General features: G+C 42.4%; 2 protein-coding genes, 1 long non-coding RNA gene, 2 other non-coding genes and 2 pseudogenes across 9 annotated transcripts; 4 read left to right on the top strand and 3 right to left on the bottom strand.

The window, feature by feature from the left end:
- Positions 1–23,768: 23,768 nt before the first annotated feature.
- Positions 23,769–28,940, bottom strand: LOC117091092. The gene is made up of 2 exons (XR_004440234.1): positions 28,386–28,940; positions 23,769–24,080 (listed from the first exon to the last, which is right to left on the bottom strand). It is a non-coding gene; the product is annotated as an uncharacterized LOC117091092 (long non-coding RNA).
- On the top strand, positions 26,526–26,638 carry LOC117091187 (annotated as a pseudogene).
- An 11,795-nt stretch (positions 28,941–40,735) lies between the features above and the next one.
- DENND5B (DENN domain containing 5B) lies at positions 40,736–248,942 on the bottom strand. Of its 5 annotated transcripts, XM_033222492.1 has the most exons (22): positions 248,480–248,927; positions 160,299–160,364; positions 156,579–156,688; positions 139,704–140,370; positions 123,089–123,276; positions 114,830–115,366; positions 111,046–111,277; positions 106,551–106,701; positions 94,808–94,901; positions 87,815–87,946; positions 86,063–86,215; positions 84,822–84,900; positions 75,180–75,261; positions 73,233–73,361; positions 68,992–69,113; positions 62,357–62,502; positions 58,861–58,979; positions 57,040–57,227; positions 51,812–51,894; positions 51,467–51,593; positions 47,875–48,049; positions 40,736–46,031 (listed from the first exon to the last, which is right to left on the bottom strand). In XM_033222492.1, exons 1-22 carry the CDS (start codon positions 248,604–248,606, stop codon positions 45,848–45,850), a joined length of 3,891 nt encoding a protein of 1,296 aa, XP_033078383.1. In that variant the 5' UTR covers positions 248,607–248,927; the 3' UTR covers positions 40,736–45,847. The 5 variants fall into 5 exon arrangements, with proteins under 5 accessions (XP_033078383.1, XP_033078385.1, XP_033078384.1 ...); XM_033222494.1 differs by lacking the exon at positions 73,233–73,361 and having other exon boundaries at positions 248,480–248,928; XM_033222493.1 differs by lacking the exon at positions 160,299–160,364 and having other exon boundaries at positions 45,848–46,031.
- On the top strand, positions 55,272–55,383 carry LOC117091139. Its single transcript, XR_004440260.1, has one exon. It is a non-coding gene; the product is annotated as a U6 spliceosomal RNA (small nuclear RNA).
- LOC117091258 lies at positions 113,058–113,161 on the top strand. Its single transcript, XR_004440365.1, has one exon. It is a non-coding gene; the product is annotated as a small nucleolar RNA U13 (small nucleolar RNA).
- Positions 248,943–251,712: 2,770 nt separating the features above from the next.
- Positions 251,713–251,822, bottom strand: LOC117091298 (annotated as a pseudogene).
- A 15,192-nt stretch (positions 251,823–267,014) lies between these two features.
- LOC117090891 (proline-rich transmembrane protein 3-like) lies at positions 267,015–268,539 on the top strand. The gene is given in 3 exon segments (XM_033223491.1): positions 267,015–267,083; positions 267,222–267,549; positions 267,552–268,539. Coding segments are annotated over 3 exon segments (1,239 nt in total). The 3' UTR covers positions 268,394–268,539.
- The last annotated feature ends 13,763 nt before the right edge of the window (positions 268,540–282,302 follow it).

Genomic DNA, 282,302 nt, shown 5'->3' with positions numbered 1-282,302 from the left:
CTACTCAGGAGGATGAGGCTCGAGAATCGCTTGAACCCAGGAAGCGGAGTTTGCGGTGAGCCAAGATAACGCCATTGTACTCCAGCCTGGGCAACAAGAGTGAAACTCCATCTCAAAAAAAAAAAAAAGAAAATGAGCGGTGGCTCAAGCCTGTAATCCCAGCACTTTGGGAGGCCGAGACGGGCGGATCACGAGGTCAGGAGATCAAGACCATCCTGGCTAACACTGTGAAACCCCCATCTCTACTAAAAATACAAAAAACTAGCCGGACGTGGCGGCGGGCGCCTGTAGTCCCAGCTATTCGGGAGGCTGAGGCGGGAGAATGGCATAAACCCGGGAGGCGGAGCTTGCAGTGAGCTGAGATCCCGCCACTGCACTCCAGCCTGGGCGACAGAGCGAGACTCCGTCTCAAAAAAACACACACACACACAAAACAAAACAAAAGAAAGAAAGAAAAAGAAAAAGATACTAAGGAAGCACAGAGCTGGAATACTTGGGCCAGCTAGTATTCAGAGAAGATTTGGAGAAAGTGCTGCTTGAGTGGATCTGGAAGGATGAAAATGAAGTTGTCAGGTGAACAAACATGGGCAGGGTTTTCTAGGCTGCAGGAACAACAAAAACAAAAGGCCACAAGTGGAAAAATGTTAAAAAGCATGCCATGTTGAAGACACATGCAGATTTATTACAGTGTCAACTGCATGATTGGATTTGTGGGGGATGAGTCTGGTCAGGTCATGCAGGGCCTGTAAGCCATGTTAAAGAACTTGGACTTAAGCTGTAGGCAGAGGGAGCTGTTAAAAGCATTTAAGCAGAAGAATGACGTGATTTGTTTCATGTGTGTAAGTAATTCTAGATGCAGTATTGAGGACAGGCAAAAAATAAGACTGCAGGCAAGCAGATTCCTTAAAATTGTATTCCTATAGTTTTGTCAAAATACTATTGAGGGCCGTAACTAGATAAGGATAAAGAGGACAGACCTAGGAAACTAAGGCAGATTTTTAAGGAGAGAAAAGAAGGAGGACTTGGTTATTGACTAAACATATATGAAGGAGGGCAAGAGATCCAATGTCCATGGTTCTAATTTGGTTTTTGTTTGTTTGTTGGCTGAGTTTTTTGCTTGTTTATTTGTCTTTAGACAGCGCCTTGCTCTGTCACTCCGGGCTAATGGTTTTGTTTTGTTTTGTTTCGTTTTTTGACACAAAGTCTCGCTCTCATCCCCCAGGCTGGAGTGTAATGGCATGATTGCAGCTCACTGCAACCTCCACCTCCCAGGTTCAAGCAATTCTCCTGCCTCAGCCTCCCAAGTAGCTGGGATTACAGGCATGCACCACCACGCCTGGCTAATTTTTATATTTTTAGTAGAGACAGGGTTTCACCATGTTAGCCAGGCTGGTCTCGAACTCCTGACCTCAGGTGATCCGCCCACCTTGGCCTCCCAAAGTGCTGGGATTACAGGCATGAGCCACCGCAACCGGCCCTCAGGCTGATTTTTTTTTATGTAGAGACGGGGTCTCACTATGTTGTGCAGGCCTGTCCCTAACTCCTGGCTTCAAGTGATCCTCCCATTTCCCATGTTTCTAATCTTGATGGTGGTTACATGAACTAAGTTTGAGAAGCTAGGAAATGAACAGGTTTAGGGAGGAAGATGATCAGATCTGATCTGGGGAAGGGAATGAGAGAGAAGAGAAGCTAAAGAGGAATGAAAGATCAAGGAAGGTTTTTTGTTTGTGTGTTTGTTATGTTTTATTGTGTGAATAACTTGAGCATGTTCATAGGCTTGGACATAGGGTTGTATTCTATTCTGCATGGTAGGAACTCAGTAAATATTTTTTGAAAAAATGAAAAGATTGGGAGGCCGATGCAGGTAGATCATTTGTGGTCAGGAGTTCAAGACCAGCCTGGTCAACATAAAGAAACCCCGTCTCTACTAAAAATACAAAAATTAGTCAGGCGGTAGTGGCACACACCTGTAATCCCAGCTACTCAGGAGGCTGAGGCAGGAGAATCGCTTGAACTCGGGAGGCAGAGGTTGTGGTGAGCCGAGATCACACCACTGTACTCTAGCCTGGGTGACAAAGTGAGACCCTGTCTCAAAAAAATAAAATAAAATAAAATAAATGAGAATAAGAAAAAGAAAAAATGGAAAGGGTTGAGAGGAAGAAATCAGAGATAAAGAGAGTATGACTGAGAAAGCAAGGTCCTCAGGAAAACCACATGCGATTGTGTCTTAGTCTGTTCGGGCTCCTATAACATAATACCATATAATTCTGGGTGGCTTATAAACAACCGAAATGTATGGCTCACAGTTTTGGAGGCTGGGAAGTCCAAGATCAGAGAGCCAGCTTTGTTGGGTTCTGGTGAATGCTCTCTTCTGGATTGTGGACTTCAGACTTCTTGCTGTGCCCTCACATAGTAGAAGGAACTAGCTAGCTCTCTTGAGCCACTTTTACAAGGGTCAGGATTTCAACACATAAATTTGGGGAGGACATAAACATTCAAACCAAAGCCAGTAGAATTAGGAGCAAAGGTGGATGACTTGTTCTTGGTCTTAAGCAATAGAAGGATATTTCAAGCCTGGAGCAGTGGCTTATGCCTATAATCCCAGCACTTTGGGAGGCCAAGGCAGGCAGATCACTTGAGGTCAGGAGTTCGAGACCAGCCTGGCCAACATAGTGAAACCCCGTCTCTACTAAAAATACAAAAATTAGCCATGTGTGGTGGTGTGCACCTATAGTCCCAGCTACTTGGGAGGCTGAGGCAGGAGAATCAATTGAACCTGGGAGGCAAAGGTTACATTGAGCCCAGATTGTGCCACTGCACTCCAGCCTGCAAAACAGAGAGTAAGACTCTGTCTCAAAAAAGCAAACCAAAAACAGAGTAGTGCGGGCCAGGCGCGGTGCCTCACGCCTGTAATCCCAGCACTTTGGGAGGCTGAGGCAGGTGGATCACGAGGTCAGGAGTTCAAGTGAGCCTGGCCAACATGGCAAAACCACATCTCTACTAAAAAAATACAAAAATTAGCTGGGCGTGGTGGCGCACTCCTGTAGTCCCAGCTACTCGAGAGACTGAGACAGGAGACTCGCTTGAACCTGGGAGGCAGAGGTTGCAGTGAGCTGAGAACGCGTCACTGCACTCCAGCCTGGGCAACAGAGTGAGACTCTGTCTCAAAAAAAAAAAAAACAGAGTAGTGCGATGTGTATCTTTCAAGGTTTTCCAAAGAAACAGAACCAATAGGAGTATATATACACTCTTATTCTATATCTATGTGATATACAGAGTAAACAATTGTAGGAGTGAACAAGTCTAAAATTGGTAGGGCAAGCCAACAGGCTGCAAGCTCAGAAGCTCAGAACTTGGGCAGGAGGTGACACTCCAGTCTTGAGATCTCGAGGCAGAATGGAAACCTCAGTTTTTGCTCTTAAAGTCTTTTTTCTTTTTTTTTTTTGGACAAAGTCTCACTTTATTGCCCAGGGCTGAAGTGCAATAGCATGATCTCAGCTCACTGAAACCTCTGCCTCCCTGGTTCAAGAGATTCTCCTGCCTCAGCCTCCTGAGTACCTGGGATTACAGGCATGTGCCATCACGCTCAGCTAATTTTTGTGGGTTTTGTTTGTTTGTTTGAGATAGAGTCTTGCTCTGTGGCCCAGGCTGGAGTGCAATGGCAGGATCTCGACTCACTGCAACCTCCGTCTCTCGAGTTCAAGCGATTCTCCTGCCCTCAGCCTCCCGAGTAGCTGGGATTATAGGCGCCCACCACCACACCCGGCTAATTTTTGTATTTTTAGTAGAGATGGGGTTTCACCATGTTGGCCAGGCTGGTCTCAAACTTCTGATCTCAAGTGATCTGCCCACCTTGGCCTCCCAAAGTGCTGAGATTATAGGTGTGAGCCACCACACCCGGCCCATTATCACACACTTTCTTATCTCCTGTTTGTTCTCCTGAAAACCCATTTATTTTTCCAAAATGGTCATTTGTTCTCGCACAAGTGCCTTTCTCTCCTTCCCCTTCACCAGTTAAGATGGCATATAAGCCCCAAATTCTAGCCACCCCTTTGAATTACTCATCACAGAATTCTCCCGTCTGTATACACCTTGCACGTGTGAGTGTGAACTGTTTTTTATTTTTCTCCTGTTAAGGTATCTTTTGTGAGTTTAATTTGCAGGCCCTAGCTACTGAATCTAAGAAACTGAGAAGTGGCTGGGTGGGGTGGCTCACGCTTGTAATCCTAGCACTTTGGGAGGCCAAGGCAGGCAGATCACCTGAGGTCAGGAGTTCGAGACCAGCCTGGCCAACGTGGCGAAACCCCATCTCTACTAAAAATACAAAAATTAGCCAGGCGTGGTGGCGAGTGCCTATAATCCCAGCTCCTCAGGAGGCTGAGGCAAGAGAATCACCTTGCACCTGGGAGGTGGAGATTACAGTGAGCCGAGATCACAGCATTGCATTCTAGCCTTGGAGATGAGAGCAAAGTTCCATCTCAAAAAAGAGAGAAAGAGAGAAAGAAAGAAAGAGAGAGAGAGAGAGAGAAAGAAAAGAAAGAAAGAAAGAAAGAAAGAAAGAAAGAAAGAAAGAAAGGAAGGAAGGAAGGAAGGAAGGAAGGAAGGAAGGAAGGAAACGAGAAAAGAAAAAGACGGAAGGAAAGAAGGAAAAGAAGGAAGGAAAGAAATTGAGAAGTTTTTTATCTTCTACACTTTCAGTTGGTTGGATGAGGTCCATTCACATCATTGAAGATAGTTTACTTAAAGTGAGCTGATTGTAGATGTTAACCACAGGCTACCTTCACAGCAACACCTAGATTAGTGTTTGATTAAAAACATTACAGCCTGGGCATGGTGACTCATACCTGTAATTCCGGCACTTTGGGAAGCAGAGGAGAGTGGATCAGTTGAGGTCAGGAGTTGAAGACCAGCCTGGCCAACATGGCAAAACCTTGCCTGTACTAAAAACACAAAAATTAGCCAGGCATGGTGGTGGGCGCCTGTCATCCCAGCTACTCAGAAGGCTGTGGCAAGAGAATCGCTGGAACCCAGGAAATGGAGTTTGCAGTGAGCCGAGATCAAGCCACTGCACTCCAGCCTGGGTGACAGAGGGAGACTCTGTCTCGAAAAACAACAACAACAACAACAAACAAAAAAACAAAAAAAAAACAATAAATTAGCCAGATATGGTGGTGCACACCTGTAGTCCCAGCTACTGGGGAGGCTGAGGCAAGATGAGCCATGCCTGCACCACTATACTCCAGCCTGGGTGACAGAGTGAGACCATGTCTAAAAAAAAAAAGAAAAGAAAAGAAAAAGAAAAAAGAAAGAAAGGAAAAGAATGTCCAAGGTTTTTAGGCTTGGAGGCAGTGTTTTGCGTCCACATTCTTCCCTTGTCCTACCCTTAACAATTGCACACGTATTTCTAACAACTGGTTGGGGTTAGGGATGCAATGTGTGGCTATGTAAGGAAGGTCTGCATAGGGATTACCAATGACCTTGGCCCTATACATAGAATACTTTAGATAAAAGTAATCCCAATGAAGTATTACCCTGCCTGTTAGAAAGAGCAGTCTGTTGACCAAGAAATGAATAATCAGTCACTGACAAGAGTAGAAAAAAGAGCAAGAGGCCAGGCACAGTGGCTCACGCCTATAATCCCAGCACTTTGGGAAGCCGAGGTGGGTGGATCACCTGAGGTCAGGAGTTTGAGACCAGCCTGGCCAACATGGCGAAACCCTGGCTCTACTAAAAATGCAAAAATTAGCCAGGTGTGGTGGTATATGCCTGTAATCCCAGCTACCGAGGAGGCTGAGGAAGGAGAATCACTTGAACCCGGGAGGTGGAGGTTGCAGTGAGCCGAGATCACGCCACTGCACTCCAGCCTGAGCAACGAGAGCGAGACTCCATCTCAGAAAAAAAAAAAAAAGATAAAAGAAAAGAGAAGAAAAAGAAAAAAGAGCAAGAAATTATGTGAGAAATTTTTCTGAAACATGAAGAATTGCCGCCTTCCTTTGGGCAGGGACATGCTGACTGGTTAATGCACTTGCTTCAGTCAATTGAAATTTAAGCAATTAATGTAACCATGAGCACAGGTTTACAAGCTTTCTCCATTTGACATAAGATTTATTTATCTGGGTTGATGTTTTCCTGAGTTTCATTTCTATTTTTAGGTTTGGGTTTCTTTCTAAGGGACATGTGGATACGACTTGTAAATTATAAGCTTGGCGTTTTGGCAACTGCAATAACAAAAACCTGAAGCATGAAGATTAAAAACCCTGCCTGGCCTGGACGCACTTCACTTACTCTGTTAGACTGGTAACTTGTTGCCAACAGAAACTTAAATAAGCACTTTCTGCAATTAATATGGTAACTACCATTAATGGCTTTGTTTTCTCCAGACAAGCCAAAAGCATTGGCATTATTAGTCTTTAGTCTCGATGAACTGGTTCTGAGAAATGAAAAGCATGGGAAACAGAATAGCAGTGAATCTAGCTGCAAAATGCTTTTTGGTCCTCCAAGGTGAATTAAAATCTTGAACTTAGAAACCAATATGACAGACTTTATTTAGTGTGTCAGAAATGACTGGTGACACAAGCTTTTTAACCTCCAGTCCAAAACTTACGAAACATGCAGACCACTCTCCACAGCCCCTGGGGCACCAAGCCTCAAGGACACCCACAGCTCCCTGGCTCTCCAGAGCCACATTGGTGGCACTTCATCCTCTCCCAAAAGACTTCCCTTGGATTCTTCATACCTCTAGGGGTCTCTAACCCACTTTCCTACATGCAGCTGCAGACCTACAGCTAAGGTGGGACTCAGGGACGGGGAGAATGAATGTTCTCTGTTGGGCTTTAGTACCAAGTACATTAACTACTTTATCTGCTTTATCTCTACCTCACACTATCCCTGTAAACTAAGCATTATTCTTATCATCCTCATTTTATCACTGAGCAAAATGAGCTTAAGAGAAATGAAGTAACACACTGCCAGTCTCACAGCTAGTAAGTGGTGGAAATGGGCTCCTGCTCAGGTCTCTTGAATTCAAACATGGCAGGCTTCATTAATCTGCATTGTAAACCAGGATTTTACCTACTTAGCTTATACCAGATAATTTCCTGAGAAAGGGTTGCCTCTTCTCAGTTTGTCTGTACTAAGTGTGTGTGGAGGAGTCCGACAGCTTACCCACACAGTGAACATCTCCCAAGACATTTTGTACTTAGTGCCAACAAGGGAGGATCAACCTGGGCTTTAATCTCCTTGGTGTGATAAGAGAGAGATGGACCATTTAATAAGTATAGTGCTGCAGTTAGGGGGTGCAGGTAGGCACAGCAGCTTCGGGGGAGATGAGGTCCTGGCTCACAGGTCCTGAGTTCCCAGATAGCGCGATGAGCTGCCAGTTCCCTTCCAGCGCCAGCAATAACACATCCCAGGGCAACGTGGCTTTACCCTTCTCCAGGGGAATTTCATACCCATGGTCTCACTTAAACTTCAAACACCATACTCAGAAAAATAAAGTTGCAAGGAAACTTTTTGTTTCTTTTTTCTTTTTCTTTTCTTTCTTTTGAGACGGAGTTTCGCTCTTGTTGCCCAGGCTGGAGTGAAATGGCACGATCTCGGCCTGTTCCTGGCTGATTGCAGTTAATAAATGCACAATACTAGTCTGAGTGTCCACAGGAACCAGACTGTTTCTTAGTCTCGCTTGAACTTGTGAGGACATGAGCTGAATAATTTGCAGTGACAATTGATCTATGAAAGATTCCCAAATGACAAATTCAGGACACTCACTCACAAGTGTCATTCGGAGATGGTGGTACCCCCACCACTCCACTGAGGAAGCTCTTCATATGGCCATCAGAAGCACTTCTGTTGGCCAAATCCAGTAAAAATTTTTCTGTTTATTTATTTACGTTTTTTGACAAGGTCTTGCTCTGTCGCCCAGGCTGGAGTGCAGTGGTGCGATCGTGGCTAATGGCAGCCTTGACCTCCCAGCCTCAAGCCAGCTTCCCACGTCAGCCTTCTGAGTAGCTGGGACTGCAGGTGCAAGTCACCACACTTGGCTAATTTTTTGGAGTCTCATGTTGACCAAGCTGGCCTTGAGTTCCTGGGGCTCAAGCATTCCTCCCATCTTGGCCTCCCAAAGTACTGGGATTACAGGCACAAGATACCATGCCCAGCCCAATAAACATTTTTCTTTTCTTTTCTTTTCTTTTCTTTTTTTTTTTTGAGACGGAGTCTTGCTCTGTCGCCCAGGCTGGAGTGCAGTGGCCTGATCTCCACTCACTGCAAGCTCCGCCTCCCAGGTTCACACCATTCTCCTGCCTCAGCCTCCCATGTAGCTGGGACTACAGGCGCCCACCACCGAGCCTGGCTAATTTTTGTATTTTTAGTAGCGACGGGGTTTCACCGTGTTAGTCAGGATGGTCTCGATCTCCTGACCTCGTGATCCGCCCGTCTCGGCCTCCCAAAGTGCTGGGATTACAGGCTTGAGCCACTGCGCCTGGCTCTTTTTTTTTTTTTTTTTTTTTTGAGATGGATTTTTGCTCTTGTTGCCCAGGCTAGAGTGCAATGGTGCGATCTCGGCTGACCGCAACCTCTGCCTCCCAGGTTCAAGCGATTCTCTTGCCTCAGCCTCTTGAGTAGCTGGGATTACAGGCATGTGCCACCACGCCCAGCTAATTTTGTATTTTTAGTAGAGACGGAGTTTCTCCATGTTGGTCAGGCTGGTCTCAAACTCCCGACCTCAGGTGATCCGCCCGCATCAGCCTCCCAAAGTGCTGGGATTACAGTCGTGAGCCACCGCGCCCGGCAATATTTTTCAATCTTCATCATACTGGAGGTTAGCAATTCACATATGTGACTAGTGGCCTCCTTATAACAATCTTTTTGGTACCTGTGACACTATACTGCCTTGGATTTTCTGCCACCCGTCTGGCGGTACCTTTTTCGTTTTCTTTGTTAACTCGTTGGCTTGTACCCAACTATTAAATGTAGTGAATTCCTCCAATGTCAGTCCCAGGGTCCTTTTCTTTTCTCATTGTATACTTTCTGCTTGGGCAGTCTCACCCCTTCCTATTGGTTTTTTCAGTGATTCGCAGATTTATACCATCAAGTTAGTTTTTTCATATATCATGAGATATATATATCCAACTAGTGTTTAATATCTCCACTTGGAAGTCCTACAGGCATCTGACACCTAACATGACAAAACTGAAGCCAGTCTTTGATCTTCATTGCCCTTCTCCTTGCAGCATCCTTCGCTATTTCTCAACTCAGCTAATGGCACTACCAACTCCCAGAAACACAAGCCAGTAACCTGGAAGCCATCCTTGATAGCTCCCTCTCTGTCACCTACCACATCCACACCATGTCTAGTGTCATTGGTTCTATCTCCAACATGTCTCAAATCCATACTTCTCTGCCATCACCTGGTCCAAACTAGCATCTTCTCTCCCCTTACCTAGCTCCTATAATCTCCTAACTGGTCTCTCTTCTCTTTTGTCCTTCTTCCATTAATTGTCTTTTTTAAAGGCAATTTAGAGCATGAATTAAAATTCGTCAGTAGCTTTCCATTGCACTAGGATAGAATCTAGAATCCTTACTCAGGCCTTTCTCTATTCCTCTAGGCTTTTTTCAAGCCATTTTTTCCCTCCCTAACTATGCTTCAGCCACACTTCTCCTTCATTTATAGCCAAGCTCTTTCTGACCATAGGGCCTTTGCATACACTGTTTCTTTTGCTTGGAATTATCTTCCCTCCTCTTGCCTTGCCTTGCCATTCTCCTTCCCCATATACTAGTTGCCTGGCTAACTTCTACTCACTTTCAGGCCTCCATATTCTCCCCTCAGAGAAACCTTTCTTAACCTTCCAATCTAAAATAGGTCCTGCTGGGTATGGTGACTGATGCCTGTAAACCCACCACTTTGGGAGGCTGAGGTGGGAGGATCACTTGACGCCAGGAGTTCCAGATCAGCCTGGGTTACATAGCAAGACCCCATCTCTATAAAAAATAAAATACATCCCTCCTTGTCCTTCTTTCTCATAACTTTTCATTCATAATGTTTACTACAATTTGAAATTATAATTGTACATTTATTGGTATATTAATTTGTTCAGTATCTTTTTTCCCCATAGACTGAAAGTTCCCTGGGAGCACAAATCACATGTCTTCTGTGTACTGCAGTGTGCCCACCCACACTTACTAAAGTGCCTGCGACATAGTAGGCCTTTAATAATTGTTGAATGAATAAATTCATGTCCTGATAGGCATACTTGATGGTGAAACTAGACATCAGAGCCTGATGCCAGTAAATATTTAAGTCATTTATATAATTTGACTGTGTCCCCACCCAAATCTCATCTTGAACTGTGGTTCCCATAATCCCTACATGTCGTGGGAAGGACCCAATGGAAGGTGATTGAATCATGGGGGCGGTGACCCTCATGCTGTTCTTGTGATAGTGAGTGGGTTATTTTCCCTGGCTTTGCTCTGCACTTCTCCTTGCTGCTGCCTTGTGAAGGAGGACATCTTTGCTTCCCCTTCTGTCGTGATTATAAGTTTCCTGAGGCCTCCCCAGCCATACTGGAACTGAGTCAATTATACCTCTTTCCTTTATAAATTACCCAGTCTTGGGTACATCTTTATTACCAACAAGAGAATGGACTAATATAGTCAGCTTGTGTAGATCCCCTTGGCTGGGATTCTAGGCTCACCAACCAGCTTTTTGATAATTTCCTTTTTTTTTTTTTTTTTTGAGAAAGTCTCACTCTGTTGCCAGGCTGAAGTGCAGTGGCGTGATCTCGGCTCACTGCAACGTCCGCCTCCTGGGTTCAAGCGATTCTTCTGCCTCAGCCTCCCAAGTAGCTGTGGCTACAGGCATGCGCCACCACACCCAGTTAATTTTTGTATTTTTAGTAGAGATGGAGTTTCACCATGTTGGCCAGGATGGTCTTGATCTCTTGACCTCATAATCCGTCCACCTCAGCCTCCCAAAGTGCTGGGATTACAGGTATGAGCTACCTCACAGGTTAATTTGCCTTTTCATTTTTAATTTAAATAGCTTCAGGTCCCACAGAGGCTGTAATTGATCTTTAACACCCAAATTCCTGATATGCTGGCTGTCCTAGAGAGCCACACGCCTCAGTCCCTGAAGGATCCCCAACTACTTCTCAGGGTCCACGTCTCCACCCAGCCCTCTGCTCCTCTGGAAAGATGTTGTATGTCCCCAGGGGCTCTCCTCGGGCTTTCTCAAATGATAAAGACCTCAAGGATCCACTTAATGCTCTGTCCCTTTCCTCCTCACTATGCTACAGGTTTCTCCCAGGACCCTTTTTGTTCCAAAAACCCAATTCAAACTAGTTGACCACAAAGGAGACCTGGTTAATTCTTATAATGCTGGATGCGCCAGGGCCAAACCTTAAGGAAAGCTGGAATCAAGAACCTCTAAGCTATCTGGTTCTTGCCCTCTGCCTCTCATCTCAGCTCCTCTCCTCCTGTTGGCTTCATCTTCTCTTTTTTCAGACAACTTCTCTCCATGTATTTGGGGATGTAGCTGCTGCAGTTCCAAGGTTTTGTGCCCAAGTCCCGCATCCCAGACAGGAAAGAACCTTCTGCCACCAGGTCCATTTAGAAAAATCTGAGGGAAGGTCATTAATTGACCAGTCACATGCCCAGCTTGGGTTACATCTCAGTTTTGTGTGGCCAAGGGTGTGGATTCGCAGGTTTGGAATGGTGAGGAAGTTTCCCATAGGAAGGGAGGAGGGAGATGCAGTGCCAGAAGAAGAGAAAAGATATGAAGCAGTGTGAGCAGATACCCACTACACTATCGTTTGTGCAGAAATAATGAGATTGCCTTTATGGGTTGAATTGTGTCCCCCAAAAAGATACGTTTAGGCCATGTGTGGTGGCTCACACCTGTAATCCCAGCACTTTGGGAGGCCAAGGCAGGAACGTCATTTGAGCCCAGGAGTTCGAGATCAGCCTGGGCAACATGGTGAGACCCCCTTCTCTACAAAAAATTTAAAAATTAGCTGGGTGTGGTGGCAGAAGCCCGTGGTCTCAGCTACTAAGGAGGCTAAGGAGGGAGGATCACTTGTGCTCAGAAGGTCCAGACTGCAGTGAGCCATTATTTTACCACTGCACTATAGCCTGGGTAATAGAGTGAGACCCTCAAAAAAAAAAAAAAAAAAAAAGATATGTTAACTTTGCTGCTAATTAATTTAAGATTCTGAATCTGCAAAGGCAAAGGCCAACCTTCCTGGGCCCGTCTGGTGGTGTCTAACAGAAAGCTAGACGACCGGATGACACCTGTCTCCATGGCATCACCTTGTTCCTTTCTATGGATAAAATGGGTCCAGGGGCCAGGTGAGGTGGCTTATGCCTGTAATCCCAGCTACTCGGGAGGCTAAGGCATGAGAAACACTTGAACCCAGGAGGTGGAGGTTTCAGTGATCTGAGATGGTACCACTGCACTCCAACCTGGGAGACAGAGCGAGACATTGTTTCAAAAATTAAAAAATAACAAATAAAACAGGCTGGGCACGATGGCTCACACCTGTAATTCTAGCACTTTGGGAGGTTAAGGCGGACAGATCGTGAGGTCAGGAGTTCAAGACCAGCCTGGCCAACATGGTGAAACCCTGTCTCTACTAAAAGTACAAAAATTAGCTGGGCATGGTGGCAGGTGCCCGTAATCCCAGCTCCTCAGGAGGCTGAGACAGCAGAATTGCTTGAACCTGGGAGGCGGAGGTTGCAGTGAGCCGAGATTGTGCCATTGCACTCCAGCCTAGCGACAGAGCGAGACTGTCTCAAAAAATAAAATAAAATAAAATGGATTCAGGTGATAACACTCTTTCCTACCTATGGACCCTGTCCCTCTATCCTAACAGGGGTCCTCTGATTGAGGATTAGGACTAAACGTGCCTGTTTTCCCACTTTATCCCTCATGGCTGCTGTAATTTTAATTTTATCTTTATTTTTATCCTACAGAAAGTAAAATACTCCCAATAGATTAACTACTGTTACGTAGTTGTTGCTTCAAATGCAAAGAATACTTGTCCTTGGGTATAATTGTTTGTGCCCCTACGTGGTTGCGAGTGTCTGTTGGTGTGCATGGATGCTTTGCTTCAAATGAGTTGCCTTTACAACGTGATAACCTTGTACCATATGTCGGGCAAATATCTTGGCCATAATTCACAGGCAACTGACACATCAATAGATTCTCTGCCCATTCTCATTGTGGAGAGTCTGTGTTAGTGACCTTTGTCTACCATGGAACTGACAGAGGGGCAGGATTAGCTCACTGACGCTCGGAACACAAGTGACGAGGGATTTCACGAAAACAAAGCCAAACAAACGAGGCGGCTTCCACAGGCACCTGGCTGAATAAATTAAACTTGATTGAATCCTCTATTATAATGACGACAGAAAAGGAGGTAAAATATGCCTTCCCTAATGAGTTTCTTTACAGTCATTTACTATTTAAAACTTGCTATTCCAGGAAGGCAGCCATCGCGTAAGACTGCTTTGACTGGGTCTTGAAGGCTCTGTAAAATCTCTGGGCTTACAGAAGCATTGTGCATACTTCCCGCAAGCAGTTACTGGACAATGTTGCTTCAAAGCCAAGCTAGCAAGGGAACCCTACACTCTCTTCCTCTTGGCCTGCCCTAGGTTCTGAGTGGTCACATGACGATGGCCTCAAAGCAGGAGAAACTAAATGTGCCAAGCAGGGAAAACACTGAATTGAAGTAACAGTCTGAAAAGGGCTATAAAAATAGGAACGATGTAGGTGCAGCTTTTACATGAAAGAAGAAACAGCACCAAGATCTACTAATAAGCTTGGCATAAAGAAACACTTCCGGCCAGGTGTGGTGGTTCACACCTGTAATTGCAACACTTTGGGAGGTCGAAGCAGGAGGATCACTTGAGGCCAGGAATTTGAGACCAACCTGGGTAACATAACCGCCCCATCACTACTTAAAATGTAAACATTTAGCTGGAGATGGTGGTGTGCTCTTCTAGTCCCAGCTACTGGGGTGGCTGAGGCAGGAGAATCACTTGAACCCCAGAAGCCAAGGCTGCGGTGAGCTAAGATCATGCTACTACACTCCATCCTGGGCGACAAAGCAAGACCCCTGTGTCTAAGGAAAAAAACAGAAATTGCTGTCATTGAATTTAACATTATCTATGGGTCTTTAGTTTGCCATGAATTGTCATTACCAGTCAGCGTGAGGTACCCAAATACAAAAGCACAAAGGAAAAAATACTTTTCACTTTGTAAAACTGAACGCACACAGCATTACAAGAGTGCCCTTTGAGGGCCATGCGCAGTGGCTCATGCCTGTAATCCCAGCACTTTGGGAGGCCAAGGTGGGCATACCACGAAGTCAGGAGTTCGAGACCAGCCTGGCCAGCCTGGTGAAACCCTGTCTCTACTAAAAATACAAAAATTAGCTGGGTGTGGTGGTGCACACCTGTAGTCCCAGCTACTCGTGAGGCTGAGGTGGGAGAATCTCTTGAACCCAGGAGGCATAGGTTGCAGTGAGCCAAAATTGCACCACTGCACTCCAGCCTGGGCGAAAGAGTGAGCCTCCATCTCAACAACAACAAAAAAGAGTGTCCTTTGGAAAGATGAATGTCTACATGGTGTAAGTTTAATGGAGTCACATTTGTCTAAATAGAAATTCCCCTCAACCTGTCATTACACTCTCTTCCCACTGTGAACATCCACCAATAGTCTCCCATTTGAAATATGCAAAGGCAGCAATGTAGGCCCCAGAAAAACAGGGTTAAAATATACTGGGATTAAAACATTACTGAAGAGTCAGATGGGTAACTGAGGTTAGCGTTGACCCATTAGTACCTGTTAAGCAGAGAATTAGCTACTCACCTTGGTGTAGAATTGATGTTTGATTTCTTTGTGGGATCGGAGGGCCCACCCCTAACAGGAAGTGACCAAGGGTCATATAGAGTAGAATAAACAAAGCATGTGAAACAGCATGAGAGGAACAGAGAAGCAGTGTGTGTGGTGAGAACACTTACTGAACACATTACAGAAAATTATTACTACTGCTGCTTCCTAAGCTGTAAACTTTTCCAATAAATTAACTAAGTTTTATGAGCCTCAGTGTCCTCATCTGTAAAACTAGGGTCAACATAGCACTGTCTTGAGATTGCTGTGGAAGCTAAATACCAAATATATTACTGAGCTATTTTGCCATTGAAAGTAATGGCAACTGCCGGGCGCGGTGGCTCAAGCCTGTAATCCCAGCACTTTGGGAGGCCGAGACGGGCGGATCACGAGGTCAGGAGATCGAGACCATCCTGGCTAACATGGTGAAACCCCGTCTCTACTAAAAAATACAAAAAAGTAGCCGGGCGACATGGCGGGCGCCTGTAGTCCCAGCTGCTTGGGAGGCTGAGACAGGAGAATGGCGTAAACCCAGGAGGCGGAGCTTGCAGTGAGCTGAGACCCGGCCACTGCACTCCAGCCTGGGCGGCAGAGCGAGACTCCGTCGCAAAAAAAAAAAAAAAAAAAAAAAAAAAGAAAGTAATGGCAAAATCCACACTTACTTTTGGACCAACCTAAATATCTAAACATGAGCATACAAGACCTGGAATGTGCTTTAAAATGTGTACTGCCAAAGCAGGACCCAGTGGTGCGCACCCGTAGTCCCAGCTGCTTGAAAGGCTGAGGTGGGAGGATCGCAGGAACCCAGGAGTTCTGGGCAGCAGTGAACCGTGACTGCGATTGTGAGTAGCCACTGCGCTACAGCCGGGGAACATAGCAGGATTCTGCCTCTAAAGAATACTAAGCATAAAATGAACTTCCTACCCACTGTCTTTCAGGGCAAGCCATAACTGTGAAGGAAAACAAGTTAAAGAGGACAATTGAGTGCCTGAGGTTCTGCAGTGTGGTCAAAGGTGGAGATGGCTACTGTAACTGATTAATAAAAGCCTTCTAGGCCGGGCGCGGTGGCTCACACCTGTAATCCCAGCACTTTGGGAGGTTGAGGCGGGCAGATCACCTGAGGTCGGGAGTTCAAGATCAGCCTGACCAACACGGAGAAACTTCATCTCTACTAAAAATACAAAATTAGCCGGGTATGGTGGCACATGCCTGTAATCCTAGCTACTCAAGAAGCTGAGACAGGAGAATCGCTTGAACCCGGAGGCAGAGGTTTTGGTGAGCCAAGATCGCACCATTGCACTCTAGCCTGGGCAACAAGAGCAAAACTCTGTCTCAAAAAATAAATAAATAAAGTAAAAGCCTTCTTCATGTCACTATTATAAACAGTATAAAACCTCAACTGGGACTTTTGGCAAACTTTTTTTTTTCTTTTTTTCTGAGATGGAGTCTCCCTCTGTCACCCAGGACTGAGACTGGCCCAATCTTGGCTCACTACAACCTCCATCTTCCAGGTTCAAGCAATTATCCTACCTCAGCCTCCCGAGTAGCTGGGATTACAGGCACCCACCACCATACCCAGCTAATTTTTGTATTTTCAGTAGAGTTGGGGTTTCGCCATGTTGGCCAGGCTGTCTTGGACTCCTGATCTCAGGTGATCTGCCCGCCTCGGCCTCCCAAAGTGCTGGGATTACAGGCATGAACCACCGTGCCTGGCCTTGGCAAACTTTTGTAAAGGGTCAGATAGTAAATATTTTAAGCTTTGCAGTAAATATTTTTGTTCACTATTGCAACTACTCATGCCAGCCATTTTAGCAAAAAAAAAAAAAAAAAAAGCATTTCATAGGCAATATATAGCACATAATGCATGAGCATGGCAGTGCTCCAATAAAACTTTTTTTTTCTTTTGGAGACAAGGTCTTGCTCTGTCTCCCAGGCTGGTGTGCAATGGTGTGATCATGGCTCACTGCAGCCTTGACCTCCTGGGCTCAAGCAATTCTCCTGCCTCAGGTCCCAGAATAGCTGGGACTACAGGCTGCGCCAGCACACGCCACTAAATTTTGTATTTTTAGTAGAGACAGGGTTTAGCCATGTTGCCCAGGCTGGTCTGGAGCTCCTGGGTTCAAGCAATCCACCCACCTCAGCCTCTCAAAGTGCTGGGATTACAGTCGTGAACCACCCCACCCAGCCATTTTTTTTTTTCTTTTGAGACAGGGTCTTGCTCTGTTTCTCCTCTGGAGTGCAGTGGCACAATCATGGCTCACTGTAGCCTCGACATCCCAGGCTCAGGTAATCCACTTCAGCCTCCAGAGGAGCTGGGATAACAGGTGTGCCCACTAAGCCTGGCTAATTTTATTTTTGTAGAGTTGGGGTCTCACTGTGTTGCCAAGCCTGGGCTTGAACTCCTGGGCTCAAGTAATTCTCCTGCCTGGGCCTCCTGAAGTACTGGGATGAACAAGTGTGAGCCACTGCACCCCGCCTCCAGTAAAACTTAATAAATTCTAACAGTTACTTCCCCAAGCATTGAAAACTCTTCTACAACACGAGTTTTAATGATGGTATAACATTCCATATAGATTTTCGTGATTTATTTAACAAAGGCTTTGATGTTGGACATTTAGTTTCTCTTTATTTGCTTACCTCAACTGGTGCTCATAATTATTTTGTAACAATTTTTTTTTAAGACGGAATCTCGCTCTGTCACCCAGGCTGGAGTACAGTAGTGAGATCTCAGCTCACTGGAACCTCCGCTTCCCGGGTACAAGTGATTCTCCTGCCTTAGCCTCCTGAACAGCTGGGACTACAGGTGCCCGCCACCACGCCCAGCCAATTTTTGGATTTTTAGTAGAGATGGGGTTTCACCATATTGGCCAGGGTGGCCTTGAACTCCTGACCTTGTGATCTGCCCGCCTTGGCCACCCAAAGTGCTGGGATTACAGGCGTGAGCCACCATGCCCGGCCTATAGAAATTATTTTTAAAGTGGAGATGAGGAAAAAAAAAAGAAAAAATAAATGAAGTGGGGATAAGAAAAAGAAAGATTGCTCATAGGCCATTTATTCAGAGATTATAACTGCCCTCATTATTATATATGCTTTTCAGGCTTATGATTACCTTTATTATTTATTTATATTTTTTATTTTCTTGAGACAGAGTCTTGCTCTGTCATCACCCATGCTGGAGTGTGGTGGTGCGATCTCAGCTCACTGCAACCTCCACCTCCCAGGTTCAAGTGATTCTCCTGCCTCAGCCTCCCAAGTAGCTGGGATTATAGGCATGTGCCACAACACCTAGCTAATTTTTGTTTTGTTTTGTTTTTAGTCGGAGTCTCACTCTGTTGCCCAGGCTGGAGTGCAGTGGCACGATCTTGGCTCACTGCAACCTCTACCTCCTGGGTTCAAGCAATTCTCCTGCCTCAGCCTCCTGAGTAGCTGGGATTACAGGTGTGTGCCACCATGCCCGGCTAATTTTTGTATTTTTAGTAGAGACAGGGTTTGACTATGTTGGTCAGGCTGGTCTCGAACTCCTGACCTCGTGATCTTCCTGCCTCGGCCTCCCAAAGTACTGGGATTACAGGCATGAGCTATCACGTCCGGCCTAATTTTTGTATTTTTAGTAGAGACAGGCTTTGCCATGTTGGCCAGGCTGTGTTATCACCTTTAAATAAAGCTGGGGTTACATTGTACATCCTATTTTTTTTTTTTTTTTTTGAGGCGGAGTCTCGCTCTGTTGCCCGGACTGGAGTGCAGTGGCCGGATCTCAGCTCACTGCAAGCTCCGCCTCCCGGGTTTACGCCATTCTCCTGCCTCAGCCTCCCGAGTAGCTGGGACTACAGGCGCCCGCCATCTCGCCCGGCTAGTTTTTGTATTTTTAGTAGAGACGGGGTTTCACCGTGTTAGCCAGGATGGTCTCGATCTCCTGACCTCGCGATCCGCCCGTCTCGGCCTCCCAAAGTGCTGGGATTACAGGCTTGAGCCACCGCGCCCGGCCTGTACATCCTATTTTGTAACCTGAATTTTCACTTACCACAGTGATAAAGGTCTTCTTCCCCTCTGAGGTCCTAAACTTAGAATTGCTGGTCTCTGACTTCCATTATTCTAGTTTAACTTCTGTCTTCCAACTGTCTCGCATCTACTCCCATAAGGGAGACCGCACTGACCATCTGGTCCTCTTGGCATTTTATTTCTTACTATAAAACTACAAATTGGGCACCTGGCTTGCACATCAGTCTCTTAGGAGTTTGGTTACTGTTAGCTCCCACTGTGAGCCTGAGTGATCACCTCAAGTATCCTAGCAAAATAGGAGGGTTGGGGCCCTCCAAAGCTGAGAATTTGGGCATTATGACCTAAATAAAGTAACACGATACTGTCTGAGCAACTAGTCAAATCCAACTAGCCTCCTTCTCTGACAACTTTATTTTGCTTTCTTTAAGTGCCCTACCAATTATTATAAGTGATGACTGGTATGTATCATTTTAAATGGCAAACAACTCTAAACGGCTTGGTGGAGGGCAAGTTCAGACATCGTCGCTGGAGACTGGCTGAGAGTAGAAGCCCCTTTGCAGCATTCTTTGAAGTGCTGACTTTAGTTACACAAAATGCTAAATTGCCTCTCCCACTGTCAAAATAGCCTTTTATACCTCTTCCTGTTTATGCTATCAAGGAGTTAGTATGTAGGCTTCAGAACTCAATTTTGATTTGCTCTTGATAAAACCTTGGTTTACAGAACTACAGTAGTTTTTCACATTGTGGAGAAAAAGTTGAACTATTGTAATAATGGATTTTCTGTGTATATAGAAACTCCTACGATTGATTTAATTTTTTTTTTTTTTTGGAACAAAGTTTCACTCTTGTTGCCCAAATTGGAGTGCAATGGCGTGATCTCAGCTCACTGCAACCTCTGCCTCCCGGGTTCAAGCGATTCTCCTGCCTCAGCCTCCTGAGTAGCTGGGATTACAGGCGCCTGCCACCAGGCCCAGCTAATTTTTTTTATATTTAGTAGAGATGGGGTTTCACCATGTTGACCAGGCTGGTCTTGAACTTCTGACCTCAGGTGATCCACCTGCCTCGGCCTCCCAAAGTGCTGGGATTATAGGCGTGAGCCACCACGCCTGCCTGGCTTTTTTTTTTTTTTTTTTCTGAGACAGTCTTGCTTTGTCACCCAGGCTGGAGTGATCTCAGCTCACTGCAACCTCTACCTCCCAGATTCAAGTGATTCTCCTGCCTCAGCCTCCCAAGTAGCTGGGATTACAGGCACCCACCACCACGCTAATTTTTGTATATTTTGGTAGAGATGGGGTTTCACCATGTTGTCCAAGGCTGGTCTCCTACTCCTGACCTCAAGTGATCTACCCAAAGTGCTGGGATTACAGGCGTGAGCCGCCGCACCCAACCTTGATTTAAATTTCTAAAAATCTCAACATAATGTGTTTGGCTGCTATTCTTATTATGCTTAGAGTCAGGTACTAGCACATACTAGACCTAATCTTGACTGATTTGAAAAGACCGCTGAAATCCATGATTTGCTACCAATTCTCTGTGTCTGCTGTGGCCAATATAAAGAAACTTGGATGCACTTAATTTATGAAGACAAGCGTTTGCTGCTCTGGAAGTTGAATGATAAATGTGAATCCAATGATGCTGTACCCCTGCAGATAATGGCAGGCTGGAGGCAGCGTGGTAGCCGTCATATTCTGTGTGCTCCCTGTAATGTGGGCACTTCCCCTCCATCGTGGCGAGGCCAAAGCAGAGGTACACAGACCTGAACACAAACATGAAAAACACCTTACCACGTGGGAGTCAGGGGCAGGTTCGGGCACATCCATTCCTCTGGCATTGGAGCAGCTGTTTTCCACAGCATTAACGCAGCACAGCAGGTAAGTCAGATTAAAAACCAATAAGAGTAGTCTCCTCATACCACCCTCAACTTCTTCCTACTTCACCAAAATACCAATAAAAGACTGAATGTGGCCCTCTTGTCAGCTAGACCTCAAAATCTTCTTTGCTTTATATGCGTATTTCCAATAAAAAACTACAAAGAAGGCCGGGCGCGGTGGCTCAAGCCTGTAATCCCAGCACTTTGGGAGGCCGAGGCCGGCGGATCACGAGGTCAGGAGATCGAGACCATCCTGGCTAACATGGTGAAACCCCGTCTTTACTAAAAAAATACAAAAACAAAAAACTAGCCGGGCGAGGTGGCGGGCGCCTGTAGTCCCAGCTACTCTGGAGGCTGAGGCAGGAGAATGGCGTAAACCCAGGAGGCGGAGCTTGCAGTGAGCTGAGATCTGGCCACTGCACTCCAGCCTGGGTGGCAGAGTGAGACTCCGTCTCAAAAAAAAAAAAAAAAAAAACTACAAAGATGGTTAAAAGTCCTTTTATTTTTACTTACTTATTTATTTATTTATTTTTAGAGCCAGGGTCTCACTCTGTTGCCCAGGCTGGAGTTCAGTGGCGCAATCATAGCTCAATGCAGCCTCCAACTCCTGAGCTCAAGTGATCCTCCCACTTCAGCCTCCAGAGAAGCTGGGACTACAGGTGCATGCTACCATGTCAGGTTAATGCTTTTGGTTTTTTAAGAGTTTTATTGAGTCAGGGTCTTGCTATGTTGCCCAGGTGGGTCTCAAACTGCTAGCTTCAAGCAGTCCTCCTGCCTCAGCCTCCCAAAGGGTTGGTATTACAGGCATGAGCCACCATGCCTGGCCTTACAGTCCTTTTGAAACACAAAACAAGAAACATTTGGCCGCGTGTGGTGGCTCACGCCTGTAATTCCAGCACTTTGGGAGGCCAAGGTAGGCGGATCACCTGAGGTCAGGAGTCTGAGACCAGCCTGGTCAACATGGTGAGACCCCATCTCTACTAAAAATACAAAAACTGCCGGGCGTGGTGGCTCGTTTGGGAGGCCAAGGCAGGTGGATCACGAAGTCAGGAGTTCAAGACCAGCCTGGCCAAGATGGTGAAACCTCATCTCTACTAAAAATACAAAAAATTAGCTGGGCATGGTGGCACGTGACTGTAATCCCAGCTACTCGGGAGGCTGAGGCAGAGAATTGCTTAAAACCCAGGAGGCGGAGGTTTCAGTGAGCCGGTATCTCGCCACTGCAGTCTAGCCTGGGCAACAGAGTGAGACTCTGTCTCAAAAAAATAAAATAAAATAAAAACAAAAATACAAAAATTAGCTGGGCGTGGTGGCATGCGCCTGTAATCCCAGCTACTCAGGAGGCTGAGGCAGGCAAATCGCTTGAACCCGGGAGGCAGAGGTTGCAGTGAGCCGATATCACGCCATTGCACTCCAGCCTGGGCAACAGAGCAAAACTCAATCTCAAAAAAAGAAAAATAAAGGAAACATTTACTGAACACCTAGTACACTCCATGCACTGTCGTGTGTGTGGTTTTATTTAATTTCATCTCTGCACAACCCTGGGAAACGGTCTATTAGCAGACGCAGAGGATAAGGCATAGGACAATCAGGTAACACACGCAGGGCCAAATATCATAAGTGGCAGAATTCAAATTAAAGCCACCTTCCAAGCCATGTCCTTCCCATCATCACAATACTGCTGTCTACAGCACAGCTGATGGGCATAACCCTTCTTAGCAACAGCAAGCAGCTGAGCAGAAAGTAATTGCAGGAGGCAGAGCCAAGAGGAAAACTGCTGAGAGTGCTGACAGTAGGTGGAGAGAACAGAAGCACACACCATAGGGTGCAATCTTAGCTTTGTTTTCCTTCAATAGAGGTGAGTTCAGACCCAGGCGTGTCTCTCAAACATTCATTCCCCCTGCTTGGGCACGACAGACTTGAAGGATTGGACTCAGGAGTGGGGGAGGACACAGGGGAAGTTGCTTTCCTGGTGGTGAGGACTCCGGCCACCGTGGTAGTGTACAGCAAGTACAGGGTAACAGAAGGGCCAGCAGAGGACACGGTGCAACGGTGTACCAAGGGACAGGAGAGTGAATCAGAGCCACAGGACAGAGCTCCACCTGTTTCCAGGGAAGTGCCCGGGGGGCTCCCGGAAGCCAAAGACAGCACCCAGAGGCAGTGTGAAGAGGTCTTCCTCAGACCTCAGGGTTTGGGCAGCGATAGTGGGTGACCTGTGTGCTGGCTCTCCAGAAACTGAAAGCAGCAAGAGACGCTTGGGCTCCATGTTTAGTTTTCTGGTTTGTTTTGTTTTGTTTTTTGCAGGCACTCAGTGGTTAGCTGGAAATAAAGGTGGAGGAACAGGGCAGTTCAAAGGCAGAGATGGCTTCCCCCACCCCCGCCCCACCTCCCCTTTCACTCAGAAAAGCCACAAAAGCGTGGCCCCAGGGTGTGTGTGAAAGGAGGGAGGAGGGACTCCACCTAGCTCTTCTGGAGTAGAGGGAGGCAGTGGGCCTGGTGTCGTGCGTGCATGCCTGCGTGTGCCTGTGTGTGTGCGTGCTTGCCAGCTGCTCAAGGGTCGGGGGAGCGGGCCGAGAAGACTGAGGAGATGGAGGGAGGTGGAGGGAAGTGTAATAGAAGGAGGTGGAGGAAGGTGGCTGCCATAGAGCTTTGGCTCTGGCTGGCCCGATCCTCTTTGTGAAGTTGCAGCTGCACTTCGGGGCCAGGCACTGTTGACACTGTGGGTATAAACGTGTGGCCAGCAGCAGAATGGAGACTCAGAGTCTTGAGAAAGAAAGTGGTGACTTCCCCCTCTTCCTTCCTTCTTTCCTCTACAGAGTCTGCCATCTGGGGGCAGAGATATGGGCAAGCCCTCATTATAATACTAGCAGTGAAGGGCTGGGCATGACAGGTGGAAACCCCATTGGCTCTAGAACTCAGGGCATGGAATTTGGTATGGTGGCAGGCAAGGGTCCAGAGGTGGTATTTGTTATCTATCTCTGTGTAACGAAGTAGCTTAAGGTATAGCAGCTTAAGAGAAGAAATGTTTATTATCCCACAATTTCTTTGGGTCATAAATACGGGTATGGCTTAGCTGGGTGCTTTCTGGCTGAAGGTGTTTCATGAGGTTACAGTCATGCCACCAGCTGGGGCTGCCATCTCATCTGAAGGCTCAACACTGGGGGACCGAAGTCCAAGTTCCCTCACGTGGTCACCAGCAGGATTCAGTTCTTCGAAGGCTGTCATTTAGAAGCCTCCCTCTGTCCCTCCCTACAGGTCCTTCTCACAGGGCACTTCGTGACATGGCAGCTGGCTTTCTGGAGACCATCCAAGTGAGAAAGAGCCCTTAGAAAGAAGTGACAGTCTTTATATAACCTAACCTCAGAAGTGATGTCTCATCCCTTCTGCAAGGTTCTATTATTCAAAATTGCATCAGTAAATCCAGCTCATTCAAGGGAAAGGGATTCCTAGGAGGTAGGGGTCACTGTGGGCCATTCTAGAGGCTGCATGTCACAGCATCCAAGCTGAGCCCTACAGAGTGACAGGAGTTCATCAGGCAGGGAGGCAGGAGGGAGCTGAGGGACGGCAGGTGCAGTGAACCGTGGCTGTAACTCAGTATGGCTGCACAGAGAGCGCTGCCTGAGGGTGAGGGGTGCGTGGAGAGGCCAGCAGGGCCCAGAACTTGTACTATCTTTTAACCCGAGTTTGCAAGGGTGGACTTTATCCTGCAAGCGTGAAGAGCCTAAAGCTGGAGGCTAACAGTTAAGCTTTTTAAGCTTTTAAGACATGGCTCATGTCTGTGATTCCAGCACTTTGGGAGGCTGAGGTAGGCGGGTCACCTGAGGTCAGGAGTTCAAGACCAGCCTGGCCAACATGTTGAAACCCTGGCTCTACTAAAAATACAAAAAAATTATCTGGGCAAGGTGGTGGGTGCTTGTAATCCCAGCTATAAGGGAGGCTGAGGCAGGAGAATCGCTTGAACCTGGGAGGTGGAGGAGGTTGCAGTGAGCCGAGATGGCGCTGCTGCACTCCAGCCTGGGTGACAGAGCGAGACTGTATCTGAAAGAAATCAAAGGAAAGGAAAAGAAAGGAAAAAAAAGAAATGAAAACAAGGAAGGTTACCACTGCTGTGGGAGAATGGATTGAAGGGAGTAAAAGAGCAGAGGGAGGCCAACTGGCAGGGTGAGGCGGATGTGGGGATTATACTGAGGAGCTGGAGAGGCCGAATGGCTGGCGGCAGCGCTGCTGCAGAGCTGGCGTCACTGGGTGTAGGAACTGACTGCTATGTCTGTCTTCCTCCTCGGGAACATAATCTCAATGAGGACAGGGATACTTATTTGTAGTCTCTGGTATCCCCAGTGTTTAGGACAGTGGCGCTAGATGGATGACTAGGACACCCCCAGGTTTCTGGCTTGAGTAACTGGGCGGAGCTATTCTCTAAGCTGTGAGGCACAGAGGGCAAACATGGATAGGAACTTAATATTTGAGAAATACTGAGTTTGAGGTGCTTTGTAGGCCATCTGAGAATAAATGCTTAGTGGGCAGTTGACATGAGGGGATCTGGAAAGCCTCTCAAAGAAATGGTGAGAGATGGAGACTTGAGAATCCAAGCACCTAGACACCAATGATGGGAGTAGTTAACATGGCCCTAGGACCCTTCCCCAGAGTTTCTAGGACACCTTATGCAGCAACGTTGCTTGCTTTGAAAGATAGTAAAGGAAGAAAGTCTTGCCAATTGTCATTCACAAAAGAAAGTCGAAAATATGTTGCCAGAGAGGAGAGGAGAAAGCCAGGAATCACAGGAAGCCAGACGAGAGTTTCAGGTACTGTGAGAACAGCACAGTAGGTTAGGTAAGGACTGAAAGGAGGCCAGTGAGTGGAAGCCCACTGTAGGTGGGGAGGAAGGAGAAAAGGAATGTTTTCCAGAAATGCAAAGCATGACTTAATATTTATTTTATTTTATTTTTTTTGAGACAGAGTCTTGCTCTGTTGTCCAGGCTGGAGTGCAGTGGCGCGATCTCTGCTCACTGCAATCTCTGCCTCCCAGGTTCAAGTGATTCTCCTGCCTCAGCCTCCAGAGTATCTGGAATTACAGGCACCCACCAACACGCCTGGCTAATTTTTGTATTTTTAGTAGAGATAGGGTTTCACCATATTAGCCAGGCTGGTCTCGAACTCCTGACCTTGTGATCCGCCCGCCTCAGCCTCCCAAAGTGCTGGGATTACAGGCGTGGGCCACCATACTTGGCCTATTTTATATTATACTTATTTTATTTTATTTCTCACTCTGTTATTCAGGCCGAAGTGCAGTGGTACAATCATGGCTCACTACAGCCTCCACCTCCTGATTCTCTCCCACCCCAGCCTCCCAGAGTGCTGGGATTACAGATGTGAGCCACCACACCTGGCCTCCATTACTTAAAAATTGTTTAAATTAAAGGCTGGGCGCAGTGGCTTACACCTATAATCCCAGCACTTTGGGAGGCCGAGGCAGGAGGATCATCTGCGGTCAGGAGTTTGAGAGTAGCCTGGCCAGCATGGTGAAACCCCATCTCTACTAAAAATACAAAAATTAGCTGGGCATGGTGGTGGGTGCCTGTAATCCCAGCTACTTGGGAGGCTGAGGCTGGAGAATCCCTTGAACCCAGGAGGCAGAGGTTGCAATGAGCAGAGATCATGCCATTGCACTCCAGCCTGGGCAACTGAGTAAAATTCCGCCTCAAAAAAAAAAAAAAAAAAAAAAAGATTAAAATGAAAACTGTCATTCTGAACACCATTAAAAAACAAAGTGCCTGCTTCGGCAGTACATATACTAAAATTGGAACACTGGAGCCATAACAGAGAAGATTAGCATGGCTCCTGCAAAAGATGACAGGCAAATTCATCAAGCATTCCTATTATTATTCTTATTTTTGAGACAGTGTTTCACTCCTATCACCACAGCTGGAGTACAGTGGCGTGATCTCAGCTCACTGCAACCTCCATCCTCCGGGCTCAATGGATTCTTCTGCCTCAGCCTCTGGAGTAGCTGGGACTATAGGCATGCACCACTGTGCTCGGCTAATTTTTGTATTTTTGGTAGAGACAGGGTTGCACTATGTTACCCAGGCTGGTTTCGAACTCCTGAGCTCAAGCGATCCACCCGCCTCAGTCTCCTAAAGTGCTGGGATTACAGGTATGAGCCACCGTGCCCAGCCTTATATTTTTTATATTCATTTTGAAAAAAAAAAAAATACAAAATATAGATAAGCATTTAGATCACAAGTTCCTCAAACTGGTCTTTGTCGCAGCAATTTAGGAATCACCTAGGTGGTTTTTAAAAATACATGTTCTGCTGGGCATGGTGGCTCATGCCTGTAATCCCAGCACTTTGGGAGTCTGAGGCGGGTGGATCATGAGGTCAGGAGATCGAGACCATCCTGGCTAACACGGTGAAACCCCGTCTCTACTAAAAATACAAAAAAATTAGCCGGGCATGGTGGCAGGTGCCTGTAATCCCAGCTACTCTGAGAGACTGAGGCAGGAAAATGGTGTGAACCTGGGAGGCGGAGCTTGCAGTGAACTGAGATCGTGCCACTGCACTCCAGCCTGGGCAACAGAGCAAGACTCTGTCTCAAAAAAAAAAAAAAAATACAGATTCTGGGTTTGCCCCAGTTCCATAAAATCCACCTCTCAAGGGTGAAGCAGGAGAAAACTATTTTTTAATGTGCCAAGTGACTTTGAAGTGTGACAAGTTTTTTAAACATTTTATTTGGAGTTTTCTGCTTTTATTATTTTTAATTGACACATAATAATTGCATATATTTATGCGGTACCATGTAAGATTTTGATATAGGCACACAATGTGTAATGATCTAATCAGGGTAATTAACATATCCATAACCTCAAAGGGTTTTGAATCACTCATTTAAACCTCTAAGAAATACTCATTTTTCCTTTGACTTTAAGCCCTTTTAGAATAAATAAAGCGGTACAAAATATTCATAGATTACTAAACTGTTAGAAGCCAATTGTTAAATTTAAGACTTTAATAGGGAACTTAAAGCAATCAAGAAAATAAACTCTCCACAAAGTTTTAAAAAACAACTATAAAATACATCCTGTAGGCCGGGTGCAGTGGCTCAATCCCAGAACTTTGGGAGATGGAGGCGGGCGGATCACCTGAGGTCAGGAGTTCGAGACCAATATGGAGAAACCCCTTCTCTACTAAAAATACAAAATTAGCCGGGTGTGGTGGCGCATGCCTGTAATCCCAGCTACTCAGGAGGCTGTAATCCCAGCTACCCGGGAGGTGGAGGTTGCGGTCAGCTGAGATTGCACCACAGCACTCCAGCCTGGGCAACAAGAGTGAAACTCTGTCTCCAAAATAAATAAATAAATAAATAAATAAAATCTTGCAGGTTTATTATCAAGAAAATGCTGATGACTATAATTAGGACTATAAATTTAGTTGAGAGTGAGAGCTAGATTAGTAAATAAAATTGTCTGTAAACATTTGTAAATCAGTCATCCTCCTGGGTACGGTTTGTGCTTAAGTGAAGAGCAGGGACAGCTACTGGCTCTGGATGGGGAGAAGTCTTCCTTGTTTCATAGTCAAGGAAAGCTCCCAGCTGACCACCAGCCTCTTCTCTTGGAAAACGCCACAGCTACCTTCGTGCCATTCCTAGAGCAATTTTCCAACCTGAGTTGCACGACTGCCTCCATTTCCTCACCACTCTTGTTTGTCCCTGGCAGTTCACTTTGATTCTCAAAAGTCCATTAAAAACCCTTTCCAGGTCCTCAGGGATTCCTGGCCATGTAAGCTCTGCAACCAACAGCAGCCTTTCTAGTACAAAGTCTCTAGAGCTTTCCACAGCCGCTAGCTCGGTCTCTCCCTCTCCAGGCTGGCCACAGACCCCCAGGGACCTATCTGCCATCTCTTGGAAATATCTTTCTAAATTCCCCACTCCCCCTCCTGCCTTTCCACGACTTTTGAGTTGCAATAGTTTGCCCAGTTCCCCTTTTCCTTGTAGTCTTTAAATGTAAGTCCACAGGTTTTTCATTTGTTTATAGGATTTACTCTCCATCAGGAAATGAAAATAAACATAGGGAAGTTGATAAGTCACAGCTCCCCACCCCCAGCCCTTGCTCAGGGGAAGCCTCTCAAGCAAGGCTCAGATGTTTCCATCTTAAGGTTAAATCACACCAAACAATAGACGCCCTTTGGTTTCACCTCAGTGGGCGGGATGTGCCTCGTTTCATGGATCTCCTGCCCCACACAGGATTTCTCTGGACTCCTTAGAGTGTTTCTTCAAAACTAGTTCAATCTTGATCTAATTAGTCCCCAAAGAGATGCAAACCAAACGAGATACGATTTTTGTTCTATCAAGAGGACACAAAAATAAAAAATAAAAATTAAGCCTGATAATAGCCTGTTTGGGCCAGCTTGCTGGGAAGCGGACTCATTTTTATACTGCTGGAGGGGTTCGGAATCAAGAGTCTTAAATATGTGCATCCCCTTCAACCCAGTAATCCCACTTCTAGGAAAATATCCTGAGGAAATAATCAAGATGTGCAGTCAAGAATTGATGAACAAAAGATACTCACTGCAGAGCCATAATTGAGAAGAACTGGAAAGGACTTACATGCCTCCCAGGTGGGGCTTGGCTCTGCAAATTCTCATCTGACTATGATGGAATGGGGTGCATCCAGTCATGCAGTCATCCGTGCGACAAGTAGTTATTCAGTACCTACTCTGCGTTAGGTAAACAATGCAGAGTATTGTTAACTTGGCTGGGTAAACGGGTAAGTTATCAGCCCCTCCCCCCCGGAAAATCCATGATCTCCTAAAGTAAAGCAATTTAAAATTGTTCACATTATTTGTGTGTGTGTGTGTGTGTGTGTGTGTGTGTGTGTGTGTGAAGGGGCACTTCATCGCCCTCCACCTCTCATCCCCCGCACCACAAGCAGTTGCCAAATTCAAATAATTTTTCCTTCAATGCCTCTCCCATGTGACCTCTCCTTTTCTTTCAAAAGCAAATCCTAAGTTTGGGAGGTAACCCGATCGCCGCGGAAAGAACGCCGAAATGGAAATCTTCGGATTGGTTTCTCGTTCCAGGAAGTTGCGCTACTTTGGGCAAATCACGTCATCTCTGGGACTGTTTCTAATCAGAATAAAGAAAGGGCTGGACCAATCTTTCAGATCCTTTGAATCCAATGGCCTTTTTGGCCTTATGACGGAACCGTCTGTAGTTGAGGGCATCTGAACCCTAGTTAAAGGGAAGGGGACAGTGAAGCCCTTGAAGATCTGGGTCATTTTTCCTGGACACCAAAAAGGCAAAAGGCTGTCTAGAGTGAAAGTATAAGACAGACAGGCCCTGTTACAGGAAGCTCCCTGCGCTCTGCTCTTCTCCCCGAGCCAACCCCAAACTCTAGCAAGCAGGCCCGTCATCCTTCCAGGTGCTATGTAATATTAAGAAACATCAGCTAACAATTATTGGTGCTACAAGGGGCAGGCGATGTGCGGTTCCCTCACTTTCACACAGAAGTATGCGGTCTGTTTTACTATTCCCATTCTAAAGGCAAAATGGAAGCTCACAGCGGTTTCAGAACTAATGGAAAGTGACAGGTCTATTTGCCACCTTTATACTGGCCAGTCTTCCTTTTTCTCAAAGGGCGGGATGGGGGAGCAGCGTGTTATCACCCTCTCCCGCAGAAGACAGAAGCATAGGTCATTATGGTAATAAGGGTTTGTTGATTACCAACTGGGAGACAGAGATGAGGTAAATCACAAGCATGTAGGTTAGCAGGGCTGCAGAAGTTTGTAAATAAATGATCTTAGAATCTCCTGCAACCCCATTCTTTCATTGGTAACCTACCTCCTCCCTGCCCTCATCCCTGTAGCGCCCTTCCCCCATTAGGGTGAAGGGTCAGCTCTAAAAATGCAGTCAGGAAGGAACAATGAAAGTCCTCTCCCCTCCTGGGAGAAATGCAATTTGCATCTCAGATGACCTCAGATTGGTGAAGCCTCGTTTGGACTCTGATCCTTGCAGTAAGAATCTGCTCTGGGAATCTCCTGTGACCTGTTGAGGTTTGCTGCTCCAAAGGAATAAGGAGTCTTTGACATGAATGTCCATTTAACTCAGGGATCTAAAAAGGCAGGTTAGTGTTAGAGTTCTACGGGCACCTCAAAATTGTACCTAAGAGTGTGTGTGTGCGTCCACAATGTGTGTGTTCCTGGGGATGGTGTAGCTTTCCTTAGATTGTCAAAGGAATTTAGAGCTGCCCAAAGGTTAAAAACTTGTGTGACAAGTGAGTGTGATGAAGGAGGAACAGTGGTGCAAATCCTGTGGTGGGGGGGGGGCGGGGAAATGACTTAACAAACCCAGAGGTGGGGGTGGGAGGGAAATAATTCAGGTGAGACTCCACTCACAGGTAGGATTCTTTCTTTCTTTCTTGTAGGTAACATTTTTTGTTTTCTTCTGTGTGCCAGGCATTGTTCTAAACTAAATATACAAGGCCAGGTGCAGTGGCTAACTCCTGTAATTCCAACACTTTGAGAAGCCGAGGTGGGTGGGTCACTTGAGGTCAGGAGTTCGAGATCAGCCTCATCAACATGTTGAAACCCCAGCTCTACTAAAAATAGAAAAATTAGCCAGGCATGGTGGCTCGTGCCTGTAGTCTCAGCTGCTCGGGAGGCTGAGGCAGGAGAATCTCTCGAACCCCGGAGGAGGACGTTGCAGTGAGCTGAGATTGCACCACTGCACTCCAGCCTGGGCAACTGAGAAGACTGTCTCAAAAATAAAAAAAAATAAATAAATAAAATAAAGGTAAACAATAAACTAAAATCTGTGAGAATTAGGTAATTCTGTATCTCTTTTTTTTTTTTTTTTTTTGAGACAGAGTCTTGCTCTGTCGCCCAGGCTGGAGTGCAGTGGTCCGATCTCAGCTCACTGCAAGCTCCACCTCCCGGATTCACGCCATTCTCCTGCCTCAGCCTCCCAAGTAGCTGGGACTACAGGCGCCCGCCACCATGCCCGGCTAATTTTTTTGTATTTTTAGTAGAGACGGGGTTTCACCGTGTTAGCCAGGATGGTTTCGATCTCCTGACCTTGTCATCCGCCTGCCTCGGCCTCCCAAAGTGCTGGGATTACAGGCGTGAGCCACCGCGCCCAGCCTCTTTTTTTTTCTTTTTGACATAGTTTTGCCCTTATCGCCCAGACTGGAGTGCAGTGGTGCGATCTTGGCTTACCGCAACCTCCACCTCCCGGGTTCAAGTGATTCTCCTGCCTCAGCCTCCCAAGTAGCTGGAGTTACAGGTGCACACCGCTAGGACCGGCTAATTTTAGTGTTTTTTTTTTTTAGTAGAGACGGGGTTACACCATGTTGGCCAGGCTGGTCTTGAACTCCTGACCTCAGGTGATCCACCTGCCTTGGCCTCCCAAAGTTCTGGGATTACAGGAGTGAGCCACTGCGCCCAGCCTAATTTATTTATTTATTTTTTTAGAGATGGAGTCTCGCTCTGTTGCCAGGCTGGAGTGCAGTGGTGCGGTATCAGCTCATTGCAAGCTCCACCTCCCAGGTTCAAGCGATTCTCCTGCCTCAGCCTCCCAAGTAGCTGGGACTACTGGCGCATGCCACCATGCACAGCTAATTTGTAATTTTAGTAGAGATGGGGTTTCACCATGTTGGCCAGGATGGTCTCGAGCTCTTGACCTCGTGATCTGCCCACCTTGGCCTCCCAAAGTGCTTGGATTACAGGAGTGAGCCACCGCGCCCGGCCTAAATTTTAAAATCTTTGTAGAGACAGGGTCTTGCTATGTTGCTCAGAATGTTCTCAAACTCCTGAACTCAAGCAATCCTCCTGCCTTGGCCTCCTGAAGGGCTGGGATTAAAGGCATGACCCGCCGTGTCCAGCCTTTTGTGGGCTTTTTGACATCGTTTTATGTTTTTCTTTGGTGAAGTGCCTTTTCAAATCATTTGCCCTTTTTTGTTGTTGGGCTGTTTATCTTATTACTGCATTTTGAGGGTTCATTATATACTCTGGATATAAGCTCTTTGCCAGATATGTGTGTTGCTAATATTCTCTACCAGTCTGTGGCTTATCTTTGCATTCTCCTAAATTTCTTTCAGAGGGCATACATTCTGGCAGTACTTAGTCCTGGGCCTGGCAGATTTCTTTCTTTCAGGACCCGAGGCCTCTGCTGCAAACATGTTCCACCAGATCTTTGGTCAGAATAAGAAGCATATGAGCTTGATCATTGTTATGGTCACAACTTTTGTATCCCCTCAAAATTCATATGTTGAAACCTAATCTCCAGTGTGATAGTGTTAAGAGTTGGGGCCATTTGAGAGGTGATGAATGGGCTTCGCGCCCTTATAAAAGAGGGCCAAAGGAGATTGTTTACCCCTTCCACCATGTGAGTGAGTGCACAGCTGTAAGATACCATCTGTGAGGAATAGGCTCTCACCAGATACTAGCACCTCGCTCTTGGACTTCCCAGCTTCCACAATTATGAGACATAAATGTCTGTTGTTTATTTTATTTATTTATTTATTTTTGAGACATTGTTTTGCTCTTGTTGCCCGGGCTAGAGTGCAGTGGCACAACACTGCAACCTCCACCTCCCAGGTTCAAGCAATTTTCCTGTCTCAGCTTCCCGAGTGGCTGGGATTACAGCCACTCACCACCATGTTCAACTAATTTCTGTATTTTTAGTAGAGACGGGTTTCATCATACTGGTCAGGCTGGTCTCGAACTCTGATCTCATGTGATCCGCCCACTTCGGTCTCCCAAAGTGCTGGGATTACAGGCGTGAGCCACCGCACCCAACCTGTTATTTATTCTTAATAAGTCATCCCGCATATGGTATTTTTTTTTCTTTTCTTTTTTTGAGACAGGGTCTCACTCTGTCACCCAGGCTAGGGTACAGTGACATGATCACGGCTCACTGCAGCTTCAACCTCCTGAGCTCAAACAATGCTCCCACCTCAGCTTTTCAAGTATCTGGGACAACAGGTGTGTGACATCATGCCTGCCTAATTTTTTGATTATTTATAGAAATGGGGTCTCCCTATGTTGCCCAGGCTGGCATTTTCTTATGGAAGCCTGAATGGACAAAGACACTGTCTATCTTTTTCTTTTTCTTTTTTTGAGACAGAGTCTTGCTCTATCACCCAGGCTGGAGTGCAGTGGTGCAGTCTCGGCTCACTGCAACCTCCACCTCCTGGGTTCAAGTGATTCTCCTGCCTCAGCCACCCGAGTAGCTGGGATTACAGGCACGTGCCACCACACCCGGCTAATTTCTGTATTTTTAGTAGAGACGGGGTTTTGCCATGTTGGCCAGGCTGGTCTCGAACTCTTGACCTCAGGTGATCTGCCTGTGTTGGCCTCCCAAAGTGTTGGATTACAGGTGTGAGCCACTGCGCCTGGCCCATCTTTTTTTTTTTTTTTTTTTTTCTTTTTTGTAGAGAGAGAGAGAGTTTTGCTGTGTTGCTCAGGCTGATCTCAAACTCCTGGCCTCAAGTGATCCCCCCACCTTGGCCTCCTACAGGATGTAATCCCATACCTGGCCACTCTTAATTTTATGATGTCCTCACACTTGTAATCCCAGCACTTTGGGAGGACAAGGCAGGTGGATCAACTGAGGTCAGGAGTTCGAGACCAGCCATGCCAACATGGTGAAACCCCATCTCTACTAAAAATAACAAAAATTAGCCAGATGTGGTGGCTAGTGCCTGTAATCCCAGCTACCCAGGTGGCTGAGGCATGAGAATCGCTTAAACTGGGAGGCAGAGGTTGCAGTGAGCTGAGATCGCGCCACTGCACTCTAGCCCAGCAGACAAGCTTTGTCTTGGAAAAAAAAAAAAAAAGTTTTGTGAAGTCCACTTTATCAAGTTTTTATGTACTGTACTTCCTTGTTGTATCTAAGAAATATTTGGTGAAAAAGAGTTTCCCTGTTTTATTTTATTTGTTTCAGTGTCTCGCTCTGTCACCCAGGCTGGAGTGCAGTAGTATGATCTCGGCTCAATGCAACCTCCAACTCCTGGGTTCAAGTGATTCTCCTGCCTCAGCCTCCTGAGTAGTTTGGGATTACAGGCCCTTGCCACCACACCCAGATTTTTTTCACGTAATTTTTGTATGTTTTGGTAGAGATAGGGTTTTATCACGTTGACTAGGCTGCTCTCCAAAGTACTGACCTCAAGTGATCTGCCTGCTTCAGGCTCCCAAAGTGCTGGGATTACAGGCATGAGCCACTGCGCCCGGCCTGACCAATCTTGATAAATGATTTTTGTGACTTGGAAAGAATGCATATTCTGCTGTTGTTTTGTTGGACAATATTTTTTTTTTTGAGACGGAGTCTCACTCTGTCACCCAGGCTGGAGTGCGGTGGCATGATCTTGGCTCACTGAAACCTCCACCTCCTGGGTTCAAGCAATTCTCCTGCCTCAGTCTCCTGAGTAGCTGGGACTACAAGCACATGCTACCATGCCTGGCTAATTTTTGTATTTTTAGTAGAGACAGGGTTTCACCATGCTGGCCAGGCTGGTCTTGAACTCCTGACCTCGTGATCCACACGTCTCAGCCTCCCAAAGTGCTGGGCTTACAGGTGTGAGCCACTGTGCCCGGCCCTGATTTTCTATTCTATCAATTATTGACAACAGGATCTGACTATAATTGAATATTTGTCTATTTCTCATCGATTCCATCAAGTTTTTTTCCTTCTTCTTCATGTTTTGATGCTTTTTTTTTTGAGACGGAGTCTTGCTGTCACCCAGGCTGAAGTGCAGTGGTGGGATCTCAGCTCACTGCAAGCTCCGCCTCCCACGTTCACGCCATTCTCCTGCCTCAGCCTCCCCAGCAGCTGGGACTACATGCACACACCGCTATGCCCGGCTAATTTTTTTGTATTTTTAGTAGAGACTGGGTTTCACCGTGTTAGCCAGGATGATCTCAATCTCCTGACTTCGTGATCCACCTGCCTCGGCCTCCCAAAGTGCTGGGATTACAGGCGTGAACCACCACACCCAGCCTTTTTTTGTTATTTTTGAATAGGATATAAGTGAGAAATTCAAGAAAATTTTGAGGCATTTAAGAACACAGGTTGGCCAGGCGTGGTGGCTCACGCCTGTAATCCTAGCACTTTGGGAGGCCGAGACAGGTGGATCACTTGAGGTCAGGAGTTTGAAACCAGCCTGGCCAACATGGTGAAACCGTGTCTCTACTGAAAATACAAAAAAAACTAGCCACGTGTGGTGGCACATGCCTGTAATCCCAGCTACTTGGGAGGCTGAGGCAGGAGAATTGCTTGAACCCGGGAGGCAGAGGTTGCAGTGAGCCGAGATCATGCCACTGCACTCCAGCCCGGGCGATAGGGCAAAACTCCATCTCACACACACACACAAAAAAACACAAAACAGTTTATGGGTTAAACAAATGACAGACCTCAGGATTATATTATTCTAGGGAACACGGAGCATCTGGCCCACAAGCCAGCCCTCACTAGAGTGACTTATTTTTAGGCTTTGCAACCCACATTAATTGCTCTTTTTTTTTTTTTTTTTCCTTTTTTCCACATGTTCTAAAATTGTATATATTTGAATCGAAGTACGTGTCAGGATAAAGAATCAAAAGAATTATCAAAAATATTAGGCTGGCCGGGCGCGGTGGCTCAAGCCTGTAATCCCAGCACTTTGGGAGGCCGAGACGGGCGGATCACAAGGTCAGGAGATCGAGACCATCCTGGCTAACACGGTGAAACCCCATCTCTACTAAAAATACAAAAACTAGCCGGGCGAGGTGGCGGGCGCCTGTAGTCCCAGCTACTCCGGAGGCTGAGGCAGGAGAATGGCGTAAACCCGGGAGGCGGAGCTTGCAGTGAGCTGAGATCCGGCCATTGCACTCCAGCCTGGGCGACAGAGCAAGACTCCGTCTCAAAAAAAAAAAAAAAAAAAATATTAGGCTGAATCCTATGAAGTTGTTAACAATGCCTTTGACCTTTTAAAGAGGTAATTTCTTACAAAATAAGGATATTTGTTCATTATAGTTTTTTTGGAATAGAGAAACATTGGGAGCTATTTAGATGTCTTCTTTTTCTTTCTATTTATTTATTTAATTTATTTATTTAGTAGAGAGACAGGGTCTTACTATGTTCCCCAGGCTGGTCTTGAACTCCTGGGCTCCAGTGATCCTCCTGCCTCGTCTTCCCAAAGTGCTGGGATTACAGGCTTGAGTCACCGTGCCTGTAATGTTTTTCATTGTAACATTGTTCAGAATAGTGAAAAAAATGAGAGTAATTTAAATGTCAAACAAATAAATCATGCCACATCCATATCACAAAATTAAAATCAATGTTTTAGATTTAATAACTCACTCCCTTTGTGTTCTCATGAACACATGATTTAATATTGGTTTCATGACATTAAGTTCCATTTATACATGCTGGAAACTTCCAAATTTATATCTAAAGTCCAACTATAGCTCCCCAAATCCAGACCAAGACATTGAATTTCCTCTGTAGTGTCCCAGCAAGTTCTGGAGTATGTCACCTCCTCATGGATGGGTCCTTGGCACCTGGAGGCAGATTCCAAACAAGTCCACTTCTTTTCAATGTCTCAGTAAACTTTTTTTTTTTTTTTTGAGCATGGATCTCACTCTGTTGCCCAGACTGGAGTGCAGTGGCATGATCTCGGCTCACTGCAAACTTCACCTCTGGGGCTCAAGCGATCCTCTCACCTCAGCCCTGCAGGTAGCTGGGAACACAGGCACGTGCCACCATGCCAGGCTAATTTTTTGTATTTTAGTAGAGACGGGGTTTTGGCACATTGCCCAGGCTGGTCTCAAACTCCTAGGCTCAAGGAATCCGACTGCCTCAGCCTCCCACAGTGCTCAGATGACAGGTGTAAGCCGCTGTGCCCAGCCTCAGTAAACTTCTTTGCCACCCAGAGAGAGGGTTGTACCCTCTCTCAGGGTCTGGTTCAACCTCAGGCAGGGGGGCTCATTTAGATTTGCCTTGACTCAGCCCTATGGGTTTTTTTTTTTTTGGTGGGGGCATGAAGTCTCTCTCTGTCACCCAGGCTAGAGTGCAGTGGCGCGATCTCGGCTTACTGCAACCTCTGCCTCCCGGGTTCAAGCGATTCTCCTGCCTCAGCCTCCAGAGTAGCTGGGACTACAGGCTCGCACCATCGCGCCCGGCTGGTTTTTTGTATTTTTAGTAGAGATGGGGTTTCACCGTGTTAGCCAGGATGGCCTGCATCTCCTGACCTCGTGATCTGCCCGCCTCGGCCTCCCAAAGTGCTGGGATTACAGGTGTGAGCCACCACGCTCAGCTGACTCAGCCCTATAGTTAATAGCTGCTCCCCATAAATGCTTTTCTTATATTCTTTAAGAGTTTTGTGGCTGGGCGCGGTGGCTCAAGCCTGTAATCCCAGCACTTTGGGAGGCCGAGACGGGCGGATCACGAGGTCAGGAGATCGAGACCATCCTGGCTAACACGGTGAAACCCCGTCTCTACTAAAATATACAAAAAATTAGCCGGGCGAGATGGCGGGCGCCTGTAGTCCCAGCTACTCGGGAGGCTGAGGCGAGAGAATGGCGTAAACCCGGGAGGCGGAGCTTGCAGTGAGCTGAGATCCGGCCACTGCACTCCAGCCTGGGCGACAGAGCGAGACTCCGTCTCAAAAAAAAAAAAAAAAAAAGAGTTTTGTTTTCATCACCTGGCATCAGATCCTCCATTATTCCAATTTCTTGTTATTGTTTGTGATAGGTAATCTTAGGTCAACTTAGCTGGGCCAGGGTGCCCAGAAACTTGGTCAAACATTATTCTGGATACTACTATGAAGGTGTTTTTGGATGAGATTAACTTTTTTTTTTTGAGATGGAGTCTTGCTCTGCCACCCAGGCTGGAGTGCTATGGCGTGATCTCAGCTCACTGCAATCTTCACCTCCCGGCTTCAAGCAATTCTCCTGCCTCACTCAGCCTCCTGAGTAGCTGGGATTACAGGCCTATGCCACCCATCTGATTTTTGTATTTTTAGTAGAGGCAAGGTTTCACCATGTTGGCCAGGCTGGTCTTGAACGCCTGACCCTGTGATCCACCCACCTCAGCCTCCCAAAGTGCTGGGATTACAGTGCCTGATGAGATTAACATTTTAATTGGTGGACTTCGAGTAAAGCAAATTACTATCCGTAATACGAGTGGGCCTTATCCAATCAGTTTAAGGCCTTAATATAAAAAAGACTGACTTCCTCCTGAGCAAGAAGAAATTCTGCCAGCATACTGCCTTTTGGCTTGAACTGCCTCTTCCCTGATGGCCCACAATAAAGATTTAGACTCCGCAGGCCTCCACAATTGTGTGAGCCAAATCCTTAAAATGTTTCTCTATCTATACATGTCCTATTAGTTCTGTTTCTCTGGAGACCCCTAACACATTATTCTTTTATTTTTATTTTTTTGAGACAGAGTGTCTCTCTGTTGCCCAAACTGGAGTGCAGTGGCATGATCTCGGCTCACTGCAACCTCTGCCTCCCGGCTTCAAGTGATTCTCCTCCCTCAGCCTCCAGAGTAGTTGGGGTTACAGGCATGCGCCACCACGCCCGGTTACTTCTTGTACTTTTAGTAGAGACAGGATTTCACCATGTTGGTCAGGCTGGTCTCGAACTCCTGACCTGGTGATCCACCCCCTTTGGCCTCCCAAAGTGCTGGGATTACAGGCGTGATCCACCACGCCTGGCCTACATTATTCTTTTTTTTTTTTGAGACGGAGTCTGGCTGTGTCGCCCAGGCTGGAGTGCAGTGGCCGGATCTCAGCTCACTGCAAGCTCCGCCTCCCGGGTTTACGCCATTCTCCCGCCTCAGCCTTCCGAGTAGCTGGAACTATAGGCGCCTGCCACCTTGCCCAGCTAGTTTTTTGTATTTTTTAGTGGAGATGGGGTTTCACCATGTTAGCCAGGATGGTCTCGATCTCCTGACCTCATGATCCGCCCGTCTCGGCCTCCCAAAGTGCTGGGATTACAGGTTTGAGCCACCACGCCCGGCCTGGCCTACATTATTCTTTACATTCAACTACCCCAGTTCAAATTGCTGTGTGGTTTCTGTCTCCTGATTGGACTGTGATGAATACATTATTATTCTCTCAACTCCCAATCCATATGTGCAGATGCTTACCCAGCATCTCTATCTGCTAATAGGTATCTCAAAAGCATCACAAACTTGTTATCCCCAAAAGTAGCTCTTGATGCTCCTCCTACAAACTTTTCTTTTTCTTTTGAGTTGCAGTGAGCCAAGATTGTGCCACTGCACTCCAGCCTGGTGAAAGAGCTAGACTCCATCTCAAAAAAAAAAAAAAAAAAAAAGAATTTCAGTTTTTTGTTTAAGTCTCACTCCTGTTCCCCCAGACTGGAGTGCCATGGTGTCATCTCAGCTCACTGCAAACTCTGCCTCCCAGGTTCAAGCAATTCTCCTGCCTCAGCCTCCAAAGTAGCTGGGATTACAGGCAACTACCACCATGCCTGGCTAATTTTTATATTTTTAGTACAGACAGGGTTTCACCATGTTGCCCAGGCTAGTCTTGAACTCCTGACCTCAGGTGATCCACCCGCCTTGGCCTCCCAAAATACTGGGATTACAGGCCTTCTCCTTTTAATGATATATTTTGATGACCAGAAATTCTTAATTTTTATATAGTCAGTTTTTTTTTTACAGCAAAGCACCTGTGAACCTAGTCAAATTTATCACACTTATCCTTTATAATTTAAATGTCTTAAGAAAACTTCCTTTCCCAAGTTAATAAGTACATTTCATATTGTCTCCTAAAAATTATGTTCCATCTTTCACATTTAGGTTGTTTAGCCACCAAGAATTGATTTTTCTGTATGGTGTGAGGTAGGGTTCAAATTTTCACCCCTTACTCAGAAGGCTCTATTTTTCTACATAATGGTTTCGGTTTGATCTCCCTGCTTTCTGGAATCTCTTATCCTATGAAACACTATCAAGATTCTACAACAATGAAGCAAAACAAAGTATCAATCCCACAGTTTTATTTGTAAAGAACAAAGCATGAAAAGTCATATTTAAATGTACTCCCAAACCTGAAAAACCCACGTCAGTTTGTCTGATATGTATGTTAAAGTGCTTAATATCACAATACTCTTTTAAATTTTATATTATGTTCAGATGAGAAAAAAATCCAGTTCTGATGCATTTTGTTAACAATACAAAGAAAAACAATATAATTTAAATTCAGAAATGCTAATTTTAAAAAAAAGATACACAGGGTACATTTATACATGGTTCAAGTGTAACACAGAGCATTCTAAATGTTTCACACCCTTGTTTGATTGACAACAGGAACTCCTTACTATACTTCTCTATTGTTGACAAGACTTGGTGTTTAGAATCAAGATTGGATTCACACACAAGTACATTCAGGTAAATTAGAACAAGCATGATTCCCTCCTACATAATCCAAGGATACCCTGGATCCCTTCGAATGAGGAAAAATTTTATTTGAGGTTTTTTTCTTCCCTTTATCTTGATGTGATATATCTCTGAAGCCAATCTTTATCTTGTCCTTGAGAGGGTGAACAACTCTAATCAGATTTTGGAGATGAGGTTCTCCTTAGATTCTTTTGATCACACTACATCAGCAACCGCTTCAAAAAGCTTAGAATTCAGCTGATTCAAGGGATTGGTAAGTTTATTTAATAGGAATAAAGGACCTAGTAGTTTATTATCCTTTTCTGTCTCCTATTTATGCTAAACATTAAAGTGATAAATACTTATATAAGAAACAGATTTCAAAAGACATGGATGACTTGGAAATAGGATTCACTATAAAAGTAGAGAAGGGCTCAAGACTCTCAATCAGTGAAGGTGTGTTAATACTGAAATATAAATAGCTGAAGTTCAGATTGTCTTTTCAACATAGTGAAAAGGATAGACTAGTTTCTGTAAACCTCACAGAAAATATTCAGTTCCCTAAATGAAAAAAATCATAATTTTTAGCAGAAAGAAGGTATTTCATTATGAAGATCCACACTCCTAATGTTGTGAAATAAATATTTCCCTGGAAATTTGAGGTCCTTGTCTGTGACCTCATGTTTCAAAATACCTTAGGGATGCCAACGTATACTACACATAAGCTGTCGCATAGTCTTGAACCTCTCTTTTTCACTTACATGAACATATAACGGTGCTTTATTGCCAAAAAAGGAAATATGAGCAATTCAGTATTTCCCCCATATCATTCATATAGTGTGACAGAAGTTCATTAAAATAATTTTTTAAAAAGCCATGTGAAAGTAAATACCACAGGGTTACAAAAGGTACAAAAATGTGTGAAACATTTAAATTTCAGAGGGAAATCCACACTTCTTCAAGGTTTAAGTTCCTCGTATCAAATTCTCATTCCCAGTGGAAAACAGGGCAGGGAGGGTTGGGAGGCTTTTGTCCTCAGTAGCCTGCTTTTTCCCACTTAGGACTCCACTTTATACTACTTCACACTGACTCGCAGTCATTTTTAAGGCATATGACTCCCGACCAGGGCACAGATCTCACACATACTTCCAACATCAGTGTAATGCCACTGTGTCATAAAGGTCGAGATTAAGGGTTTCAGGACATATGAAAAACATTGGGAAAATAAATATTTCAAGAGGTAATACTTTTGGCAATTTAATTTTAAAACAACTTCTTCACCAGCTATTACTATGCAAAAATAATCATTATGGTCCTAGGCATTTAATTTATTTGCAGGAAAAAAAAAAAAACAAACAAACTAAATGTTGATTTTTTTTATTTAACTTTGAGACATGATCCTAAAGCAATATATTAATTTTAAAAATTACCACAGCAGAAAAGATGCCTCTATGTGGGTATGGTCCTTCCAAAAGTCAGCTTAAAAGTCAAGCATTTATTCTAAGCATTCTGCTACTACAGTTGTACTCAAACTTTTGGTATAACTTAGAGACAGTTATGAGCCACATAAAAACTAAGTCCTTTGTTCTGTTTTTTTGAGATGGGATTTCCATGTTACCCAGGCTGGACTCAAACTTCTAGATTTAAGTGATCCTCCTGCCTTGGCTTCCCAAGCAGCTGGGACTACAGGTGTGTACTGCCATGCCCAACATGTCTTATTTCTTTATAGTTGCACTTCTAATGTGACCCCAAACTCAGCCTAAGCATCCTTTTTATTGATCAAACTTGGATCCTAAGGACTATTTCCAAGTATTTAAATTTATTCTTAAAGGCCAGGATTGACCACTATAGGGAATATTCAAAAGAATGGGGGTACCAGCCATTCAAGCAGCTCACACAAGGAGGGCCCCACACGTTTATAGCATGAGCTGTATCAACGGAGTAAGTACATGGGCTCACAAGGTGACTAAAGGACCCATCATCCAAGAGGATGTGTCAGTTCTGATGTGTTTTATTAAAATCATTTCACTATTACAGTCATATTACACAAAGGCATGAAGATGAAACTTTAGGTGTAACTTTTTTGGGGGTATTACTTTTTAAAGTAATGGTTTTATTCATGGGCCCCAAATCCAACTTTGCTCTCAGTTTTTTTTTTGAGACGGAGTCTCACTCTTGTCACCCAGGCTGGAGTGCAGTGGCACAATCTCGGCTCACTGCAACCTCCACACCTCCTGCGTTTAAGCAATTCTCCTGCTTCAGCCTCCTGAGTTGCTGGAATTAAAGGCCCTGCCACCACCCCCCGGATAATTTTTGTCTATTTTTTTTTTTTTAGTAGAGACGGAGTTTCACCATGTTGGCCAGTCTGTTCTCAAACTCCTGACTGACCTCAGATGATCCACCCGCCTCAGCCTCCCAAAGTGCCTCAGCCTCCCAAAGTGCCGGGATTAAATCAGGCGTTAGCCACCGCACCTGGCCTGCTCCCAGTTTTTACAAGATGTTAATTCCCAACAATCTGATAGCAATGTGTTAATATGAATATTAATTCTACTAAATGAATATTCATCCTTATTTCCTCCTTGTATAGGTGGATGAATAAAGATCCAATAGTTTAATAGAAAGACTACTAGTAAGAATGCCAGAAGGTCAGTCTCATGCCGCCTGGTGAAATCAAACAAACAAACAAACAAACAAGCAAACATGAATTCTAGAGCTTGTGTTGTCAGTGACCAGCTGTGGGGTAAGTGTAAGATTTAATCTCTCTATTCCTTAAGTGTTCCCATCTATAAAGTAAGACGGCTGGATGAGGTGCGTCAATCCTAGCACACTAACCTAAGTCATCCCCCTGGTTGCCTAGACCTGTCAGGAGCATGGCGTTATGAAGATACAAGCATGAAATCCTGGGTTGGACCCCTCTATAGTTTCTGATCACTAAACACAGTAGGAGCCCAGTGTAAAACAGGTTCTGGATATCTCCCACAATAGACTTTCCAGGTCCCTGGAAGAGCCGTACCATTGTAGACACACTTTAGCTTCAGGCAAACAAATTTCTGGTCTACCCAGAACCATCTTCTTAAACCATTTCCATGGGTTTTTAAATACAGCCATCAACTCTCCTTTTCCTCAAGCATGAAGTCAATGTTAAAAGAGGCTGTCCTTGGCTGAATACAGTGTTTGATAAAGGGAGTTAGGCACTTGTTTCACTAGTTTCTTCCTCCAGGAAATAAGGTTAACAATACAATTGGTCAAAGCCCAGCACCCTCAGATTGCACAAGGATACTGACGCCATGGCTTTGCTTTTCAGCCACAACTGGGAATAAAACTAGGAGCTCTGCTGAGGCAATTTTGCTGCTAAAAATGTACAAATGCCTAATTAGCGTTACAGGACATACCAGAAGATGAGGACTTAAGAGTAACTAGCCAATACTACATTTACTTAACTTCTTTATAAACTATCAAACTGGAAAGTTACTCACAACTTTTGGTCCTTCAAAATTGTTGCCACCTCTTGTTTTGCTTCCATTTTATCAGCCTGTGCTGCCAGTGGCTTTTACCTTCTCTGGGTCAGTTGTTTTACATTATTACTCCCCTTCCTACAAAGGAATGTAAAGCTTGCCCTGAAATACCCAGAAAGGGTTCATTCTCTCTCTCCTTCTGTTATTTGCATTATCATGGTCAACAAATGCTTTCACAAAAACATTCCAAGCCACACAGAACCCTCCTCCTCCTTAGACATTCCTTCCATTTCCCGAGGGGGGATGGGCCCTGGAGAGGTGGGTGATTAGGCCCTAACAAAGACAGAGCTCGTGGTTATCCTTAAGAGGTAGACCACTGCAGAGTTTAGATGGCCACACTTAAAAGTACAGAATCAAATTGCTGTTTGCAATTCTTCTGACTATGAATCTAACACTGAAATTCACATCTCCCCAATGTACCTCAACTAACAAGAATAAAAATGCCAAGAATGAAGTTAGTCTAGGCTAATCTTTCCAAAGTGTAAAGAAGTTATAATCCCACAGTTGAACACACTTCTCAGGGCTTTCTTTGTATGTTCTCTTTCCAGTTCAGCCAAGCTCCTGGGGTCTAGTGTTTAAAATACTCCAATTATATCATCATGTGCGGACTGAAATTTTTTTCCAAAAGACTGGAGAAGTGACTAACGATTCGAATATATAAACAGTTTGTAACTTAAAAGATACAAGTGCAGACTACCGGTACAGTAGGTAAAGCTGTGTGCATTCACAATACAAAGGATCAGACTCCACGATGGATGGCTACTACGTAACAATGCATTCTGGGTTTCTTTGTGATACCTGGAGAAAAAAAATGCCCGACTGGGTTGCACTGTATTTACATCTTTACTGGCTTCTTCCTGGCTAGCACCACTCTTCCCCCCCAACCCCCAACATTTTTAAGCTACTTATTTTAAGTCACAGGAATATTCAATCTAAGAAAAGCATCTTATTCGAGTAATATAATTTCTTAAAGATAGCATATTTACACACATCTAACACATGAAAATACTCTATTATATACTAAATTCCAGGTTCAAATGAACTACAATACAACATTTTGCCTTGTCTGTAGAGTGAGGATTGTTCCAAATGGGGCATATGTTGGGCTGCCCCTGCAGTGACTCACTACTGTCAGACAAGTCCAAATTGGTCCCCTAGTTGGGGAAGGAGCAAGGTTTGGATGAGTTTCTAGACAGTTGGGTTAAACGTCCACTCCTTTGATGAGTGATCCTTCTAGGACTATGGTGAAGTCTTGAATGGTCTGCAGAATTCGGATAAGGGAGTTGACAGTCATGCGGTCTCGCAGGAGAGCGCTCTCTTCATACATTCGAGTGATGGCAGGACACTCAGCTAACAATGGAATCCACTGTGGGAGCAGGCGATCCCTACAGATCCAAACAGAAACAATTCCTAAGCACTGCTGGCCTCGCTGCAGAACAAGGCACACAGTGGAGCCTGTGTGAATGGGTAGGTGTGGGGCTTGATGGTACAAAATCTATCTAAGCTAAGAGGTCAGGAGAGAGGAAATCAAAGCCAAGAAGTTGAATATTTTCTGGTAAAAAAAACAGTGATGAGACAGTGTAAAGCTAAAGGGAAAACCCATTATTTTAAACCCAATTTAATTACATTAGAGAGTCTATGCACATTAAAGACATTCTCTATTCTGATTTTACCACCTTTTAGAAAGAGGCAGAATGTCATTTTCTATGTCTTTTTATTTTTTTTATTTTTTTATTTAATAGGAGTGTTACTCTGTGGCAAGGCATGCCACAGTATACCGACCTTTTGGAAGAAAGACTACACTAAACTGTAGGGATTTGCTTTTTATTTTTTTTAACTTATACAACATAACAGGGTGAGGAACAAAATCAAAGCAGAAAAACATTAAGCAGATTTTATAAACCAGATGAGAGTTTGCATTGGTCTAATAAATCAGGAGAGTATAGAAATAAAAGGAGATAAAGATCATGCTCAAAAGAAATTTTAAAAGCACAGCTAAAACTGGGCTCCTTTTATGAAGAAGAAATACAGAACTTAGTTCTGTAAACCAGCTGTTTCAGGAGGATAAAAACTCACATCTTCAGTTTTTCCTGATCAAACCTGACATTAGTAACCCATTGCTAAGTTCCTAAGACATCCTTATTGAGCATCCCCAACCAGGCCATCTTCAGTCTCAGGTTGGGGCTCTTAAGGTCCAGGAAAAAACAAATACTACATGGGTAACTTAAAAAAAGAAATCTAAAGGTCTCTATGTTTCATTTCTTACAATTCTGAGAGCTGTTTTAAAAGTAATGGATTGGCCGGGCGCGGTGGCTCAAGCCTGTAATCCCAGCACTTTGGGAGGCCGAGACGGGCGGATCACGAGGTCAGGAGATCGAGACCATCCTGGCTAATACGGTGAAACCCTGTCTCTACTTAAAAATACAAAAAAACTAGCCGGGCGACGAGGCGGGCGCCTGTAGTCCCAGCTACTCGGGAGGCTGAGGCAGAAGAATGGCGTAAACCCGGGAGGCGGAGGTTGCAGTGAGCTGAGATCCGGCCACTGCACTCCAGCCTCGGTGGCAGAGCAAGACTCTGTCTCAAAAAAAAAAAAAAAAAAGTAATGGATTGTATCGCTCCTATGTGTTACTTTCAAAAAATAAAGGGGTAGGAATAGTCTTAGAGAGAAGATGATATATAGCAAGAATCCCATAATGTTATTAAATGTAAATATAGTGGTATATACACTATATAAGGTTTACATAGCAAATATGTACGGTGTATGTGTCTCATTATCTAGCAGCCTCTCTATTACCCATCTATCTGTGGAGCTAGTATAGAGTCATGGTGCAGACCTTGGGCTCTGCAGTGGGACAGGGTGTGAACTTGGCTCTGTCCCATTTTTCTGTGTGTCCTTGGGAAAGTCTGCTAACTTATGTGTGCCTCATCTATTTTCTACTTTCTTATCTTTAAAATGAGAAAATCGTTTGCTACCTCATGTAGTGGTAGTGGTGAATTAAACTCGAGGGAGGAGGCAGAGGTTGCAGTGAGCCAAGACTACGCCACAGCACTCCAGCCTGGGCGATGGAGTGAGACTCTGTCTCAAAAGAAAAAGTAAAAGGAAAGAAAGAAACCCAAAGGAGAGCTCTGGAAGGGGTATGATCTGGTATAACCTTTCCTGGACTCTAGTTCAACATGTAACAGTTCAACGTGTAACAAAGACAGGAAAATAAAACACTGGCTTTGTACCTTGTTCCAAGGCAAACTAAAATCTGGAATTTGCCGTCCTTCCCAATGTTCCTGGGTGCAGTATTAATAGCATTTACATAGTGGCAGAAAGTTTTACAGGATGATTTCTGAATAAGGACATCATCTTCATTATCTAGAATCTGGTCAGTTGTTTCAAAATAAGCAACCACTTTCTCTGAGGAAAAAAGTCAGAATTACATCACAATATATGTCAACACTTCATATATAGAAAGATTCATCACTTAATTTATTATGGAAACACTAATGATGCTTTGCATACAGTCAGTCCTGAAGCCAATATCATTACTTTATCATTGATTTCAGGGGTCCATGTTTCATGGTAGAACAATAAATACGTTCCCAGGAATTTCTTTTCTTTCCTTTTCTTTTTTTTTTTTTTTGAGACGGAATATCGCTCTGTCGCCAAGGCTGGAGTGCAGTGGTCTGATCTCAGCTCACTGCAAGCTCCGCCTCCCGGGTTTACACCATTCTCCTGCCTCAGCCTCCCGGGTAGCCAGGACTACAGGCGCCCGTCACCTCGCCCGGCTAGTTTTTTGTATTTTTTAGTAGAGATGGGGTTTCACCAGGTTAGCCAGGATGGTCTCGATCTCCTGACCTCGTGATCCGCCCGTCTCGGCCTCCCAAAGTGCTGGGATTACAGACTTGAGCCACCGCCCCCAGCCAGGAATTTATTTTCTAATCTAGACTGCATTCCAGAAGACTATAAAGTTTACTCCCTTTAAAATACCTTCATGAAACAGAAACTGGCAAAAAAGAAAAGAAAAATAGCATCTTCTGTTAAGACTGGAACCTTCTAGGAGTAACCAGCAATGACGTGGTAGCCACTGAAATAATACCCTCTGTGTTCTACTTATAGAATGACTTGCTAACACTTTGCAACAAGACCCTTGAAATGTACCTGAATAAGTATCTGACAAAGACAGACATATGTATATACACGAGAAGCAGAAGCAATATAAGATTCTAGACATTCCAGAAGAAAAAAACCACTCCTGTGGGCCTATTTCTATCAACTTTCCTTTTTTTTTTGTCTATTCTAAGTTAGAGGAAATAAACTACTTCATCTAGGCCTTATTTAGAAAACACAAAATGGGCCGGGCGCAGTGGCTCAAGCCTGTAATCCCAGCACTTTGGGAGGCCAAGACGGGCGGATCACGAGGTTAGGAGATCGAGACCATCCTGGCTAACCCGGTGAAACCCCGTCTCTACTAAAAATACACAAAAAACTAGCCGGGCGAGGTGGCAGGCGCCTGTAGTCCCGGCTAGTCGGCAGGCTGAGGCAGGAGAATGGCGTAAACCCGGGAGGCGGAGCTTGTAGTGAGCTGAGATCCGGCCACTGCACTCCAGCCTGGGCGACAGAGGGAGACTCCGTCTTAAAAAACAAACAAACAAACAAACAAAACAAAACAAAAAAAAACAGAAAACACAAAATGATTAATTGCCCATTTAAAGAAACTATGAATTCTGGAAGAGCTGCATACCAAAAGAAAGATCACAAAGTTTAGCAAGCTAGAGCAGAAACACTCCAAAAGAGCTTTCTGTGATTATGAAAATGCTCTCCATCTACAAGGTCCAATTTGGTAGCCAGGTGTGGCTACTAAGCACTTGAAATGTGGCCAGTGTTATTAAGAAAATGAAATTTACATTTGATTTAAATTAAATAGATTTGGCCAGGCGTGGTGGCTCACGCCTGTAATCCCAGCACTTTGGGAGGCCAAGGTGGGCATATCACCTGAGGTCAGGAGTTCGAGACCAGCCTAGCCAGCAGGATGAAACCCCGTCTCTACTAAAAATACAAAAAATTAGCTGGGCGTGGTGGCAGGCACCTGTAATCCCAGCTACTTGGGCTGAGGCAGGAGAATTGCTTGAACACAGGAGGCAGAGGTTGCAGTGAGCTGAGATGGGGCCACTGCACTCCAGCCTGGGCAACAAAGTGAGACTCTGTCTAAAACAAACAAAAAAATTAAATAGATTTAAAATTTAAACGGCTATGTGTGGCTAATGGTTACTATACTGGACAACACAGAGCTAGAGGAATCCTTTTACAAAAACTGGCCAGGCGCAGTGGCTCACACCTATAACCCCAGCACCTTGGGAGGCCGACCTGGGTGGATCACTTGAGAACAGAATTTGGGACCAGTGTGGCCAACATGGCAAAACCCCGTCTTACTAAAAATACAAAAATTAGGGGTGTGGTGGCAGGCACCTGTAATCCCAGCTACTCAGTGACTGAGGCAGGAGAATTGCTTGAACCCAGGAGGCAGAGGTTGCAGTGAGCTGAGATGGGGCCACTGCACTCCAGCCTGGGCAGCAGAGTGAAACTCCATCTCAAACAAACAAGAAAGTTCTATCATGTCACTCCTTAGCTCAAAGCCTTCCAACAGCTTCCAGTTTAATTCAGGATAAAGGCTGAGGTCATTCCAATCACCTAGAAGGCCCTACACAATCTGGCACTGGCACTAAACACCACCTCCCCGAGTCTCCTACTCTCTCTCTCTCTTGCTGTGCTCCAGTCACACTGGTCTTGGAGTTCCATGGAAACACTTCCGCCTTGGGGCTTAGCACTGGTAGTGCTGTCAACCTGGAGTCCCTCTTCCCAGATACCTACATGGCTTACTTCCTCACCTACGTGAACTCTATGCTCCAATGTACCTTGACATTCAGCACAGTCTAAAACCACCCGTTTAAAAGACCACTCCCCACTTTTATTTCCTTTTATACTGCTCTATTTCTTTCCAGATCAATGGTCACATTTCTGACATACCATACGAATTACATTATTTGTTATGTTTTTGTGTATTGTTTGTTTCCCACACTGACCTGAGTATAAGTTTGTCAACCATAGGGATTTCTGTTTTGTTTATTAATGTATATCTTGAGCAACTCAAATAATATTTGGAATATTGTACATATTATAATTTGTTGAGTGAATGAAAAACAAAGACAGTACTTGATATTTATTATTATTATATATACTTTTTGAGACAGGGTCTCACTCTGTTGCCCAGGCTGGAGTGCAGTGGCTTGATCATGGCTGACTGTAGCCTTCACCTCCTGGGCTCCTGGGCCCAAGTGATGCTGCTGCCTCAGCTTCTCAGGTAGCTGGAACCACAGGTGTTTGCTAGCACACTCAGCTAATTTAATATTTATTTTTAAAAAAATATACCCTTGCTGGGCACGGTGGCTCATTCCTGTAATCCCAGCACTTTGGGAGGCTGAGGCGGGTGGATCATGAGGTCAGGAGTTCAAGACCAGCCTGGCCAATATGGTAAAACCCCTTCTCTAGTAAAAATACGAAAATTAGTTGGGCATGGTGGTGCACACCTGTAGTCCCAGCTGCTTGGGAGGCTGAGGCAGGAGAATCATTTGAAGCCAGGAGAAGGAGGGTTGCAGTCAGCCAAGATTGTGCCACTGCACTCCAGCTTGGGCAACAGAGTAAGACTCTGTCTCAAAAAAAGAAAAAAATATATATATACCCTTATCACTAACCCTTATTCACTCAGATCCTGGGTCTGTGAGTCCCTAAGAAACACTTCAGTGACCTTAAAGTATATATATCTGCTTTATTTACCTATGAAGTCCCAGATGAAGACATTCTTGTGAAAGATGCGGGCAGATTTGAACCCATGGTGGAAAACCTGCTCAAGGGCTGCAACCAGGCCATTTTCTCCACACAGCAACACAGTGAGGCTTCCTCTCTGTGGGGCATAACACAATGTCAAAGAAAAATCTCCTGCATCTATGTCTAAGAAAAACACTAGAGAAGCAAGTGCTGAATGCAGCTATATGAAGCATATTTTTACAGCTACCAGAAAGCTTACAAATGAAAATTCAAGCACCCCATATTGCCTCGTGTATCACATATAAAAGCATCTTTAAAAGTCCCACTATACTAAGTTTTATAGCCCATAAATACCTCTTTTTCAGGTTTATGAAAATGTTTCACAATATTATTCACAGCTTCTCCAATTCCTTCTTGGATCTGCCCAGCATTGGGTTCTGTAAAATAATAAACAGTGGCTGCATTCTCATGGGAAATAAATAAACCAAAGTACTATGGGACATCGACTGTGTCCACCTAGGCAGGAAGTACGTCACCAGAGCAGGCTGGCTTTGCCAGGGGCTCTATAGAACTTGCCTCTGGCCAGTTTGGCCAAGTGGGAGGCATCCTGGCAAAATGGAAAATAATCCAAGAGATTCCTAGATTCAAATCCCAGCATTACCATCTGCAATCTATAACCCTAGCCTAGTGTCTAACTTCCTCTGAGTTTTCAGTTTCCTCAACTGAAAATAGGGAAAATACACACCTCATTGGGAAAAGTGGTAAGTTATAGGAGTAAACAACTTAGCATGGTGCCTGTCACAAAATGCAAGCAAGCCCCTAAATATGAGAAGCAAGGCTCCTCAAATGTTCCCTTATGCTACGTACCTATGAGCCTGTTAGTGGGCATAGCCTAAGGCTTGAGGCGCTCTGGATAGCTAACCTGGAGTCTGAAGATTTGCTGTTGTGTTTAAAATAAGGGGAAAATGCCAGGTACCCTGTGGCATCCAGGCCTGAAGCCCAGAACTCCCTCCCTTCCTGGCTAGTCAATCTGTCTCAGCACTGCTTCCTTCTGCCAGTCAGTACTTGCTCTTCTAGGCTACTTTCCTGGGGGATAGGTTGGTGGGCTGCTTGAATGGGACCTAAATCACTTTTGTCCACCAAATCTAAGGAATGGTTTGTTTTTTAAAAAAGGTGGTAAACATTTTAGAAGTAGGTAACAAGAGAAAAGGTATATAGTTTGGATTTTCTTGTAGTTCTAATTTACTTATCACACTATAAAGGAAAACCCATACATCCTCATGTTTAAGAATCTCTGAATTCATACTGCTGAAGGATTTCTTGCATAAACATTTCTTTCAGTGAAATTCAAGGTTTTTTCTACACTAATGCATAAAAATTGTTAAAATGAAAACCTCCTATAACTGAAGTACTGATACCACGGCCTCTTGTTCCTAGTAGTTCTTTACCCAGTAGCTTTTTGTTTTTTAACCTTTACCTTTCTCTATTTCTTCTTTTAGACATCAAGTCTATTTTGAAACCTGTCACCCATTCCAAAAGAGCCTTGATCAATATTATTTTAAAACTGATTTTAAAAATTTTCAGTTCTCTGAATACCATCTTACATATAACATACTGTGAGAAAATACCGTTATCCATTTCTGAGTCTTGGGTCACTCAGACTTTTCTGCTTATAGAGTGAGAAAAGAAAGTATGATAAAAAAAAATGGGGGATAAAAACCTTTCAAATAATACCCCCATGAAATTGGACTGACTCAGCTGTTATAATAATTCGGATTGATTGAGCTGAAACCTACTTTTAAATTTTAAATCAGCATAATTAAAATTCACCATATACTAAAAGTCACCAATTTTGATGAGCTTTGACAAATGGACAGTCATGTAACCACTACCACAATCATGACATGGAACATTTCCATCATTCCTGAAAGTTACCCTGTGCTCTTTTCAGTTACCTTCCTTAGCTCCTAACTCCTGGCAACCACTGATCTGCTTTCTATTATTATATTGCTTTTATAGAGATCTGGTGTATAAACAGCTATATATCACTATCTGTTTATCCTTTCACCAGTTGATGGATATTGGGGTTGTTTCCATCTTTGGCTATTATGAATGAAGCTCTAAGAACAACTGCGTACAAGTCTGTGTAGATACATGTATTCATTTCTCTTGTGTACATATCTGGGAGTGAGATTGCTGGGCCAAGGGTACGGTAAGTGTACATGTATCTTTATAAATGCCAAGATGTTTTTGATTTTGTATTCCCACTAGCAATGCATGAGCTTTCTGTTACTCCACATCCTTACCAATATTTGTTGCTATAAGTGCTTTAAATTGGTTGGGCGCAGTGGCTCACGCCTGCAATCACAGCACTCTGGCAGGCTGAGGCGGGAGGATCATCTGAGGTCAAGAGTTCAAGACCAGCCTGGCCAACACAGTGAAACCCCATCCCTACCCAAAATACAAAATTAGCCTCGCATGGCAGTGCATGCCTGTAATCCCAGCTACTTGGGAGGCTGAGGCAGGAGAATCGCTTGAACCTGGTAAGCGGAGGTTGCAGTGAGATGAGACTGTACCACTGCACTCCAGCCCCGCCAACAAGAGCAAAACTCAGTCAAAAAAACAAACAAACAAAAACAAAAACAAAAAAACTGCACACATGGTTAATACACAATCATGTGCTAGCAAATGGATAGAGAGTAACAGAATCTAGGGAAACTACTTTGTTAATAAACTAAGAACCTATTAGGTGTCCCGTCCAGCGGGATCGTTAACACAGACCTTGGAGGAGGGGGTGGGAATTTAGAGAGACAAGAGACACAAGAAATGGAGACAAGACAGTATCCTGATCAAGTCTCGTTTAATGGCGGCGGTGCAATGCCTTATATAGGCTGGCAGGGAAGAGGAAGTGCGGCAGAGCAGGCGGGGAGGAGAATAATGAGAGATGTCACCAGGCGCATGCTCGGTAGACTTAGTCTTTCCCGGGGGCGGGAAGTTATCTACGCGCGCGCGCGCGCGCGCGGGGAAAGTTCGCGCGCGCGGGAAAAGTTGATGATGAAGAACCAGGAAGTGCGCCATCTTGTCTCCGCAATGCGGAGCTTAAGCAACAGAGGCGGCGGCAATTTCCGGGCCTCACGGCTCCGGACAATTAGGTACCTTTGTTATTCTATTGTGATTATAATCTATAGCTAAAAAGCCCCTTCACTGATAAACTTCTGTAACTTTTCCCTAAATACTGCCTCTATATTCATGTTCTGTGGCTGCCTTCTGTGGCTGCTGTAATAGACTCACAAAATTTTGTGGCTTAAGTGACAGAAATACATTTTATTGCAGTTCTGGGGGCCAGAAGTCAAAATTTAGTTATCACTGGGCAAAAGAAAAAAAAAAGCAAGCTGTCAGCAGGGCTGCATTCCCTTGAAATTCTAGGGGAAAATCCCTTCCTTGCCTGTTTTAGCTTATGGTGGCTGTTGGCATTCCTTGTTTTTTTTTTTTTTTGAGACGGAGTCTCGCTCTGTTGCCCAGGCTGTAGTGCATGTAGTGCAGTGGCCAGATCTCAGCTCACTGCAACCTCCACCTCCCAGATTCAAGCAATTCTCCTGTCTCAGCCTCCCGAGTAGCTAGGATTACAGGTGCACACTACCATGCCCGGCTAATTTTTGTATTTTTAGTAGAGACGGGTCAGGCTGGCCTCGAACTCCTGACCTCAGGTGATCCACCTCAGCCTCCCAAAGTGCTGGCTGGGATTACAGGCGTGAGCCATAGCGCCCTGCCAGCATTCCTTGGGTTTTCTTTTTTTTTTTTTTAAGAGACAGTCATGCTTGTTTCGGCAGCACATATACTAAAACATTGTAACAATACAGAGAAGATTATTAGCATGGCCCCTGCACAAGGATGACAAGCAAATTTGTGAAGCATTCCATATTTTCCTCAATACTTGACTATGGAACATATGCACAGGAGAAGGAAATAACACTGCACTTTATAAACACTGTATTGTAAGTGGAAAATGCAGTCTTAAATAAAACTATTTAAAATTGGCACCAAAAAAAAAACCCCAAAAAAAGACAGAGTGTCACTCTGTCACTCGAGCTGGAATGCAGTGGCATGAGCTCGGCTCACTGCAACCTCTACCTCCTGGGTTAAAGCAATCCTCATGCCTCAGCCTCCTGAGTAGCTGGGATTACAGGCATGCACCACATGCCTGGTTAATTTTTTTTTTTTTTTTTTTTTTTTTTAGTAGAGACGGGGTTTTGCTATGTTGGCCTCAAACTTCTGACCTCAAGTGATCTGCCCACTTTGGCCTCCCAAAGTGTTGGGAAAGAATACATATGATTGCATTTAGGGTCCATGTAGGTGATCCAGGACAATCTCCTTATTTCAAGATCCCTATCACATCTGCAAAAATCCTTTTTCCAAATAAGGCAACATTTACAGATTCTAGAGGTTAGAATTTTACATTTTTGGGAGACATTATTTAGTCTATTAAAGCCTACATTAGTAATTTAGTCTATTAAAGCCTACATTAGTATAAGTTAGAAAGTTTACTATATACTAAAAATGGCATGTGAACATAGTATAATATTCATAAAATTAACTCCTTTATAGTATTTTATTTCATCCCTACTACAGGAAGAAAATTGGAACAGAAGGGGTAGAAGGAAATTTTAATCTCTTAGAATAAGAGACACCGGGGCAGGCGCAGTGGCTCACGCCTCTAATCCCAGAACTTTCAGAGGCCAAGGTGGGCGGATCTCAAGGTCAAGAGATTGAGACCAGCCTGGCCAAAGTGGGGAAACCCCGTCTCTATCAAAAATATAAAAAATTAGCCAGGTGTGGTGGCGGGCACCTGTGATCCCAGCTACTTGGGAGGCTGAGGCAGGAGAATTGTTTGAACCTGGGAGGTGGGGGTTGCAGAGAGCTGAGATGGCACCACTGCACTGCAGCCTGGGTGACAGAGCAAGACTCCTTAAAAAAAAAAAAAAAAGGCTAGATATGGCTATCTGGGAGTACTGTAACATATAACTATTATTATTTCTCCTTTAAGTTTCAGGCAAGGCCAGATGTGGTGGCACATGCCTGCAATGCCAGCACTTTGGGAGGCTGAGGCAGGCAGATTGCTTGAGCTCAGAAGTTCAAGACCAGCCTGGGCAACATGGCGAAAGGCAGTCTATAAAAAAAATACAAAAATTAGCCGGGTGTGATGATGTGTGCCTATAGTCCCAGCTACTTGGAAAGCTGAGGTGGGAGGATCATTTGAACCCAGGGGGCAGAGGCTGCAGGGAGCTGAGACTGTGCCACTGCATTGTAGCCTGGGTGACAGAGTGAAACCTTGTCTCAAAAAATAAAAGTTTCAGGTAAAATATTTACTTATATTTCCACAGCTTAATACAAACAGAGCATGCAGGTTTTTTAAAAAAATAGATTTTAACTCTAAACTCTTCCAGCTTTTGAATATGAATTTTCCTCAACTTTCTTCTTTTTAAAATCTCCTCACTACATTCATTAACACAACTGTTTTCTATCAAATGGTCACATGACGCCTACATCATATGAGCACATAGGAAAAATTTAAATATACTTACTGTTGTTTTTTCCTGTCAGTGAAGTGATGCTCAATCTCCTAGCTGTGGTGGGTGACTTCTGCTGGGGTGGAGTCCGACACTGCTTTACTAGATCATCATCTGATGCTGATGTCATCAATTCTCCAATAAGAATTCTCTCCAGGCTCCCATCATCAATGCCTTTCCCCAGCCACCGTCCACATGGGAATCTGGTAGGACAGAAAACAAGTTTTTTATTTTTTATTTTTTTTTTGAGACAGGGTTCTCGTTCAGCCCCCTGAGTAGCTGGGACTACAGGTGTGCACCAACACACCTGGCTAATTTTTGTGGTTTTTGTAGAGAGAAGGTCTCATTACATTGCCTAGGCTGGTCTTGAACTCCTGGCCTCAAGTGATCCTCCCATCTCAGCTTCCCAAAGTGTGGGGAGGATTACACAGGTGTGAGCCATTGCACCTGGTCAGAATATTTTCAAACTAGAAATTAATTTGGGAGGTAAGGCACAGAAGAAAAGAGGACAATGTTTCCACAGAGTAGTGTTGACTGTGACTAGTGGAATCCAAGAGATCTTTTCCTCCTACTGAAATTATTTTAGGCTCTTTTTGATTTTCTTTTTTCTGAGAGTTATATTAATCTTCCCAACACTTGTGGACTAATAGCAGCAAACATCTGTTTTTTTTTTTTTTTTTTTGAGATGGAGTCTCGCTTTGTCACCCAGGGTGGAGTGCAGTGGCGCGATCTTGGCTCACTGCGAGCTCTGCCTCCCGGGTTCACGCCATTCTCCTGCCTCAGCCTCAGCCTCCCAGTAGCTGGGACTACAGGCGCCCGCCACTTCGCCCGGCTAATTTTTTTTTTTTTTTTTTTTGTATTTTTAGTAGAGACGGAGTTTCACTGTGTTAGCCAGGATGGTCTCGATCTCCTGACCTCGTGATCCGCCCGACTCGGCCTCCCAAAGTGCTGGGATTACAGGCTTGAGCCACTGCGCCCGGCCCTACATCTGTTATTTTAAAGTTTTTTGAGGCTGGGCATGGTGGCTCATGCCTGTAATCCCAGCACTTTGGGAGGCCAAGGCGGGTGGATCACTTGAGGTTAGGAGTTTGAGACCAGCCTGGCCAATACAGTGAAACTCTATCTCTACTAAAAATACAGAAATTAGCTGGGTATGGTGGCGGGTACCTGTAATCCCAGCTACTTGGGAGGCTGAAGCACGAGAATTGCTTGAACCTGGGAGGCAGAGGTTGCAGTGAGCCAAGATAGTGCCACTGCACTCCAGCCTGGGCAACAAGAGTTAAACTCTGTCTCAAAAAAAAAAAAAAAAGAAAAAGAAAAAAAAGAAAAGAAAAGAAAAGAAAAAGAAAAAAAGTTTTTTGGGGGGCAATTTTGTATGACATAAACAAAAAAAAAATTGTTCCCTGCCCCTGGAAAAAAAAAAAACCCTAAAATTCAGAAGGCAGTAGAAGAACTCAAACAATTCTTTTTTTTTTTTTTTTGAGATGGATTTTCACCTTGTTGCCCAGGCTGGAGTGCAATGACGCAATCTCGGTTCACTGCAATCTCCGCCTCCTGGGTTCAAGTGATTCTCCTGCCTCAACCTCCCAAGTAGCTGGGATTACAGGCATACGCCACCATGCCCCACTAATTTTTTTATGTAGTAGAGATGGGGTTTCACCATGTTCGTCAGTCTGGTCTCAAACTCCTGACCTCAGGTGATCCACCCGTCTTGGCCTCTCAAAGTGCTGGGATTACAGGCATGAGCCACTGTGCCCGGCCTACAATTCTTAAACCTTTTCTTATCTGAAGAGTCTTAAAACAAAGAATTCTGAGTTCCCAAGGCCATTTACTTACCTGTATGTATGTCCTGTGATTTCATTTCTGACCATGACACAATCCACTAGCCATTTGGCTAACAGTCCTGAGTTATCGTGACCAATCTGAACAGTGGTCAGCTTCCCCAAGTTCTGGCACTGTAGGGACAGGACCTTAGGTTATTTAGTACTCAATCCCATCCTGTTACATCTCAGCTTTACAGGTACTTTGGTTCTGTCTAATTTAACAACTGCATAGACAAACCCTGAATAATGTATTCAGCTATGCACTAGAGAAATATATTCACATGTATTCCTTGCTTTCAGGGAGCTCCCACATAATGAGATAGGAGACATATGGACATTAACTACCAAATGAGGGGGACTGCACACAGTGCTAGATTAGAGATATAAAAAGTGCTAGAAGAACGCTGGGGAAGGAACAGTTACTTCTACTTGGGGAACCCACAAACAACATTGACACGGTGACTTGTGCCTTGAAGGATGAGAAGAATTTCAAAAAACAGGAAAAAGATGCTATTTATATTTAGTTACAGAGAGGTCAAGAAAACAATTATAGATTTTAAAAATCACTGACACTGATATTCTTTTTTTTGAGACAGTCTCGCTCTGTTGCCCAGGCTGGAGTGCAGTGGCCGGATCTCAGCTCACTGCAAGCTCCACCTCCCGGGTTTACGCCATTCTCCTGCCTCAGCCTCCCGAGTAGCTGGGACTACAGGTGCCCGCCACCTCGCCCGGCTAGTTTTTTTTTTGTATTTTTTAGTACAGACAGGGTTCCACCATGTTAGCCAGGATGGTCTCAATCTCCTGACCTCGTGATCCGCCCGTCTCGGACTCCCAAAGCGCTGGGATTACAGGCTTGAGCCACCGCGCCCGGCCGATATTCTTTCTTTAAAAAAAAATTTTTTTTTTTGGATACACAGTAGGTATATATATTTATAGGGTACATGAGATGTTGACATTTTTCTGTTCCAATAAGATACTCAGGCAGAACTGACCTCAGACCTCATATACTAGAAGTCTTTGAAGCTATTTTTTAAAAGGCATAGCTATCAGTAAGTTATCTTCACTGGCCCTTTGTGGACAAGTACAAAATAAAGCAATCATAATAGGAATAGTAAAAATGAATACTAATTAAATTCTGACTTCTAAAATCTGATAATGAAAAGATCGCTGACCCCAACTATGTGCTGGATGAGAACATCAGAATTGTAAGTTCTTTTTTTGGTTAATTTTAGTTTTTAATTTTTATGGGTACCTAGTAGATGTGTATATTTATGGATTGAGATATTTTGATATAGGCATGCAATGCCTAATAACTGTATCAGGGTAAATGGGGTATCCGTCACCTCAAACATTTATAATTTGTGTGACAATCCAATTTTACTCTTTTAGTTATTTTATTTTATTTTATTTTATTTTATTTTATTTTTTGAGACGGAGTCTCGCTGTGTTGCCCAGGCTGGAGTGCAGTGGCCAGATCTCAGCTCACTGCAAGCTCTGCCTCCCGGGTTCACGCCATTCTCCTGCCTCAGCCTCCCAAGTAGCTGGGACTACAGGCGCCCGCCACCTCGCCCGGCTAGTTTTTTGTTTTTTTTTTAGTAGAAATGGGGTTTCACCGGGTTAGCCAGGATGGTCTCGATCTCCTGACCTCGTGATCCGCCCGTCTCGGCCTCCCAAAGTGCTGGGATTACAGGCATGAGCCACCGCGCCCGGCCTCTTTTAGTTATTTTAAAATGTACAGTTAAATTATTTTTGACTATAGTCACCCTGTTGTGCTAGTGAATACTAGGTCTTATTCACTCTATTTTTTTGTATCCATTAGAGCTACGAGTTTTTTTCTTTTTTTTTTTGAGACGGAGTTTCACTCTCATTGCCCAGGCTGGAGTGCAATGGTACAATCTCAGCTCACCGCAACCTTCGCCTCCCGGGTTCAAGCGATTCTCCTGCCTCAGCCTCCTGAGTAGCTGGGATTGCAAGCATGTGCCACCATGCCCGGCTAATTTTTGTGCTTTTAGTAGAGATGGGGTTTCTCCATGTTGGTCAGGCTGGCCTTGAACTCCCGACCTCAGGTGATCTGCCCTCCTTGGCCTCCCAAAGTGCTGGGATTACAAGCCTGAGTCACTGTGCCCGGCCAGAGCTACGAGTTCTTAAAGCACTTTATTCTTTGTAGCTCAGTGAGAAGGTATCACCATACTCTAGCTTAGGGATGATGGCATCTTGAATTAGTTGTACAGCAGAGATGGAAAGAAGTAGGTAGACATGAGAGAGACAGCTTAGAAATGGCAATGATGGGGTTTTTAACGTAGTTCCATTATTGGTAGATGAAGAAAAGCCAAGGGTTTTAATATTTTATATACAGGTGGCTTTGAGTCTACTGCATGAATAAGGCCAAACTGGGCTCCTGGGGCAGGGGGGTGGTATCATGACTCTAAGTGGAAACTGCTATTTCAAGACCCCAAGGAACATGAGAATGGGATATTCAGTTAGTACCATTTCCTTCCTCAAACACAACAGTTATTTGTCTTCTTCCTCCACCAAGATCAACCTGTGTACAGGCTTAACCACACGGAACTATCTCACCAAGTAAGACCTGAAAATTGACTACAATATTAAAAGGTTGTTTGTTTTGTTTTTTGAGACAGTCTCACTCTGTCATCCAGGCAGGAGCGCAGCGACACAATCTTGGCTCACTACAACCTCTGTCTCCTGGGCTCAAGTGACCTCAGCCTTGCAAGTACCCGGACTACAGGTGCATGCCACCATGCCCAGCTAATTTTTGTATTTTCTGTAGAGATGGGGTCTCACTATGTTGCCCAGGCTGGTTGTCTCAAACTCCTGGGCTCAATCAATCTGCTTGCCTTGGTCTCCCAAAGTGTTGAGATTATAGGCATGACTCACTGTGCCTGGCCAAAAGGCATTTTTATAGCATCACTCTATAAATGTCACCATGTGGTCTAAAATCTGTAAGCAAATGCTTGAACCCAAGAGGTGGGGGTTGCAATGAGTGGAGATCACACCACTGCACTGCAGCCTGGGCGAAAGAGCAAGACTCTGTCTCAAAAAAATAAAAATAAATAAAAAATAAAATAAAATAAAATAAAATCCATAAGCGTGAATATCACCTCTCCTGTCCTTTTGCCAAAGGATGACCAGGTTGGGGCAGAAAGCATTTTACAGTAGGGAAGAGAACCACTGTGGGGAAAACATTTATTTGAATATTTCCTGCTTGCTAGGATCTGTGCTAGGCCCTGAAAATAATGGGAGAAGACCTGGAAAGCCTCAAAGCACACCACAAGTGAAAAATAGAGCTTAACAATGAAAATGGAAAACAAAAACAAATTAGTATAAGCTGCTTAAGACAACTTTTGACATATAATCACAAAAATGATCCTGCACGCTTTGAATGTTCCTCTGTTTTGTTTGATTCAAGGAAAAATGAAAAAGCCAGACAGAATCCATCTGTAAAACTACACGTGATACATTCTGCTAGGAAAGGTGTTAGCTGAACCTACCTCAAAGGTCATTTCGAGGAGGTTTTTGGGAATCTGCATTACTCCTGTGTCTCCTAGCTCTCCTGATACACAGATCCAAGGGTTTGATGTGATTATTGCATTGCTCAGCTTTTTGATTGGGATGATCACTGACCTATATGGAATCACTGAAAGAAAAATGCAGAAACTAATAAAAAAGTGGGAATAAAATTCTCCTTGTAACAATATATTAAGAACTCTATTGGTTTTCATTGATAATTTGCTTTTTATGATCTATCAAGAGGTACTTACATGAAAAGTTGATATCAAAACCTTTCAGTCTAGAAAGATGAGATCTAGTTTGCAAACCAGAAGTTTCAATACTTGCAGCAGTGGTTTTCACAGCATGTATATCATCATGTATGTATGATGCATATATCACCATTAAGTGTATGAACAATCTCAAGCATTAGTACCAGAATACCTAAAGATATGAACATTGACTGTGTATATTACGTTTTTCATTGCTTAAATTTTCTTAAAAATTAATTCTGTACCAAAATTGAGTAGAAATGAACATGATTACTGATATGGTTTTATATACAAAGAGGGGTGGATGACTTCTTGGACAGTACTGTTTCTTGGGCAATGCTTTAAACCGCTGCATTTCAGAACTTTCCCGTCCCAACTTTACAGAACAATATGCAAAAACCACAAATAATAAACAATGGCACCTCCACTCTGGACATACTGTGAAGTCTATAAACCACAACTTGGAAAGCTATTAAGGTGACTCAGGTGCAAGAGAAGCCAGGGGAGGCTCTTCCACAGACACACCACTAGATGTCACTGCCCTATTACTGTCCTTTGCTCAAATGTGGAAGCACAAGAGGTCAGACGTTACGCATGTCCTCCCTTCTTTTTTTTTTTTTTTGAGACAGTCTCGCTCTTGTTGCCCAGGCTGGAGTGCAATGGTGCGATCTCGGCTCACTGCAACCTCTGCCTCCCAGGTTCAAGTGATTCTCCTGACTCCGCCTCTTGAGTTAGCTGGGATTACAGACGCCTGCCACCACACCCAGCTAATTTTTGTACTGTTAGTAGAGAGATGGGGTTTCACCATGTTGGCCAGGATGGTCTCCAACTCCTAACTTCAGGTGATCCACCTGCCTCGGCCTCCCAAAGTGCTGGGATTAGAGGCGTGAGCCACTGCGCTCATCCCTCCCTTCTCTTTTTAAAAAATAGGGACAGGGCCGGGCATGTTGGCTCAGGACTGTAATCACAGCACTTTGGACGGTAAAGGCAGGTGAATCACTTGATGTCAGGAGTTTGAGACTAGCCTGGCCATCATGGTGAAACCCCATCTCTACTAAAAATACGAAAAAAAAAATTAGCTGGGTGTCGTGGTGTGCACCTGTAATCCCAGCTACTTGGGAGGCTGAGGCAGGAGAATCGCTTGAACCTGGGAGGCAGAGGTTGTGGTGAGCCGAGACTGCACCACTGCACTCCAGCCTGGGCAACAGAGTGAGACTCTGTCTCAAAAAAAAAAAAAAAAGAAAAAAGAAAATGGCTGGGTGTGGTGGCTCACGCCTGTAATCCCAGCACTTTGGGAGGCCGAGGTGGGTAGATCACAAGGTCAGGAGTTCGAGACCAGCCTGACCAACATGGTGAAACCCCGTCTTTACTAAAAATACAAAAATTAGCCAGGTGTAGTGGCACACACCTGTAATCCCAACTACTTAGGAGGCTGAGGCAGGAGAATCGCTTGAACCCAGGAGGCAGAGGTTGCAGTGAGCCGAGATCACGCCATTGCACTCCAGCCTAGGCAACAGGAGTGAAACTCCGTCTCAAAAAAAAAAAAAAGAAATGGGGACGGGCCAGGCATGGGAGCTCATGTCTGTTATCCTACCTAGCAACTTGGGAGGCTGAGGTGGGCAGATCACTTGTGCTCAGGAGTTCAAGATCAGTCTGGGGCTGGGCGCGGTGGCTCAAGCCTGTAATCCCAGCACTTTGGGAGGCCGAGACGGGCGGATCACGAGGTCAGGAGATCGAGACCATCCTGGCTAATACGGTGAAACCCTGTCTCTACTTAAAAATACAAAAAACTAGCCGGGCGACGAGGCGGGCGCCTGTAGTCCCAGCTACTCGGGAGGCTGAGGCAGGAGAATGGCGTAAACCCGGGAGGTGGAGCTTGCAGTGAGCTGAGATCCGGCCACTGCACTCCAGCCTGGGTGGCAGAGCAAGACTCCGTCTCAAAAAAAAAAAAAAAAAAGATCAGCCTGGGCAACAAAGTGAGACCTTGTCTCTATAAAAAATAAAAAAAAATAATTAGCCAGGCCTGGTGGTACACACTTGTAGTCCCAGCTACTCAGGAGGATGAGGAGGGGCGATCCCTTGAGCCAGGGAGGTCAAGGATGCAGTAAACTCTGATCCCACCACTGCACTCCAGTCTGGGCAACAGAGTGAGACCCTGTCTCAAAACAAAAAGGGGGAGATGGCTTAAGCACATAAGCATTTTTGTCCATCACAGCCATACATTTCTGGTTTTTTGTTTGTTGGTTTTCTGGAGACAGGATCTAGCTCTGTCACCCGGTCTGAAGTGCAGCAGCCCAATCAGCGTTTACTGCAGCACTGACCTCTGGGGCTCATCCACCTCAGCCTCCCCAGTAGCTGGGACTATAGGTGCATGCTACCACACCTGGCTAACTTTATTTATTTAGAGAGAGAGTTTCGCTCTTGTCGCCCAGGCTGGAGTGTAGTGGCATGTTCTTGGCTCACTGCAACCTCTACCTCCTGGATTCAAGTGATTCTCCAGCCTCAGCCTCCCAAGTAGCTGGGATTACAGGCGTCTGCCACCTTGCCCGGCTAATTTTTGTATTTTTAGTAGAGAAGGGGTTTTGACATAGCCGGCCCCTAGCTAACTTTTTAATTGTTCTTTTGTTGAGACAGGGTCTCATTATTTTGCCCAAGCTGGTCTTGAACGGGACTCAAGTGATCCTCTTGCCTTGGCCTCTCAAAGCGCTGGGACTCCAGGCATGAGCCACTGCATCTGGCCTGTTTTGAAATTTTGAAATTGTTTTTGAGATAGGGTCTCGCTCTGTCACCCAGGGTAGAGTATAGTGCCACGATCTCAGCTTACTGCAATCTCCATCTCCTAGGCTCAAGTGATCCTCCCACCTCAGCCTCCCAAGTAGCTGGGACCAGAGGTGTGCACCACTACGCCCAGCTATTTTTTTGTAGTTTTAGTAGAGACAGGGTTTTGTCATGTTGCCCAGGCTGGTCTCAAACTCCTAAGCTCAAGAGATCTGCCCACCTTGGCCTCCCAAAGTGTTAAGATTACAGGCATGAGCCACCTGCCATGTATGTATGTATGTGTACATGTATTTATTTTTGAGACAAGTTTCACTCTGTCTCCCAGGCTGGAGTGCAGTGGTGCAATCTCGGCTCACTGCAACCTCTGCCACCTGGGTTCAAGCAATTCTCCTGCCTCAGTCTCCAAAGAAGATGGGAATACAGGGACCTGCCACCGTGCCTGACTAATTTTTGTACTTTTAGTAGAGGCGGGGTTTCATAATCTTGGCCAGGCTGGTCTTGAACTCCTGACCACGTGATCTACCGACCAATGCCTCCCAAAGTGCTGGGATTACAGGTGTGAGCCACCGCACCCAGTCACTATTTATTTTTTGAGAAGGAGTCTTGCTGTCATGCCCAGGCATGAGTGCAGTGGGGCGATTTCAGCTTACTGCAACCTCTGCCTCCCGGGTTCAAGCGATTCTCCTACCTCAGTCTCTGGAGTAGCTGGGATTACAGGCGTGCGCCCAAAACGCCCAGCTAATTTTTGTACTTTTAGTAGAGACAAGGTTTCCCCATGTTGGCCAGGCTGGTCTCAACCTCCTGACCTCAGGTGATCCGCCGCCTCGGCCTCCCAAAGTGCTAGGATTACAGGTGTGAGCCACCATGCCCAGCCTGTTTGTTTCAAGTAGGGTAGAATCAATATTTTTTGTTGTTATCCTTGGGATTTCTGCCCATTTGATCATAAGAGGGGGTGTTAGAAGCCCTCCTTGAAAGATCTACAAGTAGGATGAAAAACATTTACTGAAGAAGATGCCTAGATACAGCCTCACAGTATGAGTTCATGGTTCAGTGCACTCTTAGATGAGGAAAACAAATGAAATAAATGGCTCATTTCCCTAATTTTACATAAAATACTTTATGTTAGGTGGATAGTCTCCCTTTGTGTCCTTTTATTTTGGCTTTAGGATAGGAACATGTCAGAGAAAAGGCCATACTTTCATGGTTTAGTAATCATCAGCATCAAATGGGTTTTGAAACTGAAAGCAGAAGAGGTTAGTGTAAGACTTTATTTTAGGTGCCAGAGGCTTCTCTCATTTCTTGCATTGATAGGATAAGAAAATCTGCAGAAAAAAGGCATGTTTAGGGTCAGCAGTTCTGTGGCTGCAAAAGGCCCACAGATGCACAACGGTGATTTCATAGTTTAAGTATGAAAAAGCAACATGATTAAATTTAAAAATTTCTTTCATGAAGAATTCCTCAAATTGAAAGAATTACTCAGATGAAGAGACATCTACAGATATAAGGAGGATCTTAGGACTCCTCTACTGCTATTTCTTCTTATTTATTTAGAGACAGAGTCTCACCCTGTTACCCAGGTGTGATCTTGGCTCACTGCAACCTCTGCCTCTCGGGTTCAAGTGATTCTCCCACATCAGCCACCCGAGTAGCTGGGACTACAAGCATGTGCCACCACGTACGGCTAATTTTTATATTTTTTGGTAGAGATGAGGTTTCACCATGTTGACCAGGTCAGTCTCGAATTCCTGATCTCACGTTATCCACTGCCTTGGCCTCCCAAAGTGCTGGGATTACAGGTGTGAGCCACTGTGCCTGGCCTCTTCGATTTTAAAACTGTATATAACGTTTTAGTTTCTTATACTTGCAGTAACCTAATCAATGCCTTGACAGGCATTACAGGCTGGCCTAATCCCCATTCCAATTCCCTTTTCCTTTGTCTGCCATTACCAGTGACTGGAAAGCCAAAACCTACATAATTCTGGTCAGTGAAATGTTAGTGATATTTATTGAGATTTTTTGGAAAATTATGTCTTTCTAGCACAGATCCTGCCCCTCCTTGGCACTCTCTCCTTCCTGTTGGAAGGTATACTGAGAACAGCCATGTTGAAACCATGAGGTAACTAGCACACACAGAGCATGTCTAAGGGGAAAAAGACAATGAGCCTGGGTCCGTGACAGCACTGCCCACTGCCTACTTTGAGACCTTTATTATGTAAGTGAAATCATTAAGCTGTAAACTACTGGTTTTCAAGTTTCTGATACTTGCAGCTAAATGCAATTCCTAATTGATACAAGTAAAAATTCTCCAAAGGAAGAGGACCCACTGCAAATAAGAATTAGCAATGAAGGAAAGAATAAATGCTGTCATTCAGCTTTCTATAAAAAATACATCTCTTGGCCAGGCTCGGTGGTTCACGCTGTAATCCTAGCACTTTGGGAGGCTGAGGCAGGCGGATCACCTGATGTCGGAAGTTTGAGACCAGCCTGGCCAACATGGTGAAACCCTGTCTTGACTAAAAACACAAAAATTAGCCGGGCATGGTGACACACACCTACATATAGGCTTGTGATTTGGGAGGCTAAGGCAGGAGAATCGCTTGAACCCAGGAGGCGGAGGTTGCACTCCAGCCTGGGTGACAGAGCCAGACACCATCTCAAAAAAACCAAAAACAACAACAACAAATCTCCAGGTCAAGTGTGGTGGCTCATGCCTGTAATCCCAGCGCTTTGGGAGGCTGAGGCAGGTGGGTCACTTGAGGTCAGGAGTTCAAGACCAGCCTGGCCAACATGGTGAAACCCCATCTCTACTAAAAATACAAAAATTAGCCAAGTGTGGTGGGGCGTGCCTGTAATCCCAGCTACTCAGGAGGCTGAGGCACAAGAATCCCTAGAACCCAGGAGGTGAAGGCTGCAGTGAGCTGAGATCGTGCCACTGAACTCCAGCCTGGGTGACGGAGTGCGACTCTGTCTCAAAAAAAAAAAAAATCTCCAATCAGCATTTCCTTCCAAAGTTGAATGATGTCCAATTATATAAGTTTATTATTATCACATAGTTACTTTGAACTTATGTGTTAAGATATTGGAATATTTATTTAATAAAACATTCCTTTTCACATCTGTTGTAGGTAACATTTCCTATCAAAGACTGGGTTTCTTGGGAAGCAATCTCTGAGTCAGAAATTAGCATGCACAATGCTGCTCCTGGGACCAACATGTGAGAAGGAAAGCAGGATTGGTTAAGCAAGATGTTAAGCTTCAACGCAGTCTCAATGAAGTTCTCATCTATCTAACCTCCATGGTGAGCTCCCGGACAGCCCTTTGTTCAGTCATGGGATGCTGGCTGGCACTGACAGAAGGGATCATCTTGTGAGGTACTTTTCTTCAGTAAGGCATTCTCCACAGCCTGACACTCAAGGGTTTCCTGTAGCACTCCTAGCATTTGGGGAATATCCTTTATTCCTAAACAGAGATCTGGGGGTATGTCACAATGTCACATATACTATGGCATATCTTGCTTTAAAAAACATAAACGCTTTTATTCCATTAGCCACCTCAGTAACCCTTAACAGTCAATTCTCTAGACTTACTGATAGTGGTGAACACACTGGTGAAGCAGAAATAGTCCACAGCATTGAGAGAAAGAAGGTGGTAAAGAAACTGCTCTCTTTCTTCTTCACAACGTAGAAAAGCGTATCGCTTATAAAGCTTCCTAGGAAAGGGTAAGACAAGCACAAGACAGTAGTATGAAAGAAAAAAAAAACAAAAGACAGTAGTATCATGTATTTTTCATTATGTCTTTTTTTTTTTTTAAGACAGAGTTTTTCTCTTTTTGCCCAGGCTGGAGTGCAATGGTGCAATCTCCGCTCACTACAACCTCCGCCTCCTGGGTTCAGGTGATTCTCCTGCCTCAGCCTCATGGGTAGCTGGGATTACAGACATGTGCTACCACACCAGGCTAATTTTTGTATTTTCAGTAGGGATGGGGTTTCAACATGTTGGCCAGGCTGGTCTCAAACTCCTGACCTCTGGTGATCCATCTGCCTCTGCCTCCCCAAGTGCTGGGATTACCGGTGTGAGCCACTGGACCCGGCCATTTTTTCTTTTGTTTCTTTCCCATTATGTCTTCTTTTTTCCAAGATGGGATCTCGCTATATTGCCCAGGCTGGTCTTGAACTCTTGGACTCAAGTGAACTGCTTGCCTCAGTCTCCCAAAGTGTTGGGATTACAGGCATGAGCCACTGGGCCTGGCCCTCATTAAGCCTTGACTAAAAATAAATAGCTCCTCTTAGACAAACACCTTTAATCTTGAAAAAATAGATTAATATCTATTTCAATTCATAAAATGGATATATAAACAGTTAATAAAACACTTTTAACCTAATGAGTAATTAAGAAAAAAATGCATCTATTTTATCAAACTAATAAAGACTTAAAAGTGATGACCAGTGTTGACAAGGAAGAAATGAATGCCATTCTCACAGTTGGTGGGACTGAAAATTTCAGGAAAGCAATTCAAGTAACAATTATTTTATTTTATTTTTATTTATTTATTTATTTTTGAGATGGAGTCTCACTCTGTCGCCCAAACTGGAGTGCAGTGGCTGGATCTCAGCTCAGTAACAATTATTTTAAACCCATCATACCCTTTGACTCATCAATTCCACTTTTAGGACTCAGTCCTAAAGATACAGATGAAATGGGGCAAAGATTTCATTAAACAGCTACATTTAAGCACTTTCCCAAGTGTTTTATAGGTATTAATACATTTCATTCTCACTCTATGAGATAAGTCTATCAGTGCCTTTTTTATTTTTATTTTTTTGAGATGAGGTCTTTCTTGTTCTGTCACCGAGGTCACGGTAGTGCAGCGCAGACTTAGTAACAGCTCACTGCAGCCTCGACCTCCTGGGCTTGAGTGTGCCTCCCACCTCAGCCTCCCAAGTTGCTGGGACCACAAGTGCATGCTACCACGCCCAGCTAATTTTTTATTTTTAGTAGAGATGGGGTCTCACTATATTGCCCAGGCTGGTCTTGAACTCCTAGGCTCAAGCAGTCCTCCCACCTTGGCCTCTCAAAGTGCTGGGATTACAGGAGTGAGCCACCAGACCCAGCCTAGTGTCATTTTACAGATGGGGAAAAGAGAGATACAGGAAAGTTAAATATCTTGTCCAAGGTCATTCAAACACTAAATAGGGAAGGCAATATTTGAACACAAGCATTCAGACCTCAGAGTTTAAACTCTTGTGATACGGTGAAATGTTTATGGTACACTGTTAAGCTAATAAAAAGGATGATCTTGAATTGCAAATATAGTATATCTTAATAAGAGAACATGCATAGAAGAAAAGTACAGAAGAAAATGTGAAATATTTAGTGTTCTTTATACAGCAGGATCGTAAGTGGTTATAATTTTCCTCTTTGTACTTTGGCCACTATGAGCATAAATCACTTTTTTTTTTTGGGACAGAGTTTCACTCTTATTGCCCAGGCTGGAGTGCAATGGCATAATCTCGGCTCACTGTAACCTCTCGTCTCCCAGGTTCAAGTGATTCTCCTGCCTCAGCCTCCCAAGTAGCTGGGATTACAGGCATGTGCCACCACGCCCGGCTAATTTTGTATTTGTAGTAGAGATGGGGTTTCTCTATGTTGGTCAGGCTAGTATTGAACTCCTGATCTCTGGTGATCCGCCCGCCTCAGCTTCCCAAAGTGCTAGGATTACAGGTGTGAGCCACTGTACCCAGCCTTTTTTTTTTTTTTTTTTTTTTGAGACGGAGTCTTGCTCTGTTGCCAGGCTGGATGGAGTGCACTGGCGCGATCTCAGCTCACTGCAACCTCCGCCTCCGGGTTCAAGTGATTCTCCTGTCTCCCCTCCCGACTAGCTGAGATTACAGACATGCGCCACCACACCCAGCTAATTTATTTTTAGTAGAGACGGGGTTTCACCATGTTGGCCAGGATGGTCTCGATCTCCTGACCTCATGATCCGCCCACCTTGGCCTCCCAAAGTGCTGGGATTACAGGTGTGAGCCACTGTGCCTGGCCAGTAACTTTTTATAATTGGAAAAAAAACAACAAAAAAAATGCCAGTTTTAAGAAAACAAGGTCAGATTCACAGGCTGTATGTGACACTTCTTTCTTTATCAAACTTACTCTTTGGACATTAAGAATCATCTGAAAATGCTCCAGGGGGTATGTAATCCAAGTGTGATATGTACAAATACAAAACTACAAAAAGCACTGGGTTACTACGATGGGACTCTAATAGACTGTCATGTCTGAGGTCTTTGTTGAATTCTCTGCCTAACTTTCCTCCTGAGAAGTCAAAGTTCTTAGCCTTCAAATTAGCACTAATGTAAATATAAGGGCAATATATTTCATCCAAGACAGCTTTTTTTTGTTTGTTTTTTGGAGACAGGGTCTCACTCTGTTGCCCAGGCTAGAGTGCAGTGGCACAACCTTGGCTCAAGTGATTCTCCTGACTCAGCCTCTAAGTAGCTGGGAATACACGTGCATGTCACCATGCCCGACTAATTTTCGTTATTTTTTGTAGAGACAGAGTTCTGCCATGTTGGCTAGGCTGGTCTCAAACTCCTGACTTCAAGTGATCTGCCCACCTTGGCCTCCCAAAGTGTTGGGATTACAGGTGTGAGCCATTGCACTTGACCTCGAAGAGGGTTTCTTGATAGAGTAAACAGAAGAAATTAAAACGGTTAACAATTAATTGACATGTACTTGACTGGTTTCCTGGCTCTAAACCAGTGGTCTCCAACCTTTTTGGCACCAGGGACCAGTTTCATGGAAGATAATTTTCCCATGCTGTTGCAGGGGCCGGGGAGGGGGAGGTGGATTCAGAATAAAATTGTTGCACCTCAGATCATCAGTCATTCGAGTCTCATAAGGAGCACGCAACCTAGATCCCTCACATGCACAGTTCGCAATAGGGTTTGTGCTCCTCTGAGAATCTAATGCTACTGATCTGACAGGAGGTCGAGCTTAGGTGGTAATGCTTGCTTGCCTTCGGCTCATCTCCTGCTGTGCAGCCCTGGTTCCTAACAAGCCACAGACCAGTACTGGTCCATGGCCCAAGGGCTGGGAACCCTTGCTCTAAACTGCTGAATGCAAGGCTCTCAGAAGAAGCCCTTTACTGGGACCTCCTCACAGAACTTTATTATTTTTTTCTTTTTTTACTTCAGGTTTTATCTGTGTATTTTACAATATAATATAAGGTTTATATAAATTTAACCTATCTTTTGGATGTTACTGTCAGCTTGTGTGAACTAGCTAGCTTTCTGCCTGATTCTGGCAGGGCTTTTTCTTTTTTCTTTTTGAGACAGTCTTGCACTGTCGCCCAGACTGGAGCGCAGTGATGCGATCTCGGCTCACTGCAACCTCCACCTCCCAAGTTCAAGTGATTCTCCCGCCTCAGCCTCCTGAATAGCCATGACTACAGGTGTGCGCCACCATGCCCTGCTAAGTTCCGTATTTTTTGTAGAGATGGGGTTTCACCATGTTACCCAAGCTGGTCTTGAATTCCTGGACTCAAGTGATCCGCCCACCTTGGCCTCCCAAAATGTTAGGATTACAGGCAACAGCCACCACTCCCAACTGCAATCTGGCCTTTGGCTGTTATATTTGGTGTGTCCTCCCTGAAACGATCAAGTATTACATCAAGACAGAGTTCTCAAAGCACATGCCTATTAGATAAAGAAGAATGCACGTGCACAGGAAACAGCACTTCATACTGAAGAAGCCAGTTTGTCAGTTTACGCAACTTGCTTTGTATGCACAAGGGTATAGAAACAGAAATGTATCAAAGATGGTATCTTACTTGGTGAGTGGTTGGTTAGAAAGCAACTGCTTAAGATGCTGGGACAAGAGCTTCTTTTCTAGAGACAGTCTTATCCATGCCCGAGCTCGTCCAACATCAGTCTTGATCTCACTCATGTTTTGAATATGCCTAAAGAATAGTGGTAACAGCAAAGATGTAGATCTTAAGGATAACGCTGACTAGAAAAGAAGTAAAGAGTGAACAGTGCTGGGCACAGAAAGGTTATTTTATACTTAAAGGGAGCAGTTGATAATATACAATTGATGCTGATTAAGTCTTTGAAGGTTCCATCTGAATCATGAAGTTAGTCTCACATGATAATTGCCATTACAACACAAGCACACAGACAATGTCATAAGATAAAGCATTTAACATTCATTCACTCTTTCAGGCTTTATTATGTCCTTGCTGAAGACTCATAGCATTTGGTTATTAATTGGTAAATAAGCATTTGGTTATTCCTGATTCTCAAAAAAAAGTAATGAAACAGGGTGAATACTTAAGTTGCTTTTAACTGTTCTATAGCATAATTAAATATCAGCCACAACTTTAATCCACTGAATTACTTTTCAAGTTGCACTGGACAACATATGGAAAATATGAAATCTTACGTTCTATGGCATTAGAGAAAATAAGCCAGACTGCATTGATAATCTTTAATTGGCTAAATATTTTTAAATATTTAAAAATACAAGTTCTCGCTACGTTGCCCAGGATGGTCTCAATCTCTCGGTCTCAGATGATCCTCTTCCCTCAGCCTCCCAAAGTGCATGACCCACTGCACTCGGATCTTATGATATTGCTTTAAACCCACACATTGTAAGGGTTGACTAAGTATTGTACCTAAAATATTTAAAAGATAAAAGCCTCTGCCTTCCTCATTCAATAAATCTGTGTTAGGTATCTTGATGTCTTCTAATGATTTCTTAACAGTAATTGCAAGTGATGATTCTCAGATCTGTATTTGCTTCAAACTAAGTCTAGCTGATGCAACTGTTGTGCCACATATCCTGCCATTATTTGCAGATATTTTCTTCTGTATCGGTGGGCAGCAGGTATTTAAGGGAGTTTTAAAAACTGAACAAAAGAAGCTATAAAATAGTTTAGGATGGGCACAATGGCTCAAGTCTGTAATCCCAGCCCTTTGGGAGGCCGAGGCGGGAGAATCACTTGAGCCCAGGAGTTCAAGGCCAGCCTGGGCAACATTAGACCCCATTTGGGCCGGGTACGGTGGTTCACACCTGTAATCCCAGCACCTTGGGAGGCCGAGGCGGGTGGATCACGAGGTCAGATAGAGATCATCCTGGCTAACATGGTAAAACCCTGTCTCTACTAAAAACACAAAAAATTCGCCAGGAATGGTGGCACATGCCTGTAGTCTCAGCTACTCAGGAGGCTGAGGGAGCAGAATTACTTGAACCTGGGAGGTGGAGGTTGCAGTGAGCTGAGATCGTGACACTGCACTCCAGCCTGGGCAACAGAATGAGACTCCATCTCAAAAAAAAAAAAAAAAAAAACACCCTGTCTCTAGTGAAAATCAAAAAAATTAGCTAGGCGTGGTGGCAGGTGCCTGTAATTCCAGCAACTTGGGAGGCTGAGGCAGAAGGATTGCTTGAGCCTGGGAAGTTGAGGCTGCAGAGAGTGGCGATTTCACCACCGAACTCCAGCCTGGGTGACAAAGCAAGACCCTGTCGCTAAAGTAAAATAAAATAAAAAAATTTAGAGATGCTTTAAAACTCTTCTCAGCTGCATCTTCCATTTGAATTTAATGTCAGGAAACAATACAATGGTATAAAAATAAAATAAATGAAACCATAAAAATGCTTTCTTCAGAATTACATAAGCCAAAAATATACATAGCCATAATTATTTGAGCAATTTAGTTAAAAGCCACAAAATACTTCAAAGTTATCATCACATGCTAACACATGTATTAATAACAAATACCTCATGTCCTGGATAAGAGAGACCCTGAGTGTTGGCAGCATAACTCCTGACTCAGATTTTCTTCTTTCTGGTCCGAGGGCAACTATGTAGAAAAATACCAGCAAAATATTAGAAAAGTAATAAAAAATATACATGGTTCATACTAAATACTTTGAAACTGCTTTGATAAGAAAAAATTTTAACAATTTATATCATCTAGCCCAAAATGTCAAAGAACAAATTTTAAAGAAAATAGAGTCTTGCTCTGTCACTGAGCTTGGAGTGCAGGGTGCAGTGGTGTGATTGTGGCTCACTGCAGCCTTGACCTCCTGGGCTCAAGCAATCCTCCCAACGTAGCCCTGTCCAGAGTAACTGGGATTACAGGTGTGCACCACCACACATGGCTCATTTTAAAAATTTTTTGTAGAGATGGGGGTCTTCCTATGTCTGGGCTATTTTATTAACACAGTAAATCAGCTATTTTCTTTTTTTTTTTTTTTTTTGAGATGGAGTTTTGCTCGTTGCCTAGGCTGGAGTGCAATGGTGCGATCTCAGCTCACCGCAACCTCCACCTCCCGTGTCCAGGTGATTCTCCTGCCTCAGTCTCTCGAGTAGCTGGGATTATAGGCATGCACCACCATACCCGGCTAATTTTTTTGTATTTTTAGGACAGACAGGGTTTCTCCATGTTGGTCAGGCTGGTCTCAAACTCCCAATCTGAGGTGATCCGCCTGCCTTGGCCTCCCAAAGTGCTGGAATTACAGACGTGAGCCACTGTGCCCAGAGCCAGCTGTTTTCTTTCTATTTAATCTGGAACTGCTTTTGGAAATTTTACACGAATCACAAAAGACCACCTAGCAAACGATGCAATGTGTACAAATTCTGGCCATAAGGACCAGGCACTTTTTTTTTTTTTTTTTTTAATATAGTCTTGCTGTTGCCCAGGCTGAAGTGCAGTGGTGTGATCTTGGCTCACTGCAACCTCTGCCTCCTTGGTTCAAGCAATTCTCATGCCTCAGCCTCCCAAGCAGCTGGGACTACAGGCGTGCGCCACCACGCCCAGCTAATTTTCGTATTTTTTAGTAGAGACGGGGTTTCACCATGTTGACCAGCTGGTCTTGAACTCCTGAACTCAAGTGATCCACCCACCTTAGTCTCCCAAAGTGCTGGGAATACAGGTGTTAGCCACCATGCCCGGCCAGTTACTTTCTAGTTACTCGTTCTAACAGCTCTAGATAATTACATGAAAGCAATATATATAAATTAAGCTACTAAAAATGTGAAACATCTCTGGGCTCATGAATTGAAGTCGCACAATTAAACTCTTGAAGAGTGAAAAAAAATCCTGTGTGCGGTAGCTCAGTCCTGGAATCCCAACACTTTGGGAGGCCAAGGCAGGAGGATTACTTGAGCCCACGACTTCAAGACCAGCCTGGGAAACATAGGGAGACCAGCCTGGACTACATAGAAAGACCCTGGTTTTGCAAATAATTATATGGGTTTGGACAATGGGAAGCTAAATATATATATATATATGTCTTTTTTTCAATTAGCTTTTTTTTTGTTGTTGTTAGCTGAGCACGGTGGTGTTCACCTGTAGTACCAGTTGCTTGGGAGGCTGAGGTAGGAGGATCACCTGAGCTTACCACTGCACTCCAGCCTGGGTAACAGAATGAGATTGTCTCTAAAAAAAAAAAAAAAAAGAGGCCGGGCACAGTGGCTCACGCCTGTAATCCTAACACTTTGGGAGGCTAAGGCGGACAGATCACGAGGTCAGGAGATCAACACTACCCTGCCTAACATGGTGAAACCCCATCTCTACTAAAAAATACAAAAAATTAGCTGGGCTTGGTGGCAGGCGCCTATAGTCCCAGCTACTCAGAAGGCTGAGGCAGGAGAATGGCGTGAACCTGGGAGGTAGAGCTTGCAGTGAGCCGAGATCGTCCCACTGCACTCCAGCCTGGGCAACAGAGCAAGACTCTGTCTCAAAAAAAAAAAAAAAAAAATTCTAAGATTTCAGGCTCTTCAGTCTGGTAAGTTTCTACCTTGAAGTTCAAAGTCCAAACTACAGTAATTATAGCTTGCAAAGTGAGTAATCTAAATAGACACTAAGTATAATGTCCATGAATATTCTCTTATGAAGCCTGAATAGCTAACATTTATGAAAGAATAGCTAACATTTATGATAGCTAACAATTATGGGATTACAGGTGCATGCCACCACACCTGGCTAATTTTTGTACTTTTTGTAGAGATGGGGTTTTGTCTCTATGTATGAAAGAAGGAAAGATTATTCTCATACAGCAACAGCAAAGCAAAGATCTATTGGCTAATATATTGTAGTTGCAGTGTTTGCTCTCATGCTCAATGAGAGGCCATGGAGTTTAGGCCTTTCATTTCTATCTTCTCATCTATATATATAAATGAAATTCCAACATCATACTCAGCAAATACACCTATATAAGTAGAACGGAGAATGCAATTTTTGCTGTATATTAAACCTGCCCTTTTCTCAGTTTTTAGATTCTTTCTACTTTGGGGGGCTGGGATACAATACCAAAACACATAAATATATATGAAGTTGGCACTAAAGGAAGACAGGGAACATTTTGGTGTATTATGATCCCTATGCTTTTGACACTGGCAGGTATAAATGAGTACTGATGGGGTTGCCAGAAGGAAGAGGTTGTGGCCAGGCCAATCTAAAAGCACTACTTTCGAGGGCCTTCCATACCATGTGATGATAAATAGGACATTCGTTGTGGCGATTTTGGGAGGGAGTTTCAATGGGGCACTAGACCCATTCATCTTGACACCCAGGAGGTAATAAATGCTGAGGAAATTGTTCCAGACTTGCAGGGAATGTGTTATGTGTTACTGAACAAAGCACATTTTTTTTTTTTTTAGATAGGGTCTCACTCTGTCGCCCAGGTTGGAGTGCAGCAGCATGATCTTGGCTCACTGCAGCCTCCATCTCCGGGCTCAGCGATCCTCCAACCTCAGCCTCTTGATAGCTGGGATTACAGGTGCGTGCCACCACACCTGGCTAATTTTTGTATTTTTTGAGAGACAGGGTTTTGTTTCTATGTTTATGTTGCCCAGGCTGGACTCAAACTCTTGGACTCAAGCAATCTGCCTGCCTCGGCCTCCCAAAGTGCTGGGATTACAAGCATAAGCTATCACACCCGGCCACATCTTGCTTTTTGAGGACAAAGTGAGATGACTCAGAGAATGCCTCTGTACTCCAGATGATTAGACAAGATGAAAGATGGCCACACAGGGGGTAAGAAATAGATTGACAGAGGAAAAAAGGGGAGTTGAAACCATAATTAACAAGTTGGCTAGAAGGAAACATGACAACCAGAAGTAATCATGCCTCTCAAACTAGAGAGCAAGTGAGAAACTTCGTTTTAAATAATAAGAGATGGGGGTCTCACTATGTTGCTCAGGCCAGTCTCAAACACCTGGCTCAAGGAATCCTCTCACCTTGGCCCCCTAAAGTGCTGGAATTACATGTGTCAGCCAGCATGCCTGGCAATTCCTGTTGTTTAAACTACTCAGTTTGTGGTAATCTATTATGGTGGCCCTAGGAAATGAATGTGGAAATTTATTAGTGAATCTGGAGAGAAGAGTTTAAAAGCCTGTGAGCAGAGGGCAGATTAGGGGTTTGGAAATGGAACCACTTCTTTTATCTAGAGACCTAAAATCTAAGGTTTCCATGAAACCTACTCCAGCTAGAAGAGAATTTTATAAACTATATAAATGTATACTTCCATTACTATTTCTTAATTGAAAGTACTCAAACAATAGGCCACTTTCTCCTTCAAAAGCCGGGCGCGGTGGCTCAAGCCTGTAATCCCAGCACTTTGGGAGGCCGAGACGGGCGGATCACGAGGTCAGGAGATCGAGACCATCCTGGCTAACACGGTGAAACCCCGTCTCTACTAAAAATACAAAAAAACTAGCCGGGTGACATGGCGGGCGCCTGTAGTCCCAGCTACTCGGGAGGCTGAGGCAGGAGAATGGCGTGAACCCGGGAGGCGGAGCTTGCAGTGAGCTGAGATCCGGCCACTGCACTCCAGCCCGGGCGGCAGAGCGAGACTCCGTCTCAAAAAAAAAAAAAAAAAAAAAAAAAAAAGATTCATGGATTTAATTCTCGGCTACAAGAATTTGCTCATCTGCCTGAATCAAACTACAGAATTAGCCGGATGTGGTGGCGCATGCCTGTAATCCCAGCTACTCGAGAGGCTGAGGCAGGAGAATCGCTTGAACGTGGGAGGTGCAGGTTGCAGTGAGCTGAGATCATGCCATTGCATCCAGTCTGGGCAACAAGAGCGAGCGAAACTCCGTCTCAAAAAAAAAAAAAAAGAATGAACACAAGTTAAACATTTTGTTTATTTTCTATTTGGAGTGGTGAATTTTATAAATGTAGCACAGACAGCACGTTTTTGAGGGCAGAGATTGTATATTTCTACAGAACCATGTACAGTCTATAGGTAGGTAATTAATAGAAAATTTCTGATGAAGGTAAGATGAAGAGTGACTCAAAATTCCTGGGTTATCTCCAGAAAAAACACTTAAAAGCAGCATTTCTGGCCAGGCGCGGTGGCTTACACCTGTAATCCCAGCACTTTGGGAGGCTGAGGTGGGTGGATCACCTGAGATCAGGAGTTCAAGACGAGCCTGGCCAACATGGTGAACCCTGTTTCTACTAAAAATACAAAAATTCACCAGGTGTGGTGGCACGTGCCTGTAATCTCAGCTACTCAGGAGGCTGAGGCAGGAGAATCGCTTGAACCCAGTAAGTGGAGGTTGCACTGAGCCAAGACTGTGCCATTGCACTCCAGCCCAGGCAAGAAGAGCAAAACTCCATCTCAAAAAAAAAAAAAAAAAAAAAAGGAAAAAAGGCAGCATTTCCATTCCCTTCAGTGGAAGGGTTCTACACCTACGCCCTGCCAAAATCCATTTCCAGTTACTAGTAGAACCTTGTCTGAAAGTGCAAAGTTTAAGAACTGGCTCAACATTTTTATTTATTGTTACTATTTTTTGGGGACAGGGTCTTGCTCTGTCACCCAAGCTGGAGTGCAGTGGTGGGATCACAGTACTCACTGTAGCCTCAACCCTGTGGGCGCAAGCGATCCTCCCACCTCAGCCTCCCAAGCATTTGGGACCACACATGTGTGCCACTATACCTGGCTAATTAAGACAAAAAACTTTTTTTTTTTTTTTTTTTTTTTTTTGTAGAGACAGGGTCTCACTATGTTACCTTGGCTGGTCTCAAACTCTTGGGCTCAAGTGATCCTTCCACCTCAGCCTCCCAAAGTGTTGGGATTACAGGACTAGGTCACCATACCCAGCCTTCCAACACTTTTTTTTTTGAGACAGCATCTTGCTCTGTTGCCCAAGTTGGAGTGCAATGGCATGATCTTGGCTCACTGCAACCTCTGCCTCCTGGGTTCAAGAGATACTCATGCCTCAGCCTCCCGAGTAGTTGGGATAACAGGTGTGTACCACCATACCCAGCTGACTTTTATATTTTTAGTAGAGACGGGGTTTCACCATGTTGGCCAGGCTGGTGTCAAACTCCTGGCCTCAAGTAATTTGCCCTCCTTAAGCTCCCACAGTGCTGGAATTACAGGCATGAGCCACCACACCCAGTCCTCTCAACAAATGTAAACGTTAAAACTTCTGAGTGATGTGTCAAGAACAGTCTTTGTTCTAGGACCAATTGTATTCTGAAATTCTTTCTCTAAAATAGGATGTCAAACTACTAGGTGCAGTGACCACTAGGTCAAAATTAATACTGCCTACCCACTATGGTCCTCTTGCTATCTTTCCATTCCTCTACAACTCTTAAAATGTCTCTGACTCCTGTTCAGTGCTGCTTCTGAAGACTCATGATAATAATCCAGCATCTCGTCTCATCATGATTCAATGCTAGTAAGAATAATGTTCAAACCCATCATAAATCTTTTTTTTTTTTTTTTTTTTGACATGGAGTCTCACTCCATCGCCCAGGTTGGAGTACGGGGGAGCAGTCTTGGCTCACTGCAACCTCCATCTTCCAGGTTCAAGCGATTCACCTGCCTCACCCTCCTGAGTAGCTGGGATTACAGACACCCGCCACCACGCCTGGCTAATTTTTGTATTTTTAGTAGAGAAGAGGTTTCACCACGTTGGCCCGGCTGGTTTCCAACTCTTCATCTCCAGTGACCCATCCACCTCGGCCTCCCAAAGTGCTGGGATTACAAGCACGAACCACCGTGCCCGGCCCACCATAAATCTTCAAGGATCTTTCCTAAATATGACAATGCAGACTGTTTATTGCCATTAATTAGGAAGCTTAATAATTGGCAAAAAAAAAGTATTTGGTAGAAAAAAATTCAGATTTTAAAAACTGTTAATTTTTGCGTAATTACAACTTACTCCTTAAGAATGAGAGATTTCAATTTAAACTGATGTTTTAATACATATTTTATATTCTTATAAATAAATAAATAAATATATATATATATATATATATATATATATATATTTTGAGACAGAGTCTCACTCTGTTGCCCAGGCTGGAATGCAGTGGCATGATCTTGGCTCACTGCAACCTCTGCCTCCCAGGTTCAAGTGCTGGGATTACAGGCACTGAGTCACCACACCTGACCTCATTTCTGTTTTTTAACAGAAAAAGTGGCAGAGGAGATGGACACTAGAGAATGCTTTTAAACTTGATCTGAATCTTTATAAATATAGTTATAGTCAGAGACAGCAGAACCTTGGCATTCTGATTGCAGGAGCTCCAGGGCAATGTAGTCAACTCATATTCCTAGCTGTCTGATTAAATACATTTAAACACTAGGTTTCTAACAATAAATACTACATTTAGGGTAGTGTTGCCCTCTAGGGGCAGTGAGGGAAAAGAAATTAGGGTGAACAAAAGGGTCTTTAGGCTGGGCGCAGTGGCTCACGCCTGTAATCCCAACACTGTGGGAGGCCGAGGCAGGTGGATCACGAGGGCAGGAGATTGAGACCATCCTGGCTAACACAGTGAAACCCCGTCTCTACGAAAAATACAAAAAATTAGCTGGGTGAGGTGGCAGGTGCCTATAGTCCCAGCTACTCAGAAGGCTGAGGCAGGAGAAGGGTGTAAACCCAGCAGGCAGAGCTTGCAGTGAGCTGAGATTGCGCCACTGTACTCCAGCCTGGGCGACAGAGCGAGACTCCGTCTCAAACAAACAAACAAACAAAAAAACTGGGTCTTTAAGGCCAGGCATGGTGGCTCACGCCTGTTATCCCAGCACGTTGGGATACCAAGGCAGATGGATCACTTGAGGTCGGAAGTTCGAGACCAGCCTGACCAACATGGAGAAACCCTGTCTCTACTAAAAATACAAAATTAGCTGGGTGTGGTGGTGCATGTCTGTAATCCCAGCTACTCAGGAGGCTGAGGCAGGAGAATGGCTTGAGTCTAGGAGGCAGAGGTTGCAGTGAGCCGAGATCGTGCCACTGTACTCCAGCCTGGGTGACAGGAGCAAAATTCCATTTCAAAAAAAAAAAAAGGTTAGTTTAAATCATATTTGTAATGCACTCTTTTTTTTTTTTTTTTCTGAGATGGAGCCTTGCTCTTGTTGCCCAGGCTGGAGTGCAACAGCACAATCTCAGCTCACTGCAACCTCTGCCTCCCAGGTTTAAGCGATTCTCCTGCCTCAGCCACCTGAGTAGCTGGGATTACAGGCGCCCGCCACCACGCCTGGCTCATTTTTGTATGTTTAGTAGAGATGGGGTGTCACCATGTTGGCCAGGCTGGTCTTGAACTCCTGACCTTGTGATCCGCCCGCCTTGACATCCTAAAGTGCTGAGATTGTAGGTGTGAGCCACTGCACCTGGTCAATGCACCTTTTTTTTGTTTTGAGACGGAGTCTTGCTTTGTCACCCAGGCTGGAGCACAGTGGCACGATCTCGGCTTACTGCAACCTCCACCTCCCAGGTTCAAGTGATTCTCCTGCCTCAGCCTCCTGAGTAGCTGGAATGACAGGCACGCACCACCACGCCCAGCTAATTTTTGTATTTTTAGTAGAGATGGGGTTTCACTATGTTGGTCAGGCTGGTCTTGAACTCCTGACCTCATGATCTGCCAACCTCGGCCTCCCAAGTACTGGGATTACAGGCATAAACCACCATGCCCAGCCCCTGCACTCTTTCTTAAACTGTGGTAGACTTACGACTTTTTGTTGTTGTTGTTGAGATAAGAGTCTAGCTCTGTTACCTAGGCTGGAGTGCAGTGGCACAATCTCAGCTCACTGTAACCTCCGCCCTCCCAGGTTCAAGCGATTCTCCTGCCTCAACCTCCCGAGAAGCTGGGACTATAGGCATCCGCCACCACCTGGGCGAGGTGGCTCATGCGTGTAATCCCAGCACTTTGGGAAGCTGAGTAGGGCTGATCACTTGAGATCACGAGTTTGAGACCAGCCTGGCCAACATGGCGAAACCCCGTCCCTACTAAAAATACAAAAATTAGCCGGGTGTGGTGGTGGGCACCTATAATCCCAGGTACTTGGTAGACTGAGGCAGGAGAATTGCTTGAACTTGGGAGGCAGAGGTTTCAGTGAGCTGAGATCGCACCACTGTACTCCAACCTGGGTGACAAGAGGAGACTCCGTCTAAAACATTTCTGAATGTCCAAAGTAATCCATACTTTACGAAAAGGTTCCAAAATGGCTGATTCAGTATAAAGCATTTTATCTCAATTAGCTTACCACAGTTACTTCTACTTTTTTGTGAAATAGATGGTTATTTTATACAAAGAAAAGCATGTGTTGTTGTGAAAAATAGACAGTAGGTAAGAACACTTAGCTTAAGAAACCCTACATAATTCTAATTAGCTAAAAAATTATTACGCTTCTAACATATTTTCTATAAATTGAAGAAGAGATTCAACTCCTGAAATATTTTGAAACATACGTTCATATTTTTTCCCTGAAAGATCATTAATGATGGTTATAAAACTTTTTTTTTTTTTTTTTTTGAGGCGGAGTCTCACTCTGTCGCCCGGACTGGAGTGCAGTGGCCGGATCTCAGCTCACTGCAAGCTCCGCCTCCTGGGTTTACGCCATTCTCCTGCCTCAGCCTCCCGAGTAGCTGGGACTACAGGCGCCCGCCACCTCGCCCGGCTAGTTTTTTGTATTTTTTAGTAGAGACGGGGTTTCACCGTGTTAGCCAGGATGGTCTCGATCTCCTGACCTCGTGATCCGCCCGTCTCGGCCTCCCAAAGTGCTGGGATTACAGGCTTGAGCCACCGCGCCCGGCCTAAAAAAAAAAACTTTTAAGAAAAAAAATATTCTGATGCTACTGAGAGTAATGTATCCTTGCATGGCCATTTACAATTCATTGGGGGTTTTCACATGATACCTTGCTTGATCAGCATGACCATTCCAGCCTAGGTAATCTCATTTTCCCTATTTTATAGATGACGAAGCAGGACTTCAGAAAGGGCAAATAACTTTTTCCAGGTCTCACAGTTAGTAAGTAATATTGCTCCTTCTACTTTATCCCATTATTGGCAAAATGAGTAAATTTTAGCTTGAGAGAGAAAGAGATCAAGACAAGGCCATATAGTATTGAGTCTTCTCAGAGTCCAGTGCTGCTAGTTCTTTACCAATGATGTCATACCTGGTGATTCTGCAAGGTGCTCTTGTTTCTCTTCTCTGTCCTGAAACTGAATTAAATGTGACCACAAAGCCGACTTCCCCTGAAAGTACAAGGTGTGTAAAAATTTCATAAGAAATAATTCATCATAAAATAATTTCTCATCCAAATCATTCATATTCCAATAGCCATTCAGAAGTTTGGTGACCCAAGCTTATTCATTCCTAGCTGTATGACATTCTGAGCATCTTCTGCATGTATCATAAAGGTCATCCTTTGCCTCACTGAGAAGACCGGCAAGAGCCTGGGGAAAGGAAGCAGCTAAGCAAAGGGCCAGTCTGGCAGGCAGAAGATTTCTGATGTCTGCTAGGTTGTTACTTAGTTGTATATAATTAGGGCTGTCTACACTGGGTACATTAGTAACCATGGGATTAAAATGCTCTAGCAGCACAGAATGTACTTGTGTACATCTATATGTAAAATATGTTTGGATATATGGAGTGGCAATAAGACAAAAAAATAGAGGTGAGAGGAGAAAGAAAAAGGGAAGAAGAAAGAAACACGCACACATCAGAAAAAAATCAGAAAGGGAGACTAGAGAGACGAAAGCAAAGAGACCATTTGAATTTTTCACCCTGAATTATTAGATCTAACTTAAAATGGCAAGGAACTGTTAATTCTGGACAGTGACAAAGGCAAACATTTAATGGAACTTATTAGGGATACAGCCTCTGCAATGATGTGCTACTTCATCCTTCCCTGCTTAGCAGGAAAGATCCCCAAACCACCTCCTGCTCATGGGTTATATTTTCTTGTTCTGAAATTAAAATGTCTGTGGCATTTTTCTAGTCCCCTTCTGACAAAAGAGCCTATTTTTTTTTTTTTTTTTTGAGACGGAGTCTCGCTCTGCCGCCCAGGCTGGAGTGCAGTGGCCGGATCTCAGCTCACTGCAAGCTCCGCCTCCCGGTTTATGCCATTCTCCTGCCTCAGCCTCCCGAGTAGCTGGGACTACAGGCGCCCGCCACATCGCCCGGCTAGTTTTTTGTATTTTAGTAGAGACGGGGTTTCACCATGTTAGCCAGGATGGTCTCGATCTCCTGACCTCGTGATCCGCCCGTCTCGGCCTCCCAAAGTGCTGGGATTACAGGCTTGAGCCACCGCGCCCGGCCTATTTTTTTTTTTTTAGTGACATATTTTTCTCCTTGTTACATTTCTTCACAGGGCTCTTAACTGGCCATGTCACCAGGACCTCCTAAAACTGTTACCTGCTTGACCTGCAAGCCATGGCTCCATATCCTCTCCAGCAGGTCACAGAGGCTGGCGATCAAGGTGTTCTCCTCCAGGCCGGTGATGTTTGCTTCTCCATGGCCAAGTTCCACTGCTTCATGTCCCATCTTCTCCACCAACATGCGCTTTGTCTAAGAATATCACGTGTAGTCATAAGGCACCCCAGTAGTGAAACCAAAAACCAACAAGTCAATTACTGAAGTAGGAGACATGGTTTCCCTTCATTATACCTCTGTTTGCAGATCTGTAATCACCTTGGGAAAAAAATCTCTTAATCTCGGGGGTCAACTAATTGGAGTAATATAATTTGTATGTTACTATTTTGTCAGAAAAATGGAGTGTAACTAAAGAGAAAATAAGATAATATTTGTAAGCATCCCCATGTTGAAAAGATGCTTATGTACAACAATTGTCAAATTATTAACTTCTGTGATATTGGGGAATTACAGCAGACCTAGAATATGTACTGTCAGGGTTGGGTATGGTGGCTCACACCTGTAATCCCAGCACTTTGGGAGGCCGAGGCAAGTGGATCACCTGAGGTCACGAGTTCGAGACCAGCCTGGCCAACATGGTGAAACCCAGTCTCTACTAAAAATACAGAAGTTAGCCAGGTAGTAGTGCCACACGCCTGTAATCCCAGTTATTTGGGAGGCTGAGGCAGAAGAATCGCTTGAACCCAGGAGGTTGAGGTTGCAGTGAGCTGAGATTGCGCCACTGTGCCAGCCTGCTGGGTGATAGAGCGAGACTCTGTCTCAAAAAATAAAAAACAATAAAAAAAGAAAATGTACCATCAGAATATGGAACCCCATTCTGCCACCACAACTTGCCCTATCACTGTCCCAGCATCTTAGCATACTAAAGATTCTTGCACTTAGTTTGATTGCACTTAGGTAAAAACCAGAATACAAATGGGCAGCTCTAAATTTTTTGAGAACTCTAATTTGTGAATGAACCAGGACTTTCCTTCTCTTTTCCTTTTTTATCTTTTCTTTGTTCATCAAGCATACACCAAAAAATGCAAATAAACTGGAAATCAGTTTCATGTAAGTTAATTTGCATCAGTCTTAGTAGCTTTTATAAAATGTAAAATGAGAGAGAATCTAGCTCTTTTAGGCAAGAACTTTAATTCACCACTATATTCTGATGCTGAAAAATAGTATATTTATTAAATATGCAGAGAAGGTACTCAAGAAATGACTGTCAAATAAATAAAATTATTAGCTAAAATGATGTTTTAAGTTTTGTCAATTTGTACTGCTACCTCCAAAAAACACAGGTTTCTGAGAGGAGAATGTTGTGCAATATACACAAACCTACAACACAGCCAAGGTATTTTTCCTTATGGGGACGAAAACCATATATAGGCACAAATAAGGCTGTACACAGGTGCATACACAGACACAAGTGTTGCCTTTCACATAAGATGACAACATTCCTGACGCAAATTATGAGTGGCTTAAGACATCCATTCATGTTGGTGAGGAGGACAGCAATGTTTGAAAAGGTGAGAAAAACGATATAAGGTTCTTATGTCATTGATTCTGTGGGCAATGAAGAACCCATGGAGGTTCAATACCCCGGTAAAGAGTACACGAGGTCAATGCCACAATAAGAGTTTTCTTCTAGCAAAATTATATGCTTAAATGGGGGTTAACTCAGTTCATCTTAGCCTCACACATGGTGTAAACATGAATGCACACTGTCTGGCATCAGTGAATAATACATACCTTCATTCTACATTCTTTTAATAAGCCTTCTACGAATTTACAGTTGGTCTGTGCAATCACTGCAGGAGAGAGGTCTGACAGTTTGGGTTGCCTCAGGTTTTTTCCTAAACTTCGTGCCTCTTGCATATATTTCTAAAAATTAAGGAGTATTTTTAATGCATAAACATTAGCTATTCTTCTAATCTTCTTAACCTTATACAAACAAGTGCAAAGACAAATGAAATGCAAAACAGTCTGTAAGTGTATGTGCATAAAAACAATTAATGTTTTAGTGCACCAGAAGACAGAGGACACTCATATGCCACCCCACAACAACTGTTAACTCCTGTGAGAAGTAAAGTGACAGAAACCCCATCACATTAAAACTTATTCAAAGTGAGATGACATTTCATTTTGTTTAGTCTTTTCACTGGGAATACAACAGGTTGCGATGAGTCAGGATTGTGGTTGGGACAAAAAAACTTAGGTGTTTAGATTACAAATCTAAGGTTTTGCAGGAGCCCAGTGGTTCTCAGATCACTGATTTCCTCCACTCCTTTCCCCATACAGCAAGACTTAACATACCTCTAGCCTCTTGGGCAGTGCTCTCCAATCTAACCCTTTGCTCTATAATCAAATCACAACAGTAAAATCAGAAACTTTAGAATCTGGTTGTAACTAATTTTATGACTCAGGCATATCAACTAATGTTTGTGCACCTCAGCTTGTTAAATGGCCATAAAACATGCCCCCCTACCTTCCCAAAAGGCTATAGGATCACTCTGAAAAGCACCATGTGCTCCAAGTGAAGGTGACCTCTTTCTGTGATGTTTTTGCTAAAGCCCTACCTTGCCTTGTTCTATAATTAAGAGAAAGTGAATTACAGTGTTACTTTTGGGGTTTTTGGTAACCCTAAGGTATCACAGAAACTTAACCAAATGCTCTTGAGCTTTGGTTAGTGAATTTCTATTAAAAAGAAAATCACTACATGTGATTAGTGCAAGACATGTGCTCTCTCTCTCCTTTCTATGCTGTCTATAAAAGTTCATCCAGGGGCTGGGCGGTGGCTCCCGTCTGTAATCCCAGCACTTTGGGAGGCCGAGATGGGTGGATCACCAGAGGTCAGGACTGCGAGACCAGCCTGGTCAACATGGTGAAACCCCATCTCTACTAAAAATACAAAAATTAGCCAGGTGTGGTGGTGGATGCCTGTAATCCACCTACTTGGGATTATAGGCTACTCCCCAGCTACTCGGGAGGCTGAGGCAGAAAAATCACTGAAACCCGGGAGGCGGAGACTGCAGTGAGTGCAGATGGCATCACTGCACTCCAGCCTGGGCAACTGAGCGAGACTCCATCTCAAAAAAAACAAAACAAAAAACCAAAAAAACCAAAACAAACAAGCAAACAAACAAAAAACCCATCTGGATACCTTGTGTTTACATCAGGATCACAGGGAAGAATTTTCCAAAAAGTCCAAGTGTCTTAGGACCATATTTAGAAAACAACTGCTCTACAATATACAGTAAAAGTAGCAGTTTATTGGCTGGTAGTTGGGGGGCAGCAGGGAGACTGAGATGGCAAGCCAACACATCCTCCCACGGGCACATATGTGAAATCTATCCTTACTATCTTCAGAGGAGAGCTTGATATTATAAAAGATGCGTAAAATCCTTTGCATTCTTTAAAAAAGAGAGTTTGTACATTTAATATATTTCTCCTTTGGAAGAAAACTAATCTGTTAAGTCTGGTACAAATAAAAAAAATCCCACTGATTAGGTATTCAACTAATCAGTTTACCTGCTACCTCCCAATCCTTGTGATGAAAGGCAAAATTAACAAAATAATGTTTTTTTCCAGTCCAATCATTTTTACAGTTGTCTCTAATTCTCAATTTTCCCTTATTTCTTTGACTCTCTTAAAAATGTTTGAAGCAGAGGCCAGGCGTGGTGGCTCACACCTGTAATCCCAGCACTTTGGGAAGCCGAGACGGGCGGATGACAAGGTCAGGAGTTCGAGACCAGCCTGGCCAACATGGTGAAACCCCGTCTCTACTAAAAATAAAAAAATGTGGTAGGCACCTGTAATCCCAGCTACTTGGGAGGCTAAGGCAGGAGAATTGCTTGATCCCGGGAGGCAGAGGTTGCAGTGAGCCAAGATCGTGCCATCGCACTCCAGCCTCGGTGACAAGAGTAAGACTCCATCTCAAAAAAAAATGTTTGCAGCAGAAAGAAGTATAAATAAATGTTATGGGAACTGCAGAGTTTATTTTTATTTTATTTTTTGGGATGGAATCTCGCTGTCGCCCAGGCTAAAGTGCAGTGGCATGATTTCAGCTAACTGCTACCTCTGCCTCCCAGGTACAAGTAATTCTCCTGCCTCAGCCTCCTGAGTAGCTGGGATTACAGGCACGTTCCACCATGCCTGGCTAATTTTTTTTTTTTTTTTTGAGATGGAGTCTTGCTCTGTCACCTAGGCTGGAGTGTAATGGCGTGATCTCGGCTTACTGCAAACTCCACCTCCCAGGTTCAAGTGATTCTCCTGCCTTAGTCTCCTGAGTAGCTGGGATTATAGATGCATATCACCATGCCCGGCTAATTTTTATATTTTCAGTAGAGACGGGGTTTCACCATGTTGGTCAGGCTGATCTCGAACTCCTGACCTTGTGATCCACCCACCTCGGCCTCCCAAAGTGCTGGGATTACAGGCGTGAGCCACCATGCCCGGCCATAATTTTGTATTTTTTTTTTTTTTTTTTTTGAGAGGGAGTCTCGCTCTGTCGCTCAGGCTGGAGTGCAGTGGTCGTATCTCAGCTCACTGCAAGCTCTGCCTCCCGAGTAGCTGGGACTACAGGCGCCCGCCACCACGCCCGACTAGTTTTTTGTGTTTTTTTTTTTAGTAGAGACGGGGTTTCACCGTGTTAGCCAGGATGGTCCCGATCTCCTGACCTCGTGATCCGCCCGTCTCGGCCTCCCAAAGTGCTGGGATTACAGGCTTGAGCCACCGCACCCGGCCAATTTTGTATTTTTTAGTAGAGACAGGGTTTCACTATGTTGGTCAGGCTGGTCTCGAACTCCTGACCTCGTGATCTGCCCGCCTTGGCCTCCCAAAGTGCTGAGATTACAGGCGTGAGCCACCGCGCCCGGAGAGTTTGATTTTTAAAACCTATCAACCATTACCAGCAGAGAAGTCAAATGTAACAAGGTCTACAGAAATGGTCTGAAGGTTAGTTTTATTTATTTATTTTTTTCTTGAGACGAAGTCTCGCTCTGTTGCCCAGGCTGGAGTGCAATGGCTCGGTCTTGGCTCACTGCAAACTCCGCCTCCTGGGTTCAAGCAATTCTCTTGCCTCAGCCTCTCAAGTAGCTGGGATTACAGGTGCTGGCCACCATACCTGGCTAATTTTTGTGTTTTTAGTAGAGACGGGGTTTCGCCATGTTGGCCAGGATGGTCTCGAATTCCTGACCTCAAGTGATCCACTCACCTCAGCTTCCCAAAGTGCTGGGATTACAGGCATGAGCCACCATGCCCTGCCTGTTTTTTGTTTGTTTGTTTGTTTGTTTAAAGACAGAGTCTTGCTCTGTCGCCCACGCTGGAGTGCAGTGGTACAATCTTGGCTCACTGTAACCTCTGCCTCCTGGGTTCAAGCGATTCTCCTGCCTCAGCCTCTCAAGCAGCTGTTATTATAGGCACGCACTACAACACCTGGCTATTTTTTATATTTTTAGTAGAGATGGGGTTTCACCATGTTGGCCAGGCTGGTCTTGAACTCTCGATCTCAAATGATCTCCCTGCCTTGGCCTCCCAAACTGTTGGGATTATAGGTGTGAGCCACCGCCTAGCCTGAATACTTTTTTGTTTGGTTTTTGCTTTTTTGAGACAGAGTCTTGGTCTGTTGCCCAGACTGGAGTGCAGCAGCGTGATCTCAGCTTGCTGCAGCCTCCACCTCCAAGGTTCAAGCAATATTCCTGCCTCAGTCTCCTGAGTAGCTGGGACTACAGGCACATGCCACCACACCCGGCTAATTTTTGTATTTTTAGTAGAGACAGGGTTTCACCATATTGGCCAAGCTGGTCTCGAACTCCTGTCCTCAAGTGATCCGCCCACTTCATCCTCCCAAAGTGCTGGGATTAAAAGTGTAAGTCACTGCGCCTGTCCCCTGAATACTTTTTAAAGTCAATTATTGGATTAAAAATTAACCACTGTCAGCTGGTTGAGGTTGCTCATGCCTATAATCCCAGCACTTTGGGAGGCCGAGGTGGGAGGATCACGAGGCCAAGAGATCGAGACCACTCTGGCCAACATGGTGAAACCCCGTCTCTACTAAAAATACAAAAAAAAAAAAAAAAAAAATTAGCTGGGCGTAGTGGTGCGTGCCTGTAGTCCCAGCTACTTGGGAGGCCTAGGCAGGAGGATCGGGAGATGGAGGTTGCAGTGAGCCGAGATCAAGCCACTGCACTCCAGCCTGGTGACAGAGGGAGACTCTGTCTCAAAAACAAACAAAAAATTAAGCACTGTTTAAAGTTTATGTCCTGTTTTACATAAATGAAAACAAGCTAGACTGTGCCTGTCCTATGAGTGACCAATTTACTGAGCCCCCAGTACATATGGGGCAGGTACAGTTATTAGCCAACAGTGGATTCCATAGGGCCATGTGCAAAGTCTCCTTCTGGGCACCTCTGCTGGAGTCACAGAACTAGCAACATTCCATGGACATGCACAGAAAGGATACAGGGGGGCGGCAAAAGGCCTTTCTTCACAGCAAGAAGGGAGGCTGTCTCTGCAAGTTGCAAAAACAGAGCAACTGCCTTTAAAATAAACAAGTGATGATAAAAATATCATCTGAAGGAAAAAATATATTTCAAGATGAAAAATACAGAAGAGAGAGAGACGCTTTTCACAAGAAATGCTTTTATAATACAGTCTAGAAGTAACCCCAGATTTCTTCTGAGATTACTACTGTGTTCTTCTTTATTTCTGCTTAAGACAAATGAAACAAACCACTAGGAACTACCTATGAAAATATATCCTGTTATTCAATAAACACTGAACTAACTGCTCTTTAATACAGGCTCTCCCAGAATTTTCTAATAAACACCCTCGCCCCTTACCTGGTGTTCAACTTGTGAAGAGAAGACCATTGTACAATAGATTTAAGCTAGTATGACATAATGGGCAGAAAATATAAGCAAGATTTCTAAGTGACTTGTTGCCTCAAGTGAACAGCAGTTAGTGAAAGCCGGCATGCAGGGTAAATGGAAAGAATATTGGCCTACAAGTCAGGAGTCCTGGGCTATAGGCCCAGCTCTGTCTTTGTGTGCTTTTAACTCTGGGCAAATCTCTTGGACTTCAATTTAATCATGTCAAATTGGACAAGATGACCTTAAAGATCCCTCTTGGCACTGAGATTCTATGTTGATGACTGAACTTTCTGACCACATAAAATACAGACTAGGAAGGGGAAATTAAAATTCTGTGGAGATAAAACCTGGCAAAAGAAAGGCTATTTGAAATTGAATCACATCCGTACTTCTGGAAAACGCTTAAATAAAGGGGAGTTTGTATATTTAATACATTTCCCCCTTTGAAGTAAGGTAATTTGCTATCTAGCACAAAAAAAATCCCACTGATTAGAGACCTGAATGATTAGTTTTACATGTCAGCAGCATAGAATTACTCATATCAGCACACACAAACAGAGAGGTAGTAAACATAACAAGAAACAGAGAGCAAAATGGGGAGTGTGAGTTCACATCGCAAAGTCATGTGAGGCATTCTAGAGCTATGTGCACTCGCACATGTGTAACATTCAAGTAACACCAAAGACAAGATTGGGGGAACATCTGGTAAAGCACTTTCAAGCAAAGAACATACCAGGCAGCACTCAGAGAAGGATTTTTTAGGAAGTCGTGCAGGAGGAGGTGGACCCTGATCCCACTCCCAGAATGGCACGGAGTTCTGACAGACCAAAAGTTCCCCGGAAGGCTAAGAAGATGGAGAAGTGCCAATGACAGAAAAGCAAAAAAGAAAAGGATAGGGAGAAAGAGACAAGCAGAACAAGCATGCATATGATAAAATCACAGCAAAAGAGAGGGAAGGGAAGAAAATACAGTAGCCAAAAAAAAAAAAAAAAAAAAAGCACTACACAGGTGATGCTTCAGTTCTTAATAAAATGTTTAAAATCATACATGTATAAACACAACAAAAACAAAAGATGTTTGGGGGGATGTTTTCTGCTTTATTTTTACAAATGTGATTCTAGAAAACAGTTAACAGGTCTTCTGACTGGATTTCTCTTTTGATCATAAGAAACAAAACAATCAGGCCGGGCATGGTAGCTCACACCTGTAATCCCAATACTTTGGGAGGCTGAGGCAGGAGCACTGCTTGAGCCTGGGCAACACAGCAAGGCACTATATATATGTATAGTGGCATATATATGTAGTGGCAGATTTCACACAGAAAAAAATCAAAACTTACTTGTAATTATTCAAATGGATAATTATGGTCTTATTTTCATAGAGTACAAATAAAGTGTAAGGATCTTAATTTAAAAATAGTTTTCAATCACTTTCAAAAATATAAAGTAGATTTAGAGATTCAAGAAAAAAAAATGGTGCCAGCAAGCCAAGAACAAAGCATAGGCAAGTACATCACACTACTTATAATAATTATGCTTGAAACTTAGAAATGTCTAGGCTTCTCATGTAGACAATTTTTCTCCCAATATGAGACATAGTAACTGAAAATTTATCCTAAACTTGATCTTTACTTGATGTAATACACAGAAAGACTTGTTTTAGAGCCTTATTATAGATGTCTTGAAATTACAAAAATGGAAAAAAGGGTGTTTTCTGCTACATGTCCGTACAAAAGGATTAATATTTTAAACTATAACTAAACAGTTCTTTTTTTTAAAGAACATTAAGAATCTACACAATGACATCTGCTAGAAGGAATAAGCCCAGTTCATGGTGCTTGCTGTGAGGCACCCCAGGAAAGTAGACCACATACCTCCCTCAAGTCGTTGTCCAGCCCAACATGCTCAGAATGCTGGCGAAGGCGTTCTTTCCTGCGCTGTGCAGTGGCACTCCGACTTACCCAGCGACTGAAACAACCAAATTATTTAAACATGTGTTCCTTATATTTAAAATAGAATTAACCATTCAACACAAAAGACTGACACACACATTTTAAAATCAATTATTTAAAAAATATATAGCAGCTTTGTTAAAATATAATTAAAATACCATACTATGCACCCATTTAAAACACACAACCAAACAGTTTTTAGTATCTTTCCAGATACATGCTGCCATCATTACAATCAGAACTTTTAAAAACCGAGGTCAAAAAGGCACAGTATCAATACACTTCAGATACTTACATACCTAACAATAAGTCAAATATTAACTGAGTTAGTCCTTGATTATATTAAGACATATAATAGTAATGCCTTGACTTGCTCAAAGTATTATGAATATTTTTTAATACAAAGGAGAATATTCTCAAAATCCATAATTTAGAATTACCTAATTCTAGTGTCCTAAAAGAACAATAGAAATGTATGAAGCTTCCAACTTTTTTTTTTTTTTTTTTTTTGAGACGGAGTCTCGCTCTGTCGCCTAAGCTGGAGTGCAGTGGCCGCATCTCAGCTCACTGCAAGCTCCGCCTCCCAGATTCACGCCATTCTCCTGCCTCAGCCTCCCGAGTAGCTGGGACCACAGGCGCCCGCCACCTCGCCCGGCTAGTTTTTTGTATTTTTTAGTAGAGACGGGGTTTCACCGTGTTAGCCAGGATGCTCTCGATCTCCTGACCTTGTGATCCGCCCGCCTCGGCCTCCCAAAGTGCTGGGATTACAGGCTTGAGCCACCGCGCCCAGCCGCTTCCAACTTTTTAAGGAAAGATTTCTATCAAACTTGGCTGGGTGCAAAGGCTTACACCTGTAATCCTAGCACTCTGGCCTGATTACTTGAGGCCAGGAGTTCGAGACCAGCCTAGGCAACATAGTGAGACTCTGTCTCTACAAACCATTTAAAAAGGCTGAAGTGGGAGGATAATTTGAGCCCAGGAGTTTGGGGATGCAGTGTACCATGACTGCACTCCTGCATACCAGCCTGGATGACAGTGATATCCCGTCTCAAGAAAAATAAAAAGATTCAAACTCAGAAGAGTGAGTACTCATCTGTATAGTCTTAAGGGTTGCGCTCAAAGACCACTGTGATTCCTTTTTGCTCTAAAATTTCATGATTGTGTTTCTGAAGTGATAGCTTGTGTTTATCAGTTGTTTTAGAAAATATTTATAATATAAACTCAGTATCAAAATACGCAGGACAAATAAGTTTAAAATAAAACCTGAGCTCTTTTCCATGGCCTATAAAACTCTAAATATAAACAGACCTCTGCTTCATTCCCTCTGATCTTATATCACTTCTCCCCTAATTACTATGTTCTACTATAGTAACCTCCGTTCTGTTTCTAAATGATTAATAAAATCATTGCTAGTTCTATAATAATTTTCTCCGCTACTGAACTGCTGGTATCGAAACCGCCTTTCAGATGAGATCAGGTGTGTTCAAGGTGGTATGGCCAAAGATGTAAGAGCTGCCTTCTAGCTCCAATACCTTTGTTTTTAGTTGATAATGATTCAACTCATGTGCCCTAGACCCAGACCTGCCCTAGATGATAGGAGGGGCTTAAAAATATATGTTTCCCTTATTCAAAGGTCCTTTTGTGGCCAGCCTAGCTACCTACAGACTCCAGCTTAGTGTATATGACTCAACCACCCAGCGATTATCCCTAATCACTCCTTTCTCTCTATCATCTTCATTCAGCGAATAATTTAGAACCTGGCTCAGTTTTCTTCCCTGCTACGGGAAGTACAAAGACTATACAGATAACTTTGTCTTAAAATTCTGGGGTTGTCTAATATGCAACTTTACCTCCACTGCGCTTTAGACGCAACCAGGACATCACACTAAATCAAATGGTCATCCAGAACTCCTCTACCTGAGAAATCCTGAACTCCACCATCTTAGCCACTGACCCCCATCTCCCATTACATTAGCTCTTCCATGCCTTGACTCTCACTTAAGACCCCTTGTGTTTTCTCCTCTTTCTGTTATGAGCCTAACTTCTGTGGAAAGCCTCCTAAACTACTCCCATTCTATTACTCTCTCCTCTGTAATAATTCTCTACTTCCCTCCTTACCTGCCCACCAGAGGCCCAAACCCTGGATGAAGACTATCCCCTCGTTTCCCTATTCCTGTACCCACACAGACTAGTTCCCAATTTCCCTCACAACTACCCATGAATCACTTCACCTGTCTTTTGTCAACTCTTCCCCATTCTCCTCAAACACTCCTGCAAACTCTTTACCCTCAGGTACCCTCGCTTCCTTCTTCCTGCCTTCCACGTAAGACAATGCATGCACATAAACATCCTCATCTTTCTTCTGATCTCAAAGTATAAAATATATTAGCCACGGCTCAAAACTGTGTCTTCCACCTGCATCCTTGACCAATTCTCTTGTCTTTTCAACCCGCTCCATTAGTCACCTCCTCTGCTGTATCACCAATCTTTCTCTCAGTGGAATCTCTTCAGCTGACAAGCATGTTGGTCTCCCTCGTGGCCCTCTGTAGTCATGTTAACATCTGTTTCTTCACACCTCTCATGTAAAAATTCTTAAAATATTTATACGTAAGACTTCTACTTATTTACGTTTGGATCTTCAGTTCATTTCAAACCAGCTCCTTCCCTTGAAAATACTTTTTAAAGTTTTTTTGTTTGTTTGTTTGAGATAGAGTCTTGTTCTGTCACCCAGGCTGGAGTGCAGTGGTGCGACCTCGGCTCACGGCAACCTCTGCCTCCTGGGTTCAAACGATTCTCCTGCCTCAGCCTCCCGAATAGCTGGGATCAAGGGGGCACGCCACCACACCCAGCTAATTTTTGTATTTTTAGTAGAGATGGGGTTTCACACCATGTTGGCCAGGCTGATCTCGAACTCCTGACCTTCATGTGATCCGCCCACCTCGGCCTCCCAAGTAGCTGGAATTACAGGTACAAGCCACTAATGCTCAGCTAATTTTTGTATTTTTTGTAGAGACAGGGTTTTACCATGTTGACTAGATCAGTCTTGAACTCCTGAGCTCAAGGCGATCTGCCTGTCTCAGCCTCCCAAAGTGCTGGGATTACAGGCGTGTCTGTTCCCAGTTGCCTAACCCCGCCCCCCCACCGCCTTTTGTCTTTTTGGGATGGAGTCTCAGGCTGTCACCCAAGCTGGAGGGCAGTGGCATGATCTCAGCTCACTGAAACCGCCGCCTCCCGGGTTCAAGTGATTCTCCTGTCTCAGCCTCCCAAGTAGCTGGCTACAGGTGTGTGCCACCACATCCGGCTAATTTTAGTATTTTTTAGTAGAGACAGGGTTTCATTATGTTGGCCAGGCTGGTCTCGAACGCCTGACCTCAGGTGATCTGTCCGCCTCAGCCTCCCAAAGTGCTGGGATTACAGGCATCAGCCACTGTGCCCAGCCCTAAAAATCCTCTTGATGAAGCCACTGAACCCCCTAACTGCCAAGTCCAATGGCTATTATTCGGTCCTTAGCTTACTCAAACCCTCTTCTACATTTAGTACTGCTGATCACTCTTTCTACTTTAAAGCTCCTGCAATTTTCTTTCTTTCTTTTTTTTTTGGAGACAGAGTTTTGCTCTCGTCACTCAGGCTGGAGTGCAATGCTGCAAGCTTGGCTCACAGCAACCTCCGTCTCCCGGGTTCAAGCAATTCTCCTGCCTAAGCCTTCCAAGTAGCTGGGATTACAGGCATGTGCCAACATGCCCACCTAATTTTTGTATTTTTAGTGGAGACGGGGTTTCACCATGTTGGCTAGGCTGGTCTGGAACTCCTGAGCTCAGGTGATCTGCCCGCCTCGGCCTCCCAAAATGCTGGGATTACAGGCGTGAGCCACCGCACCCGGCCCACCTCCTGCAATTTTCAACCTCAGTGTTTCCAATGAAATAAGCTCTCTCACCTCTGAGACTTTGTCCATGAAGTTTTCTCCCAAATTTCATTCATCTTTCAGATAGATTAGAGGCCACTGCTTCCAGAAAATGTTCTATGACTCTTCCAAATCTAAGTTAGCTACCCATCCTGTACGCCTCAATTATAGTATCTATCACAGAGTGTTATAGTTACTTATCTCCATTTTCTATAAAATTTCCTCTAGAAGGGCCAGTATCTTGTCTCTCAGCCATCTTACTGGCAAAGTCTACTATATCACCTGCCCCTTCTCTCTCTCTTTTTTTTTTTTTTGAGACAGTCTTGCTCTGTCTTCCAGGCTGGAGTGCAGTGGCATGATCTCAGCTCACTGCAAGCTGCAAGCTCCGCCTCCCGGATTCACGCCATTCTCCTGCCTCAGCCTCCCGAGTAGCTGGGACTACAGGTGCCCGCCACCATGCCTGGCTAATTTTTTGTATTTTTTAGTAGAGACGGGGTTTCACCTTGTTAGCCAGGATGGTCTTGATCTCCTGACCTCATGATCCACTCGCCTCGGCCTCCCAAAGTGCTGGGATTATAGGCGTGAACTAGCATGCCTGACCATCACCTGCCTCTTCTATAAATACAATTAAGTAAACAGAGATGCAATCTAACATGTAGGTTTACAGATGTTCATCACAGCATGTATATACGTAATAACAAACTGTATTTCCTTTATTTCAAGACTCACATTTGGGCTTTTAAATGTTCCTGAAATTAGGATGCATCTTTCAGTCCATATGCACGTTTAATATATAATTTTTCCTAAAGCCTTTGAGTTAATTGCAGATCTTACAAGAGTAGAATCAATATACTCAAAACAACCGAAATGTTCAACAGTAGAGGGTAGTATACAATGAAATTGCATGCAGTCATTAAAAAATTCAAATTTCTAATAAATATGAGAATGCTCATGATACAGTAATAAAAAAACTATAACATTCTATAAACATTTAATTTCATTTCAAAAACAAGATGTCGGCCAGGTGCAGTGGCTCACACCTGTAATCCCATCACTTTGGGAGACCAAGGCCAAGACAGGACGATCACGAGGTTAGGAGATCGAGACATCCTGGCTAACGGGGTGAAATCCCATCTCTACTAAAAATACAAAAAACTAGCCAGGCATGGTGGCGGGCACCTGTAGTCCCAGCTACCCAGGAGGCTGAGGCAGGAGAATGGCGTGAACCTGGGAGGCGGAGCTTGCAGTGAGCTGAGATCGTGCCACTGCACTCCAGGCTGGGCAACAGAGCGAGACTTTGTCTCAAAAAAAAAAAAAAAAAAAAAAAACCCAAACACAAGATGTGTCCACTCCTGTTCTCCTGCTCCCTCATCCTTGCTATGTAAGAGCATAATATCACATTTTAACATTCCATGGTGATGGGATTCTGAGTGGTTAAAAATTAACCCCATCACTTTCTAATCCAGATTTTTTTTTTTTGAGACGGAGTCTCACTCTGTCACCCAGGCTGGAGTACAGCGGCTTGGTCTCAGCTCACTGCAACCTCTGCCGCCCAAGTTCAAGTCATTCTCCTGCCTCAGCCTCCCGAGTAGCTGGAATTACAAGCTTCAGCCACCGTGCCCCGCTAATTTTTGTATTTTTAGTAGAGATGGGGATCCACCATCTTGGCCAGGCTGGCCTTGAACTCCTGACCTCATTATCCACCCACCTTGGCCTCCCAAACTTCTGGGATTACAGGCGTGAGCCACCGCGCCTGGCCAATACTCCAGATTTTTAAAGAGCAAACATTGTATCAATCTATTTTTTAAAATTTTCTCAGCTCTTACCTATCATCCTCATGACCTGTACTCATTACACTATCCTAAGAATACTTACCTTTTTTTTTTTTTTTTAGACGAAGTATCACTCTGTCGCCCAGGCTGGAGTGCAGTGGCACGATTTTGGCTCACTGTAACCTCCACCTCCTGAGCAAGCGATTCTCATGACTCAGGCTCCTGAGTAGCTGGGATTACAGGTATGCACCACCACGCCAAATTAATTTTTGTGTCTTTAGTAGAGGCGGGGTTTCACCATGTTGGCCAGGCTGATCTTGAACTCCTGGCCTAAAATGATCCACCATCCTCAGCCTCCCAAAGTGCTGGGGTTATGGTGTGAGCCACCATGTCTAGTTGAATACTTACTCTGGAGTGTATCTTAGACAGCACAGAGCTAGATATAATTTAAAAAATTATCACTTTTGCCACTCAGAAAAAGTCATGTTACACTACTGAAAACAATTCATTATTTTTATTATAAAGAATCCAGTGTGGGAAAAGCTTAAATGAGAATAATGCTTCTTTCATTGCTTTAAAAATAATTTGCAGCTGGGCATGGTGGCTCATCTAATCCAAGCACTTTGGGACGCTGTGGCAGGAGGATCACTGAGCCCAGGAGTTCAAGATTAACCTGGGTAACATAGGGAGACCCTGTCTCTATAAAACACAAAAAGTTAGCGGGGCATGGTGGTATGTGCCTGTGGTACCAGCTACTTGGGAGGCTGGGGCAGGAGGATCACTTGTGCCTGAGAGGTTGAGGCTGCAGTGAGCCATGATCATGTCGCTGCACTCCAGCCCGGGTAACATAATGAGACCCTGTCTCTAAAAAAAAAAAAATAGAAAAAATTACATATGCCTTTGGTATCAAGCTTGTGAATAATCTTATTTCAGTCAGTTATTTAGGGGAACACTGGATAATCATTATTACAATGGTATCAAGGAAGGTAGCCCCTCTCAAAATAGTTTCTTAAGAAGAGGAATAGGTTTATGGTTTATATCAGGGAAAAATGTGCAAAGATCTAGTTACAGATCTTTGAAGTGGAATCCCTGGAAATGTCTCCAAAGCAAAAGATCAATGTAAGACTGTAAAAAGGATACAAAAAGAATCGGGGGTGAATGAAAATTATGATCCATAAAAAAACACATTAAGATTCTGAAACAGAATACAAATACAACCTGAAGATCTTTTTTTTTTTTTGAGACGGAGTCTCGCTCTGTCGCCCAGGCTGGAGTGCCGTGGCCGGATCTCAGCTCACTGCAAGCTCCGCCTCCCGGGTTTACGCCATTCTCTCGCCTCAGCCTCCCGAGTAGCTGGGACTACAGGCGCCCGCCATCTCGCCCGGCTAATTTTTTGTATATTTTAGTAGAGACGGGGTTTCACCGTGTTAGCCAGGATGGTCTCGATCTCCTGACCTCGTGATCCGCCCGTCTCGGCCTCCCAAAGTGCTGGGATTACAGGCTTGAGCCACCGCGCCCGGCCCAACCTGAAGATCTTTAAGGGGAAAGAATAGAATATAAATAACAAAATGTACAAAGACCTGGGTGTAGATATTTGATATGGAGGCCTTGAAAATAGCCCTATAGCAAAAAAGGTCAGTATAACACAAAGTTTGCTCAGGAATTTTAAAAATTAGGGTTAATGGGCAAGATAGTCTAAATAAATAGTAAAAACATGAAACAGAATATAAATACTAGCTAATGGACTTATATAACAAACAAAAGTAAGGCGCAAAAATATAAATGGCATAAAACTGTGCCCTTGGCAGGCAGAAAAGGATAAAGATTAACTTAAATATAACCAGCTCTTACTATATGCTCTGTGGGACAAAATGGCCTACTTATTTTCAAAACAGGGAAATGAGCACTGCTTAAGAAAATTGCTATGAAGTCCACACATTCCTGGTCTTGTTAAGTAAGTAATTTATTCTTTGCATTAAACTTTATTTACTGAGCATAATTTTACCAATGATAATCACAACTGCTGAAATACTAAAGACTGCTTATTTGGTTCTGTCTTGTACACAGCATATGAAGTTCTAACAGTTGATCTACCATTTATACAGGCATGGTTATAAATCCATTTACCCTGCAATTAGTTCTGAGATCTTTTCTCTGGACTATATCTACCTGAAATGTAATGACTGAGGCTTAGTGTGGAAATGGGAAATCGTAAGATTATATATAAGGCAAAAGCAAGAAAACAAGGCTATAAGATTTCAAAATTAAACTCCTCCTTCCTAAGCACTCCCTATTTTTCTTTCCCACTTTGTTTTTCTTCTTACCATCTGACATGTTATTTGACATATTAAGTTTCTTTTTCTGTTTATTTGCACTTGAAAGCAGAGATTTTTGTTGTTTTGTTCATTAATAAACTCCTGGTGACTAGGATAGCCCTCACATATAGTAGGAGTTCCATAAATATTTGCCAAATGAATGCATGAACAATCCAATGCCATCAAAAGAGTCGGGCGCAGTGGCTCACGGCTGTAATCCCAGCACTTTGGGAGGCCGAGGCGGGAGGATCACCTGAGGTCAAGATTTCAAAATCAGTCTAACCAACATGGTAAAACCCTATCTCTACTTAAAAAAAAAAAAAAAAAAAAAAAAATTATCCTGGCGTAGTGGCACATGCCTGTAATCCCAGCTACTTGGGAGGCTGAGGCAGGAAAATCACTTGAACCTGGGAGGTGGAGGTTGCGGTAAGCCGAGATTGTGCCATTGCACTCTAGCCTGGGCAACAGAGTGAGACTCTGTACAAAACAAAAAGAAAACAAAAACTGTTAAACTAATAGTCTATCCAGCTCAAAGTGATTTCAACAATTAGGATACTTCACAAATAAAAGAAAAAATAAATACACTGATGGCTAATCTGTCTTACGGAAAATTCTCCTAATTATCACCCACTTCTGAAAAATAGAACATTGTATCTAATATCGTTCGTTATCTGTAAAGTTTGAACCCTAACAACCATCAATATCTATTAGCGCATTTTTTTTTCTTTTCTTTTCTTTTATTTATTTATTTTTTAAAATAAAGATGAAACCTCACTATGTTGCCTATGCTGGAGGTAATTCACAGACACAATCATTGCACATTGTGGCTTCTAGCTCCGGGCCTCAAGGAATACTTCCTCCTCAGCCTCCTAGTAGGTAGTACTGGGGAGTGCCACCATGCCTCACTTCTTAGCACAGTTTTTTTTTTTTTTTTTTTTTTGAGACGGAGTCTCGCAGTCGCCCAGGCTGGAGTGCAGTGGCCGGATCTCAGCTCACTGCAAGCTCCGCCTCCCGGGTTTACGCCATTCTCCTGCCTCAGCCTCCCGAGTAGCTGGGACTACAGGCGCCTGCCAACTCGCCCGGCTAGTTTTTTCTATTTTTTAGTAGAGACGGGGTTTCGCCGTGTTAGCCAGGATGGTCTCGATCTCCTGACCTCGCGATCCACCCGTCTCGGCCTCCCAAAGTGCTGGGATTACAGGCTTGAGCCACCACGCCCGGCCCTTAGCACAGTTTTTAAGTTCAGTGTGTATAAACGCAGGGCCAGCCCTTCACTGGAGGGTGAAACCCTGCAAACTAAGGTAAGTACAATAAATATTTCAGTCATTAGTTATTTGCTTCTGTCTTGTAAGTAGCATGTTAAATCCTCTTGAACAATTTTCCTCCCCAAGACTTTAGTATAAACATTTGCATTTTCTACAAAAGGAGAAAATTTCATTCTGAATATATAACTTTTCCATATTTCTAGTGAACCATCCTCTAATACTGTCTTCATTAAAGTTGAGACAGCCTTTTAAATGAAAGGTCAATCAAATGAAGGGTTTTTTGTTTTTGTTTTTTTGAAAGAGGGTCTTCGCAAGGTTGACCAGGCTGGAGTGCAGTGATGCCATCACATCACGGCTCACTGCAGCCTAGACCTCTCAGGTTCAAGTGATCCTCCCACCTGAGCCTCACCAGTAGCTGGGACTATAGTCGCATGCCAGCATGCCTGACTGCCTCCCAGGCTCAAGCGATTCTCATGCCTCAGCCTCCCAAGTAGCTGGCATTACAGCCTCCCAAGTAGCTGGGTATGCACCACCACACCCAGCTAATTTTTGTATTTTTAGTAGAGATGGGGTTTCGCTATGTTGGCCAGGCTGGTCTTTAACTCCTGGCTTCAAGTGATACACTCGCTTAGGCCTCCCAAAGTGCTGGGATTACAGGCATGAGCCACCACACCCGGCTTAATTAAAAAAATAAATTTTGTAGGAGCTTGGCCCGGTGGCTCACACCTACAATCCCAGCACTTTGGGAGGCCAAGGAGGTCAGGTTGCTTGAGCCCAGAAGTTCAAGACCAGCTTGGGCAATAGGGCAAAATCCTGTCTCTACAAAAAATACAAAAATTAGCTAGGTGTGGTGGCATGTGCCTTTAATTCCAGCTACTTGGGAGGCTGAGGCAGGAGGATCACATGAGCCTGGGGAGGTCAAGGCTACAGTGAACCAGGATCAGGCCATAGCACTCCAGCCTGGGCAACAGAGTGAGACCTTGTCTCAAAAAAAAAAAAACATGTATATTTTTGTAGAGACAGGATCTTCTTATGTTGCCCACGCTGGTCTCAAACTCCTGGGCTCAAAGTGATCTTTCTGCCTCATACTCCTAAAGTGCCAGGATTACAGGCGTGAGCCACCGTGCCTGGCCCAAGTTTATTTTTGAGACAGGGCCTTGCTGTGTTGCCCAGGCTGGAAAATAGTGGTGCTCATAGGTCACTGAAACCTCCAACTCCTGGGTTCAAGTGATCCTCCCAACTCAGCCTCCCAAGTAGCTAGGGATACAGGCATGTGCCACCACACCCAGTTCCAAATGAAGTTGTTGTTGTTGCTTTTAATCCACAATTCTTTTTAATACTATTTTTATTTTTTGAGACAGGGCCTCTCTCTGTTGCCCAGGCTGAAGTGCAGTAGTATAATCATGGCTCACCATAGCCTCAACCTCCCGGGGCTCAAGTGATCCTCCCACCTCAGTCTCCTGAGTAGCTGGGACTATAGGTGCACACCACCATGCCCAGATAATTTCTGTATCTTTTTTGTAGAGACAGGGTTTCGCCACAGTGGCTAGGCTGGTCCTCAACTCCTGGGCTCAAGCTATCTGCCTGCCTCAGCCTCCCAAAGTGCTGAGGTTACAGGCGTGAGCCACCATGCCTGGCCACAACTTTTTCACTTTACTGTTTGGTGTTCCTTTTCTAAGTATTTAAAAGGATACTAATACTAAAAATTTTCTTTTCAAAAAATTTTCTCTTTAGCTCTTCAAGAGGGAAGATGGAACCCAAGAATATATCTTGCTACCCAAAGTACTACCCTGTCTTCTCTGGAACCACTCCTCTTAACAAAACCCAGTTTAAGACAGAGGTGGGACATCTGAAGGCTCTTTATTCTGGAAGGATCTCATTAGACTGGTGTGACAGGCTGTTGTTAAACTCTCTTATGTTCTCCTAAAAGCTGGAAAAGGCAAGGAAGGATCATTCCCTAGAAGCCTCGAAGGGAGCACGACCCTGACAATTCCTTGATTTCAAATTTCTACCTCCCAAAACTGTGGAAGAATAATTTCTGTTGTTTTAAGCCACTGAGTTTGTGGTTCTTTGTTATAGCAGCCCTAGGAAACTAATACAGATGATAAAGGTCTAACCTTTCTAAATTCCATTAGATAGTATATTTAAAATGCCATTTAAAGTGTGGCTTTTCCAAGTGTACTTTGCTTGAAAAAGAAAAAAAAATCTCTAGACTTTGGTTTTTTTTTTTTAATGATGGATTTAAAGGTCAAGCACTCACAGAAGTGTCAATCCATATTTCAAATGCATTAATGTGGTCTTGAAAAAAGTAATCAGATAGATGTTTAATATTTAAGCACTGTCCATTTGAGTTGCAGAGTACCCCACCCTTCATTCATTCCTTCAACCAACTACTCAAGTGAAGAACATGCTTACTTGTTATTGGCTGGTCCTGTTGCCAAGACATCGGACTGTAACTTTGGAAAGAACCCCTGCTCATATTTGCCTTGACCAATTTTCATATCAAGTAGATGTGGGTGGATTGCAGTGTGATCCATTTTCATCAGTCTCTGCTCAATTGATTGGGCTATAAATTAAATTTATAATAAATTAGAGACATTTCATTGCTAGCCCTTCAAAAATAATGCTTCCTCCACTCATGCACCTACAGAGAACCCAATCACTCCGACACTCTGAAACAGACTCTGTGTGTGTGTGTGTGTGTGTGTGCGCGCGTGCACGTGCGCATGCCTGTATGTTTCGAGACAAAGTTTGGCTCTTATTGCCCACGCTAGAGTGCAACGGCACAATCTTGGCTCACTGCAATCTCCGCCTCCCGGGTTCAAACGATCCTCCTGCCTCAGCCTCCCAAGTAGCTGAGATTGCAGGCATGTGCCACCAGTTCCAGCTAATTTTGTATTTTTAGTAGAGATGGCGTTGCATCATGTTGGTCAGGCTGGTCTCGAACTCCTGACCTCAGGTGATCCACCCTCCTTGGCCTCCCAAAGTGCTGGGATTACAAGCGTGAGCCACCACGCCCGGTCTTGAAACAGATTTTTACAAAGGCTCTTCAGAAATTAGTATAATGTAAGTATAAAAACGTTAACTTTAAGTAAATATTGGATGATTAATTTTCATGGTATTTTCTGCCTTTGTCAAAATCAGGGCAGCGGGGCTGAAAAACTTACAATTTTGTATTGAAACAGTTTCCCTTAAGTGAGAAATTCAATATTCTTACACAAAAATACAGTTCTAAGTACAACATTAAAGAAAATGAGAGCAAATAAAATATTTTTCTTGAGCTGAAATACAAGTTAAAGAGAAGACACAAGCACAATGGCCTTATTAACTTTACTTCTTTGTACAAAGACCTATTAAATATTCATGGTTCTCCATCTGTAAAAACAAGTAACGGTGTGAAGTTTATTACCTCACTTTTAGCAGCAGTCACATTCTCATTAGTAGGAGTCATTTAGGAGTGTTTATTAGATCAAGAGGGTAATACAGCAAAAAGTTAAATAACCAGGCATTTAGAATGTTCAGAGGATAAGAAACTGGCCTTTCGAAGAATAAAATAGGTCAGTGTTAAGATGTGATTACTAAACATTTCTATTTTAAAGCCACTAAAAGTCAGGGATGTTGGAAGATGTCTCAAAGACCCCAGAAACAGTGACCTATTTCTCAGGTAAACAAACAAATAAATAAAACCTGATCTTAAACATTTTAATCAACTGAATTGTCAAGAGAAAATATAATATTTTAGAAGCAAGACTAGGTCTCCGATCCTCTGCCTGGAGATTACTTAAAAGGGGAGAACAAGCAGTAATGGTAATTGTGTGATAAACAGAACACACTGTGGGAGCTGCTAATTTTGTGACTTAAGAGAAGAACAAGGTGCCTTTATAAATATTTCATAGAACCAGTTTATGTTGCCCCTTTCCTTTTTTTTTAGACGGAGTCTAGGCTGGAGTGCAATGGCGCAATATCAGCTCACTGCAATCTCCAACTCCTGGTTCAAGCGATTCTCCTGCCTCAGCCTCTCGAGCAGCTGGGATTATAGGCACCCACCACCATGCCCAGCTAATTTTTGTATTTTTAGTGGAGACAGGGTTTCACCACATTGGCCAGGCTGGTCTCGAACCCCTGACCCCAGATGATCTGCTCTCCTCAGCCTCCCAAAGTGCTGGGATTACAGGCGTGAGCCACCGTGCCTGGCCACAGTGGTATATTTTCAAGAGTATTATATAATTTCTGTGATGACAGTGGGAGTACCAAACTGTCTGAGAGGCTGAAAGAAAATCTATTTTAATTGGAAAGACTTTCTGGAAGCACACAATTAAGGTATTCATGCTTAGTTCCATCTAAAAAATTCCATCAGAAAGGGAGAAATGAAATTTGTGCAACAAGGCATTATGCTATTCACATGGCTATTAAGGCACTGGAATTCATTTTATTCTCTGAACAAGGATAGACAATTTCATTAACTCTACTTCCTAAATTTCCAAAACCACATAGGTAATTGCCACTTCCTGAAGGGGCTCCAAGGATCTACCCTGATTCGTGGGAATACGACAGGGTGATGTTTCTATGGTTACATAAAAGACATCATTTACATACTTCTCTCTTACATACACTAACACTTCAGCATCATCATTCCTGACTTTGATCTATTTAAGTAAAGTGGGAAAGGCAAGCAAGCAAGACAGGCAGATCAAGGAAGTTCCACATTTGCTGCCTCTCCTTTTTCTCCAGAGGAAAAGTTGCTGTCAAATAACTCCAACATTTGAAGGGAAAGAAATAAAAGGGAGGGCCATCAGGTGACAGGTATCTGCTTATCTGGCAAAGAACAGGTTAGGGACCAGGCATAATTGTATAAAGTAAGTGTGGACTAGTACATTTTACATAGTTCGTTCTTGAATGAACAGCTAACATGATGTTAAGGCTTCCTGTGCCAGAAATCAGTCAGACCTGGATTCAAACCATGGCTCGACCAATCACCAGCTATGCAACCACAGGCAAGTTACTTAACCTCTCAATTTTCTCAACTGTAAAATGAGGGCAGTAATAAAACGAAATAAAAATAAGTATTCCAGGCCAGACATGATGGCTCATGCCTGTAATCCTAGCACTTTGAGAGGCCAAGGCAGGTGTTTTGTTTGAGCTCAGAAGTTCGAGACCAGCCTGAGCAACATGGTGAAACCCTGTCTCTACCAAAAATACAAAAAATTAGCTGAGCATGGTGGTGTGCATCTGTGGTCCCAGCTACTTGGGAGGCTGTGGTGGGAGGATCACTTGAACCCAGGAAGCAGAGGTTGCAGTGAGCCAAGATGGCACCATTGCACTCCAGCCTGAGTCACAGTGAGATTCTGTTTCAAAAAAAAAAACGGGTGCTGGGCCAGTCACAGTGGCTCACACCTGTAATCCCAGCACTTTGGGAAACTAAAGCAGATGGATCGCTTGAGCTCAGGAGTTCAAGACCAACCAAGATAAGATAATTACCTTAGTAACATGATGAAACCCTGTCTCTACAAAAAAAATCACCCGAGGGTGGTGGCACATGCCTGTAGTACCCATTCCCCAGGAGGCTGCAGTAGGAAGATCACCTGAGCCCAGGAGGTTGAGGCTACTGTGAGCCATGATGGCGACACTGCACTCCAGCCTAGGCAACAAGTGAGACCCTGTCTCCAAAGAAAAAAAAAAAAAAAAAATTCATGAACAACACCTGGCATGATGACTGACATAGCAAATACTCATATTGGCTATTAATATGATTATTTATTTAATGGACTATATTACACTCCTAGACGAGACTGGCTAAGACTCAGATTTAATTTCTTTCTTTTTTTTTTTGAGAAGGAGTCTCGCTCTGTTGCCCAGGCGGGAGTGCAGTGGTGCCATATTGGCTCACTGCAACCTCCACCTCCCGGGTTCAAGTGATGCTCTTATCTCAGCCTCCCTAGTAGCTGGGATTACAGGCACATCACACCACACGTGGCTAATTTTCGTATTTTTAGTAGAGATGGGGTTTTGCCATGTTGGGCAGGCTGGTTTTGAACTTCTGACCTCAACTGATCCGCTGGCCTTGGCCTCCCAAAGTGCTGGGATTAAAGGTGTGAGCCATCATGCCCAGCCTGACTCAGATTTAATTTCAATAAATGAAGCTATTATAATTAATGGCACTACTAAAGCAAAGATACTGTTTTAGTATGTAAATTAAGCAGGATCTAAGATTTACTATTTTAAATAAATACTTATCCTTTCTTGGATACAGAGAAGAGGTGAGAAGTAAAAATGAAACGTAAGTAGCAAGACAGAAATTAAAAATTTTTTCATTAGGCAATAAAGAGAATAAAACAAAAGTCAGCTGGACACGATGGCTCACACCTGTAATCCCAGCACTTTGGAAGGCTGAGGAGGGCAGATCACCTGAGGTGAGGAGTTCAAGACCAGCCCGGCCAACATGGTGAAACCCCGTCTCTAAGAAAAATACAAAAATTAGTCAAGCATGGTGGCGCGTGCCTGTAATCCCAGCTACTTGGGAGGCAGAGGCAGGAGAAATGTTTGAATCCAGGAGGTGGAGGTTACAGTGAGCCAAGATTGCACCACTGTACCCTAGCCTGGGTGACAGAGCAAGATCCATCTCAAAAACAAAAACAAAAAAAACAAAAACAAAAATCATAGCAAACTTCCAGTCATACTTAATTCAATTTATTATTGTTTTTCCTCTTCTGACTAAGAGAAAAGGAAAGTCAAGTAGGAGTGGGACTCAGAAACAGAAAGAAAAATTTGCAAAGCATTTTGTGATAATCGGACCAGGATTAGCCATGAAGTCTAAAACTGAAAATTAATTTTGTTGTACATAAGGCCAACAATTTGTGGGAAAAAAGCGATCACGGATTTTAATTTAATTTAAAAGGCATGGCAAATGTACCTGCTTCTTTTAAAGTGCTGCATTTCTGATATATAGATGTCCGCAAGGTGGGTGCCCTTACATTATACAGCCTTATCTTATCAATCCGAGAGTCAAAGACCCGAAGCAAAGGATCTTTCTCTTCCCACTGAGACATAATTTTATTATCAATAAAGGTGGCAAACATCTGTGTTTCAATGAAGCGCGAAAGAAATGGCAGGTAAGGCTCAGGCTGGTCAGACAGAAAGGAAGCCTGTAATGAGATAATTAGGAAATTATTAGTGCAAAGAGATCATCTCAACACTACACGATAAGCCTGAAAATTATGTTAACTCAGGATATTCTTTTTAAATCTTACAAAACTGACACTTGAAATTCAAAAATCCTTAAAAATCCACTTTTCTTTCCATTTTCCTAAATTCAGAAAATGTAGGTCACTTAGGTCTTTAGCACTGATCTTATTTTACAAAATTGATTTACATTCTGATCCTTATGACCATTATGTAGAAGAGAGGGCATCAGTAATGAAAGATGGCAGAGAAGTTGCTATACAATTGTCAATCATCCACTTCACTTGCAGTTAAAAATTTTTATCCCTTTCCCCAATGGGTTGTAATTTCTTCTGTTCTCTATTCCTAGCCTATGAAATATACTTTCAAGCCACAGGAAGTGAGATGATTAACTGATACAATAAAGATAAACACATCAGCATTAATCTTAAAAAAAAAAAAAAAAGACATGGAATTTATGCTTATGGGTGAAATTCTTTTGTTCTTCTTCAAGTGAATGCTTTTCTAGACTCTTTAACTCTGTGAGAAATCAATAGATGAGTGTTAAGCCAAGGTCAAATTCCTTCCACACCTGTGCTGACACAACAGTCCCAGCCTTAACAACTAAAAAAGGCACTGCCTGGAAGCTGGGCATTGTGGTGGCCACCTATGGTCCCAGCCACTAGGGAGGCTGAAGCCAGAGGATCCTGTGAGCCCAGGAGTTCGAGGCCAGCCTGAAGAAACATAGTGAGACCCCGTTTCCAAAACACAAACAAAAAAACCAAGGCACTGCCTGAAAAACCATCAGAAGCAAGCCTTTGGAGAACATGTACAATAAGCTGTACACCTTTCCTGTTACTAGCCTGTCTGATGCATGGGATGGTTCAGTACATTGCAATCAGTTCCTAATTCAAAGTGTCAATTTTTTTTTTCTGTTGTTCTTCCATGTTCACGTGTGTACAGGAATTTTAGACTCAATGCAGTACTAAAATCTGGAAGTAAATTTAGAAGTAAATTCCTATTTTGGTTGCTGGGTTGGTTTTTATTTTTGTATGGCAGAAGCTAGAAGGCGAAAGGGGAAAGAGGGAGTAAGTTCTGACATAAGGTGACTTTTAAAAATACTCATCAGCTTGTTGCTAGCATATTCATTTTCATTCTGAAATTTAGGAGGTCTTTTTAAATTTCCTTATAGAAATCCACTTATTCACTTTAAGTAGTTCCATAGTTCAGGTGTATAAACATAAATCCAAATAACCACAGAGATTCACAGTAGTCTCTAGAAATCAGTTCACCTCCACCAATAAACATTTTACTTTTCATACATCAAATAGCCTTTTTTTAAAAAAGTGGGCCAAAGATCTGGCTTTTGATATTCAGACCCTCACAGACTATAAAATTTTAGGTCATCAAAGATTTGGCTTATAGGACTAGTATGTCCTGCAAATTTTCCTAGTGAAGGTAATTACAAGCCTTCTGGAATCCAACAGAAATTTTTCATTTCTTTAGGGGTTATATAAAAAGAATTCCATTTATATAGTTTCAGGCTACATAAAGATTAGGAAGGAAGTATCAGGGCTTCATTTAGTTAAGAATTTGAATTGCCCCAAGGATAAACCATGGATATACACAGATTAGTTCTAAGATAGATAGGAAAAAGTATGGAAAATTGTTGAGTCTAATGAGAAAGGAACCTAAGGGCATACAGTTAAAGAAGTGAAGTCTTGTTAATATTAAAGAAGTTTTCTCAAACATAAGTGCACCAGGATGCTTTCGTAGTTCATAAATGTAATAACTGGCTTTTCATGCTCATGTGTGAGATATATCTTCCTCAAACTTTGTTACCATGTTGGCACATTACCTGTCTGATGTGGGGAAAAACAAAGCACACTAAAACATAACTGTTCAATATACAATATTATCCTCCAACAGCAAAAATATCTGATGAAGTCAAAAAATTATCTTTTATTTTTTTGAGACAGGGTCTCACTCTCTAGCCCAAGCTGGAGTGCAGTGGCATCATCTTGGCTCACTGCAGCCTCAACTTCCCAGGCTCAAGTGATCCCACCTCAGCCTCCAGAGTCACTGGGACCACAGGTGCACACCACCGTGCCTGGCTAATTTTAAAATTTTTTGTAGAGATGAGTTCTTGCTATGTTGCCTAGGCTGGTCTCACACTCCTGGCCACAAATGATCCTCCAGCCTCAACCTCCTAGTGTTGGGATTACAAGTGTGAGCCACCATGCCCAGCCACTATGTACCTTTATGAAAATTTTTAATTATTTCCCAAAATTCTCCAATATTGTAAATTAGCCTCTTGGAATGCATCAGCCCCTTTAGAAGGCCTTTCATGACATAGAGAGGCCACTTAGTGAAATCCATGATACATTCCAATACAAGTATTATACCTCAGCAATCACAGAGGCACAGAACTAAACTATACCCTGGTGACCTAAAATAGTTAATATACAACCCTAAGTGCACCTGTCTGAAAAATAAAATCTGGGAGATAGGTGAAAAAAAAAACTGGTAGAAGAATCCAGTACCCCTTAGAAATCACCGGACAAGGAAAGCTGGTATTATTTTCTGACTTCCCTTTCCAAAATCTTTGGAACCGTTTTACACTTACAGTCATAAAACCTAATTTAGTCACTCTTTTTCTCCTTTGATCTTAGAATGAGATAGAGAAATTTGGCTTCTGAAACCAAACGTTAACTTTACATGGACAAGTTGTGACTTCTGATAGGATAAAGACTAAACAAATGATTTCTAGACTAAATAAATAGATTTCTTAGAAAAGGAGTAGGCTTATTTAACTATATTTGATCATAAAATAAGAGTAAATAAAACTGTTATAAGGTCAAACAGTATTAACAGATTTGGAAAACCTGCAAAATGTAAGTTTCTATAACTTTTTTTTTTTTTTTTTTTTTGAGATGGAGTCTCTGTCTGTTGCCCAGGCCAGAGTACAGTGGCGTGATCTCGGTTCACTGCAACCTCCACCTCCCTGCCTGGGTTCAGGTGATTCTCCTGCCTTCAGCCTCCTGAGTAGCTGGGATTACAGGCATGTGCCACCATGCTCGGCTAATTTTTTGTATTTTTAGTAGAGACAGGGTTTTGCCATATTGGTCAGGCTAGTCTCAAACTCCTGACCTCATGATCCACCCGCCTCGGTCTCCCAACGTGCTGGGATTACAGGCATGAGCCACCATACCCAGCCTGTTTCTATAATTTAAGCATCTTTAAGGTAAAGAAAAATTTTAAATGAGATTACAGGCAATTTAACACACAATTTAATGACCAGCTCAATGAGCTGGTTGATTTGCTTTCTTGTAAAATTATTTTATCTAATGTAAAAATACTTGGTAAAGCAAAGTTCTTAATGGGCTGGAAGATGAAAAGTCTGCATTTTAAAAAGGTTAACAAAATCAATAATATATGGATAAGCATAGGCACAGAAGAAGAAAAAATTTAAAAATTTAAAAAATCAATAATAAAGCCACTAATAACCACAAAAGGAAAACTACGGTTCTTTTTACTTTGTCAAAGTTCTGCATCTGTTCCCGGTTGGTCAGCCAGGATTCCATATCCTGGGCAGTCTGAATGACAAACGCTTCGTAATCTGCAAACATCTGTGTAAAGCGGTTAGCAAAGACCTCTCGGAGCTGTACATTGAGCTGGTAGTCCCTTAGTTCTGCCTCTTCACACTGCAGTTTTAAATCCTTGTCTTTTTCACCCAGAGAAGCAGAAAGGTCCATTTTTTCCACAGCCACACCAGTCCGCTTGGCCAGAGCCTGCAAGCGGGCTATGGTTTCATTGCCCTTCAGTAACTCATACATGCTGATGTTATTAGTGGAGACATTGCCGTTCTTTTTGTCATTGACCAAGTCTTTCAGAACCATATTCTTCAGTTTGCTGGTACTCTCACTGCAATGTAGGCTGCCCTCAGGAGGGATCCCAAATTGAACAAGAACCTCAGAGAGTTCTTGGATAAAATCCACTTTATTGGGGAACTGTGGAAATTCTTCAGGCAACTCAATAAAATGGTTGTCAATGTCCACAAAACACAAATTAGCCTGAAAGAGAACAATGAAATAGAAAGGTTTAAAATAAAGGAACTGCATGTTCTAAAATATTCTTGCCAGCCACAGTGACTCACACATAATCCCAGCACTTTGGGAGGCCAAAGCAAAAAGACTGCTTGAGCCCAGGAGTTCGAGACAAGACTGGGAAACACGGCAAGACCTTGTTTCTACAAAAAGAAAAGAAAGCCTTGCCAACTATTACAAACAAAAGCATAGATTATGGCGCCTTTTGTTAATCTTTGCAAGGTTTAGAATTTCTTATTCTTTAAAAATAACCTCTTTTTCCATCATTTTCCCCTATATGAGTATTTTTATACCATACTTAATATATATGAATAATTTTCTCTGGGTCTCAGCAATATATTATAATTTGAATATGATTTTCTAACATTTGGCATCCATTAGGCATTCCTATGTGGGTAAGGGTGCCCAGACTCAGAAGACCTTACACATACATGGTATTAGGTAAAATGCTCACTGAATGCACTTGAACTTTCTTTGTCATTCCCCTGCTCTAACATCTGTAATTTAGAATTGACAATAATCACTAAAACCCAGCAGCTGTAGTATCTCCCAGTAGGATGAAACTGGCAAAATCAATCCAATTCACAGATAATCCACAAATTTTAACTTTACTCAAAATTCACTGAACCTCCCAGAGCAAAACCATTTCAGAAGTCATTATACCTAACGCAGGAGGCAGAGAGAGGTGGTAGAGGCAAGTGCATATATAACTATGCACTTGATTAACCTTTGAATAATTAAGAGTTCACACAAGATATTTTTGAGCTGAGAAAAAGAGGTGACAGAAATCAGAAGAAATGTTTTTTTGAGTTTGTTTATACTCCACATTTGGAATTTATTTTGAATAAATATTTTTCAAGTAGATATAGAAAATTCAAGAGGCCAAAGCATATGTATAAAGTTCTGATTATCCCTCAGGCATCTGTAGTAGACTCCAAACAGTATTTTACCTTTACTGTATACACTCTCTTCATCAGGACAAGGTTGTTAGTTAAAAAAGAAGGTTGTGCTTCTAGACTGGGGGGTGGGGTGCCAAAATTGTAGCCCATCACATAAAAATAATATTGATTACATTAATGGTTGAACACAAGACATGGGGTGGAAGTCAATAAACAAAATAGGAAGCTTCACTGTGTTTTTCTCCCTGGCTCCCGCACCCCCAGGTCACCAAGGGGAAAATCCATACTGTTCTTTGATCTAGATGGCAAAGTAAGGGGAAGGGGGAAAGCAACCAGTTGGGTCTTTGTTTTTCTCTTTTGATCTTTGTTCTTCATGTTAGATACCAATCAGCAAGCAGCACACTGAAATTCTAAATTAAGTTCAATAAAAACTCAAAATGAGGCCTGGCATGGTGCCTCATGCCTGTAATTCCAGGACTTTGGGAGACTGAGGTGGAAGGATGACTTGAGGTCAGGAGTTTGAGACCAGTCTGGCCAACATGGTGAAACTCTGTCTCCACTAAAAATACAAAAATTAGCTGGGCATGGTGGCATGCACCTATAATCCCAGCTACTCAGGAGGCTGAGGCAGGAGAATCACTTGACCTCAGGAGGCAGAGGCTGCAGTGAGCCAAGATCGTGTCACTGCACTCCAGCCTGGACAAAATACAGCGAGACTCTGGCAAAAATAAAATAAAATAAAATAAAGTAAAATAAAATAAATCGATTTTCCTCCACTCAAAGCCAGATGATCAACAATGATTCCTAAAGCCTGATGTAATCTTTGAATCCAGCCTTTTAATTTTGCAGATGAAAAAATCGAGGCCAAAGAAGTTAGGTGACTTTCTGGCACCTGTTCCAAATGTGTACCCTCAAACAGACTGGTGGTTTATGGCCTTTCCCTGATATTTTTCCTCACCTCCAATGTTAGTAGTTTTCTCTAAATAAATTAAGAGCTGAAATGACGCATCTTGCTGAGACAGTAGCACTGCCTACACCATTCTTCTCTTTTCTTTCCTTTTCTTTTTTTTTAAGATGGAGTCTTGCTCTGTCGCCCAGGCTGGAGTACAGTGGTGTGATCTCAGCTCACCGCAACCTCTGCCTCCCGGGCTCAAGCAATTCTCTGCCTCAGCCTCCCGAGTAGCTGGGATTACAGGTGTCTGCCACCATGCCTGGCTAATTTTTAAATATTTTTAGTAGAGATGGGGTTTCACCATCTTGGCCAGGCTGGTCTTGAACTCCTGACCTTGTAATCCACCTGCCTCAGCCTCCCAAAGTGCTGGGATTACAGGCGTGTGCTACTGGCCCGGCCGGCCTATACCACTCTTTACACTGAAAGGTTTAAATGGAAGGTCACATAATTCCAATGGATGATTCAGTATCTTTAAAACAGAAGAAAAAATTTACTAATTTGCTAATCTAAATGTTAACCAACATCCTCCCACCACTTATATTTTGTACTACTCCCTTCATTAATGCCCTCCTACTACCTTTTTCTATCCCTCTCTTCCTCCTATGAAAAGGGAAAATGATATATTTTCTGAAATTTTAAAGCTTATTATGGTCATGAAATCACTGCTGAGCTGAAAATGTACTACAAGGTAGGAGTTCCAACACCACAGCTACTGGTCTGTCTTCATGATCCCACAAAAAAGTCTCCTATGTCTGCTTAGGAAGGGCCCAAGCTGGGGCTTTGATTATCACAAAGTAGAACAGGAAATACAAACTGTGTTATGAAAATGTATTGAAGAAAACTAAAAAGAAGCCCTTTCTCCAAAATAAACAAGAACTCTATAATAGGGCATTCTGATAAGTTGCTTCTCACTTTTAACACCATTAAATTAAAAAAAATTCAGAGGAGTATTGCATGATAAAAATTTACTTAACACCTCAATGTGACATTGCTTTAGGACTAAATATTTCTACTTATCAACACTACTCACAAGCCTTCATGATATGTAACTACTTACTTCCTATTAAAAACAACAAAAGTGGGCTGGGCTCAGTGGCTCATGCCTGTAATCCCAGCACTTTGGGAGGCCAACGTGGGCGAATCACGAGGTCAGGAGTTTGAGATCAGTCTGACCAACATGGTGAAACCCCGCCTCTACTAAAAATACAAAAAATAAGCTGGGTGTAGTGGTAGGCGCCTGTAATCCCAGCTACTGGGGAGGCTGAGGCAGGAGAATCACTTGAACCCAGGAGGCAGAGGTGCAGTGAGCTGAGATCACGCCACTGCACTCCAGCCCAGGCAACAGAGTAAGACTCCATCTCAAAAACAAAACAACGGCCGGGCGCGGTGGCTCAAGCCTGTAATCCCAGCACTTTGGGAGGCCGAGACGGGCGGATCACGAGGTCAGGAGATCGAGACCATCCTGGCTAACACGGTGAAACCCCATCTCTACTAAAAATACAAAAACTAGCCGGGCGAAGTGGCGGGCGCCTGTAGTCCCATCTACTCGGGAGGCTGAGGCAGGAGAATGGCGTGAACCCGGGAGGCGGAGCTTGCAGTGAGCTGAGATCCGGCCACTGCACTCCAGTCCGGGCGACAGAGCGAGACTCCGCCTCAAAAAAAAAAAAAAAAAAAAAAAACAAAACAACAACAAAAGTGGCAGGGCACAGCGGCTCACGCCTGTAATCCCAGCACTTTGGGAGCCCGAAGTGGGTGGATCACTTGAGGTCAGAAGTTCAAGACCAGCCTGGCCAACATGGTGAAACCCCATCTCTATTGCAAATACAAAAATTAGCTAGGTGTGGTGGCGTGCACCTGTAATCCCAGCTATTCAGGAAGTTGAGGCAAGAGAATAGCTGAACCTGGGAGGTGGAAGTTGCAGTGAGCTCAGATGGTGCCACTGCACTCCAGCCTGGGCAACAGAGTGAGACTCCGTCTCAAAAAAAAAAAAAAAATTTCCCTCAAACCAAGAAAACAAAGGCTTAAAGCTTAATCATATCTTCTGCCATGAAACCTTCCTATACCCTTACCCTAAAGGCATTCTGATCTCCTCTGTATCTTCTCTGTTCATTTATTCCTCTTACTAACTTACTTTTTAACTTGTGTTATTGGTATTTGTAAATGACTTTTTTGAAAAGCAGAAATCACCTCTTACTTGATTTGATGTCTCCCACTGTATGCTACACAAATAGTGTACGAGACAACTGTTCGGCAAATGAAAGAATAAGCTCTGAGGAGATGGTCGTTTCTGGGAACCCTAAAACTGTAGGCTGGAGCAGGAAGTATCGAGACTAATGCAGCTCTCTTCATGTTTAGTAAGTGATCTCACTTCTCAGTGTCTGAAATTAAGCCAGCTTGAGGGTAGGCCAGAGAGAGGAGAGCATTTAAAATATTCCCTCTGGACCAGATGCTGTGGATCATGCTGGTAATCTTTGGGAGCCCAAAGCCGGAGGATCACTTGAGCCCAAGAGTTCAAGACCAGTCTGGGCAATGTAGCAAGAGTTCATCTCTACAAATAATAACTTTAAAAAATTAGCTGGGTGTGGTGGCATGTGCCTCTTGTCCTAGCTACTCACGAAGCTGAGGTGGGAGGATCTCCTGAGCTCAGGAGGTCAAGGCTGCAGTGAGCTGTGCCACCACATTCCTGCCTGGGTGACAGAGTGAGACCCTGTCTGAAAAATAATATAAATCATTCCCTCAGAATCTCTGGGCAAGATATGACAAAAACAAAGTTGCAAAAGCAACTGTTTCCGTTTTTCTCTTAACTTTTTGTTTACCAGTTACTGTGAAGATGAGTAAGAACAGTAGAAAGTGAGGTACATTCCATGCAATTAATCTTCAGTGCCTTCCTTCCACCCTCACTCTCTCTACCCTACTCCCTAAAAAACAGTATTACAAATGGTTACTTGTGGCTATCACTTTTAAACCATGGGGATAGCTAGTTGATGATTAATTTATAAATCTATGTAGTTACATTAGTTAGTTAGCAACTAAAATCATACCTTCTTAAAATAATTATTTTGCAAACTTGTCATTTTTTTTAAACTATGTTTAGAAGCCTTGTCACTATTTTTAGCCATTATTTTATTTTAGAGTTTTCAGGGAAAGGTGGAGGGAAGTATTACTAGTGAGTGCATTTAGGTAATTTTTTTAAATGACTATTTTTATATCTACTTCCTTCCCAAAATTATGTGAAGCAGATTATTTCATCTCATTGTAAAATGATACCAGAACAAAGTGGTAGGCTGTTAGCCTTTTCTTATAAAACAATGATGCCCTAATTTATAGTTTCTACACAGAAGCACTGCTATTTTCACAGCGAATTCAGGTTATTTCATATTATTCTACTCTATGAACAGACGGGTATATGTATTTATTAAGCAGTGTAGATCTCATGAATGAAAAATTAGAAAACCACAGACATTACTTTAAGAGCTTTCAGAATCCTTATATTTGTTTATCTTTAGTGGATACACACAGGCACAGAGATGGAAAAGTTTCCCAACTACAGATATGTCAAGGTGGCACTGAAAAATCTCTCAACAATTGTTACAAAAAATGGAAAGACAATATACATAAAGTTGTCTTATAAAATGTTACATGATTAACATACACAATAGATCAGACACTCAGCAAGAAACTAAAATATCATTACATCTTCAAAACAAAATGCATTTGGCTAGTCTATTTCTTTTTCCTTGAAAATTTAAAGGATTAACTTCTTTGAGCAAATAACATACTAGACTAATTTAATGAAAGTGAAAATAAGAACATTTAAGGAATAGAGAAAAGAGGTAAAACAGAGAAGAAAAACATGCACAAGCCCAAAAAGAATAACAGTCTGTATATGTATCTTTTTGTATCTTTTTTTTTTTTTTTTTTGAGACGGAGTCTCGCTCTGTCGCCCGGGCTGGAGTGCAGTGGCCGGATCTCAGCTCACTGCAAGCTCCGCCTCCCGGGTTCACGCCATTCTCCTGCCTCAGCCTCCGGAGTAGCTGGGACTACAGGCGCCCGCCACCTCGCCCGGCTAGCTTTTTGTATTTTATTAGTAGAGACGGGGTTTCACCGTGTTAGCCAGGATGGTCTCGATCTCCTGACCTCGTGATCCGCCCGCCTCGGCCTCCCAAAGTACTGGGATTACAGGCTTGAGCCACCGCGCCCGGCCTGTATATGTATCTTATGTGATCTGAATCAAGCTATTTTCCTTTGAGTAAAAATGTTAATTTTTGTGGAGAAATATTCATTAGAATAAAAGTAAGTAGTGGAAGATTATGAGAATCACTACAGAATACAATGGCTGTGGCTTAGTGTTAAATTAACTTATTAAAATGAGAATCTCTATGGGAAATAAGAACAAATAAAGGTGAATCTCAGCATAATACTCTATTAAGAAATGTGAATTAATAGCTAGTGATATAACGTAATTAATCAGCTTTTAAAAAAAGCTGTGGCACGTTCTCATCCATATTTCATTTCAAAGACTTTACATGGTAATCCTCAGTACCATTGACAATAGGTAAAAATTAGGCCAGGTGTGGCGGCTCACACCTGTAATCCCAGTATTTTGGGAGGCCGGGATGGACAGTCACCTGATGTCGGGAGTTTGAGACCAGCCTGATCAACATGAAGAAAACCCGTCTCTACTAAAAATACAAAATTAGCTGGGCGTGGTGGTGCCTGTCAGCTACTTGGGAGGATGAGGCAGGAGAATCACTTAAACCCAGGAGGCAGTGAGCCAAGATCCCGCCATTGCACTCCAGCCTGGGCAACAAAAGCAAAACTCCGTCTCAAAAGAAAAGAAAAGAAAAGGAAAAAAAAGTAAAAACAACACGTGGGAGGTGTTATTATTCTTATTTTATAGATCAGAAATACGTTTTCAATAATTCTTATTTATTTATTTATTTATTTATTTTGAGATGGAGTCTCGCTCTGTCGCCCAGCCTGAAGTGCAGGGATGCGATCTTGGCTTACTGCAGCCTACACCTCCAGGGTTCAAGCGATTCTCCTGCCTCAGCCTTCCAAGTAGCTGGGACTACAAGCGCGTGCCACCACACCTGGCTAATTTTTGGTATTTTTAGTAGAGACGGATTTCATCATGTTAGCCAGGATGGATCTCTTGACCTTGTGATCCACCCGCCTCAGCCTCCCAAAGTGCTGGGATTACAAGCATGAGCGACCACACCTGGTCTATTTTTTTAAACATTTGAAAGTACAACACACAGAAAGTATAATAACTTTAAGGTGGCATAAAAGTTAGGTGTCAGAATTTTTATCTCAACCACCAAGCCAAGTTGACATTTAGCACAGATAACGGTCCCTGTATCTGAAAACAGAGAATACTGAAGTATTTGATATTTCTATTATCCCTAGTTTGCTGCAACATGTTACTTTTCAGTTGACACAGGTCAAAAATCAAATTCACCTCAAATGATAATGATTTTAAAGGATGTTAATACCTGGGTTGTATTGTTTAAAAACAAAATTTATAACATAAGTGAAGGAAAAAAATGTTACCAGAATAAAGCAATGAGATCATGCTACCACTGCTCCATCTTCACAAATTTATAGTTGTGAAAATCGGCCACTGTCTTGTTTTGAACCAGGTTTAGTTAATGACTGTGTGGTAGTTATCATCAGGGGTCTGCATTCTATAGCTGAGGCTCTCCCCTAGCCGTACTTGGCGATTTAGGAGAGTCAAAAAGACAGATAAAATTTGGACAAAGACAATGTGATCTAGCAAAAGTCGCCTTGACCTAAATCAGCAAACAGCAAATGCTTCACCATTCATTGTAGTTTTACCTCTTGAGGAAGTTCTAGTTTAGAACGGTCAGTTCCTTCTTTTGACTGAAGGCCCATCAGATAAGGGACAGGAGCATCAAGAAAATGTAGCAGAGAAGCAGGTAGGATGGGCACATAAACATGTTGCCATTGAAATGGGAACAAAAGTGTGGTGATGCCTTCCGCCACAGTCATCAGGCGTTGATAATCTGCACAGAAAACAAGGAAAAAGGGAGGGGAAGAGTGCAAGGAAAAACATAATCACTTCATTAGGCTGGAAAATGTGGATTTTAAGAAAAAAATTTCTGCGTTAAAAGTAAATATTTCTTTATGATCATGCAGAAAATAGCTCAGTTCTATTCCACTATAATTAAATAAATAAATGGTTTCATTTGAATAGTTTTAAGGGAGTGTGGGTAGGTGGGAAACATCATCACACTCTTTGCTTCTTAAAATCATGGAGGCCGGGCGCGGTGGCTCAAGCCTGTAATCCCAGCACTTTGGGAGGCCGCGATGGGCGGATCACGAGGTCAGGAGATCGAGACCATCCTGGTTAACCCGGTGAAACCCCATCTCTACTAAAAAAACACAAAAAACTACCCGGGCGAGGTGGCGGGCGCCTGTAGTCCCAGCTACTCGGGAGGCTGAGGCAGGAGAACGGCGTGAACCCGGGAGGCAGAGCTTGCAGTGAGCCAAGATCGTGCCACTGCACTCCAGCCTGGGCTACAGAGCGAGACTCCGTCTCAAAAAAAAAAAAAAAAAAAAAGTAGATATGCTTTAGAATTCAGATTTTTTAATTTAGAAAAGCAATATGGTGCATATACCATATACATGAACTATCTAGGGCAGTATCCTATAATCAAATACATTAGAATTTCTGCAGCAAACCATATATGTCTCAGTAGGACAGATAATCAAAGAATATGAATAGGGTCACTCTGGTTCAGGTCTGGTTTTGCTGATGAATGAGTTACAAAAAGAATGTTTGGTTTTTAGAATTTTTTGGATTTGAGAATTGAAGACAATGGATTGTGAGCTTGTAATAATCCTTTCACAGAATCCATTCTGAACAAATACAGTAAAATCTTTGGGAGGAAGAATTTAGGGGAGTCTTTTTAAAAAAGGCTAAGGAAATGATCAGATGTTACTTGAGTCACATCAGTTCAAAGACCTGACCAAGCATAAAGAGGATGTTTTACATTTAAATTTTTTCTTGTGTCATTTTATAATTTTAAATGACTACCTTTTTGGTAGTGAATCATCAGTTATCCACAGCCCAAGTTTACTTTACATTTTCCTTATTTGATTCATAAAGATTCAAATTTTAGGTGAAAACCTGTTTACAGGAATAACTTCTAAAACAAACACCAGGTGGCCTGAAAGGTAGGGGTCAGCCATACAAGCACAAAGAGCTAACAACCTCATTACCTGGGGTGGACACACACATTTTATCAGCTGAGGCCCACCGAAGAAGCTAGGCTGAGACAGTTGGTACTCTCTGTGCAGGTGAGGCGGGTAGCAGAGAAGACCAGACAATCAGTTCCTACCACTCTGCTAGGAATAATCAGGCAGATGTTTGAACCGTAGGTAATAAGGGTCTTTTATCCCAGGGGCGGAGATGGGGTGAGGATGAAAAGTTGACCTGAAACCCCTGAAGTCAGCTGGATGCCCCCTAGGTGCAGAAACTGTGCCCTAATTAGAACTAACTGAAGTTCTGCACCATCACAGGACTCGATTATGGCACCTGGCCCCCGTACTGTCTCTCCTCTCTGTGAGTTTCCTAAGGACAGAGTGGCACCCATTTTCTCTGATTCTACCCATAAAGCACAGGGCCTACTTCACACCCAGTGTGGACTAACATTTACTGACACTACTAAATGTTATGGTTTTTTTCCTCTCAAGCTCAACAGAATCCTAACAAAATACCAAAAAGGCTGGCCAGGCGCAGTGGCTCATGCCTGCGAACCCAGTACTTTGGGAGACCGAGGTGGGAGGATCACCTGAGGTCAGGAGTTAGAGGCCAGTCTGGTCCACATGGTGAAACCCTGTCTCTACTAAAAATACAAAAATTAGCAGGGCATGGTGGCAGGCACCTGTAATCCCAGTTACTTGGGAAGCTGAGGCAGGAGAACTGCTTGAACCCAGGAGACAGAGGTTGCAGTGAGCCAGGATTGTACCACTGCACTCTAGCCTGGGCAACAGCGAGACTCCGTCTCAGAGGAAAAAAAAAAAAAAAAAGAAAAGCCAAACACAACACCTGTAATCCCAGCACTTTGAGAGGCCAAGGCAGGCGAATCACCTGAGGCCAGGAGTTCAAGACAAGCCTGCCCATCATGGCAAAACTCCATCTCTAGTAAAAATACAAAAATTAGGCATAGTGGCACATGCCTGTAATCTCAGCTACTTAGGAAGCTGAGGCACGAGAATCGCCTGAATCCAGGAGGCAGAGGTTGCAGTGAGCTGAGATCGCACCACTGCCTGGGTGACAGTAAGATTCTGTCTCAAAAAACCAAAAAAACACACAAACAAAAAATACTCAACAACAAAAACCCACTAGGAGTAGGAAGAGACAATTACGTACAGTTACAGACCATGAAGACGAAATCCAGAGAAAACTCCTTAGATTCTACTCTGTGGTCATCATTTCAACCAAGGATTGGGGCCTTTTATATTCTTGTAACCTCAGTATTTACCACAGTATCTGACATATAATAGAGGCCAAAACAGTATTTTTGAACGAATAGATGATGAGTGGGAAAAGAATATATATAATTTTGCTAGATAGTTATAACTTAAAAAGACATGCTTAGATTTTACTCCATCCATGTGTTGTGGGTGTTCTATGTCTACTCTTCTTTCCAGTTCTGCATTCTCTTCAAGACTGGCTGAAGTACCACACGCATTTTTTCTTTTCTGAGATGGAGTTTTCACTCTTGCTGCCCAGGCTGGAGCGCAATGGCTCAATCTCAGCTCACTGCAACCTCCACCACCCGGGTTCAAGCGATTCTCCTGCCTCACTCAGCCTCCTGGGTAGCTGGGATTACAGGCACGTGCCACCACGCCTAGCTAATTTTTTTGTATTTTTAGTAGAGATGGGGTTTCACCATGTTGGCCAGGCTGGTCTCGAACTCCTGACTTCAGGTGATCCACGCGCCTTGGCCTCCCAAAGTGCTGAGATTACAGGCGTGAGCCACTGCGCCCGGCTCACAATTTTTTAATAATGCAATTATTCAGCAGAAACAAGACAATTCTTTTTAACTGAATCAAGAAATAAAAGGCAGTTTTCTTCTTTAAGCATTTTTTAAAAATTTAAATATTTCAGGAAAGTCTTTTTATAATTGATACTCAAAGTGATGAATGCATAAAAGAAATCATTATAATATTTAAGACAGGCCTCAGCATGGCACATGAGGCTCTTCATGATTTGGCTCTTGTCTGCCTCATTCCTTATCACCACTCTATATGCAGAAAGATCATCTGCTTGCAGTCCATGTTTTCACAGGCCCTGTGCCCCTTGTATATTGTTTTCCTCTGCCCAGAATGTCCCTTCCTCTCACACTGCCTGACTAGGTTCCACTTTTTCCTCAGGCAATTGCTTCTTTGGAAAGCCTTTCCTAACACTTCTTACCACCACCAGGCTACTATCTACATGCTTCAACAGTACCCTATCTGTATTTCCATCACAGGAATTATTCATCTCACTAAAACATTACAATTCTGTCATAATTCTCTCTTTATGGTCTCTCTTCCCCAATACACCATCATCTCCTACAGAGCAATATCTGTAATTCTTCTTTTTATTTATTTATTTTTGGAGACAGGGTCTCACTTTTTCATCTAGGCCGGAGTGCAGTGGTGCAGTCTTGGCTCACTGCAGCCTCTGCCTCCTAGGTTCAAGCGATTCTCACACCTCACCCTCCCGAGTAGCTTGTATTACAGCTGTACACCACCACGCCCGGCTTTTTGTGTTTTTTGTAGAATGGAGTTTCGCCATGTTGGCCAGGGTGGTCTTGAACTCCTGACCTCAAGTGATCTGCCTGCCTCCACCTCCCAAAGTGCTGAGATTACAGGCATGAGCCACTGCGCCTGGACATGTCTGTATTTTTAATCTCAGAATTGTTAATATTCAAAATATGACCTACTACATGGTGAGTAGCCAGTATATATGCTTTGGGAAATTAATATGTTAACATCCAAGGCATGTAAAATGAAATAAAAGTAGACATTAAAAAATTATGCTTGACTATGTTACACAATAAAAACGTACTGTCAAAAATTTGCCTAGTGGTGGCTCTGGCACAGATCTCAAGGTGGCAATGGCCTCTGCTGCCTCAGCCCCTGCCATGCTGTCCACTAGCATTACTGTGGAGAATAAGATCAGCCCCTCAAAGGCAACAGAGGGAGATGGGTCTGGAGCTGCAGCTGGCAGCACAGGAACCATGGTGGTGCAGATCAGGAGCTGTGTCTAGCAAGCTTCATGCCTTGCCAAGCCCTGCCAATGGAGATGTGAAGCTGCTAGTGGTATTCAGCATGCCTCTGGTAGACTTCCTGATGTAGCTGGAAGATTATACACTTATGATCCTGGATGCTGTGACCGACTACTTTTTATTTTTATTTTTGAGACAGAATCTCACTCTGTTGCCCAGGCTGGAGTGCAGTGGCATGAACTTGGCTCACAGCAACCTCTGCCTCCCGGGTTCAAGTGGTTCTCCTGCCTCAGCCTCCCCAGCAGCTAGGATTACAGGCGCACGCCACCACGCCTGGCTAATTTTTGTATTTTTGTAGAGATGGGGTTTCACCATGTTGGCCAGGTTAGTCTCAAACTCCTGACCTCAAGTAATCCGCCTGTCTCAGCCTTCTAAAGTGCAGGGATTACAGGCGTGAGCCATGCGCCCGGCCCTATGTGACTATTATCTGAATTATGTTGGCTTTGAGGTCTTAGACACATGCATAACTTGGTTTATCTCCCTTGTTTCACAGAAATTTATCTCAGGCATTGCCAACAATGACTTACGGCACTAGAAAATGAAAGGCACAGCTTCTGGCAGCTCCTGAAGAGCAAAGACTAATCATGGAGTACTTGACCCTTGTCCTCAGTATGACATCAATGTGGGGCCACCACACCACCTAAGCCACCCAACCTAAACATGTTTGTCTGTAACAAGCTTCACTGTGACCAAAAAATGTCAAAGAAAGGGCTAATTATAGATTAAACACAGGTAAAGAGAGAATTCATAAAGTAGGAGACAGATGTGGAGAAATTACCCAGAATGCGGCACAGAGACACACAGAAAATGGGAATGAGGCCAGGTGTGGTGGCTCATGCCTGTGATCTCAGCACTTTGGGAGGCCAAGGCGGGTGGATCACAAAGTCAAAAGATCGAGACCATCCTGGTCAAAATGGTGAAACCTCATCTCTACTAAAAATACAAAAATTAGCTGGGCGTGGTGGCATGCGCCTGTAGTTCCAGCTACTCAGGAGGCTGAGACAGGAGAACTGCTTGAACCTGGGAGGCAGAGGTTACAGTGAGCAGAGTTCACACCACTGCACGCCATCCTGGGCGACAGAGTGAGACTCTGTCTCAAAACAACAATAACAACAACAACAAAAACAACAACAAAAACGTTTAATTAGAGTTTCAGGAGGATTAAAAAAAGATACATGAAAGCAATATTTACCAAGATAGTCGAGAATTTTCCAAAATGGGTAAACGACATTTATTCTTAAATTTCAGGAAACATAATGAATCACAAGCAGAATAAAGCAAGCCTCATTCAGATAAATCAGTCACAATATTGGACACCAAAGACAGAAAATCTTAAATATAACCAGAGTTGAAACGACAGATTTCTGGCTAATGAATAACAACGACATTCATTCATTAGAACGACATTAGAAGTGATAGCTGACTTCTCAACAGCAACACAGGAAACCAGAAGATGATAGAATATTATCCTCAGAGTACTAAGAGAAAAAAAAAAAAAAAACTTTTAACATAGAATTTAACATCCAATGAACTATTTAAGATGATAGAATATTATCTTCAGTGTATTAAGAGAAAAAGAAAAACTTTTAATATAGAATTTAACATCCAACGAACTATTTTTCAAAAACAAGGACAAAACAAAATCTAACAGAGAAAGCTACCTCAGGAAAGGAACTTAGAAGAATACATGTTAGGAAGAAGACTGATCTCAGAAGAAATCTCTAAGATTGAAATAAAATTGTGAATTTTCAAAAACTAATAACTGAGGCTGGGTGCAGTGGCTCACACTATAATCCCAGCACTTTGGGAGGCTGAGGCAGAGGACTGCTTGAGCCTAGGACTTCACGAGCAGCCTGGACAAGATAGTGAGACCCCCATCTCTACAAAAAAAAAAAAAAAAAATTTAGCCCAGCTTGGTGGCGTGTGCCTGTAGTCCCAGCTATCAGGAGGCTGAGGCAGTAGGATCATTTGAGTCCAGGAGTTGAAGGCTGCAATGAGTTATGGTTGCATCACTGCACTCCAGCCTAGGTAACAGAGTGAGACCTTGTTTCAAAGAAAAACAAAATAAGGTCACTATGAGTAAATTTAAACAAAACCAAGTGTACAGAATAAAAATGTCTAATTTGAGGCATTACTAAAACTGAACAATCATAACAAGTAAGCCATGATGGGCATGGAGTTAAAGCATTTTATAGTATCTGTAAAGATTCTATAACATAAGAATAACTGTTCATGTTGAAATCTCAAAATTTACCATTAAGAGCATATAACATCTAAACAGAAAAAACAATGAGAAAAAAATTTAAATCAATTCAAAACATCAAAAACAAAAAGAGAGAGAGAGAAAAGCAAGACAAATGGCCAAAATAAATGAAAATTTAAAAATTCTTAGAACGAGCCAGGTATGGTGGCTCACACCTCTAATCCCAGAACTTTGAGAGGCCGAGGTGAAAGGATTGCTTGAGCCTAGGAGTTCCAGACCGCCCTGGGCAACATACGGAGACCCCACCTTTAAAAAAATTAAAAATTGGCCAGGTATGGTGGTGTGCACCTGTAGTCCCAGCTACAAGGGAGGCTGAGGTGGGAGGATGGCTTGAGCCTGAGAAGTTGAGGCTACAGTGAGCTGTGATCACACCACTGCATTCCAGTCTGGGTGACAGAGAAAGACTCTGTCTCAAAAAAAAAAAAAAAAAATATATATATATATATATATTTTTTAGAATTCAATGATAAAGAAAATATCAGATACTAAGACTTGTAGGATGCACCTAACACAGGACTCAACTGCTTAAGATGCTGATTTTGGTGGGCAGGTGGGGAGAAAGAAAGGTTTAGCAAGCCCAAAGAAAGTAGCAGAAAGAAGTGAATAATAAAAATAAAACCATAAATAAAACATAAAACAAAGGTACAATAGAGGATACCAATGAAAGTAAAAGCTGGTTCTTTAAAAAGAGTAATAGGGCTGGGCACAATGGCTCATGCCTGTGATCCCAGCACTTTGGGAGGCCAACACAGGAGGATCGCTTGAACCCAGGAGTTTAGGAATAGTCTGGCCAACACAGTGAGACCTTGTCATTTCAAAAAATAAAAAAAATTAGCCAGGCATGGTGGCATGCACCTGTACTTCCAGCTACTTGGGAGGCTAAGGCAGGAGGATTGCCTGAGCCCAGGGAGGTCAAGACTGCAGTGAGCCTTGATCATGCTATTGCACTCCAGGATGGGCAACAGGATGAGGCCCTGTCTCAAGAAACCAAACAAACAAAAAGAAGTAATATAATTGACAAACTTCAGGTAAAAATAACTGGGGAAAAGGAGACTGCACAAACAGTATTAGGAATGAAAAGGAGGACAAAACTACAGATATAACAGGAGTCAAGAAAATAAGGAAATATTAAGACTTTTTACTAATAAATTGAAAGCTTAATAAACATTTTCTCAGAGAAAACAGTAAGGACAAAAATTTATTCAAGAAAAAAACAGAGGTGGCCAGGCACCCTGCCTCAGGCCTGTAATCCCAGCACTTTGGGAGGCTGAGGCAGGTGGATCACTGGAGGTCAGGAGTTCAAGACCAGCCTGGCCAACATGGTGAACCCTGTCTCTACTAAAAATACAAAAATTAGCTAGCTGTGGTGGCATGTGCCTATAATCCCAGCTACTCAGGAGGCTGAGGCAGGAGAATCACCTGAACCCGGAGGCAGAGGTTGCAGTGAGCTGAGATCATGCCACTGCACTCTAGCCTGGGTGACAGAGCCAGACTCCATCGCAAAAAAAAAAAAAAAAAAGAAAGAAGAAGAAATATAGAGGAGCTTCTGGACTGGCAAACACATTAAGGTGCTGGATAAGACCAAGGAAAGCAGCACCCACTCCTACACCTTTTATACCTCTCTTCCATTTGGCTGTTTATACCTTTACAATAAACCAGTTACAGTAAGTAAACTGCTTTCTTGAGTTCTGTGAATCATTCTGGGAATTTATAGAACTTGAGGGGTTGGGGGATGGTGGTGGAGAACCCCTGATTTTGCAGTCATCCAAGAAAAAATGTATGTGGCCTGGTGCTGTGGTTTGGACATGGTAGTTTGGCCCCAATGTTGGAGGTGAGGTATTTGGGTCCTGGGGGTGGATCTCTCATGAACGGCTTTGTGCCATTCTCATGGTTGTGAGCGAGTAGTTTTCACTCTTACTTTCTATGAAAATTGGTTACTGAAAAGAGTCTGGCATCTCCCTCCTCTCTCTTGCTTCCTTCCTCTTGCCATGTGATTCTGGCTCCCCTTCACCTCCTGCCATGAGTAGATGCTTCCCAAGGCCCTCATCAGAAGCAGATTCTAGCACATGCACAGAACTGTGAGCCAAATAAACCTCTTTTCTTTTTTCTTTGAGACAGGGTCTCGCTCTGTCATGAGGCTGTACTGCAGTGACATAATCATGGCTCACTGCAGCCTCTAACTCCTGGGCTCAGGTGATCCTCCACCTCAGCCTCCCAAGTAGCTGGGACTACAAGCAAACACTACCATGCCTGGCTAATTTATTATTATTATTTTTGAGATGGAGTTTCACTCTTGTTGCCCAGGCTGGAGTGCAATGGCGTGATCTCGGCTCACCATGCAATCTCTGCCTCCAGGGTTCAAGCGATTCTCCTACCTCAGCCTCCCGAGTAGCTGGGATTACAGGCATGCACCACCATGCCTGGCTAACTTTGTATTTTCAGTAGAGATGGGGTTTCTCCATGTTGGTCAGGCTGGTCTTGAACTCACAACCTCAGGTGATCCACCCACCTCGGCCTCCCAAAGTGTTGGGATTTACAGACATGAGCCACGGCACCCAGCCTGAAACAAAAGTCTTAATATAGCATTAACAAAGCTTGCATGGACTATAAGGACCCTCAGATGGTTTCCCAACACTAAAGGGCCAAAACAAATCTGCTCTATTTGCCCCAGCATAGAGAAATTTTAAATGTAAGAAGGCAAAGATTACAGTTAGAAACATGATCTGGAATTGCTTGGGGATATAGTAAGGCAAATTAATCAAAATAAAGACTGACAAAAGGGCCAGGATACCTTGCTGAGCTCCCAAAACCTACTGCACAGGAGTGGGTCAAATCATCAAGGGGTGGAGAAGTTTCTGGGGACTCATTTGAGAGCCTTATACGCTGTTATACTAAAATCTTTTGGTGAAGTCTTTTTTTAAAAAAAAAAAAAAAAAAAAAAGATAGGGTCTTACTCTGTCACCCAGGCTGGAGTGCAGTGGCACAATCTCAGGTTACTGCAACCTCCACCTCCTATGCTCAAGCGATCCTCCCACCTCAGCCCCTGTAGTAGCTGAGACTACAGGTGCACACCACTACGCCTGGCTAATTTTTGTATTTTAGTAGAGATGGGGTTTTGCCATGTTGCCCAGACTGGTCTCAAACTCCTGGGCTCAAGTGATCCTCCCGCCTCAAACTCCCAAAGTGTTGGGATTACAGGCACAAGCCACTGCCTCAACACAGTGGCTTGCAGCCTTAGTGCAGACTACAATTAGAATGATAATATATTAAAGTGTTAAGGTTGACAGGATTAAGGAGGAAGTCTGAATGAAATTGGAACGTTTAAACAGACTTTACCTGGCCGGGCGCGGTGGCTCAAACCTGTAATCCCAGCACTTTGGGAGGCCGAGACGGGCGGATCACGAGGTCAGGAGATCGAGACCATCCTGGCTAACATGGTGAAACCCCGTCTCTACTAAAAAATACCAAAAACTAGTCGGGCGAGGTGGCGGGCGCCTGTAGTCCCAGCTACTCGGGAGGCTGAGGCAGGAGAATGGCATAAACCCGGGAGGCAGAGCTTGCAGTGAGCTGAGATCCGGCCACTGCACTCCAGCCTGGGCAACAGAGCGAGACTCCGTCTCCAAAAAAAAAAAAAATAAATAAATAAACAGACTTTACCTAAATGTTTCATGGGAGTGGATCTTACGTTTGACTGTTTCACCCCATTTCTCCTACCTAGTACAGTAAAACAAAGGACACAGTGTCAATCTACCCTTCAAGCAATATTAATCGGACATGCTAAATGGGAATGAATTAGATCGCCTGAGCTCACACAGTGTAGAACAGAGAAGCTAGAGCACTGGTACAAATTCTCTGTGTGTGCAGTGTCGGCTAGGGCTATGTCAAAAGCCTGTGAGTGCCTCCCAGTGACAACTATCAGGGTGCTGGACTACAGAATTTCCATTTGACGGGCAATTACTAAGTTTGCTATTGGATATTGATTTAAAGTGCCCCTATGGCTGAAGGACATAAAATAATGCTGAAACTTGAAATATCCATGGTATCTAGGGGGATTTTGGAAAAACACTCAAATGGGAGAGGACACTGCCCAAAAGAGTTCCCTAATGAAAAAGAAATGGTTTATACTGGATCTTGCTACCAGAGGAATGCAAGGAAGAGATTCTCAAATATAGGGAGCCTCTTTTTCTCTAGGACTGACTTTGGAACTGTAAGAGAAGCTTCTGCATTTAATTGTCACTTGGACAATGCACTATAAACACCTCTCAGTTGACCAATAAAGTACTGCTTGGTTTATGGATGGCAGTTCCAAGGAGAACGATGATGTCCGCTTGAGCATGCCTAGCAATTTGTGATGAGAAAGCTCCCAACTTTTCCTAGAAAACTTCAAGTAGCTTCCACTTTCTGACAAGGTTAATTCACATACAACTCAGAGGAATGAAAGAACAGAGGGATGGCAGAGGAGCACTGCAAAGGCACATAGGCATGCAGTGTGGTGTGGGTGGTGGGTAGTGGTTTATTTCAACTATGAAGAACCAAAGGAGGTAAGCAAGGCCCAAAAATGTTCCTTAGACTTTTGTACCGGTATCAAAAGCTAGACATTGGTGTTTAAATTCCCCTTTTATTCTTCCCCTAGTTCTTTGAAAAAAGAATCATACTCTGATTTTCTTACTGACCTGCTCCAGGTATTTCCCAACTGCAGAACAAAGTGCCCATTTCTGATCTGGGGTCCTAGAAAAGAGCCTTCACATCCTGGGTACGTTTTCTCTACTTAGAATTTCTAGCTAGTTATCACTGCAAAGTGACAGTGATATACACACTTCCTAAGTAACAGATTGAATTGGTTTAAATGGGCTGTGGATCAGAATTTCAAATCAGTCTAGAAGGACATTTTCATCACTGAAATCCATGTACTTTGATTCACTTTGGGTTTTCATGGTAATTCTTCAGCACATGCAATGCTTTCAAATTTATGGCATAGCTTTATCAGTGAGTGAGAAATGAAGTATCACGTGTTATCAGAACTCCCTTAACACAGTTAAGAAGAGTAAAGGAGGGCACCCAAGTACAAATCAACATAAGGACTCTTATTTCATTCATTTAAATGAAATATTTCTCTCTAATAGAAGAGACATTGTCAGTATTAAAATCTAGATTTACACAGAGCTTTCATTTTATACTCTACAATTATTTCGCATGACACCTTTACAATAGACCCACAGAATGAGTTAATCATTTAAAAATAAATATTGAGATGGATATGGAGAGGTTAAATGTAGTGCCCAATACAGTTAACACAGTGGTTAAGCATCTGAAAAAAGACTGATGAAACCCAATTCTTAGTAGTACCACACTACTTACTAGCTGTATCATCTTGGGCAGATTAGTTAGTTTCCCCAAGCCTCAATCTCCTCCTCAACAAAAAACGCAGAACAATACTAACTCACTGTTGAGAGGATTAAATGTAGGGAAAAGATCCAAAATATACAATGCCTTTTTGTAGCACAATTCCTAACATAGAGTGATTTTAGTGAATGGTTATAAATTTATTATATGGAAATTTTTTGGGGTATGACACTTTAAATTTTAAAAAAACCCAGTTCTATAATCTAGGGATTCACTTTGTTGTTCTCAGCATACAGATTACAAAAATATACTCAGAGTATAAAACCATATCCACAAATGCTTATTCTTCTTCATTTGAAACTGAAATAAATTGGTAGATATTAATGAACTAAAACCCCTGAATAGACTCGATAAACCAAACGGGACAAGCTAAGCAGTGGCTCACACCTGTAAACCCTGAACTTTGGGAAGCTGAGGCAGAAGGATCACTTGAGCCCAGGAGTTTCAAACAAACCTGGGCAGTGTAGTGAGACTTCATCTCTACTAAAAATAAAAAAAATTAGTCAGGTGTGGTAATGCATGCCTGCAGTCCCAGCTACTCAGGAGGCTGAGGGGTGAAGGTTGCTTGAGCCCTGGAGTTTGAGGTTGCAGTGAGCTACAATCATGTTGCTGCATTCCAGCCTGGGCACCAGAGCGAGAACCTGTCTCAAAACAAACAAACAAAAAAAGAGCAGAAATAGGAGAGCTCAGGACAGATCACAAACGGTGAGACATAAAGTGCTAAAAGTGTGGGCCGGGCGCGGCGGCTTACACCTATAATCCCAGAACTTTGGGAGACTGAGGTAGGCAGATTACCTAGGGTCAGGAGTTCGAGACCAGCCTAGCCAACATGGCAAAATCTCATCTCTACTAAAAATACAAAAAAATTAGCCAGGCATGGTGGTGCGTGCCTGTACTCCCAGGTACTTGGGAGGCTGAGGCACGAGAATCGCTTGAAACCAGGAGGTGGAAGTTGCAATGAGCCGAGATCATGCCACTGCACTCCAGCCTGGGCAACAGAGTGAGACTCTATCTCAATAAAAAAAAAATAAAAATAAAAAATAAAAGAGGAAGTGTGATAATGGAAGGTTTTGGGTTTTTTTTGGTTTGCTTTTTGCCTTCTAAAAAAAGCATGGTACACAATATAAAAGAACATATGTTAGGTTATTTGGAATAAACTCTTGACTATATCATTTAAAAAGGTTTATGTCAAATGTAGTAATATGTTGAACCTTCACAACTCAGAGATAAGTATAATTTATAGAAGATTATATGGGACTAATAAAACTAGTAATTATTATAATAGCATCAGCTATAATTTAGTCAGTGTCAATTATACCCTAAGTATTTTATACAGGTTTTCTTATCTAATTGTCATAATAAATCAGTGACAAAGGAGAAAAAAAACCCAAACTATTATCCCTATAGAGATGAGGCTACTGTCACACAGGAGGATTACCTAACTCACTCATGGGTATAGTTAATGAATGACAGAGTAGATATTTGAACCCAGGATTGTTATGACTTCAAAAACCAATACTCTAAACCAGGCATGGTGGTATGTGCCTGCAGTCTCAACTACTCGGGAGGCTGAGGTGAAAGGATGCTGTGAGCTGAGGAGTTTGAGGCTGCAGTGTGCTATGACTGTCCCTGTGAATACGCTGTACTCCATTCTGGGCAACACAGTGAGACCCCATCTCTAAAAATTAAAGGCAAAACCAAAGAACCCACCCACCCCCAATATTCTTTGTAACCCAAATTGCTTCTCTAGGCAGAACATAAATAAATTGAACTTTAAGATTCAAGAAAAGGGCCTTTAAGATTTCTTCTAAGTCTAGAATATAAAGTTTTTTTTTCGGCCTGGCACAGTGGCTCACACTTTGGGAGACTGAGGTGAGTGGATCATGAGGTCAGGAGTTCAAGACCAGCCTGACCAACATGGTGAAAATCCTGTCTCTATTAAAAACACAAAAATTAACTGGGTGTGGTGGTGCACACCTGTAGTCACAGCTACTTGGGAGGCTGAGGCAGGAGAACAGTTTGTACCTGGGAGGTGTAGGTTGCAGTGAGCCAAGATCGTGCCACTGCACTCCAGCCTGGGTGACAGGGCGAGACTCTGTCTTAAAAAAAAAAAAAAAAAAGAAGTTCTTTTTTTCTAATGGGCTAAAACATCAGAAGGTATTAAGCTCCAAGCCTCTGCCCCTTCTAGTCATTCTCTAATCCCTACCCCATTCAGGGGGAAGAAAAGGAAGAAAAGAAGAGAGAATTACTTAAAGTAAAATTTTTCACATACAAAAAGGTGATCTGTAAGTAATGATGGAAGGAGTGAGTCCTCAGCTTCTGCTGCTGGGAAGGTTCGTGCTGAATATTTAGCAGATGCTGCCTCTAAAGAGAACAGTCACTACACTTATGGCAGGGATTTTGCTCTCAGTAGCTTAAGAGGCAAAATGAACTACAGACTGGGACAAAAGGTGTGACGTCTCTCATTTACATAGATTGGATTCATCACAAATTTCCCAGGTCAAGATTTCCATATCAAGTGTTTCAGCCTTCACTTGCAGATCATGAAAAATATGATGGAGATCCACAGAATCTTCAGAAACTGCATGTTGCTACCAGAATTAAAAAGTACAAAAAGGTGTCCATATATTGGGAAAAATATATACTAAAGATGCTCAGATTAGAAAACACACATACCCCTCAAGTTCACAAGCATATCTCTTAAGTGAATGCAAAACTGAAAGTGGTTAAACAGTAAGAATCAAGCCCCTGAAGTTGCCAGAGGACTTCCAACTGAGGAGGACATGACATGTCTAAGCTCTGCCTCAAGAGCACTGGGGAATTAGTGCAGTGGCATCTGAAATCTGTGGAGAAGAAAGCAATTAAGTTCTAATGCCCGAGGAGCTTCAGATTAAAAAATGGAAATTTTTTTTTATTTAAAGATGATGAGAAAGTGTTTCATTAAAACATATTTTAAATATATATAAAAAAGAAAGTGGGCGAAAGAAAGGAAGGAATTTAGATTGGTCATTAGAGAATAACTTCCTGACAACAAAAATTGAGACATGGAACACATTATCAAAGAACATTATGTTGGATAAACTGAAGAAAATACAACCTTGTGAAGGGCTGTCAACACACAAATAGTGTCAACATACACACAAGATGGGGAAGTACAAATATAGTCTACTTGGCTCAGCCCCACTTATAATTTAAAATAGAAAAATAAAAAAAGGAAAGTGGTAAAATAAACTTGACGGCACCAGTCACGACTGCACTACAATTCTGCCAGCTTAAATACAAGTTAGCAAAATGCTAACCCCAGCCGGGTGCAATGCTTCATGCCTGTAATTCCAGCACTTTGGGAGGCCAAAGTGGGAGGATCATTTGAGCCCAGGATTTTGAGACCAGCCGGGGCAACACAGTGAGAGTCCATCTCTACAAAAAATAAATTAGCTGATGTGGTGGCACATTTCTATAGTACCAGCTACTCAGGAGGGTGAGGTGGGAAGACAGCTTGAGCACGGGAGGTTGAGGTTGCAGTGACCCATAATTGCACTACTGCACTCCAGCCTGGGTGACAGAGTGAGAACTTGTCTAAAAAAAAAAAAAAAAAAGAATCCAAATATTTGTGCAACATTTTTTGAAGAATCTATCAGTGCACAGGTACTATTTTATAATTTCCTTCAATTCACTATCCATTATGACATAGCATCTCTATTTTCTCTACATATTCATATTCAGATGAGAACTAGTATCCTAGTCTAGGCTCAACATTATTCATCACAAATGTACTGGTAAAATAAAATCCATAGTTTGTAAGTTTCTTAATATGTGTTGGAAGAACTCTGAATGAAAGATACCACAAAGATAACTTCCTTCTGAGAATAAAAAAACAAAAACAAAAACAAAAACCAAAAAACAACATATACAACTCTGGGCAGAATTGTTAGACCTGGGAAAGTCATCTGTCTCATGCCTGCTCACCTTGTCTCTCACTCAGATGAAATGCTCCCCCAGGCAAAGATCCAAAGTTGATTGCCTCAGGAAGCTGCAGAGTCAACGATTTCATTTATCCTTTTTCAATGTTTGCTGAATTTTGATGTGAACCTTTACCAATCTATAAAGAATGGGAAGTCTACACGTTTCTAGTAGTAACAAAATTCTCTCACTCTCATTATGAAGAAAAAATGTTTTCTTAATGACGATTATATATTATCAGGAAAAAAGAGCTATTTCCATTAAGAAATAAATATGCCCAAATCAGCGAAGCTAACGCGTGTGTTCCTTCCTATTTCTCTCTGCAGTCACTGACTGCCGCCTCAAAGAGAAACAGCACAGTCACATCTCAGCCTTTGGCCCCACCATACCTGCTCCCTTTATACAAAACAGAAAAGACTGTGATCATTATTTATTTGGTTCTAATAATACACCCCATGGAAACACAGTAGTTGGGAGCATAAGTACTTGTTTTTGGAAAATGTAAAATCCAAGGAAAACCTACCTTGTGAGTAGAGAAGGATTTGCATCTCTAAAAGAACACAGGTAAACACCTGCACCAGGTTCTCTAATCCCAGGAGCTCAAATGCCTCCCGAAGTGGGTAATCAGAGAGGGGGAGTTCACTGGGCCCAGGCCTCTGGCAGATGACAGGTTCATAAACACCATAAAATTTCAGTGACCTCCCTGGAGGTGGAAGGGGTACTTCATAAAGAATATTGTGGATATAGCTTTCAAGTGGCAAGGGTGGTGGCTGCTGTGAGGTAACGGCCTTGTAAAGCTGGATAAGGAATTTCTTGCAGGCCTGCATGAATGGTAACGGTGTGATCAAGCATATACTTTTTGAAACATACAGGGTGTCTCTGCTAATATCATAGGAGTTGTATCGCTGGAGTTTCAAAAGGGAAGTTGTATCTCCTTCATCAACACTACTTGCCAATGAGTCCATACTGCAGGAAGATGAAGCATACACAGTGCTATAATGCTCAGCGTTGTGCATCTGGTAGAGTGTCTGCATGGCTGTGCAGATTTGCTTACTTGTAACTTCTTCATAAAAAGTGAGAACAAAACCATAGGTGCGAGAACCATCTTCCCTGGTAATTATAAATGAGTGAAACTGGGGGTCTTTATTGTCAGTTTGTGTCCTGAAAGATAGCCCTTTAGGCATGCACAACTGTGAAAGAAAGAAAAAAAAGCATCAGAATGCAGTACACAAATAACTTCAAGCCAGAAACAAATGTTGTTTTTTAACATAACAGGATTCAAAAATACAAGTTTTATCCAGATTTAACACTAGCAATCGCCTTAAATTAGAAATACATTATAAGTTCCTCATATATACACATATAAAATTATTCTTAAAAGGAATATATACAAGGGAAAAACTTTTATTGTGTGATGTTACATGCAGAGGGCTTTACTAAGAGCAAGACTATCACTGATTTAGTCCCAGAGTAAACCTCTAACCAAGCTTGTGGCCTTTCGCAAGCCATATAACTTCTATGAGCCTCAGTTCCTTTATCTACAATAGCTGCTATATCAATGACTTGAAGACAGAGTATGCAAAAGCACTTCACAAATATTAAAAAGCACTTTACAAAAATAGTACTTAAGTAAGTACATAAGTACTATTTTTTGTATTAACGATGAAAATGTTTCAGGGGAGCAGGGAAATAGGAAAAGGCTCATGTAGGAAGTGGAAAAAAGTTAAAGAATAATAAAAACAACAATATCATCTTTGCTATTTTGAATAGTATGGTATTTTATGCAAGAAAAAGAAACTTTGGAAATTGAAAGCTTTTTGATCCACTAAAGCAGAAGCACAGAAATAAGGCATTTTAGATTACTTCTAGTAGAGATTATGCTCTAGTTCTTGGGAACTACCCAGGATTGAGTCAAACTTGAGAACAAAATTACCCAGAGGAGCTAAAGATGCTATATTTAAGATACTTAAAATGCACAGAAAATTAGAATTGATTCTTTAAAACATTTTAAATAAAAGAAATGAAATTACAGAAAAATTGAAATATACTAAGGAAAACAGAACTTGTAATTCAACCACCCTAACTAATAATCATTATTCATATTTAGATATTTCTATTTTTGTATTGCAATATGCTTTTCACATAGAAATAATTTAATCATATATTATTACTTTCTAGTTTTTTCTATATTTAATAACTGATATGGTACAAAAGTTAGACTGTCTCCCACATCCCCACATTATCAAGAAAACACAGTTCCTTTATTCCTTCATTCAAACCATCAAAAAACATTTATTAAGTGCGTTTTATAAGAGGGGCCCTGTGATGTAACGGTGGGAAGGACAGTCATGGCCCATGCTCCTATGGTATTTCCAGTCCAGTAAGGATAACAGATGAGTTTTAAAAATCATAAACTATAAAGTAAGGGAAAGGCTATGATAGGGTAAATAAGGGTTGCTAGGGGAAAAATATGTAATAGTAGGAAGATATACATTAGAAAAGAAGGAGCTACCAGGGCCGGGCGCGGTGGCTCAAGCCTGTAATCCCAGCACTTTGGGAGGCCGAGACGGGCGGATCACGAGGTCAGGAGATTGAGACCATCCTGGCTAATACGGTGAAACCCCGTCTCTACTAAAAAAAATACAAAAAACTAGCCGGGCGCGGTGGCGGGCGCCTGTAGTCCCAGCTACTCCGGAGGCTGAGGCAGGAGAATGGCGGGAACCCGGGAGGCGGAGCTTGCAGTGAGCTGAGATCCGGCCACTGCACTCCAGCCTGGGCGACAGAGTGAGACTCCGTCTCAAAAAAAATAAATTAATTAATTAAAAAAAAAAAAAAATAGAAAAGAAGGCGCTACCAGGAAAAAATGAAGCCCAACTGAAACCTCAGGACAAATATAGGTCTTAGTGGATAAAGAAGATTCTAGTCAGAGAGGACATGTGCAAAAGCCCAGAAGAGTTTGAGGAACTGAAACAGGTCAGTGTGGGTGGGGCACAGAATGCAAGGTGGGAGGACGTGAGAGAAAGTAAGATAAATAATTAGGGGCTAGCCCATGAAGGGCCTTGGTAGGCCCTGTCAAAACTGTGGGGAGGACAATGGGAAACCTCTGAAGGGTTTTTAGGAGAGGGACAGAATTAGATGTGTCTCTTAGCACATCCATCTTGGAACACTAAGGGGAGTGGTTTTCAAAGGGCTTCCAAGGAGGCAGCAGGAATGTCTCAGGGCCTTGGAAAGGAGTGAGAGGCTAGAGGAAGAAGTTGAGAGGGCCAGTGTCCCTCCTTCCCCTATGAACATTCCTCTTTCATTTATTTTGTAGAGTAGAATTCTTTCGGTGTTAAGATTTCCAGGTTCCCACTGCTTAAAAACAAAATCTTGATGGTGGGATAGGATTAACGCAACACAACTGTCATTAAGCATGAAGGTGGGTGGGTGTCCCAACTGCTCCTCACAGCCATTTCAGATCGTGGTCCTTCCTTTCACCCTAAAAACTCTTGGCATTGAAGCTCATGTCATGATTGTGCCATTACATTTTGTGTTTCTTTTCTATCCAAGTTCATTTTCGGAGCAACTTCTTCCATGACTTTAAATATACTCTGTCAACTCCCAAATCTACATTCTCATGAACCTGACTCTTAACTGAGTAACTACTTGACAATCCCATCAAGATGTGTAATAGGCAATTCCAACTCACTGTGTTCCAAACTGAAGTTCTGATTTCTTCCTCCAAATCTGTTTCTCCTTATATCAGTCTTTTCTGTAATTCCATCCATCTAATTTGCCCAGGATAAAAACCTTGGAGTCATCTTTAACTACTTCCTCTCTTTCTCACTTACCCCATTATCCAACCCATCAGCAAATACTATCAATTCTATCTTCAAAAATATATGCAGAAACTAATTGCTGTTGCTTCTTTTTTGTTTTTCTTTTTTAGAGATGGGGTCTTGCTCTATCACTCAGGATGAAGTGCAGTGATATAATCACAATTTACTGCAGCCTCAAACTCCTGGGTAAAAGCAATCCTCCCGCCTCAGCCTCCTGAGTCAGAAAGTAATTGTTTTGATCTTTACTCTTACCACTCTAATCTAAGCCACCCTCTTCTCTTGTCTGGATGTAACAGCCTGCTTACCAATCTCCCTGCTTCTGCTCTTGTTCCCCATAATCTACTTCCCTTATAAGAGCCAAAGCAATCCTTAGAAAATGTTAGATCTTGTCCCTCTTCCCAAAATTCTCCAATAGACTCTCATCTCACTAAAAGTTCATGTCCTTATAATGGCCTACAAGGAAGCCCTGCATGACTCAGCCCCCAGCAACCTCTCTGCCCTCATCTTGTACTCTCTAACTCACCCACTCTGCTCTAGCAACAATGGCACATTACTATTCTACAAACACACCCCACGTGCTCCCATCAAAATCTGCTCTTCCCTTTCCCAGCAACTCTCTTCCCCTCAGTATCCACATGACTCATTGTTTGTGGCAGATATAGCTCCAATAATATTTCTGCTTTCACACACTCTTCCAAACCTTGACACTTCCACATTAGGAAGTGGAGCTCACTCTCCTTGAACCTAGGTGGGCTGCTGAGAGTGCCTATACCAGGATCTGGGAAACTTTTTCTATAAATAGATAAGTATTTCAGGCTCTGGAGGCCATACAGTCTTTGCCACAACTACTCTATTCCACACTGTATTAGGGGAGTGCAAAAGCAATTGTGGTTTTTGCATTGGAATTTGCCATCTGATATTGGAATACATGTTTAAATAAATGTGGTTATGTCATACATCTTTTTTTTTTCTTTTTCCGAGACGGAGTCTTGCTCTGTCACCCAGGCTGGAGTGCAGTGGCGCAATCTCAGCTCACTGCAACCTCCACCTTGCAGGTTCAAGCAGTTCTCCTAACTCAGCCTCCCAAGTAGCTAGGACTACAGGCGCCTGCCACCACACCTGGCTAATTTTTGTATTTTTAGTAGAGATGGGGTTTCACTATGTTGGCCAGGCTGGTCTCAAATTCCTGACCTCGTGATCTGCCTGCTTCATCCTCCCAAAGTGCTGGGATTACAGGCATGAGCCACTGAGCCTGGCCCATCATTTTAATGGGCATTTCTTGCTTTATGTTTTTCTGCTAATGACTCATTACTTGCTGTTTATTTTTGTTTTATTTTAGACTATAAAAATGTTAGACAAAAAGCAATTAGAGCAGTTTTCTTTCTTTCTTTCTTTCTTTTTTTTTGAGATGGAGTTTCACTCTGTCACTCAGGCTGGAGTGCAGTGGCGCAATCTCAGCTCACTGCAACCTCCGACTCCCAGGTTCAAGCGATTCTCATGCCTCAGCCTCCCGAGCAGCCGGGACTACAGGCCTGCATCACCATGCCCAGCTAATTTTGTATTTTTAGGAGAGACGGCGTTTTACCATGTTGGCCAGGCTGGTCTCAAACTCCTGACCTCAAGTGATCTGTCCACCTTGGCCTTCCAAAGTGCTGGGATTACAGGTGTGAGCCACCCCATCCAGCCCCAAGCAATTTTCTTATTCAAGTTCAAAATGGGTAGTAAAGCAGTGGACACAACCCACAACATCAACAATGCATTTGGCACAGGAACTGCTAACTAATACACAGTGCAGTGGTGGTTCAAGAAGTTTTGCAAAGGAGATGACAGCCTTGGCAATAAGGAGCATAGTGGCTGGCCATCGGAAGTTGACAATGATCAACTGAGAGCAATCATCAAAGCTGATTCTCTTAGAACTACATGAAAAGGTGCTGAAGAACTCAATGTCGACCATTTTACGGCCGTTTGGCATTTGAAGCAAATTGGAAAGGTAGAAAAATAGGTAAGTGGGTGCCTCATGAGCTGAGTGGAAATTTTTAAAAATCATCATTTTCAGCCAGGTGCGGTGGCTCATGCCTGTAATCCTAGCACTTTGGAAGGCTGAAGCAGGCGGACTGCCTGAGCTCAGTTTGAAACCAGCCTGGGCGACATGGTGAAATCCTGTCCTACTAAAATACAAAAAATTAGCCGGGCGTGGTGGCATGTGCCTGTAGACCCAGCTACTCAGGAGGCTGAGGCAAGAGAATTGCTTGAACCAGGCAGGTGGAGGCTGCAGTGAGCCGAAATTGTGCCACTGCACTCCAGCCTGGGCAACAGAGCGAGACTCCATCTCAAACAAAACAAAATAAAATCATCATTTTCAAGTGTCATCTTCTCTTATTCTACACAGCAACAACGTAACATTTCTCAATCGACTTGTCATGTGCGACAAAAAGTGGATTTCATTAGAGAACCGGTAATGACCAGCTTAGTGGCTGAACCATGAAGAAGCTCTAAAGTACTTTCCAAAGCCAAACTTGCTCCAAAAAAAAGGTCATGGTCACTGTTTGGTGGTCTGCTGCTGGTCTGATCCCCTACAGCTTTCTGAATCCTGGCGAAATCATTACATCTGAGAAGTATGCTCAGGAAATCGATGAGATGCACCAAAAACTGCAAAGCCTGCAGCGGGCACTGGTCAACAGAAAGGGCCCGATTCTTTTCCACGACAATGCCCAACCACACATCGCACAGCAAATGCTTCAAAAGTTCAACGAATTGGGCTATGAAGTGATGCCTCATCCACCATGTTTACCTGACCTCTTGCCAACCGACTACCACTTCTTCAAGTATCTCGGCAACTTTTTGCAGGGAAAACGCTGCCACAACCAGCAGGATGCAGAAAATGCTTTCCAAGAGTTCACCAAATCCCAAAGCACAGATTTTTTATGTTACAGGAATAAACAAACTTATTTCTCATTGGCAAAAATGTGTTGACTGCAATGGTTCTTATTTTGATTAATAAAGATGTGTTTGAGCCTAGTTATGATTTAAAATTCAGTCCAAAACCACAATTACTTTTGCACCAACCTTTAAACACATAGGTATGGCTTTGCTCCAACATAGTTTTTATTTGTAAAACCTGTCAGCTGGACAGATTTGGCCGGGGAGCCATGTATGCCCACCCCTGGCCTAGTCAAGTAAAATGCAACAGCAGTGACAAGTGACAGAGTGACTTTTGAGCAGAGGCTAAAAAAGGCAATACAGCTTCCACCTCCTCTCTCTCTCTCTGGTAACCTGGTAACACACTCTGGGAGCCCTGAGACAACATATAAAGAGTTTAGCTAGCCTGAAGCTGCCTGACTGGTGAAACCAAATGAAATACCACACAGAGACAGAAGGAGCCCCAGCTATATGCCTGGTCCAGGAGACAGGTCTGTGAATGGGTGAGCTTTCAGAGATTTCAGTCCTCAGCCTTCAAACCTCCCAAACTGACACGGAGTAGAACACAGGTGTGGCCAACCAAAAGCTACCTACATTGCAGATATGTAGGCTAAGTAATGATTTTGTTGCTTTAAATTAAGGGTCAACAAACAACAGCCCTGCTATGGGTTTAAATGTATGTGTGCCTCCAAAATTCATACGTTGGAACATCACTTCAGGGTGATGGTATTAAAAGGTGGGGACTTTTGGGAAGTGATTAAGTCATGCAGGCTCTGCCCTCATGAAAGGATTAGTCCCTCTTATAAAAGGTTGAAGGGAGCAGCACCCTAGGGCCTTTTCTCCGCTTCCATCCTTTCTGCCATGTGAGGACACAGCATTTGTCCTCTCTCGAGTACACAATAACAAAGTCCCATCTTAGAAGCAGAGCCTAGGCCATCATCAGACCCTAAACCTACAGACACCTTGATCTTATACTTTCAACCTCTAGAACTGTGAGAAATAAATTTCTATTCCTTGTAAGTTACTCAGTCTGAAGTATTTTATTTTAGCAGTAGGAATGGACTAAGAAAAACCCTTAGGTCAAATACAATCTGCCACCTGATTCGTAAATAAAGTTTCACCGGGACTCAGTCACATCCATCCATTTATGTGCTGTCTATGGATGCCTTCACACTACAACAGCAGAGCTGAGTGACTGTGGCAGAAACTGTGTGCCCACAATACCTCAACTACCTACTATTTGGTTCTTCATGAAAAAAAACTGCCCTATTTTAAGCCATTAACTGGTAGGGGGATGGATTGTCATGCAGCGATAGATAATCAAAACACTTCCTTACTTCTCTTAAGTCTCTGCATAAATACTACCTTAGAGAGGTCTTCCTTTACCTTTCCATAAAAAATAGTGTTCTCTTCATCTTTTGCATGCCATAAAATGTTACTCCTCTAGAAAGTATTTACTGTGGAGAAGCAATTAAAGTCTTACACCACTGTAAACATATGTACATTACATAAACATACACATTACTAGTATTGCATAATTCTGTTTGATCTCTAGATTGCCAGCTACTCAAGGGCTAGTACTATATTTAAATAACTTTAAACATTCAAGGGAAATGCAACGGAATAATATACTATTTGGGGCCATAACAGGTGGTGACTGATAACAAGGGTAAAAAGAAAAAATTGTGAAGCTCAGCATTAGTGCACCAGTGAAAATGTCTTCATATTTCGTATCACCGAATACGAGATGTGGAAAGGACTAAGGCAGATTTACTCAATTCTTTTACATATTAAATTACTATGTATATTTGGATAGAATGAGATACAGACTTAGATAAAAGCTATGAATACCTGGATTTGGTAAGGGTAAAAGCCACTTATTCCTAGTCTTAGGAATAACTGTATAAGGAAAGGCTATGGCAGATTCTTTTAATAATTCTACCTTCAAATTAAGGCTGATTTCATCATAGCAAGTTAATTAGTTGTTCTGCTAATAGCATGAATAAAAACTCATGTGGCCGGGTGCAGTGGCTCACAACCATAATCCCAGTACTTCGGGAGGCTGAGGCGGGTGGATTGCCTGAGTTCAGGAGTTCAAGACCACCAGCCTAAGCAACATGACGAAACCCTGCCTCTATCAAAAATACAAAAAATTAGCCCGGTGTAGTGGTGCACACCTATAGCCCCAGCTACCTGGAAGGCTGAGGCAGGAGAATCGCATGAATCCAGGAGGCAGAGGTTGCAGTGAGCCAAGATTGCACCGCTGCACTCCAGCCTAGATGACAGAGTGAGACTGTCTCAAACAAACAAATAAACAAATAACAACAAAAAACCCCAAAAACCCCAAAAACCTCATTCGACACATTTATTGTAGTCAATAAAGATTGTAGAAGGGATGACTTGAATTACTGTTGCTCCAGGCTAAACTCAAACTTGTTTAGCACAGTGCATGGCAATATAACAATTGGCTGAATGAATAAATGAATGAACAAGAAAACAAACAAAAACAACATCTAGGGGTAAAGCACCAGGCTTAGTTCACCTCTTGATCTGGTCTGTAATTAACTTTTTTTTTTTTGAGACGGAGTCTCGCTCTGTCGCCCACTCTGGTATGCAGTGGTGTGATGTCGGCTTACTGCAACCTCCACCTCTTGAGTTCAATGGATTCTCCTACCTCAGCCTCCCAAGTAGCTGGGATTACAAGTGTGCGCGATTATAGGCATGCACACCTGGCTAATTTTTTTTTTTTGTACTTTTAGTAGAGACGAAGTTTCACCATGTTGGCCAGGCTGGTCTCGAACTCCTGGTCTCAAGTGATCCACTCGCCTTGGCCTCCCAAAGTGCTGGGATTACAGGCATGAGACACAGCCCATGGCCTTCAGTTTGTAATTCTTTTTCCCTCAAGTAGGCAATACAGAAACATAGTGACCTCCAAAGTCAACATAAAGATTTAACTTAATTGATAGGCGTTCCTGTCATCCTAAATCACAAAATCATAGCTCAACTGCTGTTGAACAGCCTCCAAATATTCCCTTAAGTGTTTGTAGCTTTCTTGAGCACACATTCAAACATTTACAGAAAAAGCTTGCCAAAAGTTGTACTCAAAGTGAAGAATGGCTTTCTATGCCACAGATAACAGATGTAAGAAATTTTCCTAAATGCTCTTCCAACAAATCAAAAAAAGTAAGAATTATATTTCTAATTGGGAAACATTAACTGCAAAATGCTATTATTTTTCCATTTTTAAAAGATATACAGTATTGTTTTATATCAGGAACTACAAGATACTTTTTCAGAAAATCTGAGTTTCGTCAGAATTGTTAAATTGTCAGGAACTGCAAGAAATCTCAGAAAATCTGAAATATAAATCAAGATTTGTTTGTCATGGTATTAAATATCTCTAATTAACCCATAACACTGCTATCTACAAACAATACCCCTTCACCATCCCACAATAAAACAACTAAAAATTAGAGGTGTCACTGATGATCAGATTACTACTAGTAACCAGATTACTTTAGTCAAAGCAGGCTTATAATGACAAGTGAGTAATTTTCCCAGTTTGAGTCAGCAAATGTTCTTATATTTCACTAGACTGGTTTCAGGCAGTTTGGCCAGAGTTTTAAAAATCCTTTTTCCACATTTTGTAGTTCTATGACTTACATGGCCTCTCCCTCATTATGCAAATACAGTCATATACTGTATAACCATGTTCTGGTCAACAATGGACTGCATATAGGATGATGGCTGGAGCAATACGTTATACCATATAGCTTAGAAGTATAGTAGGCTATTATCACCTAGGTCTGTGTATGTATATACACGCTGTTTGCACAACAATAAAATCACCTTATAACACATTTCTCAGAATGCCTCCCTCCCTACCTCCATCCCCTCCTTCTACAAACACTTATTTTGTCCCATGTTTTGCATTAGATCTTGGTAACTCAAAAGACAGAGATGAAAATAATCCGTTCCTTTAGGGAGTTCACAGTCTAGTAGGAAAGACAGACACGGAAACCAACAGTTACCAAAAAAATGTGATTAGTGTTGCTATGGACTCTGTTCAAGATATCATAAGAAAAGACAGAGTAACTGCTCCTGCTTAAGAGAGGGTTTTACAGTGGAGGTCACACCTAGTCAAGGACAGAGAAGAGAAGTATTATAAGCAAGTAAGTATCACTTCATTTATTCAACAATTTGAACATCTACTATGCGCAAAGCTAGGGATACAGCAATGAATAAGAGAAACTGTTCCTGTTCTCATGGTGCTTACATTACAGCAGGAGATACACAGTTGACTACTAGCTATGTAACTGGTTAATTGCAACTGAGATAGGTGCCACAAAAAGGTACAACGTACTAAGAGAACCTAAGGTGACCTGAGTGCTGGGAAGATGGTGGAAGGTGATGGTCAGGAGCAGCTTCTCTACATAAATGGTTACAGTGAAGTCTGAAGGAACAGTAAGAATTCACTAGGTGAAGGAGAGGTGGAAGAGCCTTCCAGAGAGAAGGAACAGCAGAAGAAGCTATAGTATGAGGAATGAAATGGACAGGTTACTGCAGGAGTCCAGGTAAGAGATCTTGATGGTTTGGACCAAGGTGAGTATACGGAAACAGAGAGAAGTAGACAGGTAACTGATTATATATGGGAGAGGGTGAGTAAGTGAGAACTTTCAGGGTGATGTGTACATTGTTGGACTTGGCAAATAGTGGATGGTTGTACCATTCACTGACAAAAATTGGTGGGAAGAATAATGAATTCAGTTTCGGATATGTTGCGTTTGAGATGCCAGTGAAATATTGTAGCTGCAATGTTAAGGAAACGGGGGAGAGGATGGGGCTGGTGGGGGCAGAAGGGTCCTCCAGCAATGAAAGCCCCATTCCTATAATTTTACTGTGAGATATGGCTAGGTGTGGTGGATCACACCTGTAATCCTAGCACTCTGGTAGGCCAAGGTGGGCGGATTGCTTGAGTCCAGGAGTTCGAGAGTAGCCTAGGCAACATAGCCAAACCCCGTCTCCACAAAAAGTACAAAAATTAGCCAGGCGTGGTGGTGCACACCTGTAGTCTCAGCTACTTGGGAGGCTGAGGTGGGAGGATCGCTAGAGCACGGGAGGTCAAGGCTACAGCGAGCCAAGATTGCACCAGTGCACTCCAGTCTGGACGACAGAGCCAGAGCCTGTCTTAAGAAAAAAAAAATTTTTTTATTGTGAGCTATGAACCTAAACTTGGCTCAAAATGAGGGCTTACCTTCATTCTAATGTCAAACCTATGAATGTAATTTGGGGTTATCCATTTCAAATTCAAGTAATTGCTAAGTCTACAAAAAGTATATGCAGCCCTTTTTCCTTTTAATCTTACAAGATAAGCATCTGAATAGGTTTCTTCAGCCAACCTTTCACCATTTATTCTTTGCACTTCTTTCCACTATATCCTTCTTTGTGATCAAAGTAAATAGCAAATTGTAAAGCAAGACCTTTATAATAGTTATTACTCTTTAGTTACCTAAAATTTCATATTTATGATGTTTCATTTAGGACAGACATATAAAATAGAATCCTTATATTTTCATATAGTTTGCTTAAAAGTTATTAACTCTGTTTTATTCCTATGAATTCTTAGATACAACACAGGCTTAAAGATAAGATCTATCAACTAGAATATAACATAGCCATGGATGCCAAAGCAGATTACCTCAAAGAGATGTGAAAGTGGGGTGGGGGACCTTCAGCTCTGTTTGCAATGCTTTATTTCATTTAAAATGAAATGCAGACCCGGCAATAGTGGCTCACAGAGGTTGAGGTGGGCAGATCACTTGAGGCCACGAGTTTGAGACCAGCCTGGCCAACATAGGGAGACCCCGTCTCTACTAAAAATACAAAAATTAGCCAGGCATGATGGCGAGCGACTATAATCCCAGTTACTCGAGAGGCTGCAGCACGAGAATCACTTGAACCTGGGAGGCAGAGGTTGTAAGTAAGCCAAAATTGCACCACTGAACTGCCTGGATGACAGAGTGAGACTGTCTCAAATAAATAAATTAATTTAATTAAATGTACTGCACTCCAGCCTGTGAGACAGAGCGAGACTGTGGAAATAAGGGAAAGAAAGAAAAGAGAGGAAAGAAAGGGAGGGAGGGAAAGACAGGAAGACAGGACAGGATAGGACAGGACAGGACAGGAAAGGAAGAGATCTGAAGCAAACATGTCAACGTTGGCATATGTTAGTTCCAGGTGATTTACATACATGACTGTTTATTGTATTGTTCTTTCTGTTCTGTGATATTTACATTCTTTTCATAAAAATCTCTGAATCAGCAACTGAGGGAAAAAAACTAATTCAGGAATTATTTCACCTGTCACTTGTATTTATTTTTTATTTTATTTGCACTGCACTCATACACATTAAACATTTTACTTAACAAAGTTCATTGCTTTGGGTACTTAATTTATGTATGAAATTAATGACCTTTTATTCAAAGCACTACTGTTGTTTGCTAGAGGAATGACTAATATTACAGAAGGTGATGACTCATTGCAGTGGAATTTTGCTAAAGGCAAGACAAAGCTTTATACCTTTAGGTGGGGATAAATTACAGCTTCATACAAACGCACTTACTAGTAAATCAAAGAGGAAATTAAAGGCAGTAAATCTATGACCCGAATGCAAACTAATGGGATGCTTTTCAGAGATTTTCCAGGAGTACAAGCAAATCCTTTTAGATTTGCAGCAATAAAAAAAATGCTATGTGGTGCTTAACGATCGAACACAGTCTCTGCAATTATTCTTCAGGGGAAAACTTTTGCTGCTTACATAAAATAACCTCAGGGGCAAGGAGTAAAGAAAATATCAAAGACAGATCAAGGAAGCTGATAATTACTTTAAAGATTATTGTTTTGCAGACACAGGCAAAAGCTACCATGGATATCTCACTATTAATTCACTCAAATGATTAAAAGAAAAAAAACACATCAAGGGTGGCATTTTGCTCCAAATGACTGTGGATTCATATAGTAAGAAAGTACTTGTACCCAGGCCCCAGTGATCTTCCCACCTCAGCCTCCAGAGTAGCTAGGACCACAGGCATGTTTCCATCACATTCAGCTATTTCTTTTTTTCTTTGTAGAGAGAGAGTCTCCCTATGTTGCTTAGGCTAGAAACTCATTTTGAATACCATTCTGATTTCTCACAGAATAAGTTACATTTTGAAATATCTTACTAATTTAAGAAGATTAAGTATTGTGATCTATTCACATTCTTACCCAGTTTTCCACTGCTTGATTTAAACATTCTTTTCCTAAATGCCTTTCTATTAATTTGCTACATAAGCAGCTCATAAGTTATTTTTTTGTCACTGCTGTTCGACTATTTTAGTCAGATGCTTGTCTGGACTCTTCCAAGTCTTATAAAGATAACTAACAGTTGTGTTCTACTTAATATCTATAGTAGAGTCTTCACCAAAGATGATGCTAAGCATCTACAATATTAACTTCCAGCAAAATGGCATCTCTTGATTATTTTAGTATTGGGTAACAGTTTGGGAGAATAACCACACTGTACTCTGTAAGGAATCAAAGTCAAAGTGCCAAGTGCTTTAGGCATTTGTTCTTACAAAAAGCACCATGCTATCCCCTCCCTAGAGCGAGCCCAGGCTAGAGTTTACTGTGATACAAAAATATCACAAAGGGTCCAGTGTGACCCATAACATTTCTAGTGCAGATCAAAACTAAGTTATATAGTTTTTCTTTTGGGAAGGCAGCAAGGCAGATGAGAAAAAAAGTGAGCTAGAGAGTAAAAATGATCTGGATTTAACTTCTGAGTTCTGCCTAACTTTGGGCAAATTACTTAACCTTTGAAAATATAAGAATTCTCACTGGGTACATGTAAACATGTATGTGAAAATAACATACATAATGTACCCTAGCAGACATCTAGTCAATATTAATTTCCTTCTGTTAGATTATCAGGTTATAATGGAATCTTTTAACACTATATTTAAAATACTCAAAAAGACGCCCGGCGCAGTGGCTCATGCCTGTAATCCCAGCGCTTTGGGAGGCTGAAGTGGGTGGATCACCAGAGGTCAGGAGTACAAGACCAGCCTGGCCAACATAGCAAAACCCCGTCTCTACTAAAAATGCAAAAATGAGCCGCGTGTGGTGGCATGTGCTCACAATACCAGCATTCTGGGAGGCTGAAGGAGGGTATATAATTTGAGGCCAGGAGTTCGAGACTAGCCTGGCCAACATGGTGAAACCCCGTCTCTAGTAAAAATACAAAAGAATAGCTGGGCATAGTGGTATGCACCTGTTATCCCAGCTACTCAGGAGGCTGAGGCAGGAGAATTGCCTGAACCCAGGAGGTGGAGGTTGCAGTGAGCCAAGATTGTGCCACTGCACTCCAGCCTGGACAACAGAGCCAGACTATCTCAAAAACAGAAACAAAAAACAAAACAAAACAAAACAACTCAAAAAGAGCAAAGGCTATCACTGTGTCTCAGTTCACCTTTAATGATTTTTTTTTCCATTCTTATGTATATACCCAATTCATTTCTGTATCTATCATGCCTGGCATCTCCTTACTTTGGGGCCCCCTGAATTATATAATCATAGAGTTTATGGACATCCAAAATATTATTCAGGCTTCTAAGAAGAGCCCTTTCGAAATAATCTGAAAACTATGACCTACTTTATTTCTAAGAACCTCTCAAGGAGACTGACTGTCTCTCTATCTTCTATCTATCTATCTACCTACCTACCTACCTACCTACCTACCTATCTACCTACCTACCTACCTACGTACCTATTTTGAGACAGGGTCTTGCTATGGTGCCCATTCTGGTCTCAAACTCCTGGGCTCAAGCAATCACACTGCCTCAACCTCCTGAGTAGCTGGGATTATAGATGCACACCATCACGCAGGGATAAAAGAGACATTTAATCAGCACTGGTAACTCATTATGAGGCAGGAGAACAGGGTCTGGAGGCAGGGAACCTAAGGCCGATTCATGCTGACTTTCTAGAACTAAATCAAAAGGAAAACCCCAACTTTCCATACCCAAGTAGCAAAAGGACCAGTGGTTACTCCCTTTGTACTCTCCCCCCACCCTTTCTCTGCATGGCAGACTAAAAATTGAAAGTACTGGGCGTGGTGGCTCACGGCTGTAATCCCAGCACTTTGGGGGGCCGAGGCAGGTGGATCATGAGGTCAGGAGATCGAGACCATCCTGTGAATGGTGAAACCCCGTCTCTACTAAAAATACAAAATAATAGCCAGGCATGGTGGCAGGCGCCTGTAGTCCCAGCTACTCAGGAGGCTGAGGCAGGAGAATGGCGTAAACCCTGGAGGCGGAGCTTGCAGTGAGCCGAGATCGCGCCACTGCACTCCAGCCTGGGCAACAGAGCGAGACTCTGTCTCAAAAAAAAAAAAAAATTTGAAAGTACCTCTGATCGTTCCCCTCCCACAACCAATCAGGATGGTCGGGGGCCAAATCTTCATTTGCATAGATACGCAATAGGAGTATAACTTTGTAACTTCACTTCAGTCTCTGATTGGTTGTATGTTTATGTAGGGTGTAGCTTTGCTTCAGCCTCTGATTGGTATCCTCCCACAACCAAACAGATTGATCGTGGGCCATTACTTCATTTACACAGAGTGTACACCAAGTAACCAATAGAAAACCTCTAGAGGGTATTTAAACCTCAGAAAAATCTGTAATGGGCTCTTGAGCTGCTTGCTCGGGCCTGCTCCCACCCTGTGGATTGTACCTTCATTTTGAATAAACCTCTGCTTTTGTTGCTTCATTCTTTCCTTGGTTTGCATGTTTTGTCCAATTTTTTGTTCAAGACGCCAAGAAGCTGGATGCCATTCACCGATAAAAATTATACAAATTCAGATTTCTACTATATCTAAATAATGCAATTAAGTTGCTTTTCATCTTTACATTGTCTGCAAAAATGACAAATTACAGGCCTACCATACAACATTCCTTGAAATATGAAAACTGTTATCAGGCTCTTACCATCAGGCTCCTCTCAGGCCAATAAAGTAGTATCACTGTCTATCAAAGCTTCTATGTATTAATACAAATGCACAACACAGTTTAACAGTAGGAAACTAAAATGGGCTTTTAGGATCTACTGTATATATTTATTAGCTATGGAAACTCTGGGCAAGTAACTTGCTTCTCTGAGCTTCTGCTTCCAGATCTTTAAAATGAGGACAGTATCACATTTCTTTTTTTTCTTTTGTTTTTTGAGATGGAGTCTCACTCTGTCGCCCAGGCTGGAGTGCAGTGGTGTGATCACACAACCTCCACCTCCTGGGTTCAAGCAATTCTCTTGCCTCAGCCTCCCGAGTAGCTGGGATTACAGGCATGTGCCACCACACCCGGCTAATTTTGTATTTTCAGTAGAGACAGGGTTTCACTATGTTGGTCAGGCTGGTCTTGAACTCCTGACCTCAGGTGATCCACCCACCTCAGCCTCCCAAAGTGCTGGGATTACAGGTGTGAGCCACTGCACGTGGCCTCACATTTCTTATAAAATCACTTAAAGAATAAATGAAATAAGGTGCACATTCAAAATACGGTCACTACCTTCATCTTAATAAAGTAAAAACAACGCTAAAAAGAAAATGAGGGGAAAAAAACACATACCATGTTAACCGCATCTTGATCAAAAGGATTCCATTCTATATTCTGAGGATAATGGGCGAGAACTTTGGATTTGAACGTTCTTCTCAAAGGACTCTGGTCAAAATTTTCACCTACAACAAATAATACATAGTTAATATCTAGAACCTTTCCAAAAGCATGTCATAGTTTTATATTTATTTTATAGACCTACTACTGACTGATAATGTTGAGATCTGATTCAATTTCTCCCTCTAACCACCTGACTTGTAAAATCCCAGTGGACAACTAAAAAACTTAACAACAGAGCAGCATTTAAAACTTCAGAATCTGAATTTTAAAATCCTGGCCACTCAACTGATACTAAAAATCAAAATATGGTAATATAATCATTGCTGTAACCTAATTATGGTACACATTTCAGTGTGTGGTAATAAAAAAACTATATGAAAACATTTACTTCAGAAAATAAATGTCTTGTATTAAATGAATCATATGTCTTATGATCCTAAAATTTTATACACACTTAGATCCCCGTGCTACAGTGCTCAAAGGAGGCAATTTGGCTTGAGTTTCCACAAAAATCTCTGAGAAATGTGACTGCATATCCAGGTTGTTAAGTAACAAAACTAACAGAATTACAAACATCATTGCTGAGTCATCCTGTTTAGTAGACAGAACACATTAAACATACTAACCTTTTAAAATAAATGAGCTATCCTAAGTTAAATTCATTATCTGACAAAATTCTGGAAAGATAAAAGTAGGCTACATTTTAATTACATGTAAGAAAATTCAGGCCAGGCACAGTAGCTCACGTCTGTAATCCCAGAACTTTGGGAGGCTGAGGTAGGAGGATTGCTTGAGCCCAGGAATTTGAAACCAGCCTGGGCAACACGGTGAAGACACTGTTTCTTTTCTTTTTTTAAAAAAAAAAATAAATTTTTAAAAAGTAAAAAATTGAAAATTCAATAATAGATATCAGATTAGTTTTTTTAACCTCCTCAACCAGAGTAATTCCCTTAAGACCTATTATCCCTAAATGTCTCATGAAATATTTTAAGATAGATGGATCTGAAATTCTCGATGTCAAAAATCTGGGATCAAGGAACTAGAAGACCTTGCAGCAATTTTATTGTGTTCTGTGTCTTCCTACTTTTAGAGTTCTAATTAAGTACAAAATTCTAGCTATTACAGCAAAAGATAAATGTCACTTAGCAGTATTTATACTATTAAAAATATCACAAAGCAATTTGATTTATGAGTTGTATTTGACTTCCAGTTAGACTGTTTCTATTTTGGGTAAAAATATGAAAAAAAAAAAAAAAACAAAACACCTTGGAATGCAAAACAGATCACAGAAGGAAGAAAAAGTCGCACTCAAAAATCTTGCTGGAGACTACAACATAAAATACATAGGAACTTTTTTGAACGAGGACACATAATTCAAATATATTTGCTGAGGCAACTAAACTACTATTTCTAATTGAAGTCCTTGGCTAATGATGATTATTTTATTTAGATTCCTCTGACTTATTTAGGCAAACATTTCATCTCTGTATTTTTCTACTCCATACTTCCATCTTCTAAGAGTTGAGAGCACTCATTTCTAGAAGAGAAACTGTCAAAGACATCCCTAAGCAGAGTTTATCAATTTTTGCACCATGCTTCTAGAGTATGTAAGCATCAAAAAGTCAGTAGAGGAATGTGAAACTGTCCATGAGAGTCAATGTGGCCGAAGAACAGATTCAGGGCTCAGAACTGATTTCAGGAAGAGTCCATGATGTTTTTAAGCTGATGCTACATTTTCCTGTGAACACTAAGAAATTTTAAATTACTCACTTCTTCAGTAAAAAAGTTACTTGGCCAGAACATGGTGGCTCATGCCTGTAATCCCAGCACTTTGGGAGGCTGAGGTGGGCAGATCACTTGAGCCCAGGAATTTGAGACCAGCCTGGGCAACACAGTGAAACCTCATCTCGAAAGAAAGGAAAGTAAGGGGGAGGGTGGCGACTGGAGGGTGAGAAGGAAGGAAGGGAGGGAGGGAGGGAGGGAGGACAGAGGGAGGGAGGGAGGGAGGGGAAGGGAAGGGAAAAGGGAGAAAGAGAGAGAGAGTAAAGAAAGGAAAAGAAAAGAAAGATTTTTAAAGTTACTTTTCATTTACTTTAGAGAAAAAAACAAAATTTTTCCTAGTTATAAAGTCTATGCTGCTGATTGTGCACTGACACAGCAACAGCATATCTTCATGGTATACAGCCATGGAGAAACCCTCTCCACCTACCCTCTAACACCAGAAATACTTGCTTTTATTATCCATAAATGTAAACAAAATATGAAATACTACAGAAGCAGAAGAAACATGACATAACCTATCATATAACTCCTTGTAACACTTACCTTTTAATTCAGTTCTGCCTGTGTATACTTAAAATAACATTTATCTTCATTCATGTATCAAGTTAGTAATGGAACAGGAGATATATCAGAAAGGTCATGAAAGTGCCATTCTCAATATAATTGTTCTATTAACTAAGGAACATTGCACCTTCTTGAGGCACAAAGAATTCAGGAGAAGGAAACCACTTCCAGAAAGAAATGTTACAAAAACAAAAAAAGCCACAAAACAGTAACAAATGTAACAAAAGAAAAGCAAAACCACCACCACTCCACTTACTAGACTGCTTAAAAAAGGGATAACAGGAAAGATCATTGCTGTATATACACAGCTGTCTTGGCAAATATGATTTGGAAGGATATTAGAGGAAGAACCAATTATTTCGAAATTCTGGTATCACTGTTAAGAATTTAGAAATGGTCTGGGTACAGGGGCTCATGCCTGTAATCCTAGCACTTTGGGAGGCTGAGGCGGGTGGATCACTTGAAGTCAGGAGTTCGAGACCAGCCTGGCCAATGTGCCGAAATCCTGTCTCTACTAAAAATACAAAACTTAGCGAAGCATAGTGGCATGCAACTGTAATCCCAGCTACTCAGGAGGCTGAGGCAGGAGAATCAGTTGAATTCGGGAGGTGGGGGTTGCAGTGAGCCAAGATCACACCACTGCACTCCAGTCTGGGTGACACAGTGAGACTCCATCTCCCCCCCCAAAAAAAAAACCAAAAAAAGAATTTAGAAATGACTGGATGCAGCTATTCCTGCCAGCACCAGCCAAAATAAGAGAATCTTGGTGATGACTTTTGGGGATGAGAGATGGGGAAACAACCTGTACTTCTCATTTTAAAGACATATTTCATAAAGCTCGAACTTGGAATTTACTGCTGGGAAAACAAAACAAAACAAAACAAAAAACAGGAGAATAATTAAGTCTAAGAATTTGGATTCCCAGGAAATGAAAATTACATACGCATCCTGTACTTAAAATTTACCTTTTAAATATTATCTTGAAACAAACAAGGACTATAAATTTGTACAACTACCACAGCTACATATCAACTTAACTCCAAGTAATACTGCCAAATAACCTCCTACTAAATTGAAGCTTTTCCTCCTAAGAAAGTAGGAAATATCTGCCAAGAGAGCTTAAAGGCTACTGAATACATGTTTTCAAGGCTTGAAGCAAATGAGGTCTTTATGAAAATTAAGATGCAGATGAGAGAAGAGAAACATAAAATAACATCTGTAAGTCTGACCAAGCAAAACTGAATAAAGAAACATTTACAATGGGCTTGGGGTCACTTTAAATAATGCTTTATAACAGCCCATCCTTGTTTTTAATTTTATTTTTACCTGAAGTCGTATTTGCAGCATCTTGGCTCTTGCCATGACGATCTGCTTCTAGCCATTGGTACAAAACTACATAATGTAACAGAAACAAAAAAGCTTTATGAACAAATAAAAACAAACAAAAACCAAAAATGACTTTGAAGAATGGAAAATGAGAATAAATAATTAACCAAAAGCAGTTAAACAGGAGACATTAACATCAGAGTGTAGCTTAACACCAATGGAATGTAGCTGATAAGGGGTTAGTAATGAAAGCAAAGAGAACAGGTAATTTTAACAAAATAAGTGAAATGCTATTAAATATCTGTTAACAGTTTTCTGTATGGGAAACAGCACACACATTCTCTTCTTAATGCCTATTTAAAGAGGAATATTAGGAGAAAGCTAATGCTTCTATAGTCAGATATCACACAAGTTGAATATCCCTCATCCAAAATGCTTAGGACCAAGAAGGGTTTTGGATTTCTGATTGTATCAGATTTTGAAATATTTGCATTATATTTACAGGCTGAGCATCCTTGATTAGAAAATCGGAATACTGGCACTCAAAAAGATCAAATTTTTGAGCATTTTAGGTTTCAGATTTTTGGATTAGGAATGCTCAACATAAAAAGGATGACAGTAAGACTAAATGACCAACTTTAAAAATTACATCCTGGTTGGGCGTGTTGGCTCACAACTGTAATCTCAGTACTTTGGGAAGCTGAGGCAGGTGGACTGCTTGAGGTCAGGAGTTCGAGACCAGCCTGGTCAACATGGTGAAACCTCATCTCTACTAAAAATACAAAAATTAGTTGGGCATGGTGGTGGGTGCCCATAATCCCAGCTACTCAGGAAGGCCAGGCAGGAGGATTACTTGAACCCAAGAGGCGGAGGCTGTAGTGAGCTGAGATCATGCCACTTGCACTCCAGCCTGGGTGACAGTGAGACTGTCTCAAAAAAAAAAAAAAAAATTACATCCCAACAACTGCATATTGATTAGAATGGCTTAAGTCCCAAAAGCTGACTCTACCAAATATTGACAAGGAAATGAAGTGTCAGTAATTCTCATTCACTGCTGATGAGAATGCAAAATTGTATGGCCACTTTGGAAGAGAGTTTGGCAATTCCTTACAAGGTTAAACAGTCTTATCACATAATCCCTCAACTCCAGTCTAATCATGAGAAAAACATCAAATTCCAAGAGGAGTAACCTATAGTATATCTGTTAAGTACTCGTCAAAACTATCAAGGACAACAAAAGCAATGAAAGTCTGAGATTCTGTCATAGCCAAAAGGAGCCTAAGTAGACATGACAATTTATGTGGCTTGGATACTTCAACAGAAAAAAGACTGATATGGTTTGGCTGTGTCCTCAGCCAAATCTCATCTTGAATTGTAGTTCCCATAATCCCCACACATCATGGGAGGGACCCAGTGAGAAGTAATTGCATCATGGGGGTGGCTGTTCTTGGGATAGTGAGTTCTCAAAAAATCTGATGGTTTTATAAGGGGCTTTCCCCCACTTCACTCTGCACTTCTCCTTGCTGCTGCCATATGAAGAAGGATGTGTTTCCTTCCCCTTCCACCACAACTGTAAGTTTCCTGAGGTCCCCCCAGCCCTATGGAACTGTGAGTCAATTGAACCTCTTCCTTTTATAAATTGCCCAGTCTCAAGTAAGTATATCTTTATTAGCAGCATGAGAACAGACTAATACAAGAATATTAAGTAAAAACTAAATAAATCTAAATAGAGGCCGGGTGCAGTGGCTCACGCCTGTAATCCCAACACTTTGGGAGGCCGAGGCGGGTGGATCACCTGAGGTCAGGAGTTCAAGACCAGCCTGGCCAACATGGCAAAACCCCATCTCCACTAAAAATACAAAATTAGCCAGGCACGGTGGTGCATGCCTGTAGTCCCAGCTACTTGGGAGGCTGAGGCAGGAGAATCGCCTGAACCCAGGAGGCGGAGGTTGCAGTGAGCCGAGATCGTGCCATTGCACTCCAGCTTGGGCGACAAGAGCGAAACTCCATCTCAAAAAAAAAGAAAAAAAGAAATCTAAATAGAGTGTAGACTTTAGTCAGCAATAATGTATCCATATTTATTCACTAATTATAACTAATGTACCATACTACTATAAGAGGTTAATGATAGGTGAAATTGTGTGTGTACAGTGAGGCAAGTATATGGGAACAGGATTCTCAATTTTTTTGTAAATATAAAAACAACTTTATTTTAGAAATTACATTCCAATATTTAAGGTAAAAACACCAGCAACATGATATCCAATCTTATAAGTAATCTACCTTTTATAAATCATGTTTATCAATGCAAACATAAGCTGAAATTTGCTTTATACTGAGATCCCATTTAATCAATAATATTCCTAAGCATAATTATGAAATGTCAACTCTTGGAGGAAAGTTTATTACTGTAATGACACAGGCTGTAACTTAGCAGCTTTGAAGGGTGTTAAAACTTCTGAATGTCTTTTATTGTACTCAGATGTCTACAACTTTCAGACATCTTTAAAGAGATGTCAAAGTCTTTCTTTTAAATAGTCAATAATGATATTGCAGGGTACCAATGGCCAAAAGAACTTGCGATCCACACCCCTAACATTTGATGATCCAAGGACAGCAACAAATACTAAGCTTCTATGCTGGGGGGCTACTTACCCACCGATACTGTGAGAATTGAATATCCCAAACAAGGTTTACAGAAACTTTGCATGCTCTCCCCTCCACAAAAACAGCAACAAAGGGCTGAGAAAGCTGCCTACAGAACTCCTGAACTGGAATAAAAAAGGAACCGATTTATTACAAATATGAGAGAATCCTGAAATCATCAAAGTGGTTACTTAGATCTCTGAGGAACAGCCAAGGCTGTGAACTGATGTCCATGGTCATGGATAGATAGCTGAAAGACCTCTGAGCAGACAAACATCCAAGTCCTCGGTTAAGGGTGCCCCAGAGGGCACAGAAGTCAGCACCCTCCTCCAGAGACACACTTCTGGGAGGCAAACAATTGTTACAAATGGGACTAGCACGAAAGAATTCAAGAAGTAGACCTCAATAATTAAATATATACTACAGGTATTTCTCTTCTCTTTAGTTTACAGGGATAACAGCTACTCATTAGAGGAGGAGAGAGGGGAATTATACCATGACACAAAAATCTCCCCATTAGGAAAAGCAAGCATGAGCTTTACAACTGACAGTGAAGGCTGGGTGCAGTGGCTCACGCCTGTAATCCTAGCACTTTGGGAGGTGGAGGTGGGCAGATCACTTGAGTTCAGGAGTTTGAGAACAGCCTAGGCAACATGGTAAAATCCTGTCTCTACAAAAAATATAAAAATTAGCTGGGCATGGTGGCAAGCGCGAGTAGTTCCGGCTACTCAGAAGGCTGAGGTGACAGACTGGCTTGAACCCAGGAAGTGGAGGCTGCAGTGAGCTGTGATCCACTCCAGCCTGGGCAACAGGGCCAAACTCTGCGTCAAAACAAACAATTGACACTGAAAATCACTTCCACAAAATGAGATGCAAAGTAGGGAAACAAATCCATTAACTGCTCTAACAATTTTGCCCAGCTCCTATCTTAAGCCTAGATTTTCCCCTGATTAAGGCAGAAACTCTTGGTTATGTTCAGGTTATCCCTAGGAATATTTACCAATAGTTCCAATTACTTCATATAGCCCTCGTTTCTGGTTTTATCAGAGAGGTTTATCATGTTTGCTTTCATGTTTCATTGATAAAATCATCGTCTGTTTCTAACCAGAGACTCTCCACAAAACAAAGTCTCACACTATTTCCCTCTCTTCCTGTCCTGACAGGTAACCCCAGAAGCCTAGTTTTAAAGAAAACCATTAATAAAATGAGACATGAAAGCTATTCCAGGTCACTTTAACCAGTTATATAAAGAACGACACATAAGCAAAAATCATTTTAATAGATTTACATATTCAAATATTTCATCCTTGCCTCTAGATTACCAAAGTACAATTAACTTCAGTTTAAATAATTCAGAGAATTTCCAGTGAAATAAGTGCATTTGATTCAAGAACGCTACAATGTAAATCACCATTTATATAAAGTTTGGACTTTAAAGTCTACTTTATAGGACATATATTTTAAAAGATAATGTATAATTAAAAAAGAAGTGCGACTAATTTTTTAACTTAACATACTAGAATGTACATGGGCAGCTGTGGAAATACTGAACTCCCAAAATTTCTCACTCTCCATAAAATACATGAAATATATCATAGCACAAAAGGTCTGCTACTATGAATGTAGATGATGTTAGAATGCCAAGAACACATCTCTCTTTACTACAGAAACATGAGATCTGGCCTTCCGGTTGCTTCACGCTTCCTCTCAGTTGGCAGTGGAAATAGGGACCCCATCCCCAGCTCAAAGCTACTGGCAGAGAGTTCTGTAGCATGTTTGTGGGGTTGCAAGTGAAGAGGAAATGTTGAGATTTATGAACCTTGGGGGCTATTTTTCAGCCTGATCATCACGGTTAAATATTTCTTCACTCACTCTCCTCCCTAAACCTTCTCACTAGGAGGGCCTCAGTAAGTTCCCTCCTGCACTATCCACTTCCATCATAGCCTGTTTGTAACCAGAGACTTTCTCCACAAAACAAAGCTAAGCCTCACACGATTTCCCTCTCTTCCTGCCCTGACAGGTAACCCCAGGAGCCTAGGTGGGGATCAAATGACTAGTTCTTGCCAGTGAAATGTGGACAGCAATGACATCATTTCCAGGTCAAGGCACACAATCTATCTTTCCCCTGCCATCTATCAGCTAAACGCAAAGGAGGCCTTAAAAGATGGAAAGTTCCCAAAGTGGAAGAAAGCTGAGTCACTAAATGTCTCTGTGAAGTAGAGGGCCTCCCACCTTGGCCTACATTACACTAAACGTGAATGAGAAAAACTTTTATTGCCTCATGCCACTGAAGCATTATGGGGTTGTTATTACAGCAGTTAGCTATTTGTGTTTTTTCGCCTGGGTTTCTATTTGTGTTAGTTTTGACCTTCTGTCTATAATACTAACCCCTGACTATATCATACCTTCTATTGGTAACTTCTCTACATTGCTTGTTACATGTTTAAATACATGAGTACAGTTCTCCAAGTATAAGGACAGAATTTGCCTTTTTTTTTTTTTAAGACAGAATCTTACTCTGTCACCCAGGCTAGAGTGTAAGGTTGAGACCTTGGCTCATTGCAACCTCTGCCTCCTGGGTTCAAGCAATTCTCTTGCCTCAGCCTCCCAAACAGTTGGGACTACAGGCACACTACCATGCCCAGCTAATTTTTGTAGTTTTAGTAGAGACAGGGTTTCACTATTTTGGCCAGGCTGGTCTCAAACTCCTGACCTCAGGTGATCTGCCCACCTCAGCCCCTCAAAGTGCTGGGATTACAGGCATGAGCCACCATGCCCAGCCCAGAATTTGCCCATTTTTAATGCATGTTCTCTACTTTTCATAGAAAAAGCCATATATCCTACTAAGCTACTTATGAAGACCACAGGTTCTAGCCCACGACAAGCTTGTTATCCTTTCTAAACACACAACCCCCAAATCTAGTCAGCAACCTTGAAGGTCTAGGATGATGGTCACATAAGGAATCAAACAAAAGAATCTTGGAGGGGTCTCTGCAAATTCATTGACCCGACTGAGGAATTCAACAATACAGAAACTTAAATCCTGGTAATATTAAAGTTTATTTTAATTAATTTTTTTTTTTGAGACACGGTCTCACTCTGTTGTTGTCCAGGCTGGAGTTCAGTGGCACGATCATGGCTTATTGTGGCTTGGGCCTCCCAGGCTCAAGTGATTCTCCCACCTCAGCCTCCCACATGGCTGAGACTACAGGCATGTACCCTCATGCCTGGTTAATTTTTAAAACATTTTTGTAGAGGCAGGGTTTCGCCACATTGCCCATGCTGGTCTTGAACCCCTGGGCTCAAGTGATCTGCCCGCCTCAGCCTCCCAAAGTGCTGGAATTATAGGCATGAGCCACCTTGCCTAGCCTTAGTTAAGATTTCAGTAAGAGTACATCAACATCAATCTAGTAAGCTTTGAGTTTTTAAGATTCACAATATCTTTCCTCTTGATTACATCAAAATTAAAGAGCCATGTTATATTTAGCTAACACTAAATATACTTTCTCTTTTTAATTTATTATTATTATTTTTTTAAAGGCTAGTCAAGTGAAGCAGTGTGAGTGGAGAAGGAACAAAGAAATCTGTAACTGACTGTGATGAATTAGTTATCAGCACCTCTGCACTCGGACCAGCCTAAATACACTTGCAATTACTAAAATTTATTCACTGAAAACCAAAAGTTCACAACACAGTTATTCTGTTTCAATCTCAACTGAGTATACTGCAATCCGATTCTCTCATTAGCCACCCAAAGTTAGCACAGACCCCACAAGTAAAAGGGCATGCTCCCAAATAAGAGTGCCCTTATTTTAGACACCAGTCACACTTTGGAAGTCCCAGGCTACCTGCACTTCTAACAGGCTGGCTATAAATTTGAGTTTCCACAAGCCCCTCAGGTACGCTAAATTCACTAGAGCTTGCAGAACTCAGGAAAGTGCTACATTTACAATTACAGTTTTCTTACAAAGGACACAAATCAGAAGGACCAATCAAATGAAGAGATATATAGGGTGAGAACAAGAAGAGAATGCAGAGTTTCCATGCCTCCTTCTTGTGGAAAAAGAGCATGTCACCTGCTTTCCCCTGTGCACACATCAATGTGTTCACCAACCAGGAAGCTCCACCAAATCTCAATGTCCAGAGTTTTTGCTGGCTTTACTACATACGCACGACTCATTAAATCATTGGCTACATGACTAAGCTGAATCTCCAACTCCTTTCCCTCTCCAGAGGCCAGGTTGGCTCAGAGTCCCAACCACATAGTTGGTCCTTCCAGAGACAGCTCCTATCCTGAAGCTATCCAGAGGCCCATCATTTAGTTACCTGTTAGCATAACAATCCCATGGTCACTCAGGAAATTCCAAGGGTTTGAGAAGTTCAGGAAACATGGACAAAGATCAGACAAATTCTTTTTTTTTTTTTTTTAAAGACAGGCTGCAGAGCAGTAGTGCAATCATAGCTTAGCAGTCTCAAACTCCCGCCTCAGCCTTCCTTGTAGCTAGGACTACAGGTGCACGCCACCATACCCAGATGAGTTATTTTTATTTTTCATGGAGACAGAAAAATAGGTGTTTCTTGGCCTCACTCCTGGCCTCAAGTGATCCTGCCTGGGCCTCCCAAAGCACTGGCATTAAAATAATTTGCCACTGCACCTGGCCAAATTATTATACAACAGTTTTAGGCACTGCGCAGCTTACCACCAATCAAAGAACACGACAGTAGATTATATACTTGCAAAAATAACCTTAGCAATAAATTCAAGATCTAGAGTTCTCTGATAATAAGGAATAAACAAAGTTTTTGATCCTAGCCCATGTCTGTCATACTACTACTAAAATCTGAAGTGAGAAAACAATTTTAAAAAGTAATTTAAGTATTGTAACTACTATCATGAAACTCTAAGAGGGAAGAGTCCATAATTTTTAGATTAATGAATGTCATGTGCTTGCCAGTGGGTAGTAAATAATTTTTATTATTCTGAAGAACATCTAAGTGATTTGCAAATAATACATACAGCCAAGAAAACAAGGTTCTAGTGCTGGCTGAATATGCTGGTCTAGTAGCCTAATGCAAATCACAATGTCTTTTAGCAAGGGTTTTCTCTTTTTTTTTTTGAGACGGAGTCTTGCTCTGCCACCCAGGCTGGAGTGCAGTGGCCGGCTCTCAGCTCACTGCAAGCTCCGCCTCCCGGGTTCAGGCCATTCTCCTGTCTCAGCCTCCCGAGTAGCTGGGACTACAGGCGCCCGCCTCGTCGCCCGGCTAGTCTTTTGTATTTTTTAGTAGAGACGGGGTTTCACCGTATTAGCCAGGATGGTCTCGATCTCCTGACCTCGTGATCCGCCCGTCTCGGCCTCCCAAAGTGCTGGGATTACAGGCTTGAGCCACCGCGCCCGGCCGGGTTTTCTCTTATATAAAACATTATTTTATTACTAAATTAGAAACACATTATTAATTATTCTTAAGTATCTACCTTCTACAGAAATTTTTTATCCAATGCATTTCTGGGAAAGCATATTATTATCCATGTCACATTTTATTATACAGTATAAAACAAATCTTTCCCCGTTACTAAAGAACATACTCTTTGCTAAAGAGACACCAACAGAGCCACACTTTGCCTTCCGGAACAAAACAAAGTAACTCAGCATTAAAAAACTTACGGCTGACAAGTAACACTATGGAGCAACACTGCTAAGGTGATTCAAACAAACTTTCCTGAGGTATGTCTGAAAGAAGCAGTCATCTGGTCAGAGGTAAAGTAGACCTTTCCCTCCATTTCCATTAACTACGTTTGTTGCCAATACATGCTATCACCAAAAAAATTTCTATAAGAAGTCAAAAACACAAGGAACTCAGTTAAGCTTACATAGGGATATCAGTGATTTACACAAAAATACCACTTTCTTCCTCCTACATTAGAAATCAACAGTTCTCTAAAAGAAAGATATAAATTACAAGGTAGAGAAGGGGGTACATTTGTTCTACTAATGTAAAACATCACATTAGTCAATGCAGTCTTTTAGTAAACAGACTATCCTGTTTCATGGTCTATGAAATTATCCTAACATGAGCAAACTAGGCTAAATATGTTAGAAACAAGACTCACTGGGAAAGATAATCTTCCTGCAAGAATCAAACAGAAGTCTCATTATTCTAACAATTAACTGAAGTTGTTAGTGGCTTAAAATGGTTCAGTTGATGTGATTTTTGCTAAACAGAAACAGTTATCTGAGTCTCTGCATTAGTGTGTGGCCTTTTATCTAAAGGCCTTCAAGGCCCTCCCCTACTATGTTTGGTGTTAGAAGATCCAGATTTTAAAATAGTATTGAGGTTCTGCACAGACTGAAAATCATGCGTCACATATATCAGGAGGAGAACAATGACCTACAAGATGACAATGACCCTCCCAGTTCTGTAAGAGACTGTGATTCTCAAAGCTACTACCCAATGTACTTTTTTGAAATAGAAAGAAAAAAGTCAAGTCACCTTTGGGGCGGGGGGCGAGGTGTGAGCCATTTTAACCACTTTTTGAAGTTCACAAAATTAACATAAAACAAAGCAACCAAAAAGAAAAAAAGTGAGGTGAAGGTAGCAGAATTTTCCTCTTCTCCATGGGAAAAACAAAGTCTTCTTTCCTCCCTCCATCAGAAAAACATAAAAAGAAAATCCTCAAGATGATCCCCAGGCCTGAGTTTCAATTCATGACTTTTACTATACACCAACAACCTCCACTTGCTGTCTCAGACTCAGCAGCCTCAACATCAATGTTTCCACAACTGAGCTCATTTTTCCCCTCAAAGCTTTTCCTCTGTTGACAGTGCCACAATTCATGTAGCCATCTAAGCATTATTATCCACTTATTCATCCCTAAGGAGGAGTTAATTTGGCCAAGTGTGGCAGCTCACACCTATAATCCCAACACTTTGGGAGGCTGAGGCATTCTAAGGGGAGAGACCCATAGTTTTGCATGCCTATAGGCCTAGCTACTTGGGAGGCTGAGGCAGGAGGACCGCTTGAGCCCAGGAGTTAAGAGGTTACAGTGTGTTATAATTGTGCCACTGAATTGCAGCCTAGGTCACACAGCTAAGACCCTTTCTCAAAATAAATAAATAAAAAATAATTTTAAAAAATTATTGTTGTTTTAAGTAGCTAAATTTTTAGATGGTTTATTATGTAACAATAAATAACTGGAAAAAATAGTGAACAAAATATCCAAAAAAATCCTTGCTCTCACAGTTTACATTCTGAGAAGGGAGACAATAAGTATAATAAATTATACAGTATGCTGGAAGAAGTGCAGTAGAAAGTTAAAAAAGAATAAAGTGAGGAAAGCTGGCAGTACACAGTATAAGTTGCAGTATTAAGTAGGATGATAAAGATGGCCCTCATTGAGAAGATGACGTTTGAGCAAACTTGGAGACAGAGAATTAATCTTACCTCCTTGGGAAAATCAACGTGAACTAAGATACCAGTCTCACAAATTCAGTCCCTGCCAACTAAGGTCCAGATTCCTTAGACAGCATTTGAGGACCACCATGATCTAGCTGAACCTACTTTTCCAGCTTTAGTTTCTGAGGCTCCTGCACTTGAGCCATGCCAAATGACGCAGGGTTCCCTTTTAAGTATGATATCCTATGGGTCCTTGCTAGAATTCATGTGTCTGAAACATCTTCTCCCCTGTAATAATATTCTGTTGCCTCAAGTTATTATGCCAAATTTAGCAGCTTAACACACCCACATTTATTATTTCACATTTTCCATGAGCCAGAAGTCTGGCACAGCATGGCTCAGCTGATTCCTTTACTCTAAGTCTGGCAATACTGACACCATCCTGTTGATAGGGCTGCATTCCTTTCTGGAGGCTCTGAAGAAGAATCCATTTTCTTTATTTTTTATTTTTATTTTTTGAGATGGAGTCTTGCTCTGTCACCCAGGCTGGAGTACAACGGCACAATCTCAGCTCACTGCAACCTCTGCCTCCCGGGTTCAAGCAATTCTCGTGCCTCAGCCTTCCCGGGAGCTGGGACTACAGGCGCCCACCACCACACCCAGCTAAAGAATTCATTTTCAAGCACACTGAGGTTATTGGCAGAATTCAGTTCCTTGTGGGTGTAGAGCTAAGGTCCCCATTTCCTTGCAAGCTGTTAGCCAGGTGCCCTTAGCACCTAAGATCTCTCTTTGGTCCTTGCATGTGACACCCAACATCTCAAATCGAACCATCTTGTACTTGAAATCTAATTTTTTCTCTCTTCTGCAGCAGCTGAGTTTTCTGCTTTTAAGGACTCATGATTATACTGGACACACGTGGATAATTCAAGCAACTCTCCCTATTTTAGGGTCGGCTAATTAATAACCTTAATTAAATCTGTAAAATTCCTTAACAGCAGAACCTAGACTGCTCTTTAACTGAATACCCGGAAGACAATGTTTGGGAATACTTTTAAAATTCTACCTACCACACCCCTTCTTCCATGTCTGCTATTAGGCTCCTACACATCTTTAAGAATTCTACTCAGGGCTTCCGTGATGTTTTGGCCAGGCACGGTGGCTCACGCCTGTAATCCAGCACTTTGGGAGGCCGAGGAGGGCAGATCACAAGGTCAAGAGATAGAGACCATTCTGGTCAATGTGGTGAAACCTTGTCTCTACCAAAAAAACACAAAAATTAGCCGGGCGTGGTGGCACGTGCGCCTGTAGTCCAAGCTGCTAGGAAGACTGAGGCAGGAGAATCACTTGAACCCGGGAGGCAGAGGTTGCAGTGAGCAGAGATTGCGCTACTGCACTCCAGCCTGGCGACAGAGCAAGACTCCCGCCTCAAAAAAAAAAAAAAGAAAGAAATTCTACTCAGGGCTGGGTGTGGTGGCTCATGCCTGTAATCCTAACGCTTTGGGAGGTCAAGATTGGGGTAATCACTTGAGCCCAGGAGTATGAGACCAGCCTGGCCAACACAGTGAGACCCCATCTCTGCAAATTAAAAAAAAAAAAATTAGCTGAGCATGGTGGCAAGCACCTGTAGTCCCAGCTACTCAGGAGGCTGACGTAGGAGAATCTCTTGTGCCCTGGAGTTCGAGGCTGCAGTAAGCTGTGACTGCACCACTGTACTCCAGCCTGCAGGCAGACCTTGTCTCAAAAAAAAAAAAAAGAATCTATTCAGAAGAGCCCTCCTGGGGAAACCTTTCTTGACCTGTCCAGTGTACTCCAGCCTGGGCAACAGAGTGAGACCCTGTCTCTAAAAAGAAAACAGAACATAAGATTTGTGATTGTAAGCCAAGTGTGGTGGTGCGTGCCTGCAGTCCGAGCTATTTGGGATGCTGAAGTGGGAGGATCACATGAACCCGAGTTCAAGGCTGCAGGAGGCTATGATTGTGCCAATGCACTTCAGCTTGGGTGACAGAGTGAGACCCCATCTCTAAATATATACACATACATTTTTAAAAATTGTGATTATAATTATACTGAAATTATAAGTTTAAATTATCATGATTACTGTAACAGTATTTGATTCTTTTACAGTATGAAAGAGAAATAGATGAGAAATAACCTGGGAAACTACATTATTAATTTTGTGCTTCTGTAAGACCATTCCACATACTTACAGTTTTGCAGATATACTTACATGCTGGGTAAATTTTATTGCCATAAATGTTTATTAAGTTGTACTTCTGTGAGAGACTACAGTATGTTAATTCCTTTCAGGATAAGTTCTAAACAACCTTCCATTTTGTATGAATGAATGAACAAAAAAAGCAATGAACTTGAGATTTGTTCAATTATATACAATTAATCAGTAGAAAAACTGTTAACATAGATATGTTTTTTGCACTAAGATTAAATTCATCTATTCACTAGCAACACAATATTACTGGTATAAATAGACTACTCAAAATTCTGTACTGCCAACCAACAAATATATTGAGTCCTGCTATAAGCTTAGCCAAGCATATTGGGAATATAGAAGATTTACCAGTAATGGTTCTTCCCTCAGTGCTTACAGAAGAAATTCTTGAAAAGGCAAAAATTCAACTGTTAAGAGACAATTACAGCACAATAGACAGACTTTAGAGCATATTTTAAAATAATTTAAATATAAGCATTAAAAGCTACTCTTTCAGAAAAATGTGATTACACTTATCTTTCATGTAGATATACTGGCTGAACTTGCTCCTTTTGATAATTACTAAAGTATGTCATTTATTTATATTCATTTTCTCTAATGATGTACAGCATATTCTCTGTGTTAGTATATCTCACACCTAAACAAATTAAGCATGGGTGGGCATGGTGGCTGGCATCTGTTATCCCAGCACTTTGAGAGGCTAAGGTGGGCAGATCACTTGAGCCCACGAGTTTGAGACCAGTCTGGGGAAGGGCAAAACCTTGTCTTCACAAAAATATAAAAATTAGCCAGGTGTGGTGGTGCGTGCCTATAGTCCCAGACAGCTACTTGGGAGGCTGAGCTGGAAGGATCACCTGAGTCTGGGGATGGTGAGGCTGCAGTGAGCTGTGATCACACCACTGCTCTCCTGCCTGGACAACAAGAGTGAGACCCTGTCTCAAAAAAAAAAGTTACCTCCAAGTCATGAAGAAACCTTGACCCATTATTTATTTTTTCCATTTCTTCATCACATTTGAGCTTTCATCATTGATGATCGTAGTCATTTTTCCATTCTTTGGTTGCAGAACAATATACTATTTATGTGTTCCTTCAAGACTGATAGAATAACTGACTGCCATTAACACCTACCTTTTCAAGAGCTGACCATCTGATCTATATATTATTCAAGCTCTCTCCTTTGTCTCCTGGGTTGCTCGACTTTAATGCAATTTATTTTCCTGTCTGTAATTTTAAAATATTTCAGGCTGGGTCCTGTGGCTCACATCTTCTAATCCCAACACTTTGGGAGGCTGAAGCAGGAGAGCTGCTTGAGCCCAGGAGGTTGAGGCTGCAGTGAGTCCTGATCATGCCACTGCAGTCCAGACTGGGCAACAGAGTGAGATTCTATCTCAAAAAAATTAAAAAGAAGAAATTCAAACATATAGAGAAGTAAAACAGAAATAATGAACACTGTGTATAGACACCTTCCTCCTAAATTCAACAAATGTTAACACTTTGCTATATTCATTTCACAACTTTTTAAAACAGAAATATGAATCTTAAATTCACCTGGGGGAAAAAAAACAGAAATAAAACTTTAGATGAATGAAAATTCCCTCAGCTGGAGCTCAGAACATCAGCCTCCATTCTGCACATCCGTATCTTTCAGGACTGTTTCCTAAATATATGAACTACCCCACTACAACCCATGGTGATTCCTTTTTTCTCTAAGCCCTACTTACTTGATTATCTAATATAGGTAAATGTTTGTTTTTTTTTTCTGTGAGAATTTCCTCTATCCTGAGCTTAAAGCGGACTATGAGTAGTTAGCACCCTGATCACACACTGCCCTATGCCCTAATTCTGTATTGGCTGTTTGCTGCCTTTGTCTTGAGACTTAAGGTGAAAACCATCTTAGCTGAGGTGAAGGGCCGTGAAAAGTATAGCACAGTACTGAATGAGAAGTGCATAGAAATATGAATTGATAAAAGAAAGGATCTCTCCACAACTATACAAGCTTCAGTTAAATTAACAGCTGTAGCCTTTTACTAATGATTGTATTTGGACATTAGTCTATAAAATAATTCACCTCCCATAGGAACAATGTTATAAGATGATTAAGTTCCCTCATTTCCCAGCCCTAAACTCGTAGGGATGCTTTTAATGATTGAAGACTGGGATCTGGGAAAGTCAGCGAGGAGAAAGAAAAGTCAACAGAGATCAAGTTCAGAAGCCCTTGAATCCAGAGTTGATGAAAGGCTGGGGGGTGAAGCACAGGGGTTCTGGGAGTCTAAGAAGTCAAATGACACTCTGGGGATCATCAATCACTATGAAGTTTATCCTTTACTGTGCCTTTCTGCCTCACACTGTCCCTTCCTATAACTTGTTACCTGCAGCTATGTACTCTGCCTTTGCAGGTGGATGAGAAAGTGGGGGCTCCTTTCCTCAACTCAGCCTTGCATTGCTGGAATAAAAAGCCTGAGTTCCCAAAGGTGGATCCATGGGCAGTCTCTGCAATGGGAGCAGTGCAAAGTGGAGAAGTAGGGAAAAACAGCTTTGTAAACTGAAGCTCTGGAAGTCAGAAACCTCTCACGTTCAGCTTCTCTGATTACATAGCTCATCTTTCCTCCTCATCTAGACTGGATGTCTCACTGTCAGAGACTATGAACACATAAAACTTGATTCAAATATTTTAGGAAATAACACTACACAAATAATTCAAAAAATATTAGACTTGAATTATCTTTAAAAGCCCGAGCAGTCCCTCTCACTCTCTCAGTGTTTACACTAGGGGAACACAGATGCTCAGTTAACAGTTTGCCTAAGATGAGAATTAAAGACAGAGCTAAGGCTTGAATTAAGAGTCTCCAGAAACCCAGTCTCAAAGACAGTGTCCTCCTCTATTAAATGTTCACCTCTGTACCCTTGTGCTGGACCAGGGCTAAGCATGAGGCACATACTCAATATAAATGGGCCAACTGACTTGTCTAAATGTAATCTGTGAGCTTTGAAGCACTACTCAAATATACTTTTTTTTTTTTTTTACTAAGATTGTTAGCAAGCAAATATCTTCAAGCAGCTTTTAATCAAGCTTTTAGTACTGTATATTACCTTCCCTTCTCAAATAACTTAAACTCACTTTAATTCCACACTCACTGCATCATACTCAAAAGCATTGCTAATTTTCTTTCTTTTTTTTTTTTTTTTTTAAATCTTTCTTTTGCCTCATGCTGTGCTAATTTAACCTCATTTTGGTAAACAAGAAAATGGTCCTTGTTTGACAGACTCTAGCTGCAGCAACTGCAGCTGGCCTATATGCAAACCAATTTTGTTCATTCTTTATCCTGGCAGGGAGCCCTGCCCTAGAATTGTTTTAGAGCTAATCAGCATTAAACCTGCGTCAGAAAGGTTGCTGAAAGCAGCCCTAGAGCAAGACCACAGCAACAAGACTCTTCAGGAAAGGGATGAAGACAAATGCAGCAGCTGTGCAGAAATCTACGGGAAGACTTTTGTTCATGAGAGTAAAAGTGGAGCCTAGCTTCTTTTCTGTGCTTTAGCACTTATCCTGTGGAAATGACTTCGAAAGGAGATATGGAAGAAAACGATGCACCAAATTTGCTTTATTTCTTTCTTTCTGGGTGCTTGGTGATTAGCCAGAAAATGTTACTAACTTCAGATGGTAGCAAATGGTAAAGAAATTAAATGTGCATCCTCTGCTACTCTCTGAAGTTGAAAACACTGCATGACTCGTCGTTGGATATTCTTTTGAGTTAGCATGATTTTCTGTAAGTTGAACCTGAGGTACAAGAAACAGATGTGCATAACAACACCTTGAGTAGCTATAAACAACTCTGTCTAAAAACTCTGTTAATGGATAAATTTCTCAACAACAAATGATTAAATATTGGAATCGTTTTCTTTCTACTCATCTGCTGGATTCAGTCTACACCTTTCAGTGTATCACATTCATTTTACATTAGAATATGAATGAGAATAAATTGTACTTAGTGAATCTCTCAAATCCCTTAGCAATCTAATACACTGTTAGTGACTTTCACAAGCACTCACAAAAGGCCACTAGGCTTCCCTAAATGCCACCAGATCCGTGGGGCTCACACAGAAGTCAAAAAAGGACAGTCCATTTTTGTCTGATCACTGCTTGAACATATGGTTGCTTTCTGTCTGCTCAATTAACTCTCATTAAATGACTAGTAAGTCAGTAACTCCAACCGATAAGCATGTTCAGATTGAGTTTTTTTTAATAACAGCTTTATTGAGCTATATTGCACATACCCTAACACCTACCCTTTTTTTTTTTTTTTTTTGAGATGGAGTCTCGCTCTGTCGCCCAGGCTGGAGTGCAGTGGCTCAGTCTCAGCTCACTGCAAGCTCTGCCTCCCAGGTTCATGCCATTCTCCTGCCTCAGTCTCCCGAGTAGCTGGGAATACGGGCACCCGCCACCACGCCCAGCTAATTTTTTGTATTTTTAGTAGAGATGGGGTTTCACCATGTTAGCCAGGATGGTCTCGATCTCCTGACCTCATGATCCACCCGCCTCGGCCTCCCAAAGTGCTGGGGTTACAGGCGTGAGCCACTGCGCCCGGCCACACTCACCCTTTTAAAGTATACAATTCAGTGGTTTTAGTATATTTATAGAGTTGTGCAAGCATTACTACTATCTAATTTTAGAACATTTTCATCATCCCAAAAATAAACCCTGCACCTCACCTTAGCAGAGAGACTTTTTGATATGGCAGCCAGCCCTGTTTGCTAGGTGTGTTTGTTACCTGTACAGGCATTTCTTGGCCTGTGTCAACTGGAACACTGCAAAAAAATTTTATAGTGTTTAGACAATAAATGAAAACCCTCATAAAATGTTTTTCAAATAAGCTTTTTCTCTAGTCCAATCTTATCCATGTACCAGCTTGGAGATTTTCATTGTAGAAATAATTTATCTGCCGAAGAGTTAATAAACACTATCCAACTTACAGATTTCAAAATGAATTGTGATAACATCTACAAAAATCAGTTTCCTGTAGATAGTCTGCACTGAAGTTCTTACTAATAAAATCAACTATAGGGTGCTATAGAACTTTTTAACCTTGTTTCCAAAATATGGGAAGACAATTTAGCATTATTGCAGTTTCCAGGCACTTATAATGAATTAAAATGAAACAGTTGTTAATCATATGCAGCAAATCACTAGCTAGCATAGAAGTTAGGCAGCTAGCATAGAAACTAGGCAGATAATGGAACTGAAATAAACTTAGCAAAGAAAGCAATAGAAAGATAATGTAAGTGGCCGGGCGCGGTGGCTCAAGCCTGTAATCCCAGCACTTTGGGAGGCCGAGACGGGCGGATCACGAGGTCAGGAGATCGAGACCATCCTGGCTAACACAGTGAAACCCCGTCTCTATTAAAAAATACAAAAAAAAAAAAAAAAAAAAGAAAGATAATGTAAGCCATATAAATAACTTAAATTTTTCTAGTAGCTACTTTTTTTTTTTTTGAGACTGGGTCTCGCTTTGTCATCTAGGCTGGAGTACAGTGGTACGATCTCGGCTTACTGCAACCTCCGCCTCCTGGGTTCAAGTGATTCTCCTGCCTCAGCCTCCCGAGTAGCTGGCACTACAGGCATGTGCCACTACGCCCAGCTAATTTTTGGTATTTTTAGTAGAGACAGGGTTTCACCATGTTAGCCAGGATGGTCTCCATCTCCTGACCTCATGATCCGCCCACCTTGGCCTCCCAAAGTGCTGGGATTACAGGTGTAGCTACATTTAAAAAATAGTTAAAAACAAAAACAAAACAGGAAAATTTCATTATGACAATAAATTTTACTTCTTGTAGCCAAAATAATGCTCCAACATGTAATAAATATACAAAAATTTTAGTGAGATTAAGTCTTTGAAATCTAGTGAGTATATTACATCTGCACTCATCTCATTTTGAACTAGTCAAATTTCAAATACTCAAGTCACATGTGGCTAAGTGGCTCCCATATCAAATAGCAGCACAGCCTTAGATCATTACAGGTGTTTTTTTTTTTTTTTCCAATTACTCATAAGGGATTGCCTGGCTATAAGGATGCCAAGGGAAATAACGCTAATTGAATAAAATAGGTGTCAAAAACAATAGAAAAGGTTATATCACTGTTATGTATAGTAAGTTGAGAGATAAGGCATTAGAATTCCACTGTACATTCTGTGGAGTGTGCAGATATCAGACATTCACTTTAGTACAAAAAAATTATTTCTGTTTTTTAATACTTAGAGACAGGGTCTCACTGTGCTGCTCTGGCTGCACACGTTGAACTCCCGGGTTCAAGTGATCCACCTGCCTCAGCCTCCAGAGTAGCTCGGAAATACAGGCATACACCACTGCACCTGGCTATTCTATCAATACTTATTTTTGTAGACTGAACTGTACAGGGTTAAGTAAAATTATAATTAGAAAGTCGGTGATTGTATTTCAATTAAATTTAAGAAACAGTTTCATTTTTGTTAGTTTGCCCTATACAAGATGCCTACATAAAACAGAAACGCGTGTGGGTTTTTTTTAAGTGGCTTTTCTACTCCTGTATATCTAGTGTCAGTAAAGACCACCACCGTCCATTCAAACCATTAAACCAAGGAATGATTCTTGCTTCCTCCTGCTTCCTCTAGCCCATTTAAGTAATTGCCTGTGCTGCTAAGTTCCTCTCCATCCCCATGCCTTAGTTAGGTACACATCATCTCTTGACTACTTCAGGAGACTCCTACCTGGTCTCCCTATCGACCAGACTCCATACTATTGCCAAAATCATCTTCTTAATACGCTAATGTAATCATTACAATCCCCTGCATAAAATCTTTCAGTGGCTCTTTATGATTGGATAAAATTTCCTTAGCTTGTAATATATAAATTTATATTTGGCCCTTGGCTACCTCTTCAATTCTATTTACTACCCTTCCTCTTCTCTCTCATGTTAGCTGTAGTAAATTATTTGCTGTCATATATTCACCTCTTTCTGCTTTTATAAATGTTTTCCCTCAGTTTAAGACATTCCCCCTCAATCCTTGCCCACTTAGCAAACATCTGCTCCTGGTGCAGTTATATTCTCAGTGAAACTTTCCCCATCTCCCACTAGGAAAAGTTAGATAAACACCTCTAAACTCCGATTTACAGCATCTATCACATTGTGCAGTAGAAAAGGCTAAACTGAGAGTCAATTACCTTTGGAAATTTCTTAGGAAAGCATGGCCATATCAGGAACTAAAATTTGCTGTACTCTGCAGTCCTTCCTAAATTCATGTACCTCCCTTTGAAAGCTGGACTGATACCAATTTCATAGGTGAGGGAAATACCAAAGAGGTTCTAACTAGTTCAAAATTTTAAAACTACTAAAATTGCTATTATTATTATTGTTTTGAGACAAGGTCTGGCTCTATCACCCTGGCTGAAGAGCAGTGGCACAATTTAGCTCACTGCAACCTCTGCCTCCTGGGCTCAAGCCATCCTCCCCAGTTCAGGCTCCCAAGTAGTTGGGACTACAGGCACACACCACCATGCCTGGCTAACTTTGTATTTTTTGTCGAGATGAGGTTTCACCTTTCTACCCTGGCTGGTCTCATTACTCGTGAGCTCAAGCGACACACCTGCCCTGGCCTCATCCTGGGATTAGAGGTGAGCCACTGCATACAGCCTTTTTTACTCTTTAACTCTCCAATAGCTTACTGCATTTGTTCAGTTCTTACCTGATCCCAGTAAAGTATCCATGACAAAAACATCTAAATACCTTTCCTTTTTTAGGCAGGAGGGAGGGGGGGCTTATACGCAGGCTTTGACTTCCAGTTTTATTGAGGGTGGCTTCATCCCTTAGAACAACTTTGTTGTTGTTCTCAGACCTAGAGTGGTGATGTGAAACTCCCAAGCCCTGGGCTATAGGGAACCAATCTGGGACATTCCCTGAGGATGTTAGCATCCCCAGAATAGGAGGGAAGGTGAGATAAATATGCCTTTTCTTTTTTTTTTTTAAGAAAAAGCCTCACTCTGTCACCCAGGCTGAAGTGCAGTGGCGTGATCTCGGCTCACTGCACCCTCCGCCTCCCAGTTTCAAGCGATCATCCCGCCCGAACCTCCCAAGAAACTGAGATTACAGGCATGCACCACCACACCTGGTTAATTTTTGTATTTTTAGTAGAGATGGGGTTTTGCCATGTTGGCCAGGCTGGTCTCAAACTCCTGGCCTCAAGTAATCTGCCTGCCTTGGCCTTCCAAAGTGTTGGGATTACAGGTGTGAGCCACCACACCTCGCCTATTCTTGCAGTTTTGGAAGATTTAGGGGGCTGGCAGGAGATAAGACTGAGATTGTTTAGGCCATGCTGTTGCTGACACAACCCCGGCACTTAAATGGGAATGCAGTGGCCTAAGTGTAAGGCAACATATCTCTCAACCATTTCACCAAAACAAAACAAAACACAAAAAACATTTCTGAGTGAATGTCTGGCCATCTTAGTAGCATCTTATTAATCTGTTTTGACATTATTCTAAAAATAAGCTTTTCCTCAAAAAAAAAAAGTTGTACAACACTGTGAATGTATTAAATGCCATTAAATTGTACACTTCAGAATGGTTAATTTTATGTTATGTAAATTTTGCCTCAATTTTTAAAAATGAAAAAAAGAGTACATGACAAGAAGGGTTACTATAGGATTACCAAAGCCATTATATTTTCCCTCATTTGTATGTACATGACACACTGGTTCTATAACGTTGCCCAAGAATAGATCTTGAATCCTAAGACTGCTGCGATGGAGCTCTGAGAGAAGAGATTATAATGTCAGAATACTTAGCTCCTAGGATGTGATTAAGCTTATTTGGTTCATCACTAAAGTGGTATCATAGCATTCTTTCCACCATAGTAAAGGAAATGAATCCTAATTAACATCTGTAATAGCTCAGTGGGCCTCTTTGTCTTTTAAGTGAAAACTACTGAGCCCCTTTGTTTTTGGATCATGTCATAGAAACATTGGTGGTACAATTCAAGTGGTGAGGAATCAATTAATGCATGGAATAAAAAAGAGCTGAAAAGACACTTAGCAGTAAACATAGGGCTAATTTATGAATTATCATATTTTTAATGAAATTACCTTTTATTAGGAAACTCTAAGAGGTCTATTTCTCTCCTTTTGAATTTGGGCTTGCCTTGTGACCAGCAGAATATGGCAGAAATGTCACTGTGACAGTCCTAGACCAGCCCTTAAGAAAGTCCTGGCAGCTCCTATTGTTTCTATCTTACAATTCATTTAAGAAGCCTGGTTGGGACGGGCATGGTGGTTCACACCTGTAATCCCAGCACCTTGGGAGGTGCAGGTGGGCAGATCACAGGTCAGGAGTTCAAGACCAGCCTGGCCAACAAGGTGAAACCCCATCTCTACTAAATATACAAAAAATTAGCTGGGTGTGGTGGCACACACCTGTAATCCCAACTACTCGGGAGACTGAGGCAGGAGAATCGCTTGAACCTAGGAGGCGGAGGTTGTAGTGAGCCAAGATCATGTCATTGTCCTCCAGCCTGGGTGACAGGGCGAGACTCCATCTCAATAAAAAAAGAAGAAGAAAAAAAAAATACAGAAGCCTGGGCTAACCTAGAATAATAAGAATGACATTGCAGAAGTAGGGAGAGGCCTGCCTGGGCCCCAGATATTACAGTCACCCAAGTCAAACGACAAAAGATATTGTGAAAATCCAGCCACATTAGTTACCCCAGCGGACACCACGCGAAGCAGAACGTCATGAGAATTTGCATTTGATAAATCAGAATTTTAAGAAATAGTATCTCACTGGTGATTTAAGCCACTGTTTGGAGTAATCAGTTAAACCTCAACAGATAACTGATATATCCCACACATTTCTTAACCAATTTTCGAGTAAAACCATAGATTTAGAATTAGAATTGTATCTCTGCTAGTTAAACTGACGATCACTCTGATCCCAAATAATCTTTTTTTTTTTTTTTCCTGAAACGGAGTCTTGCGCTGTCCCCCAGACTAGAGTGCAGTGGCACAATCTCAGCTCACTGCAACCTCCGCCTCCTGGGTTCAAGCGATTCTCCTGTCACAATTCTTCTGTCTCAGCCTCCTGAGTAGCTGGGATTATAGACAGGCACATGCTGCCGCATCTGGCTAATTTATTTTGTATTTTAGTAGAGATGGGGTTTCATCATGTTGCTGCCCAGGCTGGTCTCAAACTCCTGAGCTCAGGCATTCTGCACGCCTCAGCCTCCCAAAATGCTAGGATTACAGGCCTGAGCCACTGCGCCCAGCCAAACTTTTTCATTTTTGTCAGCCTAGTCATATTATTGAATTATACTGAGCTTGGAGTCGATTAATTCATTTTAAAGCCAATATATAACTGTATGCCAAGTATATACTAGGAACTAGAAATACAATGAGTATACTGCTGCCCTCAAAGACGATGAAATTCCATGAGGAAGACAAATAAACAACGAGAACAGTGAAATAAGTTTTCTGAAAGAGGCATCTACAGTGTGATGACAGAACATAGCAGGAGAGTACTTAACCTGGAATATATAGAAGCTTTCCTAACCAATCCCCCACAACAACATGGACTCAACAACTGCTTTGTTTCCCTTATAATACATAATAGCTGGTGTCTACAGTGGACCAAATGCTCATGGCAGTGAACTTCTGCTTCCTCTACTTGGATTTGCTTACCAAGAGCCACTCCTAACCTGTTTAAGCAGTTGTACATGATACTGAATTAATAACTTAATTAATTTTAAGTAAACCTATGAGGCTGGATGTGGTGGCTCCTGACTATAATCCCAGCACTTTGGGAGGCCAAGGTGGGGTTTTTGTAAGAAAGACCACAAAATACTAGTCAGTAAATTCTTATTCAATGTGATGCAGGGTTCACAAGTCCCACCTCCTACTCCAAAAAGAAAAAGCCTTGGTCCTAAAACAAAAGGTTGATGAAAACACACATACATGGAAGGGAGTATGTTTAAAATATGCATGCGACCTTTTCTTTATAGTTCATCAGGCTTTTCATTAGTTGGTATGGACTACAGTGGAAAAATACACTTCAACTGCAACAGTCTCAGAAGACAGAAATAAGAATGCCAGGGTGGAAATTCAGGCTGCTGTTGTATGAGGGATGACCAATGATCAAAACATAAGTCTAGGCCTGTGTGGTGGCTCATGCCTGTAATCTCAGCACTTTGGAAGGATGAAGAGGGAGGATCACTTGAGGCCAGAAGCTGGAGACCAGCCTGGGCAACACGGTTAAACCCAGTCTCTACTAAAAATACAAAAATTGGCTGGGTGTGGTGCATACGCCTGTAGTCCCAGCTACTTGGGGGGCTGAGGAAGGAGAATCGCTTGAACCTGGGAGGCAGAGGTTGCAGTGACCTGAGACTGTGCCACTGCACTCCAGCCTGGGTGACAGAGTGAGACTCTGTCTCAAAAAAATAAGTAAAACTGAAAATAAATAAATAAAACGTATCTAAAAAGATGGAAGCTGAAAAGAAAGGACTATGACCCAATCCAGTAAAATCATCAGTAAAAGCATAAACAAAGTAGACTCGGATTTGTTTACCAAATGCTAAAAGGCTGGAATAAAGGCAGCCTTTAACGAGGCAGGGTTTTTTTGTTTTGTTTTGTTTTTTGAAACAGAGTCTTGCTCTGTTGCCCAAGCTGGAATGCAGTGGCACAATCTTGGCTCACTGCAACCTCCCAGTTCAAGCGATTCTCCTGCCTCAGCCTACCCCCTACCAATCTCCCCAAACCCTCCACATCCACAGCTGGGACTACAGGCGTGCACCACCACACCTGGCTAGTTTTTTTATATTTTTAGTAGAGACGGGGTTTCACCATGTTGGCCAGGCTGGTTTCAAACCCCTGACCTCAAGTAATACACCTGCTTTGGCCTCCCAAAGTGCTGGCATTACAGGAATGAGCCACCATGCTGGGCCATAAGACAGGTTTTTACTGGTACAAAATCATCCTTACTAGAAAATAAGCTCTATGAAAAGCAAGGACTTTGTCTATTCTTGCTCACTGATCTGCTCCTCTCACTAACAGGGCCTAGGAGGCCTGGAATAAATAAAGACCCTAAATAATTATTTAAAAGTTGAAAGAATCAATTGAATGACCTAGCCACGATACTCTCTGACATTTACAAAGGAAGGAATATCCTTGAAAATTAAGAAAAAACAAAACAAAACAAAACAAAACAAAAAACAAACAAACAAACAAAAAACAAAAGAAAACCCAAAAGCAAAGAAAAAGAAAAACAACAACAACAACAAAAAAAAAAAAAAAAGAAAGAAATTTGAGCAAGGTAAGCTTAGGATAAGCAGAGGACAGTGTGACTAGACACATCAACTTAGAGACCCAGTTTTCTAGAGCACTCTCTTAATTCCCATTATCTGAGAACCTTACTCTCTCTTTTACTGATTTTTCTCACCATTTCTCAGGCCTTTGTCCCTGTTCTCTTGCTCCCTTCCATTCCCCGTTCTTCATCTACTAAAATTATATGCTCAAGATAACATCTACAAATGACCAATAGGCACATGAAAAGATGCAACATCATTAGTCATTAGGGAAATACAAATTGCAACCACAATACCACTTCACACCCACTTGTATGACTAAAATAGAAAAGACAGACATTAACACATGTTGGTTTGGATGTAAAGAAACTGGAACCCTCATTCATTGCTGGTGGAAATGTAAAAGAATAACTGCTTTGAAAAATAATCTGCTAATTCTTCAAGTGGTTAAACATAGTATATACCCAACATTAATGAAAACATATGTCTGTCCATGCAGAAATCTGAATGTTCATAGCAGCATTATTCATAATAGCCCCAAAGCAGAAACAATCTAAATCTCCATCAACTGATGAATGAAAAACCAAAATATAATTCTATAAAATAGAATATCTGGCAATAAATAAGAATGAAGTACTGATAGGTGCTACAATGTGGATGAAAAAATGTTATGCAAAGTGAAAGATGTCAGACACATACTGTACAATTCTAATTATATGAAATACAAGAATAGGCAAGTTTACAGAGATATAAAGAATATTTGTTGCCAGGAGCTGAGTGAAGGGGAGAATGGTGAGTGAACACAGGTATGGTTTTTCTTTTGTGGCTGATGAAGATGTTCTAAAATTTATTGTGGGATGGTTGCACAACTCTGTGAATATATGCATAGGCAACTGAATTGTTTGCTTTAAATGGTGCACTTGATATGTATACGTTAATATCTCAACAACGCCATTTTAAAAAATTATATGAGGTCAGGCATCGTGGCTCACACTATAATCCCAGCACTTTCGGAGGCCGAGATGGGTGGATTGGCTTGAGCTCAGGAGCTCAAGAGCAGCCTGGGCAGCTTGGAGAAACTCCTTCTCCACAGAAAAAAAAAAAAAAAAAATAGCCAGGTGTGGTAGCAAGTGCCTGTGGTCCCAGCTACTCTGGAGGCTGAGGTGGGAGAATCACTTAAGCCCAGGAGGCAGAGGTTGCAGTGAGCTGAGATTGCACCATTGCACTCCAGTCTGGGCAGTGGAAGTGAAACCCTGTCTCAAATAAATTTTTTTTCTTTTCTTTTTTTTTAAATTATACTTTATGTTCTAGGGTACATGTGCACAATGTGCAGGTTTGTTACATATGTATATATGTGCCATGTTGGTGTGCTGCACCCATTGACTCGTCATTTACATTAGGTATATCTCCTAATGCTATCCCTCCCCGCCCCCACCCCACAACAGGCCCCGGTGTGTGATGTTCCCCTTCCTGTGTACAAGTGATCTCACTATTCAATTCCCACCTATGAGTGAGAACATGTGGTATTTGGTTTTCTGTTCTTGCGAAAGTTTGCTGAAAATGATAGCTTTCAGCTGCATCCATGTCCCTACAAAGGGCACGAACTCATCCTTTTTTATGGCTGCATAGTATTCCATGGTGTATATGTGCCACATTTTCTTAATCCAGTCTGTCATTGATGGACATTTGGGTTGGTTCCAAGTCTTTGCTATTGTGAATAGTGCCACAATAAACATACGTGTGCCTGTGTCTTTATAGCAGCATGATTTATAATCCTTTGGGTATATACCCAGTAATGGGATGGCTGGGTCAAATAGTATTTCTAGTTCTAGATCCTTGAGGAATCGCCACACTGTCTTCCACAATGGTTGAACTAGTTTACAGTCCCACCAACAGTATAAAAGTGTTCCTATTTCTCCACATTCTCTCCAGCACCTGTTGTTTCCTGACTTTTTAATGATTGCCATTCTAACTGGTGTGAGATGGTATCTCACCGTGGTTTTGATTTGCATTTCTCTGATGGACAGTGATGATGAGCATTTTTCATGTGTCTGTTGGCTGCATAAATGTCTTCTTTTGAGAAGTGTCTGTTCATATCCTTTGCCTACTTTTTGATGGGGTTGTTTTTTTCTTGTAAATTTGTTTGAGTTCTTTGTAGGTTCTGGATATTAGCCCTTTGTCAGATGAGTAGATTGCAAAATTTTTCTCCCATTCCGTAGGTTGCCTGTTCACTCTGATGGTAGTTTCTTTTGCTGTGCACAAGCTTTTTAGTTTAATTAGATCCCATTTGTCAATTTTGGCTTTTGTTGCCATTGCTTTTGGTGTTTTAGGCATGAAGTCCTCGCCCATGCCTATGTCCTGAATGGTATTGCCTAGGTTTTCTTCTAGGGTTTTTATGGTTTTAGGTCTAACATTTAAGTCTCCAATCCATCTTGAATTAATTTTTGTATAAGGAGTAAGGAAGGGATCCAGTTTCAGCTTTCTACTTATGGCTAGCCAATTTTCCCAGCACCATTTATTAAATAGGGAATCCTTTTCCCATTTCTTCTTTTTGTCAGGTTATGGCTGTAGATGTGTGGTATTATTTCTGAGGGCTCTGTTCTGTTCCACTGGTCTGTATCCCTGTTTTGGTAGCAGTATCATGCTGTTTTGGTTACTGTAGCCTTGTAGTATAGTTTGAAGTCAGGTAGCGTGATGCCTCTAGCTTTGTTCTTTTGACTTAGGATTATCTTGGCAATGCGGGCTCTTTTTTGGTTCCATATGAACTTTAAAGCAGTTTTTTCCAATTCTGTGAAGAAAGTCATTGGTAGCTTAATGGGGATGGCACTGCATCTATAAATTACCTTGGGCAGTATGGCCATTTTCACGATACTGATTCTTCCTATCCATGAGCATGGAACGTTCTTCCATGTGTTTGTGTCCTGTTTTATTTCACTGAGCAGTGGTTTGTAGTTCTCCTTGAAGAGGTCCTTCACATCCCTTGTAAGTTGGATCCCTAGGTATTTTATTCTCTTTGAAGCAATTGTGAAGGGGAATTCATTCATGATTTGGCTCTCTGTCTGTTATTGGTGTATAAGAATGCTTGTGATTTTTGTACACTGATTTTGTATCCTGAGACTTTGCTGAAGTTGCTTATCAGCTTGAGGAGATTTCAAATAAAATTTTAAAAAAATTCTATTAATACTTGAAGGGCAAGTTTAAATGTGATCTTCTCCCTATTTCTCACCTTACCCAGTTAACATTAATAATTTCATCTGTGCTATCAAACCAGTTGTTATTATAATCTGTTAGTTATATATCACCTATATTAGAACCTAGGCTAGTAAAAAACTTACTCAAATTTCTTTACATCCCCCTTCACAAGGAGGAGTTCGATACAGTTCATTACACAGGGTAGGTACCTAACACATCTTCATTTTGCTACAGAAATAATTACATTTACCCATTAAAATGTCACAAACAGTTAATGGTTATGCTAGGATTCACCTCTTCAAATGACAACATGAACAGGATTGGGAAGCTCTGATGGCAGAAGAGAAGAGACTAGATAAACTCTGCATTTGACCCAGAAAATATGTCAAATCCTGTGATCACGTATAAAGTTCAACAACGCCCTGTGGCTATATATTCTAGCGCTCTGAAGTTTTACCTTTCTTTCCTTTAGAAATATTCACATGATGTGAATGCTGAGGCATAAATAAACAAAAGAAATATTCACTTAAGCAAATAATCCACAAGAATCTTCTAAGAAGTAGTCTCTGCACAGATTAGGGGAGACTAAAGAGACGTAACTAAATGCAATGTGGGCCGGGCATGGTGGCTCATACCTGTAATCCCAGCACTTTGGGAGGCCGAGGCAGGCGGATCACCTGAGGTTGGGAGTTCGAGACCAGCCTGACCAACATGGAGAAACCCTGTCTCTACTAAAAATACAAAATTAGCCGGGTGTGGTGGCACATGCCTGTAATCCCAGCTACTAGGGAGGCTGAGGCAGGAGATTCACTTGAACCTGGGAGGTGGAGGTTGTGGTGAGCCGAGATCGTGCCATTGCACTCCAACCTGGGCAACAAGAGCAAAACTCCGTCCCAAAAAAAAATGCAATGTGGGATCCTGGATTGGACAGTGGAACAGAAAAAGGGTATTAGTGGAAAAATTCGTGAAATCCAAGTGAAGCCTGGAGTTTAGTTAATAGTATTATTCCAATGTTAATTTCTTAGTTTTGATAAATGTACATTGGTTATGTGAAATGTTAACACTTGGACAAACTGGGTGAAGGGCAAACAGGAATTCTACACTGTCTTTGGAACTCTTCTGCACATCCAAAGTTATTTTGAAATATAGTTGTGACTCTACTGTGAATTATAAGGCAAAGAAGGATATATTCATCCTGAAGTATTTTCATATTCATCCATTCAACAAATTATTTTGTGCCTGCTATGAACATAACAACATGGGATAACTCTGGGAACAAAACAAAGATTCCTGCCACCATGGTGCTTCTAGTTCAGTAGAGAAAGCAGGCAATAAACAATAAACATAATAAGTTACATGGTATGAGAGAGGGTAATATGGAAAAACACAACAGTAAAGCAGCATTGAGGGATCGGCAGTGGGAAGCTGGTGGAGAACCACAATTTTAAAAATAGTCATCTGGAAAGGACTCACTGACACAGGGCATTTAGGCAGACATGAAGGAGGTGAGACAGTGAGCCAAAAGATACAGGGGGGGAAGAGCTTTCCAAGCAACCAGAACAGCTAAGGCAAAGGTCACAAGACAGGAGCATGCTCAGACCGGGAAATAGCAAGACAAAAGCAATATAATCAGTGAAGGGGAGAGAAAGCTCCAGAGGTTATGGGTGGTCAGATCATATGAGGGATCTGGCTTGTCCTCTGAACAAATGGGAGGCCGCTGGAGACTTCTGAACAGAGGAATGCCGTGCTTCAACTTAATGCTTTAAAAGAATCACTCCAGGCTGGGCGCAGTGGCTCAAGCCTATAAGCCCAGCACTTTGGGAGGCCGAGGTGGGCCTAAAAATACAAAAATTAGCTGGGCATGGTGGCCCGCGCCTATAATCCCAGCTACTCGGGAGGCTGAGGCACGAGAATTGCTTGAACCCGGGAGGTGGAAGTTGCAGGGAGATGAGATCGTGCCACTGCACTCTAGCCTGGGTGACAGAGCAAGATTCCATCCGGGAAAAAGAAAAAAAAAAAATCACTCTGGCAGTTGTATTAATAATATGCTTTATGCAACATCACCTACATGATATTCTTGGAAAAAAAGTTTAATGTGAATCTAATTATGAGGAAACAATCAGGTAATTCCACAATATGGGATAGTCTGCAAGACAATATTCCCAGACTCTTTAAATTAAAAACAGTCAGTGTCATGAAAAACAAAAAAGGTGAGGGGAATTATTTTAGATTAACAAGGTCATAAAACCCAAACACAATGAACAACTTTGACTGAAATCCTAAACAGGGGAATGTATTAATTTCCAATGGCTGCTGTAACAAATGACCTCAAATGATATGGCTTGAAATTTATTCTTTCAAGGTTCTGGAGGTCAGAAGTCAGAAATCAGTATTACCGGTCTGAAATCAAGGTGTCAGAGAGGCCGAACTCCCTCCAGAGGGTCTAGGGGAAAATTCATTTCTTGTTTCTTCCAAGTTCTGGTTGCTATGGGCATTCCTTGGCTTACAGATGCCTCTCTCTAAACTCTGCCTCTGTCTTCACGTCACCTCCTCCTGTGTGCGTCAAATCTCTCTTTGCCTCTCTCTAGAATGGTACATATGATAGCATTTAGGGCCAACCAGGATAATCTCCGCATCTCAACATCCTGAATCACATCTGTAAAGATATTGTTTTCCAAATAATGTTAACATTCAGGTTCCAGGTATTAGCACCTAACATTTAATCTACCTAAGAGGTAAAAGTATCTCTGACCAAGGTGGTAGCAGTGGAGATAGTGAGAATGTATTTGAATTCTGGATCTATTTGGAAGGGTGAGGCAACAATACTAACAGACTAAACATGAAGTAAGAGAGAAAGAGAGGAATAAAGAAAGGGTGCAAGGCTTTTGAGAGACTGCACTGTCAACTGACAAGGGGAAGATTACATTTCTGAGGAAACAACAGGAATCCAGTTTTGAACATACTGATTTTGGGATGCCAATTCAAACTGGAGATGTTAAGACAGCAGTCAGATATATTTAAGTCTGGATTTCAGGAGAGAGGTCTGGGCTGGAGAGGTAGATTTAGGACTCATCTGTAAAGAGCTGATATTGGATTATATTAAAGTCATGAGGGGGCCGGGCGCGGTGGCTCACGCCTGTCATCCCAGCACTTTGGGAGGCTGAGGCGGGTGGATCATGAGGTCAGGAGATCGATACCATCCTGGCTGACACAGTGAAACCCTGTCTCTACTAAAAATACAAAAAAAACTAGCCAGGTGTGGTGGCGGGCGCCTGTAGTCCCTGCTACTCAGGAGGCTGAGGCAGGAGAATGGTGAGAACCCATGAGGCGGAGGTTGCCAGTGAGCCGAGATTGTACCACTGTACTCCAGCCTGGGCGACAGAGCAAGACTCCGTCTCAAAAAAAAAAAAAAACAAAAAAAAAGTCACGAAGGTTGGGCACGGTGGCTCACACCTGTAATCCCAGCACTTTAGGAGGCTGAGGCAGGCGACTACCTGAGGTCAGGAGTTCAAGACCACCCTGGCCAACATGGAGAAACTCTGTCTCTACTAAAAAATACAAAAATTAGCCTGGCATGGTGGCGAGTGCCTGTAATCCCAGCTACTCAGGAGGCTACGGTAGGGTGAATTGCTTGAACCCAGGAGGCAGAGGGTGCAGTGAACTGAGATCGCACCACTATACTCCAGCCTGGATGACAGAGCAAGACTCTGTCTCAAAAAAAAAAAAAAAAGTCATGAGGTATTGGATGAGATAACCAAGGCAGATGATGACAGCAATCTATGAAATCACAAGATGCCTGACAGGGCAGAAAAAAACTAGAGAAAATCTTACAACCTCAGCCATCCTAAGACTGAATGGGTCCAGCAGTTCTTTAAGAAAACTGCATCCAAAGGAGTCCACAGCACTCAAAAGATCTTGGAAGATTTTCTGGTTCCCCTCAATTTAAAAATGTATGCAGCTAATCAAATGGCAGGTCCAGGATCCCTGAGATAGGAAACTTAGAACCAATATTCCACTTAAACATTCCACAAAAGCATTCCAAGTCCGACCAAAATAATTCAACAGCCATCACTCAAGAAAACATCCTTTAGGCTGGGCACAGTGGCTCACACCTCACTTTGGAAGACCAAAGTGGGTGGATCGCTTGAGCCCAGGAGTTCGAAACCAGCCTGGGCAACATGGTGAAACCCCACCTCTACCAAAAATACAAAACTTGGCCAGTCTCATAGCCTGGTCTCAAAATAAATAAATAAAAATTTAAAAATAATTTTTTTAAAAAAAGAAAACATCCTTTAAAAAATGCCCAACACAAAATCATTTTATTAAGAATCTCTTACTTTTTAAAACATAGATAAAAACTGCTATAAATGCCATACAAATAGCCATTGCTTAAAATTCTGCATTCTCCCAAAAACTCACTTAGCACAACTGCATTTTTTTATTTTATTACTGGCTTCTAGAAGGATCTAGAAACTTTGTGTTATACAAATTAAACACTATAGCACTATAAATCAATTTTAATGAAACTCAATACAACTGGACATGTTAACTAAATGACAATATACTAGTCACATATCTAAAGAGGAGCAACATTTTTCGAAAACAATATATGCAGCCAGGCGCGGTGGCTCATGCCTGTAATCCCAGCGCTTTGGGAGGCTGAGGCAGGAGGATCACTTGAGGTCAGGAGTTCAAGACCAGCCTGGCTAACATGGTGAACCCTGTCACTACTAAAAACACAAAAATTAGCTGGGCATGGTGGCACATGACTGTAGTCCCAGCTACTTGAGAGGCTGAGGCAGGAGAATGGCTTGAACCCGGGAGGGGGAGGTTGCAGTGAGCCAAGACTGTGCCATCGCACTCCAGCCTGGGTGACAGAGCGAGACTCCATCTCAAAAAAAATTAAAATAAAAACAATATATGAATCAGTTTCAGGATTATTTGTGAAAAGTGAAACACTGTGTACAATATTTTGAATATGCAAACATTTTTCTAGAAAGAAGGTTCAAAACATTTTATTATATTCTCAATGGGATCCATTATTCCAACATAGTTTAAAACTCTCAGGTTTGAATTAACACTGCTAAATACCTGAAAATGAAAATAAACCATAGTTGAATATGTCAGAATTGAAAAAATATTAAATTTTAAAAATAGAACACACATTTTCTCACTCTTCAAAAATAATTATACTAAACAAAGAAGGGAAATTTGGCAAGTTAAAGCCATGTTCAGACATAATGAAAATTATTGAAGGAAAAGAGTCTCTAAAGAATTTCCTTAACAAAATAAGTACATTTACTTCTGAAAGCTTTAAGACTTAGAGGAACCCAAGCCTGGGATCTCAAGTGTAAGTTGCTGCTATCAAAGTTGCCAGTGAGGTAATCAGCTAAAATCTTCCTATTTCTAGTAATTCAGCCAACATTCATCTCCTATTTTACTCTAGGGATCTAAAAAGGGCTTTTAAATGATAAGAATGGGTAAAATTGAGAAAGGTCCTAAACACAAAAGGGAAGCAGAAACTGGCTAAGTAATTATTTTCAACACAGTTCAGTTTATGCAGTGTTCAAAGAAATGCATGCTTTCCTGAATTAAAAAGTTCTTAATACATTTAACATTAGGCATAATGTTGACTCAAAGTCTCTTTGGCTCTACACACATTACCTAACATTTTTATATCTTACTATGAGTTAATAACTGTGCTTAGAACTAACCTTTTTTTTTTTTTTTTTTTTGTCCTTTTTACTTTGAGATGGAGTCTCGCTCTGTCGCCCAGGCTGGCGTGCAATGGCGCAGTCTGGGCTCACTGCAATCTCCTCCTCCTGGGTTCAAGTGATTCTCCTGCCTCAGCCTCCTGAGTCACTAGGATTACAGGTGCGTGCCACTACGCCCCGCTAAGTTTTGTATTTTTAGTACAGACAGTGTTTCACCATGTTGGCCAGGCTGGTCTTGAACTCCTGACCTCAAGGGATCTGCCTCAGCCTCCCAAAGTGCTGGGATTACAGGAGTGAGCAACCGTGCCCAGCAAGCACTAACTGGTATTAACTCATTTAATTCACATATACTATGGTAAACTGATGTTTTTTTTTTTTTTTTTTTTTTCTGAGATGAATTCCTTGGACTGACAATAAGTACTATAGGTTTACTTTGGGGTTTGATTCAGAAGTTACTTCCACAAGAAAAGCCTTTTAAGTCCTGATTCCTGGCATCACGCTATTGTGGCTATAGTCAACCTAGAATTACATTCCTTCCAGAATGAATTTAAGAATCTCATTAAGTTCAAAATTCACTTAAATACTGATGGACCCTGCAACTGCCTTGATCTCTCCGGGCAAAATTGAGCTTATAACTCCAGTCTACTCACTATATCAGAAAAGCTGGAACTGGCCTAAAAGTAAAATCAGAACAGAGAGATACTTGTAGGCTACTTATTTGGAGACATGAAAGTCTTTAGCCAGACCTTACAGAGAATTACTTCACTTACTCAGGTAATGTTTATGGAGCCATTTCACTGTGCTGTGTACTGGAAACACAACACAGGATAAAAAAATACACCAGGGGACAAAAAATAACAAATGCCTGCTCTCATGGAATTTCCAGTTTGGGGAAAAGACTGACATTAATCAAAGGATTGCAATTATGACTATATGGCTATAAAGTGAGATAATTCTCTGAAAGAAGCACAGTTTACTTAATGTTGATTAAAATAAAGGGGTGGCATGGAGTACTCTGCGATGTCAGAGACTTCCCTGAGTGACAGATGCCTGACCTAGGACTTAAAGAATAGTCATTAATTAGGCAAAGACTGGGGGATGGGGGGAATAGGTAGGAAGCATTCCAAAATCAAAGTAAGTCCAATGTGTCTGGAGGGCAAAGACACAGGGAGAGAGGGGAGGTTTAAGACAAGAGGGTGGGCAGGGTTTGCTAAGAAATTTAGGCTCATAGATCTCAATATAACAGCAATGGAAAAATCATTGAGGTGGTTTTAAGTGGTCTAGAAGAGACCAGGCAGGGAGGGGGAAAAATTCTAACTTTAAAAAGATCATTCTGGCTTCACTATGGAGAACACAGATGGGAGAATGGGCAGGATAGACTTGTGAGAAAATTAGTGAGTTATATTGTAGTGAAATAGGGAGGTGTGAGAATGATAGAGAGAAACGGGTAGATTTGAGACCTATATAGGAGATAAAACTGATGGCACCTGATAAGTTATTGAAGATAAAATCAGATATGGGGGATGGGGAAGAATGAGGTATTCAGATAACTTATAAGTATCTGGCTTTAGCAACTAGTTAGATTGTGGTACTAACTTGTTCCAAAAGGGAAGACTGGAAGAGGATCTGGTTTGAAATGAAAGACAGCATGTTCCATCTTAGATACGTTGATGACTATTTCACTGGCTGAATATTTTGTACGATGAGAGAAAAGTTTACCATGGGACCAGAAGACCTAGGATCAAGTTCTGGGTTCAGACATTACAAATAGGACTCTGGCCGGGCGCGGTGGCTCAAGCCTGTAATCCCAGCACTTTGGGAGGCCAAGACGGGCGGATCACGAGGTCAGGAGATCGAGACCATCCTGGCTAACACGGTGAAACCCCGTCTCTACTAAAAAAATACAAAAAACTAGCCGAGCATGGTGGCGGGCACCTGTAGTCCCAGCTACTAGGGAGGCTGAGGCAGGAGAATGGCATAAACCCGGGAGGCGGAGCTTGCAGTGAGCTGAGATCCGGCCACTGCACTCCAGCCTGGGCGACAGAGCGAGACTCCGTCTCAAAAAAAAAAAAAAAAAATAGGACTCTGATTTTAACAAGTCACAATTTGTAGGCATCAGTTTTCTGAGGCTTATTTCATTGACTTGGACTACATCACCTGCAGTTCTTTCCTAAGCTTTGGAGACTAAGAGCTTACACAAGTCATTGGATAATCATCCTTTTGATCTGATTAAAGAAACTACATGTAAATAAGCTCACATTAAATATTGTAAGCTATTAAATATTGTTAAAATACGAATGCTTAAATTTGCCCTATTACAGTAGGCTTTCCAAATCTACGGTTCTGCATCTGAAGACATGACCAACTGTGGATTGAAAATGTTTGAAGAAAAAAAAAAAATTTAAAAAGCCAATACAACAACAAAAAATACAGTACAACAAATAAAAAATATAGTACAACTGTTTACATGGCATTTACATTGTATTAGATATTATAAGTAATCCAGAAATGGTTTTTGTTGTTAAAACTTATACTTTGTTTTCTTGAATGTTTATATTATGCTTTTTGTCACTATCCATACTGTTTTTTTTTTAAAGCCTGAGCCACTTTGTGGTTTTAGCCTCAATATAATAATAATCCCCTCACTTTTAGAATTCCTTTTCCCTTATCACTTTGCCTTTGTATGGTTTCCATAAAATGAAGACCTTGGAAAATCAACATTTCCTGTGAACTCAAGAGATTATACAGGCAGTGCTCAAATCAGCAGGATTAGGCAGGTAAAACCAGTTGGATAGTAGATACACTATGAGCTCTTTGACCACAATGTAGTTGTATGCATGTCTAAAAGGTCATACTGATTCACCATTAAAATAAAGATTACATGTAGGTTGACCAGGGAGTACTATCCACAGAATTGTGTGAACTGTGGTAGGGTAGGCAGTATACAACATTCATGGATGAAACACCTAGCTAACTGCTTTCCTAAAAATTATCTATTGTCTAAAAGACAAACATCTAGGTTTTTTGATGTTTTTTTTTTTTCTTTAACTTATGAAGATTCAAGTCACTAATATGTTAGTTCTTCTGGTTTAAAATGAAAGTAACTGGCTATGGTAATGTAGAGAAGACAGATGACTGCATCAGAATATTTAAGACTTAAATTTTGAGTTACCTCACCTTATAAAAATATGTATCAATATACTAAATACTCAACCAAGATCCAGGATGTACAATATTTAAAAATACATTTCTCTTGGATCAGCACCAAAAATAATGTTTCTGTTCAACCTGCGTCAAGTTTGTTTTTTTGTTTGTTTTTTGGGGCAGAGTGTCTCACTTTGTGGCCCAGGCTGGAGTGCAGTGGTGCGATCTTGGCTTACTGCAACCTCTGGCTTCCAGGTTCAAGTGATTCTCACGCCTCAGCCTCCCAAGTAGCTGGGATTACATGCATGTGCCACGATACCCAGCTTTTTATTTTTATTTTGTATTTTTAGTAGAGACAGGGTTTCACCATGTTGGCCAGGCTGGTCTCGAACTCCTGAACTCAAGTGATCTGCCTGCCTCGGCCTCCCAAAGTTATGTCAAGTGTTTAAGTCCAAGCAAGTTAAAATTATTGCTGATAAAAATCACAAGCACCACAAAAATCGTTAAAGATATATCCAAACACCTTTCAAATACATTCTGATACCCGATCAGGCATTTCACTTGAAAGAACATAATAATAACTACCTTACCACTGAATTTTTGTAGTAAGATGCTTTAAGTCAACTTTGTCTTATGGGAATATTTTACAACTTACACAAAGGAGCCACTGGCACTTAGACACTTAAAATTACTAGAACCATTAAGACTGAGGTGAAGAATTTGTATAGCCTTCCACATACACTTGTCCTCCTGGCAATATCAAATGCCATGTCTTCGAAGTTGTTTTTCAGCCCTGGTTCGATGTAATGGTTCATCAGGAGGAGCTCTAGGTTATCTGTGCTATCTCCTTTCCCAGCCACAAGATGCAAGGTGGTCAAGAGGCTTTGGTTTGATTAACTGGGTGTGGTGGTGTGTGCCTGTAGTCCTAGCTACTTGGGAGGCTGAGGCAGGAAGATCACTTGAATCTGGGAGGTGGAGGTTGCAGTGAGCGCAGATTGTACCACTGCACCCCAGCCTGGGTGACAGAGCAAGACCCTGTCTTTAAAAAAAAAAAAAAAGGTTTTTGTTTGGGCATTGATATCTGCAGCATGCTGAAGTAAGAAAGAAGCCACTCTGGTACCACTTGCAGGTACTGTGCAGGGGTGTCCAGCCATCCACCATCACTGCATGAACATCTGCCCCTTATGCTATAAGCTCAGGGACCTAAGTGTCCACTGTAGGCTGTTCAGTGAATACTAGGGATAAAGATACACTCATGGCTTCAGGTCTGACTCAGCATAGTCCCACTGGTGGTAGCCACAGGGGTGACTCCGTCACCCCCCCCAGCTCCAGGTGGATTAGGACAGATAGACACACACACACACACACTCTGACTCAGTTTGTTTTGGAGAAAGTAAGTGAAGAGAACTAGAGTCTCTGCCTGGTAATCCAGAGAATTCATCCAGGTCTTATCCAAAACTACCAAGGCGGTAACTCTACAAATCCGTAAGAACCACAGGTTACTAGGTTTGGGGTGCCCCCTAATGTAGATATGACTTACATCACAATACCCAAGTTCAAATACCTGGAAAGCCTTCCTAAGAAGAACGGGTAAAAAAAAGTCTAGACTGCAAAGGCTACAATAAATACCTGACTCTTCAATGCCCAGACACCAACAAACATCTGCAAGTATCAAGACCATCCAAGAAAACATGACCTCACCAAATGAACTAAATAAGGCAGCAAGGACCAATCTTGGAGAAACAGAGACATGTGACTAATCTGGTTTGAATCTGTATCCCCACCAAATATCATGTCAAATTGTAATCTCCAATGTTGGAGGTGGGGCCTGGTGGGAGGTGACTGGATCACGGGGTGGTCCTTGATGAATGGTTTAGCACCATCCCCTCGGTACTGTTCTCCTGATAGTGAGTTACCGCAAGATCCGGTTGTTTAAAAGTGTGTAGCACCTCTCTGCCCCTCTTCCTCCTGCTTCTGACTATGTGAGACGCCTTGCTCCCACTTTGACTTCCACCACAATTGTAAGTTTCCTGAGGCACCCTCAGATGTCAAGCAGATGTCAGAATCATGTTTCCTGTACAGCCTGTGGAAACATGGGCCAATTTAACCTCTTGTATTTATAAATTTCCCAGTCTCAGGTATTCATAGCATTCGAGAATGGACTAATACAGTGACCTTTCAGACACAGAATTCAAATAGCTGTTTTGAGAAAACTCAACAAAATTCAAGGTAACACGGAGGAGTTCAGAATTCTATCAGATAAATTTAACAAGGAGATTTAAATAATTAAAAAGAACCATGCAGAAATTCTGGAGGTGAAATATGCAACTGACATTGAAGAATGCATCAGAGTTTTTTTAATAGCAGAAGGATCAAGCAGAAGAAAGATTTAGTGAGCCTGAGACTATTTGAAAATACAGTCAGATGGGACACAAGAAAAAAGAGTAAGAATGAAGCGCACCTACAGGATCTAGAAAATAGCCTCAAAGGACAAACCTAAGAGTTATTGGTCTTAAGGAAGAGGCGGAGAAAGAGATAGGCATAGAAAGTTTATTTTTTAAAAAAAGGTTTATTCAAAGAAATAATAGCAGAGAACTTTCCAAACCTAGAAAAGGTCATCAATATCCAAATATAAGAAGATTATAGAACACCAAGCAGATTTAACCCAAAAAAGTCTATCTCAAGGCATTTAATAATCAAATTCCCAAAGGTCAAGGATAAAGAAAGAATCCTAAAAGCAGCAACAGAAAAGAAACAATATACAACAGAACTCCAATACATTTGGCAGCAGACTTTTCAGTGGAATCTTTACAGGCCAGGACTGTTGCATGACATATTTAAAGTGCTGAAGGAAAAAAACTTTTACCCCAGAATAATGTATCTGGCTAAAATATACTTCAAACATAGAGAACTACAGACTTTCCCAGACAAACAAACACTGAGGGATTTCATCAACACCAGACCTAGCCTAGAAGAAATGCTAACAGGTATAGTTCAATCAGAAAGAAAAGGACATTAATGAGCATTAAGAAATTATCTCAAGGTACAAAACTCACTGATAACAGTAATTATACAGAGAAACACAGAATAACACTGTAATTATGGTGTGTAAATTACTCCTATTTTAAGTAGACTAAAAGATAAACAAAAAATAACTACAACAACTTTTCAAGACACACAGTACAATAAGATATAAATAAAAACAAAAAGTTAAAAAGCAGGGGGATGAAGTTTAGGTGTAGAGTGTTTATTAGTTTTCTTTTTGCTTGTTTGTTTATGCAAACAGTGTTAGGCTATTAGTATAAAATAATAGGTTATAAGATAGTATTTGCAAGCCTCATGGTAACCTCAAATCAAAAAGCATACAACAGATACATTGAAAATAAAAAATAGGAAATTAAAATCATACCACCAGAGAAGATCACCTTCACTAAAAGGAAGACAGAAAGGAAGGATGGAAGACAAGACCCACAAAACAACCAGAAAACAAGCAAAAAAAAAAAAAAAAAAAATGGAAGGAGTAAGCCCTTGCTCATCAATAATCACACTGAATGTAAATGGACTAAGCTCCCCAATAAAAAAACAGAGTGGCTAAAGGGATTAAAAAACAAAACAAAACAAAACAAAACACAAGACTCAGTGATCTGTTGTCTGTTGCCTACAAGAAGCACACTTCACCTACAAAGACACACATAGACTGAAAATAAAAGGATGGAAAAACATATTCCATGACAATGGAAATCAAAAAAGACTAGTAGCTACACACATATCAGACGAAACAGATTTCAAGACAAAAACTAAGAAGAGACAAAGAAGGTCACTATATAATGATAAAGGGGGCAATTCAGCAAGAAGATGTAACAATTGTAATTGTATATGGACGCAACACTGGAGCACCCACATACATAAAGCAAATATTGTTACAGCTAAAAAAAGAGACAGACCCCAATATAATAATAGCTGGAAACTTCAACATCCCATTTTCAGCATTTGACAGATCTTCCAGAGAGAAAATCAACAAACATCTAACTTAATCTGCACTACAGATCAAATGGACCTAATAGATATACACACAATATTTCATCCCAAAGCTGCAGAGTACACATTCTTCTCCTCAGCACATGGATCATTCTCAAGGATGGACCATAAGTTATGTCACAAAACAAGTCTTAAAACGTTAAAAAAACTGAAATAACACCAAGCATCTTCTCTGACCACAATGGAATAAAACTAGAAACCAATAACAACGGGAATTATTGAAAATTTTATTGAAATAAATGATAAAGGAAACACAACGTAAAAAAATCGATGGGATACAACAAAAGCAGTACTAAGAGGCAAGTTTACAACTATAAGTGCCTACATCAAAAAAGAAAAAAAAACCTCAAATAAACAACCATTTAACGATGCATATTAAAGAACTAGAAAAGCAAGAGCAAACCAAACCCCAAATTAGTAGAAGAAATAATAAAGATCAGGCCGGGCACAGTGGCTCATGCCTGTAATCAGGTGGATCACTTGATGTCAGGAGTTCAAGACAAGCCTGGACAACTTGGTGAAACTCCATCTCTACTAAAAATTAAAAAAATTAGCCGAGCACGGTGGTGTGCACCTGTAATCTCAGTTACTCGGGAGGCTGAGGCAGGAGGATAGCTTGAACCTGTGAGGCGGAGGTTGCAGTGAGCCAAGATCGTGCCACTGCACTCCAGGGTGGGTAACAGAGCGAGATTTCATTTCAAAATACAAAACAAAACAAAACAAAAAATAAAGATCAGAGCAGAAATAAGTGAAACTGAAACAAAAAAAAATTACAAAACTTCAAAGAAACAAAACGCTTTTTTTTTTTTTGGAAAAAAAATTGACAAACTGCTAGACAGACTAAGAAAAAGAGAAGACACAACTAAGTAAAATCAGAGATTAAGAAGGAAACATTCAACTGATACCACAGAAATTCAAAGGATGATCAGTGGCTGCTATGACCAACTATATGCCAATAAATCAGAAAATCTAGAGAAAATGGATAAATTCCTAAATACATATAACCTACCAAGATTGAGCCATGAAGAAATCCAAAACCTGAACAAACCAATAACAAGCAACAACATCAATGCCATAATCAAAAAATCTCCCAGAAAAGAAAAGCCTGGGACCTGATGGCTTCACTACAGAAGAAAACCAGACATTTAAAGAACAAATACAAATCCTACTCAAACTATTCCGAAAACTAGAGGAGAAGGGAATAATTCCAAATTCACTCTATGAGGCCTGTATACCAAAATCAAAGACATATGACATATTAAAAGAAAAAAAGCTACAGACCAATATCACTGATGAAAATCAATGCAAAAATCCTCAACAAAATACTAACAAACCAAATTCAACAACACATTAAAAAGATCATTCATCATGACTAAACAGGATTTATCCCAGGGATGCAAGGATGGTTCAACATATGCAAATCAATCAATCTGATATATCATCATATCAACAAAATGAAGGACGAAAACCATATGATCATTTCAATGGATGCTGAAAAACCACTTGATAACATTCGATATCCCTTCATAATAAAAACCTTAAAAAAACCGGGTATAGAAGAAACGTACCTTAGCGTAATTAAACCATATATGGCAGACTCTCAGCTAGTATCATACTGACGAGGAAAAAAAAAGCCTTTCCTCTAAGATCTGGAACACAACAAGAATATCCACTTTCACCACTGTTATTCAACACGGTACTAGAAGTCCTAGCTACAGCAATCAGACAAGAGAAAGATATAACGGGCATCCAAATTGGAAAAGAAGGAGTCAAGTTATCCTTGTTTGCAGATGATATGATCTCATATTTGGAAAAACCTAAAGACGCCACCAAAAAACTATTAGAACTGATACACAATCAGTAAAGTTGCAAGATACAAAATCAACCTACAAAAATCTAGCATTTCTATATGCCAACAGCACACAATCTAAAAAAGAAATCAAGAAAGTAATCCCAGTTGCAATAACTACAAATAAAATTAAATACCTAGTAACCAAATAAATGAAAAGTCTCTACAATGAAAACTAGAACACTGGAGCAAGAAATTGAAGAGGACACAAAAAACTGGAAAGATATTCCATATTCATGGGCTGGAAGACTCAATATTGTTAAAATGCCCATTCTCCCCAAAGCAATCTATAGATTTCATGCAATCCCTATAAAAATACCAATAATGTTCTTCACAAAAGTAGGAAAAACAATCTTAGGCCGGGCGTGGTGACTCATGCCTGCAATCCCAGTACTTCAGGAGGCCGAGGCGGGCGGATCACTTGAGGCAAGGAGTTCAAGACCAGCCTGGCCAACATGGCAAGACACCATCTCTACTAAAAACACAAAAATTAGCCAGGCAAGGTGGCGGGTACCTGTAATCCCAGCTATTCAGGAGGCTGAGGTACGAGAATCGCTTGAACCTGAGAGGTAGAGGTTGCAGTGAGCGGAGACTATGCCACTGCACTCCAGCCTGGGTGACACACGAGACTCTGTCCTGCCCCCCAACCTCCCTCGAAAAGAAAAGAAAAAAAAAGAAAAAAGAAAAGAAAAAAGAGAAAAGAAAAGAAAAGAGAAAAGATCCTAAAATTTACACGGAACCACAAAAGACCCAGAACAGCCAAAGCTATCCTAAGGAAAAAGAACAAAACGAGGAATTTCATTACTTGACTTCAAATTATACTACAGTTAGAGTAACCAAAATGGTATGACACTGGCATAAAAATAGACACATTAGACCAGTGGAACAGTCTAATAAAGAATGCAGAAATGAATCCATACATCTACAGTGAACTCACTTTAGACAAAGGTGCCGAGAACGTACAATGGAGAAAGGACAGTCTCTTCAATCAATGGTGCTGGGAAAACTAGGTATCTTTATGCAGAAGAATGAAGCTTGACCCCCTATCTCTTACCATATAAAAAAATCAAATGAAAATAATTAAAAACTTAAATTTAAGACCTAAACTATGAAACTGCTAAAAGAAAACATTGGGGAACCTCTCCAGAACATTGGAGTGGGCAAGGATTTCTTGAGTAATACCCCACAAGCACAGGCAACCAAAGCAAAAATGGACAAATGGGATCACATCAAGTGAAAAACCTTCTGCATAGCAAAGTAAACAATCAACAAGAGAGAACACACAGAATGGGAGAAAATATTTTCAAACTACCCATCTGGCAAGGGATTAATACCCCAAATACAAAAGGAGCTCATACAACTCTACAGGAAAAAAAAAAAATCTAATAATCCAATCAGAACTGGGCAAAAGATCTGAATAGACATTTCTCAAAAGACATACAAATGGCAAACCGGTATATGAAAAGCTGCTCAACATCACTGACTATCGGAGGAATGCAAATCAAAACTACAATGAGAGATAATCTCATCACAGTTAAAATGGCTTTTATACAAAGTTAGGCAATAACAAATGCAGGCGAGGATGTGAGGAAGGAGAACCCTTGTAGATGGCTGGTGGAAATGTAAATTAATATAACTACTATGAAGAACAGTTTGGAGGTTCCTCAAAAAACTAAAAATAGAGCTACCATATGATCCAGTGATCCTACTCCTAGGTATATACCCAAAATAAAGGAAATCAGTATATCAAAGAGATGTCTGCACTTTCATGTTTATTACAGCACTATTCACAACAGCCAAGATTTGGAAGCAACCTAAGTGTCCATCAACAGATGAACAGATAAAGAAAATGTGCTATTTATACATAATGGAGCACTATTCAGCCATAAGAAGAATGAGATCCCGTTGTTTGCAACACCATGGATGGAACTGGAAGTCATTATGTTAAGTGAAATAAGCTAGACACAGAAAGATAAACTTTACATGTTTTCACTTATTTGTGGGAGCTAAAAATTAAAGCAATTGGCCAGGCACGGTGCCTCACACCTGTAACCCCAGCACTTTGGGAGGCCGAGACAAGCGAATCACAAGGTCAGGAATTCAAGACCAGCCTGGTCAATATGGTGAAACCCTGTCTCTACTAAAAATACAAAAAAATTAGCCAGACATGGTGGTGGGTGCCTGTAGTCCCAGCTACTCAGGAGGCTAAGGCAGGAAGAATCCCTTGAATCAGGGAGGCAGAGGTTGCAGTGAGCCAAGATCGTGCCACTGCACTCCAGCCTGGGCAACAGAGTGAGACTCTGTCTCAAAAAAATTTTAAAAAAAATTAAAACTATTGAACTCATGAACATAGAAAGTAGAAGCATAGTTACCAGAGGCTGAGAAGGGTAGGAGGTAGGATGGGGAGAAGTGGGGATGGTTAATGGGTACAAAAAAACAGAATGAATAAGACCTAGTATTTACTAGCACAACAGGGTGCCTATAGTAAAAAATAATGTAATTGTACATTTTAAAATAATTAAAGAGTATAACTGGATTGTTTGTAACACAAATGGTAAATGCTTGAGGGGATGGATACCTCATCTTCCATGATGGGATTATTATGCACTGAATGCTTGTATCAAAATATCTCATGTAACCCATAAATAAATACATCTGCTACGTATCCACAAAAATTAAAATTTTTTTTTTTTTTTTTTTTTGAGACGGAGTCTCGCTCTGTCGCCCAGGCTGGAGTGCAGTGGCCAGACCTCAGCTCACTGCAAGCTCTGCCTCCCGGGTTTACACCATTCTCCTGCCTCAGCCTCCCGAGTGGCTGGGACTACAGGCGCCTGCCACCTTGCCTGGCTAGTTTTTTGTATTTTTTTTAGTAGAGACGGGGTTTCACCGTGTTAGCCAGGATGGTCTCGATCTCCTGACCACGTGATCCGCCCGTCTCGGCCTCCCAAAGTGCTGGGATTACAGGCTTGAGCCACCGCACCCGGTCCCAAAAATTAAAAATTAAAAAAAAATGGGTTGGGCACAGTGGCTCATGCCTGTAATCCCAACACTTTGGGAGGCCAAGGCAGGCAGATTCTTTGAGCCCAGGAGTTTGAGATCAGCAAGAGCAACAAAGCAAAATCCCATCTCTACGAAAAAATATAAAAATTACCTGGGTGTGGGGGTGTGCAACTATAGTCCCAGCAACTCAGGAAGCTGAGGTGGGAGGGTGGCTTGAGCCTCGGAGGCGGAAGTTGCAGGGAACCAAGACTGTGCCACCGTAATCCAGCCTCGGCGACAGAGCCAGACCCTGTCTCAAATAAGTAAATAGTATTGAAAAAACTTTTATAGTGAGACAAAAAAGGTTTTTTGGTACACAACACTCAAATCTCTACAAAAAATACAAAAATTAGCCAGGCATGGTAGCCTACGCCTGTAGTCCCAACTACTTGGGAGGCTCAGTAAGCTAAGGCAGGGAGGATCCCTTGACTCCAGGAGGTTGAGGCTACAGTGAGCGTTGATCGGGCCACTGCACTCCAGCCTGGGCGACAAAGTAAGACTTTGTCTCAAAAAACAAGAGAGAGTTAATACCAAATGGTTCATAAAGATGCAAAACTGCTATGTAAAGTTTCCATATGTTTTGTAACAGAAAATGTTAGGGGTAAGATGATGTGTGTGGTATCACTCTTTACACTCCAAGTCATTAGCTTGCTTGTTTCACAGTACCTACTACTACGATCTGACTTTTTATAAAAGTAATTTATGTTCCTTGCTTGTTAGCATAGATACCTTGTCAAAGTTTTTATAAGGTAAGTGGCTTATAAAATTTTATCTGAAAAAAACCTCACTAGGCTATCATGGAGGTTTAAGATCAAAGATACTATGCTACCCTTTTGAAACAGGTGAGAAATTAGAAAAAGGTTAGTCCAATTAGAAGTTCTCTTACAATGTTATGACAATCATCAAAAGTATAACAACAGCACAGGAATAAACAAGTTGCTAGGAAAAAAAGAGAAAACCCACAGACACTAGTATACGTAATTATTTAGCATGTAATAAAAGGAAAATCAGAAAACAGAAAGGGAATGTTTATTCAATAAACAGGGACTGGAACATGTGGCTGGTTTTTGAGAAATAATCTACTCCGATCCTTACCCTACAGCAAAATAAATTTCAAGTATATCACATCTCTATCTACTCTCTATCCATAAGATACAAACAATATATAGAAAGTGATTTAAATTTACTAACTATGGCTGGCACAATGGCTCACACCTGTAATCCCAGCACTTTGGGAGGCCAGCCAGATCACTTGAGGTCAGGAGTTTGAGACCAGCCTGGCCAACATGGTGAAAACCTGTCTCTACTAAAAATACAAAAACTAGTCAGGCACGGTGGCACAAGCCTGTATTGCCAGCTATTCAGGAGGCTGAGGCACCAGAATCACTTGAACCTGGGAGGCAGAAGTTGCAATGAGCCGAGATTGCACCACTGCACTCTAGCCTGGGCAACAGAGTCAGACTCTATCTCAAAATAAATAAATTAATGAATTAACTAAATATGTAATAAGTAACTTTAATACACATTAAAATATATTTTAGAAGTCAATACATAAAAATATTTTAGAAGATATTATCAATATCACATTTTTTATTTTTATTTTTTAATTTTTGAAACAGGGTTTCACTCTGTCACCCACGTTGCAGTACAGTGGTGCAAGCACAGTTCACTGTAGCCTCAACCTCCAAGGCTCAAGCAATCCTCCTGCCTCAGCCTTCTAAGTAGATGAAACTGCTGGCATGTGCCTCCACATCCAGCTAATTTTTATTATTTTATATTTAGAGACGGGGTCTCCCTACATTGCCCAGGCTGGTCCTGAGGTCCTGGGTTCAAGTGATCCTCCCACCTCAGCTTCCCAAAGTGTTGGGATTAGAAGTGCGAACCACCATGCCCAGCCAATAACTATCAAATCTATGAATATTAATAGAGTGAAACTGAAATTACAATGAAAGAAAAACGAAAATATTAATTCAACTACAAAAAAATTTAAATCTCCTATGCATGAAAAGAAAAATCACCAAGAGTGGAAAGGCCAAGAATAAACTAATGAAAATATCTACAGCTTGAGACAATCAGACATTATGCCCTCCTGATAGGCTGTACTATGGATTATATAAAACCACTAAATATTCATTCTTTCCCCCAAAAAATGTTGAACCTGAATCTAATTAAGACTTTAGAGGAGGCTGGGCACGGTGGCTCACGCCTGTAATCCCAGCACTTTGGGAGGCCGAGGCGGGTGGATCACCTGAGGTCGGGAGTTCGAGACCAGCCTCACCAACATGAAGAAACCCCATCTCTACTAAAATACAAAAATTAGCTGGGCATGGTGGCACATACCTGTAATCCCAGCTACTCAGGAGGCTGAGGCAGGAGAATCACTTGAACCCGGGAGGCAGAGGTTGCAGTGAGCCGAGATCAATCCATTGCACTCCAACCTGGGCAATAAGAGTGAAACTCCGCCCCCCCTCCACCCCCCGACCCACACAAAAGACTTTAGAGGAAAGGTGTTAACAAATCCAGGAGATAGAGAAACAAGTTAAACACCAAGAAATAGACAATAAACAAAGAATCCAAAATATGGGACATTCTACAGGGAAAATAACCCAGTTTCTTGAAAAAAATCAAATGCATAAAAACAAAGGGAAGGGGAATCAGATTTTAGACAATCTCCCCCACCACAGGCACACAAAAGCTTCTCAGTCCATTCACAAAAAACTAAAAAGTCCTTATCAGAGCCAGGGCCTATGTCCTTGGGATTTTATCCTGTGAAAAGGAATCCAAAAAACTAAAAAATTCACGTACAAAAAGATGATGTTCAGCATGTTTTTTCATTTCCTTTCCTATTTACCTATTTTTGTTTCTTTTTCCAACTTTTATTTTAGATACAGGGAGTACATGTGCAGGTTTGCTACTTGGGTATATTGCATAATGCTGAGATTTGGGGTACAAATGATCCCACATCACCCAAGTATTGAATATAATACCCAATAGGTTTTCAACCATTCCCCTCCTTCCTTTCTCCCCCATCTAATAGTCCCGAGTTTCTGTTGTTGCCATCTTTATGTCTATGAGTACCCAATGTTTAGCTTCCACTTACAAGTGTGAACATGTGGTATTTGACAGCATGGTTTTAACAGTGAAAAATTATAAATGACAAAAGAATGTTAAGCAAATTAAGGGATATCCAGAATATAATATTATACAGCCTCTAAAATTTGTATAGTAATAAAAAGGATATATAATAATGAAAAGTCCATATTTTAAACGTTTAGTGAAAAATCAGGATAAAAGGATATATATGGGCCAGGCGCCGTGGCTCACACCTATAATCCCAGCACTTTGGGAGGCTGAGCCAGGCGGATGGCTTGAGCCCAAGAGTTTGACACCAGCCTGGGCAACATGGTGAAACCCATGTCTACAAAACAAAACAAACATTAGCCAGGTATGGTAGTGCATGCCTGTATTTCCAGCTACTCAAGAGGCTGAGGTGGCAGGATCACTTGAGGCAGAGGTTGCAGTGAGTCAGGATCGTGACACTGCACTCCAGTATGGGTGACAGAGTAAGATGCTGTCTCAAAAAAAAAAAAAGTGGTGGGGGGATACATAAGGTAACAAGAAAACATACACAAAAGCATATTAAAAATGGAAAGGAAATACAGTAAATATTAACACTGTATGGCTAGCGTTTGCACTTTCAAGTTATTTTTTCTTTGCTTTCTAGTTTTAACAGCCAGGCATTTTCTGTGATTTTAAAAATCCTTTCTCAAATTAGAAACTATATATATGCTATATATATATATGACCCATATAATAACAAATCTAGGTAAGTTAGCTTTATGTTACAGCATATTTGTTTTTCCCATTTCAAAATGTTATTTATTAAGCACGGTATCATTCTATAACCATTTTCTGAACATTTCCCCAAATCTTTACCAAAACAAAGCTCTCTTAAATTCTTTCTCCATTATATTTCTTTTCAACTCCTCCCTGAGTAACTCGTATTTAGTGGGAATAAAGTTTTTATTTTGGCCAAGTGCAGTGGCTCACACCTGTAATCCCAGCACTTTGGGAGGCTGAGGCAGGTGGATAATTGGAGGTCAGGAGTTCGAGACCAGCCTGACCAACATGGTGAAACCCCATCTCTACTAAAAATACAAAAATTAGCCAGGCGTGGTGGTATGTGCCTGTAATGCCAGCTCCTCAGGAGGCTGAGGCAGGAGAATCGCTTGAACCGGGAGGCAGATGTTGTAGTGAGCCGAGATCATACCAGTGCACTCCAGCCTGGGTGACAGAGCGAGACTGCATCTCAAAAAAAAGAAAAAAAAGTTTTTATTTCAGAGTATAAAATTATTCTGCATTTAAAAGCAACATTATAACCCCACATCTAAAAGACCCATGGAGGAGTGAAAAACATTTGCTGAAAGTGTACTTTCTGTACACTATTTTAAGTTTCTTTGTTCTATAAAAATACGGTAATATTTGTTTGATGCATTTGATGACAGCAACCAAAGCTTATTTTGAGTTTACAGTCTGCAACGTGAATTTCTAAAAATATCAAACTAACAGTCAAGTTTAATTGGCACAGACATATCTGTTATGTTTAACAGAAACAAAGACTCACATGTCTGGGGAATGACAGTTCTGAGTTTTTCTCTCTTTCCAGCAAATACGCTTCATTAGCCATTATGCTTTTTTCCTCTATAATGTCTCTGAGGTCACTGCCACATTGCTTCCTATCAGACAAGTTAACGCTGAGGAACCTGTGCCTGTGTGCAATCTCAGCAGATTTGCACTTATTGTTGTGTTACTTTTTTTTACATACACATTTTTAAACATATACCCAAGGCCAGAGAATAAGGGAAAAGTATAATGAACTCCCATGTACTCACTACCCAGCTTCAACAATTATCAATAGTTTACTATTCTTGTTTTATCTACTCTCCTCCCAACTTTTTAAGACAGGGAGCAGGAGCTGGAAGTATTTTAAAACAAATCTTAGACATGATTAGATTTTTGGCTAGCAAACTAAAAAGGTTTTTATTTTGTTTTGTTTTTGAGACAGAGTCTCAGTCACCCACGCTGGAGTACAATGGCACAATCTTGGCTCATTGCAACCTCTGCCTCCTGGGTTCAAGCAATTCTCCTGCCTCAGCCTCCCTAGTAGCTGGGACTACAGGCGCATGCCACCAGGCCCAGCTAATTTCTGTATTTTTAGTAGAGATGGTGTTTCACCATATTGGTTATTGGTCAGGCTGGTCTTGAACTTCTGACCTAGTGATCCGCTGGCCTCAGCCTCCCAAAATGCTGGGATTACAGGCGTGAGCCACCGCACCCGGCCTCAAACTAAAAAGTTTTGTTTTGTTTTGTTTTTTGAGATGGAGTTTTGCTCTTGTTGCCTAGGCTGGAATGCAAAGGCACGATCTTGGCTCACGGCAACCTCCACCTCCAGGTTCAAGCAATTCTCCTGCCTCAGCCTCCCAAGTAGCTGGGATTACAGGTGCCTGCCACCAAGCCCGGCTAATTTTTTGTATTTTTAGTAGAGGCGGGGGTTTCACCATGTTGGCCAGGCTGGTCTCAAACTCCTGACCTCAGGTGATCCATCCACCTCGACTTCCCAAAGTGCTGGGATTAAAGGAGTGAGCCACCACTCCCAGCCTCTAAAAAGTTTTAAAGGTACTTGTCTTCTCTTGCTTAAAACTTAAGATGTTAAAAATATTAAGATATTAAACTTAACATCTAATATAGTTCAAATTAGAATCCAGCCAGGCACAATGGCACACACTTGTAATCCCAGTGCTTTGAGAGGCTGAGGCAAGAGGATCACTTGAGCCCAGAAGTTCAAGACCAGCCTGGGCAACAAAGTGAAACCCCACCTCTACAAAGTTTTACAAATTAGCCAGACATGGCAGCATACACCTGTAGACCCAGCTATTCAGAAGGCCTAAGTAGAGGATCACTTGAGCCGAGGAGGTCAAGGCTGCAGTGAGCTGTGATCGCTCTACTGCACAGCAGCTTGGGCAACATCTGTCTCACAAAAAAAAAAAAAAAAAAAAAGAAGAAGAAGTTAAGAGTTAAGCGACTCTCTCACCAGAAGCAGAACCCAGAGTATCTGATTCTATGACCAGGCTGTTTTCCTCACAAGACATACTGCCACTTTAAAAACTTGACTACATCACAAGACCTCTTGGATTTATGACTCTAGTTCAATAAACAAATAAATGTTAGATCATACTCCATTTTGTCAAACAACAACAATAAATAACTTTTAACTCATGAGAACCTAACATTTTCTCAAATGTTGTGTTATACACCAGAGCAGAATCTGTAAATTAATCAAACCTATTCCTCCTTTGGGTAAAAGGACAGACCTTTCAGCAAGTGTCCTTTCAAGAAGACCAATTTAATTAATTAATGGCTATGTATTTCTCTAAGGTCAGAACTACAGTCCCCATATGCAGAGAATACATTATTGGGTATAGCTGAAAAGTGGGTCCTTTGAGCATAGCATCAATAAACACAGTACTGAAAGCCAAGGGTTTTTTTCCTTTAGAGACTGGGTCTTACTTTGTCAACCCAAGCTGGAAAGCAGTGGCACGATCATAGCTCACAGCAGTCTTTTTTTTTTTGAGACGGAGTCTTGCTCTGCCACCCAGGCTGGAGTGCAGTCGCCGGATCTCAGCTCACTGCAAGCTCCGCTTCCCGGGTTTACGCCATTCTCCTGCCTCAGCCTCCCGAGTAGCTGGGACTACGGGCACCCGCCTCGTCGCCCGGCTAGTTTTTTGTATTTTTAAGTAGAGACAGGGTTTCACCGTATTAGCTAGGATGGTCTCGATCTCCTGACCTCGTGATCTGCCCGTCTCGGCCTCCCAAAGTGCTGGGATTACAGGCTTGAGCCACCGCGCCCGGCCTCACAGCAGTCTTTAACTCCTGAGCTCATGTGATCCTCTTGCCTTAGCCTCCTGAGTAGCTGGGGCTACAGGCACCTGCCACTACGCCTGGCTAATTCTTTAAAAATTTTTTTACAGACACGAAGTCTCACTTTGTTGTACACACTGTTCTTGAACTCCTGGCTTCAGGTGATCCTTCCTAGTGGACCTCCCAAAGTGCTGGGATTACAGGCATGAGCCACCATGCCTGGCCAAGTTCATTTTTACATTCTGACTTTAGTAAGAAAGTTTAGAAATGAGAGATAAAATGTAGCATCTGCCCCATCAGCAATGATAACCATGTCTTCTTGTTATCATAAAAAGGCACTGACTTTTTCCTTAATTCTAAGAAAAGGAATCCTGATTTTTTAAAAAATGTGCATAAAACTTAAGGTTACAATTTTGTAAATTATTCTGAAACAAATATTATTTTAATTATGATATCTATATGGCTCTAATTTTCTATTCTTTAGAAAATTATTACTTTCTTGGGTCCTATGGGTTTCCATAAAAGGTCATTCTTTTTTTTTATGTGACTATTTCTTTTTTTTTATTTTTATTTTTATTTTTATTTTAAGTTCTGGAGTACAGGTACAGGATGTGCAGGTTTATTACACTGGTAAATGTGTGCCATGGTGGTTTGCTGCACCTATCAACCCATCACCTAAGGCCAGTACGCACGAGGTATATTTTTCCTAATGCTCTCTCCCCCATCCCAACCGCAACAGATCCCAATGTGTGTTGTTCCCCTCCATGTGTCCATGTGTTTTCACTGTTCAGCTCCCATTTGGAAGTGAGAATATGCAGTGTTTGGTTTTCTGTTCCTGCATTAGTTTGCTGAGGATAATAGCTTCCAGCTCCATCCATGTCCCTGCAAAGGACATGATCTCATTCCTTTTTTATGGCTGCATAGTATTCCATAGTATATATGTACCACACTTCCTTTAACCAGTCTATCGTTGATGGGCATTTAGGTTGATTCCATGTCTTTGCTACTGCAGATAGTGCTTCAGTGAACATACGCAAGCATGTATCTTTGTAACAGGATGATTTATATTCCTTTGGATATATACCCAGTAATGGGATTGCTGGGTCAAACGGTATTTCTGGTTCTAGATCTCTGAGGAATCACAAAAGGCCATTTTTTCTTTTTTCTTTTTTTAAGATGGAGTCTCGCTCTGTCACCCAGGCTGGAGTGCAGCAGCACGATCTTGGCTCACTGCAACCTCTGCCTCCTGGGTTCAAATAATTTTCCTGTCTCAGCCTCCCAAGTAGCTGGGACTAAAGGCGCCTGCCACCATGCCCAGCTAATTTTTGTATTTTTAGTAGATATAAGGTTTCACATTGTTGGTCGGGCTGGTCTTGAACTCTCAACCTCAGCTGATCCACTTGCCTCGGCCTCCCAAAGTGCTGGGATTACAGGTGTGAGCCACCGTGCCCAGCTAAAAGGCCATTCTTAATTTTCAAAAGAGAACTTTATGACATCTGGGAATTTCAGAGGCTTTGCAGAACAATATTAAGAAATCTACAGTTTGGTAGGCTTGAGGTCGGTTGTTCAAGACCAGCCTTGGCAACATAGCAAGACCCCATCTCTATTCTATTTCAAATAAAAAATAAAAATAGAAAACAAGAAAAGAAACCTACTGTTTATAGAATAAAGTGATTTTAGGTCTTTCAGTGAGGTCTGTTTTCTTAACAAAATACACATTGAAGTGTAAAAATACTGCCCAACTAATGATATTCCTTCAAGAATACTAGCAGATGAGTAAACTGGCAATATGATTTAAAAAAAAAAAATGCATGCCTCTTGACCCAGCAGTTTCCTTAGAAATATGACCTAAAGGACTCACTAAAAATGTGTGCAAAGATTTTCCCACTAGGACGTTCTCCTCAATGTTGCTTAAAATAGCAAAAAATTCAAAACAACCTCAGAATCTATAGTAAGAGAATCTGTAAATAAAGATGTAGCTACAGTGAGCTATGATCTCACCACTGCACTAAAGCCTGGGCAACAGAGATCCCGCCTCTTAGGAAAAAAAGTCTACCAACCCCAAACAAAAGTAATCACATAGACTAGTCTTAGGAGTTCACTATCTTGATAATAGCGCTAGTAGAGATACTCAGACACTGAGCCCTTTCTAAAATAATGTAGAGGTGTATCAAAGACCAGAGAGTTTTACTGTTCTTTTCGGCGATTCCTCAAAGATGGTGGTCTTAATTTCCCTATACATATATGAATCGGAACCCACCCCCCAACTCCCTTGTTTTCTTTTTCCTGGGCTTGAAGCAAGAGGCAATTGCACTGGTGACTCTCCATAATGACATGAGTTCTCAGTTGTTTCATCAAAGATTATCACAGTGCAAGTAAAAGAACAGCACAATAAGAGAAATGGTTCTCACCTATTTCATCTACAGAAACATGTAGACCTCCAAGGCTCAATAGAAAAATTTTCCTGGAACTCCTAAACTTCAGGCATAAGACCCAAATAACTTAATTCCTAGCCTTTTAGTTTGTACCCAGGTATCACAAACTTATTTATAAAGTTTATTCTGACCTATGCAAATAAAATTGGGCACTTCATTAAAACTTCTTTGAATCTATTACTCCATGAATAAAAGATGAAAAATACTCATACTGATGGATAAACACTTTACACAACACTGAATCAACTCCCCTTTGCTTGCCTCCTTCTAAAGGACTGGCTTAATTACATTAGTAGAACCCAAACATGAATCAATCTCAAGACTAAGAATTAACTATGCATCCATTTAGCAATTGAAAGTTTATTTTAGCATTTGAAATTCTGTGGTTCCTCAGGAATATAGCCAGATAATGGATTTTTACTAACAAATGCAACTAACACCATTTCATCTCCGCTCTAGGAATGACTGAAGACTCTTGACTATCATCTATTCAGCACCTGGAAGTATTATCTTTTTGTAATAAGAAAAGAAACTTAGCTGAAAGAAAAGAAAATATACTTGCTCCTTCAAATATAGATCATACAATCAAATACACCTTAATTCACTGGTAAATATGTCACTTGTAATGTAAGTTCTAACTCCAGATGAAAAATGAAAAGTAATCTCTCTACCATCCTAGTATTGATAGAAAATCCTCACTATAGAGTAACGGAAAACAGTCAGTCTTCAGTCTATTTTAGTTGAATCTTTACATTAGTAGAGGAAACAATGAACTCATGGCAAATTAAGTTACCAACCCTAAGTTACTTTTCCTCAACAAATCAAACTCAAAGACAATCTTACAAACTTGAAACACAGAATAAAAGAATAGAGGAAGACACTATCTCCTATGCCATATTACAGTCCAGAATTAGTTAATCTAATTCAAAGTATTGGCAAAGATTTTCCATCAACTAGACCAGGTGTTTATCATTCATTACCATGTACTGCTTAAACATGTAAAGTAGCTGAAACACAAATAATTTGGGGTTATCTCCAGACAAAGAGTAAAAACACAAGAAAAATGTTAAAATCCTATTATGTTCAACAACTGATGATTTTCAGAATTTACATCATTAATTTTTACTAACATTAGGAATGATTTGCCTAATGTTCAGCTTAATGAAAGTGTAATGGAAATGCAAGAATCTGACAGCACTTATTAATATCTGTTTAGCAACTATACACTTGAAGTTTAATCATGGATTTAAGAGCTTCAATAAACTAGTGAAAGAAGAAATTAAAAAAAAGAAAGCAGTGAAAGAAATAGAATCAAGGCATTAATCCACCAAGAAAAGGGTTCGCCGTATGTTCATTCTGACCTTGAGTCTATCACCACATGGAAATTTTTTAGGCATTTTACAAGGGAAGGAAAAAAGGGAAGAAAAAAGAGATACTCTTAGTGCTACTGCTGCCTTCCTTCTTTACTGTTCTAGTCTCCATATCTTCAAAAAATACGTAGTAATTTTTTCCCTAAAATGTTGTAAATGTGCTTACTGATCCAATCTTACTATTAGAGTATCCATGCACAATCCTTGGCCCGCTTCCTCTTCTCTACATTCTCTCCCTTGGTGATCTTATCTAAACTCAAGGATTTAAATACTTTGCCTCCATAATGTATAATTCCAGCTCAGTCTTCTCTCTTAACTCTAGACTCATACACCTAACTGTCTACTTGATCAGAATATCTTATAGGCATCTCAAACTCAGCATGTCCAAAAATGAATTCCTGAGCTGTGCCAACCCTCCTCCAACCTAAGCAACCCATACTATGGTATGGGTACCATACTATGGTATTCTCCAGTTAAGGTGATAGTAATTCCTTTTTTCTTCAACTTACTGAAGTTTAAAACCTTTAGAGTCATCTTTGATTCATCCCCTTTCTCTCACACTCCACCTTTTGGTAACAAAATCCTACTGCTTCAATCTTCCAAATATGTGCACAAATTGACTACATCTCACTACCTCCACTGCCACTATGTGGCCTGAGCCACCACCATCATCTCTTACTTAAATTACCGCAGGCTTCCCAACAGATCTTCCTGCTTCTACCCTTGAACCTCCCCGATACACACATACAATTTAGTCTTAATACAGCTAGCTGCCGGGATGATACTTTTAAAACTAAGTTAGAGGTCTCTCTACCCTGTTCAAATCGGGCAATGGCTCCCCAGCTCTCTTAGAGTAAAAACCAAAGTCCTTCCAACAACATAAGGCCCCTCATGATGGGGCCTCTTGTGGCCTCCCCTTCTATTATTTGTTCCTCTTGTTCACTCCTCCAGACTCTTTAGGGTTACTTGAACTCACCAGGTGACCGCTTGATGTTTTCTTTGGGATACTTTTCCCAAATATCTACTTGGCTAACTCCCTTACTTTCTTAAGTCTTTGTTCAAAGATCACCTCTCAGTGAGGGCTACCCCGAACACCTTGTTTAATATTGCAATCAGCTCCTGTACTACCAAAGAGAGTAAACTATGCTTAATGAACTCATCTCACCTAGCACAGACCGTGGAAGAAAGTACTAAGATCAGAGGGAGTATTCTCACGAGGAAATAGAATAGGAGATTAGCTGGAACCATTGTCAAGATCCCAATTATGTTCAGGGATTTAAAAAGAGAATTCCGTATGTAAGGGATGAAGAAATTAGATCAGTTACCAAAAAGGAACTATACTCACTCAGGATCTGTCTGAGTCACAGATACACAGCTGCAACATACTCATATATGCGTCTCAAGGGGCAAAAGCCCACAATTTAAAGCACAGCAAAGTATTTCCTTATCCACACATCACAAAAGAGAAACAGCAAGAAAATATATCTCAGCTTAAGCATAGCATACGCAAATAAATTTAACAATAATTTCTTAAGCCAAGCATGGTAGCACACACCTATAATTCCAGCTACTTGAGAGGCTGAGGCGGAAGGATCACCTGAGCCCGAAAGTTCAAGAACAGCCTGGGCAACACAGTGAGACTCTGTCTCAAATAATAATAATAACAATAATAACAACAACAATTTATTCTCCACATGCTTGCAACAGTTCATCTCTAGGAAAAGGGGCTTACTTGAGACTTGATGCTTACATTATACGTATTTTGAAACCTGATTAGCCAACATCTAACCACCTCAATTTATAGTAAAAAGGATTCCAAAAACTCAAACCTGTTTAGCATAACATAAAATGACAAACAGAAAACCTTGCATTTCCAGGGAGAATAAAAAATCAATAATTTATTCAAACATGTATTGAGCGCCTACTATTTGTCAGGCCTGTGACAGGAGCCAGTATGGCATTAAGAGTGTAGTAACTACAGTCAAAATGAGGTATAAATATCAAACACATGAGAATTTTTTCCCTTTGTAATAGATTTATCAATCATGTTGACAATGGCTACATATTCTGGAACTTTCCCCTTAAGTTTAAGCCATATCATTCAATCAACAAAGTTGCAGTATCTATTAAGTGCAAGCACTGTAGTAGATGCTGAGGGATTACAAATATAAATAACAGGTTACATTAATTGGGTACTTCCCATGTACCCCAGATTCTGTACATTATCTCATTCATCAACTCAGCAACTTTATAAATTAAATACTTCCCTGTTTTAGTGATGATAAACTATTATGCTAAACTGTTTCTCTCAAGTAGCTTCAAGTCTAGAAGTCAGAAAGATATGCTTAGAAATAATATTAATATGATCTGGCCAGCCCTAACTCATTACCACCCAAAAGTCTAATAAATAAAAATGCCAATTTATGTACCCACAGGTAAAGAGTACACACATTCTATACTACAGAATTGCTTTCTAAAGGACAAATTTAAATTACAATAAATAAATGGGCCAGGCACAGTGGCTCACACCTGTAATCCCAGCACTTTGGGACGCTGAGGCAGGCGGATCACCTGAGGTCCGGAGTTCGAGACCAGCCTGATCAACATGGAGAAACCACATCTCTAATAAAAATACAAAATCAGCCAGGCATGGTGGCAGGCACCTGTAATCCCAGCTACTAGGGAGGCTAAGGCAGGAGAATCAGTTGAACCCAGTAGGTGGAGGATGTGGTGAGCCAAGATCACACCATTGCGCTCCAGCCTGGGCAACAAAAGCGAAACTCTGTCTTAAAAACTAATAATAATAAATAAAATGAAATAAAAGGCTTGTAGTTGTATATGATCTGTGTAATGATAGCAGTTTTGTAAGAAAAATAAAATGAAAGGAAATAATAGACAATGAAAGCAACTAATGACTAATTTCTAGCTTTTTCCTTTCTACTCTAAAAAAGCTGCTCTGTAATAACTTTAATTACTTCAGTGACACGACTTCTAATTCTGTCCAACTCATTTTTTCCTAACACATTTCTTCCTAACACATGGGAACAAAATCAGGTGACTTGTACAAAACAAAACACTATGTTAAGTATTTATCTATAAACTGCTTTCCTTTTTTTTTTTTTTCCACAAATTCTAAAATCTATGTAGATAAGGCTTCCTCTGTCCCTAAGTTAACTTTTTGTTTAAAAGGTGGCAAATGAGTTCTACTGACCATCAAAGCTAGGTTTCTCGGAAGCACTGACCCTGGGGACATGTTTTTTCACCTTGCAAGGCCAAAGCAGACAATGGAGTCAAAGCTAAAAGAAGAGAAGCCAAAGGAAGATTGGACTTAAACATGAAAATCCGTACCATACAAATTTGTAACACAAACAGCCCATCTTTTTCAACACTACCATCACAGTGTTAATTTACAAAAATGGAAAGACTGATCCTACTCTTTCCAGATTCTAAATCTATCACTCAACTAGGTAAAATCTCAGCATTTTTTTTATGAACTCCAACTGCTAACCTCCTTTGGGGGGTAAAAACAAAAATAAAAACTGAGGATTCCATTCCTGTGTAAAGCAGAGAGTTAATGTAAGAAGACCATACTTTAACTGTGAAGACAAAGCAGCAAAGTTTCTTCCTAAAACGGAAGCAGGAATACCTAAGTGAACTCAAGTTACTACTCAGTACAAAAAGCAGTCTTAGCAACTTTAAGAGGAGTTTGTAAGACCAATTTTTAGAAACATTTTTGAATCCTAGATAAACCTAGTATCAATGATCTGAAGATAATTTAATGTTTAAAAATAAAAGGATTATTTACTATCTCTCTTGATCTACATCCTAATTCAAGAGATCTCTTGGAAACTAATAAGAAACACGTAAATAAATGCCTTTTGCAAATAAAAAAATTTAAGTTGACTTTTAATCATATGCTCTCTAAATAAAAAAAAATTTCTTTAATGAAAATGGGCCAGTTGTGGTGGCTCATGCCTGTAATCCCAGCACTTTGGGAGGCTGAGGTGAGTGGATCACTTGAAGTCAGGAGTTCAAGACAAGCCTAGCCAATGTGGCGAAACGTCATCTCTACTAAAAATATAAAAATCACCTAAGTGTGGTAGCGCATGCCAGTAATCCCAGCTACTAGGGAGGCTGAGGCAGGAGAACTGCTTGAGCCTGCGGGGGCAGAGGTTGCAATGAGCCAGGATCACACCACTGCCCTCCAGCCTGGGCAACAGAGCAAGTCTCCAGCTCAAAAAAGAAAATAAAATGAATGTTACTGTTTAATGACTAGAATAGATTCATAATTCAGAGATAAAATATTATATATACAAATAAAAGCATAATAAAATGTAGTGATTACTTTAGCCATTATTTGTAAGTGAATTTGAGTATCCACAAACTTTACCTTGAGTATCCACTCTTTATTGATTACATCCTCAGCAACAAGAAACAAAACAAGGGCAACCCAGTGCAACTACAGATTGGCGGCCAGAAGGTAAGAGTATACGAGGATCTAGTGCAAACAAGGTAAGAACTGTTAGAGCCCGTGAATATTTCAGAAGAATAATGAAAAAGTGTGCCAGATGGGTGCACTTGCAGCTAGCTGGCTAACAACAAAATTTCTGACCAAAGCCTAATGCTTCCTTACATAATTTATAAAGCACTTTTCAGTTCCCTTCCACTACCACCCTTCTCTTTTCATTGTGATATTATTATTATTATTATTATTTTGAGAAAGGGTCTGGCTCTGTCAACCAGTTGGCGAGATCTCTGCTCACTGCAACCTCCAACTCCCAGGCTCAAGTGATCCTCCCACCTCAGTCTCCAGAGTAGCTGGGACTACAGGTAGGCATCACCCTCCTTGGCTAATTTTTATATTTTTTTAGAAACAGGGTTTTGCCATGTTGCCCAGGCTGATCTCACACTCCTAGCCTTAAGTGATCCTCCCACCTCTGCCTCCCTAATTGCTACATTACAGGTGTGAGCCACCACAACCAGCCCATGCCACACTGCAATTCTAAAGATAGCAGACGGTATTATTTCCTTCAGCGGAGATGGCATCAAAATCCTCACACTACTATTGCTTTAGTATGCTCTACTTAAAACCACTGAAGATTACAGATCCTAACAGATTTAACCAATGTGGCAGTCAGCCTCAAGATGACGCTCAATGATTCTTGGTTCCTGGTATTCACAACCTTGCCAATTCAACTACTGCATCTATTGCCAGTAATCCCAGCACTTTCAGAGGCCAAGGCAGGTGGCTCACTTGAGACCAGTCTGGGCAACATGGCAAAACTGTCTCCACAAAAAAAAATTAAAAAACCAGCTAGGTGGGCAGGCACACACCTGTAGTCCCAACTACTTGGGAGACTAGGATAGAAAGATCACTTGATCCCAGGAGGCGGAGGTTGCAGTGAGCTGAGATGGTCTCACAAAAAAAAAAGAAAGAAAGAAAAGAAAGGAGTATATCTATTGAATCCTTTTACACTTAACGTTGTTGAGTCCTGTTAAGCAATTTATACATCTTGCTTATGTGGATGCCTCTGGTCACTTACATGTAGATAGTATACTCCTAAAACAGATGAACAACCAACAAAATCTGTAATTTTCATGCATAAAAGACTCAAAGTTAGTCCTGTTTTCATTTAGAATGTGATTTAGGTTAACACATAATAGGTTTATTAATGTTCCTTTTAAGTATATAAATGCCCTGCTCTCTATCAGATTAAAAAGGTGGGCTCTTTTACACATGAGAATGATTAAGTTTCTGAGACTGTTCTCTTTAGTTAAAGGGGCCTGGACTTGGACCCAGAAGAATCTGTGTTGTGGTTCTAATTCTGCCACTAGCAATGCAAACTTAGGTAAGTCATTTAACGTCTCTAAACATGATTGCCAACTGTGAACGAGGGATTGTATCTGACTGGCTCTAAAAACAAAAATAGTGGCCGGGCACAGAGGTTCACGCCTGTAATCCCAGCACTTTGGGAGCCTAAAGCAGGTGGATTGCTTGAACCCAGGAGTTCGAGACCAGCCTGGGCAACATGGTAAAGCCCTATCTCTAGAAAAAAAATATATAAAAATTAGCTGGGCATGGTGGCATGCACCTGTAGTCCCAACTACTGGGACTTGGAGACTAGGGTGGAAGGATTGCTTGAACCCAGAAGGTGGAGATGGCAGTGAGCTGAGATCACACCACTACACTCCAGCCTAGATGACAGAAGTGAAACTCTTGTCTCAAAAAAATAAAAAAATATAATTTGAAGCCAGTCATGGTGGTGCATACCTGTAGTTCCAGCTACTCAAGAGACTGATGCAGGAGGATTGCCTGAGCCCAGGAGTTCCAGGCTATAGTGTGCTGTAACCATGTCTGTGAACAGCTACTGCATTCCAGGCAGGGAAACAGTGAGAACCTCTCTCTTAAAAACAAAACTCAGCCAGGCGTGGTGGCTCACGCCTGTAATCCCAGCACTTTGGGAGGCCGAGGCGGGGGGATCACGAGGTCAGGAGATCGAGACCATCCTGGCTAACACGGTGAAACCCTGTCTTTACTAAAAATACAAACAATTAGCTGGCTGTGGCGGCGTGCGCCTATAGTCCCAGCTACTTGGGAAGCTGAGGCAGGAGAATGGCGTGAACCTGGGAGGTGGAGCTTGCAGTGAGTCAAGATCCTGCCACTGCACTCCAGCCTGGGAGACAGAGTAAGATTCTGTCTCAAACAAAACAAAACAAAACAAAACTCATGTGTGTGTGTGTGTGTATGTGTGTGTATAATTAAAGCAATACTTTTATTATTGTTATTAAGAGATTAAAAGGTAACAATATGGTAAAACAGAAATACATATATCAAAGTTAGGTGTATATTCTAAGATAAAACATGTCACAGGCTGGGCCCAGTAGCTCATGCCTATAATCCCAGCACTTTGGGAGGCAGAGGTGGGAGGATCACTTGAGGCCAGGAGTTCAAGACAAGCCAGGGCCACATAGCAAGACCAGGTCTCGACAATAATTTAAAAATTTTTTTAAAGAAAAAAATATCTAAAGGAGAGTTCCAGGAATACCTTAAATTTCATCATAAAACTGCCCAAGGTTTAATCCAATCAATTATGACGATGAAAATGTGGCTAATATTTATTGTGCAATTACATTCTGCCAGGCTACATAGTAAGTACTATACGAGCATTATCAACCAATAGCAAGCAGTTCAACATCAGATTCTTCTATACAGCTAATTGGTAAATATTTTTCTATGGTAGTACCAGATGACTGAAACATTAGCTGGGTTCGGTGGAGTGTGCCTGTTCTACCAGCTACTTGGGAAGCTAAGGCAGGAGAATTGCTTGAGCCTGGAGGTGGAGGTTAGAACCCAGTGAAAGCACTTGCAGACATTCAAATTGATAAGCTATACAAATTCCACAATGTTAAAGAACACACAGTTTACTATCACATGCATATTCCTATTGCAACATCTTATTTCCAAATAAAAATAATTTTCTTTTAGACAGCCTGTCTCTGTTATTTAGGTCGACAAACCCAACATACAATAAAGTTGCCAAATTCATTAGCTGGGTGTGGTGGTACATGCCTATAGTCCCAGCTATTTGGAAAGCTGAGGTGGGAGGATCACTTGAGCCCAGGAAATGGAGGCTGCAGTGAGCTGTGATAGCACCACTGCACTCCAGCCTGTGTGCCACAGCAACACCTTGTCTCAAAAAAAAAGAAGTTGCCAAATTCAATTTACTTGTGCATCCTATCTTTCCCATCCATCCCCCAACTTCTTTACTCCCGCCACTACTATTCTGATTTAGACCCTTTCCTTCTAATTTGTCTTATAGTAATAGCCTCCTGAGAGGTTGCGGTGAGCCGAGATCGCGCCACTGCACTCCAGCCTGGGCAACTGAGCGAGACTGTGTCTAAAAAAAAAAAAAACCTCCTAATTGATTTCCCCACTTCAAATCTCATCCCAGTTTAATTCCATTCTATATCCTCCACCCAGAGTGATATTCCTAAGGCTATGGTTTTGAGCAAGCCATTCCTTTGTTCAAAACCTTTAGGGTGATAAATACCTGCAGTCCCAGCTACTTGGGAGGCTGAGGTGCGAGAACTGCTTGAGCCCAGGAGATTAAGGCTGCAGTGAGCTATGACCTCACCACTGCATTCCAGCCTAGGCAACAGAGCAAGATTCCACCTCTTTAAACAACAACAACAACAACAACAAGTCACCTCTCAGTGGCTCTTTTCTGTTTTGGGGGGGTTGTTTGTTGTTGTTTTGTAGAGACAAGGTCTTGCTTTGTTGACCAGGCCAGTCACGAACTCCTGGGCTCAAGCCAAGCCATTCTCCCGCTTCCGCCTTCCGAAGTACTGGGATTACAGGTGTGAGCCACCACAACTGGTCTCTTTTCTGTCTTTCAGAGGGCCCTCATCTAGTATTCAACGAGAAGAGAACACAGGTTGAGCAGTCCTAATCCAGAAATATGAAGTGCTCCAAAACCTGAAATTTTTTGACAGCCAATATGATACCACAAGTGGAAAATTCCATACCTGAACTAAAGTGATGGGTACACAAAATCATTTAAAATACTGTATAAAATTACCTTCAGGCTACATGAAAAAGGTACATATGAAATGTAAGTGAATTCCATGTTTAGACTTAGGTACCATCCTTAAGAAATCTCATTATGTATATGCAAATATTCCAAAATCTGAAAAAATACAAAATTCTAAATACTTTTGGTCTCAAATATTTTGGATAAGGGATGCTTAATCTGTATTGGGAGTGCTTCCCAGCAGCCACCTCCCTCCCTCTTCTACTGTGAACTAGCTATGTAGTTTTCGTCCCAAATTAGTCTCAGCAATCAGTTTAATCCCATTTTATTTGCCACACTGATTTGTTAAAGGAAAGGCCACCCATATTTTTGTTTCCTGACAGGAGTGAAGGCTAGAGGAAGAAAGTTAAATTCTCTTCTAAGGAAGGTGTGATGTGCAAATACAAACTTAACTTCTGCTGCCACTTAGTCACTCTGAGAGAAGCCACCTGAAGAGAAGTCAACACTGTGTAAAGGTTGTGCCTAAACAGCTGCAGTGAAATGGAGCTGGAGCCACATTCAAATTACACTCTGAACACATGGTCCCCAAAAACTCCTTTTAAATTTTGTGAACCAGCCAAATTCCTTTATTTCCTCTTTGACCTATAAACCACAAGCATTCTAACTGATAGAGAACTCCAAACTCTGATTCAATCTCTTTACCCAAGTCATCTCCCACCACTTCACAAAATGTTGAAGTGGGCTAATCTATATACCTCTTTTTTTTTTTTGAGACAAGGGTCTGGTATGTTGCTCAGACTGGTCTTAAACTCCTGGGCTCAAGCAATCCTCCCACCTTAGCCTCCCAGGTAGCTGGGGTTACAGGTACATACATGCCACCACACCCAGCAAAATATTTTTTTTTTTTTTTTGAGACGAGGGTCTTACTGTGTCACCCAGGCTGGAGTACAGTGGTGAAATCTTGGCTCACTGAAATCTCCGCCTTCTGGGCTCAGGCCATCCTCCACCTCAGCCTACCAAGTAGCTGGGACCACAGGTGCCTACTGCCACACCCAGCTCATTTTCTGTATTTTTGGTAGAGATGGAGTTTCACCACACTGCTCAGGCTGGTCTCGAACTCCTGAGCTCAAGCAATTCACCTGCCTCCCAAAGTGCTGGGATTAAAGGTATGAGCCACCGCACCTGGCCCACATACCTCTTTTATGTGTGTAACATATACATCTGGCTCTGGAAACAAAAAGTAGGAGCAGTGAGCTGGGCAGAAATAGACCCTCTTCTCCACAATTTGCTCCCTTACATTATTTTGTGACTGTGTTATATTATCCCCCCAAAATTTTAAAGAGCCAGTGCCAGCTGAGAGCGGTGGCTCCTGACTATAATCCCAGCACTTCGGGAGCCGGAGGCAGGCAGATCACTTGAGGCCAGGAGTTTGAGACTACCCTGGCCAATGTAGTGAACTCCATCTCTATTGAAAATACACAAAAAAATTAGCCGAGTGTGGTGGTACATGCCTGTGACCCCAGCTACTCAGGAGGCTGAGGCAGTAGGACCGCTTGAGCCCAGGAGGCAGAGGTTGCAGTGAGCCATGACTGTGTCACTGCAGTCCGGCCTGGGCAACAGAGTGAGACTCTGTCTCAAAAACATAATAATAGCCAACGCCAGTCACAGCACACAGTACTCAGGAACAACTAAAATTCATCTCAATTCAACTCATTCTAAAAAATAACCAAAAAATGGCCGGGCACGGTGGCTCAGGTCTGTAATCCCAACACTTTGGGAGGCAGAGGCGGGCAGATCACCAGGTCAGGAGATCAAAACCATCCTGGTTAACACAATGAAACCTCGTCTCTACTAAAAATACAAAACATTAGCTGGGCATGGTGGCGGGCGCCTGTAATCCCAGCTACTCAAGAGGCTGAGGCAGAAGAATCGCTGGAACCCAGAAGGTGGAGGTTGCAGTGAGCCGAGATCGCGATACTGCACTCTAGCCTAGGCGACAGAGCAATACTCTGTCTCAAAAAAAAATTAAAAAACAAAACCAAGAGAAAATCTCTTGATTCTCTCTCCGAATAAGAACTAATCAAAATTCTTTTTTTTTTTTTTTTTTTTTGAGACAGAGTCTCGCTCTGTCTCCCAGGCTGGAGTGCAGTGGCGCCATCTCAGCTCACTGCAAGCTCCGCCTCCCAGGTTCACACCATTCTCCCGCCTCAGCCTCCAGAGTAGCTGGGACTACAAGCGCCTGCCACCACGCCCAGCTAATTTTTGTATTTTTTAGTAAAGACAGGGTTTCACTGTGTTAGCCAGGATGATCTCGATCTCCTGACCTCAAGATCCGCCCGCCTCAGCCTCCCAAAATGCTGGGATTACAGGTGTGAGCCACTGCGCCCAGTCAAAATTCTATTTTAAAAAAAAAAAAGTTTTCTTTTTTAGGAGTTTGGTTTCATTTACTCAAAAAGATTTTAGTAATTTTTTGGCACTGTCATTACTAACAAAAATCATATTCATTTTCAGTAAATTGATAGGTTTAAAGAAAATGAGAAATGCACATTTGTCCTTCCAGAAGGTTTTCTAATACTGTAACTGCCTTCTTAGGTTATACCTTCTTAGGTTATCTTAAGGTCTTTGTTATTTGGTTGATTGGTTTAAACATTTGAAACTCACAGGTAGGTTTTGGCAGGAAAGTCATTTATAGAAAGGGTGAGAAATGTTACCTACCTTACAGCAACACAAACTGGGAATTTTAAAAGCACCAACAGCCAAAATATAATAAGACAATCAAAAGATTGTCCCTGTTATTATTCTGCTGCATGAAAGGGGAAACTGCAGGCAATCTCTGCGTTCTCAGCTGCAAGTGCCAGCACTGATCATGAAATGTTTACCTAGCCCTTACTATGGGAGACAGGCAGGGGAGTTGTGAAGGATAAGTGTTAGATCCACTGCTGCTTCAAGACTCAGCCTCCCTGAAATATCACTCTTTCTTAGCAACCTGCAGGGAGACAACCAGATTTTTCCATAAGAGGTTTCTTATACCATATAAACATATTTCCATTCTATGTGACAACACACAAATCGGATGAGTAAGATAGAGATCAAGAGTTTATCTTGTCACTGAGTTGCCTCTTCTGCTAACTAGCTTCTTCCTGTCTTCCCATCTTATTTGTCACTAGTGTTTTCCCCTTTCCATAATAGAAAAAAAGAATTTTAATAGATTATTTTAGCATTAAGCAACTGAGATTCAAAGTTTTTTACTCTTTCTTTTCACATTTCACTTTAATTACTGATTGTAGAAAGGATTTGGGTTTAAAAAAAAAAATGTTGCAAGAACTATGATTTAATTTCTAGCTCTCAAAGTAAACACCTGAATTAGAAAACTCCACTTTATCCATTCACTCTTTTTTAGAAAAATAATTTAAAAGCCACAATCTTTTTCTGTTTTGTTTTTTGAGACGGAGTTTCACTCTTGTTACCCAGGCTGGAGTGCAATAGCATGTTCTCGGCTCACCGCAACCTCCACCTCTCGGGTTCAAGCGATTTTCCTGCCTCAGCCTCCCGAGTAGCTGGCAAGCCACCATGCCCAGCTAATTTTTTTTTGTATTTTTAGTAGAGACAGGGTTTCACCATGTTGGCTAGGCTGGTCTCGAACTCCTGACCTCAGGTGATCTGCCTGCCTTGGCCTCCTAAAGTGCTGGGATTATAGGCATGAGCCACCGTGCCCAGCCAAAAGCCATAATTTTTTAAAAGCAACCTGCAGGGAGACAATTGCCAGGCCAGATGCAGTGGCTCACGCCTGTAATCCCAGCACTTTGGGAGGCCAATGTGGGTGGATCACGTGAGGTTGGGAGTTCGAGACCAGCCTGACCAACATGGAAAAACCCCATCTCGACTAAAAATACAACATTAGCCAGGTGTGGTTGGCGCATGCCTATAATCCCAGCTACTTGGGAGGCTGAGGCAGGAGAATTGCTTGAACCCGGGAGGCGGAGGTTGTGGTGAGCCGAGATCACACCATTGCACTCCAGCCTGGGCAGCAAGAGAGAAACTGTTTCAAAAAAAAAAAAAAGCATATACTGCCTTTTGTTATTTCAAACCAATCAGTTTATTTATCCTTATTTATTGCTGAGTAGCAAGAATGCGCCTCATAAACCACAGTCCTACAGCTTCATTGTTATAAATCTTTCTGATAGTGTGTAAAAGAGACATTCCTCAGAAAGTCCTATTAAAAATGTCTGAAACAGAGCAAATGCTTAATTTGCTGGATAATCTTGAAGACAGGATGTAAAATGATAACAAAATAAATATAAAATCCCCAAGCCCTTATTTTTGTCACTAATTTTACTCTTTCTCAAAAAAACTCACATGAGTTATTAACACAAAGCCAGTGAAATCAGTCTCCTTTTCTCTGCCCTTGTTTCTCTTTCTACTCTATTTTAGGCATCTGAAAAAGTATCTAAAAAGTGTCTATTATAAGAAGGTTAAAGCACTGATTCTCTCTGAAAATAATCTCCCGCTCTTGTTTGACACCCTCTGAATCCAGATTTTAACTTCACATACCCAGAGACAACAAATAGGGAATAAATAGTTGAATCTCTCTTGGATTTCCTTATCCTAGAAAGCTCTAATCGTTAGCCTCTCCCGAAATAAACCATTTTAGAAAACATAATTAAATAGATTTGGGGGACAGGAAAGCATTCAGGAAGAAAAAGACTTTTTAAAGAAAAAATATTTACGAAACTCATGCCAATTAAATCTGAGTGTTCTCTTTAATTCTAAGAGCATCTTTTAAAGAAGCTTAAAGCTTTATACGTTGCTGTGTAAGGGAACCTGAGCAGACTGGAGAAAAGCTCAAAGGCCTATCTATAATCCCATCACAAAGCGACAGGGTCAAAAGGCAGAGGTCAGGGAACAGGGTACAAGATAATTCCCACACTTGAAAGAAAACTATATCTCATTTGTTCAGAGACATTAAAAAATATTCAATTGTGTTACTAAAATAATACGACAATTTATACGTTAAGTCCTAAGGCAAATTTGAATATTATGAAATAATGTACTTTTAAGAACAAAAAATGTAAGTTACCTCTTCTACATTTGAAAAAAAACACCAATCTCTTGCTCACACACATATGCCAGTGCTTCAACTGTCCCTCAAAGACTGATGTTCAGATAAAAGCTGTCACCTGATGTATTCAACAGAGTTCAATAAGGCACTGAAATAAATACTGAATGTGCATACATGTCAACAGACATTTCATATCTGGGCCTCTGCCACATGATTCAACAAGGTATGTCTACTTCATGGCCTTAAGCTCACATTCAGAAAAAGCTAAATTTTTACTCTTGCTTAGAGATTTCATTCCAGGGAAAAGTGAATGTAATTTTGTTCAACGTTCATTAAGCAGGCTCAACACTTGTGCAGGAGACTCTTATAATGACTCCATGACTCTTCAATGGGCAGTTACATCTACAGAAGCTCTGGGGTCTAGGGCATTTGCTGGCTATCCTTCTACCACTTCTCCTACTCTAACCACAAATTTTGTGTTCTAAGTGGCAGAGAGGGTGATAGAGGTATCAATGAGATAACTTAAAGAGAATTTTGGCCAGGCACCGTGGTGCACGCCATTAGTCCCAGCTATCCCAGAAGGCTAAGGCAGGAAGATCCCTTGAGCCCAGGAGGTTGAGGCTGTAGTGAGCTATGATGGCCTGTTAATAGCCACTGAGCTCCAGTCTGGGCAACACAGGGAGACTCCATCTCTTAAAAAAAAAGGCACAGTGGCTCATGCCTGAAATCCCAACACTGGGAGGCCAAGGTAGAAGAACCATTTGAGGTAAGGACCAGTTGAGACCAGCCTAGACAACACAGTGAGATCTTATCTCTACAAAAAAATTTAAAAAATTAGCCAGGTGTGGTGGCATGTGCCTGTGGTCCCAGCTAGTCGGAAGACTGAGGCAGGAGAACCACTTGAGCCCTGGAGATCGAGGCTGCAGAGAGCCGTGATCGCGCCACTGCACTCCAGCATGGGTGAGAGAGTGAGACCCTGTCTCTAAAAAACAATAATAAAAAAAAATTTAAAAGGGAGGTGGCCAGGCGCGGTGGCTCATACCTGTAATCCCAACACTTTGAGAGGCCAAGGCGGGTGGAGCTCTTTAAGTCAGGCGTTCGACACCAACCTGGGCAACACGGTGAAACCCTGTCTCTACTAAAAATATAAAAGTTAGCTGGGCATGCTAGTGTGTGCCTGTAGTCCCAGCTACTCGGGAGGCTGAGGCAGAAGAATCGCTTGAACTTGGGAGGTGTAAGATGCAGTAAGCCAAGACTGCGCCACTGCACTCCAATCTGGGCGACACAGCGAGACTCTGTCGCAAAATAAAAAATAAAAAAAAAAAGGGAGGAGGAGGGATTTTGGAATTTTGGAATCACCAGTATGGTTCTTACGTTTTTGTTTTCTACCAACTTATATCTTCTCCATACACTCAATACTTTATTTCCCTATTGGCCCCATCCACCAGAAACAAGATGATTTACAAGTGGTTCACTGTAAACGAGTCCTGTCAGTTCTTCGCTCTGAAGAATATACAAGATTTTATATTCTAGTACACACAACTTTCACGTATTTAATTAAAATCAGATTGTAGCTAGAGCTGCCAAAAAAAAAATGAAGCACTGCCAGACAGGAGTGAGAATAACCAAACAAAATAATCTATTTTCGCATAGCCACCTCAAGGGTACCAATGCCTGTGTTTTAATTAACTGAAATCACAGTCATTGTTCTAGTGAACAATGGCACAAAACAAGTGAAGTCTAGTGTGAAAGTTCATTTTCCTGGAGCTGAGCCAGAATATTTTGAAATCCTGACAAAAGTTTATTTATTAAGGAAAAGCATACACTTGAGACAGGAGATAAGAAATAGTTTTAAACAATCTGTTATCTTGTTACCCCGGCCATTTACATTTCCTTAAAAGTTAGAGCTGAAGTTGAGGATAACTTAACCTAAAAATAAAAAACACTGTGGTTCTAAAAGTAAATCATCTACAAGCTTTAAACCTATAACCAGCCATAAATTCCTACTGCTCAATATATTCTTATTAAAGTTAGTATCTCATTCTCATGGAATTCCAATTGATATGTTGGTGCTGATTCTTGTGGCAAAGGAGGACTTCTACATCAGGGAATTATGTAAGAGTAGACTGTGACTACCCATTACCCCTTCAAAAACAATTCACATCTCTGCCCAAAGGAAACAATTCCTTTTTGCTATTTTAGTCCTAATCTACAGCAATAAAAAATTGATATAAATTTAATATCTAGAAAGAATACTATTAGACTAGCAGATTGTCCTTGTTTTCTCAAAGGACCACAAGAGAAGGAAGAGGAAGAAAACTGAAGGGATACTGGAAATAAAAGGTACTAAACCTGAAAAGCTGTGAGATATAAGAAATTTCCCAGTTTCAGGCTGGATGTGGTGGCTCATACCTGTAACTCCAGCACTTTGGGAGGTCCAGGCAGGATCGCTTGAGTCCAGGAGTTCGAGACAGCCTTTGCAACACAGTGTGACCCCATGTCTACAAAAAACTTAAAAATTAACCAGGCACATAGCAGGGCACATGCCTGTAATCTCAGCTACTTGGGAGGCTGAGGCATGAGAATTACTTGAACACAGGAGGCGGAGGTTGCAGTGAGTCAAGTTCATGCCACTGCACTCCAGCCTGGGTGACAGAGCAAGACTGTCTCAAAAAAAAGAAAGAAAGAAAAAAGTTAACCAGGCATGGTGGCATGTGCCTGTAGTCCCAGCTACTCAAGAGGCTGAAGTGGGAGGACTGCTTGAGCCTGGGAGGTTGAGGTTACAGTGAGCTATGACTGTGTCACTGCACTCCAGCCCGTGTGACAGACTCTGTCTCCAAAAAAGAAAAAAGAATGAGGCCGGGCACAGGGGCTCACACTTGTAATCCCAGCATTTTAAGAGGCCAAGGTGAGTAGATCATTTTGAGGTCAGGAGTTCCAGACCAGCCTGGCCAACATGGTGAAACTCTGTCTCCACTAAAAAATAAAAAAATTAGCCATGCATGGTGACAGGCGCCTGTAATCCCAGCTAATCGGAAGGCTGAGGCAGGAGAACTGCTTGAACCCAGGAGACAGAGTGTGTTGCAGTGAGCCGTGATCATGCCACTGCGCTCCAGCCTGGGAGACAGACCGATATACCATCTCAAATAATATAATAATAATAATGAAAGATAAGAAAGAGAAAGAAAGAAAAAGAGAAAGAGAAAAAAGAGAAAAGAAAAAAGAAAAAAAAGAAATTTCCCAGTTTCTGCTAGAAATGAAGGTAACTGGAGGATTCAGACAGACATCTGAAAGTTTTTTTTCAGGCCAGGCGTGGTGGCTCACACCTGTAATTCCAGCACTTTTCTAGGATGAGGAGGGAGGATTACTTGAAGCCAGGAATTCAAGACAAGCTTCAGCAATAAAGCAAGAACCCATCTCTACAAAAAAAACTTTTTTTTTTAATTAGCTGGTCATGGTGGCGCACAGCTGTGGTCTCAGCTTCTTAGGAAGCTGAAGCAGGAGGATTACTTGAGCCCAGGAGTTTGGGAGATCAAGCCCGCAGTGAACTATGATCACACCACTGCACTCTGGTCTGGGCAGCAGAGTGAGATCCTATTTCTAAAAAAAAGAAAGAGTTTTTTCACTATAAGGTTTTACATAATGACACAAGAACTTTTTTTATCAAAAGAATATTTCTTCTTCTACAGGTTTTTCTCAAAAAGAGACAACCAAAAGAGCAATAAGAAGTGGCATCATGAGGACAAAGGTGAAAATAACGGTGATCTTTGAAGAAGGGATTAGAGAAAAAAATACAAAAGCCTGGTCTATGAGCAATCTTGTGTCAAGCTGTACTGAGGAACGAAGATGATCAGAAATTTACTTAATTTACATTATCACTTCTACATTGATGTTTTCTCAAACTATAGGATAATTTCCTGTTTAAATAAATGACAGAGTTTGTTGTACTAGAAAAAAGGAAGAAAAGGGAGAGGCAAGAAAATATAGCCTACAAAGCAGAAACTTGTATTCTCCAGGCATGGACAGGAAAAAAATAAAGCAAAATTAAGTGGATTTTCATCAGGAGGTCTCTGGTAATCTATAAAAATAGATTTAAACTTAAAAATATCTTTCAACTGGGTTTCACAGTTTAAAATCTAGAGGTCCACAAGCTATATTTAAGGATTCAGCACTTCAGTCTTCACAGCAGGACTGAATGAAAATATTCTACAGGGTCCGGCGCGGTGGCTCACGCCTGTAATCCTAAGCACTTTAGGAGGCCGAGGCAGACTGATAGCTTGAGCTCTGGAGTTTGAGACCAGCTTCGGCAACATAGTGAAACCCTGTCTCTTCAAAAAATACAAAAATTAGCCGGGCATGGTAGCACACACCTATAGTGCTAGCTACTTGGGGGGCTGAGGCAGGAGTATTGCGTAAGGCCAGGAAGTGGAGACTGAAGTGAGCCAAGATCATGTCACTGCACTCCAGCCTGGGGGACAAAATGGGACCTTGTCTCAAAAAAAAAAAAAAAAATTCTACAACCCTAACATTATTAACTCCATCACGTTTTTGTTTGTTTTTAGCACACATCACCTTTTGGATCTTTTTTTATTGTAATCTATAAATGCTCTTTCCAAAATACTGTCACATTGTAGAAACAATCCAGCTCAGCAAGTGTTGAGAAACACATTCCCAAGGGTATCCTCAGATAATGTACACAACAGTTTTCTACAGGAAAGTAAAGCAAACAAACTAACTTCTGCAGTGATATTCCTAAAGGCTTTATTAATATGTGGAAACTATTCATAACTCATCAGTAACAGTAACTTACCAGTAGCATAAAACAGATTTCCCATTATGTATGGGGCTATGTACAATTACTGGTTTGATGCATACAATGCCACCTTTCTCTCCCATCCAATAAAAGCACATAGGAATGGAACTGAATAAAAATGATACCATTAGAGGGAAGAACTTGAATCCATTCCACTTATTTTAAAATATATATCGTAACCTCAGTATGTTTGCTGTTGTTAATAATTACTTGTGACCTAGCTCATGAATGGTGGGCCCATTAACGTGTCACCACCCAGCAGTTGAGGACAGCTGGTCTGAAGGACTCAGAGGGGCAGCAGGGCATAGGAAAAAGGGCTAGTTTGTAGCCAGACAGCTTGGGATGGAATCCGAGCTACAGCCTTTCCTGTCTTTGGGCAACTCACTGAATGTCACCCTTCTCATCTATCAAATGAGAAAAGTAATACTTTCAAGTTATTGTGAGAATTAGTGTTTATAAATCACCAACCACAGTTCACGCTTCATAAATGTTAGCTATTTTCATAGCTTCATAGTATAAGGGTGACTTCCTGGGATTATTTCTGACTTAATAATGCTAGCACGTATCTTTGAAAGTCATTTAAAAAAAGCATTATTTCAAAATTAGCTTTCTGCATGAGTGATATACACCAGGTTTTATCAGAAAAATAAAAGGTAACCCAAGAAACCCATGTTAGTAAAAACAGTTACAATATTTAATTTCAAATAAAGTTAGTAAAGTCATAGATTCTTGGAAAAGGTGCAGAACATCTGAGAAAACCAATCCTCCAGCCTCTTCTCTCCTCAGGATGTGCTGTCTCAGCAGCAGACAAAATACTAATACTTTCATTCCTAGAATTCTCAGTTCTTACCTCGTCACACTCAACCAGCCATCCCTGCAGTTTGTTTGAAAAGTAATGGAGGCCAGGCGCAGTGGCTCACGCCTGTAAACCCAGCACTTTGGGTAGGTAGCTGAGGGGTATGAATCACCTGAGGTCAGAAGTCTGAGGCCAGCCTGGCCAACAAGGTGAAACCCCTACTCTACTAAAAATACAAAAATTAGCCAGGTGTGGTGGTGAGTGCCTGTAGTCCCAGCTACTTGGGAGGCTGAGGCAGGAGAATCACGTGAATACAGGAGGCAGATACTGCAGTGAGGCGAGATCGCGCCACTGCACTGCAGCCTGGGTTGTTGTTGTTGTTTTGAGACAGAGCAAGATTCTGTGAAAGAAAAAAGGAGAAAGAAGGGAGGGGAGGGGAAGGGAAAGAGAAAGGAGAAGGGGAAGGGGAAGGGGAAGGGACAGAGAGGAAGATAGGAAGATAGGAAGAGAGGAAGGAAGGAAAGAAGGAAGGAAGGAAGGGAGGGAGGGAGGGGGAGGGGGAGGGGGAGGGGGAGGGGGAGGGGGAGAGGGAGAGGAGAGGGAGAGGAGAGGGAGAGGGAGAGGGAGAGGGAGAGGGAGAGGGAGAGAGAGAGGGAGAGAGAGAGAGAGAAAGGAATGGGGAAAGACAGTCCCATTTAATCCCATACATAGGATTAAACTTTATAAAAACAAAGAGAACTGTACTGGCTGGCTGTGCCCAAAGCTGATGTAGGTGCCATGAAGAACAAATCTGTATACGCAGTTTTCTAAGATATTCCTTTAAAACCACAACTGAAGCCACAAGTGCTCTTTAGTACAACCACTTTCTGAAATTTCATAAACACTATCCATCGTTTATGTGCTCAACACTTGACACTAGTTTATAAATAAATAAGACATGTTTGCTTAAAAAAAAAATCAAAGCCTTGTCGGTACCTGCATGCTTGCTTGCATATAACTGGTATTAAAAAAAAAAAAAAAAAAAAAAAGGTTAATTTTATTTACCGTATCTTATTTAAAGAGGGAAGGAATAGGCTAATACATTTTGTAGTTAGCTCTTCACAAAGTTGTTAGATACCTTTTTAAAAAAGTCATTTACCCATTCTCTTGCTTTTTCATCAATCTCAAGTTTCTCATTTTTAAGGAAACTCTAACTTCCATTTTAGGGTTTTTATTTTTATTTTATTTTATTTTTAATTTTTGAGACAGGGTCTCATTCTGTCACTCAGGCTGGAGTGCGGTAGTGCAATCTCAGCTCACTGCAACCTTGACATCTTGGATTCAAGAGATTCTCGTGCCTCAGCCTCCCCAGTAGTTGGGATTACTGGCAAACACCACCACGTCCAGCTAATTTTTGTATTTCTAGCAGAGACGGAGTTCCGCCACGTTGGTGAGCATGCTCACAAACTCCTGACCTCAAGTAATCCATCCATCTTGGCTACCCAAAGTGCTGGGATTACAGGGGTAAGCCACCGCGCCTGGCCCATTTTAGCGATTTTAAAACCCATACATAGGCCAGGCATAGTGGTAATCCTAGCACTTTGAGAGGCGAAGATGGGCAGATCCCTTGAGCCCAGGAATTCAAGACCACCCTGGGCAACACAAACCCCATCTCTATAAAAAAAATTTTTTTTAATTAGTCAGGCATGGTGGTGTACACCTATAGTCCCAGCTACTTAGGAGGCTGAGGTAGGAGGATCACTTGAGCCTAGGAGGTTGAGGCTGCAGTGAGCTGTGATCGCAGTACTGCACTCCAGCCTGGGCAACAGAGCAAGATCCTGTCTCACTCTTGTTATAAATAAAAAATAAATGTAATATTTATTTGTTATAAACAAATATCTACAGGTTTGAATCTTATTCTAAATACAAAGGAAGTTATTAGAGAATTTTAAGTAGAAAAATATTATTCTAAGATCTCACTGACTGTTAATTTGGGAACTGGCAGTGTCATCCATACTACAGTAATAATCTAGAGATCAGCATGGTAATTTCTTTTTTTTTTTTTTTTTTTTGAGACGGAGTCTCGCTCTGTCGCCCGGGCTGGAGTGCAGTGGCCGGATCTCAGCTCACTGCAAGCTCCGCCTCCCGGGTTTACGCCATTCTCCTGCCTCAGCCTCCCGAGTAGCTGGGACTACAGACGCCCGCCACCTCACCCGGCTAGCTTTTTGTATTTTTTAGTAGAGATGGGGTTTCACCGTGTTAGCCAGGATGGTCTCGATCTCCTGACCTCGTGATCCGCCCGTCTCGGCCTCCCAAAGTGCTGGGATTACAGGCTTGAGCCACCGCGCCCGGCCCAGCATGGTAATTTCAAACAGGAACCCCTGGGTCCTTAAAAGTCCTTGTAGATAACAATTGGGAGTCCATTAATTGACATTAAGATTTCAAAATTCTGCTTAAAAATTGTAGCTTTCGACCAGGCAAAATGGCTCACGCCTGTAATCCCAGCACTTTGGGAGGCAGAGGCAGGCAGATCACCTGAGTTCAGGAGATCGAGACCAGCCTGAACAACATGGAGAAACTTCCATCTCTACTAAAAATACAAAGATTAGTGGGGCGTAGTGGCACATGCCTGTAATCCCAGCTACTCGGGAAGCTGAGGCAGGAGAATCACTTGAACCTGGGAGGCGGAGGCTGCGGTGCGCCGAGATCGCATCATTGCACTCCAGCCTGGGCAATAAGAGTGAAACTCTGTCTCAAAAAAAAAAAAAGTAGCTTTCCTGGAAAGGGAACAGTATAAACTAACTGATTTTCTCCCTTTCCTGATGACTGATTTTGTAATTACTTAATCGCTCCTTATGTGGTACAGTTATCCTTCAGTATCTGTGCGGGATTGTTTTCAAGACTCCCAAGATGCTTGAGCCCCTTACATAAAATGGTGTAGTATATACAGATAACACACGCACATTCTCCCGTACACTTTAAATAATCTCCAGGTTACATACACTTTAAATAATCTCCAGATTAGTTACAATACTTAATACGATGCAAATTCCATGTAAATGGTTGTTATGCTGTGTTGTTTAAGGAACAATAGCAAGTACAAAAAACTTGTACATGTTCAGTACAAATGCAACCACCATTTTTGGTTTTTATTTTTTTGGAACACTGTATTTTCAATTTGATGATGGTCGAACCCACAGATGTGGGACCCACACACGGAGGGCTGACTATACATGTGGTATGTACTGGTCCTCTTGTTCTATGACATTTAGGATTGATTTTTTTTTTTTTTTTTTTTTTTACAGATAAACTTAGTTTTTATACTCAAAAACAATTTCAGGCCCCAAGGGTGGTAGTTAGAAATCATTCATCTCATTTAACCCTTTTCAAGACAGACAAGAATACTGATGCCTGCAGCTGTCATAAGTGACAGGCCAGGACTGAAATCTCAGCTTCTGACTGTGCATCCAGCTCTAACTGCTGTACTCACTGCCCTGCCAGCTATGGTTTCACAAGCATTCACACATTCCTTTAAAAAAACTATAAACTCACCTAATAACAAATTATTTATGGTAAGAAATGATAAAACCCAGTAAGAAGAGCAAGAGTTTTTTTAAAAAGTTAAAATTTCATAGTAAAAGCCTTTATATAGTAACACCTTATCTTTAAAAATATTCATCGACAAAAGTAAAAATATCGTTAAATATATACTCTTCTAACTCTCTGATGAATGAATGAAGAAATGCATGCAAGAGAAATTACTAGTGCTAACCAAAGAAGAAACAAGCTAGGTCAGGTCATAAAGGTCATAAAGGCCCATTAGTGTCGCCTTTAATATCTTTACCATATAGAGGAATAAAAAAATAATTTCATTTGATGATAAGGTTACCCATTTGGGATCTGTATACTGGTAGATTTTACAATCTGTATGATACAGCATATGTTACTAGGAAGACAGCAAATACAGTGGTTATGGGTATGGATGTTATGGGTGTGGATGAATTACGTCAGGCAGACCTTCAATCTAGGCTTCTCTCTTATTATATGAACTGGAGTAAAGTACTTAAATTCTCTAGACTCAGTTTCCTCCTGCGTACAAAAGGGAAAACAGGCCGGGCACAGTGGCTCACACCTGTAATCCCAGCACTTTGGGAGGCCAAGGTGGGCAGATCACAAGGTCAGGAGTTTTAGACCAGCCTGACCAACATGGTGAAACCCCATCTCTACTAAAAACACAGAAAGTAGCCAGGCGTGGTGGTGTGTGCCTGTAATCCCAGCTACTCAGGAGGCTGAGGCAGGAGAATCGCTTGAACCCGGGAGGCAGAGGTTGCAGTGAACAGAGATCACACCACTGCACTCCAGCCTGGGCAACAGAGTGAGACTCAGCCTTTAAAAAAAAAAAAAGAGAGCGAGATGGGTCGGGCATGGTGGCTCACACCTGTAATCCCAGCACTTTGGGAGGCCGAGGTGGGCGGATCACGAGGTCAGGAGATCGAGACCATCCTGGCTAACACAGTGAAACTCCGTCTCTACTAAAATACAAAAAAAAATTAGCCGGGCGTGGTGGTGGGCGCCTGTAGCCCCAGCTACGCAGGAGGCTGAGGCAGGAGAGTGGCGTGAACCCCGGAGGCGGAGCTTGCAGTGAGCCGAGATCACGCCACTGCACTTCAGCCTGGGCGACAGAGCGAGACTCCGTCTCAAAAAAAAAAAGAGAAAGAGAAAAAACAATGCCTATTTCCTAAGGTTGTTGTCTGGACTGAATGAGGTAATGACTACGAAGAATTTAGCACAGTGGCTGGGTGCGGTGGCTCACGTCTGTAATCCTAGCACTTTGGGAGGCCGAGGCACGCAGATCACCTGAGGTCAGGAGTTCAAGACCAATCTGGCCAACATGATGAAACCCTGTCTCTACCAAAAAATACAAAAATTAGCCGGGCATGGTGTCACGCACCTGTAGTCCCAGCTACTCGGGAGGTTGAGGCACAAGAATTGCTTAAACCTGGGAGGCGGAGGTTGCAGTGAACCGAGATCACACCACTGCACTCCAGCCTCAGCAACAGAGCAAGACTGTGTCTCAAAAAAAAAAACCAACAAACAACAACAAGAATTTAGCACAGTGTCTGGCATGTGGAAAGCACTATAAACATGTTAGCTATTTTACTATTACTATTTCATTATAGATTCTTACAGAACAAAGGCCATCACTTATGTATGTAGTCCAGAATCTGACACACTGTAAGCATTTAACATTAAATAATCCAAAATATAATAGCTAGTTATGGTTGTTATGGTTTTACCAAAAACAAAATTTAGGTCATTATTAAACAAAAATGCTAAGGATCGGGCATATGGCACACGTTTCCTAAAGTGTCCTGTATAGAACCATCTCCACCATTCAGTAAATTATAGAAGAGGAAAATGTTTTCTCCCTATGAAGCTTTACGGAAATCATGACTAACAAAGCATTGTATTCTAGATATTTACTTTTATTACTCTGAAAGTATCTGTGACCAACAGTGGAAATACAAGGAAAAGGATGTGCACAGGAATTTCAGGACAGTCTGTCTTAACACCTTAGCAGCAAACAGAACTTGTACTCCTCCAGGTTCCTTTCTTTCTCCCTGTCCTCTTTTCTTTCCCTTTCTCTCCTCCCACAAAGACACTCTCACCCTCTTCCCCTCTCTTGTCTTCCCAGTTGTCTATGCTGGTGTGTCCTGCATTAACAAAATGTGCCATAAGCCTGAGCCTTGGGGTTATCACAAAGAATTTAGCTTCACTCACTTTTGGGCCAATTTTACTATAAAGAGTTTCATTTCCAGTAGATTTCCAAAACTGAGTGATCATTATACCACAGTGTCTCAGTCTGTTTTCGTGTTGCTATAAAGAAATACCTGAGGCTGGGCAGTCTATAAAGAAATGACTCAGCCGGGCATGGTGGCTCACTGCCTATAATCCCAGCACTTTGGGAGGCCAAGGAGGGGCGGACTGCTTGAGCTCAGGAGTTTGAGATCAGCCTAGGCAACATCTTTGTAGAGACAGCAAAACCTCACCTCTACAAAAAATACAAAAATTAGCTAGGCATGGTGGCACACGCCTATGGTCCCAGCTACTAGGGATACTGAGGTGAAGGACTGCTTGAGCCCAAGGAGACTGAGACTGCAATGAGCCAAGACTGCACCACTGCACTCCAGCCTGGGTAACAGCAGAGGCTGTGTCCCCCGCTCCCGCCCCTCCCCCCGCCAAAAAAAAAAAAAGAAAGAAAGAAAGAAAGAGAGAGAAAAGAAATAGTTTGCGGTTCTACTACGCCAAAGGCATGGTACCAGCATCTGCTTCTGGTGAGGGCTTCAGGCTGCTTCCCCTCATGGCAGAAGGCTAAGCGATTAGCGATCACATAGCAAGAGAGAGGAAAAAAGAGGGTAGGGGAGGGGTGCCAGACTGTTTTTAACAACTACCTCTTGTGGGAACTCATAGAGGGAGAACTCACTTATTATCTCCAGGAGGGCACCAAGCCATCAAGGAGGCATCTGCCCCTATAACCCAAACATCTCCCAGTAAGCCCCACTTCCAACATTAGGAATCAAATTTCAACATGAGGTTTGGGGACAAAGAGTCAAACTAGCACACAGCAACCAGATCTTGAATCTTCTTTGGCCTCATTAAAATGAAGGCTGATCCCTGTACTTACTCCTTCCCCAGCTCCCGAGCTACCCGGGGCAGACCTTCCAAACTCCCAGGAATCTACTGCGAGCCTAGGATGTCAACAAAGCTAACAACTGACACAGTACCAATGGTATTTGGATCAGGGTAGCTTCTATTTCACCTAAGCCTATACACCTGGCCACTGTTTTTAAAAGACACACTTCGGCACAGTCTTGACTATGACATTCAGTCTGGAATAAGTGCAATCCTGAAATGCTTGTTGAATGAGTCAAGCTCATCTTTTTTCTGAGCTTAAATAGAATAACTATGGAGCATAGTGCACTGGAACCACCAGGCACTAGTCAGGTGTCTACTGCTGATCAAATGTAATCTGAGAGGGCCCTTAATCTCTGAGCCTCAGTTTCTTTACCGTAAATATGTTTACGGTACCTTCAAGAACTAATGTGACATGGTATTCTGTCAGTCTCAACTAAATTTTATACTTATTTGAATTCAGATCATGGTCTCTACTGTCTCTACACTCTTTTGAAAACCACACCCAACACAACCGAAGCTAAAAATAGCTGCAGAGAGACACCAAGGAAAAGATCTAAACAAAACTCTATGGCAGAGAGCTCATTTATCAGACTTCAACAACTATTAGGAGGGCTGAATCCAGGCTACCAAGGGAACACTTTAAGAATATTCTGGTCATCACATAATTTATAGACTCATATGTAAACTTATATTCATTCCCTTATTAAACACTGTGTACTGTATATAAGACACTATGAAAGAGGCAAAGTCCCTGCTCTCTTAGAGGGTCTGTATATTTACGTTACTTAATAAAGGCCTTATCATGTCCTTCATTTTCCCATTGCTCAAAAGATTGCTGTAGATTAAGCCATGTGTATTCCTACAGCCAGGTTTTAAAGGAAATAAGAGCTATAAAATAAGATTTCAAAATGATGTCTGCCTTCCCTGACATCAACTAATTGCATGATTTGCCTCCATTTATACCTCCTTTCTTCTATATGCAATAAAGAATTCCACTTTGAAACTTTTTCCTTATCTTTAATATTTAAAGGAAATTTAAACATTTCTCCCAAAGGATATTTTATTTATGGACAAAGTGCCTCTTGAAAATATATAGTGAGCAGGAGAAGCACAACTAAGATGTGGTACAGAAAGGACAACAGGTAATATGAGTATATCAATATATACATGTGGACATCACCATAAAGTTTCTAAGTCCTCCATTTTAAAATATATTTTTATGTATATAGTTAAATTATTTTCAGCTATTAAGAGATCTACATATTTGAGATGAAAGAAGTCTTTTCCATTGCTGTTTAAGCTGGGTTTTACTAGGAGTGTCTAAAAACTATCTGAAGCCTTGATAAGTTTTATTATAAGGTCTTAGTCTATTTAACTGTTATTGTCTTTAATTTGATTTCAATGTCGCATCACCTGCAGAGTGTGAATTCTAGGAACAAGCATATGTTAAGAAAGTCTATGAAGCAAGCTGGTAGAATTTATGTTTAATAGAAGTCAATTAAGACCTTCTAGAAGCAGGGTGACAACTTGCTAAGAAAGTGTGATAAAGACAGATCAGCTCCAGCAAGGCAAAATAGAAACTTAACTATCATTAACTTTGAAAGTAATGCAGCAAAACAGAAACCACCTTCTGGCTCATTTGCCTGACACAGTTTCATGATCCCCAAATGTTGCTCTACGCAAATAGTCAAGAAAATTCTTAGTTGAGAACATGATACGATATTATTCTGTTTTCCTGCCATGTCACTATCCATACTCCTCAATCTCCTCAGTTGTCTCCTTCTCATTCTCCCCACCTATGCATGCTAGAATGGCCCCAGGGCTCAATCATTTGAGCGTCCTCCTCTCTTTTCTATTTATACTCAACCCTCAAGTAATTTCATCTAATTTCATGGCGTTAAATTTATACCTACAGTCCAGATCTCCCAAGAGATGTCTTGTCTATGTGCCATCTCCATTTGAACGTCTAATGGACACGTCAAACTTAACACATCCAAAACTGAACTGATTTCCAGGCTGATTCTCCACCAGTCTTTCTATTTCAGGAGAGAAGCTTACAATTGTTCAGTCCAAAAATCTTGGAGTCATCTTTGATCACTTTCTTTGAATATGACTACCATATTCATAGAATTCATACATATTCATACAAATCATCAGCAAATCTCATTGGGTTAACCTTCAACATCTATCTAGAATCTGAGTCCTTCCTGCCACTTCACCAAGCCAACAACATCTCTCACCACAAACACCTTTTTTTTTTTTTTGAGACCGAGTCTCCCTCTGTTGCCCAGGATGGAGTGCACTGGCATGATCTCAGTTCACTGCAACCTCCACCTCCTGCGTTCAAGCGATCCTTCTGCCTCAGTCTCCAGAGTAACTGGGATATTACAGGCGTGTGCCACCACATCTGGCTTTTTGTATTTTTAGGTGAGATGGGGTTTCACCATATTGACCAGGCTGGTGCAGAACTCCTGACCTCAAGTGATCCACCTGCCTCGGTCTTTCAAAGTGCTAGGATTACAAGCATGAGCCACCACGTCCAGCCTCTCACCTCAAATACTGAAAGAGCTCCCTAACTGGTCTCTTGCCTCTACCCCTGCCCTGATATAATCTACCCAACATGGCAGCCACAACAGTCATTTTAGAAGGTACATCAGATCTTGTCATTACCCTGTTCAAAACCTTCCAATGCTTTCCCATCTCAGAGTTAAAAGCCTAATAATTGCATGAGGCCCTATACAATCTCCCCTGCCCTTTCTTTTTGATCTTACCTACTACTCTCCCTCTCCCTCAGCTCCAGCCATACTGGACTCCTTGCTGTTACCAGCACAAACTAGGGACTGTCCTACTCAGGGTCGTCGCACTTGCTGTTTCTTCTGCCTGCAATGCTGTGCCCCCAGGTGATCCATCTGGCCTGTTTCCTCACCTCCTTCAAGGCTCTGTTCAAATGTCACCCTCCTTGTGAGGACTTCCCTAAACCATCTTATTTAAAATCACAACCCCACCATCCCACCACTCTGCTGGCATGTCCCTAAATCTACTCCCCTGCTTTATTTTTCCTCATAGCACTTATTAACATCTGGAGAACTATATACAGTCAGCACTTCATGTGGACTCCGCATCCACAGATTCAACCAAGCACAGACTGAAAATGTAGTTAGGCCTACAATAGCTGCATCTGTACTGAACATGTACAGACTTTTTTCCTTGTCATCATTTCCTAAACAATACAGTATAATAACTATTTACATAACATTACAATGTTAATAGGTATTATAAGTAATCTAGAGATGACAAAGTGTACAGGAAAATGTTCATAGGTTATATACAAATGCTACACCATTTTATTGTAAGAGAGTTGAGCATCCGATGATTTTGGTGTGGGGGACACTCTAGAATTCATCACCCATGGTTACAGAGAGATTATTGCATTTTCATTATCTCTATACACTAGAACATATGCTCCATGATGGCAGGGATTTCTGACTGCTTTCCTCACAGCTGTCCCCAGTGCCTAAAAAACCGACTACAGATAGACGCTTTCAAACCTGTTGGATGAATGATACTGAAATATTACCAGGCAAAACACATTATTACCTGAATACATTAAATATTATGAGAAGCAGAAATCCCAATCACCCACACTCACACAGTTTTGCAAAAAGAGACATCAGAGTTTGTTTCTTAAAAATGCATTAGGGGCCGGGCGCGGTGGCTCAAGCCTGTAATCCCAGCACTTTGGGAGGCCGAGACGGGCGGATCACGAGGTCAGGAGATCGAGACCATCCTGGCTAACATGGTGAAACCCCGTCTCTACAAAAAATACAAAAAACTAGCCGGGCGAGGTGGCGGGCGCCTGTAGTCCCAGCTACTTGGGAGGCTGAGGCAGGAGAATGGCGTGAACCCGGGAGGCGGAGCTTGCAGTGAGCCGAGATTGCGCCACTGCACTCCAGCCTGGGCGACAGAGCGAGACTCCGCCTCAAAAAAAAAAAAAAAAAAATGCATTAGGCCGGGCGCGGTGGCTCAAGCCTGTAATCCCAGCACTTTGGGAGGCCGAGACTGGCGGATCACGAGGTCAGGAGATCGAGATCATCCTGGCTAACACGGTGAAACCCTGTCTCTACTAAAAATACAAAAAAAACTAGCCGGGCGAGGTGGCGGGCGCCTGTAGTCCCAGCTACTCGGGAGGCTGAGGCAGGAGAATGGCGTAAACCCGGGAGGCGGAGCTTGCAGTGAGCTGAGATCCGGCCACTGCACTCCAGCCCGGGCGAAAGAGCAAGACTCCGTCTCAAAAAAAAAAAAAATGCATTAAAGTCTGATGGTATTGTCAACATCATTCTCACCGTGCCTAAAGAGTCCTAAGTCACACCTAAAAGGTACTGTTTTAGCTTCAGTAAGCAAATGGAGAAGAAAAAATACAGGCTTTTTTCCTTTCATCAGTCGTCACTGACAGAAAGCCTCCAAGTGACCCTGGTGCCACAAATGTTTAGGATCTTTAGGGAAGAAAGGAGTCCAGAAAAATAAGAATATTCCTTCACCAATTTTGAGAAGAATCTCCCCTAATCTCTCTGCAGACATTTTTTCTTCATATCCTTTGACAAAGCCATTCTTAAGATGTACATGAAATCTTAGTTGAAGAAACAATGTGATCACATAATTACACATGCAGAAAAACCTGGTATTCTATTAGCTCTCCAAAATTTTTTTAACTAAAACTAGACTTACAGTTTTTGTTGAAAATGTTTTGTGTTTCTACCTCCAAAGAATATGAAAAAAAGAAAATGTTTTGCTGTGAAGCTGAGTTAAGAAAAAGATAGCCAAGACGTGGGTTGATGGGGACTGTATTTTAAGGCTTAACAGTTTTGTTTACTATTGTTTATTATTTAATAGATTCTTCCCAGTCTCCCCACCCCCACCAAAGGAAAAGCGAAAAATTTACCTTGGTGCAGTCAATAAGGAATGATCTATCCTAAGGAAGTTGTTCTGAAAGGCTATGACCTAAGTCTTTAACACTGACACAAAGTTCAGGCGGTAGATGTCACTTCTCTCACCCATTTAACGACAACAACATATCAAGATGCAGATCCCGCGGAGGCAAGCGGAAAGGAACAGGGGTGAAAAATGAAATCAGTCGTTTCTCCCCGGCCTCCTCTCGACACTGCGCACTCCGCCGCCCCCCCATTGCCCTTTAACGGCCCCTTTTCCCCCCGCATCGTTTCCCCGACACAGCCCCGCACTGCGCCATCAAATGAATCAAGCAGAGGGACCGGTACCCCTCCGGGAAAACCAGGCACTAACACACGGTGCACCCAACTGAGTTTAAACTCGGGAACAGTGTAGGCAGTGTCAACAAAGCTTGGTGCTGGATCCCGAGCGTCCAAAGGTCCCCGTCAGCTCCCAGACTCGGCCAAATCCACAGGATTCCAAAAGGTGACTTGGCCGGCATCGCAGAGCGGGAGGCGGCGCAGAGGGCAGAGTCCAGGATGAAGTCCGACCGGCCCCCGCCCCGCGCACGCACCGCATGGCCACCGGCGGCTCCACGGACTCTACCCCCGCGGCAGCCGAGCTGAGTCCTACTCCCCCTCCCCCGAGAGGCCTGAGAGCGGCGTCACGTGCGGGGCCGAAACTTCGCGGCCAGGGTTGGGAGGCCGGCGGGTGGGAGACAGGCACTGCGGCCGGGGGGCAACCCGCGCGCCCGGTGAGTCACTGGCCGCCTCCGCGTGCGGCTGCGGGCGAAGGGGCCGACGCACCAGGAGGGGACCGTGCCCTTGGGGCCACCCCCGCGCCCGTTATTAATAACCCAGCGCCCGGAGGCGAAAGCCCGGGTGGGCGCAGCCGCACAGCCCGCACGCAGAATAAATAACAATGTCATTAAAACGCGACCGAGCGCCCGTTCGGCCAGAGAGAGGAGGGGGAACGCCGCTGGGAGCTGACTTTGTCTGGAGCCCGCACCCCGCCTCCCGCGCGTCCCCGCAGCGTCCCCCGCGCCCCGGAGGGAACCCAGCGCCGCCGCAACCCTAGCCTTACCCGCCAGCTCGTCAGGCTCCAGCCCGCTGTCCGCGTCGATCCCGCACAGCACGAAGTAGTGCGCGAAGCGGCAGGCGGCCGGGGAGGAGCCCGAGCCCGGGCCGGGCGCCGCGCCGCTCCCGCTCATCCCGGCCGCGCTGCTCCAGTGGCCGCCGCCGCCGCCCGGGAAGGCTTTTTGCTGAGGCTGCCTCCACCGCTCCGACTGTGGTAGCTGCGCCCGCCCTAGGGCGACACTGGCTCGCCCATGGCCGCGCAGCCTTCTCTCGCCGCCGCAGCCTGCCTCCTCGCTCGGCGCGGGGGAAGCGGCCGCGGGCTCGCGCGCGGCGAGTCCGGAGCCCGGCCAGGTGGGGGAGGGGCGCGGGGGGAGTGTCGGCCTGAGAGGTCCGCGCCGCCGCAGCTGCGCTCGCGAGCTGAGAGCCGCCGCGTCTGGCGCCCGCGGGTCAGCTGAGCGGCGCTCGGGCTGTGGAAGCGCGGGGCAGGCGGGGGCACCCGGGCTCGGCGCGTGCAACGGTGAGGGGTGGGGGGCGCGCTCGCGAGGTTCGGAGGCGAGCGCTTCTACCGTGCGCGCGCGCCTAGCGGGCTCGAAGGCCGAGCCTGGCGTGGGGCCGCATTCATGCCCACCTGCCCCGGCTGCGGCATCGAGGGCGACCCTGCACACACCCCTCCTCGCCCTGGCCAGCCGATAAGAGGGCTAGTCTCAGTGAGGGGGGTCTGTCTTCTAAGGGGGATGTCAACCATCCTAATTTTTTTAATGCAGCTTTGGGGAAGGTGAACAGCCGCTCTGAGATCATTTCGCATAACGGTCTGAACCATCGTCTTTTAAACTGTGACCTGTGTGGGGGGTGCCTGTCTCACTTTAAGTACCTCCCTTCCCCCAGCCCTCACCCGATTTACAGGCCATCCTTCCTCAGTGACTTAGTGACAAGTCAACGGTGAGGGGGAAAAAACACAACTCAATACCCACAAAGCGTTGAGACTTCTAGAAGGAGTGCAGTCACCAACCCCCGCCTTCTGTCATTTATCCTGACATTTTCCAGGTCAGTGTAAATAGCCAAGGCGCTCCAGTTCCGCAGCCCTGTACCCATGCAATGTTATCCGCTCTCCCGGCAGGTAACAATCGGAGGCTAAAGCAACAGGAATTAGACCCTGAACCCTGCTCCTCCCAAGGGCACTGCTTTCTTGCCCTGCTCAGCTCTGTCTTTGGCCTCTTCGGAAGGAGCTTGACAACCACTTCTTTTTCCTTTGAAAGGAAACTCACTGGGCTCAGTGGCTCACGCCTGTAGTCCCAACAGTTTGGGAAGCCCAGGTGGGAAGATCCCATGAGACCAGGAGTTCAAGACCAGCCTGGGCAATATAGGGAGACTCTGTCTCCACCTAAGTAAAGATAAAATTTATTTATTTAAAAAATAATGTTTTTAAGAGACGGGGTCTCACTATATTGCCCAGGCTGCTCTCAAACTCCTGGGCTCAAGCGATTCTCCCGCCTTGGCCTCCCAAAGTGCTAGGATTACAGGCATGAGCCACTGTGCCCAGCCATGTAAGTAAAAATAAAACTTAAAAGATAGAAAACTGAATCCAATTCATCTCCACATGGCAACCCCTTCCACACCACTCCCTGCTTTCTTCTTTGGGGATTTGGGGTATCTACCACTAGACACACAAGCAAACCTTCCAGAGAGGTTGCCTGAGAGAACCTTGATTATTTGACTGAATAATGTTCTTCCTGGAAGATAAATGTGCATGCATACCATCATTTAATGTAGCTTGTATCTTCACTTTCTTTTTTCAATTTTGAAATGGAAGAGGCTGGCCACGTTGGCTCAGGCCTGTAATCCCAGCACTTTGAGAGGCCAAGGCAGGAGGAGCACTTGAGTTCGGGAATTCAAGACCAGCCTGGGCAACATAGTGAGACCCTGTCTCTATAAAAATAAAATGAGGCCGGGTGCAGTGGCTCAATCCTGTAATCCCAGCTCTTTCGGAGGCCAAGGCGAGAGGCTCACTTGAGATCAGGAACTCGAGAGGAGCCTGGCCAAGATGGTGAAGCCCCGTCTCTACTAAAAATACAAAAAATTAGCCGGGTGTGGTGGCGGGTGCCTGTAGTCCCAGCTACTCAGGAGGCTGAAGCAGGAGAATCACTTGAACCTGGTAGGCGGAGGTTGCAGTGAGCAAAGATCACACCATCACACTCCAACCTGGGCGACAGAGCAAGACTCTGTCCCCTGCGCCTCCCCTCCACCCAAAAAAACAGAAAAGAAAATACAAGAAGAATCAATAAATCAGGGTGAGCCACAGTCTGGGTAATTGACCTTTAGGTCCTATTGCGCCCTGTACTTCTTCAAAAACACTTGTAATGGCTTTTCTGTGTCTTCTTACCTGTGCTGTAAACTCCACAGAGCAAGAGTTGGACTCTGTGGTTCTTCACTTTTCTGGTATGTAGCAGAACTCTGGTCCTATTTAGCCCCTCAATTTATATTTGAGTGATGAAAGAAGGGTGGTTATCTAGGTAATAACAGGTTGTTGATGCTACTAGGAAAATATACAAACTTTAATATCTGTAACATTTTTTAAAAAATAAGCCCTGGGCCAGGCATGGTGGCTCACACCTGTAATCCCAGCACTTTGGGAGGCCGAGGTGGGTGGATCACATGAGGTCAGGAGTTCAAGACCAGACTGGCCAACATGGTGAAACCCTGTCTCTACTAAAAATACAAAAATTAGCCAGGTGTGGTGGTGCACGCCTGTAATCCCAGCTACCTGGGAGGCTGAGGCACGAGAATCCCTTAAACCCTGGAGGCAGAGGTTGCAGTGTGCTGAGATCATGCCACTGCACTCTAGCCTGGATGACAGAGTAAGACTCTGTCTCAAAAAATAATAATAAAAAAAATAAAAAATAAATAAATAAAAATTAAAAATAAATAAAAATAAGTGCCACATATGCAAGGCCTCAAAAACTTGGTCAGGCCGGGCACAGTGGCTCACGCCTGTAATCCCAACACTTTGGGAGGCCGAGGGGGGCGGATCACCTGAGGTCAGGAGTTCAAGACCAGACTGGCCAACATGGTGAAACCTGTCTCTACTAAAAATACAAAAATTAGCCTGGCATGGTGGTAAGTGCCTGTAGTCCCAGCTACTTGGGAGGCTGAGGCAGAAGAATGGCTTGAACCCGAGAGGCGGAGGTTGCAGTAAGCCAAGATCACACCACTGCACTCCAGCCTGGGCAACAGAGCAAGACTCCGTCTCAAAACAAAACAAAACTTAGTCAGAAACTCAGAATTGTTCCTTTCCACGGAAATCTTTAGTAAAAGACAAAAGATGTATATGATCTGAAGAGAAACCAGAGTATGAACCTAATTGTGAACACTTTAATTACTCTCATACAATATTGCTTTTCTTTGCATAGAAAGTACTGAAATGCATAACATTTCATTAGTAAGGAAGGAAGTGCCAGGCTATCTGTTTCTCCTATCTTTGATAGTGACTTCTTACAGAATGTTTGTTAGATTCCAAGCTAATCAAACAAACACAGTTAAAATAACTGTTTTACTGTTTGCACTAGCCAAGGCATGTCAGTTGTTTTTTTTTTTTTGAGACGGAGTCTCGCTCTGTCCCCCAGGCTGGAGTGCAGTGGCGCAATCTCAGCTCACTGCAAGCTCCCCCTCCTGGGTTCACGCCATTCTCCTGCCTCAGCCTCCTGACTAGCTAGGACTACAGGCGCCCGCCACAGCGCCTGGCTAATTTTTTGTATTTTTAGTAGAGACAGGGTTTCACCGTGGTCTTGATCTCCTGACCTTGTGATCCGCCCGCCTCGGCCTCCCAAAGTGCTGGGATTACAGGCGTGAGCCACCGCGCCCGACTGGCTTTTTAAAAAATTGAACAGTAACTGATTTATGAGCTTGTAAGCCCCACATTAATATTTTTAAGGTGAAAAAAATCGAATCACCAACAAACAATGCGGGCAATTAAAATATACTAATCTCATAAAAATAGAATTCCTAAAATCTTTCCTAAAGCTTTTAAGAGAATAGTCACACATTACGAAACTAAACACTAATTTGAAAATATCCAGGCCAGGCGCGGTGGCTCAAGCCTGTAATCCCAGCACTTTGGAAGGCAGAGATGGGCGGATCACGAGGTCAGGAGATCGAGACCATCCTGCCTAACACGGTGAAACGCCATCTCTACTAAAAAAAAAAATACAAAAAACTAGCTGGATGAGGTGGCGGGTGCCTGTAGTCCCAGCTACTCGGGAGGCTGAGGCAGGAGAATGGCGTGAACCCAGGAGGCGACAGAGCTTGCAGTGAGCTGAGATCGCGCCACTATTCTCCAGCCCGGGCGACAGAGCCAGACTCCGTCTCAAAAAAAAAAAGAAAGAAAAAAAAAAAGAAAATATCCGTATACTTTTCTAATTGTCACTTCAGGATGACACTGTGTAAGTATATTCTGCATTAAGCTACAATGAAACGAAGTTTAAAGGATACTCAAGAATTAGCTATGTATCATTGTATGCAGATTGTCCTCTAAAATAATGACAGAGAAGTAAATTAGCTCAGTGAACAAAAATCTGAGCAATGATCTCCTGTCTCCAAAGGACTTACTGGTAAAGCCTCAGATGGACTGCATGGCATGCTTGGGATAGCTGAGTCCTGCCATGGTCTGCGAAAGTGGAGGAATGAGAGATTGATAGCACTGCTAAGCTAGTGGCACATGGTGACTGACTACTAGTACAATGTGGTCCAATGAATGTTTTGGGCTCTAAATAGTTACATTAGCGATCAATCCCTTCTTTCTTTGTTTGTTTGTATGTGGCTGGAGTGTGGTGGTGAAGAATGGTGTTGACAAGGATTGTCGTAGCATCAAAAGAGAAAAATAACCTCTCCTCTCCTTAACACAATTTAAATATTTTGGAGAGTCCACTCTCCTCACTGTACTTGCTGCTTCTCGATCCCTTACAGCCCTCTGTTTCTGGGAGGTGGGCGGGTCACTCACCCAGGCGGGAGGGCAGTGGCACAATCTCGGCTCACTGCTTCCTCCACCTCCCTGGCGCAAGCGATCCTCCCACCTCAGCCTCCCGAATAGCTGGGACCACCCACAGGCATGTGCCACCACACCCAGCTAGTGTTTTGTATTTTTGGTAGAGACAGGGTTTCACCCTGTTGCCAAGGCTGGTCTCCAACCCTTAGGCTCAAGCGATCCACCTGCCTCAGTCTCCCAAAGTGCTGGGATTACAGGTTTGAGCCACCTTAGAACCCTCTTTTACCCCTTGTTGTTGTTAACTACTTTTTAGTAGCTAACACTTATAATACATTTTCCTGTTCAAATTACTGGTTTCTATCTCCTGACTGATCCATAAGCCAAATGTCCATCACTAGATGAATGGAGAATTAAATTGGTATCCTCTTACAAGGGAACAGCACTTAGTAGTAAAGAGGAATGAACCGCTGATACATGCAACAGGGTGCATGGCTGTCAAAAATATGCTAAGCAAAAGATGCCAGGCACGGAGGAGTCCATAGTGTATCACTCTACCCATAGGAAATTCTAGACTGGACAGGAAGCAGATCAGTGGTTGCCTAGGGCCAGAGGTGGGATGTGGTGGGAAATTGACTGCAAAAGGGCAGGAGGGGACTTTCTGGAGCAGTGAGAAAATGTTATCTTGATTGCGGTAGTGCTTTCACAGATGGATGTATTTATGAAAACCCAATGTGCTCTTACAGCAAATACATTTTGATATATAGAAATTGTACCTCTTAGCTGGGCACGGTGATGCATGCCTCTGGTCCCAGCTACTTAGGAGGCTGAGGTGGGAAGATCGCTTGAACCTAGGAGATGAAGGTTTTGATGAGCTGAGTTTGCGCCACTGCCCTCCAGCCTGGGCAACAGAGCAAGACCCTGTCAGACAAACAAACAAACAAACAAACAAATAAATAAATAAATAAATTGCACTCACAAACCTATTTACAAACAAAAAAGAGCCAAAAGATTTATGTCCAGTTTTTATTGCATCCTACTCATTTTCAAAAAATGTTGTAAAGTTTAAAAACTTTACATTTCCTAAAATTCTACTCATTTTAGTTGATTGACTAGGACTGATCCAAATTCTTACAAAAATTTTATTCGATTTTGCTTTTTTTCAACCAGTATGTTTTGCAGTGGTTTGGTGTGCCGATGAAGGGGAACAGCCTCCAGACTCTCACTACCTAGGTTCAAATCTCACTTCTTTTAGTATCTATAAGACAATCTGCTTAATGTTATTCTAGCTTTAATTTCCTCATTTGTCCAGTGTGGATCAATATTAAGTTATTGTGAAGTTTGAAGGAGATAATACATGTAGAGTGCTTATCACAGTCCCTAGCATGTAGAAAGTATTCAATATATGTAAGTCATTTCTTCTGTGTGCCAGGCACTGAGCTAGACATTTTAACATACTCTGTCTCATTATTTTGATTTTTTTTTTTTTTTTTTGAGACAGGGTCTCTCTCTGTTGCTCAGGCTGGAGTGCAGTGGTATGATTTTTTTTGTTTTGGAAGGCAGTTTTATAATTTTATTTGATATATTTGATGATCAGCGGTTAGTTCTCATCCACATTGACTGTAGATTTTTGAAAGCTTGTTTGGTGAATCTTCATTCTCATTACATTTTCTGGACAACTGCATAGGGATGCCGTATGAGACATTCCTTAATCCTTTGGTCAAGACAGCTTTGTTAAGCCTGGTGTCAGTGTGCACATCTGCAGTTCCCATGTCCTTGATGGCAAATTTCCAGATCTTGTTGAGTGCCCAAGGGGCACACTTCTTGAAGCCAGCTCCATGAATGCACTTGTGAATGTTGATGGTATATTCTCTGGTCACCAGTGCATTGATGGCAGAACTGTAATTCTTCTCGCCACCCTTCTTTGCAGGATGCATTCTGAGGGGCCCAGGTTGGAAAGGAGGAGTGTGAGGGATTGTGGGCGAAGTGCAGTGGTGTGATTATAGCTCACTGCAGCCTCCATCTTCCAGGCTCAAGTGATCCTCTCATCTCAGCCTCCCTAGGAGCTGCAGCTGCAGGCACATGCCACCATGCCCAGCTAATTATTTCTTTCTTTTATTTTATTTTCTGAGGCAAGGTCTCACTCTGCCACCCAGGCTGGAGTTCAGTGGCACGATCACAGCTCACTGCAGCCTCCACCTCCTGGGCGCAAATGATCCTCCCACCTCTCAGCCCCCTGAGTACAGGGACCACAGGCACAAGCTATCACACCCTGCTAATGTTTGTATTTTTTGTAAAGCTGAGGTTTTACCATGTTGGCCAGGCTGGTCTCCTAGGCTCAAGTGCTATGCCCGCCTCGGCCTCCCAAAGTGCTGGGATTACAGGCGTGAGCCATCCCGCCTGGCCAATTTTTTATTTTTAATAGAGATGGGGTCTCCATACATTGCCCAGGCTAGTCTCGAACTCCTAAACTCAAATGATCCTCCTGCCTTGGCCTCCCAAAGTGCTGGGATTACAGGCATGAGCCACCGCGCCCAGTCATGAAAATCAGTCCAAGAGGTCTAGCACTTCTTGCGTAGCATTTCAGAATACAACAGGTCATGATCACTTTAATCAGATAGAGCCAATGGAGATATGCAGACCTAGTTCCAGGCCCACTCAATGAGATGTGATAAATTCTGAGAGGGGTATAGAGGGGTTGGGGGCACTGAGCCTGTGCTGTGTTGACAAGAGAAGTTCAATGTGGCAGTCAAACTTAGCATCCAAAGTGGGCCACAATCTCTAGACGGCATCTACACAGTCAGCAAAAGGGGCCCTAAGATTTAGTTGTTGCAAATGGTGACAGAAAGGAGCATCCAAGGCATCTGGCATTCAGAAATCCAGGCAAGCAAGGCGGGGCACGGCAGCTCACACCTATAATCCCAGCACTTTGGGAGGCCAAGGCAGGTGGATCAGCTGAGGCCAGGAGTTCAAGGCCAGCCTGGCCAACATGGGGAAACCCTGTCTCTACTAAAAATACAAAAATTATCCAGGTGTGGTGACGCACACCTATAATCCCAGCTACTTGGAAGACTGAAGTAGGAGAATCGCTTGAACCCAGGAGGTGAAGGTTGCAGTGAGCCGAGATTGCACCACTGTGCTCCAGCCTGGGAGACAGAGTGAGACTCTGCCTCCAAAAAACAAAACAAAATAATATAAAATTCCAGGCAAGCAGCTTCAGGAAGTCTATCAAGGAATCATGGGTTCTCTCCAGTTGGAATAAGAAGTGAAGGGGATATAGTGGGTTGAATTGTGTCCCCAAAAAAGTGTGTCCAAGTCCTAATCCCTATACCTGTGAATGTGATCTTATTCAGAAATAAAATATTTGCAGATGTAATTGAGAATCTCATCCCGAGATCCTTAATGCAGTGCAAGTATAGCTGAGTGGGCCCTAAACCCAATGACTGGCGTCCTTGTAAGAAAAGAGAGATTTGAGATATTGAGACACACAGATGCGAAGATCATGTGAAGAAAGAGACAGAGCTTGGAGTGTTGTTGCCACAAGCTAAGGAGTGCCAAGTGTTGCCAGCAGACACCACCAGCTAGAAGAGAGGGATGGAATGGATTCTCCCTGGGGGTCCCCAGAAGGAATCAGCCCTCCTGACACCTTGGTTTTAGCCTGTGGCATCTAAAACTGTGAGAAAATTAATTTCTCTTATTTAAACCACCAAGTTTGTGGTAATTGGTTGCAGCAGCCCTAGGAAATTAATATAGAGGGGAACCTGCAAGGGCCCAGCCTGAAAAAGGAACTGGAGACCTAGGTAGGCTACCAGAGCAGAACCCAAGATACTATGACTGAGGGCTCCTGGAGAGAGACACTTGCATATAAGGTAGAAACTCAATTCTAATGACCTAGGTACAATGACGAAGTCTAAATACAAAAGACAGGGACAGGACTTGGTAGAAGGTCCAAGCAGAACACATTTGAAGCCGAAAATGGGGCAGGGATAGGCCTGAAAATCAACATCAAGTGTCTTCATCTATGGGAAGGAAAAGCTCTAAAGAGACCAGAAGCTGGAACAGGGTAGTATTGTTTTTTGTTTTTGTTTTTGTTTTTAAAACAGAGACGAAGTCTCGCTATATTGCCCAGGCTGGTCTCAAACTCTTGGGCTCAAGCAATGCTACCACTTCAGCCTCCCAAAGTGCTGGGATTACGGGCATGAGCCGCCACACCCAGCAGGATTTGAGTTTTAAAAGGTCAGTCAACATCTTCATCTTTCTTCCCTAAGATTGGAACCAATTGTGAAATAAGATATAGGATGCCAACAGGTGGAGAACAGGTTCTGTTATTAAATGTAGCCTCTGTTAATGCTAAAGCTGGCTGGGGTGCGGTGGCTCACACCTGTAATCCCAGCACTTTGGGAGGCTAAGGTGGGCAGATCACCTGAGGTCAGGAGTTCAAGACTACCCTGGCCAACATGGTGAAACCCCATCTCTACTGAAAATACAAAAATTAGCCGGGCGCAGTGGTGGATGCCTGTAATCCCAGCTACTCAGGAGGCTGAGGCAGGAGAATCGCTTGAATCTGGGAGGCGGAGATTGTGGTGAGTGGAGATAGCACCACTGCACTCCAGCCTGGCGTGACAGAGAGGACTCTATCTGAAAAAAAAAAAAAAAAAAGGCTAAAGCTGATCTGAAGAAAGAGCAGGTCTGTGGCCAAGAAGGTTTACTACATTACTTTCCATCCTTCCAATCTTTTCTTCCTGCTAACCAAACCCTGGCTCAGGTCACTGAAGGGGATATTTGACTCTGTAGAGCATCTACATTTAGTTCAGTATTGCTGTCCCATGTAAGGCCCAGGTGGAAAGAAAATGGAAGACTCTCCAATGCTTGCTACTTTTAATAAGATTAGCGCCATCCAATGGAGAAATGAAGACCATGACTACTTTGCTAACCTAGCAGGCAGGGGAGGGGTGAAGTGGGGGCCAACAGTGTTACTGTAGTAGAAGTCCCTCTACATGGAAACGTGACGCAAGAGGAAAGGAAGTTCCTCCCTAGTAGGTGACTGTTTAATCAGAATCCATCCCCTCCTCCTTCATTGTTTAGTGTTCAAGTCGTTCAGATAGGATTGGGCTTACACCTAGCTCTAGGGTGAGTCTTTGTGAACCTATGCTCCTTGTAAGAGTTACTGACTCAGGGATGAACAATTATCCTAAGCTGTTCTAATTAGGATGAGGTTCAGAACTTTTGTTTGATAGTTGGAGAAAGGAACATCTTCTCACCTTGGGTGTAAATAGGATATACACAGTCCCAAAATTACCAGTAGCCTTACAAGGAAAGCCAGGCCAAGGATGAAGCCAATATATGGAATGGAGCAGAGCCAAGAATATCACTGAAAAGCAGATTATATTATAAATCTGGCTCAAATCATACAGGAAGCCTACTCAATATCCAGAATTTGTCAGTTAATGTGAGCCAATGCATTCCTTTTATTGTTTCAGCCAGTTTGAGTTATTTTCTTTAACTTTCAACCAAAAGTTTACTCTCAAAATAAGAGAAATGGTCTCTAAGATCCTGTCCAGTTAAAAAAAAACTTATAAATCTAAAAGGAAAGAAATATATAATTCCATATTCTAGAAAAAGTCCCAGAAGTAGCTCTTCTTAAGGATGTGACAGTGGTCTGCGCTAGAGCTTCAGGCAGCTAAGGTAGGGTCTCCTGGAAATCAGTCCGTAAGATGAGGAAGAAATCTTATTTATTTATTTTATTTTTTGAGAAGGAGAGTCTCACTGTGTCACCCAGACTGGAGTGCAGTGGCGCAATCTCAGCTCACTGCAACCTCCGCCTCCCGGGTTAAAGCAATTCTCTGCCTCAGCCTCCCGAGTAGCTGGGATTACAGGCGTCTGCCATCACACCCAGCTAATTTTCATATTTTTAGTAGAGATGGGGTTTCACCATGTTGGCCAGGTTGGTCTTAAACTCCTGACCTCATGATCCACCTGCCTCAGCCTCCCAAAGTGCTAGGATTACAGGCATGAGCCACCACACCTGGCCCAAGATGAGGAAGAAATCTTAGCAGCCTTCTGCAGAAGGTATTTTCCTGGGTTGGTTGGGTTCCTTCTCATCAAACTGAAATCAAGAGTATATGAATAGCAATTAAAATGCAGATTTTCTATCAAAATTTAGAATACTCATACCCTCTGATTCATCAATTCTGCGTCTCAAAATTTCTCCTACAGAAATATGCAAGTAAAGGGTATGTGTACAACAACGTCCCCTGAAACATTGCTCATTATATTTAAAAAGTGGAAACGATCTTATTTCTACTAATAGGAAGTAGGAAGTAGCTGGGTGTGGTGGCTCACATCTGTAATCCCAGCACTTTGGGAGGCAGGAGGTTCCTTTGAGCCCAGGAGTTGAAGACCAGTCTGGGCAACATGATGAAACCCTGCCTCTATTAAAAATAAAAAGTAAAAAGTATAAACAATTTTTAAAATAAAAATAAAAAAGACAAAAAAGGAAGTGGTTAGATTCTGGCATATCTAATACAATGCATGCTAAGAATGAGGTTATACTGATGGAAAAAATATCTAATATATGGCTGAATATAAAAGACAAGAATAGTGGTGGCTCACACTTGTAATCCCAGCACTTTGGGAGGCCGAGGTGGGTGGATCACTTGAGTTAGGAGTTCAAGACCAGCCTGGCCAACATGGTGAAACACCGTCTCCACTAAAAATACAAAAAATTAGCCAGGCTTGGTGGTACGCGCCTATAGTCCCAGCCACTCGGGAGGCTAAGTCAGGAGAATCACTTGGATCTGTGAGGTGGAGGTTGCAGTGAGCCAAGATCATGAGACTGTACTCCAGCCTGGGCAACACAGTGAGACTCCATCTCAAAAAAAAAAAAAAGCAAGAAAAGAAAAATACACAGTTCCTATTTTTGTGTTAAAAATAAAGTGTAGCCAGGCGTGGTGGCTCACGCTTGTAATCCCAGCACTTTGGGAGGCCGAGGCGGGCAGATCACAAGGTCAGGAAATCGAGACCACGGTGAAACCCCGTCTCTACTAAAAATACAAAAAATTAGCCGGGCACAGTGGCGGGCGCCTGTAGTCCCAGCTACAAGGGAAGCTGAGGCAGGAGAATGGCGTGAACCCAGGAGGCGGAGCTTGCAGTGAGCCGAGATCACGCCACTGCACTCCAGCCTGGTGGACAGAGTAAGACTCCGTCTCAAAAAAAAATAAAAATAAAAATAAAAATAAAGTGTATACATCTGCATACATGTTTGTGCATGAAAACATGTGAACAGCTTCCATTTTTTATTTTTCATATTTCTATATTGTTAAAAAATTGACAACAGGCATCTATTGCTTTTTGTAATTCAAAACCTTTCTTTGTTAAGTCCATGTGTGTTTCTGTGAGAAAAGATGATCAGCATTGCAAATCATGGCTATTCTTATATAAATCACTCAAATTTGTAACTATTATGACTTACTAGTGTGACTAAGTTGAATAACTACACATATATGCATATACATACATGGATGCATGAACATTCATTAATTACTCAATAATTCTTATAATGCCTACTATATGCCAGGTAATGTTCCAGGGATATATCAATGAATAAAATCCTAGAGATACATAATGCTGCACATACATACATTCAAAATAGTCTAAGAGTATAAATAACTGTGAACTGAAAGGATTAGCCAGGTGTGATGGCATGTGCTTATAACCCTAGCTACTTGGGGGGCTGAGGTGGGAGGATTGCTTGAGCCCAGGAGTTGCAGGTGGAAGTGAGCTATGATCGCACCACTGCACTCCAGCCTGAGTGACAGAGCAGAGACCTTGTCTCTAAAAATAAAAAATAAAAAAAGAGAAATGAAACAAAGTATGCATAATTTTCAATCATCAAAAAAATTTGGCTACTCAGTGATGAACTTGATTTTATGTTACAAATTTGTAATCTTTCTCAATTCCATCTAAAAACCTTAAGGTTGAAAACACTCCACTCGGTAGCCAACAGAATAAAACTATCAGTCTTGATCTGAGTATATTTTGGATCCAGCATCTTTTTTTTTTTTCTTTTTTTGAGACAGAGTTTCGCTCTTGTTGCCCAAGCTACAGTGCAATGGCGCCATCTCGGCTCACCGCAATCTCTGCCCCCCAGGTTCTAGCAATTCTCCTGCCTCAGCCTCCCGAGTAGCTGGGATTACAGGCATGCACCTCCATGCCCGGCTAATTTTGTATTTTTAGTAGAGATGGGGTTTCTCTATGTTTAGGCTGGTCTCCAACTCCTGACATCAGGTGATTCACCCGCCTCGGCCTACCAAAGTGCTGGAATTACAGGCGTGAGCCACCACACCCAGCCTGGATTCAGCATCTTTAAACCCTGGCCACATGCCAGATTTTGAACCTGAGTTCTCTGTTCCAGAGTTCACATGTGATTTTTCTCTCTCACTCTCTTTTTCTTTTTCCTTTTTTTTTTTTTTTGAGACAGAGTCTCGCTCTGTCACCCAGGCTGGAGTGTAGTGGTGCGATCTCCACTCACTGCAACTTCCACCTCCCGAGCTCAAGTGATTCTCCTGCCTCCAGCCTCCCACATAGCTAGGATTACGGGTGCCTGCCACCACGCCCTGCTACATACAATTTATCTTGTTCTTTTATTATTATTATTATTATTATTTTGAGATTAGGTCTCGCTCTGTCATCTAGGCTAGAGTCCAGTGGCGCAATCATGGCTCACTGCAGCCGCCACCTCCCAGGTTCAAGTGGTCCTCCCACTCAGCCTCCCAAGTAGCTGGATCACAGGCATGTGCCAACACACTGGGCTAATTTTCTTCTTTTTTTTTTAATAGAGACTGAGTTTCGCTATGTTGCTCACACTGGTCTGGAACTCCTGGACTTAAGTGATCTGCCCACCTCAGCCTTGTAAAGTGTTGGGATTACAGGCATGAGCTATGGAGCCTGGCCTTTACATACAATTTCTAACACCTCTTTTAAATCACAGAAATCTCACTTGTCTATTCTTTCCCACTTTGAATTCAGAGGCACTTGTAACTGGTCCCACACCTTTTAGTATTGCAATATTATTCTAGGTGTATTAATTGCTTTAGTCTGTTTGGCCTGCTATGACAAAATGCCATAAACTGAGTGGCTTATAAGCAACAGAAATTTATTTACTGCAGTCTGGAGGCTGGGTAGTCCAAGGTGCCAGCAAATTCATTGTCTGGTGAAGGCTAGTTTCCTGGATGATAGATGGCACCTTCTCACTGTGTCCTCAGGTGGTAAAAGAAAAGAACTAGTTCTCTTGGGGTCTCTTTTATAAAGGCACTAATCCCACTGATAAGGTGCCCGCCTTCATGACCTAATCATCTCTCAAAGGCCCTACCTCCTAACGCCTCACATTGGGGGTTAGGATTTCAACATGTGAATTTGGGAAGACACAAACATTCAGACAATAGCATTGTTTTCTTCCTTACTTGTGCAGCTAAGAGCTTCTGGAGATAGGGAACTGTTTTCTCTCACCTCACATCCATACATCACACAGTTTATACTTTCAGAAAATTGACTGATTAAATGCATCCCTCAGCCTCCCCAACAAAGATCGTGTATCTACTCTAAAAATAGAACACAAATCCTCCATGCTTTTTGGTCATAATCAATATGACTGTTCATAAGGCAATTATTTTAAGTTTAGCAATTTAGCCATAATCCCATTATTGAATTAGGCTTGAAATCTTAGAAACTTCAAGATGTTTATTTGCCTTAGCTCCCTTCTAAGCAAACATCATCCTCCAAGTCTATATCCTCTCCACAGGCCTCATTTCTAACGAGCAATGTTAGCTTACATAATAGTTTTTGGAAAATGTTTTGGAAAGTATCTATTCTGTTTGAGGAAAACTATGGACTCACTCTCCTCTCTCTCTCTGAAGAATTCTTCTTCTATGACTATTTCCTTTAACTTCAGACTCAAACAATGATTAAAGATGGCAAGAAAAATGCCAGGAGAAAAGCCCATTTAATTGTACTGTTGGAATAATTGTTCCTGACTTCTAGCTTGCCCATTATAATTTTGTAGGGGGGGAAAGAAAAAAATTAGTATCAGACTCAAGCAATCTCCAAACAAGCCAAAATTATAATCTGGTGAGTGCCTATTTAAAGTAACAGAATCCAAGGCAACATAAGAGGCTTAATTTTGGCTATGCATGTTATTACCTAAGAGTAGGAGAGAGGGTTATCTAGTAGCGAAAAGCCAGGAGCATGAATCAACCACTTTAGATTTATACTCCCCTTTAGAGTTTACGATGGATAAAATAACTTTATGTCCCTGTGTTTAGCTTCTCTGTCCTTAATATATAAGCAAACTCTCTATCACTCAGCAAAATTGTTGTCTATATAAGCTGAAAAAAACATCAAGCTCCTCAAACAGGTTGGTTAGTAAATAAATGGCCCAACACAAAAAGGGTAACCTCAGTTTTAAATGTTTTTTTTAATTTTTTAAATTAACAGATAAAATTGTATGTATTTACTGTGTATAACATAATATTTTGAAGTATATATACATGGTATAATGACTAAATCTAGCTGACATATGCATTACCTCTAATCTCAATTTAAATTGGGGCAATCACATTTTTCTTTTACTATTTTTTTTTTTTTTTTGAGATGGAGTCTCCCTCTGTTGTCCAGTCTGGAGTGCACTGGGACTACAGGCGTGCACCACCATGCCCAGCTAATATTTTTTGTATTTTTAGTAGAGACAAGGTTTCACTGTGTTAGCCAGACTGGTCTCAAACTCTAGACCTCAGGTGCTCTGCCAGCTTTGGCTTTCAAAAGTGCTGGAATTACAGGCGTGAGTCACCTTGTCCGGCCATATTTTTCTTTTTCTATTTTCAATTTTTAAAAATGTATTAAGTAGAGACAGGGCTTCACCATATTGTCCAGGCTGGTCTCCAACTCCTGGGCTCAGACAATCATCCTACCTCTGCCTACCAAAGTCCTGGAATTACAGACGGCAGACGTGAGCCACTGAACTTGCCCCATATTTTTCAAAAGTGAAATTTTGCAGGCACCTGTAGTCCCAGCTACTCAGAAGGCTGACGTGGGAGGATCCCTTGAGGCCAGGAGTTCAAATCCAGCCTGATAACACAGCAAAACCCCATCTCAAAAAGAAAAAAAAAGACTGGGCACAGTGGCTCATGCCTGTAATCCCAGCACTTTGGGAGGGCGAGGCAGGCAGATCACCTGAGGTCAGGAGTTCAAGACCAGCCTGGCCAACGTGGTGAAACCCTGTCTCTACCAAAAATACAAAAATTATCCAGGCGTGGTGGTGGGTGCCTGTAATCCCAGCTACTTGGGAGGCTGAGGCAGGAGAATTGCTTCAACCCAGGAGGCAGAGATTGCAGTGAGCTGAGATTGCGCCACTGCACTCCAGCCTAGGTGACAGGAGGGAAACTTCGTCTCAAAAAAAAAAAAAAGTGAAACCTTTTCTCTAAGATAGATTATACAGCTGATCCTGAACAACACTAGTTTGAACTGTGTGAGTCTACTTATATACCAATTTTCCTCTGCCTTTGCTGCCCCTGAGACAGCCTGTTCTTCCTCCTCCTCCTCAGCCTACTCAATATGAAGATGATGAGGATGGAGACCTTCATGAGGAGCCACTTCCACTAAATAAACAGTAAACATACTTTCTCTTCCTTATGATTTTCTTCACATTTTCTTTTACTTAGCTTACTTTATTGTAGGAATACAATATGTAACATACAAAATATATGTTAATCGACTGTTTACATTATCCATAGGGCTTGTGCTCTACAGTAGGTTATTAGTAGCTAAATTTTGGGGGAGTCAAAAGTTAAATGCAAATTTTCTACTTGAGGAAGGGTCGGTGCCCCTAATCCCTATGTTGAATATTCAAGAGTCAACTGTAATTCAAGTTATACATTTTAATTTTTTTCTTACACTAGTAAATACCAGACTGAGAGGATTGAAGGTTTGACACATTTCACACATCTTTGCTTGATCTCCTTAGCTTTTATAAACATTATTAAATGTACAGTCCTTTGTGATTAAATTATTATTATACATGTGATATGAAATAGACTTCTGAGCTGGGCATGGTGGCTCATGCCTGTAATCCCAGCAACTCAGGAGGCTGAGGCCAGAGGATCACTTGGGGCCAGGAGTTGCAGAGCAGCTTGGGCAGCATAGCAAGACTCCATCTCTAAAAATTATTTAATTAATTCAATAAGAAAGAATTTTAAATGACTACTAAAAAAATCACAAAAATAATAGCATATTTTAGCCTTTAAAAATTAGTAGAGATTGGGATTCCCGGAGCAAGATGGCCAAATAGGAGCAGCTCCAGCCTCCAGCTCCCAGCGCGAGCCACACAGAGGACGGGTGATTTCTGCATTTTCAACTGAGGTACCAGGTTCATCTCACTGGGGAGTGCCGGACAATCAGTGCTGGTCAGCTGGTGCAGCCCGACCAGTGAGAGTGAAGCAGGGTGAACCATTGCCTCACCTGGGAAGCGCAAGGGGGAAGGGAATCCCTTTTCCTAGCCAAGGGAAACTGAGACACACAACACCTGGAAAATCGGGTAACTCCCACCCTAATACTGTGCCTTACCAAGGGTCTTAGCAAACAGCACACCAGGAGATAATATCCCACACCTGGACAGGAGGGTCCCACGCCCACGGAGCCTGCCTCATTGCTAGCACAGCAGTCTGAGATCTAACTGCAAGGCAGCAGCGAGACTAGGAGAAGGGCGCCTGCCATTGCTGAGGCTTAAGTAGGTAAACAAAGCCGCCAGGAAGCTCCAACTGGGTGGAGCCCACCGCAGCTCAAGGGGGCCTGCCTGTCTCTGTAGACTCCATCTCTGGGGACAGGGCATAGCTAAACAAAACTTCGGCAGAGGTAAATGACCCTGTCTGACAGCTTTGAAGAAAGCAGTGGATCTTCCAGCACAGAGGTTGAGATCTGAGAATGGACAGACTGCCTGCTCAAGTGGGTCCCTGACCGCTGAGTAGCCTAACTGGGAGATATCCCCCACTAGATGCAGACCAACACCTCACACCTCACACAGCAGGGTACACTCCTGAGACGAAGCCTCCAGAGCAAGAAACAGACAGCAACACTCGCTGTTCAGCAATATTCTATCTTCTGCAGCCTCTGCTGCTGATACCCAGGCAAACAGGGTCTGGAGTGGGCCTCAAGCAATCTCCAACAGACCTACACCTCAGGGTCCTGACTGTTAGAAGGAAAACTAACAAACAGATAGGACACCTACACCAAAACTCCATCAGTTCGTCACCATCATCAAAGACCAAAGGCAGATAAAACCACAAAGATGAGAAAAAAGCAGGGCAGAGAAGCTGGAAATTCAAAAAATCAGAGTCATCTCCCCCTCCAAAGGAACGCAGCTTATCGCCAGCAATGGATCAAAGTGGGATGGAGAATGACTTTGACGAGTTGAGAGAAGAAGGCTTCCGTCGATCAAACTTCCCAGAGCTAAAGGAGGAACTACATAACCAGTGCAAAGAAACTAAAAATCTTGAGGAGCTGGCCCAGGGAGGGGGCGATGGCAGGGCCCCGGCGGGGAGCGTGGCCTGCTGCCCCCGTCACGGGCACAGGCGACAAGGCCTGCACGGCGCCCACCCCCATCTAGCACACTGCGGGAAGGCGCAGAGCCAGGGAGAGCGGAGACGGAGGAGGAGAAGGAGGAGGAGGAGAGGCTCATCCTGTGAGGACTGGAAGGTGGGGGCTTTAGGCCCAGGCATCGGAGTAGACCGTGGCTTCCAGCCCATGGGGCTGTGTATGTGGCTTTCTGCTGTTGTTGCTGCTGCCACTCCTGGGGACTGGCCCTGCCCTGGGGAGGGGCTTTCCCAGGCCACTTGAAAACTCCAAAACCCCTATGGTTCCTGGAGCCCACCCTAAGGGCTCTTTGGGCTCAGAGCCCCACTCGTTTGACATCTTCCTGGACAACCCCAGAGCTGAGAGTCACAGGAACTCTGATGTCCGCCACGCCCCTGCTGACAAGATGCCTGAGAAGCCTGTAGCCTCTCCCCTTGGCCCAGCCCTGTACGGGCACAAAGCAGCCCAAGGGGCTCAGAGAGAATGACCCCAGTAACTGATGACCTCCAGATGGCTCGAGGACAAAGCTCCCATGGCTGGACAGGACCTCTGGATTCACAAGAGCTTCTGGAGCAAGAAACAGTGGCTCCACACTCAGTGGGCCACCCTCTTCTCACTTTCATCCCCACAACTCCCAGACTTCAACTCAGGGTAGCCACAGTTCCTCCCTCCCTGCAGCATGGAGGCCAACAGGGACAGCAGCCACCTAGAGATGAGGGTCTGAAGGCCAAAACCAAGAGCAGGGTCCCACCCACTTCTCCCTCAGACTACCAGGGCCCACCCCACACCCTTGTTCCCCACTCAGGTACTGTCAAGAGGCCAGTCCTGGAAGGACAGGGTGGGTTTGAGGAACACGTCCAGGAGGCAGCTCAAGGCCCCCTCTTCACCCAGCAGGATCCAGCAGCCTCTGATGTTGGCTCAGTACCCCCAGTTGAGGTGGTGCACTCTCAGGAGCCAGGGGCCCAGCCAGACTTGGCATTGGCCAGAAGCCTTCCTCCTGCTGAGGAGCTGCCGGTTGAGACCCGCAAGAGGGCTGGAGCTGAGGTGTCCTGGGAAGTCAGCTCCCCGAGTACGCTGCCCAAGCAGGTTGACCTCCCTGACGCTAAGGATTCACCAGGACCCCAGCCCATGGATCTGCCTGCCTCAGAGGCTCCTGATGGGCCATCCAAGCCAGAGATAGCAGCAATGAATGGAGCAGACCCCATCTCCCCCCAGCGGGTGAGAGGAGCCGTGGAGGCCCCAGGCACCCCCAAGCCCCTCATTCCTGGTCCCTCAGACCCTAGCCCAGCTGCAAACCGAACAGAGAGCCCCATGGGGGCCCTGTAGCCAGGTGAGGGCATGGCTGGGGTGTGGGGAGAGGGAGTGCTCTGTCCAGTAACTGAGAACCTCTGTTGGGGGTGTGTGAGGTGTGGAGGGCAGGGAATGAATGGAGACAATCACCTGCTCAAAGGAGTTGCCCAGGGCCTCCTTCAAACAACTTAAAATAATAAATTCATACTCACTGGGAAAAAAAAAAAAAAAAGAAACTAAAAATCTTGAAAAAAGAATAGAAGAATGGATAACTAGAATAATCAATGCAGAGAAGGCCATAAACGAACCGACAGAGATAAAAACCATGACACAAGAAATACATGACAAATACACAAGCTTCAGTAACTGACTCGATCAACTGGAAGAAAGAGTATCAATGATTGAAGATCAAATGAATGAAATGAAGTGAGAAGTCTAGAGAAAAAAGAGGAAAAAGAAATGAACAAAGCCTCCAAGAAATATGGGATTATGTGAAAAGACCAAATCTACATCTGATTGGTGTGCCTGAAAGTGAGGGGGAAAATGGAACCAAGTTGGAAAACACTCTTCAGGATATCATCCAGGAGAACTTCCCCAACCTAGTAAGGCAGGCCAACATTCAAATTCAGGAAATACAGAGAACGTCACAAAGATACTCCTCGAGAAGAGCAACTCCAAGACACATAATTGTCAGATTCACCAAAGTTGAAATGAAGGAAAAACTGCTAAGGGCAGCCAGAGAGAAAGGTCGGGTTACCCACAAAGGGAAGCCCATCAGACTAACAGCAGATCTCTCGGCAGAAACTCTCCAAGCCAGAAGAGAGTGGGGGCCAATATTCAACATTCTTAAAGAAAAGAATTTTCAACCCAGAATTTCATATCCAGCCAAACTAAGTTTCATAAGTGAAGGAGAAATAAAATCTTTTACAGACAAGCAAATGCTTAGAGATTTTGTCACCACCAGGCCTGCCCTACAAGAGACCCTGAAGGAAGCACTAAATATGGAAAAGAACAATCGGTACCAGCCATTGCAAAAACATGCCAAAATGTAAAGGCCATCGATGCTAGGAAAAAACTGCATCAACTAACGAGCAAAATAACCAGCTAATATCACAATGACAGGATCAAGTTCACACATAACAACATTAACCTTAAATGTAAATGGACTAAATGGTCCAATTAAAAGACACAGACTGGCAAATTGGGTAAAGAGTCAAGACCCATCAGTTTGCTGTATTCAGGAGACCCATCTCACATGCAGAGACACACATAGGCTCGAAATAAAGGGATGGAGGAAGATCTACCAAGCAAATGGAGAACAAAAAAAAAGCAGGGGTTGCAATCCTAGTCTTTGATAAAACAGACTTTAAACCATCAAAGATCAAAAGAGACAAAGAAGGCCATTACATAATGGTAAAGGGATCGATTCAACAGGAAGAGCTAACTATCCTAAATATATATGCACCCAATACAGGAGCACCCAGATTCATAAAGCAAGTCCTTAGAGACTTACAAAGAGACTTAGACTCCCATACAATAATAATGGGAGACTTCAACACCCCACTGTCAACATTAGACAGATCAATGAGACAAAGTTAACAAGGATATCCAGGAATTGAACTCAACTCTGCACCAAGTGGACCTAATAGACATCTACAGAACTCTCCACCCCAAATCAACAGAATATACATTCTTCTCAGCACCACATCACACTTATTCCAAAATTGACCACATAGTTAGAAGTAAAGCACTCCTCAGCAAATGTACAAGAACAGAAATTATAACAAACTGTCTCTCAGACCACAGTGCAACCAAACTAGAACTCAGGACTAAGAAACTCAATCAAAACCGCTCAACTACATGGAAACTGAACAACCTGCTCCTGAATGACTACTGGGTACATAACGAAATGAAGGCAGAAATAAAGATGTTCTTTGAAACCAATGAGAACAAAGATACAACATACCAGAATCTCTGGGACACATTTAAAGCAGTGTGTAGAGGGAAATTTATAGCACTAAATGCCGACAAGAGAAAGCTGGAAAGATCTAAAATTGACACCCTAACATCACAATTAAAAGAACTAGAGAAGCAAGAGTAAACACATTCAAAAGCTAGCACAAGGCAAGAAATAACTCAGAGCAGAACTGAAGGAGATAGAGACACAAAAAACCCTCCAAAAACATCAATGAATCCAGGAGCTGGTTTTTTGAAAAGATCAACAAAATTGATAGACCACTAGCAAGACTAATAAAGAAGAAAAGAGAGAAGCATCAAATAGACACAATAAAACATGATAAAGGGGATATCACCACCGACCCCACAGAAATACAAACTACCATCAGAGAATACTATAAACACCTCTACGCAAATAAACTAGAAAACCTAGAAGAAATGGAAAATTTCCTGGACACTTACACTCTCCCAAGACTAAACCAGGAAGAAGTTGAATCCCTGAATAGACCAATAGCAGGCTCTGAAATTGAGGCAATAATTAATAGCCTACCAACCAAAAAAAGTCCAGGACCAGACGGATTCACAGCCGAATTCTACCAGAGGTACAAGGAGGAGCTGATACAATTCCTTCTGAAACTATTCCAATCAATAGAAAAAGAGGGAATCCTCCCTAACTCATTTTATGAGGCCAACATCATCCTGATACCAAAACCTGACAGAGACACAACAAAATAAGAGAATTTTAGACCAATATCCCTGATGAACATTGACGCAAAAATCCTCAGTAAAATACTGGCAAACCAAATCCAGCAGCACATCAAAAAGCTTATCCACCATGATCAAGTGGGCTTCATCCCTGGGATGCAAGGCTGGTTCAACATACACAAATCAATAAATGTAATCCAGCATATAAACAGAACCAAAGACAAAAACCACATGATTATCTCAATAGATGCAGAAAAGGCCTTTGAAAAAATTCAACAGCCCTTCCTGCTAAAAAGTCTCAATAAATTTGGTACTGATGGAATGTATCTCAAAATAATAAGAGCTATTTATGACAAACCCACAGCCAATATCATACTGAATGGGCAAAAACTGGAAGCATTCCCTTTGAAAACTGGCACAAGACAGGGATGCCCTCTCTCACCACTCCTTTTCAACATATTGTTGGAAGCTCTGGCTAGGGCAATCAGGCAAGAGAAAGAAATAAAGGGTATTCAATTAGGAAAAGAAGTCAAACTGTCCCTGTTTGCAGAAGACATGATTGTATATTTAGAAAACCCCATCATCTCAGCCCAAAATCTCCTTAGGCTGATAAGCAACTTCAGCAAAGTCTCAGGATAAAAAATTAATGTGCAAAAATCACAAGCATTCTTATACACCAGTAACAGACAAACAGAGAGCCAAATCAGGAATGAACTTCCATTCACAATTGCTTCAAAGAGAATAAAATACCTAGGAATCCAACTTACAAGGGATGTAAAGGACCTCTTCAAGGAGAACTACAAACCACTACTCAGTGAAATAAAAGAGGACACAAACACATGGAAGAACATACCATGCTCATGGATAGGAAGACTCAACATCGTGAAAATGGCCATACTGCCCAAGGTTATTTATAGATTCAATGCCATCCCCATCAAGCTACCAATGACTTTCTTCACAGAATTGGAAAAAACTGCTTTAAAGTTCATATGGAACCAAAAAAGACCCCGCATTGCCAAGACAATCCTAAGTCAAAAGAACAAAGCTGGAGGCATCACACTACCTGACTTCAAACTATACTACAAGGCTACAGTAACCAGAACAGCATGGTACTGGTACCAAAACAGAGATATAGACCAGAGCCCTCAGAAATAATACCACACATCTACAGCCATCTGATCTTTGACAAACGTGACAAGAAATGGGGAAAGGATTCCCTATTTAATAAGTGGTGCGGGAAAATTGACTAGCCATAAGTAGAAAGCTGAAACTGGATCCTTTCCTTACTCCTTATACGAAAATTAATTCAAGATGGATTAGAGACTTAAATGTTAGACCTAATACCATAAAAACCCTAGAAGAAAACCTAGGTAATACCATTCAGGACATAGGCATGGGTAAGGACTTCATGTCTAAAATACCAAAAGCAATGCAACAAAAGCCAAAATTGACAAATGGGATCTACTTAAACTAAAGAGCTTCTGCACAGCAAAAGAAACCACCACCAGAGTGAACAGGCAGCCTACAGAATGGGAGAAAATTTTTGCAATCTACTCATCTGACAAAGGGCTAATATCCAGAACCTACAAAGAACTCAAACAAATTTACAAGAAAAAAACAACCCCATTAAAAAGTGGGCACAGGATATGAACAGACATTTCTCAAAAGAAGACATTCATACAGCCAACAGACACATGAAAAATGCTCATCATCACTCGCCATCAGAGAAATGCAAATCAAAACCACAATGAGATACCATCTCACACCAGTTAGAATGGCAATCATTAAAAAAATCAGGAAACAACAGGTGCTGGAGAGGATGTGGAGAAATAGGAACACTTTTACACTGTTGGCGGGGTTGTAAGCTAGTTCAACCATTGTGGAAAACAGTATGGCGATTCCTCAAGGATCTAGAACTAGAAATACCATATGACCCAGCCATTGCATTATTGGGTATATACCCAAAGGATTATAAATCATGCTGCTATAAAGACACATGTACACATATGTTTATTGCGGCACTATTCACAATAGCAAAGACTTGGAATCAACCCAAATGTCCATCAGTGACAGACTGGATTAAGAAAATGTGGCACATATACACCATGGAATACTATGCAGCCATAAAAAAGGATGAGTTCACGTCCTTTGTAGGGACATGGGTGCAGCTGGAAACCATCATTCTCAGCAAACTTTCGCAAGAACAGAAAACCAAACACCGCATGTTCTCACTCATAGGTGGGAACTGAACAATGAGATCACTTGGACTCGGGAAGGGGAACATCACACATCGGGGCCTATGATGGGGAGCGGGGAGGGTGGAGGACTGGCACTGGGATTTGTAACGGATGTAAATGACGAGTTGATGGGTGCTGATGAGTTGATGGGTGCAGCACACCAACATGGCACATGTATACATATGTAACAAACCTGCATGTTGTGCACATGTACCCTAGAACTTAAAGTATAAAAAAAAAAAAAAATTAGTAGAGATCGGGTGCAGGGTCTCACACCTGCAATCCCAGCACTTTGGGAGGCTGATGTGGGAGGATCACTTGAGGCTAGGAGTTTGAGACCAGCCTGGGCAACATAGTGAGAACCCTTCTCAACAAAAAATACAAAATCTAGCCAGGTTTGTTGGCACATGCCTGTAGTCCCAGCTACCTGGGAGGCTGAGATGGGAGATGTAGAAAGTAAAAAGTTCCTCTTCAAAGTTTCCCGTCTTGTTAAAGAATAAATCATAAGTATTAGAAATAATAGTTTCTTTTAAAGACTAACTTCCTTCAAGCCTCCTTGCTTTATGCTAATAACTCTTTGTTAAGCCCTATCCTATGTAGCTGCTAGATATAAGGGAATGAGTACATTCTATGTCTTTGTACTTTGACCAAGATATTTGTTTCCTTTCCTAAGCAACTTCCTCTTTTTCTTTGTTCTCCCTTGCTTTTACCTATTTAGGAAAGTTTTAAGTTATTAGCCAGTCAGGTTTAGTTTAGATTGTGAGGTCCGGCGCCAGTCAATGGAGACAGGACACATTAGCAGGGACAAGCTGGTAAGGAATAAAAATTGCTTCCCTCCTTTGTTCAGGTGTGCTCTTGCCATTGTTCCATCTGCGAGGAACACCCTTTCTGCAGAAAGTAAAATTGATTTGCTGAGGGAACTTTTTGTCTAAATGCTGATTTTTCCTTGTGGTACCGAGGAACAATCATTCTATTTCTAAATAAACATTTTACTTCTAGGCCGGGCACGGTGGCTCACGCCTATAATCCCAGCACTTTGGGAGGCCGAGGTGGGTCGATCACGAGGTCAGGAGATCGAGACCATCCTGGCTAACACAGTGAAACCCCATCTCTACTAAAATACAAAAAGTTAGCCGGGCGTGGTGGCGGACGCCTGTAGTCCCAGCTGCTTGGGAGGCTGAGGCAGGAGAATGGCATGAACCTGGGAGGCAGAGGCCTGGCAACAGAGCGAGACTCCGTCTCAAAAATAAATAAATAAATAAGTAAACATTTTACTTCTAACAGGAGGATTGCTTGAGCCTGGAAGATCAAAGCTGCAGTGAGCCATGATTGTTTCACTGCACTCCAGCCTGGGCATCACAGTGAGACTTTATCTCAAGAAAATAAAAAATAAATTAAAATACATAAAAATGAAAAACAGAAATGAATAGAGAAAATAATAGGCAACACTCAGACATGAGTTTTGAAATTTTAAGTTGTTAAGAACATAAAATTAAAAAAAAGAACATAAAACTCAAGCTTAGAATACCCACTTAAGCCTTTTTATAAATTCGCTTTCTGCAAATCTATTATAGTTATCTATAAACTGAATCCATTATAATTACCAGTGAAAGAGTGAAGAATATCTTACTTAGGGATATATACTATATAAGGTATAGCTAGAAATTTTAAAATATGGTGGAGCCACCTTTTCAACATTGTTAGGTAAAAAGTGAGTTCTGGAGATGCCTCTAAGACAAAATATGGCCAGATTATAATAAAGAAATAAGACAATAATAGAATTTAAAATGTTTAACTTTTAAAAAGTTACCAAAAAATGGAAAGCTTATAAGGTTAATATCTGAATTTAGCCACTAAAATATTGTCTGTTTTGTAATATATTTTAAAGTGTTATCACTGGCTACAGGCAGGCATTAGCTACACAAACGTAGCAATTAATGTAACAGCAGTTGAGTGTTGAGGCCAAATTAGAGGGAATTATTTATTCTCGTTGCTAAGATTGGAAGTGTATAGGAGGCACCCAGAAGCTAACATAAAAGAGGTTATGGTTAAATACACACTACTTTTTATATTCATATTGAAACATACAATTTCACAAAATCCTTTCAAGATAAGCAACCCTAAAGCAAGTGAAAGGTAGAAAACAATTGCAATCTCATGTCTGTTTTGAAAAAACCTCAAATAACTATTGAGCTTTTTTTCTTAAACTTTTTGTTATAGAAATTTCCAAACACATACAAAATAGAATAGAATAATGAGCCCCCATGTATCTATTACCCAGATTCAACGTTTATCAACATATGGCAACATTTATCAACATATGGCCAATCTATTTCATTTACAACCCCACTGCTCTCACCCCCTGCATACTAGACACTTAAAATCAACTGTTGGTCAGGGCATGGTGGCTCATGCCTGTAATCCCAGCACTTTGGAAGGTCGAGGCAGGTGGATCACTTGAGGTCAAGAGTTGGAGACCAGTCTGGCCAACATGGTGAAACCCTGTCTCTACTAAAATACAAAAATTCAGCAGGCATGGTGGTGTGTGCCTGTAATCCCAGCTACTCAGGAGGCTGAGGCAGGAGAATTCTTGAATCCAGGAGGCAGGGGTTTCAGTGAGTCGAGATTGTGCCACTACATTTCAACCTGGACTATAGAACGAGACTCTATTTCAAATAAATAAATAAATAAATAAATAAAAAATAGGCCGGGCACAGTGGCTCACGCCTGTAATCCCAGCACTTTAGGAGGCCAAGGCGGGCTGATCATGAGGTCAGGAGATCGAGACCATCCTGGCTAACACGGTGAAACCCTGTCTCTACTAAAAATACAAAAAATTAGCCGGGCATGGTGGCGGGCACCTGTAGTCCCAGCTACTCGGGAGGCTGAGGCAGGAAAATGGCATGAGCCCGGGAGGTGGAGCTTGCAGTGAGCCGAGATCGGGCCACTGCACTCCAACCTGGGTGACAGAGCAAGACTCTGTCTCAAAAATAAATAAATAAATAAATAAATAAATAAAGAGTTAAAAATTAAAAAAATTTAATTAGAAAAATAAATTAAAAAATCAACTGTCAGGCCAGGCATGATGACTCATGCCTGTAATCCCAGCGTTTTGGGGGCCCAAGGCAGGCAGATGACTTGAGGTCAGGAGTTCCAGACCAGCCTAGCCAATATGGTGAAACCCTGTTTCTACTAAAAATACAAAAATTAGCCAGGCGTGGTGGCAGGCACCTGTAATCCCAGCTACTCAGAAAGCTGAGGCAGAAGAATCACTTGAACCTGGGAGGAAGAGGTTGCAGTGAGCCAAGATGGACCCACTGCACTCCAGCCTGGGCAACAGAGCAAGACTCTGTCTCAAAAAAAATAAATAAATAAATCAACTCTCAGATATCACATCAAGTCATTCCATCAGAAAATACTGTGGTATGTATATCTAGGAGATAAAACTCTTTTTGTGTTTTCAAGGCACAATCAGAATTCCAGTGTCACATCTACAAAAAATGAACCCCTTAATATCACATAACATACAGTCAGTTATATTGAAAGTCTTACTGGTCAGACACAGTGGGTCATGCATGTAATCCCAGCACTTTAGGAGTCCTAGGTGGGAGGATCACTTGAGTCCTGGAGTTCAAGACCAGCCTGGGTGACCCTATCTCTACAAAAAAAAATGTAAAATAAAAATTAAAAAAATAAGTCTTACTTATAGTCACATAGCTTAGATAATATTTAGTAGTAATATGGAATGTTTTCAGATTGATCTATGTAGGAATCTAAATTTTTTAGGTTATTTCCTTGTAATACTTGAACCGTTTTGTTGTATTAAAATTACACTAAAATGAACATGTAAACCACTTTCCCATGTTTAACAGATAGGCTGGCTAATTTTATCCAAGTACTAGGAATGTAGCAAGTTGATTACAGGACAAGAAACAGTGAAACTGAAATCCAACTTCTCTGCTTTTGGAAATAACCTCTCTGAATTCAGAAAAGGAGTAATAACAGCCTACTTGCTAAAGCCATGACGACTTTTCAACCGGTTTGTACTGCTATTGTTGCACTTAATGTTAAAATATTACAATTCTTCTGAAAAGGTTGGTAACCAGCTATTACACTGTACTCCCAACCCCAACCTACCAGATTCTCTTCCCCTACTCCCCAAACCCTGACTTCTCTGGCCCTGGGGAGAGTAGGCCTGGGCTCCCTACTCCACATCCCTCTTCACATGGCATCTGCATGTGGTCTGTACAGCATGGTAGTTGGACTTCTTAAGTGCAGGTCAGGATTCCCAAGAGCAAAATGTGGAAGATACCAGTCTTTCCAATACTTAAGCTTGGACCTAGCACAGCATCACTTCTGCCATATTTTATTGGTTAATAGAGTCACAAGTCCAGCCCAGATTCAAGGAACTGTACTGGGGCCTGCGTACCAGGAGTGTTTCATGGGGTCAAGGGAGGTGGAGGTAATCAATGAAACTGGCAAGCACACCATACCAAGGTTCAGTATATTTTACCTATTGTATGACTATCTGGCAGCTGAGAAGAAAAGAAATACTCTAAATGACTCAGCTGTATTGCAAATTATAGCATCTTTCCTAATGTAGAGCTGTACAAACTAGAGTAGAAAGGGCTTATGAACTGCTTTGAGTATAGGAGTCTTTGCAGCAACTTGATCAAAAAGCACACACCTAGATATGGAAATATTTTGTTATACAAACTCTTTGTAGATATACTCATTATAATGAAATTTCCAAGCTGGGTATAGTGGCTCACGCCTGTAATCCCAGCACTTTGGGAGGCTGAGGCGGGTGGATCATGAGGTCAGGAGATCAAAACCATCCTGGCTACACAGTGAAACCCCATCCCTACTAAAAATACAAAAAATTAGTTGGGCATGGTAGCGTGTGCCTGTAGTCCCAGTTACTCAGGAGGCTGAGGCAGGAGAATGGCGTAAACATGGGAGGCAGAGCTTGCAGTGAGCCAAGTTCGCACCACTGCACTCCAGCCTGGGCGACAGAGCAAGACTCTGTCTCAAAAGAAAAACAAAAACAAAAACAAAAACAAAAACAAAACAAAACAAGAAAACCCATCTCTAAAAAAAAGAAAAAAAAGAGACCACTTCTCTACAGAAAATTTTTTTCAAATTAGTTGGGTGTGGTGGCGTATGCCTGTAGTCCCAGCTACTTTGGAAGCTGAGGCAGTAAGATTGCTGGAGCCCAGGAATTCAAGGCTACAGTGAGCTATGATCACCATGCACTCCAACTAGGGTAACAACATTAGACACTGTCAGAAGAAAGAAAGAAAAGAAAGAGAAAGAGAGAGAGAAAGAAAGAGGAAAAGAAAGAAAGAAAGAAAGAAAGGAAAGAAAAGAAAGAAAGAAAGAAAGATCTATTCTCTTAACCAGACAGACAGCATAGTGTAGTAGTTAAGTACAGGACTCTGGAGGCTGCCTATCTGGGTTTGAGTCCTACCTGGGCTGCTTACTAGCTAGTGGTCTTGGTTTCTTAATCTCCTCGTGCTTCAGTCTCCTCACCTGCAAAATGAGAATGGTGATAATAGGACCTACATTAGGGATGTGATACTGTGAAATATTTATTTGGTCTTCCTCCCATCTCCTGGCATAAAATCTTTGGAATCTCCCAAGTGATAAGTGTCTTTTTGTAACCCAATGAGTCGACTGATGGCTGGCAGCCCCCAGGTGGCTTCAGGATGGAGGTTGGGCACATAAAAGACCAAGACAAAATTAGAGAGTTATGATTTTCAGCCTTATCCAACTTCTGGGAAGGGGAAGGGGCTGAAGGTTAAGTTGATCACTGATGGCCACTGATGTAACCAATCATGCCTACATAGCGAAGCCTCCGTAAAAACCCCAAAGGTCTGATTGGGGGAGCTTCTGGATAGCTGAACATGTGGAGGTTCCTGGAGGGTGCCCCTCACCCCATGTAGGGCATGGAAGCTCTATGCCCCTTCCCATACCTTGCCCTATGCATCCTTTCAACTACCCTTTATAATTTTTTTTTTTTTTTGAGACGGAGTCTTGCTCTATCGCCAAGCTGGAGTGCAGTGGCACAATCTTGGCTCACTGCAACCTCCAACTCCTTGGCTAAAGGCGAGTTGAACCAGGCACGTGCCACCATGCCCAGCTAATTTTTGTATTTTTTTTTTTTTTTTTTTTTGTAGAGATGGGGTTTCACCATATTGGCCAGAATGGTCTTGATTTCTTGACCTCATGATCCACCCACCTTGGCCTCCCAAAGTTCTGGGATTATAGGCATGAGCTACGGAGCCTGGCCTTTTTATTTTTTATTTTTAATTCTTAGACAGAGCCTTGCTCTGTCACCCAGGCTGGAGTGCAGTGGTGCAATCTTGGCTCACTGCAACCTCTCTGCCTCCCTGTTCAAGTGATTCTCCTGCCTCAGCCTCCCGAGTAACCGGGATCACAGGCACCTGCCAATAATATTCTTTATAACAAACTGATAAATGTAGATATGTGTTTCCCTGAGCTCTGTGAACAGCTCTAGCAAATAAATCCCCCAAGAAGGGGGCCATGGAACCCCGATTTATAGTTGGTAGGTCAGAAGCACAAAACCACTTGGGGCTTGCAATTGCATTGGAAGTGGGACTGAGTCCTAAACCTATGGCATCCGACACTATCTCCAAGTAGATAGTGTAAGAATTGGATTGGATTAGAGGACACGCCCACCCAGCTAGTGTCCATTGCAGAATTTTTTTTAGACAGGGTCTTGCTCTGTCACCCAGGCTGGAGTGCAGTGGCATGATCAAGGCTTACTGCAGCCTATCAACCTCTCAGACTCAAGAGGTAATCCCACCACAGCATCCCTAGCTGGGACCACAGGCGCACTCCCCTTGCCCCTCCACCTAATTTTTTAATTTCTTGCTGGTGGAGAGAAACTTCCACACATTTGTTCACAAAAGTCTTCTGTGTTGATTGTTACCATGTGAGAGCAGAGGAAAAACTGTTTTTTCTACTCAGTGGGTTATTGATAACTAAATTAGTTAATGTCTATAAAGTACAGGATAATGCCAAAGAGTAACTACTACTAGGTAAGCATTTATTAAATGAAACACCAACTTCAGGTTTAAAAAGAAAACCTGAAATGTTGATTCTATTGAATAAAAAGTATAGGAGGTTGTTTTTTTGGATTAAGTTTCTGTACTAGGCTCCAACAGACAGAACCAAAAATCAAAATAGAGTCACTCATGCTAAAGTTCTGTCACCAAACTTAAATAAGTTGTTATCTGATCTTCAGAGTGAGACCGGTGGGCTGGGAGAAGTTCCCAAACACTGATGAAAACTCGACCCAGGCCAGTGTACAGGCTCCTGATACCATGATGAGAAGGCATTCAAGGATGAGTCAGAAAATGGTGGAAGTACGGAGATTTATTGCAAAGTAAAAAATACACACTCAAGAAAGGGGAGCATGGCCATACTCATGAGACAGTTGCACAAAGGGGCTTGAGGTTTCTTGTGTGGGTTTCTTTACCCAAGGGGTGGACTATTCATGAAGATTCCTGGAAAAAGGTGAAGATTTCTCAGAACTGTGGTGGTGCTGCCCATTTTTACACCAAATACAGTGTTCTTGTCACAGTGTAGGTGTGTGTGTGATGTGTTTATTAATGAGTGAATAATGAGGTCCTAGGAGAAACCTAGGTCAAATCCTGCTCTATGTTGGGTCTGGTTGGTTTTAGCCAGCTTGGCCCACACCCTGTTTTTCATGGTCTTATCAGTCCCAAGTTTATGGAGATATTTCAACAGTTTCATTTTGGTAGCCATGTGAAACTGCTGCCTGGAATTTTCTATTCTCTTGCAACCACCCTGTATTATTCCTGTCTTAAGAGAAACCGAGAGAGAGAGAGCCAAATTCCCAAACAGGTCAGTTAATCTTCAAGAGTCATGATAATGAAGTTCCCTCTGCTTTAATCCTTTCACACACAGAAAAAGTAGCCCCAAGAAACCTGATGTTAACTAATCAGTTATTTTTCTGTTGTTCTGTCTCTTTCGCTCATCTTACAAGAAAAGTTGCTTTGAAACAATGGACATACTCTTTGCTTTTTTTTTTTTTTTTCTGAGACAGAGTCTCACTCTGTTGTCCAGGCTGGAGTGCAGTGGTGCCATCTCAGTTCACGGCAACCTCCACCTCATGGGCTCCACCATGATCATTCCACCTCAGCCTCCTGAGTAGCTGGGATTACAGGCACGGGCCACCACACCCAGCTAATTTTTGTATTTTTTAGTAGAGATGGGGTTTCAGCATGTTGCCCAGGCTGGTCTTGAACTCGTGACCTCAAGTGATTCGCCCTTCTGGGCCTCCTAACGTGCTGGGATTACAGGTGTGAGCCACTGTACGCAGACTGCTTCTTTCTTCATTCCTTCTTGCTCTGTAAAGCCAATGCCTTCTGCTCAGCTGGTCATCTGTTTTGTGGAACAAAGTGTTACCTGTTTCTAGAATTGCAAATAAAGCCAATTGAGATTTTTTTTTTTTTTGGTAGAGTCACATTGTGTCACCCAGGCTATAATGCAGCGGCGCAATCTCAGCTCACTGCAACCTCCAACTCCTGGGTTCAAGGGATTCTTCCACCTCAGCCTGCCAAGTAGCTAGAACTACGGGCGCATACCACCATGCCCGGCTAATTTTTGTATTTTTAGTAGAGATGGGATTTCACCATGTTAGCCAGGCTGGTATTGAACTCCTAACCTCAAGTGATTTACCCACCTCAGCCCTCCCAAAGTGCTGGGATTACAGACGTGAGCCACCGTGCCTGGCCCAACTGAGATATTTAGACTAAATTTGTTGTAACTTTATCTTTTGACAAGTCTAAGAATATCAGTAATTTTTTGGCAACCAGTAGATAGCCCCTTCCCTTTTTTTAACGCCCCAAAAGGCAATTCAACCAAATCAAAATAATTTACCAGGATATAATCTAAACACTTCCCTCATTCAGGTTTTCCCCAGTTATTAACTATATTAACGTAATTAGTGGTTATGCCAACTCATGATATGTTCTTTTTTTAAAAAAAGTTTTTGT

Source organism: Trachypithecus francoisi, unplaced genomic scaffold, assembly GCF_009764315.1.
Source record: "Trachypithecus francoisi isolate TF-2019V2 unplaced genomic scaffold, Tfra_2.0 Lachesis_group11, whole genome shotgun sequence".
In the NCBI taxonomy this organism is placed as follows: domain Eukaryota; kingdom Metazoa; phylum Chordata; class Mammalia; order Primates; family Cercopithecidae; genus Trachypithecus; species Trachypithecus francoisi.
Note: the sequence above shows the minus strand (reverse complement) of the source record. Positions and strands in the feature narration are given on the sequence as shown.

Excerpts from the sequence above, each read along its gene's own strand:
- DENND5B (XM_033222492.1), bottom strand. The coding sequence starts at position 248,606 with ATGAGCGGGAGCGGCGCGGCGCCCGGCCCGGGCTCGGGCTCCTCCCCG. Across the intron at positions 111,278-114,829 it reads AGATGCAGAACTTTGACAAA|GCTTCCTTTCTGTCTGACCA; the intron begins GTAAAAAGAACC and ends ATCTCATTACAG. Across the intron at positions 62,503-68,991 it reads CAGTGTGTTCACCACTATCA|TGATTCCATATAGGTCAGTG; the intron begins GTAAGTCTAGAG and ends TTTTTCTTTCAG.